The sequence below is a fragment of the Copadichromis virginalis genome, linkage group LG17 (assembly GCF_057382275.1).
Source record: "Copadichromis virginalis isolate Kocher_CV1m ecotype Utaka linkage group LG17, C_Virginalis_male_GT1.1, whole genome shotgun sequence".
NCBI classification, from domain to species: domain Eukaryota; kingdom Metazoa; phylum Chordata; class Actinopteri; order Cichliformes; family Cichlidae; genus Copadichromis; species Copadichromis virginalis.
The window spans coordinates 7264898-7552487 of NC_140634.1; the positions used below are offsets into that span (position 1 = coordinate 7264898).

A 287590-nucleotide genomic window follows, 5' to 3' on the forward strand; every position below is an offset into this window, starting at 1 on the left:
CAATACTATTCCAGAGCAGTAACGATGAGGAATTGTGCAGTCTGTTATGGCTGGACAGTACATGCAGATTTCAGCCAAGAGGAAACAAAGCGTTCCCTGGTGCATGCTGGGACAAATCAACCTGTGTGTGTCTGGAAGGGATGTCTGTGTGTACTGGTTTGTTTTTTCAGTGACTGGAAGAAGCTTTTGAAAGTGTGTGCTGTTCTTTGGACGTTTGTTTTGGAGATTGGTCTCTTATCTGATCGTTTGTGTGTGTCTGTCTGGTTTTGAGCGCATTTGTGTATTATTCTGTCTGTGCAAGTGTAGAAGACTCCAGTACCATGTAAAGACGAAGGCTCGCAGTCTTGAGCTCAGCACATTTTTAGTACTTCCCCTGAGACTGCTTATGTCAGGACTGTCTGTGTAGTCTACACCACTGGCTTTCAAAGTCTGACAGTGACAACTTCCCTCAAACAAAACGACACACCTGCATCCTCCAGACACAGCTTTGCATTATTTTAGGTTTGTGTCTATACGGTCACACTGGTTTCACGGGGATAAGCTATGAGAATGTCAGTGTTACAAATATATAAGCACCACATTGATAGGACATTCTTGACTATAGTAAAATTCAAACAATGATAATGCAGCATGAGAACAACTGAAGGGAGTAAGCTTCAAGTTTGAAACTACAGTTCCCACAATCCTAACCTGCAGGCACTAATGCAGCCCATTCATTTTCAGCTCATATTTGCTCACATTTTGGCAAATGGGCATTGCTAAAATAATACCAAGTTCAGTATGAGGAATTCCTGATTGCAAAGTATTTAGACACAACTACTTGGTGATTGTTCTGAGCTAGGTTGCACTATGGGGATAGTTCCATGATCAGCAATTCATGCAACAGTAGGAAGTGTGATAACCTACCCTGGTCTATCCTATCACGTGTTTCAACTTGAATTCAAGCAAACTGTATGTGCTCTTTTTGTTACTCTTTACAAAAACGCCCCATAAAAAAAATACAGTATCAGCTGAGCTCCATCATGTGGGTGTGTTCAGATATGAGTGAGTTAGTACACTGAGCATTCACATGACAGCACTATGGGTTTTAAAATACTGGAACTGCTTCATTAGCTGCGTGTCACAGCTGGTAAAACTGTTCCAAATCCTAATAAGGAGGGCAAATCAGACCTCAGATGTCTGAGAACATGTAGTCTATATTGTACAGTACATATAGGTCTGAATATAACGTTGTTTCCTTCTATTTGTATGTTGAGCTGCACTCCTCTGTCTGACTGGTGGTTAGAAGACAACTACCGAGGTACTCCTGAGTCATTTTTCTATTTTTGCAGCTGCTACTGCTGAGTGAACCTCTCACGGTGGTTTGTTCTCATTATCTCTGGCAAACAAGACGCAAAACATGACCTTGTGTGCTCCTCTCCATCACATGTTCTTCTCCCTTGAAATCACACTTCACTGCATAGGCTGATAAATGACTTTCAACAACTGTTTGTGAACAGATTTCTCAATGTTCCATCTTAAATAAATAAATTTTGCAGCAGAGCTAAAGTCTGATATTCGGGACTGACTGCAGCAGGTGCCGGCAGCAACTCTCTCTTTTATTACGTATGAAAGTTCAATTTTTGCATGACTACTGTCATGCATCTGCCAATATTATGCAATTATCATGGAATCATCAACCAGACTTTGCTTTAGGATGAAGATTATTTCTGCAGTGTAATTTAAAATGTATTCAACCCGGTGCTATCCATGTGCCTCAACCTTTGCAGCAGAGCATGCTTAAAGGTAAATGGACCAATTACAACCGTGGAAAGGATGGCAGAATCTTCCTAATAGCTCTGCTGTAATGACACACGGCATTGTGATGTCACCAAAACATTACTAGAGCTACTTGGCTATCAATCAGCCCCGCTAGGTCTCCGCTGAGAATTGTGAATGCGCTGATAAAGCGACCCACATGCATAAAAGATCACAACAAACCTAAATTAGTTCTTCTCGAGCTTATTTGCCTTCAGGCTTTTTGAGTAATCACCACCTTTCAAGTCAATCACAAATCCTCCTGCGAGGCTTTTTAACTAGGACAATGACTGAGTGTGACGTGCCTGTGATATATACCTTTTAACAACAAAGACAGCAGCACATCACTGGAGCAAAATAATGGAACGTGACTGTAAACACTGACTTTTCAGTTCCTCCGTAGGAAATCATTTAATCAACACTTTATGAGCTGTTTGAATAATTCACTGTTTTGAAGTGATTTTTTTAAGGACATGGTCAAAAGTAAATTACGTGTTTCTGATTCAGGTGCTTTCAAATGTGAGCAGAGACTGTTCAAGTAAAATGGAAAGACATGATTAACCACTTCAATGTCGACTCCTGGCCTATTTGAGTTTGACCTTATGTCGTCACTTTTTTCCCGTCGTTTGTTTCTGGAGGACAGAGTGACCACATTTGGATCAGAGTGGAGTGTGACGTTATCAGCTAGCAAGTGACTTTGGTTGGCAAAAAAGCCTCCATAGACTACATAGAAGTACCATTTAAACATGGGAAACTAGTGCTACTGATGTGGGGGGGAAAGCTTAGAAAAAAAAGGAGGGTGAGCTTTTACTGTTGTGGCCTGGAATAAGTTGCCCCAGGCTGCACTTTTTCTTCCATTAAAAACACCTTTTCTCCAGTCCTTTCAAGATTAATACCAGAGTTAGCTTCTAGTCAGTTTTAAGTCACTTTTTAATCTTTTTTGTTAGACTTTTTATTTATTGTAAATTTAATGTTTTTATTTGTATTCTTCCATGTTTTATTGCTATTTTGTCATGGTCCTGTGTCTGTTGACTCAGGGCTGTTGTATTAATGACTCTTATCTTGTGTTCTGGTTATGTATTCTGTTAAGGTTTTCCTAATTAGATTTTGGTTTTGTGCTCCCTCTCTTTAGTGTCGAGTCATCCCGTCCCATGTGTTTCCTCTGTTCGCTGTCTGCGTATATTTCCTGTTTTACTTTGAAGGTCTGTGTCTCTTGTCTCGTCATGTCAATTAGGATCAGCTGTGCCTCGCTCCTGTTTTGCCATTCCTCATTCCCCTCCATCTGTACTTATAGTGTGTGTTTTCCTGTGCTCGTTGTCGGTTCGTCTGCGTTAGTTGGTGTTTCTCCGCGTCTCTCTGCCCTCATCCAGTGTTTCTCCCCGTTTGTTCTGTGTTTCTCCCTGTATGTTGCATGTTCCAGGTTTATTAGTTTTTCCCAGTTTAGGTTCATTTCTTAGTGCTGTCCTTACCACCCTCGCTTTTGTTTGTGCTTCACCTATTGTAAATAAAACCCTCACTTGCATCAAGCCAGTACCTGCATTTTGGGTCCTTTTCTCCCACATACCACACGACCTCTGCCGCAGCCGTGACATATTTATTTTTGTCTAATATGTGTTTTTAAAGTGCTTTAAGAATAGTTGGACTGGATTGGAATGAATTAGGTTTGGGCAATCTGTTGCTGCAGCACAGAAAACTAAATTATTTGTCAACTTATTTCAATAAAAGTGACCAACAGCACAGAATGAGGGTCCAATTCAGAGACTTGAATTATCTATTTAAAGTGGCCATGACCAGTTACCAGTTAACAGCTGGTTAAAGGTATCAAGACCTTCATGTAATATCGTGTAATATAAAAATTTACAGTAGTCAAGAAACCAAATGCAAAACAGTTTTTGTACAATCTTGTAAAAGTTTTCATTTTTGCTTCTTGAGAATGTGAACATAAGACTTTGACACCTTTGGGTTATGAACTGGTGGTTATCTTTTGGTTTTATCTTGTGGAAATCACTACAAATTTAGAAAAGACACCCTGCCGCACTAGCACACAGGCACTCAATTATTGCTGCTGACCTTTAAAGCTGATACTGGCAATCATGCTTCCTGGAGGGTTAATGTGCTGATCCAGTCGAATAACCAGCTGCTATGAACATCCTCTGCTGGCCAACAGGATTCCAGTTCCCCAGTCTGCCTCCTGACCCTGCAGCCCCTGATCTGTGATCACCTGCCAGGACTGTTTCCAGTAAGGCAGAGAGACCGGCCAGACTGGTGTGACTTCTCCCCCACAGTGTCTGGTCTAATGACACAGATAAGATGGCACACACACATAAACACACAAGCAAATACATATGTTTAAGTCTATCCCATCAAAAGTCTGCAAAGGAGAAGAGAATTAGCCAATAGCAAACGTGGGTCTGTACAAGGAGCTGCATGAGGAAAAGTTTCTGTTTGTCAATGATAAACTTACAAGCTCAGTGTGTGTGTGTGTGTGTGTGTGTGTGTGTGTGTGTGTGTGTGTGTGTGTGTGTGTGTGTGTGTGTGTGTGACATGCGTGAGGCTTTTTCTTCCCAGTTTTCCGGAAGTCTCCTGGAGCCTCCCACTGCTGTGGGCCCCAGCAGATGACTTCTTATTGTGGGTTTGGAGCCTCAGAGCAATTAGATGAGTTTATGGTAAGCACTAAGAAGCGGAGAACCTTGTCATTCTGTCAGAGCCGATTTCCCCTTCGCGCTAAACACCGACCTCTCCGAGCTGCCAAGGGTGGACGCGGGCCACAGCAGAGATTTAAAAACAACAAAAAAAGGATGTTTTTGAAACCCTGGAGTCAATCAACTTTTACTTCCTGTAGCTGCATTTTGTTGCTAGGTGATTTCAAAAGGCAAAACATGCCTGCTGCTTGCTGAGGGCAGCTGTATTTAATACTTGGTAACAACATTAAGATACAAATTATATGCGCACCAAAATGCACGCATGAATTAAGGAGCATCAGCTGCGGTGAACCACAGCCTGCTGTCATTTTTACTGTGTCTATCATCATATAATCCAAGTATTGTGCAAGGGTGTAGGTATTCACAGGCTGCACAGGGAGTCTGTATAAACATACAGCAGCTTCAAAAGAACCCAACAGAGGCAATATAGGATCAGATAAAGGTGAGGTATTTGGCCACAGATTGACACAGGAGTGAAATTCGAAAATTCTTTCCACAGGGAAAGTGAAAACATTATACACAATAGGAGCACTAGCATAGCATTCTCTACATGAATGTAAAAGAAAGAAAATGCAGCACCTCCCCATGCAGTCCCCAGAGCATTTCCCAACACTGTTGATGTCTTTTTTCCAAGTGCAGTGCCAACAAAATACTTCATCTGCTCCACCTCAGAGGCCTGTGTATCCTCCTGAGCCTCTCTACGAGATTCACCTCTTTACCAAAGCATTTGCTGGAAAACCAAATAAACACAGTTGCACAATGGAAAGGGGGGTCTTATGTAACTAACACTGGCCATGCCGTGGCCCAAATGTAACAATTTTCACGGCTCTGAACTTGAACACCTTCTCTTGCACACACAAGCATGCGTACACACACACACACACACACTGCCCCATAGGAAGCTAACCAGCTATGTAGCGTGTAGTGCTTTTCTTTTCTCTTTTCTTTTCTATCTGCAGGGATTATTGAGAAATAACAGTAGGTGGGCAGACCTATGTGAGCAGAGAGACAGCTAATGCGGATTTTACGTAAAGAACAATGAGGTGCAGACCCATTCACAACAAGCTAATATTCAATATACCAGGGGGTTACTGCTAAACTTTACTGTGCACATAAAATCTCCTTCCAGTCACGTTCATCTTTTCAGCATCTAATAATATGTTTTCTCTTTGGCAGACCCCAGCATAAAGTTATGAGATGAAGTTGTTTACTGACTGCTTTTAAACATTTTTTTTTAAACATTTTTAGATCTTGCTTAAGGACCCGTGTGAAATATATTGATGCTGGCTCCAACCCCTACTTAAACTATTCTTGATGTTAATTGGGTGTTTTATGCAGTGACACAATACCTCACATACTTCAGTGCTTGAGACCAGACTGATAAGAGTTTACTTTCTAGAATTAACATAAGAGACTTTAGGAGGAACACCAGTTAAACTCACAACATGCAATACTTCATGTTGTATTGTCTTGCACATAACTGTGGCTGTTGTAGTAGGCGATACAATCAGTGTGACTACGCAATCAAGGCTGTGTCATTAACATCCGCCCAGCCTGACAACAGAAAGGGGTCTAAATGTAAAGAGCACTTTATCTGACAGTGTAAGGTTTAATAATTGTAGCAAGAAATAAAAATGTCCTTCATTTTTTAAATATGAAATAAAAAATAAACAAGAATCCATCGTATTCCAAGATTTTCAATTCTACAAGAAAGATTCCCCCGATTTGAGAAGCCGACAATTAGAAAATGTTTGGCAGAAAAATAATTTAATGAGTCAATTATTTGCTAACTGTCTGGATTATTCGACAAATCATTTCAGCAGTGACACAGTTTGGCTGCCGCTGCGAGTGCTGTGTGTGTGAAGGGTAACATAGAAGAAGAGTGTGTTTTCAGTATGATCCTTGGCGTGAGAACTGACTGAAAGCGGACATCACACCACACTGTGACAGCTGAGGGCAGACAGAAGAGGCAACACACATCTCGTCACTCGCCACACCAACCACGCACATACAAATTCTCACCATCATACACATGTGGTAAATGGACTGGTTCTTATATAGCGCTTTTCTACTCTTTCTGAGCACTCAAAGCTTTATACAACTAATACATTTACACCCATTCACACAAGCACTTTTTTCTGAGTATTAAGTGCTAAGTATCTACCATTCATACACATTCACACTCCGATGAACGCATCAGAGAGCAACATGGGGTTAGTATCTTGCCCAAGGATATTTGGCATGCAGACTGGAGCAGCCTGGGATCGAACCACCAACCTCTGGTTAGTGGCTGACCTGCTCTGCCACATGAGCTACAGCCACACATGTGAATACAAGCATATACAGACAGTTAGGTCCATATTCGTTTGGAAAAAGACGCAATTGAAGTATTTCTGTCTTTCTACACTATCAGGGTGGATTTTAAACATTCATTAAGCGATTAAAGTGCAGGATTTCAGCTTTAATTCAAAGCCTTTACCAAAAGTTTGCACTAACTTTTATACGTGCTCACCGATCGTCAGAGGCTGAAAACTAAATGGACAATTGTTCCCTTGTGACAAATGAAGCAGATATGATATCTGAAGGTGTTTGTATTTTATAGCTTTTCACTGTAATTGACAATATAAGGCCTGAAGAGATGTTAGCACAAGAGACAAACAAAGTAAACATAGCAAAAACTTTAGGAGTGGCCAAATTAACAATCTGGAATGCACCGGCCAGCTCAGCAACACCAAAAGGTCGGCTAGATCACAGAAGACAGCTGAAGTGGATGATGACAGAATTATTTCCATGGTTAAAAAACAGAACTAAAACCATTTAGCCAAGTCAAGAACACTTTTAGAGGAGGTAGGCGCAGTATCTTTGTCAAGGTCAAGAGGCACCCTCATGAATCGAAATACAAACAGTTTACAACTGGGTGTAAACTCTAGGCTAACTAAACTGAGACAGATTTGCTACTAGTATTCATTCGTTTATTTTTAGACTGGGAGGGGGTGTTCACATGTAGGCCTCTGCGTAGCCTTGTGGTATATGGGTTATCTATATAACTCATAGGTGCGCTATAGGAGCACTCTTGCTACTACTTGCTTAACCTAATTTGCACAGATTACACAGATTTCTCACACACAAAGGTGCAGTATGTGAACATGTCCAAAAAAAGGAGAAAGAAACTGCAGCCAGACATTACCACACATTACCAGACGTTAAATCAAGCATCTATGAAAATACATAGTTAAGAACTGTTAATGATTATTTTGGCTGAGAAATCTTCTTCAAGTCTGTGCACTCCTATTTTCAATTACATAAATGCAATATGACATCAGAGGTGTTGGCAGAAACAGTGACTGCGACTGTTTAGTAAACCAGTGAACATGAAGGTGAGTACAGACATGCTTTTAGCCCCGAGCCACAGGACTACGATCAAACTTGTGCTCCAGAAATTGAGCTTTACAGAGTACTTCTTTCAAACCTAGGGATGAATGGCATTTTCTAAAGTGGGAAATTTCTATTCTTTAAGACATTTTTTCTGTAGAAAGGTTTGTTAATGAAAACTACATGGTTTGAAAAGGAACTTTGCATCCTTGTTTACCTTACACTGGGACCTGATATGACCCTTCAGTTTATCCATTATCAGAAAAAAAAAAAAAAACTTTTTTCTACTTTTAATTCATTACTTTTCTGATTGGATGCCCCTTGTAAACAAAAGGTTTGAATAAGAATTGGATGGCGCTTCAGTGCCCACATCCACAGACGTGAGCTATGTGTGTATGACCGTATTAGAGATATCTGTTCTCAATTACATGCAAGAGTAAACTTAAACTCTTAAGTGTTTGAAACAGGATGGATGACTTACACATTTGAGGACTTTATTAGAATTTTTGACAATTTAATGTAATGTAATATAAACATCCACTAATGTATCAGTATCTATAGGATAGAAAACACAGATAAATGCAGCATGTATAATAGCAGCACAAAGAATAGATAAAACTCAAACACGCAGTGTGAGAGTTAACAGCCGATCTCACCCATCATGTCCTCTACCCTCCTACCCTCTCCTGACTCACCCGTGTTCGGCAGACACCAGCGTATCACCTCCTCTGTCTGAGAATAAATGCACACGGTATAATCATGTTTACTTGAATAAAGACAAATAATAAGAATTCATGCAGACCACCAAGCAGGAAACAGCATTTACTGTCTGCTTCAGTCACTCTAGCCTTTATACAGCTAGTACATGACCTGGAATGCACTGTGCATATGATTAACTAAAGAAAGAAGCTGAAATTGGAGGTGAACCTATACTCTAATTATCAGCTGAGGCCTTTCCTTTAAGAAACATTTCTGTAATTTAGATTCTTTGCTGTGCTAGCTTTCTGGCCTGAGTATGTAAGAAACGGGACTAGCAGCACCTAGCCACAGTTATTGCGAAGAGCTCAATTCAAAAAGAAAAAGATGCGTGCTACCAGTCTTATTTTTCCAGCATATCTATGTGACATCCTGATATTATGCAGTACTGTGCAGAATCCTTGAACCACACTTCATTTCTATATATTTTGCTAGAGAAACGGGAAAGGCGTATAATGTTGCAGCATTGGCATTGAGCTTGAGATCATTTTCATCTTGAAAAATTAAGTTGTTAATCAGATGGCTAAAGACCTTTGCTGATGTATTTCTCTCCTGACCTCCTCCGCACATATTGGTGATGATTTAAACCAAAATTTCCCAATTTGGATTCAATACTCCACAAGACCTGTTGATTTCCAGTTACGTTCTTGTGTAATTTGGCATTCCTCTGGCTTTACCCTGTTTCTTTTCATTAAAAATGGCTTTCTTGAATAATAGATTTACTGAATGAAGGGCCAGATGCATCTCTTTGCTGGATTTTTATCCATTTCTTAAGAACATGACTTTCAGATGCTGTTCATCTGCTGAAGATGCACAAGGTTTTTTCTTTATGTCTGGCACGTCTTCTTTTGTTCTCCACTTGTCCAGATTCTTCAGATTTTTTAAGGACAAATTACACACCATGCCTACTTTACTTTACCTTACAGCTAATAGCTCTTTGGGAATCACAATGCTGGTGCTATAATGTTATTTTATGCCTGTAATACTGTCTTACCTTTGACACGATCCCATGAAATTGGTGTTTATGTTTAAATGATTCATAGGTCAGTGACTTTACAATTTAAAAGGATCCCTTGAAACTGTTCAGATACAAGACTGGACTGAAAATAAGGGGGGAAAAAACAGCCAAAGTCCAAAGAAAAAAAACCCCATATTTTTAAGACCACTTCAAAAATTACACCAATATAGCAGCTTGGAAGCAAAATACAAAGGAATAAGGTGTAATGCAAGACTTTTTGGACGGTACAGTAATGTCAACCAAAAAAGGATCAAATCAAATCAAATCAAATCAAATCACTTTTTATTGTCACATCACATGTGCAGGCACACTGGCACAGCACATGCGAGTGAAATTCTTGTGTGCGAGCCCCACAAGCAACAGAGATGTGCAAACACAACAAGAGATGTGCAAACACAACAAATCAAACACTCATAGTGAAAGGCCAAAGCAGATTCAGCTAACTGAAGTCCAATGGTAATGCAGATCTACTTTAAGCAAATCGTTTGTGAAATACATAAATTATTACCAATTAATTCTGACACCCTAAACCTCTGTGGCTCTAAGCAGAATTTTGATATTGTCTCATGGTTGGAATGGAATCACGTGAACTCATTGGCTGACAGCATTTCTGCTCAGAAAGCATCCAGTGCATAATGAATGTCATCTTCTTGAATCCTCTAATTAACTGCATCATTAGCTTGGCATCCACTTACTTTAAATTGCTCACACAATTGAGGAGTGTCATGCAATTCCTCTTTTGGGAATAGGAGTGGTGATGGTATCATTCTACTCAGAAACATGACAATAAGGCACAGCAACATGGCCACATATTGTTCAAATGCTGAGATTATCTCATTACATCGGCCAAGATTCACTCGCTGTTAAATTCAATTTCTAGTGTGCCTTGTACGGCGGCACAATTAAAAAGTATTCTGCAAACCGCATTAGTCAGACTAAATAATGGAGACCAAAAAAGTGCTAACTCAGAGAGGGCGGCTCTGGAGGAAAAAGGGCGCCTGAGATATATCACTTTCATCAAAGACCAATGGGTGGGCCTTTCCAAAGAGGCAGAGAGCAGGAGAAGTTCATACAGAGACAGAAGTATTTGTTCCAGGCTGTGATGGATGAACCAAAAATTAAGCGAAGACACGTGAAGCATTCATCATTGACAGAGTGATGATTATCATCAGTTTATGATTAGTGAACATTTCAACAAGTGCAAAGATGCATTCCTGTTCAGTCGTGGATCTTCCATACAAATCTCCAGCAGTTTGTTGTGGAAAAAAGAAAAAAAAAAAAAAAGAAAAAGGACATTTTGCAGACAAGAGACAACAGGAGAGATATGATGACAGGAATGAAGGGGAAACTGGAACGTGCTGCAGAAACAATGGCTTCATGTTCCCGTCAGAAAGATAATTTTGAAACAATATTGGCTCTGTGATCTGAGAGCTGAGCAGATGTAAAAACATTGTTTTTTTGCCCGGGCAGTGCTCTGGAGGCTTTGCATATTCAACTAAAACGAAGTAGAAAACAGAACTAAACCCAGGACTCAATCCAGCAATGAAGCACAAAATCTACACGACACGACTGCTGTTCACATCAGAGACAAAAGATAAGATGGGGAATATGGCCTTAAATACACGTGTCTGCAGGCGGAGGTGCTTTTCTATGGGTGGAATTGAACACACACATTCATAAGCAGCATATGCAGCTCTGTGTGAGTGCCACCTTTTTGTTTTTGGTCCGCACAAAGAGTAGTTATATTGTTAATTGCTAACAACAGTGTGAAAGGCTTACCTAGTTTAAGCTGCCATCAAGGGCTTGGTTACGCTTAATCTTCTGATGTGACCACAAGCACGTGAAATAAAAGGGTTAATAATTTGTGCCGTGTGTACTTCCAGTGGAATTGACACAGAAGGCCTAAAGTTACAGTAGCACTTGGAAAAATTAAAGTAGTTACAAAATCCTTGAAGTTAAGCTTCAACTTGTGCCTCATTTACTTTTGTTTTTAATTGGTTGAGTTCAATGTTTCATCACTTACTTCACTATTGATGTGGCTCCAGGTTGCCAGGAGCGAGGCACTGTTTCGAACAGAAACCAAGCGCCAAAAGCAAAACAGTTTCGACCATGTTCTATCAACAGTATAATGAACCTTGCTTTTACAACACTTACTGATTGTGTGCAGAATTACATTATTTCAGCTCGTATGAGCTCATTGGAAAAAAGTCTATTTAAGTTAGTAGCCTGATACAGACTTCCTTTAATGTTTTGTCGGTTTAAACTGCCAACTGAGGAAAAAACAGCATCACGTCAGCGCCTGGTGATAATTACATGCAGGATATGAGCAGTATTTTGACAGAGTCACACCTGTAAACCCACTGTGGAGACACATTTTTAGCTTTTTGGGGTACTTTGAACGCGCTTTTCATCAACACAGAGTCATCTGTCTGAATGTTAAAATCCAGAAAAAATAAAAGCAGTTAAAGCTTCAGCAAATGATCAGTTATTATAAAGAGACAACAGCAGAAAGTTCTTTACCAGAGAAGGTATAAGCCATACGTTCTAAGCATGCTAGCTGCTTAGCTTTGTGGACAATTTTATTCCGTCGCTCTGTTGACTTATCCACCACTTTGGGTTGGATTGCCTCGAAACTGCAAACTTTCATGGTCCTGAAGGAGTAAATCTTTATAGCAGTGAATATCCACCAATTTTTCTTCAAACACATGGAACAGATTTGTCTGAACACTTGTGGTGGTGACAAAAATCAGTATAGAAACACAATCCTCATATTGACCCTCATTTATTAATAAGTGTGTCAAAAACGCCCCAAAAGTCTGTTTGCATGCCATATCAGGTTTAAGGCATGTGGGCACCAGCAGATTATCTTCTTACCAACATGCACATGTTAGTTATTCTAAATCAATAGGCTCAATCTGCGTACTATGTGCATACAGCCACACCCCCATTTTTCTACATAAGGAAAGAGGTTTACCTGGAGGTAAAGTGGAAAGAGTCGATATGAAGATATAAGAGAGAAGCCTGCACCTTTAAGGCAACAAAGAAGGAGAAAATCTGAATTTAGAAACTTAAATAATAGTGTCCAAAGAGGTAGGCGGGAAAGGGGGAGCTTTCCAAAGTTTTTCCGCTCCAGGCCGACAGTCTGTAACATTCTCATCTGGTTAAACGCAGCCTGTGGACTCCATTCAGCCTGATGGGCAGCACTCTGTGTTAATGCTTATTAGCATGCTAACATAGAGAGCAGTAAACAATTGTTTCACCACTATTGCTGGCTATTCACCCTCAATTTATCACTTTTGTCTTCACATAAAAAAGAAAGGAAGCAAACTAGGGTCAGTAAATCTCCGGCTGTCCTAAAATTATTCAAATAAATATATCAAAACTATAACTAGCATCTCATAGTCACCAAGCAAAAGACTTTGAAGGATTTTAATAGCAGAACAACAAAGTTTAGCATCATATGTTTTTTTTATTAGTTTTACAGGTTAATGACCAGAAAAATGTTCATGCAGAATATCGTGGTGTTTCAGTGAAGATGACCTTTAACCTTTTGCATTTTGAATGTCAGCTCCAGTGCATGAAGTTGTTGTTTAGTGACAGCGGAGGAAACTCGGCATTTAAACACAACTGTCAAATAGCCTGACAGACAAGAGGCTGTAGCCTGGAAGGCTTGAGATATTCCCTTTGTGTCTCTCAGAGTATTTTGTTTTTAAGATTGAGAATAAAAGATACGTGTGAGAGTGAAAAGTCAAACATTGAGAGAGAAAGCAGAGAGAAAGATAATAAAATGAGCATTAATATATTTCAGTTAGCCTTCTGACTTCAGCTTGATTTACTAACTGTAGTAAAATGTGGCAGAGGCAAACATTTTGTCATCAGCAGCTTTTAGTTTATTACGGGATACCAAGATAAATGCTTACTGGAGTTTTCAGTATTAGAGATGCTTGTTGTGTTTCAAAAAAAATAGACATGGTCAAGACGACCCGCTGAAGTTCAAACTAAGTGTCAGAATGGGGAAGAAGGGGGATTTACGTAACTTTGAATGTGGAATGGTTGTTGTGTCAGACAGGCTCATCTAAGTATTTCAAAAAACTGTTGACATGCTGGGATTTTCCTACACAACTAAGTTAAAAAGGCCTCATTGATGCCAGAGATCAGAGGAAAATAGCCAGACAGCTTCAAGCTGATAAGAAGACAAGAGAACCTCAAATAACCACCCACTACAACCAAAGCACACAGAGCATCTCTGAATGGACAGCATGTCAAACCTTAAAGGAGGTGTGCTGCAGCAGCAGAACATCACACGGGGTGTCACCCCTATCAGCTGAGAACACAGAACTTGCACAGGCTCACTAAAATGAGACAATAGATGACTGGAAAAACATAGCCTGGTCTCATGAGTCTCGATTTCAGTGACATTCGGACAACAGGGTCAGAATTCGGCATGACATTTCTTGAACATGCCAAATTGTTCTGTGTATCTAAATGGCCTCCACAGTCTCCATATCTGACTTGGACAGAGCACCTTTGGGATGTGATAGAACAGGAGAGTCACATCATCTCTCAATGTTTCCAGCACCTTTGTAATCGATGCACTGATGAATTAAGACAGTTCAGAAAGCAAAAATGGCAGCTAACCCAATATTAGCAATGTGTAACTAATACATGGTCAGTGAATTCACATCACTTTAACACTTTTTCCATATTAATGCATGCCTCAGAGTACAAATCCCCAAAAGCCAGCATTGCTCCACTTATAAATGGTAAAGTCTTGAAGTACAGGTGCTAAGAGGGATTGTGAGCTTACATATTTACTTTCATTGGCACTCCTGGAATCAAAGGTCAGTGAAACTTCCCTTTAGATGTGGTAAAAACGGCAATGCACCAGCTCAAAGCTTAAAGCAAATATTTCAAATCACAAGAGAAACATTGCTAAGACTGCAAGGGCAAGGACATTTTTAAAGGAAATTTAAATTATTAAATTAGAATGAAAAATTCTTTGCCCACTGAAAAGTGAAAATATGTATCAATCTCCACTTAGTATTACTTTACTCTGAATTTGTAGTCTGATGGATCCGAGATCAGAAAGTAGACAAAAGTAGAAAAATGTTCAAAAGTAAGGAGAAAACTACACAGCACATCATTTTTCTAAACTAAATGGGCCTTTCTCACATTACCAAAACTTCAAGTGAAAAAAAGGACAACTTTTTTTCTTTACTTATTCTGCACCCTTTCTGACCTCAGCAAGGCTGTCTATGCCTGGCCTACTTCCTATGTCTTCCACTGCTTGGTCTCACATACCAAACCAGACATTCGCACACCCACGGTGACGGCCGAGTGTGACCGGGTCATCCCGCGAGGCTGAGAGGAGTTCCTGTTCACGAGTCTCCCACATCTGTCTCCCAGGCTGCCGCGCTGATGCTGAGTTGGAGGGGTTGCGGTGGGTGAACCTGGGGCTAAAAGTGGGCGTGGTCCAAGATTATTGGGGAGGGTTGTCTAGGCTGTTCACCCACTTCCATCTTTGCACAACCCACATGAGAGGCAAAGCCCCGGCACGTGCTGGCTGACCCATGCAGAAAACTAAAGAGGTGGATCACTTAACGTTCGGTGTGGTTTGATTTGATTTACTACACCTTTACAAATTAACTTATTTTATCTAGTAAAATGTGTGTATTTTCATTTCAAGTCAGCGAGGGAAACATTTATAGCACTTTCTACACATCCTATACAAGTCAGTCAAAAGGAGACTTATAGTTTTTGAGTGGCGAACAAGCTACATTACTAAGTGGGTGATTTAACACAACAGTTAGTCCATTAATATAAATGTAGGCAATTATGTGAGCGAGACTGTACAGCTAATGCTTTGACGGTCTCAAGAATGAATGAGGATGGGAGAAAGCAGCGGCACCAAGATGTTACGAATGAAAGATCCAGACGAGGAAATCAGACAGGCAAACAGCGGGAGGAAGGGCAAGTTAAATGCGGTAGGAATGTTACAGACAGTTGGGGAATGCACGTAGACCCCGTCCCACACGCTGCTGGCGGATTTCAGATGTCTCGCCCTTCTCCGACGTTCGCACTCGGATGTTAAGTCTCCGCAAAGGAAGCCAGTTCGGTTCTGTTAGGGAAGTCGTATAAGAGCAGGGGAGGGCAGCGAGGAATCGGCATCTGCAAAAGGCCGTCTAGTCAAAACAAGGCTCATGTGCTGTCTGGTGTTCGCTTGTGGGGGTAGCTACACGAAGCATGACCGGAAAAGGGGGCCCACGTGGAAGCATAAACTACGTGGACTGAACCTAAATATTACGTCTATAAAAACATGACCTAAATATTGTGTCTGTGGAGCAGGATTTTCCATCCTGTCTCCACACCTGGAGACATCCAAGTCTTGTACACTCAGTTATGACAGATTTTTAGCACTTTTTAAATGATTGCTATTTTCCAGGCAACTTGCAGTCGCCCTTTAAGCCGTGTGCTATTACAAGATACAGTAGGTCTCAAGTAGCACACTCTAAATATTTAGGGGCCACACTTAAAACATCAGTGTCAGAGGAGGAGTTCAGTAATTACCTCACTGAAGCTTTGAATTCTACTTGATAAAACTAAATCCCGCACGCCTGCCTGCTTAGCTGCTGCAAGTTAAGGTCTTTTTTTTTTTGCCTGAGCAAAAACATAAAAAGTGAGGGTCGAGGATCAGAGAAGGGATTTTCTTTCTAGGCAATTAAACTCGACTTTGCTGTCAGACTCAGAGGCTGCCAGCACAACCTGATGCTCCAGGTAAGAATACGAAAAAAAAAAAGAAAAAAAAAGTCAGCTGTCTGTAGTTACTGGGGCGACAATTATACGGCGCAGTTCAAAAGTTCAGCAGAAATCACTACTGTGAAAACACCTATCCACCAAGGTGTCACTCCCAAGGATTGAAGAGCATCTCCATCCACCCTACGAGAGGAAGCAATCCCAGAGTGAGACGCTTGAAAACCACGAGTCTGCTGAAGCAACACTGTTACGGCTGGCTAATTCTCGAGCAAAAGTTACAACCCAAATTTTATCTACCTTTGGGTTCTCACAGGCAGAAATGCCACATTTCCGTGCTTGTGCCGTAATTATGAAAGTCTGAACAACCTGCTCGCTCGGCAGCAGGCGAAGTGATGAAACGGAGGTTATGGTTCGAGCAGATTAGAGGTTACAGTGTAATTTTAGAACTGTTCTGCCGTGAAATTGCACTTTCATCTCCAGCTTGAAAACAGACAAAAAGCAATATTTAAATCTAAAAAAAAAAAAAAAAAGAAAAAAACATATCTTGACTCGAAACAACATTTTTACACACAATCCATGTCACATGTTCAACTTTGGCATCTTTGTGGCCAGACAGCAGATCACCAAGGGCAAAGGAACCATTTTTTCTAATGTGCACTAACGGGCTGGACTGAATGTGAAGAGCAGCAGGTTGACTGTGATTACTCTGCTCTGCACTCTGTCACAGAGAATGAACCCAGTTATTCTCTGGAGGAAAACTAATTTTGTTGTGCCATGTCCAACAGCTGCCTGTTTCAGAGGCCAATGCGAGGCTGTGGCCACAGTGAGAGTGGAGACTAAATGATAAGATTCTGTTTGGTAGTGTGGTTTTCTTACAGCAAGGGTCAAATGAAGACATTTTTTATACCCTGACCAACATGTTTGGGATAAATGTAAAAGAAAAAACTGGCAATAATGAGAACGAGCATAAAAATCATAGAAACATTTTTATATTATATTGATCTGGGGAGCCTTTTTTCCTCTTTCTTTTTTTTTTAGCCTCAGGTCTCATTTGTACTTTTGTGTCCGTGATGCGTCCTGGATCTCCCCAGAGAGTTAAAAGAGCAGTCCACTGTGTGCTACTCAATTCCAGTGGGAACGTCTCACTTGGACAACTCAGGATGTTACAGCAGAACTCCTCATCGACAGTTTGCCCCTTGGGGGCACGTCTGTAACATGAATGGGAAGTTTAAGGCCGTCATGTCCCTCTCCTTCCAGCTTCTAGCTACTGACTCTTCAGCTGCTGTTCGGTCTGGGTCACAGCACAAAAGTTGGTACACATATACGCTTTCTTTGGTACCCTCAATGAAATCACATATGTGCATACACAAGACAGAACCCCCAAAGAGGAACATTTTGTATCAGGTATTTCTTTTTTTGAACTGTTAAAGAACTTTTCTTATTTCCACATCGACCTGATTTTATTGCCCTTTTGACTTCTCTTTGACCTAATTTTGTTATCACTGTTACTTATCTCTAAGAAACACAAACTCACTCTATCACATTTAGGGATGGGTATTGATAAGCCTTTAACGATTCCGATTCCATTTTCGATTCTGTTTAACGATTCGATTCCTTATCGATTCTTTTTTTTTTTAAAAAAGGAGAACACTAAAGTCGATTAGCTTAGAACTGTGTTTTATATCTTCTCTTTGAACAAGATAGAAATTTAGGAGTAACATGGCCTTACAAACCCAACAGTGAGATCTTAAGAGATCCACAGCCTACGGCTCTTCAATGGGGTGTCACAGGGTCCCCAGGAAAAAAAATGTATATGTAAAATAATAAAATAAATATTCTCCTGTAGCAATAACAAAGTTTAACATAAATTATTCTGTAGCAATTACACAAGAATATCCAGTAATGTCCCTGCCTACAATTAAACACATTCACTTACCAAAGTGAAATCGGGGGCATCTGCTGTGGCAAATGGGTGCAAGTCTTTGACCACAAACTTAGACACTGCTCGGTGACATTCGTCTATCCTGGCCTGAAAGGAGACGCTACCGGTAGACTGCAGTGAGAACTGCCAGCATCTGAGCCAGCCAGACTCTGTCTCTCTCATCATGGTTATCTAGGACGATCTGATTTCCTCGTGTCAGCATTGTTCCCACATCATCATAATTAATGTTGTTCCAGGTTCAACATTGCAAGTGACCAATCACCTTCTTGTGACGTCATTCCTTTGCGACTTCGAAATACCCGCCTTCGATTATTTCGAAATACAAGTGAAGAAGCGAAAAACCGCCGCCTGTCCGCCGAATTTGAAGTCAATTCGCCTGTCCGCCGAATTTGAAGTCAATTTAGGATACTTTCCTTTAATAAACGGTAAGCATTATACATATGTTCCTCACTTGGCTTGCTGTTTGTTTGCTAGCGATAGGCTACTTGACGACAGCATTAGCTAACCAGTGTTCCCCAACTTTTTGGGTGTTTCGTGGCCCGGGGGTTGGGTCAGGCAAAATTGCAGTAGCTTCCCTGATCATTTTACAAACATAAGTGAAGAGAATCTGGACTAAAAGGCCTAGACTTATGGTTGTGTGCTGAATCTATGAATCAAACTATCACCTGGAAACATAATTAACTGGTCCATAGCTGTGAAACTGGACATGAGTTCTTGATTCTATGGAGATTAACAGTAATCCAGAAATTTACAAATTTGTCCTGGTACATCGCGTAAATGTTGTCCCTGGGACATTGTGTAAATGTTGTCCCTGGGACATTGTGTAAATGTTGTCCCTGGGACATTGTGTAAATGTTGTCCCTGGGACATCGTGTAGAAGTTGCCCTGGGACATCGTGTAAATGTTGTCCCTGGGACATCGTGTAAATGTTGTCCCTGGGACATTGTGTAATTGTTGTCCCTGGGACATCGTGTAGATGTTGTCCCTGGGACATCGTGTAAATATTGTCCCTGGGACATCGCGTAAATGTTGTCCCTGGGACATCGCGTAAATGTTGTCCCTGGGATATCGCGTAGATGTTGTCCCTGGGACATCGTGTAGATGTTGTCCCTGGGACATCGTGTGATAGCTTGTAAATAATGGAATGAAAATTATTGATTGTTATTAACTTGTGAAAAAGAAGTGTAACAAATCCACATGTTATGTTCTTACACCCTTACAGAAACTGTGACTCCTTCACAATGTCAGGTAAATGTCAACTCATGTTGAATAATCAACCAATCAAGCCTTTTATTATCACATGCAATGTTACACGTACAACTGCAATGAAAATTTCACCCCCTTCTGACCATACATATATTGCTTAAACATCACATTGGGAAGACAGGTCGGAAACAGTTAGGAAGGTCAGAAAACAATTTAATTAATAGATGAGGGGAGAGGAGGAGAAAAAAGAACTACAACCAGACAAAGCTCCTAGAAGACTGAAATGGATGATGGTTGCAGCATGCAAAAAGAAAATGATATCTGTTGACTACAGCATATGCTTTCTCACAGATTACCTTGTGGGAGTAGCTGGACCAAACTCTATTGGTATTTCAAGTTTGAAATCCCTGTTTGACCAGACTAACATTTCAGATGAGGTACCTCTTGACATAAAAATCCTTTTATGTTGTCATAAAACTAATGTTAAATTCTGCTTTAAATACACTTTATTGTACAATTTACTTAATGAATCGTATTCCTTAGTTCTGTTTTTATTTATATGTATTTATTTATTTGTTTTATAAGGTAATAGATGGCCTAATCTATTTGCAGTGTGAGGTATGTTGAAAAGCTTGTTTGATCATAATGACATAGCATGTTTACGTTTTTTGTAATGTATTTGAAAACATAGGTGTATTTATGTTATTTTTATAGAATTTCCCTCACATTTATCCAATACCAAGCCAAATCACTGGAAAAATTTTGGATGGGTCCACAAGAGCACAAAGTGCATACTTTTTGAAGGTATGACTTGGACTGTGGTAACTATGTTCTTATCACAAAGGGTTTATAAGTTGCCACTATAAACAAACAGCATTTTCCAAAATTGAAGCCTTGTCAGAAGAACCTGAAAAATACCTTTCTGAAACCTTTTCTGTGTAAAGACTTGTTCAAAAGCAATGCACACAGATTAAAACATTTCTGTCTTGGCCAACTGATAAAGAACACCAAAAATTTAGTGGTGCGTGTTGAGTCTGTGGTCTTGATTTGTTTTGTACACACTATAGAAATTAATTAATGTAAACCAAACAAACAAACATTTCTTTGTTAATCTAATTCTTTTTGTTCTTTTTTTTTTTTTTTTTTTTCTTCGTCAATTATTAGTTTGCCCAATCTCTCATTGACGGTAAAACACAAGTGGAGGAGTACAACACTGAAATCACAAAGCTCAGGTCCCGACTTTGCCACTACTTATTTTCCTCAATAGGTAAAGATAAAATTAGCTGCCTTCTTTTTCTCTAACATTGGAAAATGTAACTTGTACTTAAACAAATTATATTTTGCAGATCGAACTAGGAAGTGCAGTCAGTGCTGGTGTGTGATTGCAGCCAAAGACCGGGTACACTATGACATGTCCTTAGCCATATAGATTGTTTATTTAATGGACTTTGTTCATTTGTTTTTTGTTTGTTTATTTCTTCTTCTTTTTTTTTTTTTAATTCACAGGTGCAGTGCCAGAAATGTGGTGCATACAAGCACATGCGTTGTTCAAAGTCTGTTTGTGGCATCTGTATCTTCTGTGAGAGTAAGTCACAATATAACTAAACAATGTCCAAAAATGTTTAAAGTGAATTTTTTTTTCGTAATTTTGCCTTTGCACACCAGGACTGTGTAATTAAAGTGGACGTTTCAAGATCCAGTTTTTACACAAAACTATTTTAGACATAACTGTGTCGTATTGTGGGGATTTCTCTTCACAATTAAATTGATATAGTGCTGTTTATATCATTCTTCTTTATGTAACAGCACAGTGCAGCACAGCAGAGGGAAAGGAGTTGTGCAGCATAGTGGGTGGCTATACAGGAGGAGCAATAGAAGTAGCCAGTGAAGAATGTCATCAGGGAAAGCATCAGGCAGCGAATGACAAAGGAAAAGTTCCTAAGGGAGAGAACATCTGCAGCAAATCGACAAGTAACAGTGAGATAGGAAGACTGACAGTCAGAGATGAAGGTACACAGACTGAAGACAAAGAAAAAGAAACAGAAGTATACGGCACAAGTCTGAGTACAGATAATGCTGCTGCTGATGATGTTGACAGGATCGATGCAGATACAGAATTCCAAACTGATTCAGAAGGAACTAGTACAGTTTACAGAGTGCATGGTCGCTTATCTGTACCAAGCTCAAAAAAGAAAACCTACACAATAACAGAAGACGAGATCAAGCGCAGAATCAACGCAGAGAACATGTCAGTTCATGTTTTCAGAGGTTTGATTGGGGTAGATATACATTTCGTGATTTTGATGTCACCTGAAATAAATCCGGGTTACTCGTATCAATGAAGTGACAATGTGGCTGGAAATTGTGCATTTGCTGCAACATATACACAATTACACCATGTAAACAAAAGCATTTAACTTTGTGCGCGTGTGTGTGTCTCTCTCTGCTCTTTTGGTGTTTGCACTTTTTCTTTTTTAGGGCCGTAAAGCCAAACTGCCCGCAATGATTCTTGACAGGCCTAAGAAGGCCAAAACTAAAGTAACAGTGTTTAGTGTTCTGAGTGAAGAGGAGGCTGGGGAGCTAGCCCTCGGGTTTGCCGGAAGATTGGCCTGCGATGTCACAACAGACATGGTCTGTAAAGGCATCGACCATTCAAGTGCTGATATGACAAAGTAAGTTAGTAAAACAATATGAAAGTTGTATCTTTTTTGGTATTATTTGTCATTTCCCCGTATTTGGGTTATTGGTGTAACATTGTTAATCTTACTTTCTAATAACAGACAGACTCTTCTCAAAATCCAACACAATCTTAAACATGAGCTGACTGATTCCTCAACCTTCAGTTTGCTGACACACACCTTTGGCCCCGCTGCACTGGATTCTGTCATTTCATTCCTGTGTGAAAAACTTGATCTTGTCTCTTAAATAATGAAACCTTTTGTGACTTTTGTTTGTTCTGTAAATCAGAATCTTGAAAATTGTTCATTGTTGTTCTAAGTTTGTGTTAACTATTTGGCAAAAATGATTGGTTCCTAATCCAAACAGCATAATGACTGTTCTAACACATATCTTAAAAATGCTACAAAGAAAGAAAATTATCACATATGTTTCAATATGAATGTAATTGTGTCACACTCGGTTTGTAGTAACTTTCCTGTTTTATTTTGAGTTTTGGTATGTTTACACTGTTATTTTTATTTCCCGTGTGTTCGTCTTCCCTTATTAGTTTTACTGTATTTAATTAGTCTGATTTAATAACTTATAATTATTTACTTTCCAGTGTTTATATATGCTCCTCGTTTGGATTATTGTTTGTTTGAGTTCTGCCTGTCTTTTCTATTAAAGATTTGGACTTTTGGACTATTAGTGGACCTCGTAGGTTTTTATTCTGTTCAATTGGTAATTGACTGGGTTTAATTTAGTGGCCTGGAAAACAGGCCGGAGGGGTCTGGTCATTTTAACCCCCTAAGACCCGAAATCTTCCATGGCATGCATTTTTAATTTCTCTTTGATATTTGGGCCGATTGGAACCCGATGAATGTAAAAAAGAATTACCAGGTTTTGTTTTTTTTTACCTAATTTTTGTTTCTGAGAAAAATGAGAGCCACATATGAGGACATTAATTTGAAATTTCGATAGAACAGTTGCAGTATAATGTCCTCATAACTGTATATCAGGCACTTGTTGATCAAGATTTAGTATTTTGGTCTAAATAACCCAAAATGTGATGTCCACATGTGTGGACGCCAGGCTGGAGTAAAGTGTTAGAGCTATTTATACCTATGTAAACTTTTATACACTGGTTTTTACCTGTCTTGTTTCAGAAAGGTTTAAAAGGGTAATGTCCACAGTTTATTTGTTTATTTATTTGTTTGAATTCAACATATTTTATTAAAGTAATTGAGCTTGAACACAGAAAAAACTGAATCAAATAATCATAAAATCAAATCACTTGCATATACTGAAGTCTAATCTACTCTGAGCTAATGCCGGTTTCCAACACTAATGATCGGGTGAAGGAGAGAGATGAGGGTGTGCACGGCCACTGGTGCTCTTATCCCTGTTCTTTGTGATACAATCCAACAGGAAAGCAGTCAAACCCTTGGACATTAGCCAAGTTAACGTTCACAAATATATACACACAGAGGAACTCTGAGCCCCAATGTCAGCATTAGCACAAACATGCCACTTCATACCAAATCTCAGTGTGAGGTCAGGTGTTAGTCTCATTCCATTATTCTGGCTATATTTTCTTACTCATTACTATTAAACTTATACTTAAGACTAACTATTAACAAAATCACACCCCAATAACTCTGTTATTACACTTTGTATTTAATCATAAAAAGGCTGGATGTTGAAACCTTTTACTTCTATTTTGTATGAGCCAGGATTCTCAACAGCTGATACTCTATGTCCAAAAAGTGACAGGTAATGCTGACATTGGGGCTCAGAGTTCCTCTGTGTGTATATATTTGTGAACGTTAACTTGGCTAATGTCCAAGGGTTTGACTGCTTTCCTGTTGGATTGTATCACAAAGAACAGGGATAAGAGCACCAGTGGCCGTGCACACCCTCATCTCTCTCCTTCACCCGATCATTAGTGTTGGAAACCGGCATTAGCTCAGAGTAGATTAGACTTCAGTATATGCAAGTGATTTGATTTTATGATTATTTGATTCAGTTTTTTCTGTGTTCAAGCTCAATTACTTTAATAAAATATGTTGAATTCAAACAAATAAATAAACAAATAAACTGTGGACATTACCCTTTTAAACCTTTCTGAAACAAGACAGGTAAAAACCAGTGTATAAAAGTTTACATAGGTATAAATAGCTCTAACACTTTACTCCAGCCTGGCGTCCACACATGTGGACATCACATTTTGGGTTATTTAGACCAAAATACTAAATCTTGATCAACAAGTGCCTGATATACAGTTATGAGGACATTATACTGCAACTGTTCTATCGAAATTTCAAATTAATGTCCTCATATGTGGCTCTCATTTTTCTCAGAAACAAAAATTAGGTAAAAAAAAACAAAACCTGGTAATTCTTTCTTTTTACATTCATCGGGTTCCAATCGGCCCAAATATCAAAGAGAAATTAAAAATGCATGCCATGGAAGATTTCGGGTCTTAGGGGGTTAAAATGACCAGACCCCTCCGGCCTGTTTTCCAGGCCACTAAATTAAACCCAGTCAATTACCAATTGAACAGAATAAAAACCTACGAGGTCCACTAATAGTCCAAAAGTCCAAATCTTTAATAGAAAAGACAGGCAGAACTCAAACAAACAATAATCCAAACGAGGAGCATATATAAACACTGGAAAGTAAATAATTATAAGTTATTAAATCAGACTAATTAAATACAGTAAAACTAATAAGGGAAGACGAACACACGGGAAATAAAAATAACAGTGTAAACATACCAAAACTCAAAATAAAACAGGAAAGTTACTACAAACCGAGTGTGACACAATTACATTCATATTGAAACATATGTGATAATTTTCTTTCTTTGTAGCATTTTTAAGATATGTGTTAGAACAGTCATTATGCTGTTTGGATTAGGAACCAATCATTTTTGCCAAATAGTTAACACAAACTTAGAACAACAATGAACAATTTTCAAGATTCTGATTTACAGAACAAACAAAAGTCACAAAAGGTTTCATTATTTAAGAGACAAGATCAAGTTTTTCACACAGGAATGAAATGACAGAATCCAGTGCAGCGGGGCCAAAGGTGTGTGTCAGCAAACTGAAGGTTGAGGAATCAGTCAGCTCATGTTTAAGATTGTGTTGGATTTTGAGAAGAGTCTGTCTGTTATTAGAAAGTAAGATTAACAATGTTACACCAATAACCCAAATACGGGGAAATGACAAATAATACCAAAAAAGATACAACTTTCATATTGTTTTACTAACTTACTTTGTCATATCAGCACTTGAATGGTCGATGCCTTTACAGACCATGTCTGTTGTGACATCGCAGGCCAATCTTCCGGCAAACCCGAGGGCTAGCTCCCCAGCCTCCTCTTCACTCAGAACACTAAACACTGTTACTTTAGTTTTGGCCTTCTTAGGCCTGTCAAGAATCATTGCGGGCAGTTTGGCTTTACGGCCCTAAAAAAGAAAAAGTGCAAACACCAAAAGAGCAGAGAGAGACACACACACGCGCACAAAGTTAAATGCTTTTGTTTACATGGTGTAATTGTGTATATGTTGCAGCAAATGCACAATTTCCAGCCACATTGTCACTTCATTGATACGAGTAACCCGGATTTATTTCAGGTGACATCAAAATCACAAAATGTATATCTACCCCAATCAAACCTCTGAAAACATGAACTGACATGTTCTCTGCGTTGATTCTGCGCTTGATCTCGTCTTCTGTTATTGTGTAGGTTTTCTTTTTTGAGCTTGGTACAGATAAGCGACCATGCACTCTGTAAACTGTACTAGTTCCTTCTGAATCAGTTTGGAATTCTGTATCTGCATCGATCCTGTCAACATCATCAGCAGCAGCATTATCTGTACTCAGACTTGTGCCGTATACTTCTGTTTCTTTTTCTTTGTCTTCAGTCTGTGTACCTTCATCTCTGACTGTCAGTCTTCCTATCTCACTGTTACTTGTCGATTTGCTGCAGATGTTCTCTCCCTTAGGAACTTTTCCTTTGTCATTCGCTGCCTGATGCTTTCCCTGATGACATTCTTCACTGGCTACTTCTATTGCTCCTCCTGTATAGCCACCCACTATGCTGCACAACTCCTTTCCCTCTGCTGTGCTGCACTGTGCTGTTACATAAAGAAGAATGATATAAACAGCACTATATCAATTTAATTGTGAAGAGAAATCCCCACAATACGACACAGTTATGTCTAAAATAGTTTTGTGTAAAAACTGGATCTTGAAACGTCCACTTTAATTACACAGTCCTGGTGTGCAAAGGCAAAATTACGAAAAAAAAATTCACTTTAAACATTTTTGGACATTGTTTAGTTATATTGTGACTTACTCTCACAGAAGATACAGATGCCACAAACAGACTTTGAACAACGCATGTGCTTGTATGCACCACATTTCTGGCACTGCACCTGTGAATTAAAAAAAAAAAAAAGAAGAAGAAATAAACAAACAAAAAACAAATGAACAAAGTCCATTAAATAAACAATCTATATGGCTAAGGACATGTCATAGTGTACCCGGTCTTTGGCTGCAATCACACACCAGCACTGACTGCACTTCCTAGTTCGATCTGCAAAATATAATTTGTTTAAGTACAAGTTACATTTTCCAATGTTAGAGAAAAAGAAGGCAGCTAATTTTATCTTTACCTATTGAGGAAAATAAGTAGTGGCAAAGTCGGGACCTGAGCTTTGTGATTTCAGTGTTGTACTCCTCCACTTGTGTTTTACCGTCAATGAGAGATTGGGCAAACTAATAATTGACGAAGAAAAAAAAAAAAAAAAAAAAAGAACAAAAAGAATTAGATTAACAAAGAAATGTTTGTTTGTTTGGTTTACATTAATTAATTTCTATAGTGTGTACAAAACAAATCAAGACCACAGACTCAACACGCACCACTAAATTTTTGGTGTTCTTTATCAGTTGGCCAAGACAGAAATGTTTTAATCTGTGTGCATTGCTTTTGAACAAGTCTTTACACAGAAAAGGTTTCAGAAAGGTATTTTTCAGGTTCTTCTGACAAGGCTTCAATTTTGGAAAATGCTGTTTGTTTATAGTGGCAACTTATAAACCCTTTGTGATAAGAACATAGTTACCACAGTCCAAGTCATACCTTCAAAAAGTATGCACTTTGTGCTCTTGTGGACCCATCCAAAATTTTTCCAGTGATTTGGCTTGGTATTGGATAAATGTGAGGGAAATTCTATAAAAATAACATAAATACACCTATGTTTTCAAATACATTACAAAAAACGTAAACATGCTATGTCATTATGATCAAACAAGCTTTTCAACATACCTCACACTGCAAATAGATTAGGCCATCTATTACCTTATAAAACAAATAAATAAATACATATAAATAAAAACAGAACTAAGGAATACGATTCATTAAGTAAATTGTACAATAAAGTGTATTTAAAGCAGAATTTAACATTAGTTTTATGACAACATAAAAGGATTTTTATGTCAAGAGGTACCTCATCTGAAATGTTAGTCTGGTCAAACAGGGATTTCAAACTTGAAATACCAATAGAGTTTGGTCCAGCTACTCCCACAAGGTAATCTGTGAGAAAGCATATGCTGTAGTCAACAGATATCATTTTCTTTTTGCATGCTGCAACCATCATCCATTTCAGTCTTCTAGGAGCTTTGTCTGGTTGTAGTTCTTTTTTCTCCTCCTCTCCCCTCATCTATTAATTAAATTGTTTTCTGACCTTCCTAACTGTTTCCGACCTGTCTTCCCAATGTGATGTTTAAGCAATATATGTATGGTCAGAAGGGGGTGAAATTTTCATTGCAGTTGTACGTGTAACATTGCATGTGATAATAAAAGGCTTGATTGGTTGATTATTCAACATGAGTTGACATTTACCTGACATTGTGAAGGAGTCACAGTTTCTGTAAGGGTGTAAGAACATAACATGTGGATTTGTTACACTTCTTTTTCACAAGTTAATAACAATCAATAATTTTCATTCCATTATTTACAAGCTATCACACGATGTCCCAGGGACAACATCTACACGATGTCCCAGGGACAACATCTACGCGATATCCCAGGGACAACATTTACGCGATGTCCCAGGGACAACATTTACGCGATGTCCCAGGGACAATATTTACACGATGTCCCAGGGACAACATCTACACGATGTCCCAGGGACAACAATTACACAATGTCCCAGGGACAACATTTACACGATGTCCCAGGGACAACATTTACACGATGTCCCAGGGCAACTTCTACATGATGTCCCAGGGACAACATTTACACAATGTCCCAGGGACAACATTTACACAATGTCCCAGGGACAACATTTACACAATGTCCCAGGGACAACATTTACGCGATGTACCAGGACAAATTTGTAAATTTCTGGATTACTGTTAATCTCCATAGAATCAAGAACTCATGTCCAGTTTCACAGCTATGGACCAGTTAATTATGTTTCCAGGTGATAGTTTGATTCATAGATTCAGCACACAACCATAAGTCTAGGCCTTTTAGTCCAGATTCTCTTCACTTATGTTTGTAAAATGATCAGGGAAGCTACTGCAATTTTGCCTGACCCAACCCCCGGGCCACGAAACACCCAAAAAGTTGGGGAACACTGGTTAGCTAATGCTGTCGTCAAGTAGCCTATCGCTAGCAAACAAACAGCAAGCCAAGTGAGGAACATATGTATAATGCTTACCGTTTATTAAAGGAAAGTATCCTAAATTGACTTCAAATTCGGCGGACAGGCGAATTGACTTCAAATTCGGCGGACAGGCGGCGGTTTTTCGCTTCTTCACTTGTATTTCGAAATAATCGAAGGCGGGTATTTCGAAGTCGCAAAGGAATGACGTCACAAGAAGGTGATTGGTCACTTGCAACGTTGAACCTGGAACAACATTAATTATGATGATGTGGGAACAATGCTGACACGAGGAAATCAGATCGTCCGGTTATCTAAATGCAACGCACAGTAATAGCAGGTTTTGTAATAAGGTAAATCGCGCTAACATAATGTGCAATGCTAATTGATTAGTTACCTGCAGTATTAACGGGAGAGGACGTGGAAACGCTACCGCTGCTGCTGGGTTGAGCTTCGCTAGTCCGGAGCGGATCAAAAACACGACATTCGTTGAACGCAATCGCGTGTTTTTTGAGCAAATGCTTTTGCATGTTCGTAGTGTTTCCTCCCTTTGATGAAATCTCTACTTTGCAAGTATTGCACGTTGCCCTGTTGTCATTCTTTCTCATAAAGTGTAACCAAACTTTTGAGCGTTTGTGCCGCTCAGGCGCCGTGTTTCCTACTGGGTAAAAGACGCTACTCAACGTGATGACATCATTCGGGGCGACTGGAATCGATAAGGGAATCGTTTATAAAAGTGGCAAACGATTCCAAGGAATTGAAACAGTGGGAACCGGTTCTCAACAAGAACCGGTTTTCGATACCCATCCCTAATCACATTGAGTGGCTGGCTGGTTTGACTCACACCCTTTACGCAGTCAGTTTCTGCTTTCTGGATGCCGGCCTTTAGTCCCAAAATGCAGGAAAAGCCACGCTTTGCTCCAGCAGCCATCAATCAACCAAATAAAAATAAAAAAATTTTAAACCCACATGATTATTTACACTTTGTTATGCTGTAAATGAGTTATCTGTTGTTTGTTGTCTGTGTTTAAAAAAAAAAAAAAAATGTGAGCCAGCCCAAATATGGAACTGATCACACCTTGTACTTGGGGGACAAACTAGACATATTTCTAACTTGTGACCTTTTTATCCAAAAGTTAACTTCAGTTCAGTTGAATAAGCTTGTACTTTAAAATCCCTTTAAAAATCCTTTGCAAAACTGTCCTCCATGTAAAGATGAACCTGAGCTGCTGCTGAAAGCAGGATCAATAAAGTATTTACGCAAGCGAAAACATGCGAGTTTTGATTGGCACGAGGACGCCAGCAGTTCAAAACCTGCGTCAGAGCTTCTGAAGAGAGGAGCAACAACACAATCATGCAGGCTCATCCACAGCACATCTGCAGCACGCTCATTTCTGCTGGATTCACTTGTCATTAAATTATAGGCTGAAATGTGGTCAGTGGGTCACGGGGGTATTTTCCTTTTCCTTATTTATTGTTATTCATTCTTTGCATGCAGAGCACAGCTCAGTGAGACTTCCTGTTGTTGCTGTGCTGTCAGTACTTTGTGTGAGTCCTCAGCTCGCAAGCGGTCAACACCAGTCATGAGCCAAGTGGGCCATGGTGGCATGGGACTTTACATGCAACAGCTCTGGTGAAGCGACAAGAATGATGGTTAAAAAAAAGACTCAATGAATAGCAGAAACAGACAAAAAATTACCAAAAAAACCCTGATAAAAACATCTGTCACAAAGAGAAAGTCATCCTTAATACAAAGCTCTGCTCATGTTTGTCACTGGCCTCGAAAAGCTAACCAATTTGCCGTAATAACACAGCACAAGGTGGCTGTTTGCAATCTGAAAAGGGAAGCTCGCAAGCTGTCAAAGCAAAATCTTATAATTACTACTTTTCTGGGAACAAAATGCATTCAAAGCTGAAAACTGTATTTCAGACGTATGTTCTTGGGGACCTTGAGTAAATATTTTCCATCTCTGTTTTTCGAAAATGTTCGACATTATACACAAACGGTTTGGCATCCCAGCTCCTCACGGAGTAACTAAAGCCAACAAAACAGAGCCATTTTCATTATGACGCATAAATGGGTTCATAATAAGCAAGAAATTAAAGGTCATATGACAATCCACAGCTCCTCTTTCAGTGAATTCTGTCAGTTAAGCATTCATACTAATGCTCGGCATTCAGGGGAAAAATAGCTTCGGCTCTTCCAGGCTGTAGTACCCAATAATGCAATCAATTTAGACAAACATTTCTCCTCATAGAAAAGCTTTTAAGCAAAAGCCTAATGGAAAAGATTCTAGCAATCTTTGAGAAATTACAGAGCTGAACAATTTTAAAATCTACAATGCATTTGATCAAATGCAAAAAAAAGTATCCTGAAAAACAGAGAGGAAAAGTCAGATAACACAAACCAACTTGTTAATCTGCCATGTAGTGACAAGAGGATTGCAATAACATGAGCAAATGAAACTTGATGCAGATCTAATGGACCAGAAACCAATAACCAAGACTAAAATAATAACAACACAGCAAGTGACACCTTTGAATTCCCACATTAATTTCCTCGTGTCATTTCACACGAGCTCTCTAAAGCGCTTGATCAACACACTTTACATTCGGAACAAAGTTTTGCTTTCCCTCGACAATCCAAAGGACGTGTACCCCGGGGGGGGGGGGTCCCATTTCACTGCAGGGCAACCTGCATGTGGCGAATAAAGCTTTGATTGATTGATTGGTTATTTCAAAAGAATCAATGATAGAGGCTCGCTTACTTTCTTAATCGCGAGCGGCGACGAGGCTTTTCCTGAAACCTGCACTGAGCCTTCCTTCATACATCTTCAATAAGTAAAAATCAATAAACCCTTGTCTCGTCTGAGCAAATTATCAGCAATAATTGGTAAGGAGAGACATGAATATGTTGTAGTCGAGCTCTGTAAGCATTGACTTTGATAAGAGCGTGAAGAAAACCGGACTGTGTTTGAATGAAAGGCAGGAAAACAAGCTGATGACACATGTTTTGGTGATACGTGTGCAGGAGATACAAGGAGCAGAGCATTTTGTCCATTTTTTAAAACCCTATAGCTGTGTTAAAAACAGAGCATTACACTGGGAACGGTTGTTCAGCTCCATGTATATATAAAGTCCCAAAATGACATTACACAGAAAAGCTTCTCATCTCTGCACGCACACATAAACAAGCAGAAACATTCCTTTATCACTCACTGCCAAGCTGCCACATAACATTAACTGTGGAACAAAAGCTTTTCTGCTCCCTTTAGTGTGGAAAGCCATTTGTTGATTTTTCACAGCGTATCCTACGGCCCACGGGGCTTTAACTCGCACAATCATAATGATGTGTCATTTGCGCTGAAAATTATATCTCATTACGAATATAAGTATCCAGTTCAGCCAAGTCATTTATAATTCCACCCAAGACAGGAGTCATTTACTCATTAGAATCCATCTGTGGCTGTTTTGCAAACATTTATGTTCTTATATCTCAGAAGTTTCCAAAATTTTTTGCTTTTTTTTTTTAATTAATGAAACTTTCCCATGAGCTGAACACAGGCTGGACACCAAACCGCTGCAATTTTGTGTATGAAATCTAGAAGAAAAAAAAAAATCACATTTAAAGGTTATAAAGTATCACAGTGAAAGTGCGCTGATGGCTTTGGAACATGTTCACGCAAATATAATGGGCAGTGCGCTCAACATAAATGAAATGTGGTGGTTGAAGGTAGCAGCGCCGAGCTTTTCAATCAATATCCCCGCCGCCAGTGAGGCCGGGGACCATTAGCACCAGTGAGCCAAGCAAAGTAACTCTGATGTGAAATGACAGGGGCTTTCACAGAAACCATCCTACCATTTCCCTCATTGTCATTCACACACACATAAACACACACACCCTACATTTCAGCCAGCCTCACTAGGCAACCAAGTGCACTCATACTGTTGTCTTGTTTCAGAAAAAATGGATTGATTGATTCATTTCTGTGGAGTCCTAAATTCACCTCCCCCTTGCTCTTCCTCTTGACATCTCATCAGACTCCTAATCAGCCAGAATCTGAGCTACTTGGCTTCTAGGATGCTCTGACATTAATGCTCTCCATACCACAGAAACAATATGATGTTAAAGTTGGCAATACATACTAAAAGTGCATGAACATTCAGCATCTCAGTTCTTTTTAAACTGTCACTTTTTTATATAGTTTTTGTAGTGTGCTATGTTAGAAACAAAAGCAGCATTGTCTTTAATATGGGCGTTGCCTCATATAAGTAATGAGCATAATTCCTGTTTAAAGGCTGGTGCACAGTGCACTGGGTTAATATGTGTTGCCTAGTATACATACAGCTGGTTTCACGTATAGCTTTGAATAGTGCAGCTCTTTTCCAGGCTGTAAAATTCAAAATCTGAATCCAAGCTTGTTTAAGGATGAATTAAATACTACACATCCGATTTTATTTAAGTTAATTAGAAACTGACTCATGCTTACGTTTTCGTTGATGTTATTAACTGGTAAAAATATATGTTTATAACCCACCTACGTGCTGTGACCCTCATCACCCACTTGTATATCTTGATGCCAGTGCATCCAGCTGCTTATTCCTGCAGCTTAACTGCATGCCAAGTGAGCACAGCGGACAAAGGAGGCGGGAGGACGCCTTCCTTTCCACTTTCACATCAAACTTTATTTTCGTCGTACTGAATCATGCTGACACTGCCCTACCTCTCCTCTCCTGCTCTCAGCCCCGGGTCTGGTGATGAGCGCCGTGTCCCCGCACACCACGGCCGCGTCCTCCACGAACACGCAGTCCGGGAGCGACTCGTCCGCGGGGAGCTCGACCACCTCCAGCCCGAGCCTCGTCCTCAGGACCTCGACGTAAGCCTCTTGCTCCTTCACCGCCTTGGCCAGGTCCACCTCCGTCTGGCTGCTCCGCAGCGCTTCTTTGGCCAGGGACACAGGGATTCCCCGAACGACGGCGTGGGTGTAATGACCGAAACCTGCCATCAAACCAGCCATGTTTTGCGTTCCCTTTACTTGGCACGTTCAAATCTGGAGAAAAAAAAAACACCCTGAGAGACAACTCGGCGAATGAATGAGAGAGAAAAATACTAGAGTCAGCTGACTCGATAATTCCTAGCTTGCTTATTTGTTCCCTGTTAGTTTGTTGGGCTTTTATTCTTTATTTACAGTAGCCTGCTGCACACAGTGTCAATCAGCCCTGCTCCAGTCTCCAGGCGAGCGACAGCGCTTCGGTGACGTGTAGCCTGAGTCTGTCAGCCCTCAGCCAGGCGCTCAGCCCAGGACCCCATGAGCCTATGGCTCAATCATTATCCACTGGATCAACAGAGCAAAACCTGATAGTAAAACCCGAGTTAACAGTCTATTCAAATCATTAACAAGGAAAAATACAGGTTCCATATCTCTGTAGGGACAAATCAGAAAACAAAACAAAAAGGGTTTGTTAGATTTTTTTTTTGCCAAGGAAAATGCAAAACACTACCCGGATGTAGCTTTTCAGTTATAGAAGGACATACATTTCCCTTCATATGTGGTTGTAAATAATGCTGTGGACTGTTGGCTGGTCAATTAGAATCAGAATGTCTTTACTGTCTTTGTCACAGGTACAACGAAATTAAAAGTGGTCTGCGATCAGTGCATCATCCATAGAAATATAAATAAATAATAAAATGAATAAATGGAATACTTAGACCAGGGGTGGGCAATTCCAGGCCCCGAGGGCCGGTGTCCTGCAGGTTTTAGATCTCACCTTGGGTCAACACACCTGAATCACATGATTATCATCATCATCATCATCATCAACTTTATTTATAAAGCACTTTAAAACAACCACAGCTGACACAACGTGCTGTACATTGGAACTGTAAAATAAAATTACATGAGATATAAATAAAAAACAAATAAAAGAAGAGTGAAATCATTAATTAAATAACTACTGCATTAAAAAAAGAAACTAAGTCTCACTGAGGTTAAAAGCCAAGGAATAAAAGTGGGTTTTAAGACGTGATTTAAAAGTGGACAGTGAAGGGGCCTCTCTAACATGCATGGGCAAATTATTCCATAATTTTGGAGCCACAATAGAGAAGGCCCTGTCCCCTCTGAGCTTCCTCCTGGATCTCGGTACCTCCAGGAGCAGCTGGTCAGCTGACCTGAGAGACCGACAGGTTTTACAGTGTTCAAACATCAACCTGACTGGCAGGACCTTAAGAGAGCTGTCCATAAACATAAACCTCAACGCATAGAAGAAACAGTGTAACAGTGACGTGAGACGCAGAAAACGATTACTCCAAGTTATTACCGTAAAAATTGGTTCTAGGAACTACTGAATTATGGAAATGCTGTCATTGTTCACCACTGTATGTGGTGTTATTTCCTCTGATTATGATCCTCATTGTGGTAAATCGATATTTATATTAAACCTGCAGTAACTACTTTATGACTCCTCTTGGTGGTGCTTATCAAAGGAACAAGCAGAAAGTGAAGGTTAGTTAGTTGCACTGAAAAAGAGCATTTAGCATTTAATTTGGAATTTAAATGTAGGAAGAAATATTAAAAGCACAAAACTTTACTTGACTTTACTTGTCATCAATAAAAAAGCAATAAATAGTTGATCATCATGCCTTGAATGAAGAAAAACAAGCGTCTTTACAACACTGATGAGATTGCACTGACAGATTGATAATAAGTATTCCCGCATCTTCACATTTTAGGTGAAACAGCTCCACAGTGTAATGTCAGAAGAGGAGCTGCCAACAAAGTAAGGAATCTCCTTGACCTCAACACTAAGTTTGGTAATGAAAAAATAACTGTATCCCTGAGAAATACATTTCACAAAAGACCTTCACTACAAAAAGAATAGCGTGTGGATCTTGATAAAACTGGGAACATAAAGACAGATGAGTAGCAGATATCTATTTGATTCCCACACCATTCCAACTTGGGTCAAAATACATTTCGAAATGAAGGAAACGTGTGCACACCTTCATTCTTGAACTTGATATTCTTGAGACGTGTATCTGCTTTCATCTTGGCAGACTTGAAACAAATACTGCACACATAACTCAAAGGGAAAGACTATAAATATATAAAAAGAGAAGTTTGTTGTATGATATGTAGGGAAAGAAGGATTTGAAAGGAAGCTCACTGTTAAATGTGTATGTATAGAAGGAATGGTGCATGGGTGGAGGTGGGCTGGTGGAGTTGTATTCCCTACGGTGCCATCTAAGGAAGGTTCTGGGCCCGGTGAAGCTGTCTGAATGGATGGAATGTTTCTTCAGACGTCCCAGAAGCACATTCTTCCACTGCGGGACCTGGGTTTGTCTTTTCTTGTTCCAGATTCACTCAATTATCCTCGACTGCTCTAAACATTCCAGTACATTCCAGAAGCCCCGCATTCCTTCTTCTTTTTTCCCCACCCCAGCCAGGATCACCAACCACCACCACACTTGCCCAGCTTTAACACCTGCCCCCACTCAGACTTCTTTTTTTCCCCTTCCCCATCATTCCTGATCGCAGATGGACGTGGCACAAAAGAAAGCCTCTTTTTTCTCTCTCCAAGCTGAGGAATTTGGCTTACTTTAGACGAAGGAAAGCCCTCATACTTCAGGCACACCTGGCTGGTACAATGTGCAGCTATATAATCAAAATGGTGAAAGCAGACACGGATCTGAAGCGGCACAGCGGGCTGCGGAAGCAGTTATGATTGAACTCATCATAAGATCGTAGATGTCTGAAGTGACATGCATGATTACACAGGTGATCGAAGGATGTTTCACTCTCTGTGCCTAATTACAGAGAGTAATATAAAAAAAATTAAGTAATAGGATAAATTTCATACATAAAAATTGATCATTCTAGAAGAACAGCAATGGATATTCTATTTTACATAGCAGCTATACGAGTTTCCTGTGAATGAAACCTTTTAAACAGCATCAACAAGCCAAGTTTCACTGAAAGAAGAGGATGCAGTAACATTTATCATCATTTACTATAGTTAATCGACCATATACAGGCACTTACACCCACAGTTGAGCACAATCAGCGTATTCAGGGAATTGGCCTTGAGATAGATAGATAATCCTTCAGGTATAAGTAATTGCTATTACACCAAATGTGTATTAGTTCACAGCCAAACATTGTTCCCAATAAATTTAGCGATGACTTCTACACTGGTGTAGGAAAAGACCCAGACACTCTGTCTGTTTGCACAGAATCTGTTAACGTTATCCGTCATGTTCATTACAATCAGAGCAGGCAGGTTGAGCAAAATCAGACACACCAGTACATTTAATCTCCTCATCGCGCAACAACTCCTGGAATGCACTAAACCTCAGAGAAATGTTAATGGAGCCAAGTATCAAAGAGAATTTTTACCTTGAACTTGTCTTAGCTATAATTAATTTAAGATGAAATGGAAGACATGTTTCCGTGTTATCAGATGTTTTATGTTTTTTGGACAAACAGGAGGTTCCTCTTTTGTCATTTGCTGACAGAGCCAGAAGGTTCTTAGGACTGCTGTGGAAATGGTCCGACTATATTTCAAGATTAGCATGTTCTCTGGCTTTGCTGGTTCACGCAGTAAATAACATTTCAACAGGAAGCAAAGTACGAGTATACAACAACGGGAGGAAAGCAAAGCTGGAGTTACTGTAAGTATTCAAATAGCCACTGGGGAAAAATGTGTGTTTTCACGCAAAACTGATGCGTCGCTGATGACTAAAAAAACAAGAATGCAAAAGACGAAAGATTCCTCCCATCTTTTACCAAACACAGAAATGCATTTGGATGTGCAAAGGAAATGACCTGTTATGGGCAACTACGTGATAATTAGCACCCTCGGTTTACTACATCTTTGTGCAATGTGAAACTACAGCAGATTACAGAATCAGAACATATTTCAGAGCACTAGTAAGCAAACAACAAAAAAGGAAAGCACAATCCAAATTATCATCAGACCCAAAATGAAATTATCTTTCGAAAAATATCCTTGAACAACACCGTAGTGAACACTGTCTGTGCCAATATAACAATGATATAACAGTTAAGCACTTGAGGTCAACCTTCACTAAGCTGATTTCCTTCTTAATGAATCAGGAAGTCTGGTATCACAAAGTTACATCAGAAATTCGTGTGAAAGTGTGATCTCATGTGTTTGACTTCTTGTGAACTTGTCAGATTTATATTTCTTCAGAACTGGACTCTGCGTTTTAATTGCTTGCTTAATCTAAGCAGCCATTCATATGCGAACAAGCTGTAACTCATCAAATTTCCTGCTTCTCCGTGAGCTGACAGAAGAAGGAAATGTTGCTAGTACAAACTGCATGCTAGTTATGACATCTGTCTTGGCTATAGTACAATGGAATCTGTTGTTTAAACATGTAGATCCTGGTCCATCCGTGTCTTAAACATAAATAAGGAAGCTGAGGGCTGCCACCCGTCTAGACTTCCTGAAGGTCATGCAGTCCTGATGGGTTCTGATAATGGGCTTCCGTCACAGTGAGCCTTGGAATCTCTCAAGCATTGGTCAACGTTGAAACTGCTTAGACTTCCCAGCCAGAGGCTTTGAAGTCGCTCAGATGCAGAGCAGTGACAACAATCCAATCATCGATTCTGTCAAGAAGGAGAGCGAGTCCCTCATCATCACGAAGGTCAAAGGACCGTAATGTGTGCTGTTTGCGTGAGGGGCTCTCCGATGGCTTTAGTGGAAACTATTTGGCAAGGGCAATTACAACAAAAGACGCACATCCAGCTTTTGGAATGTTTCCTAAAATGAACGGGGAATAATGGAATGAATATTGCTGCGTGTTATTCTCCACTGACGTAAAATGAAAACACTGCTTCCCATCATTGTAACACTGGGACGGATGCAAACATGCTGTCATACACACACAGAGGTAGGCATAAAACCATTACAACACTAAAGGACAACTGAGAAGTGGACAATCAAACAAAGCAATAATATAAATGACCATTAAAGGAGTGTTCTCCCACTTCAGTGTTTATTTTTACATACATTTGTGGAATTAAATGCACGATTAAGCTTAAAAAAAATCAACTTTCCTCATCAAGCCTGCTTAACACACTGTGTCTTTATCCGGCCTAACCATGCTGGACGTGTGTTAGAGGGTCTCAGTGTGGGATATCTACGGTTGTCCTGAGAGGTCAAATGCACTGTAACTTAAGAAAACATCAGGAAATTTAAAAAGAAAATGACCACAAAAGCATACAAAACACAATGAAAACAGAAAAAATACAACAGAAGTTGACAAAAACACAACAGAAGGAGAAAAATAAACAAATTCACAAAAAAGTACAAGTGAAATGTTTCAGTGGAGACAACGTGACCAAACAGCTGTGGGAATAACAAGAAAGGAAAACATGCAAAGGTTTGCCCCTTAAAACGCTTCAAGACTTATTGGATTTGTAACATGTGTTTTAATCACACAACTCATATAATATTGTGCATGTTTGATGTTAGCTACCTACTGTTTGCTTGTCACTTCTGCAGCTGGTCCATCAAATTATCTCCCCAAAATCACTTAGATTGTTTTTTGAGTTTTTTCTGAGCTTTTGCTGCATTTTTCATTGTATTTCTCTTGTTTTCCTAAACTTCACTTGTGTTTTTTTCTATTTCTATTGTGTTTTATTTGAATTCTGTTGCGTTTTGTGCGCTTTTTGCAGCATTTCTTACCATTTGTTTATTCAACTTCCGTTGTGTTTCATTCAAATTCTACTGTGTTGTTTTTTTCTATTTCTATTGTACTTTATTTAACTTCCGTTGTGTTTTTCCGTGATTTTGTAGCTGTTTCTAAATTTTCAGTGCGTTCTGTCAGGGCCACAATAGAAATCTCCCTTTAAAAAATTGTATAACTGCCACAAAAATAGAGACCCATTTTCATAATACAGCGTTGCAATGCACACAGGAACACTACACATGTGCTCACAAAGACACACCCCCTATCCAAAAAGGCTGCACCCACACGTCCATCTCCATTCTGAATACTCACACAGACGTGAGTAAGAGGCTTCACGGACAAGGACTGTTATCACATGAATACGTCCTCCTCTATTTAAAGATGGTTTGACGTTTGGATTCTGGTCAGTCTTTAAATTATAATAATAAAAAAAATGGTCATCCACCAGTTATTCCTTACACATCACCATCTAGTGTCTTGAATTGGAATTATAAAAATATGGCCACAAAAATAACAACCACGACAATCAGTCCACGTGGGGAAACCTATAGGCTATTAAAAGATCTTTTAAAAAGTGTCTCTTGCGAGAAAACAAAGAAGAAGACGCTTTACCAAGGGTTATTTATTTTTGTGGCTGTTTTTTTTTTTTTTAGAAGAAATGTATCTGCTATGTTCTATTATCATATAAAGGGGATTTTATTCTGAGGGTAGCCACCAATGTTAGGCTCACTAGAGGAAAATGAAAATCAAAACAGAACAAAAAAAACAAAGGAAGTCCAAACTCACCGGAGAGGCTCTTCAGCCGTCTTGCTCAGTGCTGCTGTCTCACTGTACCGTTATGTAAAGTCTACACATAAGGCTACAGGGAAGAGGGGAGAAGTGAAATGTCCGATCCTTACAAACACAAACTCTTTGCCCTCATGCAAAAAAGAAAAGAAAAAAGAAATCCTGTTTGGAATCTGCCATCCCGTCGTGACAATAACAACGGTTTATATCTCGTCTTTACGCATTTCGCTGCCACCTGGTCAAAGCTATTATAACTCGGAATCATTTCAAAACTCAGGTGGAAGAGACTTATTGAGACTCGTGTTGTTAAAAACTAAGACAAAGACCCAAGTGTTTGTCTCCCCCCACCAAACACCACTAACATCACCGCATCTCTTGCGGAAAATTAGATCACTTCACCTACAGCAGGACCCACTTTCTTTCTTCCCCCCACGAAACATGATGGACACATTGTGTGAGTGTGTAAGGGGGGCAAAACTGCTTCAAAGGATGAAAGGAAAAGGAATTTCCTTTCATGAAGAACATATTTAACAAGCCTTTATGCTGTCAGGAATGCTGGCCAAGGGGGAGAGAAATATGTTAATAATGCAAGCTACTGCCATACCAAATATGGCAATATTGTTACGTCTGAGCTCTGGTGCGCATCTGGTAATGCTTAGCTCCCCTGAATAAAGGCACCGGAGAGCCAGAAATAGACTGTTCAACGTATTTCTGCCTACACCTTTAAGAGAAAAGCTCGTACGGTTATTTTAAACGTGTTCATCGTCTTGTAAAAGTGTATTTAATCAACTGATCTGCGCCTAATTACTGTGTAGGCAAAAGCATGCCTGACACAGTAATCAGCAACAGTCGAACATGTTCAACTGCATAACTGACACTTAAATTGATCCATAATAAAGTTTTGTTCAAACTTCTGATCTGATCTTTAAGTCTTGGGATGCTATTTTGGGGATATTCTGCGACATGGCATTCTTATATGAAGACAAGTGACTCTAAAATTCAACGGCTGACACACACACACACACACACACACACACACACACACACACACACACACACACACACACACACACACACACACACAAAAGTGACAATAAAGCATCTCAAGTTCACCACTTCAGAAAAAAAAACCCAAATGAAGCTGATGTGATAGACGTGAGGGGCGAGCAGAGGAAGAAAATGAAAGGGGGGATAAACAAGAAGGGAAAAATGTGAGACGGAAAAGTGTGTTCAGATGGGATCCAGGGGGGAAAAATCCATTTGGGAAAGAGAGAGAGAAAAAAAAGAGAAAGGTTTAGACAGGGTGGAGCTTAGGTCTTGGATGGAAAATGCGCCGAGAAACATTCCTGGCATAGTTTGGGAACAGTTCAGCAGGCAGGCCAGCGACGACGTCAGCTTCTCACTATAGTATAAAAGTACAGAGGTGGCCGGACCTCAGCAGACTGCAAGCGCTTCACTGAGAGCTTCTTCTACTCTAAAGGAGCCTCTGACGATAGAGACTACCAGCAAAGACATTAAGAGAGACAAACGGCTAAGAGAGGGAATACTTAAGGACTCCTCCGAAGACAGACTTTTCCTTACACCGAGAGCAGGATTCCTTTTGAACGCGCACAAGAAATTTATCCAAGATGCTGGTGCTTACTGTTGTCGTTGCCTTCCTCGGAAGCTTTAACCTGGTGAGTCTCCCTCTCTCACTCTTCACTGAAATATAAAGAGAAACGTTTTGCGGTTTTAATTCCCTACATTTAGTTAGAGAGAGGAGAAGCTGCTCTTTTGAGACTAAGTTTATCTTGTTGTAAGCCATTCTATGTCGCTTGATTTTAAACGTTTCTAAAAGATGGTTTTGTGTTTTTCTTTTCTTTTTTGGTTATACAGGTCCTCTCCTCCTATTCCTCCACCTCCTGCCCCTCCGTGTGTGATTGCCCTCGGGAGATGCCCCAGTGCGCACCCGGCGTGAGTGTCGTCCTGGATGGCTGCGGCTGCTGCAAAGTTTGCGCCAGGCAGCTGAACGAGGACTGTAGTCTGACCGAGCCCTGTGACCACACTAAAGGACTGGAGTGTAACTTTGGGGCCAGTTTTGCTGCTGCTACTACTCGTGGCATCTGCCGAGGTATGTATAAAGATCATCCTCCTCCAGATGTGCATGCCTCATGACTTAGCCTGAAGACTTTTTTTTAATAAGAGGGATTATTATTCAAGAATATGGGAACCTATGTGATTTCAACACTATGGAATGTAGCTAGGAGGAAACTAGTCTGAACCTCAAAGCACAGGCAGCCCACTGTGGAGGGAAAAAGACTCCTCACAGGCAGCCTGAAGAATTTCACAGTTTAACTGATCCTTATCTGGCAGCCATGTGATGTCTTCAGCAGACTTCTTTGAGCAAAGCAGGAAAGAATAACATTCCTCTCCCTCTGTTTTTTTCCTTTTTCTCCCTGCTTGCTGCAGCCAAGTCAGAGGGCAGACCATGTGAGTACAACAGCAGGATCTACCAGAATGGAGAGAGCTTCCAGCCCAACTGCAAACACCAGTGCACATGCATTGATGGGGCAGTGGGATGCGTACCGCTATGCCCGCAGGAGCTCTCTCTTCCCAACTTGGGCTGTGCCAACCCCAGGCTGGTGAAGGTAGCAGGCCAGTGCTGTGAAGAGTGGGTGTGTGATGACAGCAAGGAGACAGACACCCTAGAGAAGATCTTTGGCAAAGACTCAGTGATGAAGGATTTGGAAGATGATCTCACCAACAGGAATGAGCTCATTTCAATTGTCAAGGGAGGGCTGAAGTCCCTACCAGGTAAGAAAGCAGTCTTTAATTCTGAAGGTTTTTCTTCTGGGTTCAACTGAGATGGTAAAATAAACTGCATTCAGATTCACTAATGTTTTCATTGCTTCTTTTTAATCATAGCATACAGACCACAGCCGGAAGTCCACCACATGTTCGAGAGCCAGAAGTGCATCGTTCAAACCACACCCTGGTCCCAGTGCTCCAAGAGCTGTGGAACTGGCATCTCCACCCGAGTCACCAACAACAACAGTGAATGCAAGCTGGTCAGAGAGTCGAGAATCTGCGAAGTGCGGCCATGCACCCAGTCACCTTACTCCAGTCTGAAGGTAAGCTCGAGCCAGCTAGCTGAACCAATCCAATGGAAGCACGCATGATGCTGAAGGTATGCTACAGCTGGGTCTCAGTGCGCAACTGACAATTGTCGCTCTTGTGCCCATTCTTCTTGCAGAAGGGAAAGAAGTGCAGCAGAACTAAGAGATCGAGCCAGCCGGTGAAGTTCACCTACGCCGGCTGCTCCAGCCTGAAGAAGTACAGACCCAGGTACTGTGGAACCTGCATGGACAGCCGCTGTTGCAGCCCCCACGACACCAGAACCATCCGCGTCAAGTTCCGCTGTGAGGACGGCGAGACCTTCTACAAGAACATCATGATGATTGAGTCCTGCAAGTGCACCTACAACTGTCCCCATGCCAACGAAGCCTCCTATCCCTTCTACCGCCTCTCCAACGACATCCACAAGTTCAGAGACTGATTGGTGAGGAGCAGCCAAAACCCCTCCGTGAGAGAAAGAGATCAGCAGCAGCAGCAGCAGCATCATTGGCAGCCAATGGCAGTCTAGATGAAAGCAGGGGTGTAAATAGACCACCAATCAACTACCAGCTTCTTGTTGTAACGAGATTCCCAAGGAATTGTTGGCTTACATCATGAGGACTTAATGAAGTGCACTGTTTGCTGTGACTCAGCATGCCTAATATGAACTGCTTCGTATTAATTGGAGCATTTGAAGTAGCTTCGTTAAGGAGCAAGATGTAATTAATATTTGTACATTAATCTTAGTCGCTGATATCGATTCACTGTGTATATTTTGATCCCGTACACCAGACATGACCCAGACTGTAGACTTGTGTGTGTATATGTAGATATGCACATGCGCAACTTCAATTAGCATTATCATGTTGTATCTTTGGTTGTTTTTTTTTTTAGAGAAAGAAAAAAAAGACACCAGACGATGAAATGTAAACTCTCGACTTGTTTAACAGGCGCGCGGTTTCATTCCTTCCTGACGTGGGCATTATTGTTCATGTTTTGTGGCAGCTATTGACCTCCCTTCATGAGAAAAAAAGAAAGAAAAAAAGACAAAGCGAAACATGTCAAAGGATGAATGAATGTTTTTTTTTATTATTGTTGTTATTAATATTATTTATCAAAATAAAATAATGTAGCTACTTTATTTGGATATTATGTGTCATACTGGAATAAATTGTAAAATGATTTAATTTTATATGCTACAATAAAACTGATTTATTTATATGAAACACGACGAGCCCAGAGTCGAGTCTGTTCAGACTGCACTGCGGGACGGGACAAACAAACGGCGCACCGGGGATATTTAAGCCCTCTGTTATATCATTCAATAGAGCCAACAGATTCTCAGACAGACACCGAGCGGCTCGTTCTGCTCTTATATAACACAACCTTGGAGGCTTGCTCTCCTGACTTTTTGTGCTTTTGGAATGCCATTCTGCAGCGAGCTAGTTTGCTTTCATTTGATCTGGCTAAGCCACACACTTGACCGATTCTGAGAAGAGGAAAAAAAAAGATTAAGTTCATGAGTAGCAATGAGTATGGGAGTATGCCAAGAATCTTAAGTGCTGCGCTGAATGGGCTGGGATTAGACACCATGCAACAAGGACAATGGAATTATTGTATATCATGAATACATTCCCAGTCACCCTTTTCTTTTTATTTCATTCTTGTTTTCTTTTTTTCACACAGCATTACCAAATTGACTACTCTTTAGCAGCTACCTTTAAAAAGTGAATTAGATGCATTGGCCCCTGCTGGCTCTTAAATTGCAGGGGTCTGCTAAACAGTTGTAAACAGTCAAACAGAGCAGGGAGGACTTAACTCTCCCTTCCAGGTTTTGGTTTAAGAGGCATGAATACTGCTATGAGACAGAAACAAGCAAAGAGCAGGAAACAGGGGTAACACAGTTGGTATTAGAAACTGTGGTTTTCAAGGGCACTAAAACAGTGTTTTGCTACCATCACATTAACGCTTCTCGACTCATATTCTGCTGTTTTATTCTTTAATAGACTCATTCTGTATGATTTAAGCCTCCGATTTAAGTTTTATAACCTTAAGGTTCATGAAATCCATAAAAGTATGGAATGTATGATTGAAGAATAACAACCTGAAAAAAAGAAAAAAACTTGTGCTAGTTCTCACAGGATCTGACGTTTGCACAATGGTAGCCATTTAGAAGCATCGCGCTGAGGAGAACGACAGGGAAGGGTTTTCTCCTTCTTCTTCTTCTTCTTCTTCTTCTTCTTCTTCTTGTTTTTCATCCAGGTAGAGGGAGCGGCTCAGGAATGCAGCAGTGGCTCAGAAAGCAGACATCCTGATGGGTGGCAGATGTTGGAAAATATTTCAGTGCAACATGTTCACTTCAGCTGAGGAAATTTTCCAAATATACACGAACCCTCCCGAGTTCTCGTTTGTGTCCACAGAAGGCATTTTTATCTCCTGGCAAGTAAGGGAAAAAAAACCTGTCTAATCTCACACAATGTGCCACTTCCGCATAACTTTCCCACATAGCTCCTGGAAATAAATCTCAATCGAGTGTATTTAATGAGAGGCCGAGCAGGACACGCCACACACCGCACAGGATGTGCTCACTGAAGTTTTACACATGAAAGGCTTCTGAGGTCTACCTAATCACAAAGATGTGTGACTAAAGGGTCTAAACACTTTCAGGGTGCTTTGTTTTTCTTTTTTCTCACTCTTTCCCTTTCTGCTCCTTCCAAAAAAAGAAAATTTCCCTCCCTGTCTTTCATGGCTGGGACGTTGCAATGCAATCAGACTCATTTGTTTTGATAACTGAATGCAGCACACTTGGTTATGTAATGGCATCTGTACGTTATGTGAGCAGTGCTTTTGGTCAATGTAGAGACTTCCTCAGCCTTTACTATGTCAAAAAAGAATTCCTTTTCCAAAAAGAGGGGAGTGTGGGTGAAATAACTGTGGCCTTCAAGCAAACACAGCACAAACCTGTAAAATCTATCGCTCTCTCTCACACAGGCGCCCCTGCAATTAAATTGCTCGGTGACTACCTCACTCCCTAAACCAAAAAATAAAGTGTTTATATGACAAAGACATTAGCATTAAAGTCTCATCAAGCAACTACGTAATGCAGTGCAACCAGAAGCTAACAGGACTGAGAGTGGCCATTACAACCCGCTGGATGCTGCTGAGAGCTGATGTCAACTCTTTTACAGCCCTTTGCCCCCTCCATCTACAACCTCAGGTTAATGCTCACTGTTGTAAGCAACCCAGGAGCAAGGAGAAAGAAGGGTTGCATACAGATACTTGTTTCATAACCTACCATCTGCTGGACAAAGGAGGAAACAGCATGCTGTGTGTGATTTCTGTCTAGACTCACACACCTGTTAAGACCTGCACGTTTTAAAGAGTTGTTGCTGTGAAATGTGTGTCTGAAAACTTGCTCAACATCATAGGTATCATTGTAGCGCTGCTATTTTGCATAATACTCTCATGGTAAAAAGAATGATGTAAAAGGCACCCTTTTTTCCCCAGATCCTGACAGGGTGTGGGACCCTTTCACACAACGCAACAGCGGCAGTAAATATCTCCTGACACACCCACCAGATACCCTCTGGCAATTACATAAGAATAAATGATGAGTGGGCTTAAGGGAAAATCCGAGTCAGTTCCCTCCCAGGCTGTTGGATTGTTTGGGATGTCCCAGAGGGACGCTGGCTACTACCGTGATTATTAGCTCTAACAAGCCGCACATTGATGGGAGAGGCAGAGCTTAATTGTTGGGCGTCTCGAGTCTCAGACTAATGGATTTCTGCAATGAATCATCTCCAACTCTGTCAGCTGAGCTAACACTGGCATTTACTCCTCTTTCTATCGTTCGACATGGGCAGGCTAATGAGGTCACACAGTCAGGAGCTGTTTGTCTCCCAACACTGCAAGTTTGACATTAAGGATAAATAGGCTGATGGTACTGAAAGCCCCTCTTATTGGCAGAAACATTCTTTTGTTGATTTTTCAAGAGGGTTTGCCTTTTGCCGCGGTGCCATTGTAAGAAAAAAAAGAAAGAGAAGAATGTGAAAAGTGACTCAGAAAAAAGTCGGCACATTGTTATTGGGTGTTGATCTTCAGCCAGCAGGTGAAATGAAGAGACTACAGATGGAAAGTGTGGCTTCATAGTATGGGGGATTCACAAGCTAGTGTCCTCGCCACCCTTATCCACTTCAGGGTGGCGAGGGACTAGGGGCCATAGGGCAAGAGGTTAGTACACACTGGACCAATCACCAGTCTGTCAGAGGGCTAACAGAGAGACAGACAACCAATCACACTCATGTATGGACAATTTAGAATCACTAGTTAACCTAACCCCACTAACTGCGTGTATTCTGTGCAAGGAAGCTGGAGTACCTGAAAACATCCCACGCAGACACAGGGACAACGTGCAAACCCCACACAGATCAGGTGGTGGATTTGACCCCAGGACGTTCTTGCTTTGTGGCAACAGTCCAAACTGCTGTCCACCAGATTCATGGGAGCGTTGCGTCACTCCCAGCTGTAAAATTTGAGCTAAATCAAACGTGGATGCAATGTGCAGCAAAGAAGAAAAGTAAATGAATCATATTTCAACAGCACTACTTCTACATGTTTTAGAGGTATTTGGTAGATGACTAAATCTCACTAGATTTTGGGATTCTCAAAAGACTATGGTGCCATCATCATCTGTCACATGATTCCTTGTGTTTCTTCTCACTGAAAACACTCGTTACACATGCTGAGGCTCATGCATTTGGGACCCGGTGGTTCTTAGCACAGACGAGTCAAGATACATGACTTGGTTATATGAAATTGTGTGAGCAATCTTTTGGCTGTTCCCTTTGGGGGTCACCAGAGCAGATCATCTGCATCCATCTCATTCTGTTCTCTCACATCAACCATCTACATGTCATCCGCACAACAGTGGTTGTAGTCGGTAAGTACGGTTAAACCTACATAGTTTTTTGATGTTCATTATCACCTGTAAATCATTATTACATGCTATTCAATGCACCACCTAATTCCTGGGATTATAGTTTAATAAATCTTTTAATATAAAGTCATGGAAATAGAAAATATGACAAGTTATCTAATAATCTTCTGAGAAAAATGATTTTGGGAGACACCTCAAGCCCTTAAAACTTTGTGAAGTGCTCCATCTGTTTAATCTTTAAAAATAGTCAGTGTCTCAGCTGGATGACCAAATATCTTTAGACCACATTGCAGATCGTCATACCAGCTGCAGGCATTTAAACAGAACAATTTCTCAAACAGAAACTGATTAGTGCAGAAAGTTCTTAAAAAAATAGAAATATATTGGACATTATTTCCCAAAAGCAGATGCTATAGACTTTAATGATCCATGCAGATATGCTCCTAATAGACATTAAAAACTTCAATGTGTGAAACATAAGTTCAGAGAAAATCAAGATAATTGAAATCTGCTCCACAATATCTAATGCAATAAAATAAAAATTCTTCTCGGTTAGCATTTAAAAGTGTGCTTTGAACTCTCGAGCAGCATTGGGCTGCAGGGTTTGCTGATGTTGCTGTGGAACACTAAGTGACAAGGCTTAATGCATTTTCCAAGTCTTTTGTTTCCCCCATGCTGGGTAATTGCAGCTCAGTTTCCACCATTGTGAAGGGATAAGGGTTTGAAAGTCTTCAGTCATTATATTGCCACCTACTTTCGCCTGTAAAACCATTTCTGATGTTTTTTCTGCATCTTTTGATCTCTGGAACTGACCACAGCTGTAGCATGGAAAAGTAGCTAATGAATGGTAGCAGTGACTTTAGGCTTCGTGGGCTAAAAAGTTCCTGCGTTTCTCTGCTTTTCACAATTGGTAACTGGGTCAACACACAAAAATATTAAAAAAAGAGACACGTATACGCTTACTAAATGCTGTCTTACAACTAGCGCTCTTAATGCCAGCTCTTTCAGATAGAAAACACAGACTTCGAGTAGATTCGAAAAACTCCCATTTGAAAGCTTACAATCCCATTTCATATTGCAGGCAAGGTGGGACTTATAATGACATCCACAGGAACTCTTTCCAACAGAACTCTTTAAACATTCTAACTACCTTGGCTTCTTTACATGCACAGGAGCAAGAGTCTCGCTGAGCTTCATCCTGCTGCGAGAACTCTAGATACTCCCACTGAATTCATGACTATAAATGAGGTCTGAAATCTCGATAGGTATTATTAAAATGCCCGCATCACTCCAAATGCCAGTGCTGCACCAGTCTCCATCTTGCCTTTGATGGCTTTTAAAAACTTGAATTCCTTCACATGGAGCAGCATCTCCAACTTAACCACAACAGCCACGACAGCCAAAAGAAGGTTTAACATGCTTGATCAGTAAAGTCAGTCAGCTGCCAACAATCACTTCGTAATTTAGTCTATGACCAGCACAAGTCTTTCAGCAGAGCTTTAGAGTGCCTAAGCAGAGATCTCTTCAAGACTAGCACTCCAATACAAGGTAATCACATAAACTCACCAGCAGCTGCATTAGGTTTAACTGTTTAATTGCTCATTTATGCAAATATCAGCCAATCAAAAGGCATCAAATCAGTGCATTTACACCAGTAGACATACTCAAGATAGCCTGAAGAAATTCAAATCGAGCATGAGAACAGGGAAGAAAGTTTATTTAAATGACTTTGAACGTGGCATGGATGTTGGTGGGCTGGTCTGAGCATTTCAGAACTGCTCATTTCCTGGGATTTTGCCACAGAATCATCTCTAGGGTATATAGAGAAGAGGCAACAGCAATTCAAAATACCACTCATTACATACAAGGTATGCAGAAGAGCATCTCTGTTGAACCTTGAAGCATATGGGCTACAGCAGCAGAAGACCACACTGGCTGCCATTCCTGTCAGCTAAGAAAAGGAAAGGCGCCTGCTGAAAGGCTTTCAGCAGAATAATGCATCCTGTCTTTTTCATCATCACTGTGTCCCATCACATTAAATCAGTGCGCTCATTACAGCCACATTTTGCATGTGATTAAATATAGTCTCAAAAATGGTTTTAATATACATTTGCATTATTATTTCAAGAAGATGTAAATCTGTAAGGCTACATCCCACCAAATGCAGGACTAATGGTTATTTTCCTGTCCACATGCCCAGTCTCCTTGAAAGAAGACTAAAGTCCTAATTGCTTCTGTTGGTTAGGTGGGCACATTGAATGCTCATGTCTCTGCAAATAGGTTAATGCATTGTAAAGTGTAAAGCACTTTGGATCTGTATAAACACAGTCCTTTTCATATTCTCTCTGCAATGAACAGGTTTACAGCTGGGAAATAAGAGTTCTGGGAAAATGGAAAAATCATAATGCTTGTGCACAGTTCCTACACTGACGTGTAACAGAAAGTACAATCAGAAAGAAACTCAGGATGATTTCACCACGATAACCCAGAGCTGATACCAAAAGGATAATAGACATCAAGCATGCTCTGTTAGTTCAGACTGTCAGGTTGACATAAAACAGACAAAGGGAACAAGTGAATGCATGCATACAACTGGGAATGTCTGTGGAGCGAGTCCAGAGACAAGATTTCAGCCTTATTTTTATTTTTTATTCATATTCATGTGAACAGTGTTTCATTGTAATGGAGAGACACAGAATACCAATAAAATATTTAGAAAATAACCCTGTTACATAGAAGTTATACATTGATTTGCATTTGTCTTTTGGTGAAATAAGTATTTTATCCCCAAACAAAATATGACTTAGTAGTTGGTGGAGAAACCCTTGTTGGCACGCGCAGCGAGATGTTTCTTGTATCTGACCACCAGGTTTGCACGCATTTCAGGAGGAATGTTTGGGCCACTCCTCTTTACAGAAACTCTCTGAATACTTTAGGTTTTTTGACTGCTTTTAGCAACTCGAAGCTATAGCTCCCTCCACAGATTCATATGGGACTGAGGTCTTGAGACTGGCTAAACTACTCTATGACCTTAAAGTGCTTCTTCTTTAGACACTCTTTTTTTCTTTGGTGAGATGTTTTGGGTCATTGTCATGCTCAAAGACGCAGCCACAACTCATCTTCAGTGTTCTGCCTAAGTAACATTGAAGGGAAGGAGGTTTTTGTTCAAAATTTTATGGTACATTGTCCCTTCCATTGGCCCGTGAATGCGCGAAAGTCATCCAGTGTCCATATTAGACTATGGGTCTTTGGGTCACGGCAACCTTGTAGTTGTTGCAAGATATCAGTCCATCAGTCCGTGTAGTTTTGGGCTGATCTACCACTTTTCTCATGATCATCCTCACCCCATGAGGTAAGATCTCGCATGGAGCTCCAGACCAAGGACGACTGATGGTAATTTTACATTTCTTCCAATTCTCTGTAACCGCAGCAGTCATCAACTTCTCATCAAGCTTCCTGCTGATGGACTTGTAGCCCTTTCCAGCCTTATGTCGGCCTATAATCTTTCCCCTGACATCCTTTGACAGCGCTTTGGTTTTGCCCATGTTCGTGAAGAAGTTGGAATGGAAAAAACTGATTCTGTGGACAGGTGTTTTATATATGTTATATGAGTGTCTCAATAGATAACAAGTATCTGTGATTCCAAAAGGTGGATTCTGTTCATCTGAACACAGAATCCTCCTTTTTAAAGAGAGCAAACTTACAAATTCTGCAGGGGGTAAATAATTATTTCCCCACTGTCTTCAGTATTTGTGTCTGTTCAGAGGATGCGAGCTTATGTTGGTAAATGCTAAATTTCAGCTTGTTTGGTTGTTTAACTATTAGTGACGTGGCTCTCATATCTTGTCTCCAGTTGCAGGAAGGTTTAGTCTAACATGACAGTATGACAAGAACTATGAATTAATTAGGTGTGGAGTTATGCTATCCTTTTGCTCATGCTACATAAAATGTTACTAGGAGTCACACTTTCAGAACTCTCTCAATGGGAGCCTTCAGGCACAGTGTATCCTTGAAAGTGGCTTAATATGGCTCTGTGCAAAATTACACTAAAGTACTCGCACATAATTCCATCTTACAACATCTCTACATGCTGAAAAGGTACCGTCTGTTGACCAGAGAAAACTTTTAGTATTGCAAAATAAGTGGCTTCAGATTTCCCATTAGCTCTATGAGCTTGATAAAGAACAGACCACAGTAAATTATTACTGTAGGATGATCCAAAATGTCACATAATATATTTGGGGAAAGCAAATGGCCTCGATTAGTTGTACTTCTGTTCACTTGGAACACAAATAAGCTTAAAAGATTTCATTTAAAAATGTGAAGTACGCTTGCAAAACGTAACTCTTAGGATGCACAATGTGCCATGCAAAGATGTGTGACATCTGGCTCTTGAAGCATGACTTTATGCTTCAGTACCTGCCTTAGGTCACCACAGCAGAGCCATATCCCCAGAGCTGGTCTTGTTAAAAGAAAAACAGCTCTGCACGCAGTACAAGTGAGCCTTACCCATCAAATTAAGAAAAAATTAAGTGGGAACCGACTTCAGAAATTTCAAAGGCAATTTAGATAATATAGAGGCATTATTTCCAGTGCCTGTGCTATCCGCAGACTAAAAACAGCCTCAATTTCATTTTAACAGCAAGCAGCAACAAAGGCACAACTTTTGTGTGGTCACATTGAGTAACTTTATTGGGACAGGAAAATTAAGAGAACTGCTAAAATAAAATAGATGGTAATTCAGCACAAGAAGAGCCATGAGAAAAAACAAGAAACAGATGAGCCAGGAGCAGCCACTCTTTAGTACTGTACTGTAGCGGTAGTCTTTGGTACTGCTCAGACAACAGATCTTGAACAATTTCTAAATATTAGATTGTATACTGTACACAGTAGGGAAGAAGCTACAATGCAGCAACAGTGTACGGGGTATGAAGTGATCTAATAAAGCACCACTATTTTTTGGTTGAAGGACAAAACACCCCTACTGGTTGTGTAGGCTTTGTGCGCCAGTCAGTATAAAACACAATTAACGAATCATATCTATTAAACTCAGGCAACTGGTGGGAAAAAAAGACAATCCGACTGTTTCCGATACACGTAGGCAGATTTTTTAAAAAACTTTTAGACAGAGCCAAGAGAGCTGTTAAAAACAGTTTTTTTAGAAAGCATTTTCAGATCTGCAGCAGTAAAATTAAAAGCTGTAAGCCAAAACATTGAACAATGCTTTGGGCTGATAATGTTTACATGGAAAAGTGTTTCTAGATTTATCTGGATATGAGCGTGTGGTTCAAAACGTATGCCCAAATTGGAACACAAGATGCTAAAGTTGCACTACTCATTTGAAGCGTTAAGGCACAATCACTTGTGAGATCACCGCCCTTAACTGCAAAAGGGTGGAAAATGCGTCATCACAAGGCAGACATCAAAGGGTAGCCGTCCATCAGGGTTAACATCCAAAAAAAGGTTAGCAAGGGGTCATAAAAATACATCCATAAACATGGGCCCCACCAATGGGCTGCACGGTTAGTTATTACTGGCACGCTGTTGTGTGGCAATAAACTAACATTAGGTAAGAATACAGAACATGGAGGCACCATATACGTAAGTAAATTTACACAGGGAGACACCCTGAGGTGTCAGGAAAAACAAGCATGTCAACATGAATTTTTATTAGTTGATGGAAAAACGAGACTAATGATCTTAGTGAAGCTTGACAGAAAGGAGAGCTGCTGAACTTTAAAGGTGACTGAGGAACAATTTTCTGGTTTCCAGAAGTTTTCACTTAAATGAACAGAGGGAGACACTGCTCAACGAGAGTGAGACGGGCATGAGTTCTTTTCTGCATTTTTTGGTTATTGTTAGTTTAGCTATTAATTAGCTTTGGAGTTTACGATTATATCACATGATCTCTACAAGCACCGTTTCTTTTGTTCAGTAGTTGCGGTCCTTTTATGAGTCATGTTTTGACTGTATCCGAAACGTGACCAAGTGTTGCTAGACACCGGGCTTGATACTCACCTTAAAGAAAAGTTGAGTCACCCCCTATTTCTTTACGTTTTGCTAGGAAAATGGAAGGTGGGTGCACCAAATTATTGAAACATGTGCAAACATGCATGGAAATAAAGTACATAAGGCAACAACAGAGTTTGTACAATTCTACAATTCTAATAATTGTAAAAGTCAATAGTTTGTATGACCACGTTTATTCTTAAAGACAGCCTTAACTCTTTATCAGCTTGTCATTTTTTTAAGCAGTCTTCGGGAATAGTTGTCCAGGCTTCTTGAACGATATTCAAAGCTCCTCTTTGGATGTTGATTTTGTTCCATTTCCTATCAAGACGATTCCACACAGCTTCCCTGATGTTGGGTCCAGGCAGTGGGAGGCCTGTCCATGACTGATGGCATTTTATTGTATTTGTGATCCGAAGGAAAACTTTTTCTGGACTTGCAGTGTGTTTGTCTTGCTGAAAAATTAAGCTACTGCCAAACAGACTTTTTTCAGATGGACCTCCTTTTTTTTCCCCTTTTCGTTTCGTAAGGACTTTCACATACTGCTAATCTAGTTTTTTTGTTGTTTTTTTTTTTTACATCCCCCACTTCTCCAGTTTCCTGAATTTCTGAACGAGAGCATATAAAATTGGTTCTTTGTGATGTTATCAGTTATGTGGAGACAACATTGGAGAATCCCTTGAGATTTTGGACAAAGTCAGCATTAAGTGGCTCTCTGAGGATAATAAGATACAAGGACTAGACTGAAAATTAGTGAAAAAGCCCATAAAAGCCCAGTGAACTTAATACATTACAAATACATATTCAATACAAGTCATTTCTGGGCTTTTCCTGTTGTCCACCATATGGAAGCAAATTTACATGTTTCCACATATAGAAACTAAATAAATTGCATTGAGCTTTTGTATTTTTGAGTGTCAAGTGCCCCTAGAATTTGAAGATTTAACATTATGCAAATTATTTTATTTTTTTTTAAAAATCACAAACCCTCAAACAGCTGTCAAACAGCTACATCAGCAAACACAGTGATGGCCTCAGAGTTTTGTTTACAAGATTTTCTATGTTAATAAAAATATATTTTTATCTTTGCAGTATGAGAATTACACATAAAGGGGAAATAAGTATCATGAAAACCAACATTTCCAAACACTGATTTTATTTGACAAAGCAGAAATCCAGACAAATATAAAAACTGAATTTAAAAACACACAAATCCTAGTACAGATGATGGTTTTTAAAATAAATTCATTTAATAACAAAACAACATTTTTAACAGAATAAGATGTTATTAACACATTTATTTTACTAACATATATATATATTGCTTTGAAATTAAAGTAATATCAAAACCCTAAATATTATCAGTGATTCACTTATGAAATCAGTCAGTATAAAAATAAAAACTGAAATGATTCTAAGTGCAAATAATAATACATTTCATTAACAGTTATTCTCACTACTGAAAATGACCTATATACAAATACTGAAAAAGGACTAAAGTAAACTGACAGAAGACTGATGACTTCCTGTGACGTGTGCAGCGTCACAGCCTCAGTATCTGGATACTGTCATTCCAATCCCCCGGCTGTCAGCAGCATTAGCTGACTCATTTTCATCTCCACAGGCAGGGATATGAGAATAGCCATCGGCTCTTTAAGAGCCCCCTCCTTAGTCATGCTGACCTTTTATCGTCTTCATCACTACTGTCTGTGATCTCTCCCTCCTCTTGCTCCTCATCTCCTCTCTTTGCCTTTTTCTGTGGTGGGGGTTCCATCTCTTGGGCAGTTCTGCTGATGTTGGTTTCTCCTGTTGTGGGAGATCTTTGTGGCGATGGCGAAACTTGGGTCGCAGTTTCCTTTTCTTGGCCAACCTTGTCATTCTTTGCTGCAAAAGGAGCACAAGCTGATGCAGGTTCAGCTGAAACAATATAATCCCATTTTTATAAGGTGACTGCACACAGTTATTTCCTATAGTAAAACTCTAACAGGTTAAAACATGTACATGAGAGTCATGAGAGAAAAAGAGAAGCATTGGGAACAACTTGTGTTATGTTGAAAGTGATATGCAACGGTAACTACACCCTGGCTAAGTTTCGTGAAACTGGTTCAGTGTTGGATTTGCCAAAATGTGGACGCAAGAAAACTGTCACTAATGAAGAAACATCAGTGGCTGTCCTAGCTTCATTCAGCAAGAGCCCACAGCGTAGCACTCGCCGCATGTCACTGGAGAGTGGCATTAGTTGAACATCCCTTCAGTGGATATTAGCTACACACAAATGGCACCCTTACAAACTCCAGCTGCTGCAGCATCTCAACAAGCATGACCCAGATCGGCGCACAGAATTTGCAGAATGGGCAAAACAAAAATTGGAACAGGACCCTCAGTTCATGCAGAAGATTTTGTTTAGTGATGAGGCAAACTTTTATGTGAATGGTGAAGTTAACAAACAAAACCACCGCTATTGGTCTGACACTAACCCACATTGGATGGATCCCTCCAAGACTGTTGGAACAACAAAAGTGATGGTTTGGTGTGGTATATGGGGTACATCGATAGTGGGTCCATTCTTCATCAATGGAAACCTCAAGGCCACTGGATATTTGAAATTGCTACATGATGATGTGTTTCCCTCTTTATGCACTGAAGCTGGCACGTTCCCTGAGTTTTTCCAGCAAGATGGTGCACCACCACATTATGGGTGCCAGGTCCAAGCATTCCTAGATGAACAGTTTCCTGGAAAGTGGATTGGTCGTCGTGGGCCAGTTGAATGGCCCCAAAGGTCTCCCGATCTGACCCCCTTAGACTTTTATCTTTGGGGTCATCTGAAGGCAATTGTCTATGGTGTGAAGATACAAGATGTGCAGCACCTGAAACTACAGATACTGGATGCCTGTGCTGGCATTTCTCCTGCGGTGTTGCCATCAGTGTGTGAAGAGTGGGATAAGAGGGTTGCATTGACAGTCCAACACAATGGGCAGCACATTGAACACATCTTATAAGTGGTCAGAAACTTGTAAATAACTCATGAAAGAATAAAGTTATGTTGAAACCAAGCACACCATTGTTTTTATTGTGACATTACCAATAAGTTTGATGTGTCACATGGCCCTCTTCCTATTGAAAAAACAAACGTTTTATTCAAGATGGCCGACTTCTAAATGGCCACCATGGTCAACACACATCTTGAGGAGTTTGCCCCCTCACATATGTTAATGTGCCACAAACAGGGCTTTAATATCACCAACCATTCCCATTTTATCACGGTGTATCCATATAAATGGCCCACCCTGTAGATCTGACACCCAAGAGTGGTATTGCAACATTTCCAGTGAAGTGACGAGTGAGCTCTGCGCGACAGAAACCCAAAGATAACTGACTTTAACCTTTTGGCTACGTTGGGGCTGCAGACAGTACTTTCTAAGACTTCTGTCATATTTCAGGTCTGTTTATAGAACAAAATATAGAATTCAGTTTAAACTGTCTGGCTGCACGGTGCATGCTTGGAGCCTGCCAGACCCCCAACATTACTTCAGCAGATACAGTCGCTGCCACGCTGTCCAATTGCTTGTTATCATTTCCCGTCTAGCTTCACAGTCCATGGCATGTGTAATCATCAGTGTGTTTCTACAGCTAACCTTATAGGAAAACAGCGTGGTACCGAGGCCTTATCACTAAAAACACAGACACGCACACACTCAGACTAAAAATGATCTCATTCGCCATTCGGCTAGTCTGGCTCTGACAGTAACTGTGATACTGTGTTTGTGTGGTCTTTTGTGATCATACCGAAAGTACTGCGATAACCACAGCTGGACCGAACTGTACACATCTCACAGGAACCAAACGGATGAGCGTGCTTTTCGTGACACGCTGTCCTGTTTTGACGCGACTGATGGTTCTCGACACTGAAAACCCAGCAGTAGTGGAAAGTGACGCAGAGGTGAGAAGAAGCACGGACTCATCTCCTGTTTTCTCGTCTATTCTCACTTCACAGCTTATGAGGTCAATCTTCAGCAATAAGCCATGTTTGATCCTCTTTCTGGCCACAATTGCAGTTGAGGTTAAGGTGGTGTAAGTGATGTTGAACAGAGCACGCTCATTTCCTTTTGGGTAGCATGTTGCCATAGTGAAAAATAAGGGAACAAAGTCTTAAAGCCTCAGCTGGAGAAACCAGGACATGATACAATGCTGCTGGAATCGGGGGAGTGGAGAGAGATTGGCGTTTGGGGGCTACATAGTATTTGAACTCATTATATATTCATCCTGTTGTTTAGTTACTAAAAGTTGTTTGGAAATCAGCAGAAAAGCATGCATGCAGGGGAAAATAACAGAAAGTTAGATGAGATGAGAAAAAGGGCTGAGATTAGGGTGGGTGTGTTTGTTTTTTTACCTGGTCCTTTCAGTGGATAGTCCTTCCAGTGATCTTTGAGTACAACATGCAGCTCAGGATATTCAATCAGTGTTTTGTAGCTCAGGTTATCCCTCAGGCTCTTCTCAATGTCCAACTCATGATACCTATTTTAAATCAAATGAAAGCACAAAAGAGACCAAACGAGTGTTTATAACAAAGAGATGTCATGCAAAAATAAAGTCACATCACTACTGTTGGACCTCCTAAACCGGCAACTGCAGCTCTTTATTTCTCTTGTCGCCCGAGGCACAGTGACTGCTGACGCTCATTAAAGGATTGATAGAGATTTGAGTCATGGCTTGGCAGAAAAACGAGATCCTGCTCAGTGCCTGTCTCGTGGAATGGAAACTGACTTTAGTTGAGAGTCGACGACATCTCTCAAGCACAGCTTTCTTACCGCTCCTTTAACTATTTGCACTTGATGACATCAGCCTAGCTTTGTCTTAAAGTAGACCTGTGGCACATTAGAGATGGTCATAAATCACCGATCTGAATAGTTGACTGGATTCTTGGAGACATGAGCTAGCAACACAGAGCCAGCTTAGGTTGCTGTCACCAAAACACAAGACATCACATGTGTACTGTCGAACCGTAACTGACTTAAGCCATTGTTTGTTTTGGAAAAATCACATGAAAATTAGATCCACCCAGGTATCCACCCACTACGCGCACCGATCAAAACACTGCTATAATGTGACATTTACAGGTCATTAATGGAGATTATTACTACTACTACTACGCATTATTTTACATATTAACAGCCACAGCACATTTTTTCCTGAAGTAAAACAAAGTGACGTTTCAGATCAAAAGGAGAATCCAGTGTGAAAAGCCACAATATGCAAGAAAGTAGCATACTTACAATGACTGCATCCACTTTGATGTGCACACCAAATATCTACTGTTTCCATGTCATTCATTTTTATGTCTTACTGATAAAGAGATTACTCTTAACGGATGTTTTTTACATTTTTTCTCGGGGGGGGGGGGGGGGGGGGGGGGGGGGCTAAATTAAAACATACATGTTGGTAAACAACCATTTAAGAGGGGTAGCTGGCAAACAGAGAGAGTGGCTCCCTGCAGTGTTAAATCCTGGATATTTCTGAAGATCAAGATCGGGTGGCTCAGCCAAGAGCGTGCACACATCTGGTCTCTATATAATGTTCTTGTGAATGAACAGAGGACACACTGATGTTCTCTTCAGGGAGGTTCCCATTGTTTTCCTTCTGCTGCCGAGTCCCATCAGCAAAGAGACAGCCGTGTAAAATGGGAAGGACATAGAGAAACTGCAAATATGACCCCTGAATACATACACCAATCAGCCACAACATTAAAACCAACAACAGATGAGTCAAGCAACATTGACCACTCCGTCACACCGCAAATCTCTAGCTGGAAACCTTCGGGCCTGGTATTCATGTGGATTTGAACTCTGGGAAACACACCGAACACCCAAAAGTTGTTGCCTTACCTGGCAGAACAACACAACAAAATAAACTGGAGAAAGTCTTTAGGAACATGACAAAGAGCTCGAGGCATTGCAAGATCACGTGCAAGATTGAGCTGTTTTGGGGATGGACGGCCATCGCAATATGAAACTGGAGGTTTTAAATGGGAACGATCTCTGTACTGTGATGTTGAAAACTATTAGATTAAGATATAAATCTATTGCAAACATACAATTACACAAGTCCAGTTGCACAAGCGTTCTACAGAATAACACTGCTGTTAATTGTTAAGACAATCTTATTGTTTGAACTGATATTGACTCACAGGGTGCGGCTGGCTGCAGAAGGTTTCCGGGATTCCTCCAAAAATTTTTGACCTCAGTTATTTTTCCTCACGCAATGACAATGTCCCCTTTCATTTTTGTTAACTGCTAAAAAGTAGGCACTCAGAAAAGAAAATGTGAATGCAAGTAAAAGTTGCAGCTGTTCCACCACATTGCTGATTTGACCTAAAAATAACCTAAGGAAATGGTATAAAATACAGAAGGCGTCATCAGATCAGACATGGAAACCAAACTATGTTGAAATCACACAACAGATCAGCACAAGCCGAACTCCATCAACTCCACCTCTGATGGTAAATCTCTTATCTTAGAGATGAATGATTTTTCCCCCCCCAATGGTTTCCCGGAAATACACTGCTAAAAAAAATAGCTCAAAAATAGCACTCAGTAAAAAAAAAAAAAAAAAAATACAGCAAGTACGTTGTATATTTTTAAGACACCTGGACTCCATATTCCACTTCAAGTGCTCTACAATTTAAACAAATGGGATTCTGTAATTTTAAGGAAGCATTGAATTGACATCATTTAAACATAGACACAAAAATAAGCCTAGAAGTCAGTCACTTTCCAAAATTCAGAAGCACTACACGTTGCCAACAGCTCCACATTTTCTCCTGCACCAAAGGACTCAGCGTGCAGCACCTGTCCTTCCCGTCCTACTTCGGTTCACCTCATCATCATATTTTGTGTCACAATTTAATTGTTTAAGTTTAACAAGGTTTGTGGCCTTGCCACATTTGTCACACACCGCATCTTGGCTGTTTGTGACTCTGCCTATGATCCTCAACTGAGTGAGTGCGCCCACTGATGCATTTATACAGCCATATTTTGTATATCACTATGACAGGCGGAAGAAGTAGTTCCTAACAATCATTCAGACAATTTCAATAATATAGTTACTTTCCATTGTGTTCCTGTTAATCATGAACTACAAGTTTACCTGAAATCACTAAAATATCGATATTTCAATATGACATTTGATTCTAGAACATACATTTCTGGCACTGCAAGAATCGATACTTCAGTAGCAATTTGCACAACACTACTCTACCTGCATATTCTCACAACATGAGATAGGGAAGTATCGTGCACCAGGAAGAACCCAGGACCCACCGCACCAGCACAGGGTCTGAAAATGGGTCCAAGGATTTCAAGGACAAAAGAGTGGAGACGAGTCCTGTGCTGGGAGACAGCAAATCTTCTGGCAAAGGCACATGTTAATGTGCCATCCTGGAGGATTTGGACTGCCTGTACAACCTCTGTAGGGCCTTGCCTCATGCTAACAATAGTGACATTGACTTTAGCCAAATGCAAAACTAGTGGGGTAAAAAAAAAAAAAGAGAAAGAAGTGAAAAAAAATGTTAGTGACCTCCATCTGTAAAACTAGGATGTGCAAATCAGGCTCTTTCTTTTTGGGCTATAACACCAAAACACAATTTTAAAAAGCTGTTTTAATGGCTTTTTTTGTAATGTTGCTTTGGCATAAAAAAAGACAAACATAATTCATATTTTGCCTACACATTCACATTCATAATTAGATCGTATTTTCAGAGTAATTCTTTGTCAGAACTGCATAAAGTCTTATGGCTGTTAACTCTGACTAATAGCTCTACCTTGATGTCCACATTCAGTACAGGTCAGCCAGTGTCCTAGGCAACCATCCCTGTCCACACTTTATACACTTAGTTGCACCTTTATTCCTTAATTTCAGGGTGTAACTCCTCTTAAGCCAGGTTTGGAAAAGTTTGCACTACAGAGGTTCAGTTTAAAAAGTAACACAAAACTGTTTCAGTGCAGACCTTCAAGCACCATGTTCTCCCAAACAAAAATTACAGCAAATTTTACCAAAAGTGACAACTGAAGATAGTCAAACAGTGCTTTTTAACAAACACTATTTCACACTGTGTGTTTGTGTAAAAGCTGAAGTCACTTGAAAGAAGAAAAATGTCATTATTACCTAATGAATACCTTAGAAATGCCTTGCTGTTCAGCAACCAGCAGGAGACCTGAGGTAAGCATCTGCTGTGCAGAAACATACTTGAACGTAGCATTAGGGCAAGCCGAGGGAGAGCAGATAGAAAAGCTCCAGGGGACTAAGGAAAGCACTAGCCACAAATATGTGAGAAAAAGAACAGCTTCAACAGGACAGGAACATCACTGCCTTAAGGCAACAGCACAATACTGGTTAAAAAAACTAAACTAAAAAACCCAGAAAGCAGAAAAATACGGTTCGCTTTGTAAAAAGAGCAGCTCCATTTTAGACATCAAGGATGCATCCCTCTCCGTCTGGCAGACTGAGAGGAAAGGCAGTGGTAAGGGAAAAGAGGAGAGGGCATCCCCAGGATCACATGGGAGGAATAACTAAAAAAAAATAAACACGAAAAAAAAACAACAACCCCATAAACAAACATCAGAAATGTGTGAATGGTTCCCTTGATGCACATGCTCACCTTTCCAGTAAGAGGATGTGGGCTATACAAGCGCCACTTATTTTAGCACAAGAACTCCTTTATTGGAGGTGGTTGATATTCCAGTAGACAACAAAAAACACGCAGTCATACCTTTTGTGTTAGACGTGGCAAATGACCACTAAGAAGCCATGACTACTTCTATCCATGACTTCTTAACATTAATAACACTGTAAAATTAGGGGTTTTCCACCAAGTCTGCATTATTCAGAAAGTAGAGGCTTATTTGTGGTTGAAATAATCCGACCGGATTTGGAACCTCTTAAACAAGATACAAGCGCAGATAGAGCCTCTCTTCTCATTAAAGTAGAACCTGTTGACACAAGACTGAGATGCAGAACTGTACATAGTTAATAAGATTATTACCCTAAAAAATATAGAATTTTACCCTCTTCTATTCATTTGGATTCAAAACTAAAAATTGTACTCTGAATTAACAGACACTTAAAACACTGTTCTGGCAGATACTGAGGAGAGAATGTCAAATAGATTGATTTGTTCATGCTGCTCAGTTACTCATTACTAACGACTACTAAATGTGTATCAGGCCAAACGCTGTTAAAAGTCACGTATAAGACCTTTTGAAAGAAATGATCTTCTGCCAAAAATGACAAAAGTAGTGATTCATTTATGTAAAAACGAAATCTTAACAGGAAATTCCTGTGCTATTATTTCCACCTTGACATGATCACCTCATATGATGTGCCCCGCCCACCTAAACAGAACAGCCTTAGGGGGGAAAAAACAAAAAAATGACTTTTGATACAACGACACTGGATACATTTATGCAAATATGTAATAAAGTAATGTTAAATGGAACATTACAATGTGTTGATGCTGTAACATAACAAGTGCAATTTGAAGCATCATTGTAAAGAAAGAAAGGTTTTAAATGAACAAAGTTACGACGCACACATTAGTCACACTTCTAGAAAGCACAGCTCCATCTCTAATTTGTTCTCTAAAAACGTCCTTTTGAATTTACTTTTATGTTTATAACATCCACCTCAGCTTTAAAGTAAGAAACACGTCAACATGATTATTAAAGCTCTCGGCAAAACTCCACCATCATCTTCTGTGTCACTGCCTTTCATAAAAAGTGTATCAATATTTTATTAAAACTATGATGCTTTATGCTTTCAGATAAAACATACAGGGTGAATTTAATAATGTACCCCGCAACACTCCAGAAGTACTTCAGGAATGGTTTAAAGAATGCAAAAAAGGTTCCCAATTCCCAAGCTTCCACTTTAATAAAGCTCTTGAATCATGTGCTAGAAAACCATGTGCAATCCATACGGACCCTGACTATCGTCTTACAAGGCTTCAAGTATGAGCTGCTGATAAAGGATTCAGAGTCCATGCCTGAGCAAGTCAGAGCTCTGATGGCTGCAGAGCACTGACTTTCCCTTGTTGTTATTATAGATGCTTGTTGCTGTCCCTGCTCTCTGTATTAGGTTTAAATAACATTAAGGTAGGACACGAGTATGAATTTTAGCGTGGTTTATATTAGAGATGGCACGATACCACTTTTTTATGTCCGATACCGATACTGATATCATAAATTTGGATATCTGCCGATACTGATATGAATCCGATATAGTGTTTTTTAATCAACAAAACTGTTTTTTAAATATCTTGCTGCATTTTGTATAAGTTCATACTCAAGTTTAAAACAACAACTACACTAAAGCTATTCTGTTATACCTGTATGCAAAAAAAAATATTTCATAGTTCAGCAATACTGATCAATCTAATAAACTTACAGTTTTTTACAGACGCTAGGACACATTTCCCAATACTTAGGTCACTTTTGCAAAACTCTTCACACAATCCTCCTAACTGACCGTCAGCTTGGCAAAGCAGTTCATTTCACATTCAAAATGCACTACAACTACCAAAACACTTCATTCAGGTCTCAAATAAACTCATTCTTCCAGAACACTAGCAAAGGTTGACAGCCGACAAACACACTTTGTCACCCACAAAACAATGACCTAAAAAACACTAACAACATGTAGCATTACACAGTGTTTTCTTGTGTAAAACAAGGACACATCTCTGTTTATAATTTCAATATATGTTACTGGAATGGATCAGACATGCAGAATTCATTAATATTTGTTTATGTATTTTTATTTTTTTGCACTAAGTAATCCCAAAATACAAGAATTTGTATACACACCATCCACTGATACACATACAATAGTAATGCTAATCTACTCGGTCTTCTCCATTTGGCCACATCACATCTTATGTCATCTAGGGCAATACACCTAGGAAAGAATCTTCTGGCATGCCAGAATTGAAGGAGTTGAAAAATTGAAGGAGTAACACCTGTGTAGATGTTCATCTACAATGAGAATAAGCTGTGGCTGGTTAAACTGCATTTTTAGATTTAAAATATGTTTCAATAAAATATTGCTGTTGGATTTTGCTGTCTTTTCAAGTTTTGCATTGTGTTATTGTTTTGGCCATAAGTTTAACAGTTTTGAAAACAGTATGTAAGCACATGCAAAATGTCCTGTCCGTACAAAGATTTTTGGCAGTTGTTGTGTCTGAGTGAGAAGATGATTCATGAAATTTGAGAGATGTAGTCATTGAATGCATTTTGTGCCAAAACAATGATAACTGATCCTCAGTTTAGCCCACATAGACTTCTGTTGTGCTCACTGTGTGAGGAGTTTTGCAAACTTGACCTAAGTATTGAGAAATGTGTCCTAGCATCTGTAAAAAACTGTAAACCTGCACCATCCTCCCTATTCTGGTATTTTAAAGAGTACTTAGCGTAAATATTAAGCAACCTAACTAATAGGGTTCCAACTCCCAGCAACAAAAATAAATAAATAAAAAATGGGGAACCACCCCTCACACTCCACCTCATGATGCTTAATCGACGTAATCAACCTTAATTTGATGCAGTGTGAAAAAAAAGATGCACAGAAATCAATTATTTTTCAAGAAATATTAAATAGATTCAACATCTTTCTTCAACAAAATTGCAGACTGCACAGATGGTACCTTCCCAAAGGAAAATGTACTATAGCTTACTAGGGTATATATATTATACTTAATAGTCACTATATACAGTAATGGACTTCTATTCATTTTGCATCAAATTAAAACTTTGGGTGTCAGATAATTATTTATTAAAAGCTAGACATTTTAAATGAGAATAAGTAGAGCTGGGCGATAGAACGATAACGATATGTATCGCGATATAACTTTTACTCGATAGAGAAATTAAGCTATCGCGATAGACCTCGCCGCTCTTGTCCTCTTAAAATAAAAAAATTAAAAAAATTTTTTAAAAAAAGGTCAGCCAATCCAAACTAAGTAGCGCAGAGCCGAACCAATCACAGCCGCAGCGTCACGTCGCGTGACTTGTTACGTACAGCACAAGTGCCAAGCCGCACGTGTTTGTTTGGGAAGCAGCCAGCGGGTAATGGAGCCAGCGCGTAATGGAGGAAATGAGTGTGCCGACTAGAAAAATCAACCGAGCGTGACCGAAGAGAAAACAGATGATGGTTCCAACGCCGGAGAGATTGTCGAACGGAAGAGCCAAAGAAGTTCCGTAGTGTGAAGGTATTTCGGCTATTTCAAGTCTGACAAAAAACAGAGTAGCGTGCACTGTAAATTGTGCCGAAAGCAAGTCTGGAAATACAATAAACTGGTGCATGCGTCACACTGTGCGCCACGTTATTGTTTCGGTGAAATGATTTTCTACAATACTGTTACTGTTAATTCTACTCTCTGCAGTGTTTAAAAGCTTACATATACACACAGTTACTGTCCCTCCACACATACGACTCGGTTCTGCTTCTATGCCCCAGCTTTGTTTACTTTTTCCCACCGAGGCTTCTAGACTTCTGATTGGCCAACATTTCTGCACGGTTAGGAATCTAGCACCACCTGCTGCTTTGGCATGTTCATAGCAGCGTTTTCCTTCATTTCTGCCTTTATGTGTGGACGGGATTATTTTTAAAACGAAAACGGAAAATCTCCGTTTTCAAAAATACCCGTGTACGTGTGGACGTAGCCTCAGTCTCTGACTGGAAGCGCTAATTCGTCATTCGGCTTTTGTCAGACTAAAGTAACTGTTAAAACTGTTTGAAAAGCTCAGCTATACAACAAGGAGAGATTGAGAATTTCCTTTTAGTTCTCAGTTTATTTGATATTGACAAAAGTTAGTCAGTTTTGTCTGTTATTCTGTAAAACAAACTAAGATTTATTTTTAGAATTAATATTTTGTTTCTAAGTGGAATTGACAATTTAGTCTGTTTCGTTTGTTCTATTTTGAAACTTAAACGCTTTAGCGGCTGCCTTTTGTGTAGTTTGCAATATTTGCCTTTATTTATCTGAAAAAGTCTCATGTTCCTTAAGTACATCTACCCTGTTGAACTTATTATGGGAAATAAATATTTAAATAAAAACAAGCTGCTGATTATTTCACATTTTACTTGTGAGCAACGGCACATTTAAATCTTACAAATATAGTTATTTGGCTTATATCGTGATAGATATCGTTATCGCCTGAAATGAAAAAAACATATCGTGATATGAAAAAATCTCATATCGCCCAGCTCTAAGAATAGGAAAGAAAAGTATGTCTTTGTGCCCCCTTTTCCCTGTTAATGCCCTATCGGCCCCCCTGGCTAAACTTTGCTAGATCCGCCCCTGCACAGTTACCAGCGTCAGCTACGTAGAAAAAGATCCTCGAGTAGAAAGTAATATTAAATACATTCTAACAACAGCTGATCAAGCTTAAACGTGCTGCTGTTGTTCAGCCGCTGGTTTCCTCTTTCTGGTGCGAAGTGGGCCAAAAGCAAACTAGAGACACGGACTCCCGACAGAAAAGCCGATCAGCTGATCGTTAAGCAGTTTCATGATTGAAGTAGCAGCAAGAAGAAGCAGTCGCTCCATATATCGCCTGTTAAGCTTAACGCAGGAATGCTTTACAAACATTCAGAGATGGACTTACACACTTGCTTTACTTCTCTCGGGATAACTTTGTCGGAGATGAAATGCCGGGTTGCTAGCGAAGCTCCAAATGCTATCCAGACCACAGGTCCCGCATGCCACAGCCGCTCTATCACGTGAGGCATACTGCTCCGACGTGCTAACGTTCTGAGGTGAGTTACAGCGTGTGGCAAGTTTTGTGAGGTGCTTTCGTGATATTTAATGGATCGGATTACATTTTTTATTTTTCTCCGATATCCGATCCAGTAATTTAGGTCAGTATCGGACCGATACCGATACGTAATATCGGATCGGTCCATCTCTAGTTTATATGTATATAACAAAGTGACTAGTAGACTATACTATACTGTGCTACACTTTATAGAAATTTGTAATGGTTGGAAACTTACTGCCTTTATGAACTTATTGTAATACACTAGCTTGTACAAGGTTCATATTTGTGGCCTCAGAGATGAGAAGAATTTAAAACTATGCATTAAGGATAAAAAGGTAAGGGTCTTGGTAAATCTCTTATCCCTCTATATGCTTTTATAAAATTTAATTTATCTCCTGAGAAGAAGTGTGCAGCTGAACCTGCTGCTGCAAAGCAAAATGATGGTGTGTGTGTGTGAGACAAGAATGAAGGATGGGAAGTTTTATGATGTCTCATCTCAGCCAGGGGGCAAATATAATGAGCACCAAGGATCATCATTCACTTTGTCACTAAGTAGAAACGGAAGGCTGCCAAAGAGCCTAAAAGTAGGCGAGGCAGATGGGTGCTACCATCACCTCTCCCTGACCCGTTCAAAAAATGAATGCACAATTAAAAAAAAAGAAAAAAAAGAAGGCGCATGCAAAACAAAAGGTATGCAAAGTGGAGAGAGCCCAAGTCTAAGAAGCAAATGTCAAATTTTTAAATAACTTAGCTAATTCACAGATGTAAAAAGAAAATTATCACCACATGCAAGCTGTGATCAAAAGATGCTGAGGACTTCTAAAATACTAACAACCACCAGTGCTATCCCATAGCCTTGTCCTACAGTAGTATATACACCTATGGTATCAATATGAAGCTCCTACGTCGTCTTGTTCTCGAGGTATCACTTTCACAAACTTAGCTGTGCGCGCCCGCTCGCTCACCTGGCAGGGTGACAACATTACACCATCAGCCTTTTACGGCTTAGGGGTAAAGATCAAAAACCCCTGACCAGATTTAAATTTGCCCAGTGTGACACTTTAGGTTGTTTTCTCATGGACTGTTTTCAGCATGCCTGCCGTGCCATCACTGTGTTGTTAACTCCCCTCGACATGAGTTTCTGTGATACCAGGTGAATTTCTCCCAGAGATTCTGTCTTGCTTCCCTCAAAAGCAAAGCAGAATACATCTGCATGAATGATATAGGAGGCATAGATGAAGATGCAGGAAAGAAAGATAGTAAAGATAGAAGAGTCTGAATATCTTAGATCAATCAATCAAAAACAACAGAGTGCGCAAGAGAGGTGACGAAGAAAGTAAAGGGCCACAGTGAAGAATCATGGATGTAGAGAGAGGAGATACAGAGGGGGATGCTAGGGATGGAGTGAAAGAGCATCTCACCTGACAGAGTTAGCCTTTCTTCCCTCCACTTTCATGAAGACTTTGACATGATCAAACCGAGCTTGCACATACATCTTCAACCTGAAAAACAAACTCACATTAACACCAAGAACTAAACATATGGCCACAGTGACTAGCTTTAAGGTAGTGACGAAAAGGGTCAAAACACAAAGAGCTCATTGACTGAGCGTGGCACAGCAGTGATCCAAATGTACACTGGTATACTGACTGACATATGTATAGGCTCCCACTGAGGTTCCTATGCAAATTAAATCACTGTATGTACTGTCAACCACAGCACCTGAGCCTGCTGCGAACAGCTAGCCAATGGAACATGCAGAGTTGAAACCTCACTGGCTTGAAACTAGAAAGAGCCTGTGTATAAAAGATTGGCAAAGACTATGTCACGTCTCTATTTAAAGAGCTGTACACCTCTACACAATGCTCTTGATGTGGATTTTGCAGTAAGGCACTGATCGCTGTTATCAGTATAAAGCTTAGGTCAGAGGAGTCAAATCACTGCTCTGTAAGAGGTTCAGATAAGAAATAGTGCAATCTAAGAAGCTGCCCTGTTCAAAGACTACTGTTCAGGATGGGAGAAACAAGAGCTTGGGAAATGGAAAAAAAGAGCAAATGTATGTCAACGTGCGGAGACCCCGACCACATCCTGTGTTACTGAACTGTACTGAGCTGATCGATAACAAAGAGCAGCACAGAAGATTACCTCTTGAAAAACAGCTTCTGTGTGCAGGGAGATAAATTCAACTTATTAAAAGCTGACAATCTATCCACTCTGAGAAACATGAGCATAGCTGTGACAAAGCACAGTAGCAGAAATCACCAGCGTTACAGGCAACCCATCTCATTCACATTCTACAGATAACTTTAATTAGATACAGTAATATTTATGAAACTTCCTGTGGAACGGTGAACTGTAGCTATCAAAATCTTTTATTGAACATGAGCCTCCCAAGGCTTTCAGTTTCATTAAGGTTATGAGGGTTGGTCTTCCTTGGTCTCTTGTGTTCTGGGGGCCTCTGGATGTCTGGAGTTTTGATCTCCTCCACACCTGCTTCATGCCCTGGAGGATGGGGCTGTGGCCCCCCCACACCCTCTAGCAGATCATTACATGAAGGAACCTTTTAAAAAACAAAAAACAAGCGCGTCCATGCTCACAGGTGTACACACGGGTGATCACACCCACAAACTACACCCTTTTTGGCTCCTACCTCAAAGCACACTGTGTTCTGTTGATCTTATGTGCTGCACAATAATGTTTAATATTTAGTATTTACTGTCATATTCCCATATATCATTGTGATGTTGTTTATTCTATTACTCTTGTTCTCTTCTGCTTGTTTTCTTTTTTCTTTCTCAGCAGGTGACCCAGGTGATTGATATATGCATTTTTTTTTCTTCTTTTTTTTCTTTTTCTGCTCATTCTGTTGGTTTTTGTCTTTTGCCCTTCTCCCCCGTCCCTCTTCTCAGCTGTTTCTCTTTCCCTCTTTCTTTCTCCCCTTCTTTCCCCCAGTAAAGTCTGTCCCATATTCAGTAAGTGAAAATAAAATAAACAATAAAAGGTGAATCAAATGGACCATTATGGCAAGGCTGGGATGGTCAATTTGGTAAAGTAAATCCGTTGAGCATCTTTCTTTGCCTTTAGACAACAATTCTGATGGCAAAAGAGCCAAACGGGACAGGCAAAAAAAAAAAAAAAAAAAGGTTATGAGGGTTTACTACTAGAACTGAACCCTGACTACACAAAAACGTAAAGCTTATATTAACTTTATCATCAGCAGTTTAAATTTGCTATTTAAAACACACTGTGTCTAAGGTTTTCTAAAATTTGAAGAAAGTCATTTTACCACCAGGCTGTCACTGTTGTCAGATGGTTGGAATGGCCCCAATGTTGTTGAGGAGTAAAACATGAACCTCAATTGCACATCAAAATGAAGACAGCGAGAGAGGCACATTCTGCTGCAGTCAGTCTAAATTATCTGGATTGCTGAGCTGACTGAAGTAGCAGGCTCATGTACCTAGGTGATGTTGGTGGTGACCACCGGTTCCCTTTTCATAAGCAGTCTAAAAGGAAATCGATATTCACTCATTACCCAAAGATTTTTAGACTCCATGTGGGACAAAACCTGTAAGCACACCATTTGGTTTTAGTCATCCTCATTTTAGCTCATTGCTAGGATCATTTTTGAGCTCCTTTAGTCAACTTTTAGAAGCTGTCTATGTCCACCAAAACTACAGCCCAATTCTTGTCTTTTTTCTGATCATCAGGACATTTTTAAAAGACTAATATCATTTCCTTTGTTTTCTTTCACCTGGAAATCACAAACAAAAACAGTAATGTGTGTGTGTGTGTTTTTTTTTTTAACAGTTAATATAATGGCCCAGAAATAGCAACTTTGTAATGATAGCTCTGCAGTGCAACCAGTTTACATCATCCACCCAGGGTCCATTGTACAAGAAAAGTAATGATAGTTTTTGTAGATCAAAATAGGTATTAAGTATTGTCAGAGTTCAAAAAATAATGAAAATGGTGAAAGCAGTTTTAAAAGCATGATTTATAGCAGGAGAGCTTTTACAGCGTATTAAGACCCACAGTCAAAACCATGGTTCTATTTGAACACAAGACTCTATTGTGCTGTTCTGCTGTAGCTGATTCAGACGCTTAATGTGACAATTTACGAGACAATTTTGGGCAATGCAAAAATCTTGTATACAATGCATTACAATTTTGAAGCAGGTCAAATTGGATACTTGACATTAAACCATTAAGTATGAATGCCACCATCCACATTTCAACTATAATTACTGTGAATGATTCATTTGGCTTCCTTTTCTCCGCTCTCTTTCTCAACTATGAGAATCTACGAACAAAACACTACTTCAAACTCGCTGCCAACAATAAAAAGTGCTCATTAAAACTTTTCAACAGAAAACAAAGGGCTGAGCAGCAGTCATTATCCCCGAACTTAGAGGTCTTTCAAGCCATACATCAAAGAGGTGTTAACTTCTAGGTCTATTATCACATTGTTATGTTTTCTATTTTTATTCATGGGTTTAAAAAAAAAAACTAAACTAATCGGTGTGAGCTGAATTTCTATTGCTGAATGAAACGGATTAGTTTATGATTTCCAGCTTTGCTGCAAGATAAAGCTGGAGTTTTAGCAGATTTATAAAAATCAGTAACGCTAAACACAAGGGATCACATACCTGAAATTACTCCCAAGATCACAGAAATAGTTTTCACTTTGACGGCAAGTCACTAGTACTATTCCCAAATGAATCAATGCACAGTTGCTGCTTGTCCACACTGCCACAAAGCAAGGACAAAGTTTTATCTAGGAGCACATTCCAAAGCAAGGAAAGGTACTAACAGCTCACGGGAACTAGATTACTCGAATAATTGTCTACTAGGCCGGGCCATTGTAATTCAGTACTGTCAAAGTTGTCCCTTGACAACTGACAGGGAGTACTGACAGGGTCCAGACAGAGAGAGCATATTTCTCCCACACTGGCTTCTCTTAATTGCTCCCCATTAAATCCAGAATCAAATTTAAAATCCTTCTCCTCACATACAAGGTCCTGAACTTGTGGGTATTTAAAAGTAGAACAGAAGAGGCACAGCCTGCAGCCTTCATGCACCTCTTCTGTGGAACCAGCTCCCAGTTTGGCTTTGGGAGATAGACACCCTCTCTACGTTATTCATCTCTGGCTCTCCTGCACAGCGTGTATTTGTCCTGTCTTTCTCCCCCATTATTCCAAACTGGTTGTGACAGATGGCTGCCCCCCCCCCTCCCCAAGCCTGGCTCTGCTAGACGTTTGTTCCTGTTAAAACAGTTTTTCCTTCCCACTGGCACCAAGTGCTTGCTCAAAGGGTCTGATTGCTGTGGGTTTCTCTATATTATTGTAGGGTCTTTACCTTGTTGTAAGGTAAACAACCCTTGGCTGTAAGGTGTGATTGTTGTTGCTATATAAATAAAACTGAATTTAATTATCCTACAGTTTTAAATGTGTACACAATATGTACACATGAACATGTTGGTTTTCCTGTTCTAATGATGAAACTTTAATTAGACACATTTCTGTGTGGCTCTGTTAGTGTCTCAACCTTCACTTAGAAGTGGTTTCCTTTTACAGACTCAGTTTCTTGAAGCAACGTTTAGAGCTTTTACATCATTTTTCAAATAAATATCTCAGCTTCTAAAAACAAACTGAACCAAAAAAAAAAACACATGTTCTGTTTTCAAATGTGAGGGGGGAAAGCTCACTTCTGACGTGTGACAGGGTCCGACTCTGTAGGGTGAATATAAGAAGTCAAGATCTGCTTCAAGGTTTGTTTGTCAGACACCCTGCAACAAAAATAGGCATCGTTAATAGAGAGGCAAATGCAAGAGAAAATAAAGGATCAATAATGGTCCCAACTTCAATTCAATATCAACACACTTTGGTTTCAGGGCACACTTAAACGCTAAAGATTTAGAAGAAACTTTTGTGATACACTATTGAAGAAATGTAATTATTACTTGATTACTCACCTCCTCTGAGTGAACTCTGAACTGCTCTGAGGAAATATGAGCTTCAGGTGCCACAGAAACAGTTTTTCTCTAGAAGAGACAGAAATGCACATTTTTATTTGCAGCTCATCAAAAACAGTGTTTTCATATAAGGTTATTGTTATTCTCACTGTACTCAATTCACAGTCAAACACAAATGCCCTTGTTTAATTTCAGAGCACAACATGGACACGGCTCTAATCTGTCCAAGACAATACATCTGGCTGCTTCCAAGATCCTGTCCATCTGTGTGACTGCGTGCAAATGAAAAAACCAAAAAGAAGAAGAAGAAAAAAAAACAGTCACCATGGAAACCGTGACATATACACTCAATACTAGGACACCAGCTGGCCAATATCGCATAATAATCACTTCTTCTGGGGTAATGCTTTGGGCAGTAACTGTGAAATGTGGTCGGGTTTTCTGGGTTGCTGGGTGTGCTCTACAACCAAACAATCATTCCCTAAGCAGCTGCAGTATTCTACTACTGCCGTCAGATAAAGCCAACAAAACCTAATACATCAAACCGTTTGGGAGATAAGAATAACATGATGTATGATGATCTATTCCTTAGTAATCTCTTACAGAATCTTTTGGTGGATTCACAACACTTAATATTCCACATAGCTATTTCGTCAAACTATAGCAGATCATACACCAAGTGATCATCATAAAATAAATATAATGCTGCAGAGGAAGAAAGGACTAGAATAAAACCTAATGGCACAAGCAGCAGCATGCTGTTCTCTCCAGAGTCATGCCACAGAATAGTGAGTGCTAAACCTAACTACAAGGACTTGTGTTAACCAAGACCACAGAGTTTGCCATGAGTAGGGTGGAGCTGAATCATCAAACACTTCTACAGCAAAGCAGAGGACTAAAGCCTTAACAGATCTTAAAAATGAAGATGAAACATTACCCTCAAAAAGTCCCAAAGCATAAATGTAAGGAGAGCAAAGGAGACCTTGTTATTAGGGCTTTGCTACTCACCAAGATTGACTTGGAGCACATCATGGAGGTTTGTTTTTGTTACGAGCACCATCAGTGCACCAGCACGTGCATCAACCTCCTATTGTCTGCCATTCTCATCAACCTGCTCTTTCCTCTGATGTATTCCTACCTGAGTGGCTGCAGAAGGCTCACTCGCAACCGTATAAAGCCAGTGAAGCTACAGCATGGAGGTTGGTAAGTGGTGTCTTGATCCCTCTTATTTACTCCCTCATCTCCATCACCAACAGCATCATCCCTCTGCTGGTTTTACAGTTTCTGTTTATTAATAACAAGTTGAGGTGGGAGTTACTAGCAGCCCTATACAAGTAACTCTAATACTTTAGCCTACTGATATTAGCTTAGGGGAGAAGCCAGAATCTGACGGTTTGTAGTCTTATTCCTGTTATTGTTTCTTTTTGCTGGGGCTCCCATCGCCCTTATTTGTATTGTTTGTTATTGTTATTTGTAACTAGCTATATTTTCAATATTGTAGGATTTTATATGTTAGGTTAATTTGAGCCATAGAGGTAGGCACATTAACAGTTTTAATCACCAAACTGCTGGGCTTAGGGGTTGCTCTTGGATGGCAGTGATGACAGGAGCTATTGACAGTGGTTTAAGAGAGGGTTATCTACAAAGCTTATCACTGCTCAGGGATAAATAAAGGCCATCTTACTGCATACTGTCATGTTATGACCTTTTGGCCAGATTGTCCACTCAATTTCAGAACAACGAAAGCTCAATTTTAAAGCCAAGCCAGAGAGATTAAACCATCTAGAAAAAAGCCAGCATAACAGTGTACTGTCAGTGTAGACGATGGAAGTCATCCAGAAAAACTTATGAAACATCTGCTGATATCTGGTTGAATTCATTGTGTACATCCACAAAAAGCAGTAAACCTCAGCAGCAGCCCAGATGATCACCAGCCTGTACACTAAGAAAATCGACTGAGCCATTACATTATTAATTAAAGAAGTTGATAGAGTACTTCAACTTTTACTGGAGTATTTTTTTTTTAACAGTAGTATCTGTACTTCTACTCAAGTACAGAATGTCTGTACTTTTGCCACCTTTGTACAAAATAGAATGAATAAGGAATCATCTGCACTCTACTGGGAACAAAGTGTCCAAATATGAGAGCTTGAGCTCACAATGGGTTCACAGCTGAGCAGTTCACTTGCTGAAGACACATAGGTGAGTGACAGATAAAACAGGAGAATATTGTGATTGTGGACTAAACTCTCCATAGGTAAATGAAATTATGTCCTGTGAACAGGATAAATATTTAAATGAAAGTAAAGCGGAACTTTAGCTAGTCTGTCAGTTAAACCCAGAACACAGAATAAATCAGCAGTTTAAATTTGTATTTTCAGAGGTAGGAATGAGGAAAATACAAGTTCACTACATTTTATTTGACCATACTTAAATAGTAACAATGCAACTAGCCTAACAACAAAGTTCTGGTCAAATAAATAAATTAGTAGTAAATTAGTAAATACTTAAATAAACTGTATATTTGGATAAATGTCCAAACCACTGACACGTCCTGCTAACTAAAAATCCAGGCAGTGTTCTGTTGTTGGGTCCACATGGTAGCATTATACCATAGATGGCTTTTTTCTCCCCAATGCAAACAGAAACAGGATAAGGAAAAAAAACAAAAAGACCAAATGTGTGTATTTATACACTGAACAAAAATATAAACGGAACACTTTTGTTTTTGCTCCCATTCCCCATGGGATGGACGTAGAGACCTAAAATTCATTCCAGATACACAATATAACCATCCCTCCCAAACAGTGGTCACAAATCAGTCCAAATGTGTGGTAGTGGGCACATCTGCTATATTGAGATAATCCATCCCACCTCACAGGTGTGCCACATCAGGATGCTGATCTGACATCATGAGTAGTGCACAGGTGTACCTCAGACTGCCCACAACAAAAGGCCACCCTGGAATGTGCAGTTTTTTGCGCTATTGGGGGTCTGGGGACCCAGAACCGGTCAGTATCTGGTGTGACCACCATTTGCCTCATGCAGTGCAACACATCGTCGCATGGAGTCTATCAGATTGTCAATTGTGGCCTGTGGAATGTTGGTCCACTCCACTTCAATGGCTGTGCGAGGTTGTTGGATATTCGTGGGAACTGGTACATGCTGTCGTATACGCCGGTCAAGCACATCCCGAACATGCTCAATGGGTGACATGTCCGGTGAGTATGCTGGCCATGCAAGAACTGGGACATTCTCAGCTGCCATCTGCCCTGAACAATGTGAACCATGATTCATCCGTGAAGCGCACACCTCTCCAACGTGCCAGACGCCATCGAATGTGAGCATTTGCCCACACAAGTCTGTTACGGCGACGAGCTGGAGTCAGGTCAAGACCCCGATGAGGACGACGGGCATGCAGTTGAGCGTCCCTGAGATGGTTTCTGACAGTTTGTGCAGAAATTGTTTGGTTGTGCAAACCAATTGTTCCAGCAGCTGTCTGGGTGGCTGGTCTCAGACGATCTTGGAGGTGAACCTGCTGGATGTGGAGGTCCTGGGCTGGTGTGGTTACACGAGGTCTGCGGTTGTGAGGCCGGTTGGATGTGCTGCCATATTCTCTGAAACGCCTGTGGAGACGGCTTATGGTTGAGAAATGAACATTCAATGCACGGGCGACAGATCTGGTTGACATTCCTGCTGTCAGCATGCCAATTGCACGCTCCCTCATTGCTTGTGGCATCTGTGGCATTTTGCTGTGAGACAAAACTGCACATTCCAGGGTGGCCTTTTGTTGTGGGCAGTCTGAGGTACACCTGTGCACTACTCATGATGTCAGATCAGCATCCTGATGTGGCACACCTGTGAGGTGGGATGGATTATCTCAATATAGCAGATGTGCCCACTACCACACATTTGGACTGATTTGTGACCACTGTTTGGGAGGGATGGTTATATTGTGTATCTGGATTGAATTTTAGGTCTCTACGTCCATCCCATGGGGAATGGGAGCAGTAACAAAGGTGTTGCGTTTATATTTTTGTTCAGTGTATGTGCGCACAACACTGAGTAAAAGGTTGAATTTTCACTTGGTTGTAAGGTGTGGGGCAAAGTGAAGGCCCCAGCAGTGATTTCCTACTTTGGAAGGCATCTAAGAAATCCACCCAATTTTTCAAAGAAATTTATGTGTTTGCTTAGTTTGGGCCAAGTTTCTTGTTTAGTGCGTCAGACTGACTTGCACAAGTGTCTGTGTGTTTCCATGTGTAAGCAAATGAGGGTGGAGCACCAGGTGTGATGCCATTACTCTGTCATTATGGCAAATGGAAATCATGTCTTTCAATGGAAAAGAGGCTTGCCCAAATATGCAGGCAATTGGGTCAGGCCAGGCCAAAACGCATACCTGTGAAAGGTGCCATCATTATTAATCACACACACAAAAAACAAAAACTGGAAAGAGCTGCATATAAAAGTCAAAATCGATCACGCTACCTAGACCTTTAACAGTTTTTACTGATAGCACTGGAACAAGACTGAGTTTTAACAAGATCCAACAAAGCCTATGATCTAATCTGGGAGTAAAACAGCAAACTCACAATTCAGATTCAACTTACTTTATTCTCACTCTGAAAACTCACCGTCTTGGCAAAAAGTGTCTTTTAAAAAAAAAACACCCTGATATGATATTCAACAGTCTGAGTAGCAAAGACGGATATTGCAGCACAATAGCAGATTTAGGCGAGCAAATAATTGGAGGATTTTTTTTCCTTTGCTCACATTAATATTTGTGAACAGACAGTCACTCCAACTAATCACCGAATTGAATCTTTGCCTTGAAGAATACCATAAATACATAATGTGTGTGGAAGGGCTGGGCGATATGGCCTAAAATCCATTTCGCGATATAATTTAAAGCATGTGCGGTAACGATATATATCGCGATATATTCTTTTCTTCTATATAGCGTATTTTCCACACTATAAGGCACATCTAAAATCCTTTAATTTTCTCAAAAATTCAGAGTGTGCGTATGAATTCTGGTTGTGCTTACTGACCTCGAACTGATTTGGGCGTGCAGAAATCCGTTAAAAAAATGTTTTAGTACTACTTTGGTAAGCTACACTGCTTGATGGATTGTCAGAGCATTACGGCTGCCGTAGTGAGGAGCTTCGCAGAGTAATCTGGGTCCAAAACTCCGTCCATTTCAGGTCCCAAAGTCAAACGAACACAGAGTTAAAAACGGTCTAAATTCTTTCATCTTTAATAAAATTATCAGCGTTGCTGCTTTACCAGGTGTAACAATTAAGTTTAACATCCAGGCTTCCACGAAAACAGAATTTATTAAATTTAACAGAGTTAGAAGTTAACAGGAAGTTAGCTCGCTAGTTTACACCTAAACATTTCATACCATGTTCTGACAGAGATTTTTGAAACTAATTAAAACGTACAGCTCTGCTACCACTTCCAACATAAATGAAGACAGAAAACTAAACAGCAATGGCGTTTGCAGGGTTACTGAAGTTGGACTACCTGGTATATAATGTTGTGCTACGTGATTGCTAGCAACACAGCTATGTTAGCATAACATTAGCACAGTGAAGCTGAAGGATGAACGCCAACTTTTTTCCACTCGATAAAAGTTAACGTGAGGGATTCTGGTGGTCAGGGACAAATGCAATCGCATAGCAGGATGCTATGCACGGGCCAAACTTCAGTCAGGAGAACAACTGAGATTATTCATCCACAATACGAAGTTAGTTATTAATATACTGCAACAACATGGGAATAGAACAGCTGCGAGAGAATTCAACATTAATGAATCAATGTTACGGAAGAGGAGGAAGCGCAGTTTTTGGCTTTCCCCGTATTTCAAAAGTGCTTCATCTCTTTGCTATGACTGTCGACCTCCATAATTTGCAGATGATAATGGTTGCAGCCGCTGCGATGCGCAGCTTGGTGACATCATCAACATGCACTATCGCGATAGAGCGGTATAGTCAAAATCTCCATCGTTGGCCAAATTTATATCGTTTCTATCGTATATCGTTTCTATCACCCACCCCTAGTGTGTGGTGTGTGTATATAATAATGTGTGGCCTTATAATCACTCTGGGGTTCGTTTGATCCTGTGTTTTTATCTTTCAATTTCTTTTTAAACTTGTTTTTATATGAAAACCCGCTAAGCAGCATAATGAACGAAACAGACAATCCAATAATCAGGTCCACTTTATGCATTAACTGGTGAGGTTTGAAAAGAAAGGTCCCGTTTCACATAACTATAATAGTCCCTATGACTGCAAGCTTACTTTTCAACAGTTTATGTTGTACAAACTAGTATGTTTTAAGCATACTGAACCTTTGCTATTTGAGGTTTGGCTACTGCTTTATACAGAGTCTGAGCAATTGTCCTGATGTGTGGAGGACACTACGAATGAAAGCATGATCGGGGGAGATGGATAAATTCATTAACCAGAGTACACACTGTTGGTTTAGTAAGTGATTGGTGTTGTGTGTGCTATCCACAGCAGTGAGCAGAAACCCTGACTGGTGGTCTGGCAGTCGCAGCAGAAATCCATCTGGCTGGATTAAGGACTGGACCGATCCAACAAAAATGTCACTACACGTGAAACCATGTGTGCTGTGTTTCTGATGGTCAGAGGCAGATGCCAGGATCTGAGTGGCAAGTGGGTGCTAGTAAAATTAGATGACAGGATTGTGGGGACTGTCTATTAAGATACAAAAACTAAAGTCAGAATTCAAAGCGATAGTTGTGTCCGCAACCTCAAAGGGTGGAGCGACAGAGCGGCTGATGGAAAGAAGGCAAAGAAAAGAAAGATTACATGCAGCCGCATCACAAGTGTTCTTATTCGAGTCTCTTACACTCTAGCTGTTTGACACCCTGCACAGGACTAACCTTCCCAAAAAGTCATGAACACAAATATGTTAACACGTACAGGCCAGACTTTGAGTGCGACTTTGGCTTATGTTAATCTTAAATCTGACACAAAGGACAAAATGTGAATCATGCTGTTAGTGTTGCAATAGGCTGCTAGTAAGAAATGCCCAATAAAACAATTTAAAGCTAAATCTTTATCCAGTTGTCTGTTATATATAGACAACGCTGGCTTATCTCTCGAGATAGGTGCCCTTTTTATTTATTTATTTTTGTTGTTTTTTAATGACGTCAGTGTTGCATGGTCTAACAAACAAACGTGCATTGCATGAAAATGGTCAGGTACAAGGATTGAACTGAAAAATGAAACATTTTTAAAGAACTTCAGACAGTCTGGTGACATATTGTTCAAGACTACAATTACAAGAAGGTCTTTGGAATCACAATATAACAAAATGGCAGGTGGCTCAAAACCTTACACAGTGTGTGTGCGCGTGTGTGTTTGTTAATAGTTTCATTTATAAACAGGAATCATCGCAATAATAACCGAGTTCTTCTGGCAAAGTACAAAACTATGTGAATAACGAGTGAACGCATGTAAAGCTTTTTACCCAATTCCAACATTTTACCCAAATGCAAGTTTTTCATGTCACCTGCATCTATAGCACAATCGAGTTTCTGGTCAATTTGCATTTTGGAATTTTGCCCCTAGTCAAGAGACTGATGTGTGGCCCTCGGATATGCGGCCAACTGTGATGACAGTGTTTGTAACAGTGATGCAGCTTGCCATTCTGATGTAAGGTTTGCCTCGGATGGCGGCAGGCACAGATTCTGCTCTGTATCAAGCCAAGCCAGCCAAAAAGCTGTCGTTTGGAGTCTAAAAAAAAAAACACAGACTAAAGCTGCTGCTGATTGTTTCACTTGAACTTGGAAAGCACAAGTGGTAATGCAAATGAGAGTGAAGTGATGAATAGTCGTCCCCTGCCATGAAATCCTGCTTTAATCCATTTGTGTACTCATTCATCACATGCAACGGCTCACACATCACTTTGGTTTCTGCTAACCTGCGATGAATATCACTGCCACATTACGGCATTTTCAAAATTGCATTAATTGGTCTAATAGAGTTACTAAAATTACAGCCCTTTTCCATACTCTCAGTGTGGCAAACTTCAGCTGCGACATGTTCTGCATGTGAATTTCCACTGCACCTTCACAGCAAGGGATCGGTGATATTTTCCACTGTGCACGGCAAACAAATGCTTTATCCCGCTGAGAGCCAAGTCATCGACGGCATTACTAACCAGAGAGTAAATTTAACCCTAGGCAATCATAATATGTATATTTTGTTTTTTAGTGCTGGCAATCGGGAACAAAGAAAATTATTCTTCAAACTGGGACTTTTTTTTTTTCCAAAAACACAAAAATAAAGAGACTGTTTTGCCATTCCCCAAGTATAGGGTTAGGGATACCACCAATTGTAAATTAGACCTCTGAGTAGAGCAGGGCGATATGGCCAAAAATATTTATCACGATATATATTTGAAAATTTGCGATAACGATATAACCAACGATATAATTGATGCGAGACAAAATACAACTCCACAACATTACTAGCGCAAAAAGACAACCTTCCATTTATTTTCACTTAAACAAGAAGCTGGTTTTTATGTACATTAAAGCTTTATAAAAATGTAACAGTGCAAATGCAAATTCCTTGCTGAAAGTTTAACCAAAAGGCATTTCCAGTAGAAATGGGCTGACATATCCTGAGCATAACCATGTATAATATCCACTGAAGTTAAAAAGAGGTGCTTTGCAACATTAAACTGCAGTGTGCAGTACGCATTTTTCGGACCATAAGGTGCACGGGATTATAAGGCACATTAAGCGAAACAAAGCAGTCAGATAAATCAAACTTTATTAAACTCATTCTTCTTGCTTCCTCCACTTCTGTACCATTGATTCATTAATGTTGAATTCTCTGGCAGCTGCTCTATTCCCATGTTGCTGCAGTATATTAATGACTAACCTCGTATTGTGGATGGATTATCTCAGTTGTTCTCCTGACTGAAGTTTGGTCCGTTTACAGCATCCTGCCATGCGATTGCATTTGTCTCTAACCATGAAGAACCTTCACGTTAACTTTTATAAGTGGAAAAGTGTTAGTGTTCGTCCTCCAGCTTCACTGTTTATGTTATGCTAACATAGCTGTGTCGCTAGCGATCACGTAGCACATCATTATATACCAGCTAGCCCAACTTCAGTAACCCTACAAACGTCACTGCTGTTTAGTTTCCCGTCTTCATTTATGTTGGAAGTGATAGCAGAGCTGTACGTTTGATTTTTTTCAGAAATCTCTCAGTCAGAACATGCAATATCATGCTTAGGTAACTAGCGAAACTAGCGAGCTAACTTCCGCTAGCTTCCTGCTAACTTCTAACTCCGTTAAATGTAATAACTTTTGTTTTCATGGATGCCTGGAAGTTAAACTTCATAGTTACACCTGGTAAAGCAGCAATGCTGATCGTTTTATTAAAGATGAAAGAATTTAGACAGTTTTTAACTCTAAGTGATGCTGCAGTGTTGTTTGACCTGAAGCATACGGAGTTTAGGACCCAGATTACTCCCAGATTTAAGAGCATCTTAGTCCGACAAATATGACAATAACAACGGCCGCTTGCATGTTCTGCAGAAAAATGTGCTTTGTTGTGTATCTGATGGACAAACACCAAACCAGTTCCACATCACGGAAGTTGCACCATTTTTACAAACCAATTCTGGTTCATCTGTTTCACTCAACAATCGGCCATGTGCGTATGAAAACAAAGGCACTGCGCATGCGCGTTTTACTCCCATTCTATCGCGATATTTCATTTTCCTATCGTTGCCTAACATTATACCGGTATTACCGTGAACGGTATAATATGGCCCAGCCCTACCTCTGAGGGATAAAAAACTACCTCCACTATTCATAGTTTACACGTGATGTCACATCATTAGACGAACATCCACCCGCATAGCAAGAAAAAAAGTATTTTTGCTGCCTGACAGTTACAGTCAATGTAAAAAGAAAGTACAGTCACTTCAAGCTCGTTTTTTTGTATCAGAATCTAGAAACAATGTCAGGTCTTAAATTACAGAAATACAACCTCAGATGAAATACAAATTGTGACATATAACACTATGTCATTAATTAATTTAAAAAGTCGAAATGCAGAAGTACTGCATGAAAAACTAAGTACACCCTTACTGCTTCCATAAGAATTAAGAGGATAACCAGCATCCAGGTGCATTTTAATCAAATGGACTTGAGTAACCGATCATCAGCAAGTGTGAGCACCTATATAAAAAGCAGTTTGCTGCTCGTGAGCATTCAGGTGTGTGTTCATACTAGGGCTGCCACGATTACGTCGACTAGTCACGATTACGTCGACTATCAAAATCGTCGACGACTAATTTAATAGTAGACGCGTCGTTTGAAGCTTTGTAAGATCCCAAAAGACGCAGGAATAAGTAGTAGGATTTAGTGTAATAACGGACTGAAACAGAAGATGGCAGCACTGCATGTACAAGGATACCAGCTGCCGTTAAACTCCGAAGAAGAAGAAGCTCAGTTTCCAACAATGGCGGTAGCTAGTTAGTTTTAATGTTACTCTTATTATTCTTTCTGGGTCACAAAATAAACGTTTAACATATTTTCAGATGAGAATGTAGCTGTATAAACTTCAAAAATCTGCTCAGTTTATCAAGACACCACATATTTTCAAAAGCGCTCCGACGTTTTCGGAGACGTCTGTTACGTCGTTAGCTAACTGGGGTTACAGGCTCACTAGAGCCGGTGAGAACACCGGACTCCCGGCAGATCGTTTTCAAACCCACTGCTGTCTTTTGCTACTCAGGTTAAACATGATATATAAGTCACTTAGATAACTTAAAAATGTTATTGTTTGGCTTTTTTCAGTATTTTATTTGTTCCTGAGTAAATCGGTTTGGCTGAGATTAAAGTTATAGTTTTTACACAGCTGAATAAACGTCAGGCAGACAACTGATTATCAGAAGTGTGAGATGCTCGAGAATATACTCTGGTGTCCTGTTATATTTTAGATGGCAAGGAGTTTATTAAACTTCACCGAAACAATCTGCAAACTTCATTAAAATTTAATAAACTATCATCTTGTCTTTATTTTTAGTTTGCACATACCATAAACACTTAAAGCTGTAAGCCAATGATAGTTATATAAGAGCAGATGCTGCTGGTGCAATAAGCTGTACGTTTTACGTCCAATGGATGATGATCTGATTAGTCGACTAATCGCAAAAATAATCGGTGACTATTCGACTATCAAAATAATCGTTTGTGGCAGCCCTAGTTCATACAATGCCATCAATGATCTTAAAGAATAAATTGTTGCTGCCCATCAATCTGAGAGAGGTCATAAAGTCCACCGTTGTACAGTGAGAAGTATTACGTGTGAAACATTCATCACAGTAAATCCTACCAGGTGCAAATTCACCCCAAGGTCAGACTATACAATGCTCAGAGAAATTCCAGAACACCCAAGTGCTACATCAAAAACAATAAAAACAGGTATGGCTTGTTGGGAGAAAGCCTCTTCAATCTAAAGAGGACTAGATTTTTTTTTATGAACTATTATATATTTTATTTATAACAGGTTTAGTTTTTTCCATTTTAATTAAATAAAAATGCCAGGGAGTTTTTAAATACGATACACCATCGAGCCACCTGACTTAACTGATCACAAAGAGTATAGCACTGCAAACAAACCCTGGCATATCGGGCCAATCATTCTTTGTCCACAGTAACTCAGGTTATCATTGATAGGTCAGTTACACTGGACTTGGTTTATAATTAGATTTAAGTCATATAACCTTTCAAAGTATTGCTGTTCCAGACAACTGACTACTGTGACCCTCACCCTCATGTCCTTCACCTCCCAGACAGCAGCATAATTAACCCACCCAGAACAAAAACAGTCTGTACTTTGGTGCACTTTCATCTTACTAGCTCTGCAACAGCAGGGATGTTTCCCTTGGAAATGTTGGGTGGAGGAATACCAGAGCTGCTTAAAACTATCTTAACAATATCTAAAGTTAAGCTTATAACTCCTCAGGAGCCTGCACACTATTGTCACATAATAACATTTAAATTTTAAAATAAAATCTGTAATTTCCACTTCCTGTCATATGAAGTTAACCCAGCAAGTGCTCCAGCTCAGTCGAGCATTTCGTTTACGTTGCATAGCACGTCACCAGCTGCTCATATCTCCTTCTTGTGTGCCTTCATTTTCTGGTTGTCTTTTCTTTTTGCCATCAAATTACAGCTGTGGATCTGTCTATGGACCTTGTCAAATCATCAGTAGAATAACACTTAGTATTATGTTGTTGCTGTTTTACATTCCCAGAGATAACTTTATAACCATCAATTTAACTTCCAATCATGCTACAGCCACACTGAGGAAAACAGTGGTTGGAGACCATGGCATGACCAAAACTTAAGCAAGTGTGCAATGATGTAATTGCTGCAAGACAGTGACTTAACTGCAAAATAACATAGGCACTTGGCAACTTTTTATTTATATATGATTATAACCAGAATACAACCCATTCAGTTGAGTGACCTATTGCAAAGAGATGAGTCACAGACGAAGGAAAGACGAAGGACTGGTTGTACGAAAAGCAGTAACAGACAAGAAGCACCCAGAGTGCAAACCTCAGCCAAAACAGCTCACTTTCTGGGAATCATTTTCTTTTAAGAGAATAGCATTATTTTTTTATACATTTGTTTTCTTTGTTCTTTTCATATAAACCATAACAAAAATTGTAATGCAATAAAAACAAGCACAAAGTGCAGGCTTTTATTTTGTAGGAGTAGTTCATAGAGAAGAGCGTGGATATTGATTACTATATAATCTATTAAAAAAAATAATAATAATAACAACCAGCCGGTTCCTTCGCTTTTTTCTTGACAACACTTTCTTTAAAAGGCATAACTAGGGCTGCTCAATTAATCGAATTTTAATCTAAATTACAATCTGGGCTTTCAACGATCATTAAAAATGACTGAGCCGATTATTAGCACCTCCCTCGTACTTTACTCTCGTGTTGCTCCGTGTGGCAAATCGATTCGAACACTTGTTACAACAATTAAGAGGACCCGAGGGAAGCTCGGAAAGCTAAGCAGAAGTTATTTGGAGAGGAGAGTGACTGCCGTTGGTTGAAAAGAGAGGTAAAAAAAACTTCAGTGGTGTGGAAACATTATGGGTTCGCGGAGTCAGACGTGGATCAATAGTGTGTAAACTTTGCTACAGTGTCATAGCTGCACCACAGAGCAACACTGCAAAGTTCACTAAACATAGAGGTTTACATTTTTCATTTATTTCTTATATTGCAAAAATTTGCACTGTTATCAGTATTTGCACACTATTTTATATTATTTTTGACAATCTTTAAAGTCATTATTCAAAACATTGTTATTGTTAAATAAATAATAAAAATCTCAATTGCAGTGAAAATAATCGTGATTATCATTTTTGCCATAGTCGAGCAGCCCTAGGCATAACACATTTTGGGGTCAACTTGAAAGAAAAGGCAGACCCTAAATGTTAAAGTGAGATCAGAGAATATGACATTTAAGTTTGATGTTATTTGACCTTGAAGCAGTCATATTTGGATCCCCTCCATTCTCCACATGCCCCTATGTTGTCAGTACAAACAATGGCAGTCAGGAAGAGGAAGTTTTAAAGCTCTATATAGCACTGTTATCACTATGACCTTCAGATCAATCTATGGACCTTGAAGGAGGAGGTCAGAGGTCAAATGTGACACAGAATTGAAATATTTATACTATACTTTCTATATGTTATTAGAATTCATTCTAAACTTTTCGAGCTATCGTGTTTACAGACACATGAGCTGCCAAAATCAACCTCCTTGGTGAAGATAAAAATGCTAAGTAATTTGAATGGACTTTCTTTAACGCAATTTAAAAAAATTAAACAACACAAGATATGCCAAGCATTCAAAATACCTTTATAGTACATTAACTGAGCCTACAGCACATATGGGATACCACTGCTTTCGTCTACAAAGCTATTATGTTATCTTCTACTGTCAATAAGAAACACTTCATTTTGGATTTCACTGTTCAACACCTGTCAATAACTGGGAGCAAATATAGGACCACTCTCACCCAGAAAGCTGGGTTAATTAAGGCTGATTCTCCCAACCCAATATATGGGAAAGTAATACACAGGGCATGAAAACTGCTGCAGCTCATATTACTAATCATCCCAAGTTATTATAGAAATATTTTCAGTTATTACATGCAATAACTGCTTCTGCAATGTGTTGTCCAGTCCACTCAAGTCATCTGTGAGGAAAATTCTCTGACCTGCCAGGCTGAGACTGTAGAACACATAATTCTATCCTAATACAACTACACCCAATGTTCTGCCAAATGCCAGCTACTATCCTCTGAGGACTGGAGTGAGAGGCAGCCTCAAGTTTTTTCTTTACTGTTCTTGCCTTGTTTTTTAAATTAGTCATTGGGTAAGAGGTGGAAAGAAAGTAGCTGCACAGCCATTATTTTGCATACAAACATGTAATCAAAAAGACACGTGCTCCCAAGCTCACCGCATATACATGTACACTCACACGTACACACACCACCACCAGGCATGAAAACCCTCCAGTCAGCTGTATGCCAGTAATGATCCTTCTCTGGCACTGTGAGTGCGTAGCATGAATATGTCGCTAACCAGCTGCACTCACACTGTTCACACATCTGCTTTTTATATTATGTACTTGGTACATTCTGAAACAAATTCTCTCTCAGCCCTTTGCCATTTATTTATTATATACCTTTACCCCAACCCTTGTGTCTATTTGGTAGCCTGTAAATGGTGCAGTGTTGCGGTTAGTTGAAAAATCTAGTGAGACAGTTGGCTGGTGATTCCTCTACTGATGCTAGGCTAACAGGACGATGAAAATATATCATATCTGTATCCTTCAGATAAAAATTTGTGCAAACAAAAAAAACCCTAAAACATCTGACAACTGTTGAACTGAAGACACAGAGTATGAAGCTGGAGTCTGCCACAAGAACCTGACAAAGCTGATGTGATGTGCTCACTTAAATCAGCACCTGCAGAACACCAGACACAGACATGACAGAGCAGTCGACTTTACAGATGGAAAAGAGGGTGGTGAAAGGGAAAGTAACAACATAAAACCAGCTGGAGGGAATGACAAAGGTTTCTTTTAGTGGCAATCCTGATTGGCACCTAATGTTGTCCCTGGGCATTTCAAGACTCGTAAAACTTTAATGTGCAGTTCAATAACAATTTCCCCCCCTCTTCCACTTCTTTATTCTTCCACTGTGGGATTAGAGAGCCAGGGCCAAACCTCAAAGAAATTGCAAAATGAGTGGCACAAGGTTGTCCAGGGAGTTAGAATAGCTGCCAAAAATGACAAGACAACCAGCGCATTTGAACAAATTTGACCAAAATAAAAAAAAACAAAAAACTAAATACACGCTATTTCTAAAGAAAACAATAAAACCTTCGTGTCTAAATAACTGCAAGTCTGCAATATTAAATAAGCTGAGACTTTTCTGAAAGTCTCCCTGCATGCCATTTGGTTTTGGTTTTCCACTGTGCAAAGCACATCGTACCTGGCAAAAGAGGTACTGCTTCAGTCGAGATTCTAAACCATGTAAGCCAGAACTAAAAGGCAACATGTAAACACTGCAGGCTGCTGACAGGCCAGAAAGAAGCGACATATGTGCAACATAGGATGTGCAACATGGGACATGAAATTACTCAAACCTTCCAGTTTTTTCCTTTTAGCAGTCTTTTTTTCCTCAGTTCCTTCAGCCTTTACAAGGATTTAAAACCATCCTACCATGCCCCTAAACAGGAATGGGTACTATGTAAATTACTGAGTCGAGTTGAGCCGTGTCATGCAATAGAAGCTGGGCAAGAATGGAAAAAATTAACTGCAAGGTGTCCACCAGCATGGACTATGATGCCACTGATTCTCTGCAACAAGCTGGCATATGTGTCTGGCAAGCTCTAACATCATGGTAATCATCTCAGCTCATGTCCCATTTAGTATATTATAAACTCCTTTATTAACGATTTAAAGACTCTCGTGGGGAATGAATCTTTCATACACATGGTTAGAGATTCAGGATTCATCACCATGCACAAGACTGCCATGAGATAAGCGTGTGAAAAGCCAAGTCTAGATAAAACACTTCACGAGAGTGCCATCCTGTGGTAAAGTAAAACAGCACTAATCAGAAGCTCATTTTGCAGCAGATTAAGCAGGGCTTTACCAGAAAACACTAAAGTGCTGTCTTAGACAGTATGTTCAACAGTGCCTGAATGTCTTTGTAAGGCTTTTCATGGTATTCCCCTGAAAGAACTCTAAACACTTATGTTACCTATTAATATCACATTTGTTTGTGTGTCAGCAAGTTTTATTTTCTCTGGACCCTGTATAGGATGTGTGTGGGAAAATCTTCATCCTGTACATCCTTTATTATGGTCAAGATAATGACAGGGCCTTACTTTACAAAATGAAGAAAGTTACTAACTTACCTTAGATATATTCCAAAATACACTGACATTTAACTCCATCCAACAGAATTCAAAATATAACATTAACAATAATGATATTTTCTGCATTTGAGCAGGTGTATGCTTACTTTGTAAGGAAGAAGGTGGAGTTTTCTCTGCTCTTAGAGAAGGTGATGGGGAGGAATCTCAGGGTGATGTTCATCTTCCTGGCATTAGAGGCCAGTTTCTTAGACTGAAGAACAGAAAAATAAAGATGATATAGTTTCATTGTAAAGTTAAATTAATCGTGTCAATCAGCAATAACTATATCATTAATTTATTGCCATTTTAAGCACAAGTAGCAAAAATTATATGTGGTCTTTTTCAATACATTTACAATTTAGAATACAAAATGTAAAGACAAAATAGTCTTTGCAGCCCCATCAGTAGAACAACCCTGTACAGCAGTGACTCCCAAGCAGGGGTACAAGTTCTCCCGTGGTACTTCTGCAGGTTCAAATTCTGCTAATAATCGGCTCAGTCATTTTTAATGATCGTTGAAAGCCCAGATCGTAATCGTGATTAAAATTCGATTAATTGAGCAGCCCTATCTAACCCTTTCACTCCTTTGATTTTTACCTCGTACTTTTTTTGTCTTTCGTCAAGTCTGTCTTTGTACGGACCTGCCGTGTTCTCCTTCGTTTTGTACACAACCGTTTTTGGGGCAAATAAAATGTAAACATGGTGCTGGAAATGCTAGCGCTTGATGCAGTGTTTTGAATTTGCTGCCACTCGTACCTAAAATGCAACGCGTGAAAGTCACGTGGTCTGTCAATCTCTGTTTTCATAGAGAAATATAAAGCAATGAGGGGTCCCTCGAGGCATTATGAAGATCCCAAAGCAAGTAGAACCAAACAGCTAGTAGACTTTAAGAAATATCTCTGCAACATACATCTAACAAAACAGCTGTCAATGAAACAGGAAATGGTGTTGAAGACAGCCTCTATTCCTAGTAAATAACAGATACGTTGGATCCTAGGCTGACCTTCCAGTTCTGTGAAAAAGTCGTTGGGGCAAGGGGGTATTGTCACGGTACAAATACATCCAATTACCAAACATCTGTTTTACGCCAATAACTACAGCTGTGTGAGTTTCATTAGCAATCAAACCAAAGATGGCCTGAACTCCTACTGCCCTCATCTAAATTTGAAAAGACAAGCATTTCCTTTCTGGCTCCTTTATCACTTCAGATTGGCAGTAAGAGACAGTAAAAAAGATTGATTAAAAAGGTGCAGATATACAGGGCCAGTAACAGATTACCGCACTTGCAATGTTCTGGAGAAAAACCCAAATCCCAGAGCTCATCATGCGCCAAGCCTTTATCTTTCCCTGAGAATAAGCCTCATTATTTTGATTGATCTATAACAGCTGAAGCAGTGACTGCTTCCCATAAAAGAACACAAATTACTTCAAGCTATCAAATGCCACTTGAATTGGGCTGCAGTAAAAGAACAGGTAATAGCTGGTATGAAGTATTACACAAAAGAATGTCAGTGGTTTGAAGAAAAAAAAATGTTTAAATTGCGGAACTGCAGCCACAAATTACACAAGCAAAGCAATAAAAGCACAAAGAGAAAAACACTTATGGGATATTGGATATGTCTGATGTGGATCTGACACTATTATTACTTTAAGATGTATATATCATATCGGTACATTCATCGACCATTTTCTTAGGTACACCTGTTGAACTGCGCATTGACCCAAATATATAATCAGTAAATCAAATCACAAGTACAAGGCAACGAAATGCAGTTTGCATCCATCCAGAAGTGCTCTAGCAATAATATAGATATATCACAGAATATGGGTCTATTATAGGTAGAGCTGGGCGATATGAGATTTTTTCATATCACGATATGTTTTTTTCATTTCAGGCGATAACGATATCTATCACGATATAAGCCAAATAACTATATTTGTAAGATTTAAATGTGCCGTTGCTCACAAGTAAAATGTGAAATAATCAGCAGCTTGTTTTTATTTAAATATTTATTTCCCATAATAAGTTCAACAGGGTAGATGTACTTAAGGAACATGAGACTTTTTCAGATAAATAAAGGCAAATATTGCAAACTACACAAAAGGCAGCCGCTAAAGCGTTTAAGTTTCAAAATAGAACAAACAAAACAGACTAAACTGTCAATTCCACTTAGAAACAAAATATTAATTCTAAAAATAAATCTTAGTTTGTTTTACAGAATAACAGACAAAACTGACTAACTTTTGTCAATATCAAATAAACTGAGAACTAAAAGGAAATTCTCAATCTCTCCTTGTTGTATAGCTTAGCTTTTCAAACAGTTTTAACAGTTACTTTAGTCTGACAAAAGCCGAATGACGAATTAGCGCTTCCAGTCAGAGACTGAGGCTACGTCCACACGTACATGGGTATTTTTGAAAACGGAGATTTTCCGTTTTCGTTTTAAAAAATAATCCCGTCCACACATAAAGGCAGAAATGAAGGAAAACGCTGCTATGAACATGCCAAAGCAGCAGGTGGCGCTAGATTCCTAACCGTGCAGAAATGTTGGCCAATCAGAAGTCTAGAAGCCTCGGTGGGAAAAAGTAAACAAAGCTGCGGCATAGAAGCAGAACCGAGTCGTATGTGTGGACGGACAGTAACTGTGTGTATATGTAAGCATTTAAACACTGCAGAGAGTAGAATTAACAGTAACAGTATTGTAGAAATTCATTTCACCGAAACAATAACGTGGCGCACAGTGTGACGCATGCACCAGTTTATTGTATTTCCAGACTTGCTTTCGGCACAATTTACAGTGCACGCTACTCTGTTTTTTGTCAGACTTGAAATAGCCGAAATACCTTCACACTACGGAACTTCTATGGCTCTTCCGTTCGACAATCTCTCCGGCATTGGAACCATCATCTGTTTTCTCTTCGGTCACGCTCGGTTGATTTTTCTAGTCGGCACACTCATTTCCTCCATTACGCGCTGGCTCCATTACGCGCTGGATGCTTCCCAAACAAACACACGTGCGGCTTGGCACTTGTGCTGTACGTAACAAGTCACGCGACATGACGCTGCGGCTGTGATTGGTTCGGCTCTGCGCTACTTAGTTTGGATTGGCTGACCTTTTTTTTTTTTAATTTTTTTTATTTTAAGAGGACAAGAGCGGCGAGGTCCATCGCGATAGCTTAATTTCTCTATCGAGTAAAAGTTATATCGCGATACATATCGTTATCGTTCTATCGCCCAGCTCTAATTATAGGTATGTTACAATGTACAATGGAGGTTATAAATATGGTTAAAAATATGAAAACTATACAGATTGTAGATATACAATTGCGAGTATTAATAAACAGTTGTAAAAACTATAATTATTGTATTGTACAGTATGATTGTCTATCCAGCATTTACAGTAGTGCAGTTGAGATCATTGAGATGGATATGGATAAATTATGCAGTAGTTAGTTATATAAAGTGCAAGTGGTTGTAAGTTCAATGGTTCAGTGTTATTATTGTATGTATGAGGGTACAGTTGGCCATTTGTTTGTTTTGTCCAATGTGTGTGTGTTCTGTTATGGGCGATCGTGGCTCAAGAGTTGGCAGTTCGTTTTGTAATCGGAAGGTTGCCGGTTCGAGCCCCGGCTCCGACAGTCTCGGTCGTTGTGTCCTTGGGCAAGACACTTCACCTGTTGCCTACTGGTGGTGGTCAGAGGGCCCGGTGGCATCGGTGTCCGGCAGCCTCGCCTCTGCCAGTGCGCCCCAGGGTGGCTGTGGCTACAATGTAGCTTGCCATCACCAGTGTGTGAATGTGTGTGTGTGAATGGGTGGATGACTGAATGTAGTGTAAAGCGCTTTGGGGTCCATAGGAACTAAGTAAAGCGCTATACAAATACAGGCCATTGTGTGTGTGTGTGTGTGTGTGTGTGTGCGTGCGTGCGTGTGTGTGTGTGTGTATGTTCAGTCCCTGCGTTTAATGTGGGTGCGATGTCAGGAGGCATGGTGATGGTGAGGAATATCAAATGAGGATCTTTACATGTGTGTATTGCTGCTGACCATGTGAATTACTTTTTGAGCCAAGTGTTCCCAGATGGCTTCTGATGGCTGCTTCCAGTAGCATAATGAGCCATGTCACAAAGCTCAAATTATCTCACGCCAATGTCATGATGATGAGTTCACTGTACTCAAATGACCTCCACAGGCACCAGATCTCAAATCAATAGAACACCTTTGGGATGTGGTGGAACAGGAGATTCTCATCACAGATGTGCAGCAGCTGCCTAATGCTACAAATTATGAATCAGAGTTGGAGGAATGCTTCCATCACCTTGGTTCAATCTGGTACTAGCAAAGTGTATTTAATAGAGTGTCAACTAAGTGTATGTGCTCCACACTTTTAAAGGGTTTTGGCTTTTCTACAAGGTTTCACCAGGGGTCATAAACAGTTCTCCAACAAACTGTGCTTATCTGTTATTCTCCTCATCAGGTAGCTCCACATGTTTGATTTGGCAGATTTTTGACAACTGTCACACTTCCTTATGAAGGGATTTGGGTCTTCTCCCAGATTTAAAAAAGGGATTTTTTTTTGCTTGTTAGGTAAATATGTAAACCACTACACTATTGAACCAGTCTATTAGGACAAGATGAATAAAGGTATATGGTTCTAGTAAGCACCATTATTTTAAATAGCACATGTCCTCACCAAAGCAACCCACCCTATTTTAATTTATTATACTAACATTTAAAACTCATATTTAAATCTTTTTTATGTTTGTAACATCATAAAACAAATAAAGGTATACATCTCCCCCAAATATTTTATTACTGGGCTTACTCTGAGGGGCAGAACGAGTTGAATTCAGTGGAAATCTAAGCTAGAATGGGCCACAATTATTAGTGTTTGTTACTAAAAACAATACAAGAATTTATCTGTACTCCATTCTGAATTCATGCTCACATATGCCCAAAAATTTAAAACAAAACAACATTCAACACACTAAATCTATCAACACAGGGCTTACTTTGACAGTGACACGAGGAGCCTGGACGAGGTTGTCTCTGGTGGCACCATCAGCAAATCGGCCAGTATCCTCCAGAAACCTGTAATCTACAGTTGAGACAAAGGGCCAATGGTAATTATGAAAATGAGAAAATAGCACATTTCTATGATAACACACATTAATAGAATGACTTATACCAGCAAAGAGGCTGCTCACCACTGAGAAGTGCCATTTCATCAAATTGTGACAGTGTCACAAATGCTGTTTTATTTCTAACGCCACTGCATCCTGAAACTTCCTTGTGCTTCTTCACACACGGCAAGCTACAAAAGATAAACGGACAGTCATGGTAGGCAGTCATTTCCTTATTCAATTCAATTCAATAAAACTTTATTGATCCCAAAGGTTGACCCCGAAGGAAATTGAGTTTAGGTTGGAATGATTAAGCCAGTTCACAAAAAAGGGCACTGTGTGAAATGTAAATAAAAACAGAATGTAGAATTGTGCTAGTCAATGTAAACCATAAATCCTTGCCTGAAAGGGAGCCAAAGAAAAATGTTAAAAACAAACAAACTGTACTGTTTTTTTGTTTTTTAAAATAACCCAAAGGAACATTGGGTAATACTGCCTGACGCGGGATGTTTGACATTTTTAAATAATACAAGATTAAAGATGATTTTGGTAGTCAACTAACCTGTCAATTTCTCTTTGATCATTCAACGATTATTTCAGTATCTCACCTGCTCAACTCTGTGAATCACCCTGTTGTCTCATCCAACAGCAAATTAAAATAGTGACCCAGGGAACACATGAATTCAACTCAAAAGGACCGTCAGAATAAAAGTAAAATAAATACAAATATTAAGTCCAAAATAAGAAGTTTCCAAAGTTTACAGATAAATCAGTTCATGGATTCACAATTGCAGTGGACATGCTCTGGAGTGAGGCTTGCTCTTATCTTTGAGATGATGTTCCCAGCTGCAGCTGATAACCAGGCTAAACATGCTCTCTGTCATGACTTCAAGTGTTGTTTTTGAAAGATCTTAACCCTTTAAAGCTTGTACCATGAAATAATTGCCAGGAAAATCCTAATTTTTCAAAAGAAAAAAAAAAGGAGTATTTATTTAACCTTCTGACGTTAAAAAATACAATAAAAAAAAATCTTAATTTGTATAAATTAGTTTCGATTTGTATCATATTTGCTACACGTTTGGCATTTGTTTAAAAATATATTGTGCAGTTTATTTGGGGTTTTTTGGGAATTGAACTGATGATGCAGAAGTCTTAAAAGCTCATGTATAAAAGGAGATCTACAAGGCGTTGGGGGGTTAAATATAAAAACTTACACTCCTTCACACCAAACACAAAAACCTTGGGATTTCACCTGAGCATGACTAGGCCAGTTTTCGCACTCTTGCTGAAAGACGGATATCTGGCCCAAGTCATACCAGAGACTGTATTCCTAGAAACTATGTAAAAGGAATGCTGAATGATGCCCAAAACAACAGGCAACAATACGAGAGTGGAAAGCACATTTGTTAGCCCCCGTCAGATAAATCTTAAAGAAATGTTTAGCAATATAATTTTTGTACTATTCAGTATTAGAAGGTGAAGTTGTAAATGCTTTAGCATCGACAGAATTCCAAGAATGGGCAACGGACCATTGAGATTTTGTGAGGCATGCTGTTCTGAGGCATGCTGATGCTGGACATGAATCAAAGGAAAGTTCAGAAAGTAAAAACAAAAACACGGCCATCTGTCAGTCATCGATAATATTTATCTGCACATAAGGGTAGAAGATGTGGAAGATTGTAATTCTTAGGTTACCGGGTATTTTTTCCTCTGTTTTTTAAATAGCGATGGAAAACAAATGGAAGACAGAATTATGCTATCCCAGTGGAGCTTTAACACTACAAACACAAAATTGTCTGTGATGACATTGTAAATGTTATGTCTCTTTTTTTTCCTGCATGAAATCTTGGACCTAATAAATTAATAAAAAAAGATTGTGCGATGTGATTAAATGAACAGTTAACTTCAAAAATGTTGGAACCATTTTCCATCAGTGCAATGGCCAATCTAGAAGGTAGTCATTTCAGCTTTTTGCCAATGACAAAAAGCTGAAACTACCACAGCACTATTAATTGCTTGGCTGAAAAAATGGGAACCTCTGGTGTTATTGGCTATGGGTCAGACTCTGGCAACTAGTTTACAAAGGACTGCCATACACAACCCGCTAACTCTGTCATGAGTTTCTTTGGACAACTTGTCAAAATGTCTGCTTCTCAACTGCACTACCTTAAGGGAAAAGAGGTAATGACAAAGGTTTCAGAATTGGGGGTCCATTCACAGGTGCAATTTGAAATGAAATGATCACAGCCCAAATACAGTTTAGAGTGTCCACCACATACCTCATTAACCATTGAGGAATAAGTGCCATTTCTATATACAGTCAACAGAGTATGAGAGCTGGAGTTAAAATGTGATTGGACCTCACTTATGAATGCTGTCCAGTACACTCATGCATACAGAAGTACTGTTTATTCTATGACAGTATTTAAAACTTAATTGACATAGATGACTTAAGATGCCAAAATCTGTCCTTTTCCATGGATTATTATTATTCCACAGCACCACACTGTGCTCTCTGATAGGTGAAAGCAAACAATGCAACACCAGTGGGACACTTTACAAGGTGAAAATGTGTTGCAGTTTTAAATTACTTCACAATAAGGTCACTTTCTATTCCACTTAAAATATGTGTATATTAACAAATTTTTAAAAGAGTATCAATAAATCAATAACAGCCACATCCTGGAAGAAGGTCATGAAAGAATAAGAGAATAAACTTCTACATTTTGAATTTATAAAGGTCTAAAGAGGTGAAGTCACCCAGTGGTTTACAAAAGCACAATTAGTCCTAACCACATTATGGATAAGCAGCTTCGTTTTTGTGTGTATTTGCTGCTAAGGCTTTAGCACTTAATCAGAGGATATTCATCTCACCTGCAGGAATGAGTAAGGCAGGCTGGACACCTGTACTTGGCCTCCTCTGATCCGCAAACACCACAACTGCAGGACATACAACACGTCAAACTGAGTGTGTTTAACAAGTAACGGTGCTCAACACGCACACATAACCTGTAGTTGAGCCAGAAAATGTTTTGTGTGACAAACTTTAGGAGATATACTTAATATATACTAAAAGGTTAAAGTAAGTGTTAATAAACGAAGAAGAAACAGAGTGAAGAGTTTGGCTGTGGTGGTCTCACTTGAAGCTAACTAATAGCCTGCTAACTTCATAACTGCCTAGCATAAACATATTACGATAAGTAGCATCTGGTATGGGACAGATGATGTATCTGCTACTCGGTTAACAAATATTAGGATTATGCCGACTCTGAGAAGTGAAGCTGAGCAAACAATCTTTACAGCAAACGCAAAATATTGTCCTAGTTTTGTGGCTGAGCTGCAGTCGGTTTAAATCGCTTACCTGGAAAGAGACATCTTTCTTTTCTTCCCTCTCTCCTCTTCTTCGGTGCTGCTATTTTCGACTTTGTTCTCCGCGGATGACATGTGTGCTGTTGGAAGAATTACTGCGCTCATAACGGGAGAATTGTAGTTGCACGCGGACGAAACGACACGCCGGGATCAAAACAAATGCTCTTCCGCCCCGGTGCCAGCACGTGGATACAAGTTCCGGTTGGAAAATGTGCTCATTGGCGCCTCTCGGTGTCTGCGCGTCAGAAATGCATCCCATGATCAGCTCGCCAGCACTGTTTTTGTTGTTGTTTGTTTGTTGTTATTTTTGGTCTCTGTGCCTGCCAGTGTATCCAAGCTTAAAATAGATTGAAAATAGACACGGATAATAGAATATGCAAGAAGTAAGAGCAATAATGGGTCGCTGGGCAGGATAGTAGCTACATCAGACCCTCTCACAAGCTCCAGCACTTATTTGAGTTTCTTTTCTCACGAGATTTCTATGTGTGTTTATATAGGCTGTGTTTATTAAAGGAGTGAGTGATATGAATTAAAGAAGATTTCTTTAAGCTGTGTGTGTGTGAACAAGAGGGTACATGCCCATGCACCATATTCAACATCCCTCAAAAAACTGATCAGCAGTTTAGAAAGAAAAGTGAATTCATCCATCCATCGATCTTCTTAATCACTTCTCTAATTGAGGATCGCAGAGAAGCTGGAGTCTATACTACCTGCACTCCCTGAACTGGTCGTCCTATTGTATGACCAAAACATAAAAACAACCATTCATGCTCACATTTGCTCCTTGATTTAGAATAACCACTTAATCTAACATGCATGTCTTTGGACTGTGGGAGGAAACCACAAGAGGAAAATGCAAACTCCACACAGAAGGGCCTCAGTAGGCCACTGCATTCGGACGCTATTACTGTGATTAACCGCTGCATCATTGTGAATTAATTGAATTCGTTTTATAAAATGACAGTGTCACTTTTTAAAGTTAAATAAAGACTTTGAAAACTCATCAGATCTTAACTGGAAAAAAAATCGCGCTGGATATTTATACTGATGTGGACTGGGTAAACGAACGAAAGGATGCTATATCAACTGATACCCCAAAAGGTGAAAAAATGACACAGCAGACTAGTCCATTTTGGGGCGTGCTGAAAACATCAGAGCATGCTCCTAATGGCATGACAGATGGTACCCTGGAGGAGCTTCACTCAGATCTGTACATGACTGCGCTGCTGAACAGCGTGAGAAGCAAACTGACAGAACTTCCAGAGCCGTTCTATTGGATTCAGGTCAGGCAAGCGTGGGGGGGCAGGCAATGATGTTGATTCATTCATCTTCCAGGAACTGCCTGCTTCCTCTCACCACATTGTTGTGCACCAGCAGGAAGCCAGGACTCACTGCACCAGTATAGGATCTGACAATGGCTCCAAGGATTTCATCCTAATATCTAATGGCAGATGTGTCGAGATGCCAGACGATGTTACAGGCAGCCTAACACTCTTTACAGTTTCTCCAGACCCTTTTACGTCTGGCAGATGTGTCCAGGGTAAACCTACTCTCAACTGTAAGAAACATGAGGTGCCAATTCTGGTTTTCTATGGCAAATGCAATTAGGGCTCTACAGTGTTGGGCAGTGAGCACAGAGCCCACGGCAAGATGTCAGGCCACACGCCACCCTCATGAAATCTGTTTCTGATAATTTGGTCAGACATTCACAGCAGTGGCCTGCTGGAGGTCATTTTGTAGCTCTGGCAGTGCTCATCCTATTCCTTCTTGCACAAAGGAGCAGATACAGGTCCTGCTATTGGGTTAAGGGCCTTCTACAACTATTTCATCTTTCTTAGAGAAACAGTCTGTCTCGTGGAATCTCCTCCTTATCTCTTAAGACTGCTGGGAGACACAAAACCTTCTGGCATTGGACATATCGATGTGCCATCCTGGAGTTGAACTACCTGTGCGAGCTCTGTAGGGTCCAGGTATCACCTCATGTAACCAGCAGTGACACAGACCTTGCCAAATGCAAAACTTGTGAAAAAACAAAAGAGACGACGAGGAAAAGAAAACACCTGTGGCCTCCACTTATAAAAACCATTCCTCTTGTGCAGCTCGTCTTATTGTTGCCCCGCTAGTGTGCCTGTTGTTAATTTCATTAACACCAAAGCAGCTGAAACCCCCTCTGCTACTTACCTGACCAGATTAATATCCCAGATTTGATGCTGATTAAAAAGTGTTCCTTTAATATTTTTTAGCAGTGTATTTTTATGGTTGTAACATTAGGGGGGAAATTTTTTACTTAAGTAACACTGGGTGCAGATCTCAACCTGTTATTGTGCACATCTGAAACTGATAATGAGGTATTACTCCACCACTCTTTATAACAAGTATGTCCTTCATTCAAAAAAAAAAAAAGGTAACAAAACCACATGTGGATAAAATGTCCCATTTATTTGTTTCTAAAATTATTTTTTATTTACACATTTGCATCCAACTTTGTCCTCCACAAACTTTATGTAATTACACTTAATTAATGGTAACATAACTTAAGAGTATGATGACTGTTTTCTGTGTTTTTTGATTTTGTCCTCCCGTAGCTGCATTTGACTTCTGAATTTATAAAGCAGTATGATGAACACACAGTCACAGGTGTGCATGCACGCACACACACACACACACACACACTTCAAACATAAATACTCCTCTAGACCGAGCTGTGGTTGACCAAGTAAGCAAGTTCTCTGAGAGTATAACTTTACTGTACCACAGTAATGTGACCAAAAAAATAATAATAAATCTAAAAACAAACCAAAAAAAAAAACCAGGTTATAAATAAACATTGAAGTATGCTGTCAATATATACACAGGAAACGTTGCAGCACCAATGATAGGTTTCCCCTGAGGAAACTACCACATAGTAGGAAAAGCTATGAAAATATGTTGTGTATCAAAAAATGGTTCATAAATTAGAAGTGACCAAATCAACATAAGCATTCAAACAACATAAATTCTGATGTAACCGGTACATACAAAACAAAAGGTAAAAATGACTAATTTGACTATTTTTGAAAGCAGGTAGAGGTAGAGTACCATCTGTCAAGATGTACAGGTCCGACTGGATGGGACCGAAGACAAAAACATAATGAAAAACAATATCAAATATAGCCTCTGATTGGACAATGAAATATTTAAAGCACACACATTTTCCATATGCTATTGCACCTTTAGTTAGATAGTGCCCTCTGCAGAGGCCTGGCATGATCCTTTGGATTCGACCCCTTCCAAGGATGGTGTGTTTGGGAGTTGAAGGGGTGGAACATGAGTGAATGGCAGGTTTGAGTTTTGGGTTTTGGACAGGCTGCTGCAATGTGAGGCCCTACCCCCGTCATCAGGAAGTAAAATGGGTCCATATGCAGTGGCCCAATGCACCTTTTGAGTGAAAACTAAACAAATACTTTACACATTGATTAGATAAATATCAGTATACACTGTCCTCTTTGGCATGGGTGTTCCACAGAGACTGATTTCTCCCAGGTAGAGCTGCCTGCCGTTCGATGTTGGGTTTTTGTTAGTCTCACAGTAAGTCCTGCTGAAGCTCTCCAGCAAATGCAACAAGCTCTCAGGGATACAGTCTGCCTTGCTGTGCCAGCATCTCTTTGGTAGGAAATTTTAAAAATCTGCGGATTTAAGTGGTTTATAAAAGTGGCTTCGATGATAGGGATGTTGGTATCAGAGGAAGCAGACTGGACCGATTTCTACGTTTCGCTGACTGTTGATTTGTGAAGTGGGAAATTCCTCTATGTCTACAATTGGTAGCTGACCACTGTCCTGAGTATGGAAGAGGAATCGTGACTGGTGCCAGCTGCCATCTTGGATCTGGAACAGGACAAATGGGGGAGGGGAGCAGATTCTATTTATTTGTGGTAATGACTTTTAGTAAATACAAAAATATATATATCTTTAGGAAGTTCTTTAAAATTCTGCTGTCACCTATTTAATTACAACCAACAATTTATCACCAGCATAAAGAATATATCAGAGCATATCATCAGGATATCACAGTTTACATTTTCAAATCAGTCCCAGCAAGTCATAATTTCACGAGACAGTCCTATTGATATGCAGAATTATGTGCGGGTTTCTGTAAGAATAACCACAGAAAATGCTCACGACTAAATCAAACTGCCCTAACGACGAAAACAAAGGCACTTTTTTTTTTTTTTTTAAACACCACATTACCTTGCACTCATCTTGTAGCACATGTGGTTCAAGTAGTGTGTCTTTCTCAAACATCTGTTTGTTCCAGCCACGAAACCGAAGCCTGGTGTTCTCTTTGTGTCCACTGGAGCTGAAGCTGTCTGCGGTGCTGGAGGGTTGATAACTCAGGCAGTGAAACGTGATGCTTTGGCTAGCCTCACTGCTCAGTAAATGGAGAAACTTCATCTGGACATTTCCTATGTCAAATACCATCTGTTGGAGAGAGAAAGTGCACAGACGGTGTAGATTGTGAACACTATAGCATCATGTCAAAAGGAAAACAAACCAGTTTAGACTTGGAAAAAGAACTGCTGATGCTCACAAAGCAAGAGATGGATATGCAAAGAGCTGGAGTGAGAAGTATCATCAAGAAACTTGGAGACAGCCACACAGTACAGAACAACCCTGTCAATGGAAGGAAGTGAACATTTTCAAAGAATCTGGAAAGAAAACCAGTGAGAGATGTGTCTAAAGACCCCAGAGCAACTGCCAAGACAGCAGTGAGTTACTTAGCCAAGTCAAGAAGTAGTATTTAAGACAGTAACTAGAACCCTGCACAGGAATGGACTAAGAGGTTGGAGACCAAGAAATACTGCACTTCTTCAGAAGAGACACCTTCAAGCTAGAATGAAGTATGCGAAAGACAACCTGGAGAAAGATTAAGCAGCCTAGAAAGGTGTTCTTTGCTCAGCTGACACAAAACTAGAACTCCTTGGCTAAAGAGAGTACAAGGAAGTACAACCCTCTGTCATAGTTTTATAATTTTGTGAATAATTTTGTTTCAGTGTGCAAAGTAAAATAATATAAGCATAATGCAGTATAGCAAAATAAAACTAACTCTAAATGAATCAAAATGAAACTTTTCTTGTACCGTCAGTGTTAAATACTATGGTCTGAATCAGGGGTTGGCAACTCCAGGCCTTGAGTGCTGGTGTCCTGCAGGTTTTAGATGTGTCCTTGATCCAACACAGCTGATTCAAATGTCTAAATTACCTCCTCAACATGTCCTGAAGTTCTCCAGAAGCCTGGTAATGAACGAATCATTTGATCGAGGTGTGTTGACCCAGGATGATATCTAAAACCTGCAGGATACCAGCACTCAAGGCCTGGAGTCGCCCACCCCTGGTCTAAAGTAAGAGTAAAAGTGTCCTTTTTCCCCCCACTCGTTCAGTGTTACCTTATCAGTTGACACTGGATGTAAACAAGTCTGTCCCCCTGCTGTAAAGTTGCAGAACACCTGGAAGGCATCAGACGTACAGCCCAGGTTTGGATCAACCCAGAACCAACCTGAAAAGAGAAGAATATTAATATTAAGACCTGCTACCTGTGCAAAATAGTGTCTTCCATGTATGGGTGAAGACACTCACCGTCTTTTAACTTGTGCTGGCAGTCCAGCAGGTCTTTACAGACACGAGCTGGGTTCTCCTTTGTCCCGAGAGGCTGTTTGATGCTCTCGATCACACTGCTCAAATACTGTAGAGTCTTAAGTACTTCCGTGTTCTGGTCTGGCATGCTCATCTCCATATTCTGGAAACTCTAGTTAAGTACGAGGATGATAACACTGTGAACTCTCAAGTTTTAACCTGACTTCACAAATCTACTAATCCATAACTTCTCTACCCATCCTTATAAAGTGCTTCACCTCAGTCCTCAGGGCATCATTGGAAGCGGATGGACTGTAGACTGCTAAGTCGTCATATAACACCCTCTGTGGATTAAGAATCACCATATTCAGTTCAATGAAAACAATTCAGTGCCTTCATTATTAAACTGAAAGATTTTAATCTGTCAGCTTGCTCATTGATTAAAGTAAATATGGCAGCAGAAAGACATGTCCAGTTTAGTGAGAAAACTTTAACAGCGTCAGTGTACACTTTAATACCACACAAGGGCAGAAAAATAAGTCTTGGATCAATAAACAGCCACATTCTTGATTTTGGCTGCGGGAAAATTAACAAATTCCCCTCAGTATAAACACCACAGCGATCACTGAATGTGTGTACACAAAAAAGGCAGCTGAGTTGTTTTAGGGGGGTTCTTGGAACTGTTTGAACAGGAAAAGGTCATGTAGAGAGCAGAAAGCTGCATGATATCCAGAATCTGGGACAAACAAGAGTAGCCACGCCAGAAAAGGCTTTGTCAGTGCTACTGAAAAAACAATCACAGGGATCTTAGTTATTATTCTAATACACCATTTGTTGGCTCATCTAGAGTAAGACGGGAAACAGGTGCTTGTCCTGGTTCGTTCATACCCTGCCACTCAGAAAAAAATGGCTTGTATTACTTATTTTTTACTAAAACGTTTATTTAAGCTTGAAAAAGCACATATCTTAGGTTTCAGGAAAGAAGAAAGAGAGAGATGTAACTCATTTACCCCCCCAACCACAATGAGATATAAATACCTACAGGCTAGGTAATATATATTCAAGAACTGTACATCATTACAACATCTGAATTTTACATTAAAGCAAGACTCCTGCTGTCTAGGCAATCTTGTCTGCATTACACAAAATACTTACTGTTGGACCAGGAGCGCCAGGGGGTCCCTGGGGTGGTAGAAAGAAAAGGACAAAATGAGTAACACACACACAGAAATGATCTCATTGTGGTTGCCATCATTTCACTTTTTGGTTTGTCATGTATGCGCCAATGGACTCTGAAGAAAATGTACACTGCAGGAAAATGGTAGAGTGTACAACCACAGAACTGCCCTAACCCCAGCTCGCCATGTCATTCTCTGAAGTCTTGAGTCACTTCTCACTTCTTTACATTTTGCTTCCAAGGAGACAGATTTGGACTCCAGGCTTTCTGTAAATCTTTCAGAAGTTTTCTTTCGACACTGGCTGCTTGTTCACTTATTTTTAGTCTAGTTCTTGCGCTTGAACATTTTTGGAGGAATGTTTTGTTGACGTTGTTTTTTTGTCTGTTTGTTGAATCATTAAAGCATCAAAGAAGCATCTAGTGTTATGTATAGACCAATTTTAAATTGTTGCCGTCCCCAAAACACAATTTGTGGTGAAGGTGAAGAAGAAGAAGAAGAAGGTGAAGAAGAAGAAGGTGAAGAAGAAGAAGAAGAAGAATGAAATGAAAACAACGGAATTAGAATCAAAACAATGGAATTTGAATGAAAACAACAGAATTTGAATAAAAAGAGTAGAATTATAATGAAAACAAAAGCATTTGAATGAAAACAATGGAAGTTTAAAACAAACAACAGAATTAGAATGAATAGAACAGTTTGAATGAAAACAACGGAATTTCAATAAAAACAACGGAATTAACATGAAAACAACAGAATTTGAAGAAGAAGATTATTTGAAAGGGTTTCTCCAAGACTCAGGAGGTGAAAAAGAAGGAGTTGAAGAAGAAGGTGAAGAAGAAGGAAAAGTATGGTCAGCATAAAATGTTTCTGCACTTTTGCAACAACAATAGTGAGCTATTAACTTAACATAGTATCTGAAACTTATGCCCTTAAGAAACAGGACAAAATCCAACAAAGACCTGACACAGTAAAACAATGGCAACACCAAATTTGAATCTAAATCATTATCAATATGTAGGGGGAGAAAGTCAGGAGAGAGGTACCACAGGGAGCGTCTACAGCAAACTGTAAAACATGGTGGAGGCAGAGATTTTGATCTACCATGCAGTACCATTTGGAAAGCATCTGATTATCAAAAGCTTTTTGACCTTATTCAGCATGGAAATGATCCCAAACATGCTGCCAATGCGGTGTAATCATACCTGGATACACACAATGATGTCAATCACACATGGACTGGTCTCCCCAGAGACCTCAACATTATTGAGGCAGTGTTGGATCATCTCAACAGAGAACAGAAAGAAAGGCAGCCCAACATCCAAAGAAAAGCTTTGGATGTTCTTCAAGAAGCTTTATGAAGTTCAGAGTGTGCTGAAGAATAAAGGTGGTCATACCAAATATTGATTTTCAAACACATTAAAAGCCCACAAACTGAGTTTTTGCCTTTCATACTATATTTCCATGCATGTTTGCACATTTCCATAAATCCTCGCATCTATTTCTTATTTTCTAATAAAATATAAAGGAATGAGAGGTGACTCAAAACATTTGCACTTCTGTATATTTGACCTGTGAAAACTCTCATTCATAATTGTTCATAATCCAAAATAACAGTGAAGTATATACAGTAGTTCTGTGTATACAGTAGGAATCATTCTGTAAAGTGATAGTGTAGTTAGCACTTACTCTGGGTCCAGGGCTTCCCTGTGGTCCCTGAGGCCCCTGAAAGAGTCAGGCACATAGAAAATACGCATTAAAATGGCTAAAATGATTACGATACACATACACTTCTACATAAATAACACACACGACGAAAAATAAAATAGATTAAATAAGTGCAGCCTCACAGTGAACAGAATGGAAGAGATTCGTGATTCATCTTCCTTCGAGCGCCTTGAAGCGACTGTTGTTGTGATTTAGCGCTGTATAAATAAAATTGAATTGGACTGAATTGAACTGAATCCTTCTGAGATGCTCTGTAGAGCGACAGTAGTATCACACACATACTGCCCCCTCTGGTGGACTAGGGACAAAACATTGGTGCAGCTGAACTTCATGATGTCTGTAAGTGGGATCTCAAGTCCTTTATATCCATACCATATTGTGAGCACATTTTAACAGCATCTGAGTAAAGCCTAGGATTAGAGGCCCATTGAGTACAGTGTGTTTGCGTGTGGTAGGGTGAAATGCAGAGGGATTTGCAAAGAACTGACAAACTAACTACCACAACCGAGAAGTGACTGTGTGGATTACACTGCGGCTTTCCCTGCTAACATTTTGTCAAGGCACTTCCTCAGCATTGTTTACACAAGAGGGCCCCACACTGCGCTCCAGGAGAGCTCATTATGACTCAGCCATAGCCTTAGCCTAAAGTGTCATACAGCACCGACACTTTAAGAAAGCCGTATAAACAAAACTACCACTACACCCTAGCTCACATTCATGTAACTTTCATCATCTACAGCTCTGTTTTTACACGCACAAACGGCTTTGAGGTGGCCGCTAAGACAACCGAGTGTTTCTCAGTCAGGAATGTTTGACACTTTGGCAGAGTGCAATCATGACATAATAATACAGAAGACTTTCCAGGTTTTGATTAAAGGGTTTGATTTCATCTCACCATTTCACCACCGTTTCCTTTTGGACCCCTTGGCCCCTGCAAAAAAGGATAACATAGCATAAAGACACATACAGCACTGTATTCCAATCTGTATTATCAATTAACTGTCTTTATTGGAAATTAAACAATACATACAGTGAAAGTCTGAATGTCAGAGTGTAATAATTCCTTTTTCTTTGTACAAGTCTTACACACACACATACACAAAATGAGAAAAAAAACCTACAGGTTTTCCCATTGGACCCATTTTTCCTTCAGGGCCTAGAGGTCCAGTGAAACCCTGGAACAAACAGTGACATTGCTGAAAAAGCAGTAAAAACATCTATAAAGACTTCAAGGTGTACTGCACATGTGTCTACATTCATGTTCTCTTCATAAACACTTTGACAACAGGGAACAAAACAGAAATGTATTTATATTTCTGAAAGTTCTTTCCTGAGTGGGATTTGATTTAAAGCAGTACTTCTGAAGAAAGCACCATTGTGTGCCTACCTGGTCCTATTTCAGTTTCTATTAAACTCACCAAAGTACCCATAGGACCTTTAGGACCAGGGAAACCTCTCAGTCCTAAATCACCAGTTGGCCCCTGTTTCAAGGAAAAAGATATTTGTTATTTCTTATTCTAACCTACTCTCCTGTTATTTTTTATCGTTTTTCTATATGCTCTTAATACATGTTGGCCACTCAGTTGTTTACCTTAGGTCCTGGTAAGCCCTGTAAACCAATCATGCCCAAATCTCCAGTTTCCCCCTATAAAAAACAAAAAACAAAAAACACAATATGCAGAAGATGGCTCTTTTAAAAAAAATTCTCTTATGTGATGTAATCGGGGCTGACAGCAAATCTCTCAACAATATCCTCAGTAGAATTACGGAGATTTACTCATAAAGGTGGGTGCCTAAGACAAATAGGTCTTAAGACACATGCAAAACATAAAGCCAACACTTATTATTGGAGATAATGGACAATAGAAAATAAGTTGTTTATTTCTTTCTTCTCCAATGGAGAAGAAAGGAACTTGATATTTGTTATTTAGTATACTGAACATCCAATAGCAAATCTCTAGCCCAAATTCTGGGCCCCATAAGTCTGAAGGCATTTTTGAGGCACAAAATGTGGTTTTAGTGTCAGGGCTACAGTTAGGTTTAGGCTAAGGGTTAGGCATTTTTGATGGTTAGGGTAACGGTAAGTGGCTAGGGAAAGCATTATGTCAATTAGATGTCCTTACTAAGATATAAAAGGAAAGTGTGTGTGTGTGGAGGTGGGGTTGATTTACTTGATTTTTCACCCAGTTTTAATACCAGACACAACAGGGACACTAGGCAAGCCTTATAAAGACCCTTCTTTTCTATTTCAAAAGAACTGGGGCACACACAGAAGACTTTCTGTCAATCTGCGGCAGTCTCAGTGCACACACTCACATGACCTAGACACACTGTGAGGGGATGGATGTCTGCGTCCTATCCTGTGTCTAAGCACATGCCTTCCAGGGTGGCAGACAGTGTTTGTACAGCCAGTCTTCCACATTCTTTAGACAGCTCCACTTTGAAACCGGTGACTCTGGCCCAGAGACTCTATTGACTAAAATGTGTAAAGGGATCTGACCCAAGGGTCTGAGTCTCCTCTCAGTTTCAGGAGCATCAGTGGAGATAACTATAGGAGGGGAGAGCAAGGGATTAAATGCTGTTTCTTTTTTCTTCTTCGGGGAGTTACATAAGTAAAGCAGAGCACCTCTTTTTCAGGTCCCTGGAGTGTGAGGATCTTACATAACTTGGCCTCACCAAGTGGAATGTTTCCATTCCTAGTCTCGCCCAGATAATTTGTTACTCTACTCAGGTTGGAAAAGTGTCAGGCACACATTGAAACCTCACCAAAGATTGGCTTCATATGTCCCTGAAGCTATATTTAGAGAGGTATTAAAGAATGTATATAAGCTTATAAAGCCATATTTCAACAAGTGCATTCCAGTGGAAAGTAATGTATATACTCTACCGGGTACATGAAAAAAAAAGACATGACAAGTATCTGTGAAAAACACACAGGCTGAAATAAAAACTGTATAAATGTGAAGATTAAAGAGTTACAAAATGCGTCAGGCATAGAATTAAAAAAAAATCTATATTGTATCTTGATTTAATATTATGCGATGGAGCTAGTTAATTTGATTTTGTAGCACTGTCTCTAAATGTGAATTCAGCTACCAGCATCCTGGTCCTGGGCCCCAGCATTGTGAGTTAGATGGAGCTTGAAGTTTTGGTTTGTTTAGGGGTTACAGTTCATTTATTTAGCGTATTTTGTTGTATTCCTTGTTCCTGGCTGTTTATTCCTCCCTCTGTGTTTGTCCTCTTGTGTCTAGTATTCTGCATTTAGTTAATTTATGTGTATGTGTTTCCCATCCGTTATCACACTTCTTGCCTCCCCTGTGCCTCGTTGTGAAGTCTTAGAATTTGATATTCTCGTCTTTTGATTACTTCCTGTCCTGCTTTGATAGTCCCTCGTCTCTTGGTCACTGTGTGTAGTTTTGTTTCCCTTGTCTTGCTTTCCCAAAGGAGTTTCAGCTGTTTTCCCCAGTGTTTCCAGTCTCCCTAATTACCTGCTGCGTGTCTATATATTCTCTGAGCCTCCCTAATGCCTCTCTTATTGTTTGTTTTACCCATGAAACACCAGCAATAAACACTGTTTTAAGTTTAAGTCCTGTCCTGCATCAGAGTCATAATCCTGTCTTCTAAACACTGTCCATGATGAACAGAACTGATCCTCAAACATACAGTTAGAGCCAAATGTTTTGCACACTGAGACTGTTTCTGTGCACCACCGCAGTGGATTTTAAATCAAAAAAACAAGATGTGATTGAAATGCAAATTTTAGCTTTAAATTATCTTAAAAAGAGTTTAACGAAAGTTTTTAAATTAACTGTTAAGGAATTACAGCTGTTTTTATATATAGGCCTAATTGTATGTCAAAACTTTGATAATAAATCACAGAACTACCACACAGTTTAAAACAAACGTTCTCAAGTACTATTAAAGATTGACTTCCATTTTAGGACTTTGCTTGCATGTACTCACAGACAGCCCTTTGGGTCCTGGGTCTCCTTTCTTTCCCTGGTCACCTGCAGCTCCCTTCATGCCTTTGATTCCAGGGCCCCCCCTGTCTCCTGGTAGGCCAGGTTCTCCCTGATCCAATAAAAGGTCAATTAAACAGTTTAGGTGCATGTCACAGTAGCATTTTATCTCACCGGAGATGACTTTCTTTTTCACAAAGAAAATGGGTCTTTATAATGATTAACATTTCCACCTTGTGACCTGGCGGTCCCCTTTCTCCAGAATGTCCAGGAAGTCCAAGTTCTCCCATTGGACCTGGCCGTCCAGCAGGCCCTTCCAGTCCCACTGAGCCCCTCTGACCCTACATACACACAAGAGATGATTGAACAAATCTTTGCCAAGGTTAAAAAGGTACTAAAGTTAGTGTGCTTCCTCAAAAGGCACAACACAAAATCCACAAAACATTATGCCACTGTTTAAAACACTACTCTACAATAGTAAATGACATATATAGTGACACATTTGAGGTCTATCTTATGGGTGCCTCTTCTGTTTAAATGTTGCTATTAAACAAATGACACTCAAACTTCTGACAAAGCAGACAAAACCACAAGCATAGTCCTCTGCAAAAGCTAAACACAAGTGTATAAATGCATGTTGGAAAAATCATTTGGAACTTGAGTGTTAGTGGAGAGGGTTATTTACTGATGGTAAATATTGACATCTACTACAATTAGCTGCTATAGAGTACAATGAACACTATTTCCAGTGTTTCATTATATAAACGAAATTCTAAAATTGTTGTGTTGAAGCAATTTTAGAACACGGGTCCTCGACAGCGTATGTCTAAAGGCTGTCCAGAAAACCTGTTAGTGAGTTGTTTTTTACTTTGTAGACCACAGTGGTTTCCTGCTCCATCAGCAGTGTAGGTGAGGCAGCAGGGAGCCTGAGATTTTAGAATAACACACTCAGTGAGTTGTTGCCTCCCATGTGGCTGACAGTGAAGAGACAGGATACTTTAGGAATTTCGGTGGAATTACACCACCAGTGGTTTACTGGATGAAACCCACAGTATGCAGGTGTGGCAAACCCTTAGATAAACCAAGGTCTGAACAATTTACCCTTCACCTTTCCCCACATACAGGAATGCGGGTAAAAGGGGCTATGTGCCATTTAGAAATCATTTTAACTTCTAATCAAAAGAAAATGACTTGGAAGGTAAACATAAATTTGTTGAATTTGAGCCCGAAAGAGACGGATTTTAACTTTTCAACTAATTTGCACACAAGAGGGTCTGTAAATGTCACGAATGGCAGACCAGATTAAACCTAGATAACAACATCCATGGACATCTGGTACTTGGCATGTGATGCATAATCGGTTCATCATTTTATCATATTAGAAATTAATGTTGTGATTCTTTTTAACATGAGCATGAATTGTTAAGTTATTTCCAAAAATTTCATTTATGATGTCACAGTGAATTCTGTGCCAACTTAGGCACAAAGGGCAAAGACGATAACGACAAAAGGATTTATGAAACCTGACAGTTTTTTCTTGGCAGCTTGAGTGAAAAACTAAAACTGATTCACAGAAAAGCTGAAAATTATTTGAAAGGGTTTCTCCAAGACTCAGAATCAGCCGCTTTTAAGCAGCAGTTTGATTTAAAGACTTGAAGTTAAGGAGTGAAGAATGTCCTTTATCAAGTAAAACAACAATGGCCCTCTACTACAGCAGACCTGAAAATTTGCCTTCTTGTGGAGCTGAAAGTAAAAAGTGATGCAATGTCAAATCATTGCATTACTTTTTACACAGCAATGTAAGACATGTTACTATATTTAAATTAGACAGATATAATTTTAAGGGATTATTCACGTTCTTTCAACACCAGTGCAGTTGGGGATGTTACCAATGGGAAACTGTATAGTTTTAGTTCATCTGAAAAGCATCAATGGCTAAAATTAGCCTCACTAGACTTTCATACAACATTATCTAAATGAAAGCCAGACCAGTAGGACTTGGCTTTCCAACTTGGCTAAAAGGCCTTTTGCACGCATGTAATCCCAGTCCACTTTGGCTGCATATATATTTGGAGAGGCCCAAAATGAAGAGGCCAATCAAATCAAACAAGACATTTAATGATCAGTCCAAGTCTCCAGTCCCACTCATACAATAACAGATGGAAGGAGCTGGAGTAAATCTTTGGTCACTTGCAATTCCATGAGTCCCATTTGTTGATTTTTGTGGTGCTACAGAAAGCACGCCGCAAGTCTCCAGTAAAGGAACTCCCCTGTTGACAGTTTAGCTGTGCAACTACGTCTTTCGACTCCTTCTGCGACCAACATTAACAGTGCTCATGGTGAAAAACATTCAACTGAACTCTGCTTTTTAAATATATTTCATTAATGTGAGACTATTGAATTGCCTAAAATAGTAAGCTAATCAATTACTTAAGGCTACCGTAGTTAGCGTTTGCTATAATGTTAATCCCAACACCAAGGAAACGCTGCTGTCTATATGTCACCGATTACCTGTCGACCTTGTTTTCCTGGGAGTCCTGCTAAGCCAGTTGGTCCCGGGGGGCCATCAGGGCCTGGATAACCCTTCATTCCTGTGAGCCCAGGTAAACCAGTCGGCCCCTGTTAAATGACAGTGTCAGTTTCAGCCAGAGGGGCATTTAAAAATACCATCAATCTTTTCGTAAAACATCACTTTCCGTCAATAATCTCGTGACTATATTTACACCTGTGATTCTTCCTCTGATGCTTAGCCTGAAGCACTGAAGTCCACCATCTGGATCGTTAGAAATTACAGTAAAATATTTATCCTGGTCTTCTCTGTCTTCATATTTGTCAGTTACTTTGTCTTTCAGTTACTTCGTTTTATTTTGAAGGTTGGTTTTCTTGTGTGTCTTGCTCTGGGTTTTGTCTCCTGTCTTTGTTCCTTTCCTGCCTGTTTATTTCCAACTGTGTCTCATTGTCAGTCATCCCTAAGCCTGTATGTCTAGTCTTGTCTTTCTCTTTGTGTAATCATCTGCTCCCAGATGTCCTACTTTTGTCTTTAGTGCCTTCCTCATAGTTTGATTTAGTTTAGTTTTTGCATTTTTATTGCAATCATGTTGGGTTTTGGCTTATCAAGTTTTTTAAATTAAAGCTCACATCTGTTTATTTTCTCAATGATCACTGTTGATCTTGTGATTTTTTTTCTTTTAAAGGAATGAGAACCGTGTAGACATATGCAATCATTTGATGATGCAGAAGGTTCTCAGCTAATGTAAAGAGGCGGCTGCTTCTCTTTAGGCCATTCACTTAACTGAGCTAATATGATGCTTACTTCAATGCCGGGAGCTCCAACCAGACCTCTTGCACCTTTCTTTCCAGCCAAACCCTAGAAAAACATAAACATGAAAAATAACATGTGCATTAAAAAGAAAACACAAATGTTTTAGTATATCACTCTCTACACAGTAAAAATGTGATTTTTACTATACTTCACAGAGAAATGTTTCAGATTTTAGTGAAAATCACTGAATACTGTTGCAAGAAATGTCCAGTTCAAAACCTTTATGGATACTTTAAAACCATAACAGCTAAAAACATCAACCCAGTGACAGTGATTTATTCATAGTCCCAGAGAGATATTGTTTAAGAAATGCTTTATCAAAGCTGTTAATCTAAAACAGGCATACAGAAGATCCTCAAAGTTTCCAGTGTTTCCTGGCAGGCTGCTAAGTTCTCAGTGCTTCTAAGCATATGGAAATACAAGTTCCATGTTAAGGTATTGCACAAACTTAATTTGAACTCGAGTTTGGCGAAATCCACTGAAATGGTTGGATAGTATGTGAACTGCTTATATAATCACTCTTCTATACAAGCTGTTTCACATGTGGTGGCGAGTCAGTCATGTCTGTGACACTTCAAGATTACAAAAGGCCGTATGGAACCTGATCAAGGAGCGTCAAAGCTGTTGCACAGGGAAATCATAGTTATGCATAGTTATGCAATTAGAAAGCCTGTGAAGACTGAGGGCTCTAAAGAACATGAGACTAAGCAAGCAAACCTGTTAGTTCAAGGTAGCACATGTTAGTAAAACGTATCTGCATTTTAAGTATCAAAGAACAAAAAGCAATGAGCCATTAATAAACATCAGATTAAATATTTGAGAAGTTTAATGGTGCATTCAGGGTGTAAGGAAAAGCTGCAGTTCCCTGGTTGCTGTCCAAACTTCATTGCTCCAAGCATCTTTTTTTTCTTCAACCGCCTGCTTTCTATCTCGATGAAGTAAGCAGAATTCTACCACAGCTGAGCTAAAATTATCTAGCGTGACAAGCAGCTTAAACATCTGTAGCAGCATGCTCCTGTGGTGACAGCTAAAAAAATGACAAATTGGGGATTTTGGTTAAATCTGTTTGCATCTGGTTTTGTACATTTTCTACTGTCAGGTGTAAATCAATCATTCCACACAGAGAAGAGACCAAATTTAGTGATTTCCTAAACTATTCACATTATTGAAAAGCTGTATTATGCTGTATGTGAATGGTGTCAAGTCTCACCGGAGCTCCTTTTTCTCCTTTTGGGCCTGGTTCTCCGGGGGAGCCTGGAGATCCCTGTGCGAAGGAAGAATACACTATAAAGTAAGTAGAATATAAACACGCAAAATATTATCAAGCTGTGTAGATCTATATAAAAATGATATGCAATATTATGATTATAAGGAATATCCTTGTTTACCCTACTTCTTAATCGAGTCACTTTTAACACTCCACAGCATATACAGTATATCCCACAGTATAGATCCTAATCTAATAGGCATTTTCCTGTTAGGAGAACAATCACACTCTCAAACTGAATAAAAAGTTTTGATTTAAAGACGTACTTATCTGTCACCCTTTGAAAGAACACATTTAGATATTTCATATATTTATCATCACCACAATATGGCCAGCACACAGTAGAGATATTTAACTGTGGGTAAATGTAAAAAAACAACAGATTAAATAGTGTTGCTACGGCTGTGTGGGTTCTCTGCCATTAGGTCATGGTAGTCTTAAGCTTGAAAATAAAAAGGCAACCAGACTTCTTTAAGTCTTCTTTAGCTCTCATCCACGAGCCTTCTTCAGTCTAAAACTTCGGTTTAGTTCTTTGTAAATTTTTAGGCAGCTGTTTACTGACTTACCGGTGGGCCTTGTGGTCCCGAAGCCCCACGAGGTCCAGGGGTACCGATATAGCCCTGAAACATAATTTTCAGATTTGATAAGTAACTTTTTATTTGTGAATAATACATACACATCATTCTCATGTTCTTTACTAAAGAGGGAGCCCAAAAGCATAATTAATGTCTATACCCAAATGCCTCTTTTCCACCTGCAGTAAAAACTCAGAGTCTCCATAGTATCAAAACTAGGATTTTTTTATATTATCTATAACTGCACCGAATTAAGCTATTTCATCCATTTACTTAACTAACCAGTCTGTCTTTTGTCCTGTCTAAGGAAACTACAGAATAATACAACAAAAACAAATGCATCTAAAAACCAAAATGTTTTATATGTTAACGACAATGAAGATTTTTGAATTTGGAGACGAGTTCACAGACTAGCACAGACCCCCCCAGTTAATACGTTGCCATCACCGTGAACTTGTGCTCAAGTGTGTGTACTTCTTGGGAAAAAGCAACAGATTTTCTCAGCCTTATTGCTCGGATTTTGGTAATCCTCTCCAACATGTGTGGTCTGCTCTTCATGCGAAAGGGGCAGCGTGGAGTATAAACAACAATCAAGCAGACTGAGCGGAGTGCCGTGTGTCTGACGTTTAATGGTTCGTTCCTACCTGATAGCCTTCATCCCCAGACTCTCCACGCTCTCCTCGTTCCCCTGGAGGCCCCTGCGTAGACAATGAATGCACACACATGAATGTGCATACTGCATATACATACATGACTGTCTTTTACCTGCACAGCTTCAGGTGAGCTGGGCACCTACTCAGACTCACTCCCCACATATCAAACACATGAATCTCTCTGAACGTGATTACAGGGTACAATAAAGCAGAGGCTGGCATTGTATTGCTTATACTATACACTGCAATTCTGTGCCAACTTGAAAATTCAATACTACTGACGTGCAGACAGCCAATACCTCCAACTGTTCATGCAGTGTAGCCTCTGTCAGTAGTCATCATGACTATTGCAGGGGAAATGCATCTTAGAGAACACAACTGTTGTATGACTGCATGACTCCGGGGTTTCTAAAGCCGCTTTATGCTGATCCTCCTTTGATATTAGTTTAAGAATGAGTCACTGTGAAATATGCTGAATCCTTGTGGTGACTTAGGTATTAGGAAGAAAACTTTAGCTGTGCCCTGTGTGTGAGGTAGCCGTTTTGTCTCTAACTTCTCAGTCAGTAATTAAGACACAGAAGGTTGATAATCGCTTCATGCACATGACAGATTTAGGATAAGAAACTTTAACATTCATTTTTTATCAATGAGTGCATTTGGTGCTAAAATCAGGAGCTGATCAGGATTAACTTTTACATCCAGTCTCAATCTGGTATTTAAATTGCTTTGGATAAGCAGAGCAAGGAGAGTTCAGAATGGAGAGTTTAAAGGAAAGCAAGACCTACTGGTTCACCTAAGGGCCCTGGCAGTCCTGGGGTCCTGTTGTCCTCGCCTGGGTAACCCTGGGATGTAGCAAACGCAAACATACAATCATAGATGAGTGGATGTAGATTGCAGGCAGATAATTTAGTACTTTAAAGAACTCTGAATAACCTAAGAAATCCAGTTAAGGACATAAGTCACAAATTCAGGTATCAAATTACCTTTTCACCTTTGGGTCCTGGCGGGCCAACGGGCCCAGGCTTTCCAAGGTGCCCCTAAAGAAAAAAAAGAAAACCTGACTATTGTACGTAATGGGGCTGCCACACTTATGCTGGCTTTTAATCAGAACTGTTTTTTAGGGATAAACAAAATTCCATATATTATGTCAGATTCAATCAAGTCTGAAGGACTCTAAAAGCACACATGCACACACAGATTCACAAAAAACATTAGCAACAAGCATTAGGCTCTATTTGTGTAGAATTTGTAAAGATATTTTCTGATATCTAGTGTTTTTGAGGATATCTCAGGCTACCGAGAAAAGCAAAGAAGGATGACTGATGTGTCAGTCATCCTTCTTTCTTCAATAACTGTGAGTAAAGTGTTCTGGCATGAAAATCTCAGGGCACTGTACTCATGGGGTTTTGTGCGTTTCTGAGCATGTGCACATATGGTTGTTAAGTTTTCGTGTGTGTGTGTGTTTATCCCACATGGTTATACAATACACATTCGTGTATACACGAGTGAAGACAAAAAGACTGTTTTCATGAAACCAAGTTTAGAAAAGAAAAACTTACTGGGTATCCTGGAAGTCCTGGTTGCCCGTCTATCCCCATGACTCCAGGCTGACCCTGGAAGCAATGCAGAAAATGCGAAATAAGGCCTTGAATCAGTCATGGTGCTTCTGCTTTGCTTTTTAGGTCTTCTCCAGATAAATATATCTTTGGCAGGCTTATAAATCGTTGATCCACAGCTATATCAAAGTAGTCTCAGTGGTTCTACTGAAAGGGGAGCTGAAAAAATGTCTGGCATCCTCCTAGCTTGCCATCTCTTACATCTTCTTGCTTTGGTTTTAACAGTTTGCTTTGGTTTTAAAATTCTGAGTTCGATTGACTTCAGCAGTATAAAGAATTAATTATACACAAGATGTGTCTTTTTCCCCTCTCTAGCCCATTATAGCTAAAGGTTCAGCTGATACAATTCCACAGATTCAATTAACAAACATCATAGACTGCAGGCCACACCTTCAATATAAACTGTGGCTTGCAGTCTTCAACACCTACAGTAGTAGAAGAAGAAATGGGACCTTACAGATGTGCCTCGAGTTCCCCTGGCACCTTTCAGTCCTGGCTCGCCCGGCTGGCCGATGTCTCCCCGAGCGCCAATCTCCCCAGCAAGACCAGGAGGACCCCTCTCTCCCTGTAAAAGATTGTAAATATAATTAAAAGACATAAAAATTAGTATTATTAATAAATCTTGCTGTTTTCGTTTTATTGTAAGCAGGTTACTTTAAAAATAAACTATAAGACTAGATGCCTCAGTGGCTCTCTGTGTTAAATGTGCCCTTTGTGTTAAATGGAACTTGGCTGATCAGGATATTTACTTTCTTTCCGTGCCGTCCTCTGTTTCCTGGGGGACCCACTTTTCCTTCTGGACCCTGTAAAGTGATTGCCAGTAAATTATATTGCTTAAAATACGTTTTAAATTATCCCAGAACAGACTCTGTCATATTCTGGATTCTATCTCACTTTATTGCCCGATGTTCAGATTAAACACTAACCAGCAGATACTGATACACTAGATACACTCTGAATCTGCGTCCTTCCCTCCAGATAACAGTGACCTTCTTGCTCCTTGTCACCCATGGCTAGACTTGGATCTGTATCTCCAAACACCAAGAACCTAAGATCTGCAGCTCTCAGACCATGCTACACATCCAAAATCTCTGACAAGGTAAATTTATCAACCCAGTAGCAAAACGTTTTTATTGAAGAGCAGAGTGACCCCTACTGGGAATCAAAGGTATTATTTACAGAAATGTGTCTCTAGATTTCCCTCATTTACATGAAGTTTGCTGTATTATCTGAAAGTTAAACTTTGGGACCAATATTAACTTACACGGAAGCCCTGTTTCCCAGGCTCTCCAGGTGGCCCCAGGGGTCCAGGATCCCCTTCTGTCCCTTTCTCCCCTGGCTCCCCAAAAGGCCCACGCTCTCCAGGTTCACCCTGGCAATTTGACGTAGAAAGAGGAAAACAGGCACACAAGAAAAGAGTAAAAGTAAAGACAATTCAGCAACAATAGAATAAGCTTTTATTATATTACCACTAGAAAGATGGAAGATTTGGGGCAAACTAACATTACTTTCACCCGCTTCCGTAGATTTTAATATCATACTCAAATCCAGTGTGAAATTAAGTGGATATACTAAGTAATGCAATGAGATTCAATGTACCACTGGGATGACCTATTTTGGAATCCTGAGCTAATCTGCGGATGTTCTAACATTTTGATTTACTATCATAGGGTCAGTCCTGCTAAAATAAATCTTTTGCCTCCCTGGTTCATTTGATCAGAAATAATCAAGAACACACAAGTCAACAAACCTTGGCTCCATCTTTTCCCTGAGGTCCGTCTTCACCAGGGGGACCGGGAGGACCCTTAAAACATAAAAACAGTTTTAAATACATCTGCTGTAAAAAGTTAGAAATCAGCAGTTCCTATTACATCTCAACTCAAGTGCCAAGAAAACTACAATGCATCTATGAATTTTTACTTCAGTTTTAATTGGAGCCGTTTATGAAATAGACATTGATTCTTAGTAACAGGCATGCTGCTTCTGGAAATCCTCGGCAAGTTTAAATAATACTCTGCACAACTTCACATCCCTTGGTAACACAAGATTGTTTAATAATTTGTGTAACCTGTGGTTACGTGTGATAAAAAAAGCTCCCAGCCCGACCTAATCCAACCTACTGCATGCATGCATCCTCAAATATACTTGCACATCACTTCAATGTGATGAGAACTAGACTTTATCTTGTATTTATAATGTGTTTGTTTAAAACAAAAATACATTAAGGGATAATTATTTTTGCGTAACCAAAAGGCAAAAATCATGCAGCGCTCTCTAAAATGGAAATAGATTCATGAAAAATTCAAATTATGTTGAAATCCACAATATAATCATTTAAACTATAAAACCTAGACCTCATAGAACATCTGCACTGGTAAGATCTCCATGGAAACAACCATACTACCACATGTCACATATGATCCAGGTTTTTGTTTTCCATCCAAGTATTTGATAGAAAAGGATTGCAGATTTAGCTCGCTTCCTCTCACACATTTTACATAATCAAAATAGTTTTAAGTACATATGAGGAACTTAAAATACATGAAATGATGAAAGGAAGATAGAGACTGGGGCATAAAGTGCGTGCATGTTTGACAGAAGCCGCTTGGCCCCTCTGCTGCTGACAGCTTATATCCAGTACTCATGGGCTGCATCGTGCCATTCTTTGCAATAAGCCTCGACTTAATGAAACACTTATCTAACACACAATGTTTTTGAATGGATCTTGCACAGTTAAGCCCTGTCATGTTAAAAAATCTGCCCACGGACAGCCAGCCATTCAAAGCTCTGCCTAATTCTGTGCACAACACGGGAAGATGAAACTAAAGCAGTCTGTTCCATCTACATATATATATATAGTTTATACATCACACAAACACTCTTGTATTTCTACTTTCTTCTGGCAAGCGGATAAAACATCTCTGTCAGAATGAGGGGGGTGAGTAAATATACAACTGGGTTAGGGTTACCCGAACACAGGGAAGGAAGGGATTAGCAAACTGCAGTCACTCACTCTCATTCCCTCCTGCCCCTGCTCCCCTTCAGCTCCTGGAGGCCCAACATCACCCTACAGGGAGACAAACCACAACAAGAAGCTGGCTGGAGGTCAGAACACACTTACATATTTGCATCACCCGCTGTTTCACTTTCAATGAGCGTGCCCATTGATTTGCAAATTAGTGGAGCAGGAAGAAGGCAAAGGTTCAAGAATTATAACAAGACAGTACAAACCTTTTCCCCTGGCTCTCCAATGGCACCTGGTTCTCCCTCTAAGCCTGGTAAACCCTACAATGATGGGAAAGAGAACCATAGGCAATATTTCATTTGTATACATTTGGATAGGATTGTCAAATAATACTCATAATCAATAAAGCATCATGAGCATTTAATGTAAAGTACTTCAGGTCCTTGTTCTCCATCAGGTCCAGCCTCTCCAGCAGGTCCTCTGGGTCCCTGAAAGAAAAAGAACCACCATGGCTAAAGCACACAAACACAATGATTCAGGAATCTCATTAACTTCTACATCAGGAACTTAAAACAAAATAGAACAAAATAGATATAATAAAAAATTCTAGCATGTAATGCCCCAACTTTTAATTATATGTCTAGTCTAGAAAAAGAACTGAGAGATGAGATTGAATGAGTCTGAAATAAAAAGACTGAAGACCAGCCAAACACACAAGATGAGACCTATAACATAAACCGAGCATCTAGCATTACAGAAAGCTCTCACCCTTATAAATATCTGTATCTGACTGTTTGACATTCCTCCTGCCCCTGTGGGGACTGAAGGAGTTCCAGGCAAATTAAGAATTTGAAGACTAAGCCAAAAAGGGAGGCACAAGGTGGGGAGCATTCAGGTGTGGTGAAAGCAGAAGAGGGAAGAAAATAAAGAATATCAAATATATACTCCCTCCCCCGAAATGATTCTCTTTCTGCTAAGATCAGAGCTTCTCGTGTGATTTAAACTGTAACAGCTTCTCCCTCGCGAAACTCGTGCGAGCATCTACGGGCGAGCGCGTTCTCCCCGCTGTCATTACATGTTCTGCTGAAGGTGTTTTTCACAGCATGCGGTTTGTTTGCAGTTTCCTGTAACAACCACATCAATGCAGCAGGAAAAAAGCGCATACTTACTGGTTCACCTTGGGCTCCCCTCTCCCCGGTGCTGCCTGGAATACCTGGTTTTCCCTGGAAACATAATCATGAGCTCAGTGGTGATTCACTCAAACATCCTGTGTAGTTAACAGAAGTCATGCACGGCTTCTCGTCATTACCAACACCACCATCATTATCACCACAATTTCCCGTGTGGCCACACACACGCGATGGCTGAGTTGAATATTTCAAGGTTGCCTGACAGCTACAGACACAACACAGAAACTCCAGGATGAGACTCTGTTTGTCGTAGTCCAAACATTGTATAGCCAAGACACTCCAATTATGTGACCAATGGCATTTGTTTTTATGCCTGTGAGCTAAATTTGCAACATCAGAAGTTTTGTGGCTCATGAAGCAGAGCAGGTCATCTGCTAATTTAAAGGTTGGTGGTTTAATCCCTGGCTACTCCAGTCTATGTGCCAAAGTATTCTTGGGCAAGATACTGAACCTTGAGTTACTTCTCGTGCACTTATCGAAGAAAGTATTTAGACACAAAAAAAAGTGCGTATGTGATGAGACATGAGGTATAAAGTGCTTTATACAAACAAGTCAATTTACTATTTAATTCAATAAGGTAAGTCCTTTGGATATTAATTTAGAGCAGCATAGCTGGTTAAAGTCCAATAGTCCCAGTCAAAAGGACATTCAACCGCTAAAAATCATTTACTGGCATTCCTGAATGGAAACATAACTGTAATTTGGCATCTTAATCCAGAAATAATAACATCATTTACCATTTACTATCATTTTGATTAAAGAGCTTGTGCACAATGGTGGTTTAACCACTACAGAAACATAAAAAATGATTTTGTTAATTCCCAGTGCTGTTAATTTAGGGCTTCTGTAGCATTGCTTCCGTCTACTGAAAAGGTTAGACACAAGGGAAAAATATGTTTTCAAACTGTACACGAGGTGAGTGAAATGAACTAAGGGGAGAAGTACAAAAAAGCACAAAAGCCAATGACAATTTTTAAAGTTCACTTACTGTTTAAAAACAAGAGCCAGTTAGAGTAATGGGCTAAAAAAAGAGCGTGGACCACAAAAAGATTTATGAGCAGCAGTCACAACCACTGTCAGCTGCTTTAACTTAACAGAACTGCCTTCGACTGTGAGCTTCATGGGACATGACATCACAGATAGCATCGTTTTCTCGCTATGACTCAATTGGTTCTTTTTTCTCTTTTTTTTTTTTGCACAGAGAAAATAGGAATTAGAATGAGTTACAAGTTTTGAGAGATATTTTATTGGGCACAAGATGGCGCTAAGACGTCAGAGTTGGAAAAATTGAAACAATGCTGCATCTTTGGCAGCAGCAAGGAAAGGTAGAGAAAGTTCCTTTAAAAGAGTGCAGTAGCAGCAACAGTGGGACAAAAGCTACTGTCAGCAGAAACTCCTCGCTGTGAGGTGAGGATGCAAGCTGTGTTTGGAAAGCACACAGGTTGAAACAAGTCCCAAGTTTGTGCTTGATGTCCCGTCCAAAGGATGGCACGAATGTACTGAACGAGTGTTTCACTGTACCGATGGCTGACTGAGAGAGAGAACGCAGGCCCAGACGCGTCTTTGTAGGTGTTTGTCTGATAAGAATGATTACCAACAATCCCAAAGCGTCAAATGTTCAGCCAACACATGATTTGTGGGCAAGTAAAGAAGCTCATTTGTCAGTGGTAAATGAAGACAAGCCAAACAACAGCACGAAAAGAAATGAAGGTGATAAACAGCATATATATCTATATCTATCTACATATACACACATATATACATATTAGAGAGAGAGAGTAGCGAGCTAGACAGATAGATATGACTGCTGTGAAGATCATCACTCCATAATTAACCAGCCCACATGGAGCCATTTTTGATTGTGCCACTGATCTCTGCTGTTTACATGCTTTTGCCATCTGTTGATCAGTTATTGCAGCCTTTCGCAATGCATCAAAACTGCAATTCATCATTTGATCAATAATTAATTGTAAAGACCAAAAAAGGGTTGGAAAAAAAACCCAAAAAAAACAACAACCTAGGGCTCCTAAAATCTGCCAAAAGTCTGACTGTGGCGTGACCTGCTGCATCTATTTGTTCAAATATCCCACTGAGTATTTACTGTGGTCACAGCTCTTTGATCAAAAACACTGAAGTATAATTGTTCCACTCTGCATGCTTAAAAGTATCCTTGGTGAGATACTGAAGCCTGAGTTGCCCTCCATGCTTTCACTGGAGTGTGAACGTGTGAATGTTAGATATAGCGAGCACTCAGACATAGAAAAAAGTGCTGGAATGAATGGGTGACTGAGCAATGTTATACAAAGCACTTTGAGTGATGAAACAGAGTAGAAAGGTGCATTCCATTTCTCTTAATAAACCCTTATCTAATCTGCAACCACGAACTGGATAAACAGTTAAGAAAATGGATGGCTGTGATTAAATGAAATGAAACAGGTCTGGATGAATGTCTTATTTGGACTTTGAACACTGTAAACGGGCTTAAAGTAGTGAAGATTTACTCCTTATTTCTTAAATATAAAAGAAGGAAATTGTGTTAGCAACTGAGACATAATAATTTTAGTACCGCGCAACGTGCGAAACCTTGAAGTCATGCCAGACGAGCAGCAAGGAGCGCATCATCACATGCTGATGAAGAGCGCAGAGTGTGTATTGTTAGTGCAAATAAAAAGATTCTTCATGATAGCTTTAAAGTACTATTCTACACTGTTGCTTCTCAAAAAAAAAAAAAAGAAAAAAAAAAGCTTTAAGAGACAAAAGGAAAGAAATATTACTCACAGGCTTCCCAGGAGGGCCTCTCTCTCCTGGATTTCCAGCCTTGCCCTTCAAGAAGAAAAATATACATATGAATGATTAACGTGTATTGAAATACGTTAGGTTAACTCAAATCAAACCCATTACCATGTCTGATGGTGATGCAGTTCCAGCTACTACCGCACAGCAGAAAGACGGATGTTTGACATTGACCGCTCAAACATCGAGTTTTCTCCCATATGAAGACAAAAATGTGAGTGTTTTGCAGGAGGAATAAATAAATGTGTTGTTCATTTATCTTCAACTGCATGATGGCGCAAAACAGCCCAAATGTTTACTTTCATCCTGCTACTCTTCAGCTTATTGAGATCAGGTTTCTTTTACTACAGACCGCCAGCAGCACAGGCGAATTACATTTGCGTCTAATCCGCCACAGGGGCAACTAGACCAAAGCCTCCCTCTGAAGATAAAAACTGCTTAAAGTCTGATGGAGCTTGTGCACCGGGCAAGCCGTTGTTGTTCTTGATGCTGTTTGAAATCAGACGCACTCGTGACCTTTCCACGAAGTGAATGTGCATCTTCAAGAAGGGGGGCGTGCTTGTTGGCTTGTCCGATGAAGCTGGGTGACGCATATTTTATGACTTTTTTTTATTATTCTTGGCTTCAGACAAATTAAGCTACGTAAATGTACTCAAAGGCCTTCAAGTATATGTAAAACACACAGCATTCCCTGTTTCTCTCTTATACAGATGTGAAAACACGTTGACCTAAAGACTACTTACTATTAAGCTTGGCTCTCCTTTAGGTCCGATCTCCCCCTTTTCACCCTGAAAAACATACCACCGTTTGGAACGAGATTTAGGATAAAGCCTCAGCTAACACACAGGAATTAGTGTCAATTTCCTACTATATCTATACCATGATGTTACCTTGATGCCCTCAGGACCCAGTTCTCCCGGTGGGCCATCTGGACCTCGGGGTCCCTGTGCAAAAACAAGACGAGCCACACCACTGAACATCACTCAACAAAGAAAGAACAGTACGTTGAGCATCTAAGCTCTCACATGCCAACTATGGGTAATGAAACAGCACCACCAGCAAAGTAATTAGTCTGTATTCTTTGTCTGTTTGGGGAGGTGTTCCAGCCTGATGTAGCAGCCTCCCACCCCCACAGAGATTCAGGGGTTTCACAGCATTGTAGCGCCACCATACAGAGACAACGATCTATAACACCGACACCCTCAGCCCCCCTCTTTTTTTTTGCTCCTGTCCATGCTTTTAGACCTTTCAGCTTATCTCTCCATTGAGTCTTCCTTTTATATCTCTTCCTTTGAGGACAAATCTGCTGCTATTTTGCTTGAGCCTCTCGTGTCACTCTGCTCTTTTATCTTCCTTGTAGGATTTATCGTTATATTCTTTTTCCTTTTGTTCACCTCTCCAACCTCAGTCTTGATTTAAACACCATTGAGTCATTTACTTTTGCCTAATCTTTCATGTTATAATGGATGCTATGTTCTTTTATCTGTTTAATCTTGTAATAGTGTGGAAAAAACTTTTCTTAGTGGCACGGACACTAACTGAAGGCAGGTGACGTACATTCACCCCTGCAGTGTGGCACTGAGGTCATGGAGCAGTAAAATTATGACAACACTGCTTTGCCATAAGGTTTGCTGTCATTTTAAAGGTCAGCTTGGTCAGCTTGGCTGCCTGTCTCACAACTAACCAGATGTTGACTGAGATTCATATTTCTTCATGTTTTTTGGTGGGAAAATAGGCAAAGCAGTTATTTAGTTGTTTCAATAACAGCTGTTTTTTAATAATTCACTTTAGTCAGTTTTCTTTGGCCTACAATAAATCACATGCATTTACAATGACTGATGTATTTGACCTCAACAAAGACAGAACTGACACACGTGTGGATTATGTTAAACAACTCAAGTGGCAAGTGTCGTATGTCTTTCTGGGCAAAATATGCAGAAGGAAGAAAACATTCTGAGAATTAAAGAAGACGATCTCAGATGAGAACTAAAGTAATGTGGTAGTAACTTATTACAATTATTTTTTCTCCTAATAGGACACATTCAACTAGAAAGCTGCTGTTTGGTGCAGAAGCTACTGTAAGTGGATGTAAACTATCAATTTAAAGAGGCGATTTTTGCAAAAATAAAAGTTTGAAAAGTCCAAAATGAGCTTCTGCTTGCTTACGCTAGCCCAGTATTTTACAAGAAAGCACCAAACTTTTAACTACCTTGCTGGTAAAAGAAATTTGGAAAAGCTGCTTATGTGTTAACAATTAAACGATTCTTCGGGGACTTTTCTAAATGTCAAGATACAAAACAAAAGAGTTTGTTTCCAATCAAATAAAAAATCCAATCTTTTTTTGAGGGCAAACAGATTTCTGTTAATACCACAGCACTGCAGTAATCTTATTAAAAGATAGCAGGACATGCCGTGGCATGTATATCTGCCAAGTTGGTTCAGGATTTAAATTTGCTTCCTCCTTATTTTCTGCTGCTGCAGAATTTAAATTCTTAGAAAATCACAAGCACAGAAACCAGAAACTGTTCTTTTGCCACCTGTAGGTGTTGTTCTTCTCTCTGCCACACGATGTCCCACCAGCATTAAATCACCTCACTGGTTTGACCTTACAATGATGTCTTGTAACACTAGATTCATGGTGCTCGTGAAACAGTTGTAATTGCACCTATAAAGAAGCTTGGGCCATGTGGAACGACATCCACATGTCTTTTAATTGCTTCAAGCTCTGGTTTATGGGAAAGAAGATGTGATGTGAAACAGACAAACCAAAGGTCTGATGAGGGAAGTTTTTTTTAAGGGACTGATGCAGCTTGTGCCCAAATGTTACAGTCTCCTCTTACCCTTCTACCCTTTGGCCCAGCAATGCCTGGACTACCCCTCGGTCCCGGTGGACCCTGTCAGAAAAAAAAAAACAGTGTGGATATAGAAGTGAAATTAGTGAGAACATAGACCAGGAAATTATAAGAAGAAGGGAAAAAATAAGAATAAAGTTTGAAGGTTTTCATAATATTTGGTGGAGTTATGGTTATAATATTTAGATAAAATAACTATGCATCTTCTAACCACATCATCACTAATGCTGTGAACCTACGGCATGCTGCACAAACAGCTCGGTGGAAATGATCTTCAGCCAGTTAGACGCACTGTTTACTGCTCCACGCTAAATTGTGAGAATGGGGGAAACTGATGTACTGATGGGCGACCGTGGCTCAGGGGGTTGGGAATCGCATCTGTAACCGGAAGGTCGCCGGTTCGATCCCTGGGCTCTCTGTCCTGGTCGTTGTGTCCCTGGGCAAGACACTTTACCCTACTTGCCTACTGGTGTTGGCCAGAGGGGCCGATGGCGCGATATGGCAGCCTCGCTTCTGTCAGTCTGCCCCAGGGCAGCTGTGGCTACAACTGTAGCTGCCTCCACCAGTGTATGAATGTGAGAGTGAATGAATAGTGGTATTGTAAAGCGCTTTGGGTGCCTTGAAAAGCGCTATATAAATCCAATCCATTATTATTATAAATAGCCCTCATAAACTTTGGGTGTTTACAAAGACGAGCGTGATCCTTCAGCACAGTTTAAGGGCCCAAGAAAATCTTGCAATTTAGGTATTTACAGACATCCAGCCGAGACACTTGGTACAGAAGATGAGATTCAGGGAGCAAAAAGTACTCAGCAAAGGAAATTGATGACAAAAAATACACATATAGGGAGGTATGCATGAGGTTAAAATCCTGCATGTTTTTGTTGCTCCACTTACAGGTGCACCTTGCATGCCGATGTCCCCTGGGCTCCCTGGCAACCCTGGATAACCCTGACACCAAAAAGAAAGGGGAAAACATGTCACTCTTTATTGATATCGCCTACAAAATCATTTTTAAAAAGTAAAAGCGGTAACACGACATAAAATATCCAGGCTTATCTGCACTATGCTTTGGGATCAGCAGCTAATCTGGGGCAGCGGTGAACAGAACTGTGTTTCATATTATGTTGTCTTAGAATGGGCTCCAGGCTGTTCGGTGTTGTGGTTCTCACCCACATTTTACAGTATTTTCCTATAATTATCTATGAGGGAATAACACCCAAAAGTCAAAGAAAGTCACTAAAGACTAGAACACGTTCCAGAAAATGCTAATCCTGCAAATTGTCTTTGAACAGAAACAGAATTTCTGGATAAGATCATTGTAATCTGTGATGATTACACAGCACAAGCCTCTAAACTCAACCTCCACTCCTCGTTAATGTGGCTACATTACACCACCAACTGGTTCACACAAATCACTGCAATCCCTCTCGCAGCTCACAAACATCTCTCTCCTTCTTAGCCAAATGTGCACGCTAGCCTTTTGACTGCCACCAGATTAGTTAGGTCAGGCCTGGGGCCAAAAGCCACAGACATGGAGTCAATCCAAGGCCCCTGGACAGTGTAGGATGTAGGCCAGCTTCTCTTGAAGATTCATGCAGCATTACAGCACATATAAGAAACACTGCTGCACTGGACACTGTTTTTACTCAGTCTCAGTAACCCACAATCAATGGGCACTATGTTTACTCAGTTTATACACAGCTAGGTTAGGTTTTGGCTCTCTTTAGTGTTACAATGAGGTACAAACTGTGAATGACTGTTAGTGGTCTGCTACACTGGTCAGATTCTCCATGCCTGTGGGTAGCTCTAACTAATCCTTCAGTACACTCGATAATATTACCTATCTAGAGATTAGATAGGTGTCTAAAAGAGCTAAAAGATTCTCGTAATCTCCAAGAATATAGTATCTGCACGTTTATTTGCAGCAATACTCTATATTGTGCTGCTGTCAGTATATTACTGCAAATTTACAGTGAAAGGTTTCACTATGCAAACACCTTCAATAACAACACTGTGGAAAGATCTATTTTGCAAACATTTGTACCTTCAGAAGTTGCAACACGGAGTAATCTGGAACTTGGGTCTCTAGAGGGTCTGCCTTCATTTCCAGGAACTAAAACATGTAACATCTGCCAAAGCTTACAGCCAGCATCGCTTAGTGGTTCGAATTTAACTCATCATCTTTAGCCATTAGTTTACTGTTTTAGTCTATTAACCCTTTTACCGTAGGTTTGTGAGCTGTCAGACAAGAAACGGAGAGCTGCAGAATATCCTGAGTGACTGCACTTACCATGGGCCCCTTCTCTCCGGCTGGACCTGTTGGACCTGGTGGTCCCCGGTCACCCTGGAGGAAAAGGAAGAGTTGATCATTAAACCATGACCTAAAACCTCAACACGCATTCACATACATTTCTACTTAATAAAAGCCATGAAAGTGGAGAGGAGCTTCTTTAAGTGTAGAAGGTAAATGTGACAGTGGTGTACAAATAGCAGATACTAATATATATATTGTCTTTGGCCCTCTGCACAGTATAATAAAAGCCAAAGGTAAGCCCAGCTGATCAGTAAAGCTTCCAAGGGCTTTTTTTAACCTCTGTAACACTTGTTATTCCACCTTGTCTCACACAGGGATCAGACTATTCGTATGGAACTGTTTTGGAAATACTTAGAGCAGTATTAAACAAATATTATCCATATATCTAATGTGAAAAGAATTTTTAGGCTGTCAGGGTACAGCTGGTGATGACAGATTGAACCAGGAGGAGGATTTTTGTGTAAGAGGAGTAGGAGGACAAGCAAGAATCTGACAAGCAGATGGCTTCCCACCACAAGAACATGTTCTGACAAACGGGCCTTCTGGATAGGAAGGAAAAGGGGCTGCAGGTTGAGATAGAGGGAGGGAACAATTTACTGTACAGAGATTAAAAAGGTGTGTAATGCTGTGCACGTTTACTCGGCATAAGCTGAGGTGGAAAAAGAACTTTTAAAAAAGCACTGTGTCAGAAACAATTATATTTTGGGAGTTTCTAACATCCGTAGACAAGCAAATTTGTCTAAAGAGTATTGTAATCAAATGTTCACTTTCATTATAGCTTGACATTCGGCAGAGTGCAGGAGGGTTTAAAGGAAATAGTGGTGATGTGGATTTGACAATATTGTTATGGATGAGGATGTGAGAGTGTTGAGTGTTTATACAAGCACGTGTTCTGGGGCTCGTGGGCCTCAAGCCATGGCCTAATTATATAGGTCTGCCACTGACAGGCAGGCAGCTCATGCTGTCTGACAGCCTAATGACAGAGAAACACACACCTCACCTTTTCACCAGGAACTCCTATCACCCCAGCTATCCCAATCAGGCCTGCTGGACCCTGGAGAGGAGAGGGATAGCGTTAAACAGAAACACATCACGAGAAGTTATATCTGCGCAAAAACCCAATCTTCATTCATCTAAGGGTTACTTCCCGACTAGTCATGACACCTGGAATGTGAGAGGTCATAAATTACAATCTAATGCTTACATAAGCAAAAATGCAGGCGCTGCAAAGATGAAGAGAAACCTGAAGGGGTGAAGATCATTTTTACCATCTCGACTTTCACGAGTTTTTCCTAGAAATAGTGCTTAACTAAAAACACTGAGATAAACAAAGGAAAAGTAAACACATCAATATGTGCCAGTAACCATGCTATAACAATATTAATTCCAAATCCACTTCACAACCCATGTGGTATTGATACTGGGCCGTTATTCAACAAAGCCAGAACAAATGGCTGCAACCTTGTTGTGACTGCTGAAACTGTTGTCTGGCAAAAAAGAAAAAGAAAAAAAAGTAACAAATAACACATTTTTTAATCGCACAATTGCAGTGGCTCACGTACTACGTTCACACTGCACTCAGCGTCAAGAAAAGCTATTTTGCGAATGACTCCTTGTGGGGGAACCACCAGAAAATGTAAGTATGGAAGTTATTAGAAGAGCTTAACCATTTCCAGTTTAGTCATGCTGGGACGGGAGAGTGGGGGGTGGGGGTGCTATAGTTTGAAGCGGTGCCAGCTGCTTCACTGGATAATCTGGAGTAAAATGGCAAAATGTCTCAGTGGCTGATTTGACATTCTGGCAGAAAAGCGCAGTTAAAAAAAAAAAAAAAAAAGTTTGTCCTCGGGTTTCTAAATATGCGAGTATGTAAAGTGAGAATAAACAGGAAGGAACGATGTGAGATGTGCAATTATCACAAATCAGACTGAAGCCTCAGGATTAAGAGTGCATGCATTGCAACACCAGATTTCTGTGTAATAATTCAAACGATTGCCCGACAGCAGAACACGCCGGCCAACCACTAAAGCCATTGTGGTCAGTCTGCTGCTGTGGCTGTTGTGTGGTTCCCATGACTGACACAGTTAACACACTGACACAGACTCTTTGGGAGTGCTGTTCTTACTTTCACCGTACAGACACATATATGTATGCCTCTAAATGTAGAGGAAGGCGAGAGTCCGAGGCTTAGACCAAAGTGGCAGACAAGAAACAGACCATGATGACAGACACTTATTTTAAAATGTTTTTTCTCCATTTGTCTGGGCCTAACAGGCTAACAGCCTGAAAGTTCGTATTATGACCTTGGGGTGGGGGTGGGGGGGGTGGGGGGGCTTTAAATTGACCTCAAATCTCTTAATTGGGATGTGAAGCAGGATATTGTGGTGCCCTGTATCACTTAACAGAAAGACATGGCTTCAAAAGTTTTTCCATGTGAGGCTTTGACAGGAGAGCTTTAACGGCAATGTTTTTAAGGCCATTTGGTCTCTGAGCCACAGCATTAATAAGACCTTACAGTCAAGGAGGAAATACAGCCAAAGTTAGATTTTAATAAGAAATTCTTTTTAAGAAGGATCTTTAAATGAATGTGAGTACACTCTGAGTCAGTGACACACACGCGCGCACACACACGCACAAAACATAGGTGAAGTTAGTTGTGAAGTGGAGACTGAGATGAAAACAGAACAATCAGCAGATAACCTCAAATCAGCCAAACTATGATCTTAAAAACTCAAAATTAAACTGAGAACAGTTTATGGGAGGCCTTAGAGCATAGATGTCAAACTCATTTTACATGATGGGCCGCATGCAGCCCAATTTAATGTTAGGCAGCCCAGACTCCTTTTTGACTGTGTAAAATAGTCTAACTGCACATGTAAAGTTACAGAAAAAGTTCTGGCAGCTTTTTTATTTAATTTATAGAAAATGTTCTATTTTATTGATTTATTTTACTTTGGATAGAAAGTAATAAAAAAATAAAATAAACCCCCGCATTTCTGCAGTAGATACTAAAAAAACAGGAACTGTAATTTTGTCTGTTACTTCATTACTGTACTATGAATGACTGTGGAGGAGTTCTTTATCAATAGGACAGGCTGTAAAATTTATGAAAATACATTTAAAAGCCTTCCTTCCCATTTTCCAAAGACATCCATCCAGTGGGCCGGATTGGAGTGTTTGCCAGGCCAATTCTGGCTCCCGGGCCTTATGTTTGACACCACTGCCTTAGGGTGATATAGATGCACTCAGTGAAGACAGTTTGACTGAAACCCCTTTGGATCGACTCAGGGCTTGGAAGTTTTCTTTTTTTTAAGCATCTTAGATATCTAATTTATCTGGAAAGTGATGTAATGGCATTCATTAGACCCTCCATATGTTTTAGAGGGTTTTTTCCCACTCTGCAGAGCCCCATGGTTCCTGTTTGGCTTCAAAGGCCCTTCTACTCAGTAACTGCTCTCATATGTGCAGTGCTGCAACAAAGTCCAGCAGTCCCACTTGGTTGCCTCCACTATGCACAGAATGCAAATATTAGCATTAAGGGGCCTCTGGGAAAGACCAACATACTTTGAATGGTCAGAACAGTTGCGTGCGTACGAGAATCTTACAATTATGTCCCGGCATTTCTCTACAGTATCTGTGTCAAGTATAAAACCCAAAGACAGACGCACGAAAGTGTGATTTTTGCAGTTAGTTGATTTCTTTACAACCAGTCCTGACACAGATGTTTTTGGGTAATCGATAAACAGTCCAACATTTCTGTGTTAACAATTTCTCTGTAAGTATGATTCATGCACAACAGCGTGTCAAAAAGGCTTTTACAGGCTTTGAGCCATAAAAAAAATGGACAACACAAATGAGATCACTTCCACAGAGGATATCTGTTCTACTGAGAAGTTCCACCAATTCTGATTTAAAAACAGTACGGTATTTGGATCGCAAGAAGAGAGATCCAAAATTTCTTAGCCTCAAAAGTAGGTCAGTAAAATAGTGATGCATGAGAATGTGTTCCTGTAACCACTTCCACAGTTGCCACAGAGAACAGTTAATTTACTGGAAGCACTTCATCAGTATAAATCTAATAAAAGCTATACCACAGCCCTGCACTCTCTATAAAGGGATCCAATGGAAAACTACTAATCCACAGTACACCGTCTGTTAGCTAATGTCATTAGAGGTGTGAAAGAAACTTACTTGTGGTCCAACTTTTCCAATATTTCCCATGTCCCCTTTCTCTCCCTGCAAGCAGTAAACATCAGACAATGTGCTGGTTAGCTTCCTGTAGTTAAACAGATCACTGATTTGGTTCTCACAGGATATTACAAGTACAAAAAAGATCACACACATAGACCATGGGACTACATGTATGATTGCCATCATGTATGATGATGTTTTTTTGGAGAAAAACAAACTCCAGAATAAACTGCAGCTCTCTCATAATTAAGGGCATGTTTACAGCATTATAAGTCTAGGCAATAAGCACCTCGCAAGGGGAGGAAAGCATGAGACCAATAAAATCTTGATGTACATAATACTAAATTTATTATACCACATTACAGCCAATAAAAAATAAAAGAGTAGGGAAAAAGTCTACAGTTGACTATATTACAATGTAACGCCATTTTTACAACACTTACGATTTTTCAGTGAGATGATGATGTCATGTGGCATTTGAAATTGCCACAAACATGCACTTACGTATACGGTGATTAAGTGATGGGATCTCACCTGTAAACCCTCGGAGCCAGGTTCACCGATATGGCCTTTCCTTCCAGGTCTCCCCTAAAGGTCGACAGACACATACACGTGAACGTAAGTATAAATGCTGATCGAATGATGGCAAAGCTTATTTTATTCCATCCAGTCGGAGGTGATTCATCCTTATGAACCACCTACAAAAGGCTTAGCATGAGTTACGTGTGCGGCTGAGTGCAAATTCAGTGTATGAATTTGGGAGTTCTTACAGTAGGGCCTGGCCCGCCGGGTGGGCCGAGTGGTCCTTCGTCGCCCTGCAGAAACAAAGTTTGTTCAATCAAAAGTTTCCAAAGGCATGTTTCTGAAAAGCTGTAAATAAAAACGTGTTACACTGATTTGAAAATTGTATAAAGCATTTATGTCTCTTCACAAACAGATGTTAGAACTTATATTTTTATTATATTACATAATACCAGGAAGTTTAGCACACTGATGTATCACTTCTTCTTTTAACAAAATTTAGAAAGCATGTGCAAGGATAACAATTGGAGAGTTTTTTTCCATTCTTAGTGGTAAATGATTTCAGCTCCATGATGGTTCAGGGCTTCTTTTTATTAATTATTAACATTATTATTATCATGATTAATGACTAATAGTCATTTTTTAAGCATAGGTTCAATCAAAAGTGAGCCATCAAACCTTTAAAAAGTGGAAAACCCTTATTAATGATCAAACGTCCCTGTGCAGTGATTTCCACTGTAGCATTGTGCCAGCAACTCTGGGGTCATCTTGTAGCACCGTGTTACTCCTACCCATGTTTTTTTGTTGCATGCAACATTTCCCCTCTGAGCATCCATTATCGCTAACAGATGAAGGCAATTCTGTCTGAATTGGTGATGTCGGCACATTCCCTTGTCTACAGTACAGGAACTCCACAGGGGGCTGTGCTTACTTAATTCCTGTTTACTCTGTACACCTCAGACTTTCAGCAAAACTCCCGGTCATACCACCTACAGAAAATCTGATGATTCTGCAGTTGTCTGATGTCAGCAGGAGAACCACCGCTCACTAGATTTCTTTTTTCTTTCTTACAAACCATAGTGTGTAAAATCCCAGCAGTTTCCGAAATACTTAGACCAGCTCATCTGGCCTTAACCCACTCTTCTCCCTCATTCTGATGCTCAGTTTGAGCTTCAGTGGTTTTTTGTTTTTACTGTGCCTACATTTCTAAAAGCATTGTGTGGCATGCTAATTAGATATTTACTTCAATGAGAGCCTGAACAGGTGTACCTAATAAAGTGTCCATCTTAGTTTCTTACAAGGTCTTGCAAACTGGATATGAAAAGGTTTAAATTTTACTCAAATAAAGAGAAAAAATGTATATATCTTGTTATTTCTCAACATCATTAGTTTGGGTAAATGGCCTGCATTTGTATAGCGCTTTTCTAGTCCATAGGACCCCAAAGCACTTTACACTACATTCAGTCATCCACCCATTCACACACACATTCACACACTGGCGATAGCAAGCTACATTGTAGCCACAGCTGCCCTGGGGCGCACTGACAGAGGCGAGGCTGCCGGACACAGGCGCCACCGGGCCCTCTGACCACCACCAGTAACAACCTTTGTCTGCATACTCTGCCGTGTGTGACAGAAGAATACATTAGCCAACTCTACACCGTTGTGTATGGAGGCCAGATCAATATTCCAACATTAAGCACAATAGAAAACTGTGTGTTGCTCTACACTTTCCAGTGGATTCTGTTTCTATTTACAGGGCTGGAAAACATTTCAGCCTTGTTTTCATAAGCACCTGTTGGTGAATCATGACTTCACCTGGTGGAACATGCCCTGAGAGATATAGCAGGGGGAAAAAAACTGAGATCTGAGCTATACCTGTGAAATATGAATAGATGTTAAATGAGAGGGAGTGTGCTAATTCATCTTGCCTGATCAAATGGAAATTCCTCAGTGAGCTATAGTTTCCACTTCTCTTCTCTGAGTGAATTGAGAACCTGGAAAGATAAGTTAGGTGTCAAATTGTCTCACCTGTATTCCTTTAGGCCCTGGCGGACCCTGGGGTCCTCTCTCACCCTGCAAACCCTGAAACACAGGTGAATGTATGACTGGATGAAATTAATGAATGAGTGGATGGATCGAGAGAGTGGAAAAAGAGATGCCGTTGTACCTTTGGACCAGGTGGTCCGTTTGGGCCCGGCGCTCCAATGTCCCCAGGAAACCCCTTGCAAATTCAGGAGAGAACGAATATTGTTATAGAACATTATTATTAAGCCAAATGTTTTGATTCCTCTGCATTAACCTGTATAAGACAGAACTGTATAAAAATAATGATGGATTGCTGCTGAGCTAATGTTCTCCCTCAGGCAAGCCTGCCATGACACAATCACTCATCTCATAAAATGTGCTTGCGAGCTGCAGCCTTTGTGACCTTTGATGACGTAGCAATTCTGGGCAGCTTGACTTTGACATTGTCGATGTGTTTCACATACTGTGCAGTATTAACAAACACTTTAACAGAAGGTGAGATATTCTGCATAACACCTAAAGACAGAGTGCTGGCAGACCATGACAGAGCAGGAAAATTTTAAGGACATATTAACATTGTGGAAATGTAATAGTTTTGACTTAGAAATGCTTGTGGCTAGCAAGATAATGTGCTACATTCAGTTCAGTGCTATGTTGTTGCTAGTGGGAGAGCTAGCATAGCATAGAGAAGATTTTCCAAGTACGTATTCAGGAGTTTTTAATTTAACCACAAACTGTAGTCAGATGAGTTGATGCCTGCGAAAAGCTCCAACAACAATCCCACGCTGCTGCTCTTTCTCTCTAGTAAAACGCTTGTTTTTAAGCTTTTAATGGAACTACTACTAATACAGTTATCACGAAAAACCCCAACAACAACGTTTTAAGCAAAGCAAGTCGATTATTGACTTAAAAAATTAAAGAATGTAAAATAATTACTTGCCTCTTCCATGACAAAAAAACCAATTCAGTCTATTTGTCAGAGCATCTATAGCTAATTTTAATAATTCAAATCAACATCAAATTACAATTTTTAGCAATTACAGGGATTATGAATGACAAAGATAATGTTTTCTGAGTATGAATAAATAAACTCAGCCCAAAAAAGGAACAAAAGAATGACAAAACATGCAAATACATGTACCTAATATGAGCGACTTTGCCCACACAGACACACTCAGCAGTATAAGACTCTGTGAAGTCATCCGTTTCTGTTTTAAGATTTATATTAAGCTGTTCATTATCTTCTAAATTGGTAGATAATTTGGTGTGAAAGCAAACGGAATAACAACCATAACAATCCCTTCGAATCTAAGGTGAGCCAGCATTTGCAGTATATGCACCGTGAATGAAAATACTTATTTTACAGCCACATGGATTTAGCTTAAATCCTATATCTGCTACCTGCTACCTTATCCCCCTATGCTGTCTTTGTCTTTGCATTATCATAAGTTTGACTTGGAGCAGCCATAAAAGAAGCACTCTCTTGGCAACGTGTCCATTGCATTACACACTCTATTAGGAAAGTAGCTGTACCTCAATCTGTCTTTACTTTAGTCAGCATACTCCACTGAGCCAAAATACAGCAAAAAAAAAGAAAAAAAGAAATGCTGTCAGATACTACAGTCAATATTTTAAGAAGACAAAAGCTGAAACATTTTACTCTGACCTTCTCATACTTTATACTGGACTGCTGAATACTGGCCTCAGTGAAGATCATGTTTTTAACAGTAGCTGCCTCTGACTCCCCTTTATTTCATGCAAGCGCAACAAATATTAATAATAATAATTTATTTGTACAATAATTTTCAAAACACAGAGTTACTAAGTGTGTCACAGTTTGAATAAAAGCTAACCATAAGTATACATGTTCCAACATACAGATACATAAATGGGAAAATATGAATGGAAAACTAACCTGTAAAAATAAGAAGTCAGTCGCTCTGATATAAGCAAGAGCCAGTCAATGTAGAGCTTTATATGTTAATAATTTGATGTTAAGGTGGATTCTGAATGTCACTTGGACCCAGCAAACGGAAGCAATAATAGCTGTGATTGGTGAGCGTCAGATAGCAGCAAGGCTGCTAACAAAAGCTATGTTCTGCACCATCTGGAGAGGAGCTATGGAGGACTGAGAGATGCAAGTGACTGACAGTAATAGGTGGGAGAAAATTAAAGTGTATATTAAAAGCTCCAGATAAAAGAATGAGTCTTTGATTTTTGCAACATTTCTTAAATGAAAGAAACATGACTGGATGAGATTTGAGATGCAAGATGCAAAACTCAGACGTCGTTCAAAGATGTGCAAAGATGCAGATTTCTAACGTTGCTGACTGATCTCCTTAGAGAAACTGTCAAGAACCTGTTTTACCAGGATTGAGATGAACGAAATTTGAATACATCCACTTAGAAATGGCAGAGAAGCATTCACTGAGACGGGAGATGCTGTTAAGGTTTTAGGGCTTAACAGAAATGTACAACTGTGTGCCATCTGTATAGCAATGGTAAGAGATTCCTTTGAAACTATTAAGAAACATGTATAAAGAAAACAAAATTGGTCCAAGATTAAGTGCTGGGGGACTCCACATATGAGGAAATATATTTGTTAATATGCATTGGTAAGTATCTGTCAGAAAATTGTGATGAAAAAATGCACAACCATGTATGCCTTACCTCTGGTCCTGGAGGCCCAGGTGATCCAGTCACACCCATTTCTCCAATTTTACCCTGACGAAAAGAGAAGAAAGACATGAACAATTTGCTCCTCTTGTGTTGTGCGGATATAATCCCGAAATAAGTCACTGACACCACTTTGATGATGTATTCAAATGTTAGATCACCAAGGGGATCCTACAGAGAGTCTAAAGCACTCAGATCATGATTCTGCTTGCTATAACTGTCAGACAGGACAGGGTATAAAAAAAGAAAGTAAAAAATTAGCCAATAAAGACTAATAATGTTACTTCATATTTGCTAATCTGTGGTTGACAAAAGATTTTCCAAGCAGTTTCTGTCACTCCATTTTAAATGTTTGTTTCTTTGCTTTGATTCACTACAGATAGCCGTTTAACTTGTGCAACTTTCCTGCCATTATGTTAACACACTAATATTACAGACAGCTGGGCACCAGTCTGGGTTTGGTGTGGAATAATCGCTCTAAGCGCTTCAGTAACAGTTCTTAGTAAGTCAAAGATGCAGCAGTTTGCTGAAACCACAACTTATCTCTGATTGGCTGGCAAGAGACAAGAGCTGAAAAAACCCACCTGAAACCAAAGATTGAGCCAAAGGGATTACGTTCACACATGCTAACCGCTTTATTTAGCACTGGCTGTGTTTAATATAATTATCCAGCACTGTAACAGTATACATATGACAGGAAATAGCAAAAACCCTTTAATCATGTAGACTGCTAACTACATGTTAGCTTTTTGTCTTTTCTTTCCTCTTTACACTGGGCTAACAATGTCATTATTCTCATTACGTGACTTGTTTAGATATCATCCTGCAGGGAATTTGTAATGTTTTAACTTAAAAGAGATTAATTTGCTCTAATGGTTGCTTGTGCTGATAAGCAAACCCAGAGCTGTTTAAAGACATTAATTTCACATTTATCTCCTATCACTGAATCTCCCCTCCCAGAAAATCTAAGATAAAGGTAATGTTTTCTGAGTATGACTAAATAAACTGAATCCAAAAAGCATGGCAAAACATCCACGAACATGCAAATACATGTTCCAAGCATGAGTAACTTTGCCCACTCAGACACACTCACACAGACATACCGGTGGCCCTGGTTTCCCTCTGGGCCCAGGAAGACCAGGTGCACCAGCAGCACCCTGAAAGACAAACACACACCATTTTTGAGTTGATTTCACAAAGTCTGTGGTTGACTTTTCTTGTTTTTTAATCAATCTCTATGTACCGTAATGGAGCAAACACAGGTAGAACCTATTGGTAACAGCAGATACACACATTGCATGGTCACATGGCGTGCTATGCTTTGTAAGGACGCTTACCTTATCCCCCTGGTACCCCATCTCTCCTGGCTCGCCCCTTTGTCCGGTTTCACCCTAGATTTCATAGTATCAAACAGAGATATAACACAACACTGCACTGCCGCAATAATCTGAAGAAACCACAAACAAAAAAACGGCACACACTATACAGAGGCTGTTTAATGCACCAGCACTATCAAAATTTAGTTTGATAGGTTGAGTTCAATGTCGTGAAAGCAAATGAAGAGTCTGTAAAGAACCACTGGAGCAATATCAGCGTTTAACATGAAAAAATGATTAAACACTAATACATAGGACTGAGTTTGCTGGATGTGTTAGCAAAATGTCACAAGGATCTTATATAGTACGTCCAAGTCACACATTACACACAGATGCACTGCAATAATATAAATATTTAGATCACCTTATCACCTTTCAATCCAGGCAGGCCGGCTCGTCCTGTTGGGCCCTGTCGCAGAGGGAGCGGAACAAAGGGAAGGAAAAGTTTAACATTCAATCACTTAGGATTCTCCTAAGATGTAAAAAAATGGTAGAAGCAAATATCAGGCCCACCTGAGGTCCCACCATACCAGGCAGTCCTCGTGGTCCCTCGGGCCCTGGGTCTCCCTGCGAAGAGAAGGACACAGTGGAATTTATGTATCACAAATAGGGATGGGTACCGGTGTCCGGTTCTGACATAAACGGTAGTAACCAGACCGAAAAGCAGCGCACATTTCGGTGCTTTATTTCGGTGCTTTTTTTTCCTGAGCTGTGATACACTTTAGATTCTAGCCAATCATTTTACGTTTCCGAGGATAGTAGGCGGGGCCAGGTACGTACGTTCTGTTAGAGCAGAGCTACAGATTAAAAATGTCCAAGGCGAAGCGGTCAAAAGTCTGGCTGTACTTCATAGCAAAAGATGCAAACTCAGCAGCCTGCAACAAGTGCTTTAAGCTGATACTGTGATACTGTCAAAGGAGGTAACACCTCAAATCCGATGAAACACCTGGCGACGCATAGCGTTTTTTTTAAAAGCCCAGAAATGCGCCGTATTTGATAGCTTGCTGCGAGACCTCACACCGAGCACATCTACTGCGGGTGGGTTGCCTGTTATGCAACATCCCCCAAAAACACGAAGAGGAGAGTCCTGGCCCCTAGCCCTGCCAGTGTAGCAGAAATGATGACGGATGATGGTGGCAGCAGCCGTTCTTCTCTGCGTGAGTAGCTAATTTACGTTGAGTAGGCTAACCACGTTATTACATTAATGCATGTAAGGTGAACTAGCAAACATCATCATAGCTACATGCGGATGTCCTCTTGTTTGATGGCAGATACTCCCTTCACCCTGGCTAAAAAGGCTAAAATGACCAAAGAAAAAGTGGAAAACAGTTAAACATGAGAGGTTTAGGACAAAGTTTGTGTTTTTTCCATTGTTTAAGCACTGCTTCCAGCCAAGAGTGATACCATATATGCCCCATAGCTGCAGAAAAGGCTAACATTGTTATATTTTTACAAAAAACAGCTGAACATGAGAGGTTTTTGGACCAATTTTGTGTTCTCCATTCTTTAAGCACCGGTTTGAGCACCGTTTGAGCACCGGCACCTTTTCAAAAGTACCGATTTGGCACCGGTATCGGATAAAAGCTAAACGATACCCATCCCTAATCACAAATATGTATCACAAATACACACACGTAGTACTTGTAATATGAGTCCATTGTTGTTTGATAGTGAATGGCAGTTTTGCACAAAATATTTCTGATCCATTGTTGACATTGTATTGACATGCAGCACATTCCTGTTTGCCACAACCCTATGAGAAACATAAGCAGTGTTGGCAGAGTATCCAGTTGTTTTGCAGCGGTTTGGGTTGCCAGGCCCCAACAGTCAATCCACTCTAATTGACAGAGGTGAGGGGAGACTGGCCAGAAAGTGTGGCTGGACCAAACAGCAGACAGGCTGCTCAGGTAGCTTTCACCCTGTCTGCAGCAATAGTCAGAAGCACTGATGTGATGACAACAATTTGTATATGCACAAGTATGTGTGAGAGCATACGTGCTATACTATTCCCACAGACACAGCAGTTACAAGTTACTCTGGGTTTTTTCCCCCTCTATGCCTAAAGATAGTGGAAGCAATACCATATTTGCTCGGTAGCAGCAATGTCTGATGCAACCAACAAAAGCATAGTGAATACAGATGGATACAAAACCAAAATAAAATCCAGAATTTTGCACCACTCGTCTGCAGAAAAGGCCTGAGAGCAATAATGTTACTGAAAAACAAACCTAAAAGAATTAAAGAACCAACCACTAAAAACAATCAATGTGTCGGTCTGACCAATATGCACAAAATCAGTAATAAGTAGTACAGAATACTGTCTATGTTGCATCATCAAAGACATGTGGCTTAAACTATAAGTCCATCTGGACCCCTTAAGGTCAGTGTTTGATGCTGAGGCTCCGCTGTGGTATCGCAGGAGGACACACACAAATCACATGCCTTCCATCAAAAGAGGCTTTTAACAGTGGACACATGAAAAATGATGCACTGAAAGAAGGGGGAAAGCACAGATAGAAAATGTTCCCCCATTGCCCCCACCCAAAAACTCCAGAGTCCACTGGCCGAGCTGAAACAACAGGGTACATCAACATCCCACACAGAGCCTTTCCTCAAACTGCTGTCAAGATGAAGCCTGTCTGCCAGGTGGTTAAACGTCATCCAAACCGCTATCTGCTCGCCACGTGGGGAAGACAATTGGTTCGAGGCTCGATCAAATCCAGATTGCTGCATTCCTGTACATCATGTTTCAACACAACCGTTGTAGCCTCAGAAAATCCAATTAGACATAGAAATGTTTCTACACCCAGGACATCATAATCCCATTTAAGCGCGCCACTTCAAATGCCTCCAATTCAGACCCAGACAAGATTTAGTGCATTTTAATTTAGACTTGGCCACAAACAGCATGTACCTCTGTTAGCCACACACCAAATCTGATTGGCTACATACCAAAAAAAGGGTTGGGCCTCCTCTGGTAGCTTATGTGCTTATGCCGTTAAAGCGATTAAGTATCTCCTGTAGGTGTAACGTGTAGGTGTCCCTTTTTTCACCACGTAGTTTATGTGTAGACAGCTGTTATTCCTTGCTACTGCAATAAGACATATACCAATAGCTAATTTCACTCTAACTTCAAAGTAACTTCAGAAGAATAGATGAGAAGGTATAAATCTAGAAAGTTAATCTAGTTCCTGACACAGTCACAGTCCAGTATAGCTAAATGACTTTGGTGCAAACTACTGAACTGCAATGCCCATCATTTCCTGTCTGTCTTCAATATCATGATTGCTACCTTCATGGACACATTCACAAGTACTTTGAGTGTAAATAGAGCCATTCCTAAAAAAAAATGCAGGTAGTACAGTGGGGCAAAAAAGTATTTAGTCAGCCACCGATTGTGCAAGTTCCCCCACTTAAAATGATGACAGAGGTCAGTAATTTGCACCAGAGGTGCACTTCAACTGTGAGAGACAGAATGTGAAAAAAAAATAATCCATGAATCCACATGGTAGGATTTGTAAAGAATTTATTCGTAAATTAGGGTGGAAAATAAGTATTTGGTCACCTCAAACAAGGAAAATCTCTGGCTCTCACAGACCTGTAACGTCTTCTGTAAGAAGCTTTTCTGTCCCCCACTCGTTACCTGTATGAATGGCACCTGTTTGAACTCATCATCTGTATAAAAGACACCTGTCCACAGCCTCAAACAGTCAGACTCCAAACTCCGCCATGGCCAAGACCAAAGAGCTTTCGAAGGACACCAGGAAAAGTATTGTAGACCTGCACCAGACTGGGAAGAGTGAATCTACAATAGGCAAGCAGCTTGGTGTGAAAAAAATCAACTGTGGGAGCAATCATCAGAAAATGGAAGACATACAAGACCACTGATAATCTCCCTCGATCTGGGGCTCCACGCAAGATCTCATCCCGTGGGGTCAAAATGATCATGAGAACGGTGAGCAAAGATCCCAGAACCACACGGGGGGACCTGGTGAATGACCTGCAGAGAGCTGGGACCAAAGTAACAAAGGTCACCATCAGTAACACACTACAACGGCAGGGAATCAAATCCCGCAGTGCCAGACGTGTTCCGCTGCTGAAGCCAGTGCATGTCCAGGCCCGTCTGAAGTTTGCCAGAGAGCACATGGATGATACAGCAGAGGATTGGGAGAATGTCATGTGGTCAGATGAAACCAAAGTAGAACTTTTTGGTATAAACTCAACTCGTCGTGTTTGGAGGAAGAAGAATACTGAGTTGCATCCCAAGAACACCATGCCTACTGTGAAGCATGGGGGTGGAAACATCATGCTATGGGGCTGTTTTTCTGCCAAGGGGACAGGACGACTGATCCGTGTTAAGGACAGAATGAATGGGGCCATGTATCGTGAGATTTTGAGCCAAAACCTCCTTCCATCAGTGAGAACTTTGAAGATGAAACGAGGCTGGGTCTTCCAACATGACAATGATCCAAAACACACCGCCCGGGCAACAAAGGAGTGGCTCCGTAAGAAGCATTTGAAAGTCCTGGAGTGGCCTAGCCAGTCTCCAGACCTCAACCCCATAGAAAATCTGTGGCGGGAGTTGAAAGTCCGTGTTGCTCGGCGACAGCCCCAAAACATCACTGCTCTCGAGAAGATCTGCATGGAGGAATGGGCCAAAATACCAGCTACTGTGTGTGCAAACCTGGTAAAGACCTATAGTAAATGTTTGACCTCTGTTATTGCCAACAAAGGTTATGTTACAAAGTATTGAGTTGTATTTTTGTTATTGACCAAATACTTATTTTCCACCCTGATTTACGAATAAATTCTTTACAAATCCTACCATGTGGATTCATGGATTTTTTTTTCCACATTCTGTCTCTCACAGTTGAAGTGTACCTCTGGGGCAAATTACTGACCTCTGTCATCATTTTAGGTGGGGGAACTTGCACAATCGGTGGCTGACTAAATACTTTTTTGCCCCACTGTATATAAAAACAACAACAAAAAACATGGTGGAAGAATTGTAAAGAGAAAAAACAAGGGTATTATTACAACTACTCTGGTCTCCATCTCGCCCTACTGTTTTTCTTTCAGGCTATGAAAAAGTGTCGGGCTGCATCACATTTTGCCGAGTCACACACTGGCAGAGACATCAAGTGCATACCAGAAGGAACACTTGCTGTTTATGTTCTCTCTGCGATTACTCGAGTAAAGGTTCTAACCACGTGCAATAGGCTTTTAAATAAATGAGTGAGCACAACGAGAGCCTCAACGGTGTGACTGACAGTGAGACGTGAAAATGAGTTTTAGATGTCAAATTAAAGTTCTTTGCGAGATTCATACAGCGTCAAAATCACCCAGCTGGAAAGTTGAGTGAATATGATTTATTACATCAAAGGCTGGATTAAAGAGGTGCGGGGATTTGGGCTCTCTAGTATGATTACTCAAAAGTACTTACTGGCCATAACTTGTCTGAGAACTGCATCAGCTTTAATTATTAATAAGTCAGTTACCTTCTCCTTTTTTGCATTTGAGTAAAAGTATATAAATTGCAAAAAACTATCTTATCACTGACTTCATTTGAGTAGTAGCGTTTGACATTGCTCCGGACAACACAACCTGAAAGTGTTAAAGCGTTCACATCGGAGCTTATGATGAACATCACTGAACACAGTGAAGCGCAGTTCGTCAGATACAACTGTGAAGGAACAAAACGTGGTGGCACCTTGATTTCATTTGGTCAGAAATGTAATTTACTGTTTTTCTTTGGTAGGAATTCGTGCAAACTTCAAAAGGTATTTCTTTGTTATTAAATACTGTTGAAAAGCCTGTTTATTTCCCTTATATCTTGCCAAGAAGCATTGTTGGCAACAAAGGAATAATCAACAAAACACAAATTTCCTTACTTTTTGAGCTAATTTTAAATAGGCACAGGGAAGGAAAGGAAAGGAAAGCCCATTCACACACATACAAGTGTGTAAATCAGTGTCACATCCTTTTCTTTTTACACCAAGTGGTCTGCAGTTTCTGAATGAGACCTGTCATCAGTTAAACACAGCAAGTGCCATGGCTAGCAGAACTGATATAATCAAAAGCAACTATTTATTTTTGCATAGCACATGTAAAATTCTGCATGATATTAGGTTTGGGTTTTTTTTTTTTTTTTTTAACCAAAACACTTGAAGATGGTGTGTGCATACTTCCTGTCTGGCTGTTTCAGTAGGATCAGTGACTTACAGCCAGTAGCTGAGGTGAATGCTGAGAAATCATTCCTCCAGCTGTGTCTAGCACCACTCAGTGACCCCTCAAAAATCCCCAATAAATTCAAAGATACGAGGAACACAAACCAGTGTAAACGACACTTGAAAGCACGGGACAGGTGCTGTATACAGTTGGATCAGGGTGGCTGACGTGAACATCTGGAAGTAACTATAGACACACGATACTGCATTCTGCAGTAATGGAAAAAAAGCTTGTTCTCTTTTAGGCCTCTGATGGTCTTTCCTTAATTTAAATGTATTTTAACCTCTTTATTGTAACTCACTTTACCCTTTAACAGCAAACAACAAGCTCAGCTCCAGTACTCTACACTCAACCTGACATTAGACTAAAAAAAAAAACCCAAAAAAACAAAACAAAGCAGGCAGCTATATATTCTCTTTATTCTCTACACCCTGTCTGCATGTGGCAAGTTTCGCTTTCACTAAGGTTTCCAATGTCTGGCTCTCTTTAACATGTAAGCCCATGTTGACTTGTGAATCTCATCACATTCACATCCTATTTATACGAGTCCCTTACTTATGGCCTTACCAGTGGTTAAAGCATGAACATGCATAAACAAAAAGAAACCCACTGACAGTCACCTGGCCTCTACTAAACACAACAAGAGGAGGACGAGACACCAAAGCTGAAAATTTCCTCCACATCAGGCATGAATTAACTTTCTGGATGTAGAAGAGCTCAGAAAAGTAAAACATCCTTCCAAAGATTCCTGTATCCAGATCCTTATCATCTCCAGAAGTTAATCACCTTTTGAATTGGGCCAAGCCCCACCTCTGGTGCACTTTGTATGCAAATATGTCAATACCTCTTTGAGGTAGCGGACAAACAAATAAATCAAACGAACCAATCAGATGACCTCCATAGTTGAGGTAGATTTACAGTGTCTCTGGGTTCTCTGGGTTTCTCTAGCTTTAAAGCTTCAGTCCTGGTTCTGTGAATAATCCTAGTTTGAAATTATTGAGTTCCTATTCCTGATTTCATTGTATTACAGTGGGCCTGTATTGTTGTAGTTTTGAATGGTGTTTTCTTGGGTTTCGGCCTCTGTTTTGAGTTTATCAGAGTGCCTTTATTCCCCTCAGTGGTTTTCTGCTCATTCCTCCCTAAGTCTCTTCTGCCTCTGATTTAGTTAGGGTGAAGTCTTCTTGCTTACATGTTTTTCCTATTTTACTTTGAAAGTCAGCCTTTATTCCCTTGTGTTGCTTTTATTTCCTGTCTTACCTTGTCTAGTTGTCACCTATTGGTAGATATCATCACCTGTGTCCACACCCATCTGTCTTCCCCGGGCACTTCTGAGAGTATTTGTAAACTTGCCTCAAGACGTCCGTTCATTTTCCTTGATGTGCATCTCCGATTTCTCTGTAGGTCCTTTATTTACTTTTTAAACTTTGGGACTTTTTATACCTGCCTAAATAAAGGCATGTTATCTTATTTCATTACATTGTTTTTGTGCCTTGCATTCAGGTCACCTCAGCTCCACATATCTTGACGTACAATGGAAGAGAACAACAGAAAAGACACTACTGCCATCAGGAAAACAAAACCCGTATTAAACGATACAGGGAATCTAACCAAGAATTAGCTTGCGACGTGAAAATTCCTAACTACTGTCAGTCGTGAGGCTCATGAGCCAATCCCAATCTAAGCACTAAGACAAGTGGAATAAGACACAATAGGCCTGAGATAAAACTGACAAAACTGAGCCTTGTGAGTCACAGGTCTAAGAACGGACTCACAAATCTAAATCAAACAAAACATGTTGCTGCTAAAAAAAAAAAAAAAATACAGACTCACCCTTAGACCAGGAAAGCCACTTATGCCAGCCCCACCAACAGGGCCCTGTGGAGGAACATCATAAGTACGTTTGTCTCACTCTCAAAACAATACAGGAGTAACAAAGCATATTTATGTCATCTGATCATAAAAAAACCCTAAAAAACTCTCAGTAAAGCTAGGATTATTCATACGCATATAACTGTACATTTTACAGCTGAGTATTATGAGACACTGTCCACCTGTGCTGCCTCTAATGAGACAGCACAAACAGAAGAAGCCAGAGTTCAAGGATGAAGACAGAAGACTGAAGTAAGTATTGGACATACTGAACAAAAAGCGGGCACAAGTTCTCACCTCATTTCCATCTGGACCAGGAGGCCCCCTCTCCCCAGCATCCCCCATGACACCCTACGGGGCAAATACATCCGCAATTAATTTAAGAAAGTCAGGACTACCATTTTTAACTTTACCCTCAATCTGCAGAGAGTAGCACCTCCACAGAGGTAAAAGAGTAGTTTTTTTCTTCTGCTTTCTCCATAACGGCTCTGTGCTTTCTGTCGTGCGTGGCATAGCAAACTTTTTTTAAAAATTGACTTTACATGTAGCATTTAACGTGCAATTTCCCAAAGTAATTATTCAAGATTAACTTCACATGGACATAATGTGGAAAAGCACATTTTTTAATGAGGCAAGATTAGCCGGCGTATTAGCCAGACATCACTGTTCCAAGAAAAAAAAAAAAATTGATAAAACAGTCACTGGGCTTTTTGCCCGCTTGGCAACTTCAATACAGAGAAGCGAAGGCTTGTTTTTAAAACATTAACTTTTCACAGTGTGCGGGCCCAACCTAGACATTCCATCTGTCTCTGAGTGTAACTTTATTCAAGGCCACCCTGGAACAAACTTGCAGACAATATGCCAAGATGCATGTAATTTGCTATATCTTGAACACTGTATTGTATGTATGCATACATGTGTAATAGTCCTCTTTGTTCTTTTCTCTTGATGTCCTATCAAACCCGCCTCCTGCTGCTTTAGCACATTCACAGCAGCAGGATACAAATGTGCCTCTTTTGGATGCTTCTGGGGTCTGTGTGGATATGCAGTACTGCTTTATACTGGCATACTGTATACCTGATGAGCTGGATAGCAGCAGTTTTTACCATCAACGTGATGGGCAAAAGTATAGATTTAGGGAACTGTTAAGTATGGCAAAAACCAAAATGGATTCATTATTACATGTCTTCCTTTGGGGCCAGGTCTTCCAGCAGGTCCAGGTATGCCCTAGAAAAGAAAAACAAGCAGTTAGATTTCTCACGCAAGTTTAGGATTGAAATTGAAATGACTGGAAAGAGAATTAGAGAGGATATGAGCCTAAGCAACCACAGCTCTTCTAATCTCCTCCGCAATCCGTAAAACAAAATAAGCCCATAAAATAAGATGCTTAAATTATCCATTAAAGTCGCACAGGTTCTCAATACAGCCTACTTTAGGTGAGGATTTAACAATGCATTTCATCACATTGAATAAAGTTCTCTTGGCATAAAACAAGCTGATGTGAAAAAGCCACAACAAAACTACAAACACCGGGATTTCTTAGATTTTGACCTCTCAAGAATGAAGCAATGTGTTCAGTAATTACTGACTGCCTAAATGGAAAATATTTTTTTCTGTAGCCTAATGATGGGGGGAAAAGTTTGAATAAACAGAAAATAAATGGAGGTGAAAGATAAGATATTTACAGATTTATTAGAGGTAAATAAAAAAATTGTGATGGGAAATGTGTCATGTTTATAGAGACTTTGACAAATTGCACACTGGAAATGAACAAATAGGGCTGCTCGATTATGGCAAAAATGATAATCACGATTATTTTCACTGAAATTGAGATCTCGATTATTTGACGATATTTATTTAACCCTTTAAGACCTACTATAGAACCAAGTCCGCCAGAGCTTATATTAATTTTTTACATGTTGTAGTGCCATTTATGGGAGCATTTCAAGTTGCTATACAACTGTTATAGCCCATATTTTAATAATATGTATGCATTAAGTCCATAGTAACTACATTAATTGCAAAAAAGTGCAATAAACTACAAAAAACAAATTGAAAATCGTTTTTGGTTTTTTTACATATATTTCTACTTGGAGAAATTTAAGAGGTTTGTCCCTCAAAACTTTAAATACAAAAAAGTTGCAAAAAATAGTTTACAACAGGAAATTTATTTTGAGTGTCTTCATAGTTTTATTTTGGAGATACAGCAATTTTTATATACACTGCAGGAAAAACGAAAAAACAATCCTATGATGCAAATTTGCAAAGAAAACAGCATCAAAATAAACTATTTCCAGCAGTGCAATTCCAGTTCTAAGCATCCCAGCAACTATTCAGAAAAGTCAAACATGACCAGTATAGGCTTTTAAGGCCTGCAAGTAAAAAACTACATTTCCGCGAAAATGACGTCACTTCCGGTTTTGGCCAGGAAATGGCGGACATGTGATAGTTCGCGCTGACGTCTGTTTCACGGTGGGAAGTGTTAAGAACAGCTGATCGGCGAAGCCTGTTTCTGGAATCTTATGCTTTTGTTCCTGCAAGCGCTTTTTATGCAATTTTTGCAAAGCTTTTTGCGGAAGGAAACCGTGACCGAGGACAAGCTGATGGCATCAGATGTAAGTACAACTCCTCCGGTTTCATATGGTAAATGGCCTGTATTTATATAGCGCTTTACTAGTCCCTAAGGACCCCAAAGCGCTTTACATATCCAGTCATCCACACATTCACACACTGGTGATGGCAGCTACATTGTAGCCACAGCCACCCTGGGGCGCACTGACAGAGGCGAGGCTGCCGGACACTGGCGCCACCGGGCCCTCTGACCACCACCAGTAGGCAACGGGTGAAGTGTCTTGCCCAAGGACACAACGACCGAGACTGTCCAAGCCGGGGCTCGAACCGGCAACCTTCCGATTACAAGGCGAACTCCCAACTCTTGAGCCACGATCGCCCATATGCAAAACAAATTATTGTGCTAGCTTACGCGGTTCCGGTTCTACAGGGATTTAACAATAGTTACACAAAACGGAGCGTGCTGCTCTGACCGGCTTTAAAGGGTTAACAATGACTTTAAAAAATAATATAACATAGTGTGCAACACCACTGAAGTTTTTTTTTTACCTGTCTTTACAACCAACGGCAGTCACTCTCCTCTCCAAATAACTCCTGCTTAGCTTTCCGAGCTTCCCTCGGGTCCTCTTAATCAGCGGTCTCCAACCTTTTTTGCGCCACGACCGGTTTATGCCCGACAATATTTTTACGGACCGGCCTTTAAGGTGTCGCGGATAAACGAGGGAGGGGCTAATAATCGGCTCACTCATTTTTAATGATCGTTGAAAGCCCAGATCGTAATCGTGATTAAAATTCGATTAATTGAGCAGCCCTATGAACAAACATCACTCACTTTCTCCCCTTCCAGCCCGGGTGGGCCAGCATCGCCCGGAGGCCCAATGAAACCCTGAAAATGAGAAAAACATCACAACAAAGTAAAAATTCTGTGCTGCATTAACACAGCACAATGCTTACATTAACTTTCATTATAAAATAACGACAGAAGAAGAATAGTAGCCTGTCTGGTGCACTGTTCTTTGATGCCTTCAAATGCACTAATAATATTTCAGCAACAGAGCTGCGCATGGTCTTTTATTTTGGAAACTGACTAGATTTCCTTTTCCTGCATCTGACTTTTTGCACTCTGCATCAGATGTGGGTCATGTCCGCTCATCTTGGCTAACATGAATAACTTATTTTGTGCTGATGGCAGCACAGGAAAAACGATTTGCCACTGAAATCAGTTCATAACAATCAGGACGGTCGCAGCTTGAACATCTTTGTCTGGAGTACAGAGCCACCACATGAAAGTGCCTAATTGGGTAAAAATAGATGACACAGTCAGAGGATTTTTTTTTATCCTTTTAAAATTTAATTCTGGATTTTAAAAGACATGTGTGGCCCTGATGCATCCTGTGGGAAACATGGGAGAAATAGCTGGTTTCACTGGCCAAACTCTTCTTTGTTCAAGGTAAATGTAGCTCAGGAACAGTCTGAGCACAGATTCCTCATCAGTGTTACAGGTAATTACAAGGAGTTTTCCAGTGAGTAAAAATGCAAACAGGATCAGTATCTGAGACCAATGATCGATTAAATTTTTGTACCAATAACAAAAAAAACAAAAAACAAATAGGATCTTTAATCTGATTTTAAATCATGAACAGTGTTCTCATATCATAATTGGTCCTGCATTACAAGCTAACATACACCAAAAACAAATCTGTTGGAGCCATAAGAAATTAAAAAGTTGGTTTTAGCCTCATTTTTGCAACCAAACTGTCAAAATACGAGCAAAAAACCCTAAAGCTGCTCAGTATTTGTACTACAATTCAGACTGGCTGCATTCAGGTTTGTATGTCAGTTAGCATACAACCTAATCAGTATTTCCGAGTCATCCTTTTTTTTTTTTTGCATCCCTTTCCACCCTCTCTCATTGCTCAAACATCTTTCTTTTCAGCACATTGTCTGCCTCTGTGGCTCCTTCTCACCCTGCCAGCTTCGGTCCGACACTGTGATCCTAGCTATCCTGTTTCCTGGGACCGCAACGCTCCTCTTAAGTCCATTCTCTAGCTAGCTCATTTGGCCCCTTCTGATTTCATCTGTTCCTCTTCTACCTACTGTCTTTCTTCTGTTCTCCTATTTTGGGGCATTTCAGTCACTGTGGAGCCAGCCTGAAACTCTGGTCCTAATCCTTTCAGGAAATGAAAGAGTTCAATGTAGTAATACTAAAGGAAAAAAAAATAGCAGAAAACACCTTATACTTACACGAACACCTTTAGGGCCAGGGCTACCTTGTGGCCCGGCTGAGCCCTACAAAGAAAAACAGGGAGACTTTGTTGACTACAAAGCATCTGATGTGCATAGGTCAGCAGAAATTAGTGTACATTATTGTGGCTGTGTTCTCTTAGTAAAGTTCTCGATAGAGCAATAAAGGAATCTGCAAGGATTGATGGAGAAACAATTTTTGTGTGTTTTTCACTGCACCTGCCTGCCAGGGTAACCTGCAGCTCCAGCTTCCCCAGGAAGTCCTGGTATGCCCTAAAGTGACGAGAGAGGAAAAGGGAGAGAGAGAGAATGAACGGTGAATAGGGAGATTAGCGGACGGATAACGTGAAAGGGGAGAAACGCAGACTTCTAGTAGCAGTGCCAGCTAAGGAATAAAACAAGCACTGTTCATTCCCAACAGCTCCGTCTACTAACTGCACCTTTCAGCACCCCTCCAATACACCCCATCCCTCACTATCTCACTCTGGCTTTTACTTCAGCTCATTGTTCACTGTTATGTGACTCATTCTTGTTATTGTCGTTGTTTGAGAAAGTGAAGAGTTTTAAGAGGGATAAAAAGAGCCATAAAAAGAACCAGCTACTATAAGGGACAGCTGAAGGACTACCATAACTGGCTTGTCACACACTCATCTTTGCATTCGTTCATTTGCATGTGTGTACCAACCCAGTTCCTATTTGTATTTTTGTGACAAAGTACTAGCCGGAATCCAGCTACCTTGAATTTAACAATTTTAGTTTTGTTGGGCTGTAACACAAACCATGAACACAAATAACTACTTACTTGTTCTCCTGGTGGTCCAGATGGACCCAGATAACCTTTAGGACCCTTAAAAAGTAAAATGAAACAAGTACTTTTAGTAAATTTCAACTGAAAAATTGGTAACTAAGAGTAATTAAGCTGCCCTGCTAGCAGCATTAAAAGGCATAAAAACTAAATGCTAAATTAAGAATATGTACGCCGAATGTGAACTATTAGAGAGCAGTCAGTCTAATCAAAATATCATGTTGAGTGTTGAAACAAAGCATGCGGATGAAGTCAGGGGATTACCAGCTTCAGTAGGATTCAACTACTTGGAAACCATGAATCTATGTGTCAGGTTCAAAGAGTTTAACCAACCACCCCACTGGACAGACCCCAAGCAGTGCACTAAACAAGAAGAGCCAACAGTAAAACTAGAAAAAAGAAGGGTAGTTAATCACTTTAATGAAGTAAAGAAAAAAACAGTGGGATGGATTTCCTGTGGGCAGTTTTTGTGTTACTACTTTAAAATTTCCCAAGTCATAGATAATGCTTTCAACTTGGGTCGGTAACCTTATGCACGTCCTGCATGTCCTGTGTAAACATGAGAAATTATGCAGTTTTGTATCAGTGAAAATAATGGTTTGAGCTTCATGTTTCTGTGGGAAAGTCTGTGGGCAGGCACACTTTTTGGGACTGGCCAAAGGACATGTGATGAAACAATATATAACAAATCTATTACATGTGACATCTCTGTTTGAGAAATTTGCTCTAAACAGTTTTCTTTCAGTTTGTGCCATCTAGTTTTAACAAGTCGGTGTCCCATTTTACATCAGGACAGTTTATAAAAACATCCACAGCACATTTCTGAGTTCTGTGTGGTTTTAAAACAAAGTGATTCAATTAAAACACAAAAAAAATGTTCATTCTGCAGAAAGTGATTCAAGTGGAAACAGTTTAGTGACTCTGGTCCAAAGCCAGCCCTGGGCTACAGCAAAATCCCACATTTAGTTAAGTAAGCACATTTTCTTTGTAAGCTAAACAGGATTTATTGTTGAGTAAATCAGAGCTATTCTCCTCTTAAGCGCTTTATTTTTGCTTTTGACGTGATTATCAACAACAGATGTTTACAGCGACAAAACACAAGGTCAGGGCCAGGCCAGTGTCTTTTTCGGGGAAGAAAGAGGGCTTCTTGAACAGTATCAATGTCTCTGTCATGTACTTCCGAGGTTGTGACATATGACCTTCACGCCCAATAAAAGTTCCATGCAGGGCTAAAGAGCGTAGGCCAGTCATTTCCTCTTAAAATACCTGATGGGCCGCAGGGGGTGTGCTGGATGTATTAAGTTTAGCTACTGCAAACACTGATGTGGCCTCTTGGGATTCAAGGTTAAGGCCAACTATGTGGAAACCAGATTCAGAATTTCATCAAGAAGCTACCTGTAGATACAGCCATGTGAGGAGCAGGACCACCTACTATAACAGAATAAATCTATTGAGTTCATGGGGTCATGCCAAGAAAAACTCAAACACAACAGCAGCGATGTGTGGCTTTGAGTAAAACTATAAAGCCTAAAAAGAATTTAAGTCTGTCAGTTGATAATTATGTATCAATGCTTTTCATTTTACCCATCACTGCATCTATGAAATTCTCTGTTTTAAAGCATGGCATGACAGTGGATGTCTGGTACCCAAGGTAGTACCATATCACCCCATTAGAACACTTCGCTCTCGCACTGCAGGCTTACTTGTTGTTCCTAGAATCCAGCTTCCAGTTTGGATTCGGCAGACAGACACTATCTCTACTTTTAAGATTAGGCTTCAAACTTTCCTTTTTGGTAAAGTATATAGTTAGGGCTGGATCAGGTGACCTTGAATCCTCCCTTAGTTATGCTGCAATAGGTGTAGACTGCTGGGGGATTCCCATGATGCACTGAGCATTTTCTTTTCTGTCATCTTTCTCACTCAACATGTGTTAACAGACCTCTCTGTATTGAATCATACTTGTTATTAACCTCTGTCTCTCTTCCACAGCTTGTCTTTTATCATGTCTTCCTTCTCTCACCCCAACCGGTCGCAGCAGATGGCTCCGCCCCTCCCTGAGCCTGGTTCTGCTGGAGGTTTCTTCCTGTTAAAAGGGAGTTTTTCCTTCCCACTGTCGCCAAAGTGCTTGCTCATAGGGGGTCATATCATTGTTGGGTTTTTTCTCTGAATGTATTATTGTAGGGTCTAACTTACAATATAAAGCACATTGAGGCGACTGTTGCTGTGATTTGGCGCTATATAAATACAACTGAATTGAATTGAAATGGAATGGAATGGAATATTGACTATGCTATTGATCCCACGGTCCAGGGAAAGGTCGTTTTCCTCTTTCAGATCACCTCTGACCTTAAACCTTAAAAGCCAGGTTTAGCTTTGAGCAAAGCAGCACTACGTCCTAACAGTCAGCTTCAAGCTCTGATTGAGACAGAGAGGAAGAAACAGGATCGACCTCACACGGTAAAGTAAAGATATAGGAGGGGAAAATGAGCAAGAAAAGATGGACTCATATATTTCTTTCTGTTAGTTTATAATGAAAATATAAAGAAACACAGACTGTAGACGGAGAACTGTGGCAAGCAGCGATGACATGGGCCACACTGATTCACCTCAATACAAAGGATTGAAAGGAAACAGTAAATGGTAAAAGTAAGATAAAAGTTGTGCTCCCAGTGATTTTTTTTTAAAGAATTATAAAACAACAAAATGACATTATACAGTACATAAACATGTACTTTTTCACAGATTGAAAGTCTTTTATGCTCTCATCTCACAAGCAGTTTTATAGAATAAATGTTACCAGTAAGCCTGGAAATCCATTGGGTCCAGGACGACCTGGAGATCCTCTGTCACCCTAATAAAACAAAGGAAAAAGAAAGCAGTACAACACATGCACAGTCATTATTAAATGCCATAAATGAAATATTGTTTAACTCAATACTAAAGCTTCATAAAAGCATTACACCAATGAATATTTCATGAAAGTGATGCAATATTAGAAAAAGGAAATAGCTTTTCTGGTTAAAATGAGAAATGTGGGCGGCCAGAGCAAGCAAAATAGGCAGTGATTGACCAGTTAGATATAAAATTAGGCATCAGTTAACACCAACGTGAACATGATCGCTCTCCTCACATCTCAGAATAGAGTTCTGGCTCATAAAAAGGATCTTATGTTGCCTGTTCGCGTCCATCCTGTTGTGGCTGTGGCCGGCTAATCCCGCTGTGTTCTACCTCAGCTGCCACTTGTTAAATCTGTTATTTATGTCGCTGTCATGGATGTGACTGAGTCCTGTTGTCAAGAGCTTGGCCATCTTAGAGGGGAGCAGCATTTTTGGTTTAATCCTGTGCTCACTCAGAGAAGACTCAGCTTACACTTGCTTGAGTTCAGTTACGATACTGCACACTTGACTTACACATACACAAAAAGAGGTAGCAGCGCAAAGTAAACAAGGGAATTACACTGTGATTCATCATTTGGACAGCTGAGTTGTTTCTTGCTAAACATTATTAGTAAGGACTGAAACATCTGTTTATTAATTCGCCATCACTTTTACAAGAAAAGCCCACACAGTGAAAATTCAGATTTAATGATATAGAGATCAAAATATTCTTATTTTGATTTTAAAAACCCCAAAAAAACTAAATAAAGGTAAGTTGAGCGTGCATATGAGAAATTAACTTGGCTAACAGATTTTAACCAGCATTTTTTCTCATTAAAACACCCCGATTTTTTATAATCGCAGTGCATGGTAGTGCAGTGACCTTTCTGTGCGTAATTTGAATGTTTTCTTCTCTTCAGGTGCTTCAGTTTTTTCTCATGGTCCAAAGACATGCATGGGTTATGTTAACAGGCAATCCTACACTGACCGTAGGTGTGAATGTGAGTGTGAATGATTGTCTGTGTCTCTGTGTTAGCCTTGTGCTAGCATGGAGACGTCCCATGGTTTCCTCCTGGTCTCATCTAGTGAGAGCATGCAGACAGTTCCTGGCCTCATCTAACCTACATCCAACACAACATCTCTGGGACATTATGTTTTAGTCCATCCAAAGCCGCCATGTTCCACCTCAGACTGTCGGGAACTCAGTGATGCCCTGATGCAGATCAGGGAGGAGATCCCCAGGAAACTATCCATCATGTCATTAGGAGCATGAATACCAGCATCCAAGGCCATACAGACTAATGAGTATCATTATGAATTGATGCAATGAGGTTTCTGCAAAATGGACTAGCCTGTTGCAACATTTCTTCACTTTCATGTTCACCAAACTGTCAAGATGCCCATAGATGGATCTACCCCAGTTCTGCTAACCCTAAATTTGCATCTGGGCAACAAAAAGATTTCCTTGCTATTTCCAAAATGTTTCCTCAGTGTTTTAAATAACTCCCAGCATTCCTTTCTTTTGTTGGCTCAATTTTGAACAGTGTGAAACAACACTCGCAGCTGCACACATCTTTAAGTCTCATGGAGGTACAAGAGTGATAACAGCACTGCACTACGAATGAACTTGTAAGTAATACTGGACGAACCCTACTGAAACTTCACATTAATCTGTTTACCCCAGCGAGGATTTAAAGAGAGCTATGATACTTTGCTATGCGAAGCTCCTTAAACTTGAGGGAAGACGGATATGTTTGGATATTAATCACTTCAAAAAAATGTAGCAGTGCTTCTCAGGAATATCATTACTGTAATCATGTTTGAAGAAGAAAATGAGACAGAAGAGATGATAGACTAAGCAAAGGCCAGCCGTGATGATGTCAGACAAATCAGTGACAATAAAATGACTCAGAAATGCATAAAAAAGGCTTTAAAGTCAATGTAGAATGAATTCATTGGGATAAAGAAAACCATACCCTCAAAGTCATTGTTGCAGTATTTGAAAATGAATTTATGCTGAAAACGCCTCGTAAAATTAAATGAAAAATCTGTTTTTCATCATCATGAATGAAAACTGTTTAGTATTTTGTGACTTGTCACGGGCTTGCTGAATAATCTTTAGTACTCACTCTACTGTATGAACTGTGTCAACATTTTGGGATCATTTCACAACATTGAAAAGAAAAAAAAAAAAAGAATAAAAAAGAATCCCACATCATAAACCAAAAGCTGCCAGTAAGTGAAATGGTGGGGGTGACGACTCGTGAGGTCATGAGACAAACATAGCAAAGAGCAGAGGGACAGAGAGCCGGACACAGAGACCAGTGGCAGATTCCTCACCTTCTCTCCTGGTGGAGCCTGACCTGGAGACAGCCCAGGGTCTCCCTTTGAACCCTAGAACAGAAACAGGGTCACAAGGTCATAATGTCAGGCACTCAGTGCATTTATAATCTATTGCTGACACGCACATCCAGATATTGCCACACCTCAAAAATAGTATACATAAAGATTCTGATTTTGAGAGGTCCAAAAATAAGTATGCAGAAAAAAAGCATGCATAACATGCAGGCTACAGTGCTTGATTACCTGATTTACACTGTATGTGTATAAAAATGTATGTGAACCCTTAAGATAGCTGTCAGCAAAAGGCTAGGTGGTGGCAACCAGAAAAACAATATTGGGGGTAAAGGAGTGAGTCTGATGCCGAATTTGATGCTCATCTCACATAAAAGACATCTGCAAAGACTTATAACAAAGAATGACTCATTAGATACATTCTGGGAAATTTAGAAGTAATTTTAAATCCTAAAAACTGAAAATCAGCTGAAGGAAGGAAGGAAGGAGCTGATTACCGCCTTTTTTCATTGGTCTGCATGCAGCATTTTGTATGGTATGAAAAAGCAAAGCATACCAAATTCAAAGCCATCTGGTGTAGGATGACAGTCAGAGGCTTTAACCTTCAGCCGGGGTTCATAAGTAATTTGACATCTTGATTGTTTTATTTATAATCTGCTGTAGCAGTGTAAAGAGGCAATTTTCAAAAACTTACACACATATCTGTGTAATAGACAAGCATCACCTGTGAGTCTTTGATGGGTTTAATGAAGACGAAACATACTGTAGCTCTTAGTCTGTTTTACTTAGTTAGTTGGTTATTAAAGTGAAAGAAACAGTTGACTCCAAACAAGCAGCTGGAGCAAAGCAGGGATTTCCAGAACAGCAATATTGCTCTTTAACAGCCAGAGGTCTCATGCCTTTCCTCCCCAGTATGAAATAGATTTAGGTCAGAACATCTTTTCTGTTGTGATTCAACTAAAAGTAATATTCTCCAGACAGCAGACAGCCTTAAAGATGCAATGCCAGTAGACTGTCACATAATTTTAGCGCCAATACTTAATCTGACATTCCAACTTGCTGTTGTCAACACTAAAGTGTCCTGGTGAGGAATAGTTAGCCGTTCCTGCAAAGCAGGGGGAACAGCAATACAGCACAACATTTTGCACACTGTGAAAAATATTTGGGTTTGGATACTAAGAAAACGAGTGAGTCAAATATATTTTGTGACAGTTTAATAAATGTGTTTTACATGCATGATGAGCTGAACACGCATGACAGACCCTCTTTTTTTAGAGACAAATGTACTGAAATGTGGAGGTGAACAGACAGGCACCAAAATGCTTTCAACTATACAAAGGGAATGTTGCTTCATTCTAACGTCACAATTTTCCATTCTTTGCATTATTTATTTTTATGTCATAGATCACATTGAGGAATGTTTCTACAACTGAACTATACCGGAGAGTAAGAGGAGGAACTAAATGTAAAGAAAACTGACTGAATTGAACCTGTTTGATTAGATTGTGTGATTATTCCAATGACTGGAAACCTACAAACATAAACAACCAGAAATCGGTGTCAGGAAGGCCATTCCAGAAACTAATTGGCGATATCTCTATAAAACTGCAGATTTTAAGATCAAACAATTGTACACAAGTAAAACTTCCCAGGGTAGCTCAAGCCCTGCCATGAACTGGAAACTCTTGGAACACCAGTGTCACTGTCCACAGTGAAGTGAGATTTACATCACAATAGACTGAAAGGCGACTGACATCTTCAAGCGTGACTGAAACTTGCTGCTGCCCACATGGAGAAGCTAGATATCTTCCAGAGAAATGTTTTAGGGTCAAATGACACAAACTTTGAGCGATTTGTCCACAGTTGAATGGCCTTCCTACAGCCCTGGTCTCAGCCTTATTAAACATTTGTAGACTGTGCTTAAAAGCAAGTCTGTGCCACAAAACCAACTACTGTAAACAAACTCTACCGAGCCAAGAAACATGGTCAAATATCCAGCCAGGATTATGCCACGAGCTTCTTAATGGCTACAAAAAGCATCTGGTTGATCTGCAACTTGCTAAGGCACATTTAATCCAATAATAATGGGGGTGCCTCTAAATACTTTTTACAGGAAATCCAAAATAAATTCAAACTTTAGCAGCAATTTCTTTTTCCAGACTTTCAAGATTTTGTAGTCATTCCACCCTGGACAAAGAACGGTTAAAAAAATAACAAACAAACACTAAAAGCCCCAAATCACCACAACATTCATTCCCACGATCGTTTTATGTAAACTTTTTACCACAACTGCATAAGTACCTGCCTTTTCTAAATCAGTTTGTGAATTCCCTTCTGTACGCATGATATCTTTATTTTAGCCTTCTCTTTGCATAAGTAACCTGTTTAAATGTGACTGGTATTCATTGTTTGCTAATAATAGACTGATGAGTGCCACATAAATGATGGTTGTGCCACTCATCACAACTTGGTTCAGAAGGAAAAGAAGATCATTTAAACCAGGGGTAGGCAACTCCAGGCCTCGAGTGCCGGTGTCCTGCAGGTTTTAGATGTGTCCATGATCCATCACAGCTTATTTAAAGGGCTAAATGACTCCTCAGCATTTCTGAAGTTCTCCAGAGGCCTGGTAATGAACTAATCATTTGATTCAGGTGTGTTAACCCAGGGTGCGATCTAAAACCTGCAGGACAGCGGCACTCGAGGCCTGGAGTTGCCTACCCCTGATTTAAGCGTTTTGGTAAATCCCATTTTTTACATTTTTCTTATCCGTCTACACTCACTGCAAATAAAGATTACCTGCCTGTGTTTTTAAGCATCATATTTCCATAGTTTTGACTGACACCCAATGAGGCATACAAAGGCTAAGCGAGTGAGAGAAGAGAAATCCTGCCATATCATAAAACCAGTTCCTTCCTGTTTAAAAAACAGTCGGCTGAGCATAAAGTCGACAGCCTGACAGGCTCTTTCAGGTTAAGGGCTTATCTTTATAACATTTCAGATTAGGCTTCAAAAATGTAAGATTGGCTCAGAGTCAGTAACCATATTCCCAGTGTCCTAGAAACAAAACACATTTCAACAAGAGATGTTTTCCAAAACTGAGACAAAGAGGTTCTCAGTCGCTTCCCTGCCTCCGCAAAGGGTTTCAGGGCTGAGAATGACTCACTGACCGGTCACTATGGTATTAGATACTCTTTTATTTTTCCACATGAGTGTGGGAGTAAACGCTGATAGAACAGAAAGCCGGCAGGTGGCCTGCTGTTGCATAATAGCTGATCAGTGGAATTTAGCCAAATCTCAGCGTCTCAGCAAGGTCAGAGGTGATACAGAATAAATCCACCTCTCTGTGCTGTTTCAACAATCAAGGAAGAAAAACAACATTTGGTAGTCTCATAAATAGAATTCTTCTCTCCGTGTACTAACAAAGTGAAGAGGCATTCGCTTGTCGGAAAGTTTGGCAATCAGCAATGAAGAGGGATGGGTAGGACAACCACTCGTGCTTCGCTTGACTCCTGTAGCGGGAGTGTTTGTTGATTGATTGCTTGGTCTTGGCAGCCACTCTGTGGGTAGACAGTAAGGAATACAGCCACCACAAACATGTGCATGGCGCTGCCCACATTCTCGCTCAGCCTTACCGATGTTTCTGGTCCTAAGCTGGGGAAAAAGCTTAGCAGTGACGCTTTCTGTTGGATTTCTTCCCCCTTTTTATATGAAATCAGTGCTATGGTTAATGAGCCAGGACTGGCACAATTATGCCCTGTGGTTAAACCCAAGGTAATAACGATCTAAGCTAAGGGTATCATTTAAACAAACAACCGCCTTTGTCTCCTCCTGGTGCACGGTGTCAATATACAGGCCTGCTATTATCATGCTTGCCTACATCTGGCTGTGTTTAATTCCTCTTGCACACACTCTCTTCTCTTCAGGGAACAGCATGTCAGTCGCTATAATTGATGCCATTTGCTATATAGTAAAAACTTTAACTACAGAAGAGTAAATTTCCATGAGTTTGCAGGATTTCTCAGATAACTAAGCCACTTAGTGACATCACTGCTGATGTGCTTGATTGATTTAATGTTCAAGGACGCAAAGCGCAGACTCTAACAACTGTGTACAACTATCCTTTAAAAACAAACTCTTGACATGCCTCTAACTGAACTAGCCATTATGTCAAGAAACGCTGTGTGTGGCCTTGTCAGGAGAAGACAGCATGAAATCAGGACGCCGCACTGATGAATAGCATGATTAGATCTACTGCCAATAAGAATAAAAAATAAATAAAAATAAAAAATGGCAGGTTGAGTGTATTTATACAGTTTTTTGGTACAACTGTCTTCTCAACGTATTTTATACAATAACCCACATGCACTGATGGTGCATTAAAGCCAATTCCTCGTTTCAGTAGTTTCCTAAAGTACATTTTGAAAAGTCGGCTAAAACAGCAAAATCCGATCACTAAGCTTCCGATTAATTTACACCACACATTATTTCCTTATCCACAGCCACAGCCAATGGATTGAGCACCCCAACTACGAGAGCAGTGACGACATGGTTATCAAAACCCACTAATGTGACGAGTCCTTTTCAAACAAACCAGCACTTAGCCATGGGTTTTCCACTTCTTTACAAAACAAGGTGACTAAAAGCATATGGCTAGATCTTTTTAATGAAAGCGTGTGAAAGCAGAGTATAACTGAACAACATCCCTGGCCTGTGTGTTGGGTTCAGTGGTGCCCCTTGTGGCTGTGAGGAGACGTTCTCCACACCCATAGAGAGTGTACTAGCCAGAACTCTGTGTGGTACTCTTACAGAGTGCTGTTTATACATCCCACTCCTTCTCCTATTGGAGAATACTGCTCACCTTGGGTCCAGGTGGTCCAGGCTGTCCTGGTTTTCCATGTGGACCAGGGGGACCCTGGAACAGACACAGGAGAGAAACGTGAAATTGCTGTGCATTGCTGTCAACAGCTCAATTTGAGATGAGTTCAGAATAGTTACATGTTCCACAGCAATGTAAAATAAAAGTGATGAAACAAGAAAGTTGCACAAAGATATTGCAGTTTCTTCAGAAGTGCACACACCGTTAGATTTAAAATGAACAAATAAATCTATTCTATCACATTCGCCCTCAGTGCAAATCAGTATATCATGGAAGCAAACAGTTATGCAACCACATGTGCTTAAAGCTACTATTAAATCCAGTTCTTTGTACTGTTTAACGGCAAAGAAAGACACGGCTCAAAGTGGTCTAACTCAAAAAATGATCTTTAATTTTACATATTCCGGAATATGGAGACTGAGCAGAGAGACAACATCAACTTCAGTCTGAAAAAGGAGCCGCCAGTCTGATTATTTATATACTTCCTCTACACGTCACGCACACTTTAAGTTTCGATCAAACACTCTACTTAGTTTCACTTTCTGCCTGCAGCTCCTGTGCTCTGCAAAAGCATGCAGTTTCCGGTCAGTACTCTTGGCTCAGACTCTACTCAGAGATGGCCCTTTTAGACTATATTAAAAACAAGTAACAATAAGCACTAACAATATATTTATTTTATGACACTACATGTGCACAGTCAAATGCACACTCGCACATCCACCATAAATGCACTGCATTCCTCCACATCTGTACCCCTGCTGCTTACCAGGCTTTTCTGCACTACAACAAGAGCTAAAAAAAGAAGCTCCAACTTTTCAGTGCTGTGCCTAATGTCTTCTGAATGAAAGTGCATACTGTCAACTAAGGTCCACCTTAAAGAAACGCAACTCAGCAAGACAAAAGCTGCTATGATAATCAGCGCCTCTTCCCCCCAGCACAGCTTTGTTATAGGATACAATATCATCTTTCTGCACAAACACATCTGAGCGCTAATATGACATTAGCACTCATATACACCAGAGCTGCCTCTTGCACTTGCAGGCATGATAACTAGTTGACAGCACTGACAACAACATCAGCAATGTCTGTAATTCATTATCCCATGTTGTCATGTCAAGGAGTTCATCTGACGAGGGACGGTTCTGGACCACAAAGTCCATTATCCTGTGCAGAAACAGCAGAGACACAGTTAGAGTGCGCTGCCCTCAGCTTTCCAACACATAATGGTCCAAAGCCTCGTCCTGTTTGGACTTTCGGACTTAGCCTACAGGGTGATAAGTATGCTCTGTACCAGCCATGTGTTTTACAATCCTGTAATAGGAGACATGTTTAACTGAATGCCACCTCTTAGGGTCTACAAGCCTGTCTGTCTTTCTTTAAGGATGCTTTTCATGCTGTTAAAATGCAGACTTAAGTTAAAACCTTCCCTTCAAGTGGAATCAGTCATCTGGCGTAACAGCAATGCCAAAACTGAGGCTCAGGCAAAACAGCACCAAGTCCTATGACATAGTTGTGAACCTTGCTCATCTTTTGCTGCAACTAACATCATGCCATCTGACCTAATGCTTCAACATCTTGGGGAACTATAAACTCCTGTATGTGAGTGTTGCATGTTGCCTTTTTGTCACATCTGAAAAACTGTGGCTAATCTTAGAGAGGAAATCATGTACACATAGGCACATAAGTATATCCACAGAGGGCCACTCGCCTAAATAAACTAACATGGTTTTACCCCATTAATAATCAATGCATTGGCGCTGACACTCGGGAGTCATTGCTTGATGTGGTTAAGAAGCAGGTGCTGAAATCTACAAGTAATCAACTTAATTATGCTAAATGTTTTCTTTAAGTGCAGCTGGTATTTCCATTCCATCAGTTAAATTAGCCATGATGATGCGTCTCCGCATGGTCGAGCAAAGACGGGACTGAAGTTATTCTTATTTATGACTTATTTATACCTTCCGTCCGACACTAAAAATAAAACACGCCTTGTTCTGTTTAAAAGATGCCTCCAGGGCCTGTGGCGTGATTGCGGCGTTGCATCATCAGCCTTAGCAGATGTATACAAAGTAGTCTTGAGATCAGAGTGGATTTAATCACACTAACCACAACACTGTCTGTCAGCACTGCTTTCCCGACGGTCGCAGATGTGGTGGTGACTAGCGGAAAAGCACAAGAGGAGTGATTTTGCAAAGATTACTCACCCGAGAGCCTCTTTTTCCTGGAGGACCAGGTAAACCAGGGGGACCAGGAGGACCCTAAACCAGAAAGAAACCAGAAATGTGGAAAGGAAGGAGACATAGATAGAGACAGGGAAGAGGGGGGAAGACAGTGCATTAATGGCAAGCAATAACATGTAGTTCACTGTTTAGGCATATTTGTGTAGAAGCTGCAAAGTTTAAAGAAAAGAGTCAAATGTTTGCATCTAAAAGCCCAATCAAGAAAGTCCTGATCAAGTAAAGCAAGTTACATTCTCATTATTAGACAGACACCGGTGTTCTCCGACTAGACTATTCCTAATCACCATCCAGTATATGCATAGAGTATACAGGGCTAAACAGCATTGAATTGGCCAAAATGGAAGCAGAACAACAAATCCTGCCTGTGCTTAGAAATCAAGAAGTTAAAGCAGTTAATAGGAAACATAAGCATGTGCATTCAGTTCTACTTTAAGTAACAAATGTAATTAAGGATATGATATTTTATCATTCAAGGTTTTGTTTTGTTAGAAACTTAGTGAGCTCATACAGTCCAAATGTAGAGCCAGCTTTTTCTTTTATTTATTTATTTGTTTGTTCATTTATTTAAAAAAATGTGCTCTTTCAAAATTCTCTTACATCCTGTTTATCAAATGCTTCACATTATAAGCCAAATGTGTGGAAAGGAGTTTTAGAAAATTTAAGTAGAAACCAGAAAATCCAACTTAGGCTGAGGTCTGGGCTTTGACTGGATCATTGAATCACCTTCATTCTTTTTTTCACTTTATGTTGTAGACTTGCTGCTGTGCTTGGCATCATTGTCCTGTTATGACCCAGTCTCAGGCTTTAGCTGTCAAACAGAGTTGACAGTTGACTAGAATACTTTGGCATACAGAGGCATTCAAGGTCAAATCATTGACTGCAAGGTCCCCAGCATTCACCGTCTCCTCCACCGTGCTGACAGTCCAAAGACTGTCCAAAGGACTTTGTTCCAGGATTCTTCTGGTTTATTCAAACACACCTTTGAGAACCCCAGCTGTGCTGCCATGTTCGTTTTAGAAATAAGAGACTTTGTCTTAAACAAGCTGTACTTGTTCAGTCCTTTTCGATATATACTATAACCATGAGATTTAACATGCTAACTGGCACCTCTGGTGTCTGAGATGTAGCTCTTGGGTTTTTTGCAGTTTCTCTGAGCATTGCAAGGTCATGAGGTGAATTTGCTGGAACATGGGGGAAATTGCGGTCTTGTGTAGTCTTGAAAGCTCTAGACCAGCAGACTGCCAAAACCTCTGCTTTTCTGCTAAAGATGCGCACACTTGCTGATAATCGATCAATCGAGCACATTTCATTATTAGCACCTAGCTGCTACCTTCCATCTATGGAAGGAATAGGGTGTACTTAGTTTTTAACAGGGCTGTGTGCCAGACATATGCACTAAATTCACTCTGTTTAGCTGTGTAGAAAGATTTAAAATGTTTTGGGAAAAGGTCAGAGTCACATGTAAGAAATACTTGTACACCATTTCCTTCTCTCCCCCAAAACAATGTTAATATTCCCAAAACTAGATGATAAGACTGCTTACTGTTCAGTGTTTTTAGGGCACTCTGGAGCATCTCTTGTCAGAGAAGTAGATGGGCAGAGAGGGATACATAAATAAAGAAACAGCTGTTTGTTCCTCAAGACTCCCACATACAGAGACATGGAAAGTGTGAGCACACCACCGCCTTCGCCACAACAACAGGGCCTAAAGAAACGGAGGCACTGATCGACTAAAATGACCGTATTCAAAGGCTTCATCTGTGCTGCCAAGATAGGGGTCAAATATTCAACAGTGTCCAGTGAAAAGGTCAATTTTCTTGAAAGTTGAAGGGCAAAATGAATCTTCTTTTGAAGAACTCTTTTTAACTGCTGCACTGCGATAAAGTTGAGTTGATTCACACAAACCAATGTACGTTGTTTACACACAGCAACTTACTTTCAAAGGGGAAGGAGGAAATAAATGAGTGAATTTCACTCCAGTCCTGTATTTTATTTTTTTAATTGGCTGTATTTCAGTGAAAACAATTTTTTATGTGTTTGTTATAGTTTATGCAAGTCTTTTGTTTATACTGCTGTTGGCCAGGACACTCTTTGAGAATCGGATTTTCTTTTATAAGAGTCATTTTTCCTGAATAAATAAAGTTATAATAAATTAATAAATAAAATAAATGAAGATTTGGTGAGATTCCTTTATTCCCGAGACTCGAGTTCTTGTTTTGGGATTGTTGTTTTTTTTTAATTTCTAAGAGCTATTTGGGATAAGCTGGACCTGATAAATACAAAAACCAAGCATCAGCTTTGATTTCAACTTTCATATATTTCAATATTAACACATGGAATAGCTAAAAGCAAAAAAAAAAAATGTATAAAGAGACATTGGACACAACCAGTGACCTGTTCAGGCCAATCAAACACATGAAAGCAGAACAGTACAACAGCATTTCAGTGTTTTACATTGCAATACCGTATAAGCATAAAGACACCAAATATCAATATCTTACACACGCAACAAATATAAAGTGTACATTTTATCAGACCACCAGATGGTGCTGTTGAGTGCTGTTTTTCTAGAAAGGTCAGCCGGTAATGATCAGCATGTGGGGCCAAGTTAGCAAACCAGAGATGTGGGCAGAAAGAAATTATAAAAGCACGTTGCCTTTTAAACATATACTGTAGGCGCACTGGATTATAAGGCGCATTACGCAAAACAAAACAGTCAGATAAGTCAAATTTTACTCAACTCATTCTTCTTGCTTCCTCCACATCCGCACCATTGTTTCATTAATGTTGAATTCTCTGGCAGCTGCTCTGTTCCCAAGTTGTTGCAGTATATTAATGACTAACCTTGTATTGTGGATGGATTATCTTAGTTGTTCTCCCGACTGAAGTTTGGTCCGTTTACAGCATCCTGCCATGCGATTGCATTTGTCTCTAACCATTGGGAACCTTCATGTTAATTTTTATCGAGTGGAAAAAAGTTAGCGTTCATCCTTCAGCTTCACTGTGTTTATGTTATGCCAACATAGCTGTGTCACTAGCGATCACGTAGCTCATCATTATATACCAGCTAGTCCAACTTCAGTAACCCTACAAACGTCACTGTTGTTTCGTTTTCTGTCTTCATTTATGTCTGAAGTGACAGCAGAGCTGTACGTTAAATATTTTTCACAAATCTCTCAGTCAGAACATGCTATATCATGTTTAGGTGGAAACTAGGAGCTAACTTCCTGCTAACTTCTAACTCTGTTAAGTTTAATAAATTCTGTTTTCATTTCATGACAGAATTTAGACAGTTTTTAACTCTCAGTGATGCCGCAGTGTTCATTTGACTTTGGGACCTGAGTTTGACCCAGGTTACTCCACGAGGCTCCTGACTATGGTAGCCGTAATGCTCCAACAATCCATCAAGCTTCATAGCTTACCAAAGTCATACTAAAACATTTTTTGATAGATTTTTGAGCGCCATGTACCACATAAGACTGGTTTGGGGTCAGTAAGCATAACCAGAATTCATACATAAGGTGTACCGGATTATAAGGCACGCTGTCGATTTTTGAGAAAATTAAAGGATTTTAAGTGCGCCCTATAGTCCGAAGAATACAGTAAAGGTTTTTTGTTGATTTTTTGTTTTTTAGCAAAGCCCGGACCAAAGACGTTCGTATGGAAGTAAAATATTCTGGGAATACTAGAATAAAAAGGTTTATGTCATGCAACATCATCTTAAGGTCATAGGCAAAGGAGTAGCAAAACTGACAGTGATTTAGCTCAGCCAAAGTCCAGCCAACCCCGTGGCCCACTTAACTGAACAAAGCTACATCCTAATTCAGAACGAGCTACAAAAACAATGCAATCCATAGCCTACTCCATGCGCAACTACCCACATCCATACGTGTTGCAGAAAGCAGGGGCCTTTGTTACGTGCTCATGACACCCAACCTCTACAGAGAAGTGAAGTGTAAAGCTGATGAAAGTCCGAGTATAGTAGTCAAGACAACATTAACTTCCGACACATGCTGTGGAGTTCCATGTTACTATATTAGCTCACTGTCTCGAAGAGGACTGGCAATCACAGTCTCATTTTCAAATACCTCTAACAGCAGAGTAGTCCAAACTTGCACAACTCCAACTGAAATAACTGCAAACTCCTAATATTCTCAAAGTGCTTTTATTGTCAGTGAAAAACTTGGTTTCCTTCTGAAACTTCAGAGAACGCTAAAAATGATAATCTCCCATCACTCCTCAGAGCTTGGGCATGACTTTTGCAGTGGGGTCAACCTACTCATAATGTTGTTTCATTAAATTGGGCCAATATTGAAGCAGTGAGTCATTTTAAATTGGGGGTTTTTTGTCACTGTGAGTAAAAGAAATCATATACATCATATTATAGACAAAGGGGAAAGTAAGACACGCTTTCTTCTGCTGCTTCTTTGCTTGTTTTGAATTTTCTTAATGAAAAAAAAGTGCAAAAATGCTAAAGCACAAATTAAAGGGAGTGCAGGAGGCCACCTGTACTCGTCCAGTTATGTGGCTGAAAAACTGTGAAATACTTCCCTTGAGGAAACAGGCCAGCTTGTCTTCAAGTTCAAACAAAGAGCTAGCCACTGACCTTCAGCTGACCCAGCATTCAAAACATGCCTGCATCTAAGCGGTCAGAGTAGCCAAGACACACAAACTGTCAAAGATAACAGCACCGAAGGACAAACATTGTGGCTAATTAAACATTTTTGCCAAAATACGATCCGCTGGAAAAAGCCCTGTGGCTTAAACTGTGTCATGTTCACAATGCTCGATTATGCCTCGAAAAATGATTTTCCCATAGAACTAAAGTCCATCTTTAATTCTGTTTTAAGGCAATTTTAGTTTCTCTCCAAGAAAAGAGCCTGTCCATGACAGGACACTGGAAGCACATCTCAAGTCATGAGACAATGTTAACCATGTTAGAAGATTCTCCCTTGGGTACGAGAGTCATAACATTTGGTTAATGTTTGGTCTCCTGAAAGGAAACAAGGGTAGGAGAGCGCGAAGATGATATGGACAAAATGTGTTTCCCTCCAAACATTATTGAGAAAGAAGTATAGCAGCATGGGAGTGTGATTTTGACAAAATACCGCAGTATAGCTCAATTAGGCTCTGGGACATGTAGATAAATTGAAACAACGATGCTGGATAAGATGTGTCTCTCCCTACAGGTCTGCAGGCGCTGTAAGTACGGAAAGATGAATCCAGGCATTCTGCATCATTATACACTCACATGTTTATACCGAGCACCAAGAATGCCTAACACATCTCACACATGGAAACATAAGCCACACTCATGAACTACAAGTGTGTCCAGAGCCACTAGCTTACATCATGGCCTGGATCAAGTGCTTTTTTTTTCTTCTTCTTTTGTTTTTAAATCCAGGGGTATAGCTCCAGTCCTCCAAAGATTTATCCTCTGACATAAGAGCAAAAATACCTAGCAGTACTTAACAACTTGTAGATACAGGGAAAAAAGCACACTGCTTGGACATCCCATCACCTTTAAATCACTACATTTCACTGCCAAAACATTTTGCATGTCTCCTGAGTGTAATCAAGCCACATTGTGGCTCACTCAGAATTTGACTCTAAAATATACATAGCAATGCACTGGTTTGCACATCAGTGCTCTCTATAAGCTCTAATTCTCTGCTTGTGATTCATAAATTCAGTCACTTACCGGAGGACCAGGCTCTCCTTTGGGGCCATGTAAACCATCTTGGTAGTCAAAGAAGAACTCTGGCTCCTCGTATCCATAATCATACTCTCCCATGTCTACGTCATCATAGCTGCCATCCAAATCATGCTGCTCTGAGGTGTCCACCTGATTCTCCCTGTACAAAGTAGTGCTATTGGCTCTCAGATGAGTCTCTGGGAAATTTTGGCTTGTGGAGCCAGAGTCCCTAGAGCTTGTGAAGGAGTTGTTCCTGAGTTCTTCCTTTAGTTGGCTCTGTCTGACCAGGGAAACAACACCTGTAGTGGCATCCGGACTTGGCTGTTTTCTGGAATTTCTCTCTTCTTCTGTGCTGTTTTCAGAGTGTTCAGTGTCCTCCTGGGGCGTAGTGTCTTTAGCCAACACATTTTTGGTAGTGGTGGTTGTTGTGCTATAGGCAAAACCCAGAGCTGCTTGACTACTTGGCGTAGTTACGGTGGGGCTATAAAGCTGGAGTGATGATGTGGCAGAGTGGGATAATGGTTTCAATGTGGAAATGTTTTCTTGGTCCCCCAGATGAGGTCGTATTGGTGGGCTCAGAGTTGAATGTTGCGTGACCAAACGATCTGGGGATAGTTTAATGGCTGCTGTAGATCCGATGGGTGTATTTTGAGTAGCTGCTACTCCAAGAAGAGACTTTGTCAAATGGCTAGAAGGGGGGTCATTCACCACAATATCCGAATCAGAATGTGGGAAATGTAATCGGTAAGTGTCGGCCAGCCGGCACTGTTTTTTAAGATATTTGCAGTAGTGCGCGGCAGCTTGGGCTGAGGGATAGATATCCAGTTGGCAGACTTGACCACTAAATGGTGCCGCCTTGGAGTTCATCCTTCCCAGAGTGAAGACACCCCCAGATTCCCCCAGTGTTTGAGATCTCCCCAGGGTTTGCTCCCACTGTTGCACCCCTCCACAATTCGCATAGAAGGACACTGAACGTGCACGAACCCCAACAGCAAAAGGGTGCAGCCGCCCATCCTGCCAGTTGTAGTTGAAGTAGATGGAGGCTTTCTCTGCAGTATAAACCACCACTCTGCGTGGCAGCAACTGAATGCCAAAACGCAACCGGTCCCTCCCGTCCTTGATACTAAAAAGAAATGCATTGTTTGCTCGCCAGGAGCTTAGGCTAACTATAACGGAGAACTCTTCGCCAAATTCTGAAGGGAATAGATTGGGCACTGGCGCCTCATAGAGGGAGTTTGAGTCGAGCAACACCCCATATCCAGAAAAGGGGCCATCGAAAGGTGAGGGAACATTTGCATAAGTGGGAGGCTGTGAGCTTGTCCTTTCGTAGGTATCGTCTGTGTGGCTTTGAGTTGTAAGCCCCAATCGATAAAGGATATCCACTCCTAAAGGACAGAGACAGAAATATTTATAAGATTAATATGCTGAGAATGAATTGCACAATTTTATGAAAATGTACAAATCGCAAAAATGTTTCAAAACAGTTTTAATACATTCAATTGCAGTTCAGTCAAAGCTGGCGGTCCAACACCAGGTTACATTGACATTTCAACTTAAATTCCTAATAAAAACCTTGTTTATTTCAAGAATTAAAACTGAAACCTGCTGAGAATATATCTCTGATACAAGAAGAGTGGGGAGTTAACTTATTCAGCAGGTACTAAAAGCCTGCATTTTTACTTGCATCGAACTATTTTATCGGTAGGACTTTTGCTGATCTATTGGCATCGGCATTTACAGAGCTTAAAAAAAATGTGTCATGTGACGCTAATAAAAAACTGAATTCACATTTTTATACTCAAATTTTAGCCAGCAGTCTGGACTTAATTGAGCATAACATTCAACCGCTAAAGTTAATTTTTCTGTTCTGGAATACAACTTAATAACTTTCACTTTGCATCCTGATGATTTGGTAACACTTTGCTTTAGTACTTTTTTCTGTTTTTTGTAAAACTGCAAATTTGGAAGTTCATGGATAACAACAATTATATTTTAGCATTAAAAACACATTTTCAAACTTGCAGTAGACAAACCATTACATAAAAACATAAAGGAATTACCAAAACTTTTAATATAGGGCAGCTGTGGCATAACCCTTAAATTGGATGGCGGGCTAAAAGTAAAGAAAAAACAGGATGATGAGTCTTTAACCACGTTATCAGTGCTAATTTAGTGTAATCTGACCACCAGAGGGCACTCTGCAACGTCCCTGTTGGTAGCTGATCTGAGCAGAGTTAGGCAGAGAGTGCACGAATAAAAGTTAACTTAACAAATGTTAATAAAACCTTTTTATGCTTTGTGTGTCAGTACAAAAAGGGAAAAAATGCTATTGGCCAGTATATCGAAAAATCTATTATTATATCATCAAATATCGGTATCAGTTTTAAGTCCTATATCAGCCAGCCTCTTTTTTATATATTATTCCTTTCAAAACTATTTAAGAATGCAAACCTTGATAGTTCTCTCTTTTAATAATACTGAGAAAAATATTTGCATTCGCATTTACAGATTCACAAATAAAAATGAAATGATGAAAATCTTCTATAGATGCCTAAACATGTTGCTCATGGACAAAAGATTTTAATTCGATGGCATTAAATATGAAATAATTACAAAACTGTTATTTTTTTTGACCAAATAATCAGGCTAAAACACAAGGAGTGACATCAGGAGTGAAAAGAAGGGACTGGAGAAGAAGTGCTTATCACATCATTGGAAGTGTCCCAGCATCCAGAGCCTGCAGCAGCGGAACTAACAGATGCTTTTGGGGTCATTTGATCCAGCCCTAACTAGAGATACTGCCTGTACTGAACCCAAACTGGGACCGGACAAGAGTTATTTTCTTTTTGAAGTTAAATGAATAAGAAAAGTTAGTGAGCCATTAGGGCCATGTAACAATGTCAGCATGATGCCAATGATCCAATCCATGTTTTTCAAGCAACAGAAATGCAGCTGTAGCCCAGATGAGAAGCAGGGGCAAGATAAGCATGTAAGCAGAATACAGGAAACTCCTCCTCCTTTTTGAACTTGCATACAGAGCACATTCTGTCGAGCTTTGCATTCAAAAAACACAGCAAACTGGCGATGATACATGTCAGTACATGATTGTGATTAAAGGATGCTGCACACATAATTCAACTTTAAATATCAACTGAATTGCAAATGATGGCCTCACTTATTTGTGTACATGCAAGAGAAAGCATGGAGGTATCTGTTAGTGCACTGGCAGACGAAGACAGCAGTCACACAGAAGCGTTTGTTCAGTGTTTAGATCTCAGCAACAGTTTGACAAACTACGTTCCACTGAAGAAACGACTCCACCGTATTTGGGAATACCAGCTTGATAGACGGGCCAGTTAATGTAGAATTACTGTGAGTGGAAACAAAAAACAAACTAAACCAGTGTCCACATATTATAGTATTGTCTTCTTAAAGTGTTATAAGCTTTTTTTAGTCTGAAAAAGAGAACTGAAGAGTGGGGTCTGTGCTTGTTGCTACTCGGCATATAGAAAAGGCATCAGAATCAATTTCCTGAGAGAAAAAGTGGGATCAGTACACGCCTGGAGACACAGACATAAAGTGCATCCTTCAGAACATTCTGTATACCCTTAATAACTCCATGCTCTATACGCTTGCTATCGAAAAGACTTCGGTGAAGAGTTAGAAGAGTTAGAAAAATACGAAAATCCTAAACTGAGCATTTGACCTCTAGAGGTGTGAATATGTAGATGCAGGGAAATAATGATCTTTTTAATGTTTGAACTTTGCCCATAATGTTGTAGTCAGGTTAAAAAAAAGTGCACCCTCTTTCAACACTAAGGTTTAAGATATAATAAAAATTTGATAGTTCTTAGCAGGTATTGGAAAAGCAATAAAACATGATATATTACACCACGTTATTATTCATGTAACAAAAACTAAGCCAGCATGCTGAAGTAAGTACACTGCTTCCATAGGAACTGAGAGGGTTAATAACAGCTAATCAGATGCAATTGATGATCTGAACAGCAACAAGTGTGAGTACCTCTGTGAAAAGCAGATGTTTTGGCACTTTGTAGGTCTTTAGCATTCAGGTGTGTTAACACATTGCCAAGGAGGAACGACATCAGAAATGATCTTAAATGAGCAATAGTCAGTGCACCAGTTTAGCTAAGAGCGTGAGCATCCACATGCTGCATGGCCAGAAAGCAGCAGGTTTGAGTCGGACCGTGGCCCTTTGCCGCATGTCTTCCCCTCTCTCTCTCTTCCTGAGTTCATCTGTATTTATTATCCAATAGAGGCAAATAGCCAAACATTTTAAAAATATATGTCAGTAATTGTTGCTGTGCATCATTCTGGGAAGGGTCTTGAGGTAATTTTCAAACAAATGTGTGGAATCCATCTTCCCAGGAGTGGATAAATACTCCTGGAGGTCAGTCTGTGCAATGCACAGAGAAACTATATAGACCTCGGTTAGTGTGTTAAATTTTACAGTTTATGACAATACAATTAGAAAAAGACTGAAGAAATATGGCTCGCTTGGAATGGTTTCAAGGAGAAAATGTCTTCCCGTTAAAAACCAAAGTTTCATCTGAACAAAACGCAAGACTTCTGGACCAATGTCTTTTGGCCTTAACGCACAGTACCACATTTGGTGTGAACCAAACACAGCATATCAGCACAAACTTGTGTAAGGGTGATGATTTGGGCTTAATTGACCAAAACTAAACAAGAACGTTCAGGAACCTCGATTTCCATGAAGTTCTTGTCTTGTTCTTTTAGTCAACCATGAACTCTAGAGCCCAATGCAGGCCAACTGCCTAACAACCCAATATTGCCTCCCACTATGTCGTGCAACAGAATAAAGGCAGAGCAACAAATCTACTACAGAATGGCTGAAAAAGAAAAAAATCAATGTTATGATGGGACCATAAAAGAGAATAAACAAGGAACTGAAGCAACATTGTAAACAAGGTCGGGCCAACGTTCCTCCACACTGATATGAGACTGAGCTCCTGAATCACAGGGTGCACTTAATTTTTAATTTTGTTTCATATACATGTGCTGTCGTTTATCTCAGCTTGTATTTACCTCATTCTAAGACCTGTTAAGAAGCAGATGAAACCCATTTCTGTCATACTGTTTGGGTGCCAGAGCAGAGGTAAAGAAAAGAAGACTACAGAGATAAAGACAATGTGCTTTCACAGCATTTTTAGTCATGCAGCTCTGATAGGAGGAGTATCTGTCTGCAGAAGATCTGAGCGCTCACTGTGATGTCCTCCACATTCACTGCCTGAGGTAACGTCAGACGAGATCCCAATTAATCTGTCTCATACGTTAAGACAAGGTGCTCTTGCGCTGTCTGTTCATTCCTCCTCCCCTCATTATGATGGATTGATTCTACTTGGAGCGGGCCATCACGTATCACCCGTGATACGTGGGGACATGGCGTTGCATGATGGCATAAGGGGAGGGACACTGCAAGAGGCAGTAGACAAGGCACATAAACAGTCTATGTGAGGACTAATCATGAGGTCAGCCTTAGATAAGACAATACTGCAATAGTGGAACAGACCCCAGGATATGACATATTTTTATATTATTGCTTCAGTGCCTAATTCAACAAGACTTTACTCTTTCAAGAAAGTCAGACTCAGGGTGAGAGATGAGATTATAGTTAAAAGATCCCAAATCAATGTAGATCCACTGATAGAGTTGTTATTTTTGCTGGGCTCTGCTCTATCTATGATCACCTTCTAACTTCAGCTCTTCTCACCTCCAATTCTTCTCATCCTTGTTGCTCTGTTTAAAAATAAAGATGAATATCACTTCACCCCCAACACCTGACCAGGTGAGGCACAGCTGCCAAAACATGCCAAGCTAAGATTTCCTCTTCCCATTGTATGTGCATTTCTGCCATGTACTTTACATTATGGGTATATTTAGTATTTTCATTGATGGACCATAGAGATGCGAGCACTGAGTCAGAAATGTAGCAGGAGGGGAAAAAACAGAGAGGGAGGAAACAAAGGTACAACGGTTATTTATGCTGCTTTTAAATGCATGCCATGGCCCTGAGAGCAAGAGCGGGTATGTTAAGGAAGAAGGTTAAAAGTGATCAGAAGAGCAGCTAAAGAGGAATTCCTGTGTGCACTTGCTGTTCCTATATGTACTGTATGTGCTCCAAGATAAAAGCAGAAATAGGGTGTGATGTGGTTGAGCTGTATTATGAACAAGGCATCGTAAACATTAGAGGAGTTCTGTAGGAACCGTTCTGAAGGATCCCAGTTAACGAGTTCTTTAGGATCCCTAAAGAGTTTGTGGCATCAGCTGATGTAATTACTGGAAGCATTACAAGAATGAGTAGTTTGATGTGCATTTAAGCCACTTCCAGTGGTTTTATTTCATCTTAGCTTCTAACTTTTCCAGGAAAGATATGCTTACAGTGTAAATGTAAAGATACGCTACTTAAAAACGCATGTAATCCTAGTCTATGTGTTCTGATAGTAACCGTGTTTCTTTTCATTTAAAAATATGTTAATAGGAGAAGAATGACGCCAAAGTTTGCATATGTATATATCGGTTCTCATATATCGGTTTGTATATGGCTCATTTATTGACGATACTTACATTTTTCTGAGTAACAGTTCAATTCAAATTGATTTTATTTATATAGCACCAATTCATCACAACTGTCGCCTCAAGGCTATAGGAAGAAAAATCTTTTTTCTTAACAACTGTGTGTCAGTTTATATATTCTGTATTTATTTCCTGTTTCTGTCATTCTGTCTTGCCTCTGTTCTTTAGCATTTTGGTCCCATTTCTGCAGCTGCTGCTGGACTTCTTCTTTGACTATTATTGTGCAAGCCATAAAAAGATTCAACAACTCTTTATCCAGCTAGTTGCGATCAGGAACTGGGGCTGCTGCACTGAATGGGGGGATCCAGCAATGTCAATTAGCGAGTGCTAATCACTGCTGATTCTGTGTCTAGCCTACATTGAAATAAAAGTTTATATTTGAGTTGTTGTGTTTTGTTTTGTACTTAATGACTTTAAACTCACAATGCAATATGTAGCATGCTGTCTTGATTTAACATTTTAGTTTTAGGACCAAATATACCCGGCTACCTGCCATCACCAAGTACCAATATGATGTCAGTGTTCTCCCAAGAATTAAAATCTCCACACCATATAACATGGAATTTATTTGAAATCTCAGTCAGGAGGTTTTTATGTCAGGTAACAGGAGGCTAATGTTAAAACAGAGTCACTGACAAGCCATGAATGCAATAAATAGCAGACACCCCACTCACTTAATGTGAATAACCTGGCTCACACCTGATCGGCTTCAATAGGGCCCCTGCAAGTGTTACATAGCATCACTTTTCTGTTATTGATTTGAGTGGGGTACAGACAGGAGCTTTTATACCGTCTATATGACAAATGTCAGTGAGTCACATGTCCTAGTGACAAGGGGGGGGGGGGGGGGGGGGGCATCTAATAAAATGCTTTCATATAAAAAAAAAAAAAAAAATGCTGACTTTTAGTCATGCATAAGTGTTCTGTTGCTTACCTTGAGCTGCGTAATCTTCTCCAGAGAGTGCTGCTGAGCATACTGACAGGAGCAGGAGAAAGTTCCACCTAGATGGACAAAACAAAGATCAGTTTCATGACTAGTTGTTGGGTTTGTCTCTCTGACACTTTTTAAACATACAGTCACATCTTTATTTAATAAAGATACACTAACTGATGCTAACAGCGGAGCATGGCCATTTGTAATTAGCATGGCTGTGAATGCTTATAGTTAAGGTGATCAGGCGACCCTGAACTCTCCCTTAGATATGCTGCAATAGGCCGAGGCTACTGGGGACTTACCATCATACAGAGTGTTTCTTCTTAAGTCACCTCTCTGTGTTTATACAGCACTTTGCATTTAATCGCTAGTTATTATTAATCTCTGACTCTCTTCCACAGTGCGTCTTCTGCCTTGTCTTCATCCATTCACCCCCAACCGGTCACTGCAGATCGACACCTCTCCCTGAGTCTGGTTCTGTCAGAGGGTTCTTCCTGCTAAGAGGGAGTTTTTCCTTCCCGCTGTCACCAAGTGTTTGCTCATAGCGGGTCACCTAACTTCTGGGGTTTTCTCTGAAGCAAAATGAAGCACCTTAAAGTGAGTGTTGTTGTTGTATGGTACTATATAACTAAAACCGAATTAAACTGAATACTATTATGTTGCAATAGTCTTTAAATTTATAATAAAAGTACACAAAGCAGGACTTTACTGAAGCAATATAGTCAACGCTCAGCTTCCAAACCACCCCAGTATGTGAGCTGCCACAGTTTAAGAAACACTTTACATAATCTGATACTGCTTGGTGAGTTCAAATAATAATTAATGCTATGTAAATAATAAATAACATGCTTGTGATCTAATCATCACTTCAAAAAATGAGAGCTGAAGTTACATTATAATCATTTTGGTTCTGAAAATAGTGTCAGTTTTTTGAGAAAGAAGAGAAGAAGGAGAGAGCAACGAGACAGCAAAAGTGCTACTGGAGAGGTAACAGACAGCCAGATAAGGAGAATAAAATGAGTCCTTGTCAAGTAATTAGCTGATAAGGTCTGCTTTTACATGAATCCTTTCATTTACACTAAACAATCAAGAGATTCATCAGATAAATGATTCATTCACAAGAAAACATATTCATCCTCTCCTGTGGTAGATGATACTGAGTAGATATCACTAGTCGAAACAAGTAAAAACGAAAGCTGGAGCCCCTTAAAAGACAATGTGACTGCTCCGTTTCAAAAGCCGTTCCACTTTGACATTTTTATGCCTGAAGATGTAGTGAAAAGCGATGAAAAGAATATTTGAGCATCGTGTTTTATCGTTTCCAGACAATGATGGATTTGATCTCCAAGGCACATGGTTAATAACAATTTGATGCTTTTTATGGCAAAGCAAGGACCATAAAGAGGCAAATGCCCCAGCCAACATTCACACAGGAGTTGCTCCTCCCTTTTCATCTTTTTCAAGTTGGATCTCCTCTACCAAAAACCTTAAATATTGTAACGATGGTTAAGTGTTATTGTACAGTGACATGTTGGTGATCTCTGCACACTGTTGTTGTTCCTTTAAGATTCATGTTTGGTTGTGGTGTACAGGAAGGGGTGGGTGGGACCTGGTTGTTCTGTGTGGGTGCCAGGCTGAAGAGAGGTGGAGTTCGAGAGCGCTTCCCCCTGAGTTAACAACCCGCTGGCTTATGTGCCAAATAAACGGACAAACTGAGACCCCAACCGTCTGGTTCTTGTGAACGTTACAATATCTTGAAAAGCTACCAATACTAAAATATGTTCCATTCTATAACAGGCTTATGAAACAGTAAGTTATATATTAATCATACTACATGTTGTCAATTTGCTGCACAAGAGTCACATAACTCCACTCTTGACCCTCACTGACCCCCACCTCTAGATGGCACTCCCCACCAGACAGCTACAGAGGAAGGACAGCAGACAACACAGAACAGCCGGTCCTCAGCATCACTGTAAAACCTTCCTACCCAAAATTGTGCAAAAATGTCGTGCAAATTAGGTAAATTTGTTCACGTTAACTTTAGCTTGTCCAGTAATATTGTCCACTAAAATGCAGATAGGGTGCATATACATTGATGTGTCTAGAAATGTCCAGAACTACAGATCAGGCAGTCGAACATGTGTTATAAAGTCTTAATCTAAGGTAAGGTAACATTTGCTAACACTGTCACCAGTAAAGCTGGGGGGAAAAAGTATAAAAAGTATAAGAAGAAGCAGCTTAAAAAGAAGACAGAAAAGAAGAAGCAGTAACTCCAGTTTTAGTGAAGGTTTGATTTAAAGGCAACGCAAACAAAATACTTCACAGGACATTATCATCAAGGTTTTCTGGAATACGCTCCTTCAGTCATCGATAAAAACAAGAATCCAACTTAAATAAAGCTCCAGCACAATATCACCGTTTGCTTATTTATCCCCTCATGAAGTCATATTCATTCAACATTTTTCACCTGGTCGTCCCGCCTGCATTGGCCCTGCTCCTCGCAGTTTCAGAACCACTGATCTACAGTAAAGCTGGACATTCAAACCAAATCACATCAGCAGCCCTGAAAACAGTAACAGCTGCTTATACAACTTGTTCTGGCAACTGGTGTCATATTTTTCTCTGACACTGACACAGTGTGGTGGCTGTACAAAGTACAAGAGACAGTAGTCCTGCTATTTTAATATGCAGGGCGCCATCAGTCAAAGGTTGCTGTCACACCTTAATCCTGCAGGGACTGACAGCCTCAAGCAGCATGACAGGCGCCTTACAAACAAGTCTTTTTGGTGGCCTGTGAGCATGAGATTAACCCAGTGTGAGTCACTTTCTGACAGAGAGCCCCCACCCCCCACCCCAACTCCCAGACGGGAAGCCATACTTGCCCTGCAGAACTGAGTAATAAAATATAATCGAAAGCAGAAAAGAGGGGGAAGATTAAAAAGACAACAAGGGAAGAACAGAAAAGGAAAGGGCTGCCTTTAAGTAGAGACACCGTGAATGAGTGTGTCACCTGTTCCCCATTGAGAATGTGGTGCGACATTCCACAGCTGGTAACGCAGACGTATTCCCAAAGTCGGAAAAAGTTACAAAAAAACAAGTTGGGGGGGAGACATATGAATACAGTCATTCATCTACTGTGAGAGGATTACAGTGACATTTATAAGGGCAACGAGTAGCTGGTTCTGTTTAGACATTGGCAGCTTTTAAAAGTAGACCAAAGAGAGGGGAAAAAACCAAATAAATCACTTAACGTTCCTTTTTAGAGTGTGTGGATCCATGTGACGCTGATTCAGACATTTTTTTTTTGTCCTGCTGTCTGTCCCACAGTCTCTTGTTCGTGGCTATTTAAAGCATCTCTGAGGCTCTGTCACTGAGCACGTTCCGGCTATCGCTTCATCACATTTTTAGAAACAACTGGTGACCATTTCCCCACTTGCTGAACCTTGGTTTGGTGCTTTAACCTTTATTGTGACATGCAAACAGAATGGAAGGGATGTATCCGACTAATAAGAAAAACAGACTACATCCAATCTTTCATCAGAGGTGAATTCCCTTATATGTGACAGTACCGCTACGGCACGTTTCCCCGTCCTAGCAGTTAATGGAAAAGACCCCTGAAAGCAAGACAAAGCTCCCCAAACAGTGCTCTGTTGACGAAGGGAAATACCACTATGTGGGGAGTGGGTGTCATGTCAAGACTATAAATAATCACAACTTAAAGCTCCACTCTGCAATGAATCATTCCAGCAGTACCAGATCTTTCCTTTCTCCCCTTCAAAATTAGCTTGGATCCCTAACAATGGTTCATTCAACTGGGGAGAAGGCTGAGAGTCAAATGGAGAGGCAAAAAGCTCAATTACGCTTGGCAAATAGAAGCAAACCTATTACACTTCTGTTTATAGTCTCATAAGGAACTGGAATCTTTTTTTTTTTCCTTTTTTTTAACATTCATCATTACTGTCAGTCAGGAGGTGAGCAGCGGCTTTCACGGTTCATTGTTTACACGTCTAATTTACCAAATCAGTAAGTAACAGCGAAGCATGCAAAGCTGTTAATCTACACACACAGCTCTGAAATGAAACTTCTAGAGGATCTCCAAGAAACTGGAAGCACTAAAACTGCTGTTGAGGTGCGTTGGTGTGAAAAATCCAAAAGCTGCTGTGTTTGACTTCGCTTTGGGCAAAAAAGGTGCTCTGAATAGGACAATCTAAACAAACCTGATGAGACTAACCCTGACTCACCCGTCCCACTTTTCATAACCCCTGAAGTTTGCTGAAGCTCTTTTGGCACTCCTTGGAGGAGTCATTATTCAGAAGATTGAGGTTTATAGAGCATGACCTTGGAGCGTTTACCTAACCTCTACTGTTGTGTGACTTAGCTGAGCCCAGTCTAAAAATGCCATGGATGTCATAGCAGATATAACACATAAAATGACGCAGTGCCCCGAGGATCTGTTAAGACCCAGCATCACCCAGCATGTTACAGTATAAACCAGTTGAAATGTTTCCAAATGAGTGCATCACTTTCTTGCAAATCAGGTGTTCTGTTCCTGCATGTTTTGCTTTTCAATCTCAACAAAAAACATTCCTGGACACCATGAAGTCACTGATCTACTGCCAAAGAGTGTTCCCGCTGGCTGGGTTACAGCTTCAGTACCTGTACCCTTATCATATTAACTTCACTCTGGTATAACTAAGCAGGCTTGTTGTCCTCTCTCCAAATAGCCATCAGCAAAAATGATTAACAAATCAGCAGGTTTCCAGGATTGAACTGTCTAATAGTGGAGCGTTTGCAAAGGCTAGAAATGATAATGATTTCCTAACTGTTCCAAGCCACCAATGATTCCAAGCCATCATGAATCTAAGTGGACTCTTCTATAAGGAGCGTGCCATGTCTCTCCTCTAATGAGCATGGCTAACATTTGTCAGCTCACTCCAATGGTACTCGGAGTCAAGAGGTCACGGCAGACCAGTGTAAAGATTGACTGAGTTCACAAAACAGTGAGCAGACAAAGGCCCGTGAGTAAACTTCCACTGGCTTTTATTTATTTGCCCTTTCCCTGTTGCAGAGAAACCTTCAGATGTTAGGAGGGTTAAATACACTCACTCACACCGACAGGCCAAAATCCCTGCAGCCGGTGATTTGGGGAAGGTGAGTACACTCCAGCACGAAGGTGGAGAGGCTGTGATTGTAGCACAGAATAATTCAAAAAGGGTAACCTGAGCTGTGGGACGTGGAAGTCTTATTAAAGGCATTTATAGTGAGCTCTGCCGATTACCCAGATGAGCCAGGACATTGTTTTTGTAAAGGCTTTCCTGTCAATCTGTCCATTTTCCTAACTTCTTGTGCTTGGTTTGGGACTGGAGCACATCTAAGCTGACACTGGATGAGCGGCAGCATACACCCTGCACAGGTTGCCCGTCTATCACAGGCTGTTAAATTGTTGTGTCTATAAGGGTTCATAAATTATCTCAGATTTGAGCACCACAAATTAGAGTCTGCTTAGCTCCATTGCAGATAAACATAAGTAGCTGCTAAATACCATTAGATGGTGGGAACTTTGGTATTGTTGTTATCCAGTTATATTGAAAGCAAAGTTTGACATTTTCTTGCATAAATACTTATCCTATCATGCAGTCCACTACAACTTATACAGGAAGGCTTTTCTGTAGAAGCATTACCCTATAATGCTTCTACAGAATGTAACATGTACTAGGGTAGCCTCATAGGGAGCTACACAGTTTGTACTTTATGTAGTGACAGTAAAACTTAGTATCCCTCATGCACTCAGAGGCACAGTAGACATGTGGTACACTGAAAAACATAATAACTGGGTAAAACTACAGAACAATTAACGTTTTCAAATGAAAGCACTTCACTTCCTGTATGAATTCTTGCTGATGTTTTTCTGTATTTCTTAACAATGGACTGAAATTTGTACCATTTGCAAAAATGTTCATAAACTTCTGTAAAAAGACAAATAATGTGCTGGCAGAAAAACCCTTTATATTCTCTGCTTTTTTGTCCTTCTGCCTCATTGACCTGACAATAGCAAACTTCTGCTCACATTATCAACCACCTGGAGGTACCAACCTGTGCTGAGGAGTCAGCATGCACTCTCAGCCAGAGTGTATGTGAGTGGTTGTGTTTCTGCAGTGTTATAGTTCTAGCACTGGCAGCAATAGAACAGCAATGCCTGCAACAGTGGGTGATTGTCTGGAGCTCAGGAGCCAGTTAACCACTGATGCATACACACTAACTCTGTCTGTGAATTCAAGGGAGGCCACATTTATCCCCAGTCACCTCAGTTTTCCCCATAAGGCTCTCATATTCACTACCAAGGACAAAAAAAAGGATCTCTTATAGGGTTTCAACTCTACTTTGTTTTACATCAAGCAACCGCTATCAGCAGAGAATAACAGAATGTCTTGTGATCTCAGATTTTGTTTTTAGATCATATCTGGAAGAGATTCATAATAGAGTACAGGCAACTTGGACTCACTTCTGATAGAAGATAATGCTTTTCCTGTGAAGTACTCTTTCTTTCAAGAAGTGCACATTTCTGATGTTCCACAGACCCCAGCTGAATGTAGCAGGACAACAAGACCTGCATGCTAGATGTCAATAATGCACACTCCCATGAGGAATGTTTAGGGTTTAAGGGTGTTCATCTAAAGCCTTAACACGTTTACAGAGATGGACACATTTGCTCCTCTTGGGTCCTTCACATTTGCTTCTGTGCTTCTTCTAATTTATCACTTGCAGAATAAGCATTATTACTTACAAGACAGCCTCATTCATCCCCTTTCTCCATGGTTTACTGTTTATTCTTCAGCTTACTGGAGCTGTGTGAGTGGGTGCCAAATAAAAAGATGATATTGTAGCAGATCCTAGACTGCATGTTCACATGGTGGGATCAAAGCCAACTTCCAAAGCTAAAATGCATGGGTGTATGGAAAAGTACAGGTATCAGATGGGGATGGTAAAGCTTAACAGCAGCAGTCCGTGCACAGCTAGAGTGAAGCTAATATGCAGAACAAACAGGTCAAACGGATCGAGCTGAAGACATCCTAAAAAGAGAAAAACTACAGCAAAGCTCAGTCGTCTCGTGCTTAAACTTTCTAAAATTCTGAATAGTTTGTGCCACGTTTTGGTGCCACAATCGTGCAGCTCAGCTGCTGAAACTTGTTTGGTCAACTGGCGCCCTGTCAGGGAAACACGCCAAAGAACCTGAACAGAAATAAGTCTCCCAGTTGCCATATCAAGCGAAAACCTGTTCCGGAAACAGCTTCAGCGCATAGATAGTCTGACATCTGCAGAGTACTTAACCAAATGACCACTTACGTTGCTGCCGCGGAAACGTGTCCACTCCTTGTCCGTTGAGCTCCTAAATGCATTTGTATGCATTTGTCCAGGCAGCAGAGATCTGGGTGAAAACAGAATCACACTCAAGGGGATACCTGCACATGGGCTAACCTTTGGTAAGAGCCAAAGGAAGCATAAAGCGGACGGAGATAACTGCCACCTCAGAGTTTCCTCATCGTAGCTGCTGCAGTCCTGAGGAGAGGTCTCTCCAAACTCTTTCAAAACCAAAGCCTCAGTTCCTTTGCGCTCTGCGGCGCGCAGTGATCAAGCTACTTCTATCCAAAGTGGAGACGCGCAACAGTTGCATAGGGGGGAGAGAAGGACTTGCAGTGCAGCGAGTCGGTATGCACCAATGTAAACTTGACTGCTCTCAGGGATTCACAGAATTAGCACTCGACTTCTTCTTGGTCTCCAACACAGCAGATTCAGTTCCATGCGTCTTTGCCTCCAGGCGGTGGCTTCTGCTATGTGCCTTGACTTGCACTGATGCGAGGGGAACCCGTACTCAGCCCATCACAACCCCATCCTACCAGCTGGTGGTGTTGGATTTCACCGGTTACTGACTCGTGACATCACGGACGGAGTTTTGGCTTGAGCCCTTCAGTCACTCTTTGAGTGGAGTTTGAGTGCTGCACTACCCTGCACGTTTTCAATATGTTTAGTTATAAAACGTTATAAAATGCACGTAAAAATTGTAAATCATAGACATACGCAAACCAACACAAAAAATAATGACGTAAAACAGAAAACATCAGATGGCATCAGTTCAAAATGTTATGCAATTACTTTACATATATGACACTGCGTGTAAGCTGAGTTTTAAAAAGAGCTTAATTTTGAAGCGGCTCTAATAGTATCACTAACACTTTACATGGCAGAATAAGTGAGCTTGAGTTAGTTGTAAGTGCACTTGATGCACATTCATAAGGAAATCGTCACAGAAAATGGGATTATTATGGTCGCCTGTTTCTGAACATACATCACACATCCAACATTCAAAGTAGAAAGCCAGTATCAATGAAATAATGATCACAATACTACTAAAACAAATAGCATGCAGTATCTTAAATCCACTAGTTCAATTTAAGTAAGTAACCTTTATCTTTTATACATTGACCATTAAACTGAAATTGGGCATTGGCTGGAAAAGTGAAAATATGCTGTAGCGTGCTCACAGTGTGCTGTATATATAAAGACTTGACTGCCTCCTGACTGTAGCACAGGATTAAACAAATGATGAAAAAAAGAATTTTGATGTAGTCAATAATGCACTCTCATAAAACAAAACAAAACGCTATGATTCAGCGAGAGAGTTAGACTGTTAGATGTGAATGTGGTTTATGAGCTTAGGTAGCATGCCATATAGTCTGAGGGCTTTTGATTTTGCGTCTGCTCCTTCTCCTGAGATTTACACAAGCACAGATTTATTAGGTGTATAAACTCCAGCAGTGTTTATAATGACACATTTGCTCCGGCACCAAAAATGCTCCTTTGTTTTGCGGTTTCCCTGTCCTAACGCTGCACAGAGTTCTCCTTGAAAATGACACCGTTTCCTCATCTCAACCATCGATTTTTCCAAACAAACAAGCTCCAACTCACTTCCACCATTTCCCACTCAGACTAACCCAATAACCTTGGACAAGAAGAGCTCTGTCACGACCCCCTCCCCGCCACATGCCATGGCATCCTCCTCTAGATGTCTGCATCCTCAGATCAGCCTGGACCGGGATTGAGTCCATATGGTTTGCAGTTTAGGGGCCTGGGAGACACGGAGCTTTTCCTGCCTCTAATTCCAGGTGGAGAACACAGGGTTTTTTAACCTGAAGACAGTTAAACAGCAGTGACAGTGAGCAGTTAGAATGCCCAAACACGGAGCAAGGTAAGAGAGGTCAAAGTGGCATGAAAACTCCAAGAGAGCCCATCAACCAGTGCAAACGACGACTTTCATAAGGATTTTGTGATTCCTGTAAACAAGGTGTCTGAGGCCCTTTGTGCTGCGGATGTGTGCCTGCAGCAGTGAGTCTACTCGCTGTCCCCCTTCTTCATCAAAGACAGTGTGAGGAGGAGGAAGCCCACACGGGATGGAGTCTCTCTCTGGCATTGCTATTACTCAGCATCTTCGGGTAGCGATGCTCTATCCAGATGTTTCACTTCCTCTCAACTTCCAGAGAAAGGTTCAGAGGTGCTGCTTTTCCAAGAAGGTTATGAATCAACGTGTTGAAGAAATAAACTTCATGATAATGTTGTAGCACAGGGCTGCTTGAGCTTGTTGACTGGCAGGAAAAGGTTCAAACTCTGTCACGGGTTGTTAATAAAACCTTGATAAAATCACAGATTTAGAGCCCGCCTTGCTGTGAGCGTCAGCGGTCCTTTAAAATCTTTTATTATAATACCAGAATTATTTACCATAAAATATCTTCACTTGCATGCAGAGCGCTTTGCAGCACACTTTTTAAGATGAATTTCATATTTTTTTCCCCTTCACATGTGCAGATGTGCAGTAATCAATCCACTGTGTGCTGAGCACCAAAGTGTTAGGTCCGAATGAGTGAGTCAGATTCACACTCGCTTGTCTTTCTCCTGAGGAACGGGCAGATGTAGACGAGCGTACATGGAGACCCCCTGCCCCCACCCTCAAAACAAGTGTTCCTCTCCTACAGTTTAATAACTTATCCAAGGAAATGACCAGTTAGTGTTTAGACCAGTGCTCTCAAACACTTTTCACTTTCTTGGAAGCGCACAAAAGGCCAGGCTGGATCGTCATCACAGCAGTGTGTGGTTACAGACGATGATCAAGTATTAATGCACAGATTGCACGTGTCAATTCAAATGAACTTATTAAAAAATCACAGCTTTTCATGTTTTATTTAAAAAAATACATTTTGCATATGCTGGCAGCATGGTATTTGGAGTCTTTTGGACGCAGCACTGTTGCTGGCACCGCTCCCAGAAGCTGCATGGACTATCCCTACCTGCATGCTCATGTCTTGTCAATGATTTCATTTCCAGAACTTCCCCTTGGAAGGCCAGGATCCAAATCACATATTCTGCTGCTCTGAGAGCGTATTGTCTTTAAGGTTTGAACATTTTATAGTAACACACCAGCTTGGAAACGTGAGGAGCGTGAAAAACCTTCGGCCTCACGAATGATTCTAAGCCCAGAGTCAACCATGGGTGGTTAAAGAGGAAAAATAAGACGGCAAAATCTCTGTGGTTTGGTAGAGCGTAGAGCAAAAACGTAAGCAGCCATTAGGCTCAATAAAGATGTGCTTTTGAGAGGCCACTGTAAGCACATTCTTCTCAACATAATGATCCAGACACGGTTGGTTAAGTGTGCCTCATTAGGTAAAGGGCTCATCAGTTTGCCATGAATTTAACTGGGAGGAGGGCGACCAGTCTAACAGCAGACTCTACCTGCAGACTGACGAGATGCTAAACTGGCTTCTCTCTCTAATTAGCAGACACGGCCCTGTGTAATTTCTGTCCTGTGTGCGTGTCATCGGCTCGTAGAGCTGTTATTTTGCCGAGCAAGGAGAGTGTGGGCAACAGCTGGGGGAGTGCGTAACAGATGGTGAAATACAGAGCAGTTGATAGTGGAAACAATGTTCCATGTACGAGTGTGCATGTGTGTGTGTGTGAGAGAGAGAGATTGTATTCAGTGAGGTGGTTTGTAGTGCTTAAGAGATCACGGGAAAGCAGTGAGAAAGGGGCCAGGGGAGTCCAGGGTGAAGGGGGTGTTTGGGCAGGGAGGAAGTGTAAGAGTGTGCAGGGAAAGTGAAAGTTGGGTTGGGGTCGAGTGGGCTAAAGAAGGAACACACACACACACATATATACACACATACTGCGCAGGGAGGTGCAGCGTCATGTGCAGCTTTTAATTTAGTGGTAAGCTCATGTAGGGACTATAGGCAGATTTTAAGGTGCAAACTCTTGAAACAATGCCTGGCGACTTGATGGTTCGTCTGAACTCTATGTGAAGGGATCATTTTTAATTTACAAAACACTCACGAGGCCTTTAATCATTTATGGAGGGTGCACATACTTTATTCGTGTATTCAATGTAAAGAAAGCGCCAGAAAGTGGTCGTTTCTCATTTCTGATTGTGTGCCAGCATCATGGGTTTGCCTGCGTGCAATTAGTTTTGCAGACGCTGAGCAGAAGTCAACCAAGCCCACAAAAAACAAGCGTGTTTGTCAGCTTTTAAAAACCCCAGGCATTTACATGCAACCATAATCATATATTGCAACGTCATAAATTACTCGAGTTTCAGACAGATGTGAAATAATTTATGGTTTTCCTAACATTGTCAATTAACAGCTCTTAGGAAACCACTGCACTGTCTATGCTTGAATTATGCTTTTATTGCTAAGGAAAAAAAAAATGTCTGAGAACAGGAAGGAAGAAACATGTAAGCTAAATACCTGATGCACTTTAGCGTTTAGCCGCTTTCCTCTGCAGCTCTCAAATCACCTGCTGACCAGTGTCAGCCAAAGGAAGTATGATGGTTTCCCCATCATTCTTGCTGAAGAGAAGAAAGGAGAAATGCATATGCTCCAAATTAAATGAATGTGATGTCTAGAGAAAATCTAAAGGGCCCACTGGATGGGTCCTTAAGCTTGGATTTACACTACGTTACAGCTCGTGTCTTCTTGGACGTCTTGAAGGGCTTTCCCAACTGGATCTTGGCAGTTTATTCCATTTATTATTTGTGGCAGATCTTCTCAATCTTTTTCAGATTGGATGCGAAGTGTCTTTGTGCTTCCATCTGATGATCTGCGGGGTTTAAATCTGGGTTTTCCCTGCTCCATTTAAGGATGATCAGACCAAAAGAGACCTACAAACTATCTTAGATTTGATAGGTAAACCTCGAAGCCCAGGTTTTCAAGATGCTGTCTGTGTTTGGTTCCATTCTTTCCCCATTTGATTCTGACTGGGCTCCCTCTAACTGCTGTGAAGAACCACACCTTTGCATCCTACCATCTCCATGTATTACTGGAGGGGCGGCCTTAGCCAGTCAATGAGCAGTACATGTACTTGTACGGTGTGTTTTCAGTGAGTGGTCTGCCACATGTGTAGACACCATTTCATATCCACACAAACACAGAGCAGTGCAAAACAAAGACAGATATGTTGAAGACAATGTTACTCCAGTTGAAGATCAATCTCAACAAATATAGTATACTGTGTGTACTTAAATGTCTTAGACAACCTGATCTGACTCTGCCCAGCACAGTTTCTCTCCCCTTTGACGACTATTGTTGTGATTTGGCGCTACATAAGTAAAATTGAATTTTTAAAATTGAATTTCATCACCTTTATTGCTCAGTTTCCAGAGCTCTGTGTGCTCTCAGTTTGGGAAGAGGAGAGGAGCCGCCTGAGACAAAGTCTGATTTAGAGGGGGGGCAAGAAAAAAAAGACACCTTGACCTCACTTTCATCTCTGGAGCTGATCCTCTCTCTGGCGTGAATTCTCCAAGGAGCTGGCTGTGGAACAGAGAGTGGCTTTATACTTGCTTACTGCAAAGTTCCTCATGTAAAATCCCATTTAAATTCTCAAGAGGGCTGAAAGGACGGCTTTGAGAGGCATGTTCACGCTTATCTCCAGTGATACTATTAGGCTGCCAGTAATTTAGTCCTGATCATATATATTTTCTGTGTGAAGTGAAGCCAGTGTTGATAATAATCTTTATGCAAGGATGATGTATTGAACAATCGTGGCTCAGAAAGTCAGAGAAATCTTGCTCAGCCTAATGGTTCACCAGTACTGTCATGTGTTATGTGTCCAAATCCTGTTTGGCATTTCATCTATCATCATAATTCATGTGTTTGACATTTAGGGAAATACCTCTATTTGCTTTAATGCCAAGATTTAGATGAAAAGATTAAGTAAAGTATGAAGTTGCTGTGAGCATCCAAACTACGCATAAAGAAGCAGCCCAGCAGGATTACGCACTAAGAGATGCAGTCTTGCGTCTTGAGTCACTCTTCATTACTTTATATTTTGCATCCAATGAGCCAGAATTTCTTTCATTTTTAAAGTGAGTGATAGTTCTCCAGGATTTTTCTTTGGACGATGTCTCATTTCCAGTTTTTTGGACACTGTACCAGACCATTTCCAGAGAAATTGTGTTTTTTTCTGTTCAATTTTTAAGCTAATTAACACTGACCTATGAATCACTGAAGCATAAAAAGCATTTAAATCAGGAGATGGACCATGTTGTATCTACACATGACAGACAACTAAGCAAAGAACACATTTTAACACACTTTTTTCTATCTTTTGGCACTTTTTTTACTAAAAGCACATGATTTGTTTCCATTTAATTTGTCAAATCCGATAAAAATCCCAAAGAAAAGCACAGTTTGACAGGCATAAAATAGTATTTTTACACCAGCATTGTGATTCCCAAAGTATGTTTGAAGCCGAAAACCTGTCATATCGCTGCACGTGTGCAATGTCTCCTTAAAAAATTTGAGGAAACTGAATACGTGGAGAGTAAAGTAGAAGTGGCAGGCCTAAACAAAACTATAGCATAAAACTACAGCAGATGAACAATTTTTGAAAGCAATGTCTTTAAGAGAGAGGAAAAAAATCCACAGACCTGACACAGGACCTGAGTGATCCATCTGGCCCTCAGGTGGATCCACTGAAACCTCATCACAGCTGGCTGTTAAAAAGCTCTTCTCAATGAAGGCAAACAGGAAGAAAAGGATGAACTGAACTGAAAATCGCTGACAATTGGTTTTAACAATCAGATTAATCCACATTTGAGATCTTTGGTTAAAACTGGGATTTTGGCTTTGCATTTTTGCCAGTGGTGTTGGGGATCCTGTTTAAACTGACTGAATTATGAACACAGCACTGTGATTTTGGTCCACTTGCAATACCATCTGGAAAGCATCTGAGCTTCATTTCAACAGCTTAATTTTTCAGCATGATGATGATCCCAAACACACTGCCAGTGCAGTAAAAGCATACCTGGATGGAAAAATCAAAAACATAAAAATATTACTGAAGCTATGTGGGATCATCTTGACAAAGATCGGAACAAAAGAGACAGCCAGCATCAAAAGAAGAGCTTTGAATGTCCTTCAAGAAGCCTGGAGAGCTATTCCTGAAGACTCCTCAAACTAATTATAAGAAAGCATGGCTAAGAGAGACCAGGCTGTGTTAAAGAATAAAGGTGGTCATACCAAATATTAACTTTCTAGCTCATTAGGATGTTTTCCAGTCTAAACAAAGTCCGCTGGCTTTTTGCTGCTGGAGCTTCCAATTTACTGAACAGATAAGAGTGCAGCGTGCATCTTCTCATCTCACTGTTAAAAGTTCATTTTTGTTTTCTCTCTTTTTTATTTTATTTTTTTTAAACACACCACATGTACTGCTTTGGCTAAGAGAAAGAAAAAAATAAAACATATTCAATGATTCTGGGAAAGCTCACTCAGCTGAGCAGCTTTAGAGTATTGTGAAGTATTTGAAGTCCACTTTACAGACATGGAAATAAATCTTACTGAGATACTTGAAGAGACAGACAGAAGGCGGAGATGCCGCATGTACTGTAGCAGGGATGTTAAACTCATTTTACACTCAAGTGGACGGGTCAGTGAAATCACATGATAAATGTGTAAACTTACAGAAAAACATCTTTTTACATCTATTAATTGGTGTATGGGGGGGGGGGGGGCTTATTAATAGAAGAAGCTGTAAAACCTATAAAAATACAATTAAAAGTTCAATGTCAGTTCTATTCACTCCTTCACATTCTCCAAAGCGGTCCAGTCAGCCAGATTCAAGTCTCTGATGGGCTGGTTCTGGCCCCGGGGCCTTAGGTTTGACACAACTGTGTTAGAGTGAAAACGGGGGACAGCAGATGACCTTGGTGGTATTACCAGCCAGGTCAAGCAGTACATTCTCCTGTCTCACAGGCGGAAGTGTCCAACCCAGAAGAGACTTCACACCAGTTCGATGCTGCCTCTCCTGCACTTTAAGAGGTACTGAAATATTTCACATGTCTGCTACGACCACGGGCCTATTTTACCTTTCACGTTAACCCAGCCCTATGGTTTTTAGCAGAAGGTGCTTTGTGAGTCATAAAAATTCAAAATTCAAATTTATTTTTTTTTATTTGTCACGTACACAGTCATACACAGTACGATATGTAGTGAAATGCTTGGACAACTGCTCGTGACCTAAAGAAAACAAAAAAGGAAAAGGCTATGAATAAGATAGGAAATAAATATGAAAAATTAAAAAGGGTAAATTTAACTAGGAAGGAATAGAATATAAATTAAGGTTAAAAATGAAATAACTGTACAACACAAATTAGAATGAAGGGTAAATTTAACTGGGAAGAATAAGATAAAGATAAATATATAAATTAAAGTTGAAAATAAAATAACTGTACAACAAAATACACAATACACAATATAGAACTATATAAGAATGTATGAAGAAATCTAAATATAAATAAATATATACACAATAACAGCAGCTGTACAAGTATTAACCGGAAATGAAGAATATAGTGACCAGTGTTGTGCAAAACCAAAGTCCAGAAAGTCCAGTGTGTGTGTAAGAACCATATGTGTGGGTCAGTACTGTGTGGTGGTGTGATTGAGAGACCGTATCGCCTGCGGGAAGAAGCTCCTCCTCAGTCTCTCTGTGTTGGTCTTCAGGGAGCGGAATCGCTTTCCTGACCTCAACAGAGAGAACAGTCTGTTGTTGGGATGGCTGAGGTCCTTCACGATCTTCCTGGCCTTGGTCCAGCACCGCCTGCTGTAGATTGAGTGCAGGTCAGGGAGCTCGGAGCGGATGGTGCGCTCAGCTGACCGCACAACCCTCTGTAGAGCTCGTCTGTCCTGCATGGTGCTGTTCCCGAACCAGGTTAAGATGTTTCCCGCCAGGATGCTCTCTATGGTGCACGAGTAAAAGTTCCTGAGCACCTTGGAGGGCAGTTGGAAGTCTCTCAAGCGTCTGAGGTGGTAGAGACGCTGTCGGGCCTTTTTCACCACGGTGTTGATGTGACAGGACCATGACAGGTCCTGCGTGATGTGAACTCCGAGGTATTTGAAGCTGTCCACTCTCTCCACTGGGCACTCGTTGATGACGGGGGTCTGGTAGTTCCTCTCCTGCTTAGTGCTGAAGTCCACTATCAGCTCCTTTGTCTTACTGACGTTTAGAAGGAGGTTGTTCCTCTGGCACCAGTTCTCCAGATTCCTAATCTCCTTCAGGTAGGCCGTCTCGTTGTTATCAGAGATCAGGCCCACCACGACGGTGTCGTCAGCAAACTTGATGATGGTGGTGGAGCTGGTAGTGGCCACACAGTCATATGTGTACAAAGAGTACAGCAGGGGGCTCAGAACACACCCCTGGGGGGCTCCAGTGCTGAGAGTGGTGGAGGCTGAGACATGTCCGCCCATCCTTACTGCCTGTGGTCTGCCAGTTAGGAAGTTGGAGATCCACTGACACATAGATGAGCTGAGTCCCAGATGCTCCAGCTTGGTGGTGAGTGTGGAGGGAATTATGGTATTAAATGCAGAGCTGTAGTCTATGAAGAGCATTTTAACATAATTCCCCCTTCTAGTGTCCAAGTGAGTGAGTGATGTGTGGAGGAGATGAGAGATGGCATCGTCTGTGGAACGATTTGGACGGTAAGCGAACTGTAGTGGGTCCAGTGTGTCTGGTAGTGAAGAAATGATGAAGTCTCTGACCAGGCGTTCAAAGCACTTCATCACTACTGAGGTGAGGGCTACAGGGCGATAGTCATTGAGAGAAGCAGGGTGGGGTTTCTTCGGGACAGGAACAATGATGGACTCTTTGAAGCATGTGGGGATCACCGACTGAGATAAAGAGATGTTGAATATCTCAGTGAACACAGGAGCTAGCTGGTATGCGCAGTCTCTTAGGATACGACCTGGGATGCCGTCTGGTCCTGCTGCTTTCCTGCTTTCATAACACTTGGCACAAAACTCGATTTGGCCAGAGTGGTTGTATAAAAATGAACAGGCCCTCCCTGGCTTTTTGAGTGCTTCCTCTATGACTTCGTAAATTTTCTTTGACTTTAAATTATCCATTCACAATGTGTGTACGAGTTGTTTTTAAGCAAAAACATTTTTCTGTGGAAATACAGTCAACATCTGGTCCCCCATATGGATTTAAATAAATACTGTGGTAAAATACTATCTGGCTCAGGTTTCAATGACAGATCACTCAGAGAAAGATACAAAACAAAACTAGGCAGTGACAGGCTTTATTGCTTTTACACGAGTGTCTTGGTGATTAATGTATCTGTTTCTGTAACTGAGGACCAGCCCGAGGAGAACTTTAGCTCATGCCCTCAGTTTTTGCTCCTTACCTGTGCCGGAAACTGCAGCTATGCAGATCCTCTGTGAGGCCCAAGCGCACTCACTCAAATATTCAAGTGAAAAACAATTAAAAACAGACACACTGTTCATTTCGTGGGAGAGTAAGCACACAAAAACAATGTGTTCTGCTAAAGATTAGAAACAACTGCACAGAAAATTGTTCCCAGTTACAGTGACGGGATGTGTGTGGGGGGGTTACAACATACATTTACTGCTGCAGGAGAAGAAGACCCACTGTGGTCCCTGGTTTCCACAATAACATCCCCAGGGAGGAGAAGAAGTAGACATGAACAAGGAGCAGACCGGAATCAACACTGGAGCCAAAAGTAGGGCAAGGTAGATTAAATATCATACTGTGGAAGTGCTGTTGTGAATAAGAAAATGTTCAGATTCAATCTGTTACTTTGTTTTTAGAACAGATAGACACTATAATGGCACTCAGTCATCCAAATTATTGAATTCAGGTGTTGCAATCACGTCCATGGCCACAGGTGTATAAAATCAAGCACCTAGACATGCAGACTGCTACTACAAAGATTAGTGAAAGAATGGGTTGCTCTCAGGAACTTGGTGAATGAAATTTCCTTGCTACCAAATATCCCACAGTGAGCTGTTAGTGGTATTAAAACAAAGTGGAAGTGACTGGGAATGACAGCAAAGCAACCATAAAGTGGTAAGCCATGTGAATTCACAGAGGTGCATCATGCACAGAGGTCACCAACTTTCTCAGGAGTCGCTACAGACCTGCAAACTTCATGTGGCCTTCAGATTAGCTCAAGAACAGTGCGGAGAGCTTTGTGGAATGGGTTTCTGTGGCTGAGCAGCTGCATCCAAGTCAAGCTGCATCACCACCATTACAAGCGTCATATGCAGTAGTGTACAGCAGTGGAGACGTGTTTTCTGAAGCGATGAATCACACTTCTCTGTCTGGCAATCTGATGGACAAGTCTGGGTTTGGTGGTTGCCAGGAGAATGGTACATGTCTGGCTGCATTGTGCCAAGAGTAAAATTTGGTAGAGGTGAGGTTGTTTTTTCAGGAGCTGGGCTTGGCACCTTAGCTCCAGTGAAAAGGAACTCTTAAGAGTAACATACCAAGACTTGTCCAGTCTTGGTATATTTCAGCATTTTGGACAATTTCACGCTCCCAACTTTGTGGAAAGAGTTTGGGGTTCCTTCCTGTTTTAACATGACTGTACACCAGCTTGGTGTGAAAGAACTTGACTGTTATCAACACTGGCTTCAGAGTCCTGACCTCAGACTGTTAGAACACCTTTGGCATGAATTAGATTAGAGACTTAGAACCACGCTTTCTAGTACAACATTGGTGTCTGGCCTCACAAATCTGGAAGAATGGTCAAATATTCCCATAAACACACTCTTAAACCTTGTGGAAAGCAGTACAAGATGAAACTATAGCTGCAAAGGGCGGATGGACATCATATTAAACCCTATGAATTAAGAATGGGAACTCAAGTTCATATGTGTGAAGCAGACGAGCAAATACTTTTCACAATAGTGTATATTCTGCCCCAACTGTATGAAATAAAAGGGAAACCATAACCATAGACTGTACATAAAAGATGGAATGTCAGCATGAGGCGTATTAACTATGTAGGTGCTCTGCATAGTTAATGCAGGACAGTACAAATAGCCAGAAAACAAGCCATGTCATTCATCAAGATGAGTGCATTATAGCTTCAGTCATTTGCAAAGACACTAATAGGGAAGAGAGGGCTAGCTCAGAGACTTGAACTGGCTCAGGGAAGCCTAGGAACCATCCAATTTTTCCAGAAAGTAGTCACACCCCAAGCCATTTCTTCAGTAATAGTCAGCATTTTAACATCTTTAGGAGCCGATTAAATGTTGGTGCTTGCCTCAAGTAGCCATTTAAGGAGTTACAGTTCCAAGCACTTGGTGTTTGCTAAATTATTTTGCTATAAAGCTTGCCCCAGGGAATAATTGACATTGTTTGGCCATTGAGGGGTTTTGCCTTTTCACCAAAGTGAAGAAACACCAGTTTTTATGTGAAGCATCAAAAGTGTGCAATGTAGCTAAAAGGACGTCATCAGAGCAGTAAAGCTGAGGCAAAAACAGTAAGCATACGCTAACACACAACCCCTAAAATGTGATAAAACACATATCTCTCAGTAAATTTCCACTACATCCCAACAGCGCAGGTTGGATCACAAGGTTCCTTATATGTCCAGTCCTATAGCTCAGACATTTCTCCCTGTGTCAACGGTGTCTGTCACCAGTGCAAAAAATAGCTCGTACTTCCTACCCTGTGGGCTCAGTGTCCACTGAGGCAACGCTGTGCCACCTGTCAGCCAGTGTGCAGGTTAAAAAGCCAGGCTCCAGACACAGACGGACAATCAGCACTACCTCATGTGTTTTCTATCAGGATTACAGCCAGGTTTGGTGTGGCTGCCTCGCAGCATACGACTTCGTGATCATTACCTCATATGTGCATGCTGTCCAGGCTGCCAGACACAGCATTACAAAGACATCAAAGTCTTAGGTCACTTCTTGGATTTAACAGGATGTGAGAATAAGAATTTCCTACAGTGTTAACTGGCTAGAAAGACTCAAATCAAATACTTTTTGAATGGCCATAAATCAGAGACACCAGGGGTTACCTGATCTAGAATGAGGTCTGTGCTTTTGCTGATGGACGAATGAGATAAATGGTTCAAATTCATCTTCTCAGCACTGGATTGATGTGAAGATTTTTGAGGACTTTAGAGAACCCTTGATATTAATCCATTTGTGAAAGACAAACGTGACCACACATATGAAGAGCAATAAATCCCCTGAAAGGACCAACCAATCAATACACTGATCGTGCCAACACACATCGTCTGCTTTGTTGAAAATCACCTCAGTTAGTTTCCAAAAGCTATTACAAAAGCGTCATTAAGCTCCATTGTTAAATTGTGAAATGACGTCATTAAAACACCAGCGCTATTGTTTAAGTCTCCCATCCACTGGCCTGCTCCCATGCATGACATTTCACTGGCACACCACATGCTCAATAACACAATAGCACACAGCTAAAATGTTTTCCACTGTTACAGCAAATCATTGAGTCTTGAAATAAGCACGCAACATATATTCAGGACTCTTTTTTCAGCATTTATATGATTGGGAGGATAATGTGGACGTGGGGCTGCATGCCGCAGGCAGGGAAAGCACATCACATAACACTAAAAAATTGTTTGCGGCTATCTGAATTGACTGGAATGATGTTCTGAAATGTTCCCAAATGCCTGTTTCTGAGACTCTTCTGGAAAGCCTTTGAGGCTTAATTAGAGCTTGTAAATAACCATCATACCCAGATGATTTAATACATTCCACACAATTCAAAAGCACTGACAAAAAATGTGAATATATGACTCATTCCACTTGACTGGCATCCCGACACATGGTTGGGATATTCCTGTAGTTGATCCCTGCTCTGTTCTTTTGGCTCAGTAGGACACCTCTACATTTTTTTTTCATCTATTTTGGTACATCTGTTCTACTTCTTTGTCTTTCAGAAGGATTTATGATTAAAACAACATTTTTCTGGGAACACATCCTGCTGCAAACCTAACAACAAATAATTGTTTTATCCAAGCAGTCTAGACAGAAGAAGACCCGGGGTCAACCGCGCCATGACTTCCAGACTGTTTTGAACTGACTAGCTCTGTTGGACACTGGACAGCATGGAAACCCAAACACTAACCAGCCAAGCCAGTGGTTGTGTCAAATATGGGCACATTATGTAATCAGATCTATTAAGAGACACTATGAAGGTTTTCCCAAAACCGCTTTTATCCAGGTAGGTTTGGATAGCTTTTTTCCCTGAATGAATGAAATCATGATTTTAAAAACTGCATTTAGGATTTACTCAGGTTATCTTTGTCTAATATTACTAATACTGATGATCTGAAACGTTTAGATGTGACAAGTATGCACACAAACACAATCAGGGAGTCAGTAAATATGTTTTTACAGACAAACCTTTGGTATTTGGAAAAATTAGATTGTACACTGGTTTTGAGGATACAATGACATGAAGTCAGTAAGAAACTTTTTTTTAAAAAAGGGAAGATTTTAAAAAAGCTCTTTTGTTGACCAAGACAGCGAGATACGTTAAGATCTGTGAACCATTTCCCCTAATTGAACAGCCTGTGGCTGCCTCACTATCATCTGTGCCCTCTGTTTTATTGAGGGCCTGCTGCCCTCTTATCTGGAGAACACAGGAAATGAAGGCAGAACGCACTTATACAAAACAACAACGACTAAAAGTTGCAATATTTTTTATTTTGCATCAATTTCCTCTCCGTGTTGAATGCTGCTGAAGGTGTTAAAGATTAAATAACCCTGTTATTATTTTCAGGTACTCTGTCTGCTTGCTCTAAAAAGAGCCATGGACACTTGATCTGCCTCTTTCGCTTTGCTATATCTGTGCATGCCTGTTGTTTTGTTGTTTCCTCATCCTAAAATGGCATGAGTGCCCGGACATATAAGGCAAAGATTTGTGAACGGCATTAAAGCCAAGGCCAAGGAGTGGTTAAAAAAAAGGCAGGAAACTGTTAAGTGTGCCCACTAGGGGAAAAGTAATTAATCTTTTCAGCACCTCGGAGCACTTTTCAGGACTATTTATTAGAGTAAGAAGGAGCGCTCAGCTGCTCAAGCTTTGTTTTTGAATAACAGCACCCCGCTGTACGGAAGCTTTAAGGATTTGTTTTGTGCAGTAACGTGAGTGCTGATCAATGTCTGTTCTTCATGAGAGCAGAGTCTCTGACAGGCTGCTCGTGTTCATCCTGCAAATGTCCAACAGAGGGACTCTGTATATTTCTGAAAGACTAATTTGGGACTGTTTTGGGATTAAAATGCATTGTTAAAAAGATTTGCTTTGGTATTTTGTTGCCTTTGCTTAGAGAGACACAGTGAGCTAATATGGGTCTGGCTGCCTGGAATTTAAAAGTAAACACTCACTGCTGAGTTGGTTTGCACTTATATGCCATGGACCATAATGTACAGAAGAGGATTAGGGGCATAAAAAAGTCAAAATTCTGACTTTACTCCTTCAAAGTTAGAACATTTTTAATAGAGAAGCAGAGCATCAAAGATTTAGCACTCCGTCAATCTTTCACTAAAAAGCTATCTCATGAGTTTCAAATATTTAGACTTGAGAGGTGGGACTGAACAGTTTCCAGCTTCATTCTTTGTCGAGGAAAGAGTCAGCAGTTGCAATGGATTCCACAAAAACTAAAATATGTAAAGTGTAGTCCACTGTATGAAGAAGTTTTTAAAAATAAATTTGTTAAAAGCTGAACACTATGCTGATGCTGTTTTTATCGTTCTAAAGGGGAAACATTTTAAGGAATTAGCATTGTTGTCTCACAGGAAGAAGGTCCAGGTCTCTGCAGGGAAGGCGGATGCACCTGCACAGCATCTGCAATCATGTCCTGCCGACTTATTGCACTGGGTCCTGTGATTGTTGTTGTTCGTATGTTGGGCTGGCAGCGGGAGAGCTGCAGCTCTGTGTGTCGTGAACAGCAACCGTGAAAGTCTTAATAAAGGATCCAAAGCATGAAAATGCCATCGGGTCTGCCGTGGTCATTCACACACCACATGACAGCTGGGACAGGGTCCAGACTCACCATGAACCTGAACTGGAAATGGACTGTACTTATAAAGCACTTTTTAATCAGTCCGTGTGCTCAAAACACGTTCTATGTGCTGTATTCACCCTTTTACCCATTCCCCTGTATTTATGGGGGGCAAATGAAGTGAATCATTTCTTTAACAGGTTTGATTCATCCAGGAGGCAGTCTTCAACATAGACTAACCCACCCCCACTGCTGCTGTTCCACCTCTGACACCTCAGTCATTTCACACCTCCTCCACACACCCTGCTCGCTACTCCCCACCCCCAACCACTGCATCCTGCACAACCAACACACAGCTCCAGCCTGTCTCTCGCAACCATCCAGGTTAGGAGGGAACTGAGGAGCATCAGGGCCAGGAAGGCAGCGGGTTCAGATGGCATCAGCTCAAGGGTTGTCAAGTTCTGTGCAGATCAATTGTATAGCGCGATAGAGCACATCTTCAACCTGAGGCTGAGGAGAGTTCCAAAGACCCTGGAGCGGCTCGTCCTGGCTCAGCTTCAGCCCCTGATGAGCTCATCACTGGACCCACTTCAGTTTGCCTACCAGTGTGGCACTGGAGTGGATGATACTGTCATTCACCTCCTACATCATTCCCTTGCTCACCTGGAGATCGCTGGGAGCACTGTGAGAATGATGTTCTTTGATTTCTCCAGTGCCTTCAACATCATTCTGCCCACATTCCTGAAGGATACGCTGGAGAACTCAGGAGTGGACCATCATCTCACCACATGGATACTGGACTACCTCACTGACCGACCACAGTATGTGAGAACTCAGGGCTGTGTGTCGGACAGGGTCGTCTGCAGTACGGGGGCCCCACAGGCAACGGTTCTGGCTCTGTTCTCCTTCACCATCTACACTGCAGACTTCTCCCACAACTCCACCCAGTGCTTCCTGCAGAAGTTCTCTGATGACTCTGCAATAGTCGGCCTCATCACTGATGGGGACGACAAGGAGTACAGAGGACTGACCCAAGACTTTGTGGACTGGTGCCAGCTGAACTACCTCCAGATCAACACTAGTAAAACCAAGGTGGAAGACTTCTGCAGGCACAAACATCCTCCACTGCAACCACTAAACATCCAAGGTATGGACATTGAGGCTGGTGCCTTGGAGGTCATCAGAACAATAACCTGGACTGGTCTCAGAAGCCCTCTACAGAAAAGGGCAGGCTGTACCTGTTGTGGAGACTCAGGTCTTTTGGAGTGAAGGGCCCACTCCTGAAGACCTTCTATGACTCTGTGGTGGCCTTAACCAATCCTGTATGGTGTGGTCTGCTGGGGTGGTAGCATCTCTGCTGGGGAGTAGAGTATTTAAAAGTAGAATGGGAGGCAGAGCCTTCAGTTCTCAGGCCCCTCTTCTGTGGAACCAGCTTCCAGTTTGGATTCGGGAGACAATAATAATAATAACAAGACATTTGTTATTAATCTCTGGCTCTCTTCCACTGCATGTCCTTCATCCTGTCTTCTTTCTCTCAGCCCAACCAGTTGCAGCAGATGGCCTCTCTGATGTGCAATAGTGCCAAGTGCAATTTTTCCTACCACGACAAAGCATTTTATTCTATTTTATCTTGTCCTATTCTATTGTGTTTTTCTTAATTTTTACTGCTCTTAACTTGTACTTTCTGCAGTGACCAAAACATTTTCCCACATGTGGGACTAATAAAGGCTTATCTTATCTTATCTTATCTTATCTTATCTTATCTTATCTTATCTTATCTTATCTTATCAATCTGCCAGGCAACCGTCAGAGAGAAACTCACATGCTTATTTACATGAGTGTGCACTACAAAAACTGGGTGCAATTTTGGTACAACTTAAAACTGGTCTTAACAAAGTCTTTATCACTTTGGAACAATGCATCTTAAAAAATGAAGCTAATGGTAAAAACGTTCTTTCGGTCATATTTATCATATTCCCTCAAACAGTTCAGGTCAACAGGACAGCATCTCCACAGGAGCCCCAGGGTCATACAGACACCTGCTGCCAAAATGAGCAGCCGTGTAACTGACAGGCGTTAACACTCTGGTAACTACACTGCTGAACTGTGTTAAATACGCTGCACTGAATTAGGGTCTGGTGCTGCCCTACAACCCATACCCAACTGCATCAAGGATGATCTACATGACTTGATTAGCACTTCCATCGTCTACCCTCCTGGTCCTCCTTGTCCCCCTCCTCCTCATCTCATTTCACACTAAACAAAGTCGCAGCAGGGTCCGATGGCCAGAGCCCCCTTTCTCTTATTGCCTTGCAGTCAGAGCAACAGGTTGGGTTGATGAACTTGGTTGGAAGGAATCTGTATGCTCCTCCACTTGACTGAGCAGAGCTAATGAGTCAGAAAATCCCACAGCTAGGGCTTTAGGGTTTGACTTGGGCATCAGCAGCAAACAGGTTGCTCAAGCTGAGGAGTGTGGATGAGGAGTGTTAAATAGAGCTCACTTTGCAGACTGTCGAACTCTGCATGGGAGAGTTGAAAAGCTTACGAAGACTTAAAGGGGGAGAAGGTGCAAGAAGAGGAGGAGGAGCGTGTGACTGGATGAAGTGGGGATTACCGCTTTGATCTGTAAACTCTGTCTGTACCAGAGAGGCCGGGGGTTCCTCAGCTCTCAGCCAGGTGCACCCTGTTCATCAAGCTGTAGCCAACCCCCCACCGAGCTGCCCTGAAGGTGTGAAATTTGCTCCGATCCCTTTCTTACATGCCCCATCACACAGGAGACCTACAGCAGGACATCACACGCAAAACACAGTGCAGAAAGCCAGGTCAGTGCCTGACCATCACAAGAGCACAAGATCTGTTGGTTAACAAAACCATATTTTGATATTGATTTGCTTTCTTGCAGACTGTTAGATAACAAGATTGATACTGTCCAATTGACGGTTCAGGGAACCAGCCCGGTTTATCAGTTTCTTCATAGACATCAAACTTGCAGAGAGAGCAGAACATAAACTATTGTTTAAACTGACCTGACTGTCATGTGCAGGCTCATCGCTAGTGATGACCCAGCAGTTCTCAGAGTTTCCAAGTCCAAAGATGGCAAATAACATCAACAGGTCATTTCTTTCCTACATGTATGAGGTTGGGCACCATCAGCCTCTCCCCCTGGGTGAGGTTTCCAAGAGCTTTGCTATAAATATCTTTGCTATATGTTAGCTTTCATTGAGAACATTTAGCAGAAATAAGCTGAACTGTGGCAGGTGCCATCTTGCGATTGTGTGCCAGCATACAGATCATTGAAACTGTGGAATTCTTTGAACTACTGACAAGTAAGATGCTCATGGTATGATTTGAAATTAGGTAAGATTAATATTTGTGGCAGCCAAGTTCATAAGATAAGGTACAACCTGGAGCCCAGCTCATATCAGATATATTGGCTATTATTAGCTATTTACTGATTTATATGTGTTGATATTTATGAAAGACAATAAATGAAAACAATAAAAGTAAAGAAAAGGTGGGAAAACACCCTTCAACCATGTTATGAGTGCTGATGTGGCACAGTTTGTCCACTAGAGGGCAATCTTTAGCTTCTCTTTCACTAAAATGTGTTTAAAACACAATTGCAACAACCAGCTAATCCGAGCAGAGTCATAAATGTATTTTTAAAAAAGGATTCTACAAGTTGTTGTAACAGCAAGACAAGATTATTTTTAAAATGTGCCGTTACCTTATTAAAGCAAGGACTTATAAATATCTACACAAAAAGAATGTTGGTAAAATCAGTTTGCGTGTAAAAAAAGAAAAAATAAAGTGACTAAAGACACAAAGCAAAAAGAAAAAGTAACTAGCCTGACGTATGTTATGTTAAACTTTATTAAAGTTGAGTCTTGCACTGAGAAGAGAGGCTTTAACAATGACAACAGCAAACTTTTAACTTAAATATAACTTAATACTGAATAGCTGGGAAATGCTAACTCTAACCCTTAAAATTTTTAAATTTTAATTTACATTTACATTAATTTACTTTTTTTATGTACATATTATATATGTTTTTATTTAATTTATTATATGTACTGCATGCACATTATAATATGGTCCAAACTACTGAAGAACAGCAAAGAAATGCATACGTATGCAAATGTAATAATTGCTATTACACTGTAAATATATTTAATTTCTTCAGCTGAAAAGTTCTTTATTGACCATCAAAATGGATTTTGACTGTAAGCACTGTAGACATTTTCAGCAGCAGAACACAAAACTTTTCTTTGTGTTATGTGCTTACTCTTAGATGGGTTTGCTGTCAAAGACAAATACATTTTCATGAATCACATAGACTGGATCGTGTCACTTGGCTCATTGGAGCCAAGCTGGGATGGTTTATGGATTCCAGTTTGTTTCCACATGTACCAAAGTTATCCAGCAACTTCCAGAAGGTATTTATCAGGAGTTAAACTCTTTGCTTTACCTTTAGCTCTTAATGCTATAATTCTGAGAAGCTCTTTTGAAAAGCCTCCAAAATAATACAAAATTGAAGCATATTATGCATCTCCCATTTTGGCTTCTCTTCAGTAGCTCTCTGTAAAATCCCTCTCAGTGTACAGCAAGTCGTTGACTATCAGGCTCCTCTGCTGTGGAAGCAGCTCCTGGTTTGGGTTTGGGGGGCTGACACCAGCTCTCTTTTTTTAAGGACAGGTTTAAAACTTTAACTTTGGATAAAGTTGTAATTGTGTCTATCTCAGGTGATTCATATCTGTCCTGTGATGCACTAAGCACACATTACAGTTGTGTGTCATCAACTTTGCATAGTCTGTTTCTTTGGCAGTGGAGCCACATGTTTCTGATCGATACCATTTCATTCAGTTCCAGTGTATAGCACCAATTCACAAGAAGTCATAAAAAAAACTTACAAAATTAGAGAGAAACCTCAAACAAATCAGTGCATCAATAACGTTGGTCAATGAGCCGATGGTGGAAGGGAAAACTTTACTTTTAACAGGAAGACACCCCAGATAGAACCAGGCTCAGGGAGGAGCAGCCATCTTCCAAGACCATTTATGGGATTAGAGGAAAAAGAAGAAAAATGAGAGCACAGGGAGACAAAGACAAACACGAACTATACGGAAGAGAAGACACGAGTTAGTGTTGTGCAGTTGTCGCATATAAATGCAGAAAGAACTGAACGAAGGGAACCTGTTCAACACATGGTGGGAGCAGACTGAGCTGACATCAGCCCGTGTCTGGATAATTCAGGAACACCTATTAGAGGCCTAACTATAAGATTTATGAAAAAGGAAAGTCTGGGGGCAAATCTTAAAAGTAGAGAGAAGACCTGTCTCCTAAATCTAAACTGGGAACTAGTTTCACTGCCTGAAAGCTGACGGCTCTCCAATTCTCCTTATAGAAACTTTCAGAACCACAAGCAGGCCAGCAGTCTGATAGCAAAGTGCCTTGTTGGGATAGTATGATACTATGAGGTGTTTGAGACATGTTATTGGTCCCAACGACACGTCCAGTGTTCATTATTTAACTGTTTCTCACTGCTCGACTGTTCTCTTTCCTCCTAATTCCATCCAGCTGAGGGAAACTTACACAAAAGTCAAAGCCTGTCTGAGGTTTGTTGTGTCTTTTTCCTGTCAAGTCTTTTCAGTGTCACTAAGCTCTCAAGGTGAGAGTATTGTTGCTTTTCTCTCTCTCTCTGTTTTAGTATGTAAAGTGCCCTGAGATGACACATGGTTTGATTTAGCTCTACATAATGCCTCTCGCAGGGGAGACTGCTGCAGTGTTTATGCGCTAGCTGAGTATTCTTGATACCCTGTCCTCTTCTCTCTTGTTTGCAGACAAGACTGGCAGACGGCGCTGAACGGAGCCATTCGAATTAAGCATTTGAAGAGTAAATGTTACTGGCGTCAGCTCAAAGCATTCTTCTGTGACATGTGCAGAACATACAGACAGGGTTAGGGGGGGGGGGGGGGCTTTTAATGCAGTGGTCAATGTGTTTTGCAGACAGCTTTGAATCTCCCCCACAAAATCATCCCCAAAGACAAAAATAAAAACTCTTGCATGTTTATTTTTGTTCCACCCTAGGCCTTTCCTGGCTGTTACGAGCAGAAAAACTAGGTTTTGACCAGTATTTGTTGACGTGCTAATATATCCATGTCAGTGAAAAATCCCAGGCTATCATTAAGCTTAGTTTTTTATTAAAATATCTTAACTTAACATCTGGAAAAGGAAACGATTCACTGCAGGGTCATGTTTTCTGTAAAAAAAAAAAAAATTAATTAAATAAAAAAATTGAGGCCACACAACTGGACCAAAATATCCAAATGCGATGCACTGCAGCTTACATGCTGATCCTCTGTAAACGTAAAACTGGAATGAATTGCAAACAACTTTGGGGAACATTTCTCTTATAACAAGAATGCAGCTGAAATGTTGAGATCTACATTTTTCTTCATGGTTTGAAGCAGCTGAACACAGAAACAATGAAGCCCTGTAATCAAAAGCTGACAGTGCGGTTACCTCATAGGTAACATTTATCATTCTGACATCTAACCTAAGCTGTAAAGCAGTGGAAAAAAACCCCAGAACTCACTAATTGTCCCTCGTAAACTTGTGCTTTTGAAAACACCTCAGAGTACAGTAGAGAAAGTCTGTAGGTCCGCGCATCCCTCTGTGTGTAGGTGTGTCTGTGTGTGTGGGCATGTTCTGGAGGTTTTAGGGTTTTAGAGGCGGGAGAGCGGTGAAAATCAAACCATCAGGAAGGACATGAGGTCGAGTGTGCTGTGAGTGTTTAGCCCACAGCCATCCACGCTGCAGGACACTGTAGAACATGTGATGGGGATGATCGACCCCAGCGCCCACCCTCACACGCCTCCAAACTGTCCTTTTGACCCAGATCTCCCACACCTTCTCCCTACGATTTTCTCCCTTCCTTTCTCTTTTATTCCCTCACTTTCCTCCACTCTCTTCGCGTTTAGTTGGATCCTGTTCCGGACCCCATTTACGGGCCCCGCTGCTAACAGAGCTTCGAGTTTATGAAATGAGTAGGAGAATGCCACCTCTCAAGTTTGAAATCTCCACTGACTGTGCAAAGATGTAACCAGAGAAAACACATAATGGTGGAAGGTGTGAGTCGTTGTTTTTTGCTTGGTATGATAAAGAAAAGGCATAAAAGCACAGAGTGAGGCGAGCAGAGAATACACTCAGGATGTTCGAGAAGTAGTCTGTGCATGCAAACTCTTCCAGCGCAAGCACAATCAGAGTTTATAAATTTAGAAAAAACATGTTTTAACAAGAATGTTTGATCTAGACGTCCAACTAAAACAGATGCACCTCTTTTTCTTCTCCCAGGAAAAAATGAGAAAGGAAAAAAAGACCTGTCATGACCCCACATGTTATTTCCACGTCAGCTTTCTTGCAGTTAATTGTATCACGGCTGGATTCAAGTGGAAAGCCAGATTAAGAAGATAAGAGCAGGAGATGATGATAGATATATCTAGTTATGCTCAAAGATAAGGTGAGCATGAATATTTCATTTCTACAGGTCCCACTTTGTCAGATTTGTGCTTTTCCTTTTTGTTGTCTTGCTATAGAAGAAAGGTAGAGTTTAAGTTAAAATGCTGTGATTATTTCGTTTGTATTTCAACTGCTGTGTGGCATTTCTTGGAACATGTCAATCACTAGTTTTTTATTATTGCTGTAGAATCTGTTTTCATTAGAAAACACGTTACAGGATCCAAACCTGAGCTTTGCTATTCAGACTGTAATGAAAATAAATCCCAGCACTGTCGTGTACAAAAAAATGACAGGAGTCTAGCGATCTAGCTGCTTCCATAACATAAGTGAGAAGTGATGCTTTTATGTGATACAAAAATAAAACATCCAGGATGTTAAACTCACTTTTCACTGTGAGCCATGGACAGAGCACTTTGATCATGAATGAAATTCTCCTTCCTGTCAGTGTAACGAAGTTTAACTACACATTTAATCCCTGAGATTTTTAATAAAAGAAGTGTAGTTTCAACAGTATTTTTCACATTTTAAAAATGCTGAAATTGGAAGAAATCAATGTGTAAAATTACACAAACACTTCCACAGACGGTCCTATTATTATAACATGGAAACCTTTTGTTTTTCCTGGGAACCCACAGTAAAAAAATCACACATTTCTAAAGTTGATCAAAAAAAAAAAAAACAAGAACTTTCTGTTATTTAATTGTTTATTAATTGTTTACATTAGTGCTGTATCAGTTGTCTTCATCTCGACTCAACAAATCCTCCTTCCCCATCAGACTCTTGAACAGCTGACCTATTTTAACAGTAATAATCATTTTTGCACATCAGGTCATCTCTCGTATCAAAGCAGCATATTAAGCTCTTCTGCACATAAATCTGTTTAATACTTTTGTCTCCATTTAATTATTCATGCTATTTGTATTTTATCTAGTTGTACATATTAACCGGCATCTGTGTGTGGACAGCAGGGAAAGAATTTCATTGTACAGAGAAATGCTTTTCTTTGTACACATGACAATAAACGCTTCGAATCTTAAATCTTCATCAGTATGAAAAACCATAAAACTTGTGAGAATGGTAATATCACATCTAACGTTCGCCTTCAGGACATTACAAACTTTAATCTCATAGATTATGGAAAAGTGCATGAAAAGAACTACTCGCTGGTTCTCTGGTAACTTCCACACACACACTCACACAGGTACCATGTGTGCTGTAAACAGGCAGTCATCCTGGCGTGTCTGTTCTTTCCATTGGCCTTTTTAAGGTCACTCCTTCATCCCAGTACACGAACAGAGCTCACAGGTCACCAATGTGTTTAGCTGCACTGACAGTCTGATTAAAATCTTCAAGTTTGATATAAGACAATTTCAAAAGCAGAGCTGAAGGATGACGATGAAAATATTCAAGAGAGTTCCTTTATAATGCTCTACGACCAACTACAAATGAAGCTCTTCAGATGAAAGGAAGCATCTGGCTTTTATGGGCAGATCACCAAACTACTTATTTTTTTCTTCCTCCAGGTGTTGTTTGGTAACATCAACAAGGTGATTGTGGGTTAATTATCCAAAATGAGAACAGGATTTCTACAACTAAGATCCAAAGTATGCTCGCAATTATTAGGCATGCATTCGAGTAGACCAAAACACATGCAGCTGATGCAACAATTCAGAGTCCTGCATAAGAGCTATCTGTTGTGTGGTCAGCTAATGTGGATTAATGAAAGGGGAAAAGTATTAGCTAGCTCAAATTAGCAGGCATCCTGCTATCTGAAAAAAGGAGCAAGAGAGGACATCTGCTAGGTGCTCTCTGAGGAAACCACCTTGGCATAGAAGAGTCTTTGGATACAGTAAAGACGTGAGATATTATGAATGGCTAGATTAAACAGTACCTTGGAGAGGTGTGGCTTCTCACCTCCATGCGGAATTCCTCACAGCACAGTCAGGCACCCTGTGCAAAAACAAAAAGACGCGGAAGAGTAACTTAAAAAAGCCATAGGAGGGTATCCATCCTGCTGGATTATTCATCATCTCTCTTTCAGAATACCTGCATCCCCAAAGTGCATTCAGTTTTCATGGGAGACCAAAGAATGATGTCATAGGAGAGCAGTACTGGGGTTACTGTGAAAAAACTGTAAACATGTAAGAGGAAACCAGTAAGCATTCACTCGGCAAAAAAACTGACGATGGAAAAATTAATGACTTGTTTTTAAAAAAGTCAAATTCTTAATGTCTCACATCCTGTCTTGTTTAGACAGGATGTGAGACATTCATCTGGAAACAGCTGGATGATCTCTTTTCTTTTCTTTGTTTTGAAGAAAGAGAAACGCTTTTTATTCATGTATTGATTTAGGTTCTTACAGCGCCTCAGAGCAGAGAGACTTGAAAGGAAAAGGCAGTTTGTGGAAGTGTGAGTCCAAAAATATCATCCACAGCCTCACGGACCTGTTTAGGATTTTTAAAGAAGAGTGTGTGAGAAATCCAAGATTTCAGGTCAATCTAAAAGGACTCGGAGGTTCAAACTTTACACAATGTCCTCAGCTGCCAAGCTCTCTCACATTTCCCAAACATCTTTGTGACAGAAAACAAAGAGTTCTGATGTCTTCAAGATTAACGTCATGTATTGGGCAAAAATGGACAAAAAGCCTTATAACTTAGAAATATGACTGTTACAAGCACGGTGTGTATTGGCGACATATTGAAAGTACTATATAAAGATGTAAAATATGTCACATTTGACCTCTGACCTCTACTTCAAGGTCAGTGGATTAATCTGAAGGTCAAAGTGATAGAAATGCTATATAAAGCTGTGTTTCCTTGCACCAATATTTATTTTTACAGTCTAGGGATAGGGGTTGGTATATGGGAATTGTAACGCTACTTTTGACCTCTGACCTCTTCTCTGAGTTCAAATAAGGTCAAACTTTCATAAAATGTCTTCACCTCATTTCACATCTGCCTTTTTTTCAAGTTGACCCAAAATTTTCATGTTGAGCTGGTCCTGGCAGATGTTTGCTCCTTGCTGAGCCTGGTTCTGCCGGAGGTTTCTTTCTTCCCACTGTCACCAAACAGCTTTCTCTGTATTATTTTAAGGTGTTTGCCTTAAAGTATGATATTCATTGGGCTGACTGTTGTTTTTATTTGATGTTAAATTCAATTGAATTGAAATTAATAAGGTTAAGGGTTAAAAAGCTCAAGTTATTAGTGTCCAGTTATTTACTAATCAATAGCTATTATCCATTACCTACTCTATACAATACTGTTCCCAGTGATTGAGCCACCTTGGTGGAGGTTTGGCTTAATATATCTGCTAGATTTATGTTTCCTTGTCTATTTTATGCAGTGTGGCAGGTGTTTGACCTGTACAGAGAGGGGTCATGCCTGGCCCCTTTAAGTCTAGCTGACTTTAGAGCCTGCAAATGCTCTTAACACATCAGAAGAAAGGCCAAGAAGGTCTTAACCTTTTAGGTGGTTGAAGTGTGGGTCAGGAGGTTTGGCTTGATGTAGTGAGCTTGTTATTTATTTTTTTTACATATGTTATTTTTTTTACACACACACACACACACACACACACACACACACACACACACACACACACACACACACACACACACATATATATATTTAAGGCATAAATCTGATCTATCTGACAGCTATATATTGACTAGGAAAAGTCAGAATGCCATGATCAATCTTGTAGTATATATAGTTATTTTAATAGATATCTAGCATTAGAAGGCATGTAGTGGGGGGAAAACTTGGATGTGCACATTTAAGCACATCACACGTTTACTGCATAACTTAACAATGCACAGACGGGTCAGGACCTGACGGTAAATAATGTTTCGTGTTCTACTGCAAACCGTGCAGGTCAGCTGTAACACAGATTTCAGGGGGTTTTTTTTTGAATGCTTGGCAATAAAGCTACCCTCCTCCCGATGGACCGTGTGCTCCACCTGAGCTGTCAGATATATCTATGACACGGACGTTTACTCTGTGAAAAGCGGCAGAATTTAATATTTCCCAGAGAATAAGTGAAGGAGAAAGGTGGAGATGAAATAGAGAGACACAGGGCAACTATCGTATAGGAAAGAATAATAGAGAGAGCAAAAGGACACATTTAGGTGCACGATATGTACTGTAAGAACTGATGAAGATGGTCAGATAGATGGACTTACATGTTCTTGAATTCAGTCTATTTAATCACTTTTGCTCAGTTATAGTTGAATATTGTATGTAAAATTGGTTGTATTTAAACCATTGTGAATGAGTTGTTGGCCTATAATTTATAACACATTTCAATAAAGAACACTGGGGTTAGAATCTGCAGTTTTGACAAATTGACTTTTGCATATCTTTTATATATGCAGGTAAAAACATTTTTATAGTGTCACCTACATTTGAAGTGTCTTTTTCAAGCAAGATGAGACGACAGAAAATGCAAGACATTGACACAAGCATTGCATATTTTATAAAGATATCTTAAGTGTCCTAAAATGGACTGACCCTGTAACATAAAGTAGGTATAATAACGTAGAGTCAGAAAGATACTTGCAAAACAGGTAATTTTGTGTATATATCCCTTTGAATATCCTGTTCCTTTTTATATTAATTAAATAAATAAATAATAATAAATAAAGCCAAACAGAAACATCGACATTCACTATTTGGAACACGCTCACTTTCTGGCACTACACCTCAGCTGGAGACCTCCCTTTTTTAAGCGGTACGGAGGCTGCAGTTGTCAAATGTCTCCAGCAGATGGCAGAAATTCTCTGTCAAAAAGAGGAAAATGGAGCTTAAACAACAGCCCATTAATTGTATTTAATTACATAATAACTGTGGCTGAGTATATTATACAGAAACAATTTTAACATTAAAATAAACTCCAAATACTGAAAGACTTTGACGGAAAGATTTATTTTCTTTTGGTCGAATTGCAAATTACCACCAGCCTGCTAGGAAATGGCTTCACGACAGGCTTTACGACACCATCTACTCGCTTTACAACTGTTTTGGAGGCTCATTCAAAATGGAGTAGATCTTGAAGAAGTTAGGGTCAGCGGATCTAGCTTCATTTTCGCGTGGGTTTTACAGCAGTATCTTGTTCCTCAATAGAGTATTTGTAGCCTCAGAAAAATGACAGAAGAAAAGAAGACGGGCTCTTTGGGGTTCTTCTCGAGCTACGACGATTTGAGCGACAGCAGCAACGACAGCGATTCGGATGACCAGGGGGGAAGCCGAAAGAAGAAAGCGGGGACCGAAGCCGAGGGGAGCGCTCGGTCCTCTCTACCGGGAACCAAGCGAGATGCCGGCGGAGCTCCGTTACCCAAACCCGACGAGCTGTTTCGCTCCGTGTCCAAACCCGCTTTCCTCTATAACCCGCTGAATAAGCAAATAGACTGGGACAGCCTGACGGTCAAAGCCCCGGAGGAGGTACAAATACACGTTGAACTGCGGTTAATATGACCACAACAAGCACGCTCTGATGTGCTAGATGAGTGTAAACACTGTACGAGCCACAATTAGCAGATTATCGGCTTCACCTGTGCTAGCTCAGGCTTCCCAGTAGTGGTCGCTGTTTCTTTGCTTGCTGATGCACACAGTGTAGCTCTATCTGCAGTGGTTGGTTGGAGACGTTATCAGACTTTTGTAACGACATTCATATGTACAGGCTGTGCAGAAGTATTGAGCCATATTCATTTCCTCATAATTTACTTCCATAGAGCCTTTCTAAGTGGTCTTCAGCAATAGTTCTTCCAAACAAGGTGTGTCATAAGCAGTGTTGGGTAAGTTACTTTAAAATAGTAACTTAGTTACATTACTAGTTACTTCTCTCAAAAGTAACTCAGTTACTTCAAGTTACTCGTTACTTTCAAAGTAACTAGTTACTAGGGAAAGTAACTTTGGTTTTACTCAGAATTCTCTTGTTAATGTGTTTCTTCCATAACTTTGCCAGTCTTCTAGCTTGCTTACTTGCCACAAGTGCACTGTGCCACCTACCAATAGAAAGGAAAAGATAATGTGCACATTTCCACGAGAGAAATCCCACGCCTGGACCGTCATTGACTGCTGCCATGATTCTAGCCTACGTCACAGCGTCATGCGCGCCTTTTACATCCAACACAAAAACTGGAGTCGTGGTGCTTTCGATTGTACTCAGAACTCGGAAATTCTGCCTTCTGAATAGGAAGATGTAGGCAACACCAGACTGCAGATGAGCTGCATACAGGGCTGGACTGGGACAGAAAATTGGCCTGGGCATTTTGACTAGAGACCGGCCCACCATTATAGGAAAAATCATAAAGCCTTTGAATGAAAATAAACACTGTTGTGACAGTGATGTACACTGTTTTGATGGTATATATGCATCAATCTATCAATCGTTTGTTGTAAGATTCAGATAATTATTTTTTAAAAGCGAGACATTTTAAATGAGAATAAGAAAGAAAAGTATTTCTTTGTGCCCACCTCTCCCTGTTAATGCCCTACATGCACCCCTGGCAACACTTTGCTAGACCCGCCCCTGCACAGTTACCAGCTGTCAGCTATGTAAAAAAGGATCCTGGGGTTATTTGTCTCTCAGAAACAGTTCATAACTTCCCTTCAACTCATTCATGTCACCTAAAAGGTAAACCTGTTTCTCCATCACCTGTTCAGCTCTGATGATTCAGTAAGGACATCTCCTGGTTTCATCTTCATGTTTCCCTCTCTCCAGATAACCAAACCATATCATGACCAGCAGGTTTACAGCTGTGGCTCCAGCAAACATCAGCTGATACTAGAAATTAATATTAAATAAACTCTAACAATAGCTGATCAAGCTTAAACGTGCTGCTGTTGTATACCGCGACATCCGCTGGTTTCCTCTTTCGGCGCAAAGTGAGCGATAAACAAACAAGAGAGCCGATCAGCTGATCATTGATCAGTTTTCATGATTGAAGTAGAAACGGGAGAGGGAGGGGGGAGAATGAAAGAAGAAGAGGCAGCTGTGCAGCAAAGACACAGAATAACTCCAGCTTTGTGCCTTTTTCATTGTAGCTGAATTACGGGACAAACTGTTCCTTTTCACCTCAATAAGAAACGCTTAATATTTTCTCTGAATACCAGACGGGACGGTTGGCAACTCTAATAACTTATGAACAAAATAAAGTTCAACATCATTAACTTCATAGCACCACCCAGCTGTATAGAAACTCCGTCATGCTAGCTAGCACGCAGTACAGAAAAAGTCAGAATAACGAAAATAAACTCCACCTAAACTTGGTTTATATCTGACCCAGAGAGACTGCAGGTCATAACTTCTTACCTGAGGTTCAGTTCACACTTGGACCGGCGGCCGCCTCGGGTCTCTTTTCCTTCTGCCTCCCTTTTCCTTCATCCACCTGCTGCCTCCACCACTTGCTAATGTTACTGAATCTGTGGAAGCTCCGCGATAGCCACCACACGAAGTAACGAGTAACGACCCTATCTAAATCCCAGTAATGAGTAACGCGTTCCTGATTTTGGCATAATAACTAGTTACCGTGCTCGTTACCACAATAATAACGTAGTTACTGTAACGCGTTACTTAATAACGCGTTAGTCCCAACACTGGTCATAAGCGGATGAACCAATCTTGTGTCTACAGTTGGCAAAGAACCGATTTTAAATAGAGTTTTTAGGCACTTTGTTACGATCAGCCTGTTGAAAAACCATATTATTTGTTAATTTCTTCGGATGACCCTATGAAAATGCCAAAGAGTGCACAGGTTGACAGTATAAAATAGTGTCTTTGCACCAATAAGGTGATTACCAAAGAGCTAAAAATGTGATGGCATGGTGTGCAGAGTGTTGTTAAAAACTCCGTGGAAGCTGAGGCCACTCAAATAAGTGGCAAGTCTAACAAAACAAAAAAGAAAGGCATTATCTACAGCTGATGAACTGTATCTGAAAATCGTGTTCTTAACAAGTAGGAAAACAAATCAAGCAAGGGCCTGACACAAGACCTGAGAGAGAAATCTGGCCCTGTAGTTGGTCCATCTACCGTTTGCCAAAGCCTCATCAGAAATGGTCTCGGTGGAAGGGTTGCTGTCCAGAAGCCATTCTTAATGAAGGAAAGGAGGAGAAAAGGTTGCGGTTTGCCAGATTACACAAGAACCGGACTGAAAAACAGGGAGGGATGAAAGACTTGAAAATCTTGGTTTAAATTGGAGGTGGTCAGGAGAGAGGTACAATGGTGACTGTCTACAGTCATTTACAGTCATAACCATTGTGTTTTGATGTGGACTTCAAGAAACTTTAGGCTGGACTTTAGGCTACTTAAAGAATTTAAAAGGAAGCTAAAGTTGTCTAATATTGATGCTTTTCAGCATCATTTTTGACTTGAATGCCGTATTTTCATTTGTGTTTACACATGTTCCAATAAATCGCTGTAAATATTTTGCAACATCTAAAGAATTGAGGTGTAGCTTGAGACTTTTCCACAGTCTTGCACATGTGTGATGTCATTCTGGTGCATGAAAGATGTTTTTCTGTCTTCTCTCTTTGCAAGTGAATGAGGCCAATAGAAACGATGTTAGGAAGACTTTTCATTATAACATAGTGCAGTACAGCAACACCACAAGCCATAATCTCAGTCTATAAAGTGATTGAGTGATTCACATATTATAATAGTTATATTTCTTGTTTATTTTAAAGAGAGTTTACTGTCTTTAATCTCTTATGGAGACTAGCTATGATCACCTTTGCTGTTTGACTTTCTCTAAACCAATTTTCCACTTTTTTTTCCTTGAAGGCTGCCAGAGAATTTAAGCCATGGAAGACAAATGCCGTGCCCCCGCCTGAAAGTTACACTGCAGAGCCAGAGAAGAAGAAAGGACCTCCCCCTGGAATGGACATGGCTATAAAGTGGTCCAATGTGTACGAGGACAACGGGGAAGACGCACCGCAAGCTTATACAGGCAAAGCTCGTTTTCTACCTGAAGAAGAGCAACCCTCAGACTCTGGTGAGTTTCAGTTTCATTCTCCTCATCACAGCTCTTTTATACCGTTGTGCAATACCCACAGGCTTTAAAATCCCAATAAATTTTGATGTGTATTTAATCCTATGTTATTTGATAATTTGGCAAATTAGCAAGAAAGTATGAACTTGTGATAAGCAAAAGAACTACATGGAAATGAAACAAGGGCAATACAGTAGATACCAGAGGTGAACATTGTGTTAACGTTTTCAATTTGTTGAAAAAGTTGTGTGTGAGGATTTTTGGACTTCTTCAGAGAAGAGCTGGAAGTTGTTAACAAAGATTTATTTGATTTGCTGCCACAAAAATGTAAAATAAATGATACCAAAAACTAAATAAAAGTATCAGATTATAAATGTAAACATCTGTTTCAGGCCAGTCTTTGTGTGTTTAATCAATACCCAAAGATGCGAAGCATAATATCAGCTGCACCATTCCACCTACGTATTTCCATCCAACTATATGTAACAAATGAGTGCAATACAGTAAAATAATGAGGGCGTTTGCTCTGCTTTCTGCTTTGCACCTGCTTGGAAAATGTGGACTTGTTTATTTAAACAATGTGCTGTTGAGAAATAATAATAAAGATTATGTTTTACTCTCCGTCCCTCTAAAAAATCCCAAATCCATCCAACTCGTCATCTGCTGATCAGATGAGGAGTCAGAGAAGCCAGGGCTGTCTGCCAAGAAACGGCGAGTGGAGACCTTCCAGCAGAAGGAGAAGAGGAAGAGGGACTTTGGACAAGCCACATCTGACAAGAACTTTGTTGAAGAAGAGAAAAGGATCCTCAGGCAAAAGATTGAGTGAGGACCAAACTTTCTGCACCCAGGAAATTGTCTGCAATGTAAATCTTTTCCATCAGCAGGGAGCATTCACTGCATTAGAGCATGCAATCATAGAGCGTTGTTTTATCTGTATGTACATGTTATAATTTGAAGCAGTAGTTTGTTTTTTCAAGACTGTGAGCACATAAGAATTTTTTAATTTGATTCAGTTTGCAACATTGTTAACAGTGCTTAAATTTATCAGACCAGCTGCCATAAGCACAAGAACATCTGTGAAAAACTTGTTTAAAGCTCAAACTTGTTGTAGTTTTTTAGGTAAATGACAAACTGAATTCACACTTTTATACCCAAGTCTGAGCCGGCACACTGAACTACAATAACAAGTCAGAAATGATCGATCCTGCTACTAGGCCCAAATTATAAACCACTAACACCATTGTTTCTGTTCAGGAGTGCAGGTAAATAACTTTGAGGTGGCATCTTTAAATCAAAAATAATAATTTACTGGGTTTTTTTCTGCTTTTCAGTAAAACAGTTTGAAAATTGCTGGAAAAAATAGTTATGTATTTAACACTAAAAATATAATTCAGAATAAAGATGGATTATCTGTTACAGAAACATAAAATTATTTTGGTAATTCCAATATCTTTCATTTGGGGGAGCTGTGGTATAAGCCTTACTCTGGGTAGTGGTCTAATAAATCTTTTAAGCACTGTATATCATGTAATATCAAAAAACATCATTTGATGGCCCCATTGCAAAGGCTAAAGGCTAACAGCTGTGATTTTGGACTTAATAACAAGCTAAGGGGGTATTTTAAAGGCACAATGATAAAGGATATCACAGCTGTACAAAAGTGATCATTTCCAAACAATTAACGTTGTGAGATTGTGCTTGTTTGACTCTGCTGGACTTCAATTATTCACCAGGATTGTTTTTAGTCATAGCCATTAGGCCTGAAGGCCAAAACATGTTGACCTGTAAGTGTGTTTACTTCCTGTTTTATAAATTTAATTAAGTATAATAACAGTGATGTTTGGCTGTGGTGGTTTACTTGGTCTGTACTTTGTTTTGTGTTGTATACTCACTGCCCATTCACCACCAAAATATGATTGTGTGTTGTTCTTTGAAATCTGAAATTGCACCATTCCCCCGTTGTTCCTGCTTATGGCCACTAGATGTCGCCTTTAGGCTACACTGAAACTCCATCAATGTTTATGGTGAGGTCAGCTGTGTGACTGCATAAATGCTGGCTACTCAAGTTACAATCAGGAGCTGTGTATATATGTTGTGTCTGTCAAAAAGGGAGTGGCAATCTTTGATTTGGAAGTTTGTGTCGTCTCAGTTTTCTTGAGGTGCTTGTTCTATTCAAACTGTTGATTCAGTGTCATGTACCAGGGACTACAACAGGAAATAACCTCCTATATGTTTATTTAGACTACGTCGAGTATTGGAACATGTATTTCTTTGTGGATCTTTTATTTCTTCCAGCAATTCTCTGAATTCAGTGTTACGGTATATTTATAGCTTTCTGGGCAACATAAACCATTGAGGCAATAAAATTGTTTATTGAAAAGAGTCATTTACCTTTTAAGTTGCAAAGTCTGTGTATTTATTGAATAGCTTATTTGTTTATTTTTTAGCCATTAAGTTTTTTAGATTTGTGTTATCAAAGCAACAGACTGTAAAACTCACAATCCATTTTTTAGGTTCCTGTGGCCATTGGAGTAAATATAATGGTTTTCTGAGAATTGGGGAAAAAAGTTTCCACTTTGCAACAGTTTAGTGATCAGAGGAATTCCTGGTCTATCTGTCATCATGGGTTGACATGAAATAGTGGTGAATATGCTTCTGATAAAATTCCAGCCTCCAGGTATGTGCCTGGCCTTGTCTGAAATGTGTACCAGGGCCTGCAGAACAGCAGTGATGAACTGATTTTTATCAGCTGTATTTACGCACAAATAACCCCTCTCTGTACTGACTGAATGAGCAAAGACCAGCGAGGTCATATCCATCAGTGTTTAGGAATTATTCATCTCATTGTCAGTCTGGAAATTTCCCAGGAGATGGATGTTTTGCAATGCGTTGCCTTTAGAAATACAATTCCAGCTTAGTTTTTGTGAGGTTTTTTTGATGCTGTTGAATTGTTTCTGTCTTTGATATGATATCCACAGCATTCTTTGACTTGAGCCTCTTTGTCTTATAGAGATCATTTTACCACAGGAAAGCATTTTTCATCCCGCCAGCAGTCACACATGGCTAACCTTATCCTCTTATCTTTAATGAAAGAGAACATATTAGTGTTATGTTACACACTTTTAACAAAAACAGAATGAATGCAGCAAAACTTCACTTAACATTCTCAATATCTAAATCGCATTTTAAGAATATAACATTTTGTGGTCATTTGAAGGAATAAAACAGTACTAATGTAAAGTTAAATTGCAAGAGATTTCCAGTTACGGCTGTTCCCTGGATCACTCTGCTCATTGAGGAGTGTGTGTCACTCTAACCTTAGATCACTCTTGACACATTTACTGGAAGGTCAAGACCTCATCATGACCACCGAGTATTCAGGGGCCTTTACTAAGCTGGCTCCCAGCAGCTGCTGCTACCTGACTTATGACATTTTCACACTGTCAGCACAATGTAGCAGCTTGTATGTAAATGTAACCATGGCTGATGTCTGGTGCTGCTGGGAAATTGGGGCCAATGAGAGAAAGAATACACCTAACAGCAGCTAAATGCAACTTCACATGTACAATATATATACCAGGTTCATCATCTTATGATTGGCATGATAGCGCGGTGGTTGCTTTTTCTTTTTTCTTTTCTTTTTTTTTACACAGACACGCAATAAAAGACAACTCAGGCTAACTGCTATTGTAGCTGCATGATCTAAAATATTTTATAATAGTTTATCCATAAGTTGTGACTGCTCGTGACAACAGAGGGAAAGTAAATTTCCTTTTAGGAGTTGTAAATGTCTAGAGAAATTTATCGCAATCCTTCCATTACTTGTTGAGATCTTTCACAGTTGACCAAAGCTGTGGACTGACTCACTTTTCCATCCACGGTGTCATGCTGCTATAGTGGCAGACTTTATGGTTTTATTTACACTCTCCACACCATGCTGGTCAACACACTCACCGACGTCCCTAAAAGCTCCACTCATCCCTGGATGTTTTCTAGAGGCAAACAGCTGCTTTTCACACCAACAATCTGGTGTGGCCAATTGTGTCAAACAGATGTTCAGCAGAAGAGAAAATCTCCTAAGACTTGGGAAACAAATACAATTTTCTGCCTTGATCTGAAGTAAAGTCCTGTGCAAAAACCGTGAGCCACCCCTCATTTCTTTATGGGCAAAAACCTGGCCATATCTTGCATGGTCTGCAGTATGTCTTTAAAAAATTAGGAAACTAAAGTGAAGTGAAGTGGAAGACAGAAGAAGAAGCAGTAGGCATTAAGAAAATCTATCTACAGCGCATGAATAGTTTGTCAAAGTCAAGTCCTTAAGAAAGGGGAAAAATCCACCAAACACCTGAGATAGAACCCAACAGATGCAGCAAGGCCCTCCTATTGATTCATCTACTGTTTGCCAAAGACTCTTCAGAATTGGACTCACTTACAGGGTGGCTGTCAACAAGCCATTCTTAGTGAAGTGGAGAAAAGGGCTGAGGTATGCCATCACAAAAGAACTAGAAATCATGGCAACAGGTCTTATGGAGTAATGAATCTTAAATTTTACATTTTGGTTCAAATCACCATCACTGTGTACAGGGGAGGTCAGGATTACTTCTATGAATCACCACCTTACCATAGTGGTGGCATTTGTGTAACAATGTGATCCCAGGTGCTATGTAATTGACTTTCCCCCCCTCGTAGTCTTCCAAGGAGAATTGGTCCTATGTAAGAGTCCAGGCTTTGCTCCACTCTGGCGTAAGGCCTGGGGAGGGAGCACAAGGCAGAGGACCTGATGAATAGTCCTTAGCCCATGGAGCTGGTTGGGCATAATCTGAAGAGGCAACGTGTTTGATCAGGATACATGACAGGCTCAGCATGTCAAAACATGTAGTCAGGGTGCACTGGGAACATCTAGCCTTGGCTCCAGTTCATGAGATTTTCAGCTTCTACCTCCAGCAGACCTTTCTAAGCATTCCAAAGGAGGTTTGGGACACCAAGTCTGAATGGGCCGTCTTCCACACCTTGATTGCTTAGGTGGCTGTGCACAGCTATGGTTAAAGGTTGGTTGGTGCCTGCCATGGTTGTAATCCCCAAACCAGATGATGGAAACTGGAGGTGGACGGAACCATCAAGCTGACAGGTACTACGTACAGCTCTGGCAGTAGCTGAAACAAAAACTCAGGTGTTTGAGGAGTTGGATGAGGCCTCGAAGTGATTCTGTCAAATGGTCAGGTGACTTGGAAGGTGAAAGCAGTGCTCTATTCACACTGTGTACAGTGGGAGTGGTCTCCTGTTGACTTCAGCTGAGGATACAGATGGACGATAGAAGGAATACTTCAAGGATCTTCTCAATCCCATTGATTACCTTCTGTAGAGAAAGCAACAGGAAAGAGGGAGATGACTTGCCCCATCACTGGGAGGGAGGTCACGAAAGCAGTTAAACAATTCCTTGGTGGCAGGGTCTCTGGAGTGGATGAGTGTGGCGGAGGTGTGGTCCCTGGCTCAGCTGTTAGGGAGGGGTGGTGTAGTGAGCTCAAGGGGCAGTGTCAGGGAGGTTGGAGGGACTGGTGCACAGAATTAACTAACGAGGTTTCTCCCTTATAATATAGCGAAGCTGGAGTCCAGAGAGAGGTGTGTGTGCTGGAGTCCAGCTAAAAAGCAGAAGGATTCAGGTGCTGAACCTGAAGAACCAAAAACAGTGTTGTGATCAAATAAAACTGACAAATAAACACAGGACGCTGTGTTGGATTGTGGTCCTTTCCACAATGAGATTCACCCTCAGTTCTTTCAGGCTTTTGTGGGTTTGTCACATGGAGATCTGGAATGGTGCCTCTGGTATGGTAGAATAGGGTGGTGGTTCTTTATATTAGGGAACTAGAGGGTGTCCTCCTCCAGGGAGGGAAGAGATCCAGCCCCAGATAAGCAGCAGATAAAAAAATGGATGGATGCTTGGTTGGTTGAATGAATCAGAGGTGTTGGGGATCAGATTTTGATCCACCATGGAATACCACCTGGAAAGGGTCTGATTGGCAACAGCTTCATTTGTAACCATGACATTGATCCCAAACCCACTGCTAGTGTAGAAAAAGCATACTTGGATAGAAAAACACACAGTGGAACACTATCAGCCATGGATTGGCATCCCCAGAGCTCAGATCAGTGCATTATTGAAGGAATGTGGGATCAGCCTGATAAAGAACAACTCAAAAAGGCGCCCGATATCCAAAGAAGAGATTTATAATGTCATTTAAAATAAAATAAAAAAAGGAAAACTATTCCTGAGGACTAACTAAATAAATTTCAATATTTTGTGGGACAGGTTGCGCTGAAGAATAAGGGTTGCCATACCAATTATTGACTCCTAAGTTTGTTAGAATTGTACAGATGATGTTTCGCCTTATTTCCATGGATGGTTGCCCATTTCCATGAATCCCTGCAACCATTCCTCATTTCCTACAAAAGTATAAAGAAAAGATGTGTGGCTGAAAACCTTTACACAGTAATGTACATTTGGATCACATTAATGATTAATATTAAATTGTTGAAAATATATACTTTTAGAGAAAACTATAAAAGAGCAAAATTACTGCTTTACTCTGATCAGGCTTTATCTGTTATAAACCACGGCGTCTTTTCTCATAGCCTGAGCACGGGGTGGTCAGACTGTAACATAATATTGCAGTTTACAGTAACATTGTGGTGCTGACCACTGATTGCAGCCGAATATTTCCAAAAGATGTTTGAAGCTTGAAAAAAAAAGTTCCATTCCTTTATACCACCAAGAACATCTGTGAAGGTTTTTAGAGAAGAGCAGTGTCATCAGAAAGACAAATAAAGGTTATAGCGGCAGAGTAAAGAAGGACAACAATCTGAAATCTGAAAAACTAAAAGACGTGGGATTCTTTTATGGGTTGAGACTCAAACAAATAAACTGCCACAATACACAAGCAAAGCTGTCATTTAAGTTTATAGACAGATTATTTTTCTGCTACACATTGGATTGACTAAAGAAACTGAAAATATATTTAGCTTTCAAGACACTGAGCACCATCTTAACTCAAGTGTAGAACCTTGGATGAGAGATAATACAGCTTGGATAATATACAGTGATTCTGTGCTGGATCTGACAGAGTGAGCATGACAAGACGGCCGTGAAGCTGTCAGGGACAGGAACGTACTTTCACACTTCTCCGGTGATAGAGAACAGTAGCAGAGATAAGAAGACTGAGCTCTTGTCATGATAAATGTCAGAAGTTGTCTCTTGATAACGACGCGGAGCAGACACCAAAGACAGCCCAGTCTCCCCAGTCTCTCTCTGTTTGTGCGTGTGTGTTTGGGGGGTGCTATCTATGGGTATCCTATCATTTTGGCCATTTGTCCTTAATTCATCCAATCAGACCAAAGACAGTTTTTTTTCTTCATTCATGATTGTGCTTTTTTTCTGTGTGAATATTGTGAAAGTATGTCTAAACACATGTATTAACCACAAAGCGCTGATCTGTTGTGACACTGTGTTCTACTTACATGACAGCAAAACTTTTTGTTTTTACATTCAGTTCAATTTCATTATGTTTATCGTATCTTTAAGGCAGCTTGTGTGTTCACTCTCCTCAATATGTATATATCCAATAGTATTTCAGTCAATATCTCAACTGTTTCAGTCAGGTTAATGTCTGATAAGAACTTATCTATGTTCCAGAGAAAGTATCAGGAGATACTAAAGGCTTATATTTACACCAACCAGTTCACAGATACTGTCCTTTTATTGTAGCGTAATTAATAGTTTATAGTTCATAATGATTGTCCCCAGCTTGATTGCACAGATGCATCACTTCTGTGGATGTTTTCATCATTTCAAGCTTAAAACCAGCTTAATGACTGTCTGGTAACAATGAAGCTCTTAGCTTAGCTTAGCATAAAGACTCAGGAGAGAAGAGGGGACAGTCAACCTGGCTCAGCCCAAAGATTAAAGGGTCTTCTGTTTGATCGTTCTATAAACTAAAGTATATACCAAGCAGTTTAGCATTTCCCAAGTGCGCTTTTTCCCAGCCAAAGAAGTTGAATTATTTATTTGTTTCCACTGCAAAATGACCCTTTTAATTTACTCTTGATTATCTCATAAAAGAGCATCTAATTAGTGTATAAATGGATTTTCCACCCTGACAACAATTAACTTGCGCTTTATGGAACACAAGGTTTTGCTTATCGAACATGATTAAAGCTGCAATATGCCCACAACTTTGACAAGACTGTGCTGCGGATATAATGAAGCACCATAAGAGGTCCTCCTCAGCAGTAAAATAAACTGTAAAGGAATGCTTGTGACAATATTGTGATTCTTTGAAACGTAAAGCTGCAGCGTCTTGGCACTGCAACTCTGACAGGGAGCATCCAGCCTAATTTATACCCTGAGAAAGGCTTCTGTCCAAGGGCATAAATTTAGCTGTGGTGTGCACTGAAAAAAAAAAAAGGGGGAAGGCCCATAAACAGGCTGGGACAGAGAGAGCGAGAGAGAGCCAGAGACACGGAGAGAGGAAACAATGGGCAGCCATCAGGAGGAGAGCCCCAACAGCTGCAAAGCTCCGAATCCCAACACACGCTCGCGTGCATGCGCAAATGTGCGTGCACGTACACACATATATGCACATTCAATCCTTTTATTTTCCTCACTGTGTCGCACACACACACACACACTTACACATTCACTTTTCTTCCTGGTACGCTCTCTGGCCAGGCCTCCTGAAAAGAGGCCAGCTAAGCAGATGTTCTGCTACTGCCTTCACAATAGGCACAAGTAACTGGTGGAGGCAGAACAGAAAAAGGTCAACAAACGTTCTCCATTCCTCCTGCACCGTCGAGTCAGCGCGCTGAGCAACCCATAACACGTGCTTTATTTTGGGTTCCTTTGAATCTGCTTTAATTCATTGTGTGAAGCAGTGTGGTGGGATAAGGCTCTACATATCTGCAGTGTCATCAAATTGAGTGAAGAAAAAAAAACAATAGTGTGCTTGTCTTTTTTCTGCCCTACTTTCTGGGAAGACTAAATGCTGTCATTTCCTTAACCAGTTGGATGCTGTAGATTTAGAAAATGCTACGGAAACAGCAGGTGCTGTTCATATTTAAGACAGATTTGGTGCTAGAGTAAGTATTTATAACTGTATGGTGGAAATGGCCTTAATTAAATGGCAGTGCCTATGTTTCTGATTGTGTCAGAAAATGCAATGCAGTGTATGTTTTTTCACTGTTTGTGAAGACAGGCAGAGCGTTATAGCCCTGTTCATTCCAGACGGTCCCCTATGAGCAAGCACTTGGCAACAGTGGTAAGGAAAAACTCCCTTTTAACAGGAAGAAACCTCAGGAAAACAACACACTGTGGATGAGAGCCAGAGCTTAATAATAACTAATGGTTAAGTGGAGAGCGGGGTATAAACACAAGAAGACAGAGACAAGAAGACACGTATCATATCAGGCATCACTTATTATTATATGGTCATATTATTAGAGGGAGTGCATAGGGGTGGGCAGTGTGACATCCAGACCAGTAGGCAAACCGTTGAGATCCAGTATGATCTATTTATATAATGTTTTCTAGTTAAATCTTTTAAAAGGCTATATCTTCTTAGTCTAATTTGTAAGTTCACAAGTTTTATATTCAATGCACGGGTCACTAGAGGTGAAACAGTAACCAATATTATAGTAATTCATTACTAAATTGAAACAAATCTTTAAAAGTACTGCTAAAACTTTGATATTTCCATCCCTTTTTCTTCTCAGTAAAATCTACTTTTTAAACATTAGCTCATGCCAAATAATGCCGGCTACTTTTCACTATTTTCTGACTCAGTTCAGATCAAATGATGACCCAAATAATCATTAATTAAGTTACTGAGTAACAGATAACCATCTTCTGCATTCCAGTCTCACACTGCTGTGCCTACGGGCAGCCATTGCTGCTGGTACAAAGGAATCAAAAGCACATTTCGAAGAATGCGAGACATTTTAAATATGAAAATTGCACTAATTTGTCACAAAGAAGAGATAGCTCATGCCCTGAAGTGAGCCCACTGAATAACTCCTGCCCTTCTTTAAAGTTCAGAGGTCTGCATCCTTTGCTGTGCTTCTAGCTTCTTATCCCTAACCCCCCCTCATCTGTCTCCTGCTTTCTCTTTAGCTCTCTTTCAAACACAAACACACAATATGCAGCCTGCAGGTTTTGACCTGTAAATAACTGCCCAGACAGGGTCTAGTCAGTCAGTCAGTCGGGGAGGCAGGCCGAGGCGTCAGGGCCTACGCGGCTCCTGCAGGGCCATAACAGATGCTTATCATGTTTTAGTGAGGGTAGTGGAGGTGGGTGGAGGGGTGCGTGAAAGTGTGGACGCTGGGGCCCTGCTGATGAATGGCTCTGACAATAAATGCCCTCAATCATGGGTAGACTTTAGAAAACAGAGGTGCAGTGATGCCAAGAGGCTTACAATGGATTCAGATCCAGTCAGTGTGTGTGTGCAGGAGGGGGTATGTGCATGTCTTAAAGGGAGGGGTATATACAGAGCGCTTGTGCACTTATACACCCACTGCAGCTTTTCAGCAGCTCATCCTCTTGCACATTCCAAGTAGAGGCAACAGCAAACAAACGGCTTAAGGTTGAAGTCAAGTATGTTTCATTCCTTTCACTGCTGTTTCGGCTGCTTTTAAGACACGGGTTGTCCCACGAGCAGGGACAGGGGTTAGATGCGAGGTCAAAGAGGAGAGGATTACAGAAGATACACTTCAGATAAAAGTGTCAGTCCAGTAATCGGCAGTGATTCATCATCAGGCAGGCCAGGCTATTTACGTTGGTATCATTTTGAGGATAAAAAAGGGATTGTGTGTGTAAAAGTAAAGATAAAGCAATGAAAAGACAAATTCCCCATTACACACGCGATCCTGCTCATTTTTAAAGAGTAACACTGTGTAGCTACCTCATCGCCATCTTCTTAAGCTTAGTGTTTTTCTCTTTTCCCTCTCTCTTCGCAGAGTGTCAAGCACATTTTTCCCATGAGATGAAAGTTGTTGTTTTCCCTGCTGTTTGCTGAAATGCCTTCACAACTACCAGCGAAGGCGGTAATTTGAAGTCCTGGCTCACTGCTCTCCAACTGAATTTAATTCACATTTTGGGGACAAATATGTGTTGAATTTTAGCAGAGAGGCAGGAGCTCCCGAGAGCTGCGCTTCACACCCCATCACCCGCGCCGTGGCTCTGCACGTAAAGCTTAAAACGCTACAATTATACGCATGTATCACCAAAACGGAGAAGTTCTGTGATGTGTGGAGCCATACTCGTGTTTAGATGCAAAGCACATTTGCAGCTTCATCCCAAGGAGTTTGTTTGTTTCACTACATTTAGTTTATGGCAACTCTGACCAAGATTTACAGTTTGTCTGGTTTTTTTAAATTATTGTACTGCATTTTTATCAATGAACATACAGGACTGCATCAGTAATATGTCAGTGGTATACATTTGTATAAAACCATTGTTTTTCCACATAAATGCATTTCCTCACAAGAAAACCTGTAACTGAAACACTGTAAAATCATTTACATGTCATTTAAATCTCTATATTTGTCTGAAAATAGCAAAGGTGAAATATCAAATGTAGATAAATTTCCTCATTCGGTAAAAATAAATGTGAACCACAAGAATGCAATGCCGCCTGAAGGCCCAAAGATCACCAGACTGATTTTCTGGCCTTGTCTGTTGCACACAGGATACAAACAATTATAATCTAAAGAACATTATTCTTTGTAGAAACAGTTTTTTGCAGATTGTTGAGCCTCCACTCATCTTTACTTCTGAGAAACTGCCTCTATGAGATGCTCTTTTTATACCCAGTCACTGAACTGTGGACTGTTAATCTAAATAGCTGCAATATGCTCCTCCATTTGTTTCTTTTTAACACCTCTTACTCTCCAGCCTTTGCTACCCCGTCCCAACTTCCCCGTTCGTTGCTGCCATTAACCCTCCTGTTATGTTGCTGGTCAGATTGACCCAGAACAGAAGAGATGTCACATGTCATCTGCATCACTACAGAAAACAAAACAAAAAAAAATCAAAATTATAAAAGAAAATTGTAAAATAATCAATGCCAGTGTTTCTGACACTTTTGGATGAGTAAATTTGCCCCGGGTCAAATTAACCCAGGAGCATAATTGGTGTCCCTGGAAACCAACATAACAGGAGGGTTAAATTGAAAATGACACAATTTTTTCTTAAAGTAGTCTCAGTGCAAATATCCAATGTGTTTTCTATGTTCTACTACTATGTTCTGGAATTTTGCCCAGACTGTCTTGCAATTTGAAAACATAAATCTTTTGTTAATCAAAAACAATTTTCTTTTCTTGCTAAATCCCTTCCCCCAATTTTCTAAAGTAGACGTTGAAAAGACAGGATTTCTTTCTGTTTTTCTATTACTTACTTAAACTCTGAGTTTGAATGTAAGCTCTAAAACTTAATAAAGTATAGTTAAAAGTCCAAAATGTATGCCCTGCTTCACATTATCCAAAGCCATGCAGTGGGACCGGATTGGAGTGTTTGCCGGTGTGGTTGCGAGTGTGTTTCAGAGATAACACAGACAGATAGATAGCTTCACACCTCTGGGCAATTTAGACTCACCAGTGAACCCCTCTTGTGTGTATTTGGATTGGATACTCCATCTGGATAAAACAAAAAACACGCACACACACAAAACCCCACAAAAAAGCATCCATATAACATTCTTCGGATAAATCACGTTCAAGGTAAGCCTCGTCTACTTGAACTTAAAGCTAAGAAAAATGCTTCAAATACTTGAGATGCAAACATGAGGAAAGGGTGAGGTGAGGCGCTAGAGAGAAAGGAAGAGCCAAAGCGTGTGCGTGCGTGTGTGCGTGTGGCAGCAAGCGAGGGGAGGGAGAGAGAGAGAGGTGGTGCAGTTGAGCGAAGTGAGCCTGGAGTGAGTGGGTCGACAGAGCCGAGGTGACAGTGGAGAATGGAGAGGAGCCCGTCCACCCGGCGAGCTTTGACCGCGGCGAGCAAAGGAGAACCCACTCGATCCTTTCCTTTTGGAGCAACTGCGCAAAAAGAAACCGGGAGGAATTAACTAGTGGGGGACGGGGGAGGGGTGGGGGGGCAAAGGAAAGGAATGGCTGATCCTCTGCGGAGGACTTTACTAGCGAAACTCCGGGGGAAGAAATCCAGGAAAGGAGCGACGGTCGGCGGTGGATACGGCTCTTCTGCTGCTGCCGCTGCGGTGAATGGGGGCCGAGAAGGTAAAGAAAAAGTTTTGCAAACGCAGCGAGACTCCGATGAGGCTCGCTCCATAGTCTTGTTCGCAGATCTGGATTGCATGCCAGAGAGAATGAGTACGTACGAGAATTATATTGACGGCGCTGTGGTGCAGACAGACGGGGATATAGCAGTAGCGCAGAGTCGCTCAGCGCAGTTGGCCGGCTCACGTCCCCGAGAGCGAAGCCGCGGGGGCAGGGTTCGGGTTAATGAGGAGCTCCTGGGGGTCCCACTTCAAAGAGACTTGCCGTTTGGGGGGGATGCTTTTTGGGAGGGTGATAGGAGAAAACCGGGGCACAGGTCCGCTGACAGAGTCACCGCGGGTGTTCCACTCCCTGAACCGCATGTGCAGAGAAAACACTGCATTTCGGTCGGAGATTCAATCGGGTTTGGGGACAGTTCAAATCCAGTTTTAAGCAGAACGCAGGTACAGGCGCATGTAGGGGATGGGAGACCATCAGAGGACCAGTTTAAAGGAGCTGATGGTGAGGTTAGAGAGCCCAAAGACAGAGAGTGCTCCCGGCACATGGTAGGGACTGTTTTGGCCGTGCGTGAAAGCAATGCCAACTGGAGTTTTGACAGCAGACCGACTTTGGAGACAAACGCACGAAATTACGCACGCGTGTGCCCAAACCGCATGTTAAAGAACACCGAAGAAAACTCTGTAATCAGAAATATTGAGAGCTACGATCCTGACTATGCCGGGGACGTTAAAGGTGGTCTACTGAGTCCCACTTTTTTCCCCACTGAGTTAGAAATATGCGACGTGAACATGGCATCCCTGTGCGCCACAGAGCCCTCACTCACATACCCTTTAGACAGCGAAGATGACGATTACTACGATAATGAAATTCTGCCCTTCTACGAAACAATCAGACCAATGACTGACGGTGAGAGAGCAGAGACTGTAGAGTTCACCCAGCCTGGTCAGGATAAAGGACAGGCTGGTGATAGTAACAGTGCCCAGGAAACAGACAGGCTTAGGAACCAGCTGAAAGAGGCTTATTACCTTCTTATCAATGCTATGAATGATATCAACATGGATGTCCAGCAGATCGGTGATGTAACTGAGCAGCAGGCTACCTCATCGTGTAGCAGCCCGTCCAGGGACAGCCTGTGCTCCAGGTTGTCTTTGAAAAACAGGGACAGTGACTCCTGGTCGTCAGGAGAGGACCAAAGCCCTCAGCAGGTGTCAGACACCGACTCACTGCTGCTTTGTCTCACTGGGATTGTAGAGGTAGGACTTAAAGGCAGGCTGAAGAGTAAGAGCATGGCAAACTTGTCTTTCACCAAAAAACCTACTTTGTCACGCTCTACAAGTGATGGAGAGATTAGGTACCAGGACGCCTTCTCAGAGAGTGTTCAGGCTTGTGGAACGCAAAGTGCTGAAATCTGTGATGATCAAGAAGCTGAACCAGGTGAAGGAGGCACAGGAGCGGGTGAGCTGTCTGAATCTCGGGTTTTCTGCAGTGCCGTCAGCAATGAGGAGCTGCTGCAAGATGATGGCGTTGAAGAAGAACGGGACGGGAAGCTGAATGAGAGCAGTGGCTCCATCAACAGCATCACAAGTTCCTCAGACAGCAACACCGAGACGGCAACACATCAGGGTCACGACAACAAGCAGGAGCTGACTGAACTCCAGACACAGGTGGCCAACTCGGCCAACAAAGGTCATGGTGTCACTGTCAACAAGATGCAAGAGTGGATGCACAAAGGCCGCATGCTGTCTTCTGAAATGAAGCAGCGCATTGAAGGCTCATCTTTGCCCCGCGGTGGAGACAAGAGCCATGACCGGTCCTGTCCTCAGGTTAACCCAGGAGGCTGTAAACCGGGGACCCAGACATCCAGCCGAGCGGGTAAATCTGTCAAGGCCAAGTCACAACAGCAGCAGCAGCAGCCAGGTAGGACGGCTACACGGCATGGCCTCAACTCCCGTGGATCCTCTAAAACAGACAACTCTCACCTTCCTTCCTCCCTTCTGATAATTATCATCCTCCTCCACTCATAGTATACTCCTTCTGGTGGCGGTCCATCCCGCACTCCTCCTCTTCTGGATGCAAAGCAAAGGGACGAGACACCTCAGACCTCTTGCTTTCCTTTTTATTTTTTAAGACTCTAATCGGTGGCGGGCTTCTATCCTTCACACTAATTTAGGTGCATTTTAACACCAGATTAATAGCACATCAGGCCGTAGGTTGGATTACTCACAGCGTAGTTCAGTAACAACTAACTCACTCCTGGTAGAGCATTGTTAGTGGTGTTGGTGGTGGGATTTGTGCGTGTGTGTGTGTGTGTGTGTCTATTGACTGGAATGACATTTGATTATCTGATTATGAACATATCAAATGATTTTCTGATTGTGCTTAGATGACAGAGAAAACATCTGTATCATAAAACAACCGTTACCGAGTGACACGTGTTGTCATCATCCCTCATGCAATCAAATGCCAGATTAATCAGAAAGTGTCTGTGTGGTAAGCTTTTATTGGCATTTAGCAGCACAGGATGTGCTCTATGGATCAAAAACATGCCCATGCCTTTTAATTTCTCCTCTATTTTTTGCCTCCTGTGGTAGTTTCCTATGTTGCGGCGCATGTGTTCCAGCATGCCTGCCTGTGAAATGTGCGTGTGTGTGTCTCTGACAGTGTTTACCATAGTAAGACGATGATGTGCCATGTGTGCAGGGTGGTGTTGACTGTCAGTGTGCCGGACTGCTAGAAATAGTGTGTGATCCGTGAGGCCGCTCCTCTGTCGGCTTAGCATAGCTCCAACTTTACAGCTCTTTCCTCTCTGGTCTTTTAGTTAAAAAATAAAGTCAGAGCTCTTGTAGATGTTAGTTTCCATGCACCCGTTCACCCAAATCTCATATTTTCCCCATTTTGTTCAGCTTTCCCAACTGAACTTTTCCACAGCTGTGGCCAGAGAAATCCAAAAGCAGGAGAGAAGCCACTGCAGTTATTTTCTGTGGTAGTGGTGTGTGTGTGTGTGTGTGTGTGTGTGTGTGTGTTTTAGAGTAAGGGGGGCTGGGCTGTCATCTTGCCTTCCTCCCCAGTCATTTGCTTTGGACAGCTCCATGGTAACTTGCATTTTAAAGAGACCTTGGATTGAATATTTAGAATGCCATTCCTGTTGTTTAACATGTTTGCATTGTGTCACTTAATTCACCACCATGAATGAACAAAATGAAGAGTGATTAAATATTTATTAAGGTCAGCCGTGAGCTTATCTTGCCCTTGTGGGCCTCCACACCATACAAAGACCCATTTAAAAAAACAAAAGAAAGAAAGAAAGAGATGCCAAAGCTGCAAAGTTCCTGTTAAATGCTTTTTTTGGCCTAAAGCTCTTAATTGAATTCATTGGTAATCCTTGGTTCGTGGAATTATTTATGTATTTCTGACTTTCTAAAAATAGACCAGTTCCTCCCCTGTGAGTATTATTTGGAAATTAAACCTCAGCCTAAAATCGTAGCACAAAAATACTGTCTGAATTACACTATAGCTAATTTATTTTTGTCCTGACTTGTCCTTTAATTACTCTTGTAAAAGAAAAGTGTCCATTATTGTGTGTCACTCCTTATGTGTGGGTGTGCGATATTGTGCACACAAGCATGCATTTGCACATCTATGCTGTGAGTGTGCATGTTTGTATTTGCAGTGTGAGGATTTATAGTTTCGTTGTGTTTAGTTGCAGTGGAGCAGCAGGTGTGCCGGCAGGCATTCAGTATCCAGGTGTCATGTTTTGGCCAGAACTGAGCTCAGGAGTGGTGTGTCAGTCAAAGCTGATATTGAGACTGAGCCATAGATAACACAAATAGAGAAGATTCACTCCTGGGAGGCAGACTGTTTATTTTTTTTACTTCTTTTTAAGCCCTCTGTTCATTTGAGTCAAGTGTTTCTAAGTCCCCGGTCACACGTGTGTGGAAACCAGTCCCCAACTATCTGGCAACCACTTGTTGCAAGGGAAAAATGTGAATTTCCTGACTGGTTTTGAAGGTTGATGGCAGTTTACTTTGAAGGTGACTGTTCTGTTTCCAGTTTGTGTTGTATTTTTTCAACTTTTACTGTAGTTCATAAAGTAAACTGCAAGTGTTGTCTCCCACATAAACTATGGGTGACCATGGCAATATGCTAGCAACCAAAGCAATCATGGTGCAGCAGCCTCTTATCCACCAATTTCTCCTGGATGCAGCCAGTAACCTCCAACACTCACCAACTTGTCATATTTTTCCGAAGCAGAAAAATATAACAAGTTCAAATATGAAGCTGCAATCAGCAGGTAGTTTGCTTAGCTTAGCTTAATGCATTTAGTGAAAACAGCTAGTCTGACTCTCATGTACAAAATCTGCCTACAAGCACCTGTAAATCCCAGTAATCAATGTTATGTAAGGTCTATAAGAGTAGGCTATGAAATATGCTAAGCGATATCTTGTTTTTCATCAGGTTTTCTGATGTGATAATTTAATAAATGCACAGTGTACAGAGTAAACAAATGAACAGATGTAATGTTTTAATCAGTGAGCTTAAGTGATGCTGGTAAGTGAACTGTGGATGGGCAGATTCATGCTAGCTGTTTTCCCTTTGTTCCTGTCCTAAGCTATGCTAACTGCAATGTCATTACCTTTAGCATTAACATGAGACTGTTCACAATAACATTTGAGACCAACATTTCCTTAACTCCAGAACTGTTCTTTAAAAGAATAACGTGTCAAGCATCACATTTAATATGCTGTGAATTAGGTATACTGTTTAGCATTGCTTAACCCGAATTCCTAACTCCAAAGCTTAGATGGGAGTGCAGGTGTAATATAATATTACTCGACTGCTGTCAAGTCATGTCAGAACGATGCGGCGTTTGGTTTCTGCATTATGCCAGAAACCTTGTTACAGAGCTGCTGGGTTTTTGGTTTTTCACAGTGATTTGTCTTGTCTGGTGTCTGTATGTGGACAGATTTATGGAAGATGGTAGCTCTAAAGACAGATCAGGTGATGAAGGAGAAACTTGAGGCATCTGGGTTCATTCCTGGATGATTTTATGAGTTGTGTGAGTCAGATGATGGTATCTGCTGCAGAGGTGGGGCAAACATTAAGATGAGGATGATCACAGCTAAACAATACTAACTACAGTGAAAATTAAAACTAATGACATTTGAAATAAATGCCATTGATCATACTGTTTCAATGCAATGGAAATCCTTGGTCCCTGGCATTCATGGGGAGGATTTTGAAATGTTATGTTAACCTGTACGTTGTTGGGCTACGTTAAAGTCTTTCTACCAGGCACGGTCAGTCCAACTGCAGGTTATCAGCGACATAACAATCTGTTGATTGCCTGTGAAGCACAACAGCAGTCAAACTGAGGTTCATTCAAGGCCAGATAACAGATGATACCATAATATTGACAGAGAATGACTACAGATCTCTGGTAAATGTTGTGGGTTGTTAACTTCTAGCCAGGTTTTCTTTGGGCTAGTAGAAACCTGAAATTAAGACTGAAAATCAATTTTTCTAGGGTGAGCTTGCCAAGAGAAGGGCAGACATTTAACGTGACACGATGTGTCTGAAGTATTTAGGTTGAAGAATGTTAAAGGCTTTTATGTAGAGCACCAACTGATATAGAAGTTTTAACCTGATTCATGATATTTGATGATATTTTCCGTGGTATTTTAAAAATAGGATGTACCAATATGTCAGCTGAGATTTTTTTTCAGAAACACAAACAACGAACAGATTTCCCTAACATCTGTCATGTGTTGTTTTTAATGGTTTACAATCTGCCTGCCTCTGCTTATATCAGAGAACAAGCAACCTCAACAGTCATAACAACGGTGTTTCTAGTGTCATTTCATTACTTTTTAAATATCTATTTATTGGTTGTTATAAATGGTAATAACAAGAGATATCGGCTTGCCAATAAATCAGGCTCTACTTTTATGTAGGGGCCTTTGAAAATGTTCTTCTGTACAAGGGCTTCCTGCTCCTGAAGGTTTGAGAAACCCCAGTTTAAGTGACAGAATGGGGGACCTACACAAAGAGGTAGGTGGTTTTAATGTTGTGGCTGATTGGTGTAGATTGTAATAATTAGGTGGCAGCTTAAGGGCTGAAGAGCTTTCCTGAAAGGCCTTTCGCTTACTTTTAGGGACTTGTCTTAGGATTGCAAGTGTTTCAAGCTTAATTGGGTAATTATCTTACAGCGTCCTTCCTCGGGGGCATTTGATCAGTTTTTCTTTTAAACAGAAGCAATAAGACAGGAAAACAAGCACTACATAGAAAAGATTTTGGATTTCAAGCCAGCATACCGAAGTGGAAGTGGCATTAGGAACAGGCTACGATGCCAGGACACCTCAGCAGGATACAAGTGTTGACATGTGATGCAACCCTGGATGATCTCAGCGCTGCCTGCCTGTAAAAAGAAAAATCTACACCAAGAATCATCATTAGCATATGAATGAAGGTCAGCAGTAATCTATGGCACACCGCAAAAGATTCCCTCTGAAGGAGGCTCTGAAACTGTATTCACAACAAAGTTTTGTCTGTACGGAGGTGAGAACTAGCTGGTGTGTTTTGCACATATCAAAAGAGGAGCCTCTATAAAGAAGGAATTTAGGGAATAAAAGAACAGCCTATGGGAAAGTGGATCAAGCGCTTTGTCTTAGAGAAATGATTCAGCCACTCAGAAGATTTAGGCATGAATATAATTGGGTCTACTGTCAGGCTCATATGGCACAGGTCCACAGCAGCACATCAAGTAAATAAGATTTTTCTTTTTTTCTTAGGAAGGTGCATTCCTTGCAGCACCTCAGACAAACACGACACTCCTTTCAGTGCATGCACCACCTCTCCTTTTCTCTTAATTTCCACCCACAGACATGCACCCATGTACCATCTGTCACTTTCAGGTCAGAGGTGTGATTTTTTTTTTTGCCTTACAATGAATACATTATCTACACACAATGATGGCAGAGGCAGACAGGCTGTGTTAGCTCTGGTATGGAAATATTTTGCAACTGGGTGCTACTAGAGGAAAAGAGCTGTTTTTCTGGAAGGCTGTCTTGCTTTATGTGGCAATGTAAGTGGGAATGAGTGAAAGGGGCTTATTCACTAATGCTAATTTTCACAAGACAAAAAATCTTTCCCTACCTTACTTTGAATAAACAGACTTTAAACTAAGAATTATTTTCCAGGTCTGTTAATTTGTACTCTGTAACAGAAGGCTGTAAAATGTTGGTGAAAGATGAAGCTGCTGTTTTGTTGTTTCATAATGCGTTATGTAGTAGTATGATGGTTATTTCAGTTGCTTCTAGCACGACTCAAAAAGCAGTTGGTAAGCCTGGCCAAGACTCCTCTAGCGATTAATAACCCACGGCCAGTGGTCACCTTCAGGGTGGTTGTCATAAGGTTTGGTAACATTCTTGCTTCAGGAGGAGAATAACGGCTAACGATGATAGTGTTTTTTTCATAGTTCAGTACAGAGATAAAGGACATTAAGCTCAAGACCCAGTCATCATGAGGAATGGCTTATTTATGGATGCAGTTAACAGTAATAGCCCATTTATCGAGCATGAACATTAAAACAAAAGTAATGGCAAACAAACAGCTAAAAATATAAAGCTTATTTTCTATATAGCAGTAGGTACAAAGTATAGAAACAGCTTAATGCTGCTAACCTTCTCTGTAATTTTGCAGGCAAATTTTGCAGACAAATCTGAGGATATTGTGGTAGAAATGCTAATTCCTAAAATTAGATGCATCCTTGCATCTCTTGTTCCATCAGAAAAACAAAACGCCCAACGTTTTCTGTTCATTTTGATATGTTTTTGACTCATTTGGCACCCTAAGTGTAATCGTGGTATGAAGATTGTCATTCAAGGAAGGCAGACCCACAAGTTCCTTTGTGTGTTTAATATCAAGACTGAATGTTCTGCAGTTCAAATACTGAAATGCTGGTGTAAAAAAGTTGCGAGGAAAAGGCAGGCAAGAGTGACAAGAGTGAAAATGGCTAAAGTCTCACTTATTAAGTCAACGCAGCAGGCTGCTGTTTGCCAGGGCGAGGTGTTACTCATGTGAAGGAGTGTGACAGTGCGAGGAGACAGCAGCCAGGCTGTAAATCTGGAGCTGTGGTCTGGAATGCTGTTCATGTCAGAACTCGCTTCCTCTTCCAGTTATGAAAGACCCCTTAAAGAAGATGGCATGCTGACAAAATCTTTGTGCACAACTGTCTCACCTCTCTGTAGTCTTACGGTACCAGGTTGAGCACACAGTGAGCTGTGCAGCTTTGGATTGGTCGTTATAATCGTTCCTCCATTCTGCCTAAATGTTCCTCCCATCTCATATCATGTCTTTTCCACACCAGTAATCCTTTTCTTGCCTTTCCTACAATCTATGTGTGTATTCCCATTTTTTGAAATTCATCTGGTCAATTTAGAGTTTTTCATGCAAACTAACAATTGTAGCCTTAAGAGGCTGAAGTTTTGAACATCTCGTGGTGCTAAAAAATCCTTTTTGAAGACCACGCCTTTGTAAACTATAGCTTACAGTCGGCGCCTTCATTGTAGTGTACTTTCTAAAAGGTTTCCCCTCATAAATTTCCAAATATAAGTAAAAAGACTTCTTGCAGGCTCAGTTGAAAGGGTAATAAGGAACTGCCATAACCTCTGAATATAAACCATAGCAGATTAGTAGAGGCTGGCTGCTTAGGTCTACGCATTAACTCGTGGGGCTCAGTGCATCACCACTAGCTTAGTACACTTTTGTCTTTCTCCAGGCAGTCAGCACAGGCTAAAACTACTAAACTTCAGGCCCTTAAAGAGCCCAAACCAGGCTAACGCAAACACGTTGCTGTTCCAGACACAGTAATAAAAAAACTACAAAAATTTAAAATGTGCTTTACATCCTATAGCAGCGGTCCCCAATCCTTTTTGCACTACGGACCGTCTTTTGTCTGACAATATTTTCACAGACCTGCCTTTAAGGTGTCACGGATAAATACAACAAAATAAAACCAACCGGTACCAAAAAAAACAAAGATTTATTGATTTATACAGAACACGGGAAAAAACCCAGGGAAATCGAGTTAATGATAAAAACGATTTAAAAAAATAATTTTTTTTATTTTTATTGTTATTAAAAATAATGTTTTTTTAATAAACCGGTGGCCCGAGAGAGGGCCTCCTCTCGTGGCCCGGTACCAAACGTTTTACGGACCAGTACCCGGGGGTTGGGGGCCACTTTTAATTGAAATGAAAGAGAAGAGAGAGCGATGTGATTGGTTTTCTCCAAGTAGTTATTTCTCCCACTTTTTTCTTGGTGAGAGGAACTACATAATTGATGTTTATGGGACAACAATTGCTTTATAATGGCGTAGATCACTGGAAAGGCGGGAGACACTGTTCAGAGATCCTGGTTGACTTCCAGGGAAAAGCAAATGCTGTGTCTTTGTCCTAATGTCAAGTTTGTTAACAATGATAATAATAATAATGAGCATGAAAAACTTTGTTTACTAAGTAGAAGTTATGGCATGTGATTTTAATGTCCTCTCTTAGATGATATTTATACTACAGTCAAGTGTGTATATACTGTTAAAGTCGATTTTGTAAAGTGAAAATGTTCTCAAGTCTATAATTTGCCGGATAGCCTGACATGCATGGAAATGTATTTCCTTGAGGAAGAGATGTTGTCATTATAGCATGCGGAGGGGCTCGTCTGCTAGCTGCTGAGGATCAAAACAGTCTTTTACACGAGTTTGCTGTACAAGTTCAAGCAAGACCCTGCCCTCAGCACCTCACTCTCCCTGTCACACACACATGCACACACACATGCGCACAAGTTGTTTTTCTCCGGCTGCATCTGCTAGCAACTTTTGTAAAAAAAAAAAGCGTGGCATTTGATTTACAGGCAAAGGTGTTTTTTGATTGCTTGGAGAAAACTTTCTTGCAGTAGCTCCTTTGTTCCTTTCTTTGGGCCATCGAGGCACTGAGTCATCTCTCTATTATTTGGCTTTTTTACACTGTGCACATATCACCATCAGCCTCTCCACACGTCCTGTCCTCTTTATTTTCACAGCTGTAACACCAGCAATTATCACATCTTTCCATCTCGTTTTTGAATTCAGAACCCACACGTTCTTGAAGCTCACATGAACTAGGATCCTAAAGATGAGGTTAAAAAAGCTGAGGTGCTGCAGGGGATTGTGGTGGTGTGATTGAAAGTTTGACTTTGGGTGTAAAAGCTATTTAACGATGGTCCGTCCAAAAGTCATAAAGCAGAGAAATCAAATGAGACAAATCAAAGATGTGGCTTCAAAACACAGACGAGAGAGAGAGACGAGATGAAATCTAAAAGCTTATAGTAAAATATCACATTTCCTCACCTGTGGTTTTTTGATACAGATGTTTTCTTCATCTTGTCATGACATGAATAGCCTGAGATCAGTTCCTGTAATTCAATGCAGTTAAGAAATTACTTAAATGATAGTGATCAGGATGAAAATTAGTTGTCTGCTGGCATGGGGCTGTAACTCTCTTCACTCTTGCTTCCCTCAGCTTTCATTGAGAATGTCCAGACCTCCTGTGCTAATAGCCGAGAGGCGGGCAGGACCAACGAGAGTTCATCATGGAGGCCACAGCTCACCACCATCACTGTCTCCAAGAAGCGCAACTGGTTGCAGCAGAGCTCACTTGGGAAGAATCAGTGCACTAAGGATGAGCTTCAGGGAATGCTGGGAGCCGACGAGGAGGGCAGCCAGGGTTTCCATCAGCCACTTCCTTCTCCTAGTCCCTCCCCAGACCATCTGAGGCCCTCAAGGGGAGCACCCCCTAGGCCGGTTCGCTTGCAGCTGCCGCAGGTTAGCCTCGAGGTCTCTCTTTTTAAAAAGATGAGCTATAGATCAAGCAAAAGTTGGCCAGTTAGCTTAGCTAAAAACACAGAAACTGGGGAATACAGCTAGCCTGGCTCTATCCGAATTCATTTAAGGCTACAAACAAAGAAATAGTCCCAAAGATAATGTGTCATCATAAACCCACAAATGATATAATAAGAGAATCTGAGAATCTGAAACTGTGTAGCTAGATGCTTCCAAATTTATTCTAAGTTGAGCTAACTAGATAAATAAGCCTAATTTCCCATTAAGTCTTATACTAATGCAGAAATGCAACCAGCAGTTTTCTGGCAAAGTTTAACAAGAAAATGTGTCGTTTTAGGTCAGCGTTAGTCCGGCAAAAGTGTCTCCTCACCCTCATAGCATGGACCCAGCTGAGGAAAACGATGCAGATGACGAAGGGGAAATTTGGTACAATCCCATACCTGAGGAAGATGAGCAAAACAATTCTGATCAACGCTCCCGAGGGCTGACCGCCCCTCCTCGAGCTGAACCCCAGAGGGGGTCCAGCAAAGGGACTGATTTGGTTCATGGTGGCAAGTCCCTAGATGGATCCGGCTGTGGTGGGCCAGAGGCCCTCGTGGAAAGCCTCGGTGGCGGTTCAGGAGATGCAAGTCAGGGGAATGCTGTGCATTCCACAGAGGTACTACATGCGCACAGGCAGATGCTCGCGTGCAAACCTCAGGAGGAGGGGGGGCCTTCCAGCAGCAGACCCACAGGTAAGGCAGAAAAAAAGACACCCACACCTTCCCACATTCTAACTTCACTTCCTGCTTTTCATCAGCTTCTTTACTCACTTGTTCCCTACCAATTTTCTGTGGTTGATGCTTGAAGGGCAATTACACTCTTTGTCGCTTTGCCAGTTTCTCTCGGCAGATTTTTGCAGTTGTGCACACCTTGAGCACTAATCAAAGTTAGTGTTGACAATGTTACCAGTCAACAGATAAACAGACTTTTTTAAGCTCAACATTTTTCCCAGCTCTGTAAAGGCTCTGCTTACAAATAGAAATTCTTATATCATCTATAAGTGCTGGAGTGTGTAATTTTAAAAAAAGGTGCACTAAGAGAGGCAATCTGAAATTCCTCTCAAAATCCTATTTAAGTTCATTTCATACCAACTGGTCAAGATCACAAATAGGTTAAAGTGATTAAATCATCCAAATTGGCAACTCAAGGTTTTAAAATCTCCAGTTTTCAATTAACATAAGTCAAAAGTTTGTAATAAGGAGCCAGACAAGGAGAGTTTCTTCTTCTTTCTCTTTTGATCGGCGCAGACAGGAGCCACGGCTGTCAAATCTCATCGCTGCACATCAGTGTCCCTCATAAATTAAACTTAGACAGACAGAGGAATTCATTCCTCCTGGCTAATTCATTCCTGAGAGGAAAGAATATCAATTTACTTGTTATTCCAGCTAATACACACACACACACACACACAGTGAACTTTGTATATTATGGCTCATTGAAACACCTCTCCTACAGAAAACAAATTCAAGACCTAAAGATTTATTTGCAGATATAAATGAATCGTAGCCTTCTGTCTTTTTCACTTGCTGCGCTTTTTATTTACTCGTGTTTTTGAAAGTCATTGACAACTCTGCTCTACAGCGACGACATGATGATGACAGCCAGCACACGGCTCCCTGTCTCTTAATAAGCCCCGGTCTGTTTTTTCTAACTTCCGACTTTTTGTTCTCTGTGATGTGGCAACATGGTAGTTTGAACCAATTGGCACATCTTGAGCTGAGCCTATAATTACAACTTTTAACAACGCTTTTCTGTGGCACGCAACAGCCATTTTTTTCTAGCTGTGTGAGCACAAAGACAGGCTAAATGCTTTGGGTTTGGAAATCTAATGCTTCAGCTTTAGCGTTCTCAGCAACAGTTCCACAGCAGGGGTGAAGGTGTCTTAACAAGCTCAGCAGAAACTTTTCCCTCCACGGCTACGCCAGCTTTTTAAGAGTTAAAGTCATGATCACTGAGACGCTGAGCTCTCGGTGAGGGCTAACAAATGTGCTCTTGACAAGGACACAGGCTTTGATTGGCGTATGATAAACTCCTTCATCCTGGCTCTTGCTGACATCACATGTGGCTCAGCAAAACTCTCTGCCCTGAGAGACTTTCCTTGTAGGATTAGGATTAAATCAGAATGAGGCTCAGTGTACCAGCCCAGGAAAAGCACTAATCATGCTGCACTAATTAAATGTAAGCTTCTTTTTTTGGTGCACCTTTCGTTGTCAGACCCATTGTGCCATTTTGCAGCACAGAGGAAACTGGATAAGCAGACGAGTGGACATAAGTGGAGGCCGGACTGCATTGTTCAGTAGATTTTTTTCCAATGTTTGGCAACATGCTACTATTCAAAGACCTGTTCCTCATTTACATCCCGTAATGCAGTTTGGGAGCAGTCAGTAGAAGATGTGCGATACTGTTGGTTTACTCGTTGCCTGAAAACGAGACAAGAGAACAGCAGTGTTGTCTCCCCCCCCCTCCCGCTCCGGAACTGCCTCCCTCTCTGCTGCCTGTTGACTTTGCAATTGATTCCTGTGGGTTCGTCGACGCCATCCCACACTCCGCCGCAAAAAAAAGAGCAACGTGCTCGAGTACGTGTCATCAGAGAGGAAACACTCACTGGCTACTGGTTGATTATTCATTGTGGATGCAGTGGGACTTTTAGTTTAGCTTCACTGTCTTTCTTCATCTTTAGTTAGAAACCTCCTCTCCCTTCAGAAATTGCTATGTGCATTAGGGCTGCAGAATGACACCGCACTCCTCCACTTTAAACTGGTAGGCAGTGTTGGGGGATGGTGGGCAGCAAAAAGGGCAACAGCTCTCCTTCAATTCACCCACTGTTCCATTCCTCAAAATAAGCCTAGATAATGACCAAACATTGTTTCCTGGGTGAGTGATGTGCTTCATCACTGACCTCAAAACGCTAAGTGCATTAGTCTGTGTTATAGCACACAATTATCAGTAAGTATCTGCTGAATCTGGAAGAATATTGATTAACATATTACTTACTTTGGCATTTTATAGCTTTGAGGGAAACGCATCGGCACTTTTTTCATGTGGTTGCTGTCGATTGCTTGCAGCCGTTCCCCAATTTTGCAGAGTCGGAAGATTGATTGATTACTCTCAAACCCTTCAGGTCAACTTAGCTGAAAGATTGTGAACAGGCAGAAATGTCTAGCTTTAGAAGTGTTGGTAAGCACATTTCTTTTCTGCTGAACGGAGCCAGTTGAAGTTGCTTTTTGTTACCTGTTTTCAGTGTTTATTATAGATTGTGTGTAAATGTTTGGCATCACCACCATCATGTTGAATATTGGTTTGTGGTCTAGAATTCTGAATCCCAATACTGACCGTTTTGTCTTGCTTATTTCTGGAGTTTACAGAGACTATATTTGGATAAGAGGGTTTACTGTAGCATCAGCTGTTGGTTTCTGAAGAGCGGTTTTGAAGCCTCAGCTTTACCATTGTGACCATTCCCATCACTCCCAGCGTTATTAAAAATGTGGTCTTGGACTCCACATTTTAAAGGGCTAAAACCTCCTCCAACCTAGTTATAGCAATTTGTATGTTACTGTGGCTCTTTATAGGTAATAATATGTTTAACTAAACCTCAGCAAAGACACATGTTTGTTGGTAGTAACATCACTATAACCGCCACCATGAGCCATATCTTTTATCACATCTACTGTATTTGTGTTTAAGTTACCACGTAATGGGTTGGTTGGCCACATTTTCTAAATGTGCCCGTGCCACTTACGATATATTCTTTGATCTAGGATTTACAAAGGTTTTAACTACAAAAAAAAAAAAAAATTCAAGAAGAGTGCTGCCCCAGACTTCTTCAGTCCAGCCTCTCTGTCACTCTCAACTTTTTTCATCTTTTCTGTTTTCTGTTTCCAATTCATTGTGAAAATGAGACCGTACAGACACCACTTTATCTGCCGGTTTAGAAATTTGACAGTCCCTTCATTGATTGAGTGTGAATAGGGGCATCTGTTGAATTAATGAAGCCGTGCAGATGTAGATGACTCTTTGCGACCATGGTTTTCTTCTGTTCGGCTGGCTGGTTCTTTTCCCTCTCACCGGATACACTCCAGACTCCTCGTGTGCTGCCTATTGAGTGACTTTTTGTCCATTTCAATGCTCTATTTGTATGGAGAATAATGATTGATGGACTTTGGGGGTGGTGAGCTTGCTGTGTTCCCAATCTGCTGTTCCCTTTAGCGCCTGTTTGGGGAATCTGACTTGGCCAGCACTCAGAATGGGATCAGAGCTATTTCTGGGGGATGTTTTGGTCACACTGGCAGTTGAGTTTGAGAGTTGGCCCTGGTTGCAAGTTACAGAGAGCTCACGCCTCTGAGCTGAAACTGGGAACCTAATCTATGCTGACGATTGCATGGTTGGGTCTGGAGGAAGTCAACAACTTTGTGAGGGCCGCACTTCAAAACCAGAACAGATTCCTTAGCCGGATGTTAGATGTGAAGTTCAGGTCACATAGTTTTCTCATAGCTCTCTCTTTCTGCTCTGTTCTTCATTTCAGCACCAGAGCAGCTGTGGAAAACTTTTCTGGTCTCTGTTTTTAGGGGAGAAAACATTAGTGAAAGCAGAATTTTTATATACTGTAACTAAATATACATAAATTGGAGGTCATAAGTCACACAAAGGTAGTTCATAAAGCTTTACGACTCTTTTCTAACTTGATTAGTTTTCTTCCAACTACAAAAATTCAAAACTTCAAAGATGTCCATCACAATTTTCCAGAGCCTATGTAATGTCTTAATCTTGATAGTTTTTTTCCAAGCACAAGTCTAAACCAAAGCTCATATATTATATTAAAAGTAAAAAATCCTCACAAGGAATAAATTCATTGTATTGCTTCATAATTAATTATCTGACTCCATGAACACAGTGCTGTCCAATAAAATAATTAGGCTCCTTAAACAGGATAGCTAGTTTGAGTGTAACGTTTGACCTTCTCTCACACTTCAGCTCCTGTTTGTGACCGAATGGGTTGTTTGTGTCAGCAGACGGTGGACGGTAACTGGTGGCTGTCTTAGGCTTCACCTATGTAAATTTGAGTCACTGTGCTATACCTCTTGACCATCATTTTAATTTTTAAAAACTAGCTGAGTGAAAACCAAGATGTATTATTGGTATAAATTAAGATTAAATCCAGGTACAATTAAAGTCAGCTTTTGAACCACTTACATTATAAAGTAAATAATTTTAAAGCATGTAGGACCTGAACTGCATCAAGTAGCAACTCGCATAACCAATACTGTTAGCAAAATGTAGCGCTTCTTTGTTATTTCAACATTTGTACTGGTGGATATTTGAGTGATATGAAATACAATACTTACTTTTTAAAAGAGAATTCCTAGACCACTTTGCTTGAACCATTGCTATTTTTTTTAAACATTAAAAAACCAACAGTTACCAATCTTGGGATCAAGCGGACCATGAAGGATCCACCCAGTGCATCCACCTGGGAAAATAAGGGCCTATTTGTGGGCCACATTCATTGCCTTGCTATGCTGTAAGCAGCTTCCAGATGTGAAGGATGTAGCGCCTGAATCGGGATGCACAGTGTATGACTCAACTATACAGGCTATGCTAACCAAGCTTGCTAGAAGAGGTGGGAGATATAGCATATCGTAATATTTCAAGGACATTTGTGATAATTATATTTATGACAATGTTGAAGAAAAAAACCCACTGAATAATGTTTTATCACTTACCGGAGCTATCGTAAAGCAGCAGTAGCATTAGGGCAAACAAAGTGAGAGCTGTTTTCCATTCTTTTTTATCCAATGAGCTACTATCACTGAAGACTCTGTGTTCTTCTGCTTCTGTCCCAAATGATAATAATTTGTTTGTTCTCTCACGCTTTGTTGGAGGTTATCATGGTGGCTCCCTTCGTAGGTACTAAATCATCATTGTATGCTGGCACGCTGCTTCCAGTCAGTGTGAACTCATTGTGTTCCCATATCATTGATAACCACGGCATTATTGTGGACAGTATGGTACAGCTCTAGTTGCTAGCTTTAGTTGATAACTTAGCATTCTGCCCTCTTTTCCAATAATGGTCACTTCTAGGCTTCCAAAATATGGTGGCTGCCAAAATGCTAACATTGAACTTTCAAAAAAAAACCTCCCACAAGTGAAATGGTGATTTCACGGTGGCTAAGTCCATGAATGAAATTTAATTCTGATGCTAGCAGCGGCATTTTCTCTCATTCTTGCTTTAGCTGTGTTATACGTTGCTATCAAATCACTTGGTCTCTGAGTAACGTTCTTCACTTACCCTATGTGATGAGCATTTGATATTTTTTTACTGCATTTATTATATCTGTGCAGTACATGGTTTTTTTTTATGTCTATTTTTAGATAAAAAAGGAGTTGCATGTCAACAGTTACCACATATCTTCTAGTATGTTTTTCACTCGAGGCAGTGTAGTGAGACCGATGTGGCTGCAGGCTGACTAGAATTAGCAGCCTCTCTGTCATTTGAGTTACAGCTGAGGAAGAAAAGGCCAGCAGCAGTAGGCGAGTGAGGCTACATGAGGAGTGCTTTGGCAGGGGGCCATGTTGTGCTAGCGAGGAGGACTGCATGCTTGGATATATTAGCAGAGGTTTTGTAACCATTGTAATGAAACGGCCCTGCTCCTGCAGCCGCTGAAAGGCCTTCCAACACCGAATGATTTGGAGCCAAGGGGGAGAGGAAGCGGCTTAAAGCTGAGCTTCGGTCACCGGGTAAAGAAACTACAGGACAAGTATGCCATTCACCAGTTTATTTACACTCCCCTTGTTTGTTAGCACAACCTGGTCCTTTTTGTTTCAACAGTTAATTAACACATGCACATTTGGCAGACGTGCTTGTACGGGCACATGCACTCAAGTGAATACCAGCAATTTTACAATCTTGAACTCCAGATTATTGTCTCCCTCCAAGGCTTATCAGAGTATATGCAGAGCAAATAGTCTCTCTCATGTTCACTGTCAGACACACACGGCTAATACACAGTCTCACATTCTTGCTGACCAGGTGCCTGATAATTGTTTAATTGCAAGACACTTCATATTGTCTCGCTATTATTTCCATCTTGGTTATCTTATGTCTGCTGTCAGGTGTATTTGGCAATGAACTGTTTTTCCCTCGCATGCACCCACACCCTACACTCCCTATTCTTACACCTGTCTGGTGCCAGTACTGTGATAAAGCATCGCCATAAATTCCTGAGCTTTGTTAAGAGGTGTCAGTGGCCGAGGGCAGCAGGATCAGGAAAGGCATGTGCTTATGCGTGTTTTTATGAAAGCACTCTTGCTTTGTGTTACAGTAATACGGTGGGTGCATGTCCATGATAAAATGTTGGAGGTTGACACAGTTAGCCAGCTCAGGTGTCCTCCAGAAGAATGCAGACCTTTTGCCCTTTGACCTAAGAACATGGCCCTGGAGGGCTGGGTGTCAAGTCATCGCCCCTGAACCTAAGCTTGTGAGGTGTCACGTTACCCTGCTGGCTGCTGCCACAAGGCCAGAGGCTACAGACACAGCTTTCATGTGTGTGTATGTGCCACAGTCACACAGTGCAAGTGTTATTACCTTTAGGATTAGTGTGTGTTGCCTCGGTCCATGTTGATTATCCAAAGAATGTGACAGCAGCAGAGAACTGATGATTCTCGCTCTAGAAGGTGAAGGCATTTGTTAGTGAGGTAAATGAGCTAATGTAGGTCATAAAACGTGGGTGCTGTGTTTCTACTGTCCTGTGTTTTAATTCAGCAATGATGCAACAGCTGTCCTTACTGCACTGGCACATGTTCAATAATTACTGGGATGACAGTTTGATTAGAAACAAACGTTTTCATTCAAATTCAAAACTCAAGACGTGTGCACGGATGCCGCATAAAAGTGTAGCTAATATCAGCTATCTGTGTTAATAACACAATGCCAATATTTCACTTTTAAAAATCACTGATATTATAAACACTAATCATGATGCTCCTACACAATTATTAAAAATATCCTTGTTTATATAATCTTGCTCAGATATTTCTCATATTAATCTTTTGACGCTGGTGCATTTTGCCTTCAAGCTTAACTTGAACATGTTGAGGCTGCCCAAACTAAGAGATTAGCAGAATCTACAATATTATAATTAATGTAATACCATGTTTGGTTCTAGTAGTACAAGCATTGTCTCGACAGCAACGGTACAGTTACTTTCCTTAATCAGATATATGCTTAGTCTTATATAAAGTGTTGTAAAACAAATAGCCATATGCCTATTTTAGCAAGGATATTGCCTGACATGTGTTGTTTTCCTGTGGCTGTATTGTTACCACTTTAAACAAGAGACAGGATTGTTTTTACTGTAAATTAAGTGACAATTCTCAATGTTTATGTACAGCCTGTATTAAATGCATGTTTACCAAATACAAAAACCCGTGGGTTCAATCCAATACGGGTTCTAGTTGTACTCTATCTGATCCGCACTGTAAATCAGATTATAAGAGAACAAAATAGTTTTTTCACGAGGAATTTCACTTCTAAACTCCTCCCAAAAGCTCTCTGTATACTACCCCTGATGTTTGGTGTATTTGCACTACCAGTGGTCTCCACCCGTTTTTTCCCATCTTAGAGCACCTCTATGTCTATTATAGGCAGGAAGCTGTGACAAGGAAGGCTACTGAGCTGGGCTAAAAGGAGTGTAAACATGGTTTGATGAGGAATGTGAGAGAACAGCCGTGTTCATTTTGTACATTCACCAGTGGGCTTGCCAGCCTTCCAGTCGTCCATCTAGACCTCGGAGTGCCTGGACAAGGGGTGCCTTTGTCCCTCATCTGTCGGCTACACCCTGCCCTGCTCCTGCCCCCCATCTTACCCTTCTCTCCATCCTGTTGCACCTCCTCTGCCTCCCTCTTTTCACCCGTGGGCCCTCACCCCAGAATAGCACAGCGGGTTCCCTCAGAAAAATAGAACTGGTGAAGTTGGCAGGATCAGGCGCTCTTTGCTTCTTCCTCTGTTCACTTTGTCGCTCTCTCCATATTTGTTCTGTCTCTTACATCACTATTTGTTTCCAGAGTTTATTCAGAGAAAGTAATTAGCCAAAACTACATTAGTGGCTTAAACAAGGAGTCTCAACTCAATACAATATAGTGTGAATGGGTTGAATAGCTTCTCAGTGCCAACACTGAGGAGCTATTCACTCGTGTTGCTTAATATCTAGGCCAGATCTAAAAACACTCATCAAAAGACCTTCAAAAAGTAAATTCCTTCTCTGAATCATGTGTTTCAGCTTTAATCTTCCATGACCCATGCAGTGAGGTATCAGCTCTTTAGTTAAAAAAGGCAGGTAAGCCATGGAGGAAATCTTGTTAAAGGAGTGCTGAAAGCAGAAAATAGTTATGTAAGTCAGGTTCAAGCTTCCTGTAGGGCAGACTAGGCAGGATGCTCATAATTTGACATATTCCACTTTAATCACTCAAATCGTAGCTGACTCTGTGTCAGCTCGTTCCGTTTTTTTGCCAGGTAGATTTTTGGGGCTTGGAAGATTACAGTGTGTTTGGCTGTGGGGACCTGAATTCAAACCAATAGAAAGAATATACAAATGGGCTGTTGTCAGTACAAGAAAGTGTTCAAAATTCAAATGAACTATGAATCAGATTCCTGGATCTGAAATGGGTGGCTTGTGTTGTGAGTTCCTAATAGCGGAGCCTGCAGCTAATTCTTTTGGGGTTTTTGTCAGTCATTGGCATTGCTTTCAGATACAGTCAGCTATTTTAACCAAGAAGGCTCAGACAGACCCAGAGGACAGAAAGGAGACAGAGCGACTGATGTTAGTACCAATGACTGGTAGGGAATAACTGTTTAAGTTTATAATAATAATAATAATAATGGATACTTTATTGATCCCCTTGGGGAAATTACTTGTTTTTCTCTACATTTGACCCATTCACTCAGTGAAGCAGTGGGCAGCCCACTAAGCAGGCGCCCGGGGAGCAGTGTGTAGGGACGGTACCTTGCTCAGGGGTACCTCAGGGTAGCCGTTAAGTGGATTCGAACCGCCGACCTTCCGATCATGGGGCGACCACTTTACCTACTGAGCTATCCCTGCCCAATATATAGCAAGTAAAGAGACCAAAAATGGTAACTGGTAACACATTAGCCTTAACAGCTGTGTCCGTATTGAACTTAAATTCTACTGCAAATTCTCCAAAATAGACCAAAATATTTGAATTATTTGCCATACAAGAAAATCATGATGAAAGCTTAAGTCCTGTAGACTAAACAGTGGTTGTCAGACACTCTATAGACACAGAAATCTTCATGTTCATTTAGACATCAAGGTAGGCGAGAGCTGCCTACAAGGTCAACCCCAAATGGATATCTTCCAGCTTGAATAATGACTGAGTAATTCTACCTCAGCCCTGAAGCAGCTGGTGTCTCCGGAAAGACATTTCCCTGCTTTTCTTTCTTTTGGAAGCGTAATGAGATTCCACTAAAATTTCCATCGTGCTTAGTTGAATTAATACAATATATTGCAAAGAGACCTCAGAAAGATATTAAAATTTTTAATATTACATCCGTTTCAGCAACCCTTTTCATCATAACCGTTAATTATCTTGAACATAGCTTGGGTCTACATATATAGACTGTAGCTGTATTATAAAGTGCTGAAGTGTTTATATGAAGCGTTGCCTCCCATATGTGTCTGTCACTGGATTACTGGGTTTCATGTAAACCTAATCACTTGATGATGTGCTGTGAGGGTGTAGCACTTTCCTGTAAATTATGGTTCACGCCTTTGATTTTAAATATTTTTTTTCCTGTCTATATCTAAGTAAAATTATCCTGGGGAACCAGTAACCTAAAGAATTTGTGACTGATGGTTACCTGTCTATTTCTTTCAATACTACACAAACTCTTCACTCCCTATTCCTGCACCTGTGTGGTACCAATACAACCTTAATGACTAAATAAACATGAAAATACAAAGAAAGAATAATCACATTTTCTCTTGTCCTGTCATTTCCTTTGTAGATTGTCTTGACCTGCCCAACACCGCCAGCTTTTCACCTCCCTCCAGCCCAAACCCGGCCAAGAAGAGCAGCTCAATCAACTGGTCGTTCCCAGACAAGATCAAGTCCCCACGTACCGTCAGGAAGATCTCCATGAAGATGAAGAAACTCCCAGAGCTAAGCCGTAAGCTCAGCGTCAAGGGGACCCAAAACAACAGCAGCAGCAATGGAAGCAGTCAGCTAGAACCGAGGGCCCATTCTCCAAAAGCAAATGGCAGCGGGTCAGAGGTTGTCTTGCAGACTTCAGGGCCTCCTCGGTTAGCTTCATCTGGGGGTGGGCAGGCTAGCCGTAATGTGATCTCACGCTACCACCTGGATAGCAGTGTGTCCACACAGCACAGCTTTTATAAGAAGAAAAGCAGTGGTAGCTCAAAGTCTGCCAGTAAAGGTGGCTACCTCAGCGATGGTGACTCGCCAGAGCTGGTGGCCAAATCTGGCAAACATGGGTCTGGAGAGGGGAAGGGAGGAAAAGGCAAGGATACAGAAGGAGGAGGTGGAAACTCCAGAATCAACGGCACAGAGCTGGACATTGATGCTTTCCGTCATTACAGCTTCTCAGAGCAGCCCAAGTGCAGCCAGTACATCTCAGGACTGATGAGTCTGCATTTTTATGGAGCAGAGGACCTCAAACCCCCACGTATTGACTCTAGAGATGTCTACTGTGCCATCCAGGTGGACTCGGTTAACAAAGCACGAACCGCTCTCCTCACCTGCCGAACAACCTTTTTAGATATGGACCACACCTTCAACATTGAGCTGGAGAATGCCCAACATCTGAAGCTGGTAGTGTTCAGCTGGGAGCCCACACCCAGACGCAACCGTGTTTGCTGCCATGGCACAGTGGTACTGCCTGCTCTCTTCAGAGTGACACGTTCCCACCAGCTGGCGGTAAAGCTGGAGCCACGTGGAGTTATCTATGTCAAGCTGAGTCTGATGGAGCAGTGGCAGAACTCATTGAACGGTGGTCCAGATGGAGACAGGGAGCCACAGGTGTTTGGTGTGGAGGTGTGGCGAGTGGTGGAGAGGGAAAATTCAGGACTGATGGTACCACTTCTTATAAGCAAATGCATCAATGAAATCGAGAAGAGAGGCTGTCAGGTGAGTGTAATTCTGTTCTCGTTTTCCCCAAATAATTTTTGTCAAAAAAATAAGAATAAAAGTACAATATCTCTGTTTTGAAACATGCTTATATATATATAGTCTAATCCTCTTCTCTAATGAGTCAGATTCATTTTTAAATAAGGCTGGTAATGTCCAATTTTAGAAATAATTTTTAAAATAGGAGGGAAAGAATGGCTGGAGGAATAATTCCACATTCACAGCATCTTTTTAGCTCCATGAAATGAGCACACACCCTGCAGCCATCAGGAAGGCTCAATAACTGGCATGAACTGAATGGACAGAGGAGACGTAGCACACTTAATGATGTCACGGAGTTTCTGGCTTCCTGAGGCAACTGGCTCTTTTATTCAGAGAAAGAGGCTCAGAGTTAAGAGGTTGCTGTAGTCATAGCAGGAGTGACAGAGGAAATGAGAGTTCATGAGGCCTTTGACAGCCAGCATAGAGAGAGCACAAAGAGGAAGAAGCGTTTCTCCTAATTAGAACTGAGACAGCAGCAATAATAACGTCTGACCACTGTTTTTGGCTCATCACTCTAGAGGGGCATGCAAGGGCCAATGGTAGTGCCTTGCTTGCCCCTCTAGAGTGTTCTTGACTGATCTCTCTAGAGGGGCATGCAAGGTTCAATAGGCAAACTTTTGGTGCCTGTGCATTATATTAGACTCTGTCTTCTACCACCTACGGCAGTACAGCAGAAGTAGTAGCAGCAAACCTTCCAATTTATAATAAATTGGAGAAATTTATTCATTTGAGCTCCAGTAAACAGTTTTTTACTCTCCATCTCCAGTAAGCCTGTGGCTTAAAACTTAAGGTTGCATATTAGCAACACGTCTGAAAGCCTGACTGGTGGTTGAATTGCACTGACATTTAAACAGGAAGAGAAATACAGCTCTCAATCACCTACAGCTTTGTTTTAGTCTTCTTTTTTAACTTTTCACTTTCTGTGAGTCAGACAGTGTTAAAGTGCAGTGTTAAATTGGTTTAGGGATATTTGTGCGGTATACACAAATATAAGATGTGAGTCTGATGGTAAGCACTGCCTCATTCACTCTGTAATTCTGTGCTGTGATATCAGTCTCTGCTTCTCCTTCACTCAGTCTGACAGTGTTTGTCGTCTGTCCCTCGCAGCTGTTTTGCTGCCTTTGTTTCTTCACAAAGATGCAGAGCAGCCTTTGTACATGCTATCAGTCTGAGATCAAGTGTAAGGGCTCCTCCAGGCTGCAGGCAGATAGAGTTCACGATGAGGATGACACCAGATCCCAGAGGAATTTGCAGGTTGTGTCACCAAAGCACGTATGGCTAGATGTGTAGCATTGCGCCTTTTCAAATGGCTTCATGGAGACTTTCTCTCAAAGTCTCTTAGAATTGTGTGTCCTCTGGGCTTCTGCGAGATGCTGGTTGTTTGTGAGTGTTTTGAAAAGACTGCAACTCATGCTATGTATGGGAGCACTCAGAGTGCTTTAAAGACAGGGGGATGTGTTTTTAAAAAGAGCTTTTATACATGTCATATATGATGCACACAGATATTGGGACATGTTAGGAGCAGCTATTCAGATGCATGCCTTTATACAGAACAGAAGGGTTTTTTTAAACAGACTTTTCATTTAATCATTGTGACTTCATCTGTCCTTTAAAGGCAGTGCCTTGGAGCTTTCATACATAGATCTTGATTACGTAATTGTTCCATGAAGATTCTTTTCGAAAATGACAGTTTATGTCATCTAGCAGTGATGATATAAGCAACAATCTTACTTATGCTATCTTAACTGGTTATTCAGTTCTTAACTGCTTATTGATTCAGGGTTGTGGAGGCCGATCCCATGAGTGAGAGGCAGAGTGAGACAGATTTTCTGATGCTGTTGTCTGACTTCCATTCTCAATGAATGAATGAATCGACAAGCTCTTTTTTATACTTGACATGACAAGAAAAACCCTTCTACAACTTGAGATGTACCTTTTAAGAGCATTTTTTTTTTTTTGCTTTAAGTGATTTTATTTTCTCAGTGGATGATGGTAAATTTACACAACAGTCTTTAACTGTGTGCTTCCTTAATACTTCCTTCAATCCACACTCAAGGCCCAGAAGCTGGAAATATTAAGACACTTTGTTTTGACACAAGTGTTGTAATTATTGTGGCTAAGAGACTCAATTATGAGAGCAGCATAAAGTTTACTACTTCATGTTCTCCCTATGCATGGATATTTCTTCTACGGGCATGCCGGCTTCCTCCCATAGCTCAAAGACATGCATGCTTGGAAAATTAATGTTTCTAAAATTTTTAGGTGTAAATGTGGGCGAGTGGTGGTTGTGTGTCTCTCTGTGTTAGCCATGTAACAGACTCGTAATCTGTCTAGGGTGTACACAACAATCTGTGATAGGTGAGACAGGCTCTATCCCTACCATGACCCCGAATTCAACAAGCTGTTGTGAAAGTTTCGATCTTTTTGTGCTTTAATTATTAGTATTACTTAGTATTGATTAATACTATGTCACACACATGAAATGTCAGTAGGTATTTTTCACAATTACGTTTATATTTTATAAACAAAAAAATATTACTGATTGCTGACTGCCTGATAAAATAATTAGCATATTAAGTTTTGCCCATGTCATCTCCCATCATGTGTGTGTCTTTGTATGCAGAGAATACGCCCACATAAATACCCTAAAGTCAATTAAATGCACTTTTCTTTCTGTCCTTTAACTCTTTGTTGTTTAAAATATTAAAGATATTCCTAAACCAAGAAAAAAAGCTTCTGACCCCTCCACATCACCAGACATCATCTTTCCTCTGGATCTCATTTCTACATATAGGGTTGGCTAGTGGTGCCTGTTGTGCTGCCCAGAGGCCACAGTTCTTAAGTCCTTTTTTTGCTAACAGCTGTTCCCCGCCTGCACTCAGCTCTGCCCCAAAGAGAGAGCCTTCGCTTTTTTTTTTTTTTTTTTTTTTTTTTTCTGAATGGACTTGTTGTTCATTGTGCCCAGTGACTTCTGTTTACTCGCATACAAAGCCAAATCCCTGCCTAATCTGTCCTCCTCACTCCCTCTCGTGTGAGGTTTAGAAAAACGCTGCTGGACTCGACGAGGAGAGTTCACAAATAGCTGCTCTGGAGGGATGGGGGAGACATTATAGCGCTCCTACGCTGGAGCCCGGAAAGGCCGGCGGTGTGTGTGCAAGTGTGTTTTGTGAGGAACCGGACCCAACCCGCCATTCACAGCCCACTGATTTAACACGTTTCCAGGGCAACCACACCAGTTGGTCTGCTATGCCACATACCAGACAGACACATGTAGGAGAAATTATGGTATGTCTGTAGCCGGGCCTAATCCCAGCATAACAAGGAGAGCGCTGGTGCCGAGTTACAAACATCAGATGTCTCAAGTTTCTTTAGGTCACAGTCTGGAGCCTTAGGTAAAGAAACATAAATGCTTTATAGCTTAGTCCTTTCATTTTTAATGCTGAGCTGTCACTTGGGTTTTAGAAGATCTCAGTGTTTATCCATTCATTCATGAGGATGTCAACTCTAAGATCATTTCACTTTGCCAGCTAATTTAGTGTCATGTATTACTGTTAGGTTTCATAAAGAGAAAATGGTCCAGGAAAATGGTCCTCAACATGTTGTCTCCAGAGTGGGAGGTTAATTTTGCTTTTACGATACTGTGTTTAAGTCTTTACTTTTGCAATTGTCAGTTTTGTGGAAATGATTTATTACAGCAGCAGAATATCATGAGAGACTCATCAGGCTCATGACTGTTGCAAATATGTTAGGATAATGTTATGTGGAGTGATGAGTATGCATAGCTCTGGGGTCCACAGGTGCACATATATAGTAGAAGTATAACTTGTGGTGGAATAAAACCTTTTTAAATCTTATTTTTGGTACAAAGTGACCTTTGTTGACTGATAACAATGATTCTGTACATGCAGTGTTTACGTCCTGGTGACCACTAAAGTAAAAGTTTATGAATAGCTTTGTGTTTTCTCAGATAGGGTTTTAGAAGTAACTACCTGGAGGTGTTGCCAAATGGCTCCAAAGAGGTGAGATTTGCATCTTAAAGTGTTTTTGACACAGTCCAGCTCAGGCAGACTGCCTGAACAGGCTTTTCTCCTTTTTCATTCCAGTCTATAAATGATCTAATTGTCTTATTACAGATGAAAAGTTAATAAGGGAGGAAATGCACATTTAGTCCCTTTATTCCACTAAGGGGTTTTGCAGTGACATCCCTCTTCCTCTGGTTTGACTGTCAATACATAGTGCTGGATTGAGCAGAGCTAAGACGCAGTAAGCAGAGGGCCAAACACTGGACAGTTGAATTGAAGCATGAGACATAATAGTGACTTATATTGAATCCTTTAAATTTGGCTAAATGTGGTAAAATAGGATATTGGCCTAAGTCTTCATTAAAAAAAAAAGAAAAAAAGAACAAAAACCAAGAAGACTTACTCTTTCATTGTTAGTTTAAGGCACTTTTGTTTCATTATTTACTCCAAACGTTGTGTGTGCATCAATGAATGGGCTGAATGGAAGGATTTCTAACAGCGATACAAATATTTGGTGATTTAAAAACGAAATATTCTGATATACCAAACAGAATCAAATCAGATCCCTAACTTTTGATATGTGTAGTTATTTATTTAGTCATTTATTTACTCAGATCAGTTTCCTGTGTGTTGCCAAAAATGAAGGTACTCAGAGCTCTCTCTCTCTCGTGAACAAACTATGAAACATTAACACTCCTAAAATTATTGAAGGGTGTTTCTCTTCTTTGCTGTTTAAATTCTTATTTGCTGATGTCGAGATGGCCACCTCTGAATTGATATTCTAGACTTGTAGTTTCTGTAAGTTTGTTTGCATACTCTCTCTATTACAGTTAGATGGTAAAGACCCATTGCTAAAGATTCATTAGCATAATGCTTTCTTTCATTGAGATTTAGGGGTTGTCGTGTTTTCCTCTTAGGATGCTGCAAGCTGGTTTGAGCCCTGGGGCTGTATTTTACCCATTTGTGGTATAGTGGCTAACCATAGCAAACTTTAAATAGATACTGCTGTTGACAACAGAGACTCAGTCTTCTGACTATAAAAGCTGAAACTACAAGCAATAAATGTGCTTTTGCGGTGTTCTGTAAATTCAAGCATTTGACGACTGGGCCTTATTAGCTCATGTTGGCTTTTGTTATCAAATTCTAGACTGATAAAGATAGACACAGAGACAGTTGGCTGACTTTTAAGGTGCTGTCTCCAACCATGTTTCAGAGAGTGCCAGTACTTTAGTGGTCATTCATTTCAGATTTATTTGTCTCGCCTACATTTCTCTCATGGCTTTACTGGATAGCAGCCTCTACACACAAACATGCAATATGTGTTCAGAATAACTGGAAAAGGAGTGAAAGAATTAAACTATGGATACAGTGGATCCAAAATCACAATAATAAAAAGTGCATAAAGATGCTAGTGTAAAGTAACTGAAAGTAGAGGGGAAAAGATAATATAGGGAACGTGTTAAGTTTAAGGTTTTCTGTTAGTCCAGCATTTCTTTGTTACATCAAGTCATCTTCCTGTGTCTTTAAAAAAGTGAGTGCTTATAGTGTTATTAGAAACATATACATTTTTGGTTTTTGGTCAGTTGTTAAATTGAGGCGCCCTTTTCTGGAGATAAAACAGACTGGTGTTTGTGACGTGTGAGTTTTCTGAGAAAGTACTTATGGCTGCCTTCCAGGACATTATCTGAGTGCAGACGTAGAACTTGATCGATGAGGCTGTAAAAATGTCTACGTCGCTGTCAACTGTTTGACTCTCGAGCCATGCGTGTTTATTTGACCTACTTGTGTGTGTGTGTTTATGTTACCAGGTGGTGGGTCTCTACCGTCTGTGTGGTTCGGCAGCAGTAAAGAAGGAGCTGCGTGAGGCGTTTGAGAGAGACAGCCACGCTGTGGAGCTGTGCGAAAACACGTATCCAGACATAAACGTCATTACAGGTAAAATGATCACCAGGAAACAGAGAAGATGCCAACAAGGCATAAGATTACTAAACACACTTAGTTTAATTACAAGGGTGTTATTCAAACCTGACAAAGTTTCCAGAGAGCACTGGTGTGTTTTGGTCTGTTTATCTGTAAATTACCTTCTTACTTGTACTTAGCAGGATAGTTACAAAATGAGCAATGTATGCAGTTTCTAATTTAAAAAGAGACTGAACAGGATTTTTGAAAACCAGTTCTTCAGTTTTCACTCACAAAACCCAAGTAAAAATCCACAAGTGACCATATTTGGACAGGAATTTGAAATGCTAAGCTATGAGCTAATGCTCGCTTGCTTAGTTAGCAAGCATTTGTAGCATGAATATGTACATTACAAAGATAGTGCTACCTGCTAATAACCGCTAAATAAATGTTAGTCAAAAATGCAGTTTTACTCAACTTACATGAGTACATTTAGTCCCACAGCAATTATTTGATAGAAAATTACATCAAAAATGTTCCAGAAGGCAACAGATTACTTATAGTAGCTGAGGCAGCTATTAACTACACCTGCTGGTTCAATTCAAAACAGCCACGCCCTTAATAACAATGGCAAAAATACCTTAATACAATTTAAACAGGCAAATTATAGACAAATTCACAACCCTGCATATGTATGGCAAAGCTAAAAATTCACGATAGAGACCAAAACATTTTTTTTTAACAGGACAATGAAAATGTTTATTTCTGCTGTAAAGTTGGGCAATTTAACATTTAATAATTTTCTGTCTGCCTCAAGTGGCCAATAAAGGAATCTCAGTTTTGGCACTACCACAATTTCTTACTTTTCCAATCCCTTGGAAGCTTAATAACTAAATAAAATGCCCACTTTTCTATAACAAGTTGCAGTTAATATTGAGTAAAATATGGGTGGAGAAATGACTAAGGACTAGGAACAACTAACAATGAAGTTAACAGACAGCTGTTAACTGCTTCTATAGCTGTCATTAAGTAAATACTAACCACAAACCTAAAACTGGCATCTCTAATAGGCATCTCATTTAATCATTTGACATGTACGCATGACTCCCAGTAAAACAAGAAAAATACAATTCATGAGAGTTTTTACTCATGGAACAAAACTAACAAAAACAAATGGGGTGTTAATGTAATGGAGTCCAGCTTCAGTATTGATCCACTGCAATAAATTTTCCTGAATGTAGCCATGGCGAATAGGTCAGCACCTGTGTATATCTTATAAGAATCTATGTGTGTGTGTATCAAATCCCTGCAACATAAAGATCAGTGTGAGAGGAAGGGCCACACACACACACACACACACACACACACACACACACACACACACACACACACAAAGTCAAACAAATCAGATCATTGCACGCATTTGGACTGTTCTTTCAGTTTTTGTGCTTTGGACCTTGTAAATCACGTCAAATGTGGGGATTTTTATCTTGTCAAATGCAAAAAAGTCCCCCTGAAGCTGTTTGACTGTCCAACAAGCAGAACTGCAAACCTTACATTTCTAATTTAAACGCCATTCAGATTCCTGTCAGCTGAATTTCTTTTCTGCTCTGTTGCTCCCTTGAAATGAAAAATGGAAACAGTGAGCACATCTCACAAAAAGAAACCCCAAAATCAGCTGTGGCATTGAATTGAGTATTACTTCTAAAAGTGTAGCAGATTTGGGGAGATGGGGAGGGGGCGGCAAAGTTGTAGAAAATGACTTGGTCATGATTTTTTTTTTCTTCCACAAAAGGAGGAAAGGACCATGGAAACCCCTGGGCATTTTAGGGGCTGCTGTTGGTTTTGGGGAGAGGCCCTGTATAGGCGTCGTCCTATCATGCCTGCTTTGATCCACATGCGTTTGCATGGCAGGGCAAAGCACACAGTTAACAGTTGAGCGGGTTAGAAAAAAGGATTGTTGGTTTTTGCTCGCTGCCTAAATTTGCTCTGCCAGGCGAATTGCCATTGCAGATGGGTCTGAGTGAGTGGACGAGGACATAGAGAGAAAAAGAGCTGAAGATGAAGAGGTTTATGGTGTGTGCTTTAAAAAAAGCAGGGATTTCTGGGATATAGTGATCATAAGGTAAGAAAAAATAAAAGAAAGGATAAAAAGCACAGCAGAATAAAAAACACAATAACAGGAGTTTTAAAATCTGATTGTAGCATTGTTATATTATACACCCTGTTTGATTTCAATAGCCAACATACACGGAATAAAAAAACATATATTTTGCTCTAATTTTAATTCATAGTGGAAGCCTTAAACTAACCTTGGAGTCTTTTGTTATGGAGTCAGACGAGAGGCTAATTAGCGAACAGCTAATGGAGCTAAGAGGGCTGGCGCGTCGCACAGCTAATTTAAAAATGGAGGTAGTGAAAGGGATTATCCAGGGGTCAGAGTTCAATCCTAAGCTTGCAAAACATGCTCCGCGCATGGCGCTCCATTGTTTCAAATCACAGTTCTTTGCTTCACAGTATGTTTCACAAAATGCTCACATTTCATTTCATTTAAAAACAGTGTACACTTTATTAGATACACCTTGCTGCTACTGTTAGTAGTAAAGATTCAACAAGGTGCCGAAAACATTCCTGATCCATATCGACACGATAGAGTCACACAGTTGCTGCACATCTGTGTTCTCATTCCACCACGTCCCAAAGGTGCCCAAAGTGAGAGAAAGAAACTATCCCCTACCCCATCACACCACCACGACCCTGAACCACTAATACAATGCAGGACTGACAGACTGCTCCATGCTTTTGTGTTGTTTATGCCAAATCGTGGCCCTATGAAGCAAATGTTGTGGCAGAAATTGAGATTCATTGGAGCAGGCAACATTTTCCACTGTTCTGATATCTACTTTTACTGAGTCCATCTAAAGTGTCCTGTTCTTAGCTGACATGGGTAGCATCCTGTGTGGTCCTCTGCTGCTGTAGCCCATCTCTTCAAGGTTCAACGTGCCGTGCGTACAGAGGTGACCTTGGTTGTAACCAGTGGTTATTTAAATTACTCCTGCCTCCCTATCAGTCTGGAAGAAGTCTGGCTATCATCCTCTGGCCTCTGACATCAGCATCTATTTTCAGAACTGCTCCTCACTGGATATTTTCTGGACCGTTCTCTTTAAACTCTACAAAGGCCTCTGAGCACATCCTGATGACATTCTTCTTCTTTCTTCTTGGTATCCCTTTTGTTGAAGAATGAAGGCTTCAATCAGTGGTTTGACATGATAATGGGGGGGATCGGTGCCCTCTATGGTAGGCCCATATGGTAGCTTTGCCTGAAGCCCCTGCGAGTGTGCGGTTGTGAGCACCTGAACATTTTTTGCCACACATGTGTTAAATTATGATTAAATCCATCTAATAGAAGATTTTGGTCTCAACGTGGAAACAAAGTCTTGAAAGTCACTTCTCCTCTACTAATGGAACTGGTGTGTCCTCTGCCCTTTTTCATTCGGAGCACTGGCATTGATTTTTAGTCTGTGGTCTTCAATTTCCCTTGCCTGAGTCGACTTTTCCATAGCCTGCTACTCTAAATTGCCCCCAAGCCCCCCAGCACCCCCAACCCTTGCCAGTACTCCAGTGAAGACATGGAAAGTCATTAACAAGTGCCCCCTTTGTTGCCGAACAAACACAGATGGTATTTGGCTCACGCACGGGGGATTAGCTGAACCCTGGGTCGGCCGGGGAGGCAGGCAACCACTTGGTGAAGAGTTTTAGAACGGTGGGGCTGTCAGAATATTTCTTAAACTGCAGGGTGGGATTGAAAACTGGAAGCAGGCGTATTTGTGATGAATCCACGTGTACCGTGTGAGCGCGTGGTTCTAGAGTTAGAGCTGGAGTCTGCTCAGTTTTGGAAAAGTGAAAAAGTTGAAGCAGCAACTGTACATTTTGTGTTACTACATAAGGCAGTACACAAACACAAATCCCCTCTGGCCCCCCTAGTGGCGTGGGGGCGTGCGGGATAGCAGAGAAGGGGGCAGGACGGAGAACAAACCCCCTGTTTGTTCTCCAGGCGAGGCACTGACTGCAGCACTGACAAGAGGAGTGACCTTCCGCTTTGTTTGAACAAGAGGTCAAAGGTAGAGCCATGCCCCAGTGCATTGTGTCCCTTGTAGTGTTTGGTGGCATATTTGGGACACTGAAATAGTCTGAAGTGAGCAAGGAAAAAAAAAATACTTGTATCAGATTACTTTGAGGTGCTTTCAGTTTTTGTTAATGTTTTTCTTTAAGTGTTTGTTTCTGCAGTCTTTATCAGCCAAACATGTAGGTGGAGGTGGGGAAAGTATATGTAGCGCAGTGCAGATAGTGCTGGTGCAGAGCCATACCAGTCCCCCCCACCCGACAGTTGAAATCTGAGTGAAAAAGACATGCAGCGTGCGCCTGCTGTCAGCTTGCTTGTTGTCAGCTTGCTTGTTGTCAGCTTGCTTGCGACCACAGTTCTCATGCATACGTGCATATGTGCATATATGTGAGAGCTGTGTGTGTCTGTTTGCGTGAAAAAGGGCATCAACAGGGGCTAACACACAGAAGTAAACAAAGCACCGAGTCAAAGCAGGCTAATGATTTACTTGAATGGCCCCATTCTCCTCACGTCAGACAAGCCCATGTGCACATGCACGTACACAGTTTTGGCCAGTTGGCTTTTGAACTGGAAAGAGCCTAAATGTGTGTGCTGCTTTCATGTGTTGCATATCAAGAAAAACACGAGTTGTTTCGCTTCATCGGGCAGCGCTAATGTGTAACAGTCCCGCTGTTGTCGGGTCTTCCTTGCAGTGCAGGGAAGGTCAGAGGGCTCTGCATGATTTTCTGTAATAATGGCAGCAAAAAGCAAGCCAGGCGGCGCCTCCCAGCACGTATTATTCGCAGATGCAGAAAAACACAAAACAAACAAATAAAAGCTTTATTTTAGCGAGATAAGGATAAAAATATATTGCTAATTTTTGCTTCCAGACGGTCTGTTTTCGTGTGATCAAACAAGCTGATTGTGGTTATCTTTGTAACATTTTCCATAACGATTGACGAAGGGGGGGGGGGGAATCTTCACACAGCATTTCCGGTTAATCTGCTGCTGAAATCGGCATGCCTAGGGAAGCGTTAAAGAGAGTGAATGTGTCTTTTGTTTATATACCCTGATCAAATTCAGCTCATACCAGATTTTATACTGAACCTATGCTAGCTCACAGGCACAGGGAGGGCGTTTAATTGCAGGGCAGTTTTATGAGGGTTTAAGAGCATGCTTCCCCAGAGCGCTGTTAAAGTCTAACCCTGCTGAGTAGTATCTGTCAATGTTTTGATCTACCTGAGATTGGAGGGCTGAGATAGTAAGTTATTATCCTTGTTTGGGTATGAGCTGTTTGCCTACTAAGCATCTGCTGGCTGTCTCATAAACAGAGTGTTTCCGTATTTCTAATGCCAGGAAGTGTTGAACATTACATGTTCAGAGAAAATACTTATGGCAAGGAACAAACTTAAAAAATGTCTCAGTTTATGTTAAGCTGTCAGAATCATATTTACTGTTTTATTTTTATATTCTATATTTATTATTTTTCTATGAAGAGACACACTGTACAGAATCATAATTAAGTAATAATAATTCCTTAATGTATCATATTCAATATTTTCGGTCAAAGCTAAGTTGCTTCTAGACTTGGCTCTATGAGGCATGTTTGCCACAAATAATTGCTAACATGCTAAAACATACTTCCTATGCATTTATGTATAATGCTAACATGCTAAAATTGTGCCACATTGCACGACACTGTATATAAAAGATAGACATAGCCACAATCACCTGTTGTCGTGGTAGGTTTTTTTATCCCTCATCTGAAACTTTTGAGGAACCAAGGACACTGCACACCAACATGGTAGCAACTCGGCTCTTACAAAGAATACTCTGTTATCAGCAATTTTACTCTAATAAGACTTAAATCTATGGGCTGAGGCCACGACCTCATTAGGAAAGTGTTTACTGAGGTCGTAACCGAAATAAGCCCACTTTGGTTTGTTTTCCCAGCTTGAACATTGGAGTTTAGCATTCGGCTAAGTAAGGGATGGAACTGATTGAGAAGCTGAAGACAGGATTTATTTTACTTTAAATATGCTCAGGCTTTATTTAATATTAAAAACCTTCATTGTGAAAATACTTGAGTTAGAAATCAAGTTAGAAATAATTTTCTCATAGACCTTTATAAGTTCTGACTTACTTGTTTCAGCCAGAGTTTTTGAATACATTGCATGGTGACATGTGGATAAAAAAAAGTCAACAGTGACCATTAATGTCTTTATCAAAGTTTTGTTCAGTTGGGGGGTCTGGATCCTGTCCCAGCTGTCTCCAGTAATGGAGACAGACAGGCAACCATTCTCTCTCACGTTCACAACCCTATGTATGTTTTTATACTGTGGGAGGAAGCCATAGCATCTGGAGAAAACCCACACAGACACAGAAACATGTAAACACAGAAAGGCCCCAGAATGGATTCAAACCCTGGACCTTCTTGCTGTAAGGCACCACTGCTAACCACCACACCAAAATCCAGAGATTCTTCTGAAATTTTTAAGAAGTCACAAGTTTCATTATGGTAGCTCAGTCAGTCAGTTTTTTTATTTCTGTGGTAACATACAGAGATAAAAGGAAGCAGTTATTGTCAGCTGTTGGACAGATTTTTATTTTATTTTTTGCCTTTTTGATCACTGATTGGTTTTATTTGTGATGTAAAACAGACAATTTAAAATAGATCAGTGTTGTGTTTATGTTGGTGCTGAGTGCCACTGTGCAGATACTAATCACAATGCTAATCATAGACTTTGTACTGTAACACACTAAACTGACTTTAGATCCTCCCTCCACTCTCTAATCCAATTTATTTGTATATAACTGCAGCAAAGCAAAATAGAAAATGCACGTGTGACAGCACCTGAAACTCTGGTGCTGTTAGCTAATACTGAAACATTAGTTTGTCCACATTATTCTGATGTTCTGACGATGCTGTTTAGAAATAGACTGAAGAGTGGTAATCCTAATGCTCCCTTAAAGAGCAGATTTAGGACTTAGTGGGATTATAAAGTGAGCACGTTAAGTTGGGCCCTCTGTCCTTCTTACTGGCCCTAAGGAAGCTCATTGGATTTACTATGAATCGTACTGTAGTATGCTGTAAATAGAAGACAAGAGGCAAAAAACAAACAAGGTGGACAAGAAAAGCAGTGAAGTACGTGTTCCTTTTTATAGCACTTTAATCAGTTGTGTCACTGCTTTGGAAACAGGCTTGTGGTTGACATAGATACAGTGTCGTCTTATCTGTTGTTCTACCAAGCGCTGCTCCTCTTGCACGCTTTAGAGTCACGGCGTGTTCACTAATTGTGTCACACGTGATTTTTCCTGGATTTATTGTCCTATAATCACGCACATACAGCCACATGTTCAATAATGTGAACAACAACCCCAAGCAGTCAAACTGAACTGTTGCCACAGGGAAATGTTCCTAATGGATAAAATGTCCAAGACATGAACGCAACAGAAAAATCACAATTATTAAAGTTACTTCAGAATTTAAATGTTCCACAAATACCAACGGGTAACACTAAATGTTAAAAGACAGACTTCCACATTGTTATACACTGAGACTACCAAACTTGGAGAGGTCTTGTGAGATCCTGCGACTGGATGTTCTGGTGCTCAGTGTTCTGAAGTGCTGACCAGAGGGCAGCAGATCAAAGAGGTTGTGGCCTAGGTGTGAAAGGTCTGAAATGATTTTTGCAGCTTTTCCAGCCCTTTTTTCCTGCTCTAGAAGAGTACAGGTCCTCGAGGGTCGATCAGGGAGCACCAGTAATCCTCTCAGCAGCCCGGACTATTCTTTGTAGTCGTCTCATTTCTGATTAAGTGGCTAAGCCATATAAAACAGTTAACTGAAGGATGCAACACAGACCCAAATACAGCGCAGCAGAACTAGGACAGCAGCTCCGTTGGGAGGTTGAACTTCCTTAGGACTTTAAATACTGTGCTTCATGTCATACGTCTATGGAACCTGAAGAACCTAACCGTGGTATTTGTCTGAAATTTGAAGTTTGACTTGCATTTCTGATACATCAAACGGAAGCTTGCACAACCTCCTATCTTTATGCAGGCTTGCTTCAATCTTGGATACGTTTGAGCCCAGCAGTGTCATCCACAAACACCAGGAGCTTAACACAGGAATAAGAAGAAGTGCGTTTATTTGTCTAAATGTAGAAGAGGGGAACAAGACCTGTTGTGAAGGTGCTGGATGTGAATTTCTCTAGCTTAGCTAGCTACATCCTGTCTGTTAGAAGGTAAGAGATTCACTGACAGAGGGAGTTTGGAGGTGAGCCAGGAGAAGATGAAGCTATCCAGAAGCAGGAGCCTTGAAAAAGTCCTAAGTGGTCTCTCTTTTGGTCTTTTTGTCATGTCTCCCTCCACTGTCCCCCGACCAGTTGCAGCAACTGGCTGCCCCGCCCTGAGCTTCGTTCTGGTTTCTTCCTGTTAAAAGGGATATTTTCCTTACCACTGTCGCCAAGTGCTTCTCACCTGATTATTGTGGTTATCTCTCTATCATTGTAGGGTCTTTACCTTACAATATAAAGTGCCCGTTGTTTGTGATGTGGCACTACGTAAATAATATCAAATTTGAAAATTGAAAATTGGTTGAGGTGTTTCAGTCTGCACACACTTCCATCTTGACTGTATTTCCCACTTACATGTTTGCTGCTTGGCAAGTTAAAAAGAGTCCAGTAAGGGTTCAGCAATATGCTTGAACTGATTTCTTTGAACCCAATATGTGATGCTCAGCTGAATATGAGGTACGTGAAGAAAAAAGGTAATATATAAGGAAAATATGACCATGCGAAACAGACATGTTTCCACTGCTAATGCTAATTGTAGTAAGCCAACATAAAATAAAGAAAACAAGCAGCACCAAGCCCTTTCTGAGTTTGTCCCAAACAACAACCAAAGAAAAAAACAGTCACTCTCAGACACTACAAGAACTACGCCCGTGATATCAATGCAAATGCACCTCATACAGTAAACAGAAGACAGCAGCATATGAGCAGACACTGACACACAGCCCACAAGCTGATAGGTTTTTGGCCTCAGCTGCATATAAGATTTTTGATAAACCTGAACGGAGCGAAGACGTTTCCCGATAAGCATGTTAGCACAAGAAGAGCAGGGATCACTGGCAATCGAAGTTGCCAACAACATGGGGAATGAGATCTCGTACTCTGGCTTCAAAAACATGTTGGAACCCAACAGCTGATAAGTCACTGAAAAACAAGGTCGCAGAGCACCAACAGATGTAGCTGTACGAATATAAGGGTGCACAGCGTGACGGGAACAGCAGGAAACGTTTGCAGCAGTTTGTCAATGAGCAGTGTGGACTTTAGTGTGTATTCAGTGTGTTGCACATCAGAGTCATTGTATTTGTAGCCTCTTTTGCAGACATTTAATCCTGGTTTATAGACAAATGAATGCTTTTGTTGCATTAAAATAAAGGATCAGGAATTTATCAGGCTAAATTATTATTATTAGCAGCAAAGATCTTTAAGAAAATAAAAGTATTTGTCTTGGGCGCCAATATAGCTCACCTGTATTTATCTGGTTATCCTTCATCCTTTATTCCGTTTGCACTACTTGGGAAGATAACAAATATTGCTAATTGCACAATATACCCCCCCTTCACCCTCCTGGTCTTCCTTGAAAGCTGATCCAGCTTCATGCACACAACAGAGCAGACACTCACCACAAAGATCTGTCACACGGCCAGGATCCCTTTTTTTTGTTTTAATTCCCGTCTTTGCCCCTCCTCCGTTCTCTTTATTTCTGCCTTTGATGAAAAGACATGCCAGTGATATTTCAGGGGCTTAACACAGCTTAGGGGACAGACAGCGTGGGTTTCATGTTTTCCCCCAGCTTTTGTCTGAACTTTGAGAGGCTGAAGTCACAGGTGCGAATGCGCCGTCACAGATGCCAGAGCAGACCCCACAACCCCCCGACGCTGCCGAGTCACACCCGACTCAATCTGGCCTCTCGGTAGACGCCACGGGATCACCCCGGAAAACAATGGGACCTGAATCTGCAGCCAAGAGAATGTGGCAGGTTGAGTGCTTTTAAACGAGGAGGAGAAGAAAAGCTTTTTATTTCTCGGTGACAGCGCCTCATTAAGAGGTATCGTTAGCAATTTGTCAGGTATTAAAAGTCGCCTGCGTATTTAACAGCTAGTGTAAGAACATGAAACGGGCTTGTTTGCGTGGATGTTAAACTCACTATCCTGATGCAGTTGAGTTTCTCATGCCCTGCTTTCGCTCTCTCGTCAGGAGTGCTGAAGGACTATCTACGTGAGCTGCCCTACCCTCTGATCAACAAGCAGCTATATGAGGCAGTGTTGGAGTCTATGGCTGCGAGGCCTCTGCGGATGGGAGCGTCTGGGTGTGAGAATGACCAGGCCGACTCTGAACACACCGTCAGCCTGCTGGAAAACCTGCCAGAGGTGGAGAGGGTAAGGACAATTTTAAAAAAAGTGCACATTCTTCTGCACAGGAGTTAAAGGACTGTCACAGAGGTGGCTTTGAAAGGGCATATTGTGGGTAGATAATCATGGTAATAATCATAATGCTACAGATTACCACTGTTCGGCTGATAATTGTGATGTCGTGCAGCCTTGCACCTCAAGCACTGTCATCGTATCCACAGTAGAATGACATAAAAGTGAAAACGAATAGTTGCTGAAACTCTGTATCCGTACGCTATTGGTCCAAGTGAACAGAGTCACCAGATTCATTGAAAGAAGCATGTCAATGCTTTGTGAGAATACAACTACTCTCTTAGTTTTAAAAGTGTAGCATTTGCAGTATTCTGCACTCGGCTCCTTTGCCAACACGCCTTATATTACTGATAATAATATTCCTTCTGGTTTTTTTATAAAACCTTCAGGTTTTTTTTAAGATAAACTTACTGCTGCAGATGTGTCTTAAAGCAGTTTTTGGCTTTGCATCTCTACTGCTGCTGCTAGTGGTACAACTGCAACTACTAATCATAATAATAACATGTTTTATTTGTCTGGCTTTTGTGTATCTGTGTGTGTGTGTGTGTGTGTGTGTGTGTGTGTGTGTGTGTGTGTGTGTGTCTGGATCAGATGATGCTGCGGAAGCTTCTTGACCACCTGAAGCTGGTGGCATCCTACCAAGAGATGAATAAGATGACGTGCCAGAACCTAGCGGTGTGTTTCGGCCCGGTGCTGCTGAGCCAGCGTCAGGAGGCGTCCTGCCACACCAACCGAGTCTTCATCGACTCTGAGGAGCTGGCCAGCGCGCTACACTTCAAAAAGCACATCGAAGTACTGCACTACCTGCTCCAGCTCTGGCCAGGTGATTGTGACCTTTGTTTGTTTGTTTTCGTCCCGCTTTCTCTAAAGACGTTTTGAGCACATGGCGTGACTTGAAAAAGCAGCACATCTACAGTCAGGTCGTGCGCACACTGGTCTCTCTTGCCTGAGGGTCTTGTACAAATCAGTGCCAGCCCTGCGGTTCAGCTCTACAAAGGGCTGTTAAAGGGACTGGGCTGCTTTGATCCTTGAGGTTTTTCCACCACTGGCACAAGTGCAGCTGATAGCCACAGGCCACCATCTGTCGGCTCCTCAGAGATGAAACCCTCCACAAGTGCTTCATCGTGATGGGTTGAGCCAATCGGAGCCAAGCCAGTAAAGCCTCAGTGTGAACCAAACATTTGGGGCGTGGTCCCCCCCCTCCCCCTCTGTTTTTAGATAAATTAACAATCAAGGACAGTCAGCAGCAGCTTCTCTCAGCACAGGTCATCTGTCTGCCTGCACAGCTGCTCTCTGCCAGCGGCAGCTGTCTGCTTGCGGTGAGATATGGCAAAGTCCATAGATGATCCAGGAGAGGATGGAGAATGATGAGACAAGTGTGTGTGGCGTGATATTTGCATTGGTTATGGGAACTAATCTGATTTTTTTAGCTCGTGGGCTTGATTTTATGAGTTCACCACATTTCTAATAATCAAGTGAGCCATGCAGGGGCTGCTGATGCATTTAAATTCTCGAAGACTCCAAAAAAATCAAAAAATGAGCCCCTGGGACGGGCGGACAGCTTAGTTGTTTTGTTTTGTTTTGTGGGTTTTACATATGCATGACTACCAATCCGAAACTAATCCAACTCACTATATTTTAACATTTTTCTGAGTGCAGTGTTATTCTGTGCATTTCCATTGATACAGTTTTGAAAAAGCACATGTTCACCGTCTTTAAAAACCTTTTTCCCAATGGCTCCGACATCCTGTGAGACAGACTTTCCCTCCCGAATGATTATACAATCCTCGGAGCTCCTCCCAAGCAGCCTGCAGCTTTAACCAGATCTGCTGATGTGCGTCTGAAGACGAAGTGACTCTGCGTCTGGTTGAGCCTCTTAACTTTAACTGCATCCTCCACGTTGAACCCATTCTGTGTAAACCACTGAAGCTTAGCACCCTGCTTTACATCACCCAGAGAAGGAGCACAGAGAAAGAAATGTAAGCCAGCGGCTTAATTAGTCAGCATCTGTGAATCCTATGATTGCAGGTAGCAGAGGGGATTACATTTGGAATTTTAAAAATTAAAGCATAAAAACTGTGGTTTTTGTTGGGTTTTTTTGTTTCCCCGCAGTTGCCTTTAATGACTTATAAAGACACTGACAGAGCATTTTAGTCCAGGTTCAAGCCTTCATTTACACCCTCAGCAGTGTTTCCATTCCATCCGCTTCCCCAGTACAGAGTACAGGGCGCCTGGACTGTATAATTAAAGACATTCCTGGCTGAACCTTACCCCTCAGCCCCTGAAGCTTCACCCGTACATTTCGCAATCATTGTGGGATATTTTGAGCCGCCTCTTCACGCCTTTCATACACACATACCAAACCTTCCAAGGCATTGTCGCTCAGGCCTCCACAGCCTGACTGACACTACTTACAGGACGTGTGTGTGTGTGTGTGTGTGTACTGAAGAGGCTGAGGAGGTGATGAGTGTGCATGAAGAAGTTTTTCCAACTGTATGTGTGAGAAGATGTGAGCAGATGGTTAGACAGACAAAGTGACGGCAAGAGGATTCTTTCAGTGTTATCTTTAAAATCCAAAATTAGCTGCATGTTCATTTTCAGTTAATTTGCCCTGCTTCTTTTTTTAATTTATCATTAAAATCAGCTGTGGGTTTATTGTTTTATTTTGTCCATTTCGGTTTTTTATTGTGTTTAGATGTAAAAATACACTCATCCTAGCACAACTAAGTCTAATCTTAATATATTACAACAAGTAAACATTGTGAAGCTGTCCAAGAAAGGAAAAAAAAAATATGATCGTATTCTTGCCTGCTTTCCGTCTTCATTTTCTCTGCTGACAGCTAATAGCTTTAATCATGTCATCAGTGAATCATGTCTGGAATTAAATAACACAGCGCCTCTGAAAGGAAGATAATTTCTGTTTGTTTTAAGGTGATAATTGCTCAAGTCTTTAGCCTCGGGGGAGCTGCGAAGTGTGCAGCTACTCCACGTAAACACTATAGCAGCAACAGCCACTCTGATGAATGAACTGCAGTGAACTTAGTTAAGACAAGTGCAAAAAAATTCTGTTTATCGTCAGCTGGATGAAATAGGCGAACGCGCACAAAGGAAAACAAGTCATTTCAAGGTCATGTCTCAAAATAAAATTTAGCATTTCTTTTTAAATATATAATGTATCTATTGAACATGGACTTACAGCCCTAACTGTGTTTTTGTTCTTTTCCAATATAGTAAGCTAGCGGAGCCAGAAAATGTAGGTACTGAGATAAATGCAGAAAGGTAACCAGACTGTGGTTGTGTTTGGCTGCTCACTTTTCCTTCACCTAGTCCACTTAGAGGAGTCTTTCTTAAGGTTCAAGCTTTAGTTAATTTTTAAGTTTGGTTACTCGATAACAGCACAGGAAGCAACAAAAACACTGTGTGCAGTGGTGTGACTTCAGCATGTTCGTTCACCTAATGATGAACCGATTGTTCTCTATGTTGTCCTCACAGAGGGTCATTCCGCTAAAGTGGGAGTCTTTTAAATAGAAATCAGCTGCACCAAAACAAGGCTTGTGTTTTTTTGTTATGTATGTGTGTTGTTTGTTTGTTTTTAGTTCATTTCAATCACAGAAAATCACATTTTCTCATCCAGCCCTGTCTAGCCACGCTGATAGCATCACATTCCCGTACTGCGAAATCTGATGGATTTTAGTTTATGAAATGCGCACCATTGTATTTTTCCATAAACATGCTGATACTTTAAAAAAAATGCTGCATATACAGACTCTATATAAAAGATCAGCTTGTGCATCTTGGTGTGGTTTTTGGGGTGGGGGGGGGGGTTGTTGTTGTATTTTTAAGCCAGCAAAGTTAATCTGGTCGAGAAGTTCAGACTGTTATGATAGCACTTTGTCACTAACAAGTTGGCTGTGCCCTGAAGCACGCCCTTTATGATCAGTGCTCATGATGATTATGCTGAACTGAAGACTTAAAATAAGCAAAGAGATTACAGTTGTTGTAAAAAAAAATGCATTTATTTATTTGGAGAAATAAAATGAAAAGTAGAGTCATTTTCAGGAGCTGAAGTATGAATTGGTAGGTGTAGCAGTGCAGTGGGGAAATCATTTGTACTGTAAGCTCCAGTAGATTTGTTTCCAGGCCGTCATCAGCTGACCTGCGCTGTATCTCGCTCTGAGGTTTACTGCTTTTTTGGGGGGGGGGATTCAGTCAGCTGCATTCTACAATATATAAGTGAATAATACGTGAGCCATAAGCTGTGCTTTGCAGCTCTTATAAAGCTAATATACCACTAGAAGTATACAGTCTAAATCAGCGGTCCCCAACCTTTTTTGCACCACGGACCAGTTTAATGTCAGACAATGTTTTCACGGACCGGCCTTTAAGGTGTCGTGGATAAATACAACAAAATAAAATGATACAACCAAGACACAAATATATTGTAAATATAACAATGAACGCGAATTCACTGTGTAAGTGTGTAACTTTATTAGCAGTGTCCTCCTGAAATGTGCCAATAACATTGAGAGTAACATCCTCCTCGCTACCCCTTAATGCCGTCTTGGTCGCTATGGTAACTTGTAAATATTTCTTTCAAAATAAGACCCAGGGAAACCGAGTTAACGATGAAAATCCTGAGAACCATAAGTTGCACACCCGAGCCTCAACTCTCGTGGCCCAGTACCAAACGAATCACGGACTGGTACCAGTCCGTGGCTCGGGGGTTGGGGACCGCTGGTCTAAATAACGTAATTATTAAAGAAGAACAACAACCACTTTTCCCTCTGAGGAAAACAAAAGAATGAGAAAATATGACCTTTTCTTATTTTTGTGTTTTTGTAATTTTCATGATTGTTTAATAACCAGCTGGCTTATATTTAACTTTTTCTTTGTTTTTGTTTTTTGTTCTTTCTTCCTCTAGTTGTGGACCCACATGGCCAGTCCTCTTCTCAGCCCCCAGCACCCTCTCTGGTTCCAACTTCCTCTGACCTGCGGACAGCCCCCCCTCTGCGACGGAGAAAAGAGCGGCCTCAGGTGCTGAACCTCACTGGAGCAGAGATGGCGGGGGTTCTGCGACCCAAACCAGGGCGTCTGGACAGCCCCAGCAACCGCTATGCTGGTGACTGGAGTGGCTGTGGTGAGACGTACTTCCCTTCTGAAATGTTGTTACCTTCCAGCAAAGAAGAGGCAGACTATGACGACGTTCCCTCAGAAGACATCGAGGCAACTGAGGAGGTCCAGGAGAAGCAAGAGGAAGCAAAAGACGGCATACAGCTCAAGGTTGATTGTCCTGTGTTTGATACCGCAGATGAAGAGCAACCTCAGAGAAGGGAGGTGGTAAAGGAGGAGGAAACACGGGAGGCGGTGGAGGAGCAGGAGAAGCTAATAGAAAGTGACAGCTCAAACAGTGGACACCCATTAGAGGAGGAGGAGGAAGAACACAAGGTGTGTAACCACATCCTGCCACCTCGGCTACCCAAAGAGCACACTTACCAGGCCTACATGAAGATCCAGGATATCAGTCCTGTATTGAGCAACAGGGTGAACCTGAGGGACCTGCAAGAGAGCATCGACACTCTGATAGGAAACCTGGAGAGAGAGCTCAACAAAAACAAGCTCAACGTGGGATACTAACTCCTAGACACAGATAAGCAGACATATCCACCCGCACCCCCATGAAGCTCGATAAGGTTTGTGACAGAATCTCTTTATCTCTGAAGGTGCTTTGGGATACAGCCATGGAGGTCTTGTGACGTCACCATGCCAGCATGGTGCACGGTACTGCTGCTGCAAAATCCTAGAAGATGAGATAAGAAATGTAACAGGGCACTTGTGGCGTTTGTACCATATCCACAAACATTCCGCAATATTCTCCTTTTATTTTGTTGGCTGATTAAACTTTATGTTGTGTGGTTTTGTTTTAGTCCAGTTCTGTGTTCCATGTTGTTATTGTTGCTTCTCTTCTTATTAGAAGAACCCAATTACCCCTCAGGGGTTTAAAAGGTGCCTTAATTGTGTGAAGGTGGTACGTCAAGAGGAAAGTCTACCCTGAAATATAACACATCACCTCCGAGGATCTGGGCCTGTGTAGATAACGCTTGAGAATGGGTTTTCAAGAGCCTTTCTTACAAAAAGAAAAAAAAAGAAGCTATAGTGTATTTCAAATTCAGCAGGTACACATCCATTTTCTGAACTCTGGGGCTCTGTAGCAAAATTTGGCCCAGTCTGAATAGAGAACTTGCAAATTTAGTCACTTTCAGACCTACTTTAAACCTTGTATGGTGGTTAATTTAGTAAAACAAACCAAGATCGTTGGAGGAACGTGTACACTTTGTCTTAGGGTGGATTTCCTTTTTAAGGCAGTAAAGAGCTTTTTCTATTGAGGTATAAAACACTAAATGTTATACAACAACAATGCACTAAATAGGCAGGCAGTAGTGTAGATTATCATCATGCAGTAAAAAGTCTGTTCTGAACTAAGGGGAGAAACTGCTGCCACTTAAACCTCTTCTATGTTCAAAGTCACACCTATGCTTACGGCTAAACATACATTTTGAACAGATTTTGATTTTAAGCAGAATTGGTGTTTCATGTAGTGTTGCAGGTTTGGTAAATTCACCTTCTTGCCCAGGATTAGATGAAAAGATTGATACTACCCTCATGTCTGTAAATGAATATAAGCTAGAGTCAGAAAGCAGTTAGCTGCACTAAGCTAGCATAGCTAAGGTTAGTGTAGCTAAGATAGCTATGTTTTTGAGAAAATAGAGTAGCTTGGTTGTAAAAAACATGAATAAATAAAAAAAAAAACATCCTAAAATGTTACAGGTCATAATTAACAAAAATATAGTTTAGCAAAGATGCGAACGTGGTATCAACTTTCTCATCTACCTTGATGCAAGAACATAAAGAAGCTTGTTATTTCTAAGCTGGTTATTTCTAAGTTGTTGGGGGGTTTTTTGTTAAAGAAAAAAAATGAAATAAAATAGTTAATTTAAAAAAACACATGGTCAAAAACAGTGAAATAAACAATGTGAAGCACATCATGTAGATCAGCAGCGGAAATAAAAATGGCGGGCTCATCCAGTTAGTTCAAAATAGCTAGCTGCTTAAAAAGACAAAGGACGTTTTCAGCAATCCAGGGATTCAGAATGATCAGTATTTAACCTATATGTATATGTATATAATTATATAAATGTATTCGGAATATATTATTTTTACAGCTTATATTTCAATGGCGTATTTAAATACTTCTTATGACCTTCTAGTGTTGCCGTGTAGCAATAGTTGCTTCTTTCCCTTAAAGCTACCTGTACACATCTTAATGTGCTGGACTAATGGTACAACTTTAGCTGTAAAATATATGGTACAATCGTGCTCTTGCAGAAAAAAGTGATATTGTTATTTTTGTGATATTGTGTATATATTTGACATTGTTTTATGTCTCTGGTGGACTAAGGCGTGCTAATGATTTTTTGGCGTTTTTTTTTTTTTTTTTTTTAAGGTACTGAACGTTGCATGGTCAAAAGCTTTACTGACATAAGCAAGGCTCTGTCTCATCTGCCTTTGTATATCATATTTATGTGTAAAATAAGATTATTTTGTAACGTATGCGCATTTGTTTGACCCCCGTTCCTTTGTAAGACAGCATTGTCCAAGCTTTTTTCCAAAGGACTTAGAGGCAGGCAGTTTATGAAACGCAGAAACTGGTAACAATTTTTTTTTTCTTTTAAACTCCAGCAACAACTGTAAAATGCTTTTACTGATTGAAATGGTTTAATTGCACTGTTATTGTTATTAGTATATTTGCTAAATCACTTTTGGTTTAATTTTATTTTAGGAGGATTTCTAGCCTAAAATATACAGAATAAGAATAAGTAAAATAGTCTTCAAAATTGTTTCACTTATACATTGAGTTTGTTGTTTGCCCTCCTGCATGGTGTTTTTGCACAGTCCTGCTGCTGCACGGTGAAGCTGGGCTGCTGCTGAGCGGATCTGTTGAAACTGGGTTTCAGCAGGGTTCCTTTCAAACCATCTGTCTGTGCAGGCAACACACAAAGAACCAGGGCCTCATTTATAGAAGCCATTGTGTAGAATCAGCTAAGGATTTTTTTTTTAATGTAAAGATTGTCCTTTAAATCTGACGTGCATTCTTCCTTACAATGACCCAGTTTCCCTAATAGGATCTCAAATTATTACTCAAAGAGTACACAGAGAGCACACATGCTTTTATGGTTTCAACTCAACAATCAAATAGAATGAAAGTAAACTGGGACGCTAATGGCAGAACTCAAGTCTGTTTCAGAGCTAACATGGAGATGCAAGTGCAGCGACGGAGTCATTATCTGACCTCCTTCTCCTTCCACACAACAAACAAACAAAAATCATTTCTGTCTGATCCTCTTTGTCCTTTGGAGGAAAAAGTGCCACATTCAAAGCATCGCTAAACAAAAACAGAGAAGTGCTTTGTATTGATCCTGAGAAATGTATGGTCATAATAAAGTATGTTATTTTACGTTCACATGTGGCTGCTGTTGTCTTTTCCCTCCCTTTCTTCTTGGTGGCTCAAGACTTTTGCACAGTACTGTAGTTTTTAGTTTTTCAGAATAAAAATAATTTAAGAAACAGAAAAAAATACCATCACAAAAATAAACAATTACCTGTGGTTGGCATTGTCAGTGGCACAGAGAGCATCTTGCCTTTCTCACACACAAACGTGGAATTCATTCATAAAAACCTCACAAAACTTTTTTTTTTTTTTTTTGCTTTTTAGTGTAAATACATCTGGTAGTCGAGCATGTGGCCTAGCAATCACGTCACAGTTGTTGAAATAACTTGACATTGTGGCCATAATTCCCAAACTGTTTTAAACACTGCTATTGTTTTATAGAAACCCAACAGGAAAAGCTTAAACTTTAGGAGACATTTTTATGTTTTGCAAATTCACCTCTTTGCTGTGGGAGCAGGGTAACCCAGCCTCAGTAGAATACAGATAAATAAGCCGGGGAATTGCCCTTGTTGGCTTGTGGGAATCTCCCAGAAATACTCTGAGCTACAGGGACATTCCCGGGATGCAGCTGCATTTAGCCGTCCAGTAATATTCACTGCTAGTAGACTGCACTTTTACTGCGGCTCCGACACCCGGCATTTCCAGTGACATTCACGAGACGCCTACAAATAGCCTCAAGTTAGAGCGAGCAGTTTACTGAAATAGTTAAATGTCATTTTATTTTGAAATATTTTTCCAAAGCAGCTATAAATTCAAACAGAAAGGCGGAACGTCGCTGACGGGCAGCTCCAGCGTGAGAAGTCTCAGCAGCCGGAGGCCTTTTAGCATCAAATGGTTTTTCAGGCTTCTTTGATGTCACCACTGTAAATATGGTGGGTTTTTTATGGCTGCACTGAACAGGTATGAGAAAGCTTTAGGGTACAGAATGTACACATACCTGTTTGCACGCCCACATCTTCAGTGTCTGTTCTCACTGGGAGTTTTTGTGCAGATGGAGCCAAATATTTCACTGACAGTCTGAAAATGCAAATACTTTTTTACACACTGAAAATAACAATCCCATTGGCTTCAAGGTTTTTTTGGGGTGGGGGTGTTGTGTAGTTCACTCACAAAGCGTAAATGCGAAAGGATCTGCTTTTGTTGAATTCCACATTTTTACTTTACACATCTGGAAAAAAGGTTTTATATTTAGATTCAGGTGCTCGACTCTGATGGCACAAGCGTCTGTTGTAAAAGTACTTTGTCCACATTCAACTTGCTAATCTGTTCCCTCAGTCCCAATAAAAGCAGGAGTGAAATCCCATATGAAGTCAGAGGTAGACATAATAACAGCGAGCCTGTTTGGATAGTCAGGGTCGCCACTTGATATCAGGCAGTCGGAGTGAACTGAACTGAACTTTTGTTCATTTCTAATTCTGGAGAGAAGAGATACGAGTCTTGCTAGGTAAACATCCTTGACAGCCACCTGCATGTGAAACCAGACCTTTTCTCCTCTCCTCCTCATCTGCTCCCTTAATCTCTGCTGACCTTTGAGTCAACATTGTGGCCACAAGTCAACTAGCCGACCACATAACACACAGTCTTTGTTTCAAATTAGACTTTTTTCAGCGTTAGCTGTGGTTTTTGGCAAGATTGGACCTTTGAAATCATCCACGCAACCTTTTAAAGTTGTTTGTGATCAGCTGTGGGGGCAGGAGGGGGTGGACAATGACCCTTAATGAAAAAGAAAATAACTCCCAGGCCGCTCCGGCAATAAACTAACATCAGGCCCGTCTCAAGGGGGGTTCTTATTTACATACAATATATAAAAAGACATTCATAAAACCATTTTTAGATTCAAAACATGCTCGAGTTTAACCAGGTTTTCTTTTCATGCACTTGTGCTGAAACTTATAAGTGCATTGTCTGAATAATCATTCAGATAACCTTGAAGACACTTTGTTCAGATCTAATTTGTTGATCAGTTCTTTAAAAAGCAAACCAATAAAATTTCTGCGTCTGACCTTCTTCTACCTTTGTGGATTGTTTAACTGTTGAAAGGCGCTGCAGTGGGTTTAGGGGGCACTGCCCTTTTGATCATGTTTTTTTCTGCAAAACAACTCCTGCCTTTGGATATTTCTTTCCCAAAGTACATTTGTAAATCACCTTTGAAACCACAAGATCATTAGCTGGACCATTTCCAGCAATTTGTAAAGAAAATAAGTGTATTGATGACTACTAATATACAGACTGGCTGGTTCCATAAAAGATTCAATTCAATTCAATTTTATTTATATAGCGCCAAATCACAACAAAAGTCGCCTCAAGGCGCTTCATAGATACAGAGAAAAACCCAACAATCATATGACCCCCTATGAGCAAGCACTTTGGCGACAGTGGGAAGGAAAAACTCCCTTTTAACAGGAAGAAACCTCCGGCAGAACCAGGCTCAGGGAGGGGCGGGGCCATCTGCTGTGACCGGTTGGGGTGAGAGAAGGAAGACAGATGCCTCTGTCTTAGTTAGAATTTTTAGTTAGACTTTGTGCAACTTTTAGACAACTAAAATTATTGAGTGATTATGAATTTCCTACTAGGCCATCCACCACCTGAAATAAAGTCAACTCCATTGAAGTAAACTTTCTTCTGATTGGCTGCCACTTGCAAACAGAAGGGTTCAACTGCAGGTTGGTGAGCGTGCTGTGCCTGAGATGACCATATTAAGCACATCGCCTTGCAGATTTGCTAATGCTCATTATTTGAAATGCTAATTTATGCATCCTTGTACTTTATGTATAAGATAATAGGTCTACTTTAAGTATCAATTAAGCTATTATTTTGGTTCCCTGTCATTAAAAAGTGCCCTGGCCACATTTTCCCCCTTTTAGCTGAAAACATATGGCTTCTTGTATGAGTTTGGTTCCTCTGTTTTTGTCACTTTAAGATTATATTTGTTTCTCTCCTCTAAACCTGTTAAAGCGCTGAAAATGAACACAAATATGGTGTATGGCCTGGTCTTCTGATTCAACCACTGAGCTGCTCTCCACACAAGGATTACCACTGTGTACATGTCATTAGGCACCCTTTACAAAGTCACATGTATGTCCATGCCTTTTACATCTGACTCCTTATAAACAAGAGTGAGCTAAAGCTTGGGTAATTGCTGGGAACCTCTATGCAGTGACCCTGGGCACACATTCCATACATGGTGCCCTTCAATAGGAGGACTATTAAACACATTTTACCTCTATGTGTGTGTGTGTGTGTGTGTTTTTGGAGGTCTTTTGTTCTCCTGTACTTGGCAGTTCATCTGAGAGACTGAGGGCAGATCTCTTGACGCAGCGCTGACAGATCCGCCTGTTCTGGACCGCGGTTGATGATGAGAGAGAAGACGAGAGGAAAGGAGAGAGAAGATGAAGAGAGAAAGCGAGAGGTGAAAGTGAAGACTGGAGGGAAGGAGAACACAGAGGAAGCGGTGCTTCAGATCCTCCGGGGGCTGGGCCTCACACAACGCAGACCCTCTGCGCTCTCCTCCTTGCCTCTTTGCCTCCTGCACCTCCATAGCTCTGTCACTCAGGACTAGACGATTTCATTTTAATAAGGCTAATCCCTCCTAGAGGTAAGCTGCTCATCACCTCTCTCCCTCCCCGCTCCTCCAGGAGAGAGCGGTCTCCTTTGAGAGTGAGGACAGGATGAGAGTTTGCTCTGCTTGACAGATAGAGAGAAAAAAATGTGAAAGGTGAGACTGAAAAGAGGCCCTGACAGCAGCTGTGCTCGGACTCAGTAAGAAGATTTGGGCCTCACTGGTTTGATAAACTTGCAGGTGGCACACCTTTAATAGTGGTGCATGCTCCGAGCAGCCTTTAACATCACTCTGATATGAAGCAATAACTTTGATCCATGCAGAGGAAGTGGAGTGATACAGTTGGTATTTCTCACCTTCCTCCTGTCAGCAGAGCACTCTCCAGCTGTCAGCAGTAAAACTTAGTTCCCCTGCTGCTTGAGGTGATGTCTATAGGGAGGTTATAAGGTCTTTGATGTCTCCTTAATGCTGACCACCTGCCACTATGGCCCCTTGTTGTTGAAATAGTTAGGCATTTTGGGAAAATGCACCTTTTTTTTGCCACAGACATTTTTAAATAAGAAGCTACAGTCAGAAGTCCCTACAAATGTCTAACCTGGTTTGGTCCAGAGATAATAAATGTGAATCCATCATCTACAGGAAAAGTAATCATTATATATTTATGGCATGGGTTAGAAAAAAATCAGTAGTTCAGCTATAAGGGGCTAACTCTGAGCTTGGTTTTTCATTTTGTCCTAAGCTAAGCTAACTAGTTGCATGTTGAGGTTTTGCAGACACGTGACCTCAAATCATGTGACATTAACTTGTCCACCATTTTGGACGTGAGACAATCGTGGCAACAGTCTAGGTCAATGCACAAATACAAGTTCAATTAATTTCTCATCTCACACTTGGCATGAATAGCATTGACATTATTTTACAATTAGCCTAGCTAAAAATCTCCCCAAAACACGTTAGCTTTAGCTCAAGATAGCAAAGTTTCTGCTAGGCTAAGTGCACGTTTGGTTTGCTTTGAGGTCATTAGTAATGACAACATGTCAAAAGAAGACTCAAAGTTTTCAGGCCTTCGTGGTGTTTATTATACATTGACAGACTGACAGTTCATGGAATCATGGAATTGCATCTTAGACAGGGTTATTGCCAAGTCAATGTTAAATGATGGTCTGAAATGACATTTCAGCATGAACAGAAATATTATCAATATTGCCTAACTAAAGTGGCTTTCTTTTAAGTGGTTGAGATGAACGTTTTTGCTGGCAGTCGCAGCAGGTTCAAGAAAAGAGTCAGAATCCCCTTTCAGAGGCTTCCACGGCAGAGCATGAGGAGTTCTTCACAAGAGGACACAAGTAAGGACACATTTAAAGGTCGAAACATTCACCACGACAAAATACAAGCCAAAATTAAACTGCATTTAACAAAATATATTTTAAAAAATGAAGGAATGTGAAAGTAGTTGTTAAAGGATGAGAGGCATT

At 40.6% G+C, this 287590-nt stretch overlaps 8 protein-coding genes across 12 annotated transcripts in view; 4 read left to right on the plus strand and 4 right to left on the minus strand.

Annotated features, from left to right (window-relative positions):
* The window catches only part of ddah1 (dimethylarginine dimethylaminohydrolase 1), a 97322-nt gene extending 56825 nt beyond the window's left edge, over positions 1-40497 (minus strand). Inside the window, exons 1-2 of one of the 3 annotated variants that reach the window (XM_085435894.1) lie at positions 40382-40497; positions 33606-33932 (exon numbers count right to left, since the gene is read on the minus strand). In XM_085435894.1, the coding sequence (XP_085292020.1) occupies positions 33606-33899 (294 nt within the window). In that variant the 5' untranslated portion in view covers positions 33900-33932; positions 40382-40497. Of the gene's footprint in view, positions 1-33605; positions 34136-40381 lie in introns of those variants that run through there. The other 2 variants (XM_085435893.1, XM_085435892.1) reach the window with 2 other exon arrangements.
* Positions 18521-22912, plus strand: LOC146688915 (uncharacterized). 2 transcript variants are annotated; one of them, XM_085435890.1, is made up of 9 exons: positions 18521-18765; positions 19563-19983; positions 20132-20164; positions 20261-20350; positions 20711-20813; positions 20893-20945; positions 21053-21131; positions 21353-22218; positions 22327-22912. In XM_085435890.1, the coding sequence occupies exons 2-8, from the start codon at positions 19771-19773 to the stop codon at positions 21886-21888; spliced, it is 1107 nt and encodes a 368-aa protein (XP_085292016.1). In that variant the 5' UTR covers positions 18521-18765; positions 19563-19770; the 3' UTR covers positions 21889-22218; positions 22327-22912. The 2 variants fall into 2 exon arrangements, with proteins under 2 accessions (XP_085292016.1, XP_085292017.1); XM_085435891.1 differs by having other exon boundaries at positions 22025-22218.
* On the minus strand, positions 24790-29113 carry LOC146688916 (uncharacterized). The gene is made up of 10 exons (XM_085435888.1): positions 28939-29113; positions 27721-28141; positions 27540-27572; positions 27354-27443; positions 26890-26992; positions 26758-26810; positions 26571-26649; positions 25877-26349; positions 25484-25677; positions 24790-25375 (listed from the first exon to the last, which is right to left on the minus strand). Exons 2-10 carry the CDS (start codon positions 27931-27933, stop codon positions 25231-25233), a joined length of 1383 nt encoding a protein of 460 aa, XP_085292014.1. The 5' UTR covers positions 27934-28141; positions 28939-29113; the 3' UTR covers positions 24790-25230.
* A 1307-nt stretch (positions 40498-41804) lies between the features above and the next one.
* Positions 41805-44702, plus strand: ccn1 (cellular communication network factor 1). Its single transcript, XM_085435889.1, has 5 exons — positions 41805-42057; positions 42257-42491; positions 42830-43174; positions 43286-43491; positions 43614-44702. The coding sequence occupies exons 1-5, from the start codon at positions 42010-42012 to the stop codon at positions 43914-43916; spliced, it is 1137 nt and encodes a 378-aa protein (XP_085292015.1). The 5' UTR covers positions 41805-42009; the 3' UTR covers positions 43917-44702.
* Positions 44703-55565: 10863 nt separating this feature from the next.
* znhit6 (zinc finger HIT-type containing 6) lies at positions 55566-99368 on the minus strand. 2 transcript variants are annotated; one of them, XM_085437133.1, is made up of 10 exons: positions 99187-99368; positions 98700-98765; positions 95910-96016; positions 95715-95800; positions 90815-90918; positions 74196-74264; positions 73929-74009; positions 69646-69726; positions 58810-58934; positions 55566-56303 (listed from the first exon to the last, which is right to left on the minus strand). In XM_085437133.1, the coding sequence occupies exons 1-10, from the start codon at positions 99297-99299 to the stop codon at positions 56092-56094; spliced, it is 1044 nt and encodes a 347-aa protein (XP_085293259.1). In that variant the 5' UTR covers positions 99300-99368; the 3' UTR covers positions 55566-56091. The 2 variants fall into 2 exon arrangements, with proteins under 2 accessions (XP_085293259.1, XP_085293258.1); XM_085437132.1 differs by having other exon boundaries at positions 55566-56336.
* Positions 99369-101612: 2244 nt separating this feature from the next.
* Positions 101613-189190, minus strand: col24a1 (collagen type XXIV alpha 1). The gene is made up of 60 exons (XM_085436306.1): positions 188664-189190; positions 181317-181384; positions 173771-175149; positions 168034-168087; positions 165812-165865; positions 160939-160992; positions 158520-158573; positions 155720-155764; positions 155137-155190; positions 154918-154962; positions 153506-153559; positions 151285-151329; positions 150400-150453; positions 150064-150108; positions 142519-142572; positions 142370-142414; positions 141967-142020; positions 141733-141786; positions 140624-140677; positions 138096-138149; positions 137957-138010; positions 136174-136218; positions 135938-135991; positions 135404-135448; positions 132216-132269; positions 131192-131245; positions 129796-129849; positions 128887-128940; positions 126937-126990; positions 126790-126834; positions 126032-126076; positions 123233-123286; positions 122498-122551; positions 122330-122383; positions 122112-122165; positions 120849-120902; positions 120363-120470; positions 119848-119901; positions 119556-119663; positions 119042-119095; positions 118466-118519; positions 118268-118324; positions 117474-117527; positions 116821-116874; positions 116198-116251; positions 114979-115032; positions 114177-114284; positions 111899-112006; positions 111670-111777; positions 109298-109351; positions 109125-109187; positions 108828-108881; positions 108602-108637; positions 107668-107703; positions 105959-105985; positions 105082-105147; positions 104807-104975; positions 104617-104726; positions 103422-103652; positions 101613-103058 (listed from the first exon to the last, which is right to left on the minus strand). Exons 1-60 carry the CDS (start codon positions 188714-188716, stop codon positions 102912-102914), a joined length of 5169 nt encoding a protein of 1722 aa, XP_085292432.1. The 5' UTR covers positions 188717-189190; the 3' UTR covers positions 101613-102911.
* A 27966-nt stretch (positions 189191-217156) lies between these two features.
* lg17h1orf52 (linkage group 17 C1orf52 homolog) lies at positions 217157-223535 on the plus strand. Its single transcript, XM_085437137.1, has 3 exons — positions 217157-217601; positions 220942-221152; positions 221821-223535. Exons 1-3 carry the CDS (start codon positions 217305-217307, stop codon positions 221973-221975), a joined length of 663 nt encoding a protein of 220 aa, XP_085293263.1. The 5' UTR covers positions 217157-217304; the 3' UTR covers positions 221976-223535.
* Positions 223536-234293: 10758 nt separating this feature from the next.
* Positions 234294-282568, plus strand: syde2 (synapse defective 1, Rho GTPase, homolog 2 (C. elegans)). The gene is made up of 8 exons (XM_085437826.1): positions 234294-236338; positions 244975-245276; positions 245632-246028; positions 256357-257492; positions 263365-263491; positions 273824-274005; positions 274642-274873; positions 278972-282568. The coding sequence occupies exons 1-8, from the start codon at positions 234295-234297 to the stop codon at positions 279682-279684; spliced, it is 5133 nt and encodes a 1710-aa protein (XP_085293952.1). The 5' UTR covers position 234294; the 3' UTR covers positions 279685-282568.
* The last annotated feature ends 5022 nt before the right edge of the window (positions 282569-287590 follow it).

Excerpts from the sequence above, each read along its gene's own strand:
- lg17h1orf52 (XM_085437137.1), top strand. The coding sequence starts at position 217,305 with ATGACAGAAGAAAAGAAGACGGGCTCTTTGGGGTTCTTCTCGAGCTAC. Across the intron at positions 217,602-220,941 it reads CGGTCAAAGCCCCGGAGGAG|GCTGCCAGAGAATTTAAGCC; the intron begins GTACAAATACAC and ends TTTTCCTTGAAG. Across the intron at positions 221,153-221,820 it reads AGAGCAACCCTCAGACTCTG|ATGAGGAGTCAGAGAAGCCA; the intron begins GTGAGTTTCAGT and ends TCTGCTGATCAG.
- ccn1 (XM_085435889.1), top strand. The coding sequence starts at position 42,010 with ATGCTGGTGCTTACTGTTGTCGTTGCCTTCCTCGGAAGCTTTAACCTG. Across the intron at positions 42,058-42,256 it reads TCCTCGGAAGCTTTAACCTG|GTCCTCTCCTCCTATTCCTC; the intron begins GTGAGTCTCCCT and ends TTGGTTATACAG. Across the intron at positions 43,175-43,285 it reads AGGGCTGAAGTCCCTACCAG|CATACAGACCACAGCCGGAA; the intron begins GTAAGAAAGCAG and ends TTTTAATCATAG.
- syde2 (XM_085437826.1), top strand. The coding sequence starts at position 234,295 with ATGGCTGATCCTCTGCGGAGGACTTTACTAGCGAAACTCCGGGGGAAG. Across the intron at positions 236,339-244,974 it reads ACAGCAGCAGCAGCAGCCAG|CTTTCATTGAGAATGTCCAG; the intron begins GTAGGACGGCTA and ends TGCTTCCCTCAG. Across the intron at positions 257,493-263,364 it reads TCGAGAAGAGAGGCTGTCAG|GTGGTGGGTCTCTACCGTCT; the intron begins GTGAGTGTAATT and ends TTATGTTACCAG.
- znhit6 (XM_085437132.1), bottom strand. The coding sequence starts at position 99,299 with ATGAGCGCAGTAATTCTTCCAACAGCACACATGTCATCCGCGGAGAAC. Across the intron at positions 96,017-98,699 it reads TGCCTTACTCATTCCTGCAG|CTTGCCGTGTGTGAAGAAGC; the intron begins GTGAGATGAATA and ends TATCTTTTGTAG. Across the intron at positions 58,935-69,645 it reads AGAAAGGCTAACTCTGTCAG|GTATCATGAGTTGGACATTG; the intron begins GTGAGATGCTCT and ends GATTTAAAATAG.
- LOC146688916 (XM_085435888.1), bottom strand. The coding sequence starts at position 27,933 with ATGAGGGGAGAGGAGGAGAAAAAAGAACTACAACCAGACAAAGCTCCT. Across the intron at positions 26,993-27,353 it reads AAAGTGCATACTTTTTGAAG|TTTGCCCAATCTCTCATTGA; the intron begins GTATGACTTGGA and ends GTCAATTATTAG. Across the intron at positions 26,650-26,757 it reads TGATTGCAGCCAAAGACCGG|GTGCAGTGCCAGAAATGTGG; the intron begins GTACACTATGAC and ends TTTAATTCACAG.
- col24a1 (XM_085436306.1), bottom strand. The coding sequence starts at position 188,716 with ATGCATTTAGGAGCTCAACGGACAAGGAGTGGACACGTTTCCGCGGCA. Across the intron at positions 150,109-150,399 it reads CTGGTCCAGATGGAAATGAG|GGCCCTGTTGGTGGGGCTGG; the intron begins GTGAGAACTTGT and ends GTTCCTCCACAG. Across the intron at positions 120,471-120,848 it reads AGGGAAAAGATGGAGCCAAG|GGTGAACCTGGAGAGCGTGG; the intron begins GTTTGTTGACTT and ends TCAAATTGCCAG.
- LOC146688915 (XM_085435890.1), top strand. The coding sequence starts at position 19,771 with ATGAGGGGAGAGGAGGAGAAAAAAGAACTACAACCAGACAAAGCTCCT. Across the intron at positions 20,351-20,710 it reads AAAGTGCATACTTTTTGAAG|TTTGCCCAATCTCTCATTGA; the intron begins GTATGACTTGGA and ends GTCAATTATTAG. Across the intron at positions 21,132-21,352 it reads CATCTGTATCTTCTGTGAGA|CACAGTGCAGCACAGCAGAG; the intron begins GTAAGTCACAAT and ends TTTATGTAACAG.